Source organism: Kogia breviceps, chromosome X (genome assembly GCF_026419965.1).
Source record: "Kogia breviceps isolate mKogBre1 chromosome X, mKogBre1 haplotype 1, whole genome shotgun sequence".
NCBI classification, from domain to species: domain Eukaryota; kingdom Metazoa; phylum Chordata; class Mammalia; order Artiodactyla; family Physeteridae; genus Kogia; species Kogia breviceps.
Window position 1 is genome coordinate 91806953 of NC_081330.1, and position 288358 is coordinate 92095310.

General features: G+C 40.7%; 2 protein-coding genes and 1 pseudogene across 5 annotated transcripts; 1 reads left to right on the forward strand and 2 right to left on the reverse strand.

Moving 5' to 3' along the window:
- Positions 1-33472: 33472 nt before the first annotated feature.
- On the reverse strand, positions 33473-180221 carry CLCN5 (chloride voltage-gated channel 5). 4 transcript variants are annotated; one of them, XM_059049723.2, is made up of 14 exons: positions 180004-180221; positions 177771-177927; positions 73964-74110; positions 53818-53972; positions 51095-51194; positions 47373-47560; positions 44531-44653; positions 43100-43306; positions 39965-40045; positions 39192-39734; positions 37224-37410; positions 35834-36232; positions 35151-35367; positions 33473-33804 (listed from the first exon to the last, which is right to left on the reverse strand). In XM_059049723.2, the coding sequence occupies exons 2-14, from the start codon at positions 177784-177786 to the stop codon at positions 33714-33716; spliced, it is 2454 nt and encodes an 817-aa protein (XP_058905706.1). In that variant the 5' UTR covers positions 177787-177927; positions 180004-180221; the 3' UTR covers positions 33473-33713. The 4 variants fall into 4 exon arrangements, with proteins under 4 accessions (XP_058905706.1, XP_066880166.1, XP_066880167.1 ...); XM_067024065.1 differs by lacking the exons at positions 73964-74110; positions 177771-177927; positions 180004-180221 and adding an exon at positions 56116-56321; XM_067024066.1 differs by lacking the exons at positions 73964-74110; positions 177771-177927; positions 180004-180221 and adding an exon at positions 69871-69939 and having other exon boundaries at positions 33640-33804.
- Positions 180222-190516: 10295 nt separating this feature from the next.
- LOC131748149 (cleavage and polyadenylation specificity factor subunit 1 pseudogene) lies at positions 190517-191206 on the forward strand (annotated as a pseudogene).
- A 39998-nt stretch (positions 191207-231204) lies between these two features.
- On the reverse strand, positions 231205-233667 carry USP27X (ubiquitin specific peptidase 27 X-linked). The gene has a single exon (XM_059050207.2). The coding sequence runs from the start codon at positions 233413-233415 to the stop codon at positions 232099-232101; it is 1317 nt and encodes a 438-aa protein (XP_058906190.2). The 5' UTR covers positions 233416-233667; the 3' UTR covers positions 231205-232098.
- Between the last annotated feature and the right edge of the window lie 54691 nt (positions 233668-288358).

Genomic DNA, 288358 nt, shown 5'->3' on the forward strand with positions numbered 1-288358 from the left:
TTGTCAACCTTAACTTTCAACATTTTTGGTTAGATCTAAGAAAAAGAATTTAATATAAATATAAATGAATGTATCATGCTTATGATTGTTGGTTTTGAAAAGATGGGCCAGTAATATACAGCCCATATTGAACACAGTAGGCGTTTAGAAAATGTTGATTGACCTGAATTGGTACCTTCATCTAAGAGACTAGAGGAACTGAGAATCTGTAGTCTTTAAGAAAATTCTGTTAAACTGAGTTTCAGGATCCTGTGTTATTTCATGCAGACACTTAGGATGATGGAGACTAAGAGTTTCCCTTCTGTTGTGTGGTGTTCATAGAAAATAAGCTACTTCTAACAGGTGTTTCCAGAGGCAGTGTCGCTAATTCCAAGGGGTAACTCACCTGTAAGGTCAGAATTAAGACTGGTTTGCTTTCTCATTCAACAAATATCCTCAAGGTATTCTACATGCCAGATTGTGTCCTGGACACTGGGGCTACAGCAGTGAACAAAACAGCTGTGACTACCCTGGAATTTACTCATGGCTTGGATCTCGAGGACTATGGGCAGGAAGTTGTTTGTGGTCGTCATATGTTGTTTCCTTTGTGGAAGCGCTGCTACCTGTGGGCAACGTGGTGAGATGCTGCTGGCTGCTGTTGCTTCTCCTCCCAGCAAGGCACCAGTTCATATACAGGGAAGAAAGTGGCTGCAAGAAAAGAGTTCTAGAGGCTGAAAGTCCAAGATCAAGGTGCTAACAGATTCAGTGTCTGGTGAGGACTGCTTCCTGGTTCATAGATAGCTGTCTTTTTGCTGTGTCCTCCTGTAGCAGAAGGAGGCAAAGGACCATGTGACATCTTTTAATGGTAGGATTCAGGTGACAAATGCTGCAGTAAGCCTCAGAACACTGGACAAGTTGGGACTTGCAAGCCTAGAGGCACCATTCCACAGGAATTATGCTACTGGGCTGGTGAAGTTCTTGTAGCCTGTACATGAGAGGTGGGAGAGCTCGTGTATTTCTAGCCAGTCTACATGTCTTGAGCAGCATTCATTTCATCAATGAAAAAAATCATTTCTAATTTGCATTATGCTCTTTCATAATCTCTGGTATCAACTGGAGAAAACTTAAGTATTGGTGACAGCCCTCTGGGAGTGTGGGCTTCTTCAAATGAAAACTAACACATGGCTTGTGCATTTCTACTTCAGATACTTCAGATGTTAACCAAAAGCTCCTAGGATGTTGATCAACACTAACCAGATACACACACATGGATCCCACTCTCTTTGTTAAAGTATTCAAAAGTAAATTTCCAGAAAATTTAACTCTAATTGGTCTCAGCTCTGCAGCCCAGAAGCACTTGGTCTATGGACCTTGAGAACTTAGATTCTTGTTGGGAGGGTGTGGGCTAATTAACTGGAGTGGCCTGCAATCCCTTCCCTCTGTGTCAATCTAAGGACACAGAGGTCTCAGAAAGAAATTTCAAATGGTGTTTTTCTGCACCACTGTCCCACCTCTGTCCCATGCTCTTTACCAATGAGGCTTATTTTTCCACTTCCCCAACAAGAGCCAGGATGGACACTGCCAGTGCATCTGAGGGGCAGCTGGCCACCCCTTCCTCACTCACCTCTGCTCACCTCACTCTGTTGCCCTGCAGCTCTGCCTCCTGGATGGATGGGAATGTGAAGGATGGGTTGGATTTGCTTAGGCAGAGAGGAGAGTGATGACAATCTGAGCTGGGGAAGAGCATGATCAAAGACATAGAAGTGGAAGCACACATGGACAGGATGAGGAGACAGGAATTTATCCCATGCAATTGGAGCTGAAAGCCACAACAGAGAAGTAGTAGGAGACCAAGTCTGAAACACAGGTTAGGGCCATGTAACAGAGGGGCTTGAAAATTTAGCTAATTCATTTGGTCTTCCTTTCAGTAATAAGAGTAATAACTTCTGTTTGTTGAACGTCCCCTATGTGCCAAATGGTCCCAGGTACTTTTCCTACATTGTCTAATATAATATCCACATTAAAGTAGAAATTATTTACCCTGTTTTACATTTTGAGGAAGTGCAGTCTTAGAGAAGTTAAAATCCCATGCTCAAGGTTACCTGGCCAGTGAATGGTACAGCCCAGCCGCAAACCTACGTCTGTGGTTCTTTAGACAATTTAAACAAGTTGCTCTCCCATTTAAGAAACCTTCAGGTCCTTGCAAGGCTGGGATAGAGGTGAGTTGAGTCCGAACAGCTGATGGAACTCTAGGCTGAAGGTCTCCTTCATCCTTAACAGCTACCCGCTACTCTTTTCCTTCCAGAAACTCCAGTCCATCCTGAGGAACTGCCCCAGTCATCACTCCTACACAAATGGAAGCCCCAAGATCTGCTGTGTTCCCTGCACAACCTCACCTACCAGGCAGAGGCACTTTGGCTCAGTCAGGGTGGCAAGTACCATGTGTACACCTAGGTCTAACTTTGCTTCAGTAACAGGGCTAAAGACAAGGAGCCCTTCCTCACAATCCAGTAGCGGATATAAGGTATCAATGGCTACACTGATTACCGCCATCCCATTCTGCTCCTCAAGGGTATGGCCACCAAGTGCTGGTCACTCAAGATCAAGTGTAGCCTACAGACTCTATTCTAGCTGGGCATCTTTGAGTTGAGGAGTAGGGAGAGCTCTTTGTGTCTTATCATCCCTCTCTGTAGATTATACTGAAAGGATACCCAATTATTTGGGGGCTTTCCATCTGGCCATGTGACCAAGCTCGTGGCCTTGAGTTAGGGAGTAGCCAGACTAGATCACACATTTTTCTTGACTTGTGAACCCTCATCATGAGAAGTAAAAGATAACCAGATACTCAGGTGCCAGTACCATGGCCAAGCAGCTAGAGCTGGCCTTTTGGATCCCCTTCTCCCTCTCCTTCTCAACAACCTAGTCCATGAGATGCCTGAAGGCCTGACATCATCCCCTCTGCCTATGTAGAGCCTGATGGCCAAAGTTAACAAGGCTAAGGAGAGAGCTGAGGATGAAGAGAAGCAGGAGACCTGTTCAGAGGAAAACAGCAGTTGCCCACCTCCGTGCCATCACCCTTGGGGCTGGCAGAGTGTAGCCAGGGACTGAGAGCTGAACCCTCTGGGAGTGGCTCATGAGACAGTGACTCCACTGAGCACTTCCTGTCGGCTCTTGTTAGGACAAGCAGCACCTACTTTTTCTTCAGAGCATGAAGGAAGTGGGGAAGGCTAACCTATTGGATAAAAATGCTGTTGCTGAAGGAAGGAGAGAAGTAGATTCTTGCTGCCTCTGAACTTGAGAATTGTGCAGTCCCTTGTGTTTATATCTGTTCCTGTTGATTATTTCTATTAAATACATGTTAGGCTACTAAAAAGGCTTTTTGTCATCTGTCACCTCCTTCTCCTTATTCTAGTCTTTCCTAGTACACCCGAGACTGGCCTCCAAGTTGTAACCATTCCTATTTCTTTCCTTTCTTTCTTCTGTAATCCTCTCCAGGCTCCAGGTATCAACTAGCTACAAAGGCCCAATCTTTTGCCTCAGTTTCTCCACTCAAAACTCTAGGAATTTGTTGGGACTGGGGTCCTCTTGGAACTTCACACAGGCCTTTGAGTTTGTCCTTGACCCTCTGCCTAGCTCTGATCAAATTCTTCCCTAATGGGAAGACTCCTGCTTGTATTTTCCCAGGGCTCTCCTGTGAATGGACCAATTATTCAAAATCCCAAGTCCACCAGGATAGTTGCTTCATGGGGTTTTCATGTAAGAAAACCATGGTAAGAGGCATCTAAGAGTAAAAGAATGAAAAGATGGTTGATGACTTGAGCACAAGGTCTGAGGGACATACTCCAATGATAGGATGTCTCTCTGAAATTTGTAGTATGGACTATGTTGGGGGACTTTGAGACCATCTGGAAGAGAACAGGGATACCATGAACTTTTCCTCCCTCTGCTACAGAAAAGGGAGTGAAATCAGAGTGTTGTGCAGTATCCTATCCTATGACATTATCATAGATCCTAAGCCCTGTGGTTTGGGCAGGCTCACATGGAGATTCTCCAGTGGGTCCTGGATTATGGAGTCAAACAGACCTGTGTTGAAGCCCTGCCTCTACCACTTACTAGCTTTGGACCCGTAGGCAAGTCACTTGTCCTTCTGTACCTGCTTCTTCATTTTTAAATTGGGACTAATGATAGAGCTGTGAGGATTAAATGAGAATTCAAAAATGGTAGCTGTTACGCATAACAAGAAGACAAAGCTGAACTGAGCCTGTTGATCAAAGAAGAAAGTGTATAAGTTATGCTGCATTTCAAGGAAGACAGAGGGACCAGAGAGTGAACTCCTCTGACCTGGTTGTCCCCCATTGCTGTTCCCCATTGGTAAGGTAACCGTACAATGTATCATCCAAGCTGGGACACTTCTGAAAGTAAAAAGAGGCTATTCATTATTACACCATGAATACAGGTATAAACTGGAACTGGCCCAGGGCAAACCAAGGTGTATGGTCACTCTACCCACAAGGAACATGGTATAACATAAGATAAAGGCCCCAACACTGTAAAGATAAAATCCATATGGTTTGAATCCACAAATCCATGCTCTTGTCTCCTGGGACCTTGGGAAAATCATTTTGCCTTTCTGAGATTCAATTCACACATCTTTAATTGGAGACTGAAAAATCCACTTCACAGAATTGTGGTTGAGGATTAAGTTCCTTGAAATTTTATGTAAAGTAACTGACAGTTCCAGGTGGCTAACAAATGCTAGTTCCCTTCCTACTATTTTCCCTATGCCCTCAGGACAGACCCCCAGTACCACTGTCTCTCCAAGCCCCAGTCTCAACTCAAAATGCCCAACTGGCCTCCAGCCTCAAAACTCTGGGGCCAAGTCCTGCCCATTCAGAAAGCTCAGCTGTTAGCAACCCAGCCTCCTTTCACCTGGCCAAACTCAAAGGATCTGAGGCTAATTATCATGATCCTATCTGCCCATATGTGCTTCCAGTCTTGCAAAATATTTTCTCATCCAACATTTCATCACTATATGTCCATGCCACTCTCTCACTTCAACCCAGCTCTGTGCTTTGTGACCATCTAGAGGGGTGGAGTGGGAGGGTAGGAGGGAGACGCAAGAGGGAGGAAATATGGGGATATATGTATATGTATCACTGATTCACTTTGTTATAAAGCAGAAACTAACACACCATTGTAAAGCAATTATACTCCAATAACGATGTTAAAATGTTTTTTCATTAAAATTAAATCAGTATTCCTACCCTTAACTAACCAAGAAACTCAAGAATGGTCTTAAATGGGGACGTTTGAAACCATCAAAAAGAATACATGTTACTGCCTATCAGCATGACTACAAAATCCTGGGCCAGTATTTCACAGGATTCCTGGGAGAAAGTGATGAAATGTTGGATAAGAAAATATTTTGCAAGACTGAAAGCACATATGGGCAGATAGGATCATGATAATTAGCCTCAGATACTTTGAGTTTGGCCAGGCAAAAGGAGACTAGGTTGCCTTTTCTCCACACCCTCTCCAGCATTTATTGTTTGTAGATTTTTTGATGATGACCATTCTGACTGGTGTGAGGTGATACCTCATTGTAGTTTTGATTTGCATTTCTGTAATGGTTAGTGATGTTGAACATCCTTTCATGTGTTTGTTGGCAATCTGTATATCTTCTTTGGAGAAATGTCTAGTTAGGTCTTCTGCCCATTTGTGGATTGAGTTGTTTGTTTTTTTGATATTGAGCTGCATGAGCTGCTTATATATTTTGGAGATTAATCCTTTGTCAGTTGCTTCTTTTGCAAATATTTTCCCCATTCTGAGCATTGTCATTTCATCTTGTTTATGGTTTCCTTTGCTGTGCAGAAGCTTTTAAGTTTCATTAGGTCCCATTTGTTTATTTTTGTTTTTATTTCCATTTCTCTAGGAGATGAGTCAAAAAGGATCTTGCTGTGGTTTATGTCATAGAGTGTTCTGCCTGTTTTCCTCTAAGAGTTTGATAGTGTCTGGCCTTACATTTAGGTCTTTAATCCATTTGGAGTTTATTTTTGTGTATGGTGTTAGGAAGTGTTCTAATTTCATTCTTTTACATGTAGCTGTCCAGTTTTCCCAGCACCACTTATTGAAGAGGCTGTCTTTTCTCCATTGTATATCCTTCCCTCCTTTATCAAAGATAAGGTGACCGTATGTGCGTGGGTTTATCTCTGGGCTTTCTATCCTGTTCCATTGATCTATATTTCTGTTTTTGTGCCAGTACCATACTGTCTTGATTACTGTAGCTTTTCAGTATAGTCTGAAGTCAGGGAGCCTGATTCCTCCAGCTCCGTTTTTCTTTCTCAAGATTGCTTTGGCTATTCGGGGTCTTTTGTGTCTCCATACAAATTGTGAAATTTTTTTGTTCTAGTTCTGTGAAAAATGCCACTGATAGTTTGATAGGGATTGCACTGAATCTGTAGATTGCTTTGGGTAGTATAGTCATTTTCATAATGTTGATTCTTCCAATCCAAGAACATGGTATATCTCTCCATCTGTTTGTATCATATTTAATTTCTTTCATCAGTGTCTTATAGTTTTCTGCATACAGTTCTTTTGTCTCCATAGGTAGGTTTATTAATTTTAATGAAATTTGATGTGTCATATTCTGATTGTCAAAGCAATACATGCTTCATTGTAGGATACTTGGAAAATACAGAACATTGTAAGGAAGAAAATTAAAAATCCCCTGAAAGCCACCATTCAGACACAGCACTGTTTCCTTCCAGACTTTTCTAGTAGTGTGAATAATAGTTAGAGTAATAACTAGTAATATTTAGTGAGTACTTATTATGTGCAAGCACTATACTAAGAGTTTTGTATTTATTATCTCATTTCAGTATTCCCAACAACCCTATGAGGTACATAATAAACTGAGGCACAGAGACTTTAGTTACTTGACCAAAGTTACCACAACTATTAACTATTGGCACCGTAGTTTGAATGCAGAAAATCTGCCTCTGGAGTCCAGTGCCTACCCCTATGCTATGTGGCCTTGTATGTTAGATATTTCCTACCTAATACTTCCTGCAAGAAGGCAAACAGAACATGCAAAAAGTGACTTGAAACTTTTCACTCACCTTTCTTTGCCACATCTGTTCCTTTTCACCAGAGCTGTTCCCCTTCTAGGAGATGGGCTAGAAGCCACAAACTGGTCCAACACCATGCAACAGGAGGAAAACAGAGGAAGAAAATGAAGGTCTGGATGAAGTGGCCTGCAAGTTGAAGGAAGCCAGGATCAGACAGAGTAAACCACAAGAAGCCTATCCTCTGTGAGCTCACACTCTGTGACAGATACTTTTGGCAGGCATTCTCCTATCTTCTTGCTAACAGAACCCCAACACTGATCAAGTCTCCAACAGAGAACTCTTGACCTCAGGGAGGGTGGGCCAGCACTAGGAGATGAGCCTGTGATTGGTTTATGACAGTTACAGCAACACTCTTTTCCTTGACCAGTGATTGGTGCCAGTTCTGGCCAGTGAAGTATAAAAGCAGGTCAGCTAGGAGACTTCTGGGAAAAGTTTACATCCCTTTCCTAGTGACCCAGATGCCTCCCTAAAGACTTCCCTGTGTATAGCACTAGGGACAAGAGTGAAAAGTCAGCAGAGAACATGAAATCCGTGCAACTCTGCAGGACAGAATATAAACACTACTAAAGCCCAAGGGAAAGCCTTAAAGGATGGGAGGGGTTGAATGGCCAGATCACGGAGGGAAGAAGGATTCCAGAAAGATGATAAATGGCAGGGCTGAGCACAGTGAGCTTAGCCAGGGGATGAGGTACCATGATGTAGTCAGCTTGGATCATGTGTGCATCATCCTTATGGTCCAAGAAATAGAATCTATTACCAGAAAAAAATAGAGATAAAAGGTAGTAGACAGAAACAATTGATGGCCATTATTGGGATCATCCACTATTTATTTTTTTTCAATAATTTCTCATACATTATCTGCTTTGAGAAGTCTTCCAAACCCACCATCCCCATTCTCTGACAACTGGATCCTTCCCCTCATAGGGGTAAGGTCCTGGCATCCATGTTGTAATCCTGACTTCTGGGCCAAGCTGATTGAACCATACAGGATCCCTGATCCAAGCTGGGACAACCAGATTCCATCCTGAGAATTTGGAACTGGAATACAGAGATGCTAGTCAGTCTGTGCTGGTCACTTAAACCTAGGACTTGTAAACCCAATAGGGAAGCTCTATTTAGTCAAGTTCATGGAAAAACAGAGAAGTCAGGATTGACTTCTGACTGTGAAGTGAAGACTGAAGCAGATATGGAAAGACAAAGACCACATGGACTGAGAGGGTTATTAAAAGAAACAGAGAATTACCTTGATTCCTGATAACTTTCTAGTTCACAGCTTTAGTCCCTTGTGAAACATGGCTGCACTTAATGACTTTGTGTTCCATGACACTCCCTATACCCTACAATCAATAAGTCTCCCTTTTAACTAAGCTAACTTAAGTAGGTTTCTCTTGCTAGCAACTGGAGGAGGCTTGATGAAGATATATTATTTGCTTCTCAGACCAAATGAAGTAAGGGCAGTTAGTCATCATCCTCATTTCACACATAAGGAAATTGAGGACTCTCAGAGGTCAGCCATATAGTTTCCACTGAGGCAACTCACAGAACCTTTCTGAACATGTTTGTGAAAAATGTCTGTGAGTAATGTTGTATCTCTTGAGTTCCTTCAATTAAAGACCCATTGTGTGTGTGTGTGTGTGTGTGTGTGTGTGTGTGTGTGTATCCAGAATTTCTTTATCCATTCATCCATCAATGAACACTTTTGTTGTTTTTGTATCTTGGCTGTTGTGAATAATGCTGCAATGAACATAGGGGTGCATGTATCTTTTCAAATTAGTGCTTTTGTTTTCTTTGGATGAATACCCAGAAGTGAAATTGCTGGATCATATGGTAGTTCTATTTTCAGTTTTTTGAGGAACCTCCATACTGCTTTCCATAGTGGCTGTAGCAATTTACATTCCCACCAACTTTCTGAAGAGAACATAGGAAAAAATTGTTATGACCTTGGCTTAGAGGAAGAGTTCTTAGATATGACATCAACAGCAAAATCCATTAAAAAATAGATACATTAAACTTTTTATTTTTTAAAAAAAATTTAAAATCTCCTATTGTATTCCCATCATTTTAAAACTTTTTTTAAATTAAAAACTTTTTCTCGGTGGGAAAACCTTGTTAAAAGAATGACAAGACAAGCCATCAACTGGGAGAAAATATTTGCAAATCCCAGATCCAACAAAAAACTTGTACACGGAATATATAAAGAATGCTCTAAAATTGAACAATAAGAAAACAAAGAATCTGATTCAAAAATTGGCAAAAGACTTGAACAGACACTTTACCAAAGAAGACTATATGGATCTAAAAACACATGAAAACATGTTCAACATCACTAGCCATTAGTGAAATGCAGAGTAAAATCATAATGAAATATCACTACACACCTATTAGAGTGGCTAACATGAAGAATACTGACAATACTAAGTGCTGACCAGAATGGAGTAATTGGAACTCTCATAACATTCCTGGCGGGAACAAAAACTGGTAAAGCTACTCTAGAAAACACTCTGGCAATTTTGTACTATAGGACTCAACAATTGCACTCCTGGGTATTTATCCTAGAGAAATGTAAACTTACGTTCACACACAAAAAAACGTGTACATGAATATTCAAAGCAGCTTTATGTGTAATTACACAAAACTGGAAACAACCCAACATCCTTCAGTGGGTGAATGATTAAACAAATTGTAATACATCCACCCAATGAATTACAACTCAGTAATAAAGGGAAACAAGCTGATACAGGCAGCAACAGGGATGGATCCCCAGGGGCTTATTCTGAGTGAAAGAAAGCTAATCCCTTTGTGATTCCATTCCCTTCTGAGAATATAAAATTCTCAAAAATGACAATATTGTATATAGAGATGGAGAACAGCTAACAACATATAGGGAATGAGAGGAAATATATAATTATAAAGTAGCAACATTGGGAGTTCCTTTATTGTGACAGAACACTTCTATCTCTTGATTGTGGTGAGGGTTATATCCATCTGCACGTGTGATGAAATGTAATAGAATTATACCCAAAGACCCCAAAAATGAGTGCATGCAAAAACTAGTAAAATCTGAGTAAGAGCTAAGTCTAGATAATTGTATTGAACCAGTTAATTTCCTGTTTTTGATATGCACTTTAATTATGTGAGATGTTACTGCTAGGGGAAACTGGGTAAGGCGACACAGGACCTCTCTGTGCTAATGTTGCAGTTTCTTGTGAGTTTATAATAATTAAGAAATGAAAAGTTTTTAAAAAAGAAAGAAACCTAGAGTTGGTAAAGCTATGCCCTAATTTTCTAACACTCACGTTCCCCTTGTTTGCTAAAGACTATTTGCCCAGGGGTGACTTTCCAGGATATAAACCTTGCCACCAGTGCCTCTATAGAGCCCTTGATCTTGGGGAACTACCAGACTGAAGAGATGGGACATTAAATATTTGGGCAGGCTCTTTCCTCTAAAACAAATGTTCTTAACCTGGAGTCCATGGACCAAGCTTTTCAAGTCTGTCAGTGCCCTCTTTGATATTTTAGAATGGTATTTTTGTTTGTTTAGAAGCTATACACACATGATAAAATATTTGTAATGTATGAATAGTTAAAATCTTAGATTAAAAGCTCTCCAGGGGACTTCCCTGGTAGTCCTGTGGTTAAAACTCCACGCTTACAATGCAGGGAGCATGGGTTCGATCTCTGGTCAGGGAACTAAGATCCTGCATGCCATGGGGCACGGCCAAAAAAACCCAACTCTCCAGCCTCAGAATCCTAGTCCTTCTATCCAAATGTAATTTTACTTTTGACAATTTTGTGTATTCTTCCAGGAAAAAGAAAGATACAAGTGGTAGCATACTATAGTCACAGTTCTTACCTTTCACACTTAAGAACACATCATTGAGATCATTCCATATCACTGTAAACTGGTACAGCCACTATGGAACCAGTATGGAGTTTCCTCAAAAAACTAAAAGCAGAGTTGCCATATGATCCTGCAATCACACTCTTGGGCATATATCCAGACAAAACTCTAATACGAAAAGATACATGCACCGCTATGTTCATAGCAGCACTATTTACAATAGCCAAGACATGGAAGCAACCTAAATGTTCATCAACAGATGAATAGATAAAGAAGATGTGGTACGTATACACAATGGAATATTACTCAGCCATTAAAAAGAATAAAATAATGACCTTTGCAGCAACATAGATGGACCTAGAGATTACCATACTAAGTGAAGTAAGTCAGACAGAGAAAGAAAACTACCATATGATGTCACTTATACGTGGAATCTAATGAACACAAATGAATTTATCTATGAAACAGAAACAGACTTGTGGTTGCCAAGTGGGGAGTGGAGAAGGGACGGATTGGGAGTTTGGGATTAGCAGGTGCAAACTATTATATAGAGAAAGAATAAACAATAAGGTCCTACTGTATAGCACAGGGAACTATATTCAATATCCTGTGATAAATCATAATGGAAAAGAATATGAAAAGGAATTAATATATATGTATAACTGAATCACTTTGCTGTACAGTAGGAATTAACATTGTAAATAAACTATACTTCAAAAAAATAAAATTTTAAAAAAGATCATTCCACATCAGCACTACAGCTCTACCTCTTGGTTTTAAATAGCTGCTTAATGTTCTCAGTATTAACAGATGAACCACAGTTTATTTAACCAAACTTCAATGATGGACATTTAGTGTTTTACCACTATGAAAAATTCTGCAGTATCTTTATATGCTTACACCATGACATGCTTTTGAGTATATATCCATATGGTAAATTCTTAGCAGTAGTCTTGCTGGGTCAAAGATACATAAATGGTAAATGCTGATGCACGCTGCAAAATTGCCTCCAGAGAACCTGTACCAATCATCCATCAACAGTGGAGGGTAGCACCTATTTCCCCTTATGCTTGCCAACCATGAGCATTATCAAACTTTAAAATATTTGTTGTCATTCTGATAGACCACAAATGGCATCACTTGTTCATTCCTGGAGATAACTAGCTTTGGATGATTATGATTCTTCTGCAGTCTTTCTCTGAACTTCCCTCTTTGTCTGTTATCCTTTATTTTTAACTAAATAATTGTATCTCTTTTTGTTAGACAAGTACTAAATCACATTCATTGTATAAAGACAAATCAAATGATAAGGAAGCATAGAGAGTAAAAGGGAAAATCCCTTTTCTCCTCCCCAACCCCATCAGTCCCACTCCGTCCTCAGAGCTGCAGAGACACTGCTGTGTGCCCATGAGTTTCACTCTGCTAGATGCCAATGCACCAGCACTCATTCTGAGTCCTCTCATTTGGGACTGGAATGCTTGTGCCGGGGCATGGCTGAGGTTCAGCTTTATAATATCCAGAAAGAAGGGGGTTGCTGAGCACTTCAACACTAATAAAGACTGCAGAGAATGGCTAAACAATGTATATGAACAAAATGGCCTAAAAGTCCTTCAAAAGCTTTAGAGGCACCATTTCCCTACAGCAAACCATAAATAATGTGTTTATGAAAGCAGAATCCAGAAGCACTTCAAGGAACCAAAGCTTAGTTAATTTATTTCCTATATGCTTTGAAAGTAGTGAGATGGTTATTTAAACAGAGAGGGAGAGAGAGGGGGAATTAGTAAGAAAAGACAAAGGTGTAGTCTACATGTATAGAGACAGACTGGGGTAAATTATTTTACCCTTAATTTCCTCACATCAGATGGGAATAATTAGAAAATATATAGCTCATAGGGCTATTATAGTAAATAATAATCTATGTAAAGTGCCTAGCACTGAGTTAGGCATAGAGTAAGTACTCAGTAAATGGTAGCTACCCTTAGCTATTCCTAAAACCTTTCCTGGAAGGGGGGCAGTATTGTGGATAGGAAGCACGGAATGAATCAAAGCTTGGATTCTGTAATGGGGATAATGTTCTTAGGACAATGATGAGACCTGACCAGAAGTGGAAGATTTGTGCAGGAAAGGAATGATTGGGGAGGAAAAGTATTGAAGCAGTGGGGGAAATGGAGACATTTTAGGCAAAAATCACTGTGAGAAGTGGGCAGAACAGTTTGGGATGGGGAAGTCAGTGGGGCGGGGGTGCAGTAGGAGGCTGTGGCAGTACAGGAGACGGGTCAGGGATATACTAACACAGGAGGAACCAGATGGCAAAAATGTTGTGAATTAAGATGAATGGACAAAGAAAATGTGGTATATACATACAACAGAATACTATTCAGCCTTAAAAAAGAAGGGAATCCTGTCACTTGCAACAACATGGATGAAACTTGAGGACATTATGCTAAATGAAATTAGCCACTCACAGAAAGACAAATATAAGTGCATGATTCCACTTACATGAGGTATCTAAAATAGCCAAATTCATAAAGAGAGGAATGGTGGTTGTCAGGGGCTGGGGGGATGAGGAAATAGGGAGCTATTAATCAGGCATAAAATTTCAGTGAAGTAAGATGAATAGGCTGTAGAGATCTGCTGTACAACATTATACCTATAGTCAACAATACATACATACAATACAACAATATCATACACTTGAAAATTTATAAGAGTAGCTATCATGTTACATGCTATCACAATAAGTTTTTTAAAATAAAATTTAAGAAAAGAAAGAATCCCCAGACCCTGATGCCTAACTATTTAAGGTATTAGGAAAGAAGGGAGAAGAGAAAATTATACTTGTTTACTGAATGGCTAGAGGGCTGGTTTTACTCTAGGTGGAGAATTGAGGCCAGCAGTCTGTTCCCTACATATTGGGTATGTGTGCAGCGACTGCAGAAGACTCCAGTTGGTAAGGTTTGCCTAGAGGTAAAATCAACAAGGCCAAGGTCTTCGGGTCTCCCTTCCGGAATTTCTGGCCTCTAAACAGTTCCGATTCAGAATGGCTGACATGACTATTGCATGTAACCAAGGTTGCTAATTTAGAAACACTCACTATCCTCCTCAGACATTGTTTTGCACCTGCAGATTTCAGCACTATTCCAAAACCTCAGTCCCAGGCCTGGTGGACCAGGGGTTTGCTACATCAAGAAGGCTGCTTTGAGGCCTGACTCCAAAATGGTGCCCATTCCAAGCTATGGTTTCTCTGGCCTCAGACTGGTTATGGTCCAGAGATCTAGACCCTTGCTATTTCAAGTGTGATACAAGGACCAGCAGCACTGGTATTACCTGGGAGCTCATTAGAACTGTAGAATCTCAGGCTCCACACCAGACCTGCTGAATCAGAATCTGCATTTTAACAAGGTCCCCATGTGAAAGTATGAGAAACACTGACCTAGAGCATGGTTTTGGGAGTCAGACAGGTTTTGGATTCTTTGTGGGGAGGACGGGGAGAAAATGACTTCGAATGCAAATGTAAATTAATGGTGTGATTAGTCCCAACTTCAGAAATTTGAAAAAGATACCAAATCATAGAATTGAGGAAATGTGGTAGTTATATATTCAATAAATATATTATTACTTCTGTAACCCAGCTAGATGATGATATTAACAGTTAACATTAACTTTCATTGAGCACTTACCTTGTTTCAGGTACTATTCTAAGTACTTTCCAGATAGGTTCTCATTTAACCTTCAAAATAATTTTATGCCTCACAACAAACCTATGAGACAGGTACTGTTATCATCCCCATTTAACAGATGAGGAAACTGAAGTACAGGGTATTTAATTGACTTGCCCGAGTTCACATAGCTAATAAGTATTGGAGCCACATTTTCAAACCAGTATGTCTGACTCCAGAGGCCACAGGCTTAAATTCCATATGTCAGTTGACAAATTTTCCCCTATCCCAGACCTGGGAAGTTCAACCGTCTCTCCAAGATGTCTATATTCTCAATGTCACTTGATCACTTTTGGCTCGAAGAACCCGCTGTTACTGAAGTACTCTGCATCTCACTTGTATCTTACCTCCTGTGGCTGATCTCTTCTCCTTTCTCTGAAGCAACCCCTCCATGAGACTCAGTCCCTTTTCCTTAATTTCCTCCAAAATCACTCACAAAAGACATCTGTGTATGTAGCAGACTTTACTGAAAGCTCCGTTCTTCACTTTTGGCATTGATCATTGGATCATTATTAACCTTGGGTCTTTCTTATCACCCAGTACCCATTTGCATTCTCTTGCTCCCATGCCACAAATCATAGCCTATGGCTCTCGTGCTATTGCTGTGCTTTAGTAAAAAAGGGCTTGAATCTGTGACTTAAGGGAGTCACAGATTCTGGTTCACTCCCTCTACCTGTTCCCAGAGCTGCCGTTTCCTCTCATCTTCCCCAGTGAGGTTGCAGGTGAAAACATAGTTATTGAACAGTCATATGACCTGAGGCAAGTCCACAGGGGGCAAACCTCTTTTGGGCTTGGAGCCAGGGCCTCAAACAGGCTGAAGCTGGCTCAGAATAGGCTGGAGAACAGGAAGTCAAAAGCCCAGGAGAGAAATCATTCTGGAGGAAAAGACATCTGTGGAAAGCAATCTGCTCCAATAAATATTAAATGGGAGAAAAAAAGAATATAAGGCACTATGGATCAGCATCACTCTAATTCTGTGTGTGTATGTACAAACTGTCATATATAGAAAAATACTAAAAATAAATTCACCAAAACCTTAACAGTGGTATCTCAGAGAGAAGGAAATATAGATAATTTTACTTTCTTCACTATGATTTTCTATATTTTTTGACAATTATCCTACATTATATAATCAGAGAAAACTGAACATTATAGTTTTAAAAAGCAGACTGTTGCTTTTCACATGTTCCAGTGTCATCTGTTGAGCAGTTGGGAACTGAGGGAGGGTGGGTTCTCATCGCTAGATTCTAAGAACTTTACCCAAGGAAGGTGTATTAGTCAGCTCAGGCAGCCATAACAAAAAATACCATAGAATGGGTGGCTTAAACAACAGAAATTTATTTTCTCATTGTTCTAGAGGCTGGAAGTATGAGATCAGGGTGCCAACATGGTCAGTTTCTGATGAAAGCTCCCTTCCTGGTTGGTAGACAACCACCTTCTCATTGTGTCTTCACATGGATGGCCTTTCCTCAGTGAGTACACACAGAGGGAGCAAGAGAGGGTGAGCTCTCTGGTGTCTCTTCTTAAAGGGACACTAATTCTATTGGGTTGGGTCCGGGCCCCACGCTTACAACCTTATTTAACTCTTTACTTCCTTATTCCAATTACAGCCACACTGGGGGGTCTAGGGATTCAGCATATGAATTTTAGGGGGACACAAATAGTCAGTCCATAGCAGAAGTAAAGGGAAGGGATCTACATAACTACTAAAGACCAGGCAGTTCAACAAATAATCTTACGAAATTCTCACAACAGTCTTGGAAGACAAGTGTTGTTTTTCCTCTTGTATATGTAATAATAGCAGCAGTAAAATTTATTAAGCATTTACCATGTGGCAGGCACAGGGTTATGGGGGAATCCCTGTTAAGTAGTGGGAAAAAAAGCTTATTGAAATTGTTGCCTGAAGTTAATGTGGAAAGTAGAACACGAAAGTGATACATTTGCGTATTTACTCAACAAGACTTCCAAGCAAAGTGTTGAAGGTGTGGCCTGGTATTTTCTTGCTACCCATAGTAAAATGTGAGAGGGGAGAAATAAATTAAGAAAAGAACTGTTAAAACTAGAAGGAACCAGTACATGATTGATTCTCAGCCTCTCCAGATGGCAGAAGATGCAAAAATTAAGAAATGGCAGACTTCCCTAGTGGTCCAGTGGTTAGGACTCAGCACTTTCACTGCTGTGGCCCCAGGTTCAGTCCCTGGTTGGGAAAGATCCACAAGCCACAAAGTGTGGCCAAAAAAAAAAAAAAAAGAAAGAAATGTCTTCTAAGCACTCTTAAGAAAGCATGGCATTGAGAAAAGGCTGAGAGAGTGGCTGTACAACCTTTTGTTAAAACCTCAGAAAGATCAAAGGATCAGAGTGGTATTCACTCATACAATGGGCCCTTTCAAGAGATTAAGGGTATGCCTCCTGGAACATTTCAAACAATAGGGCCTCTAGGAAACTTAAGAGCTATGTACCTAGCCATCTCAGGAGTCCAAGGTAGAGAAGAGCTTATCTTGAACAGATCTGTGTGTATGTATTTTTTCTAATGGAGTGAACCTCAATTAAATCCACTGAAGACTCCTAAAGTTTTTGAGAAAGTTATTTCAGCAGAAACACTTAGCTTGGACTGAGACAGAGAGTACAAAATTAAAGAAATTTTGGACCCCCCAAAATTCTATTGGCAGGAAGCAGGCTGATAAAGCTACTCAGCTGCAAACTTGTGCCACCTTTCATGAAAAAGGAAGGATAATTCAGAGGGCAGAACCAAGTGATTCAGAACTAATCAGGGAATATTTAACATTTGCCCAGCTGGATTTCAAAATTGTCATGGACTCTTTGATGCCTCCCAAGACCCCCTGCACCCTTTTCAAATGGAAATATCTATAGTGGGTATTCTATGCCTCCCCACCATTTTCTGTTGGTTGTATAGGGGTAGATTATTTGTCTCTTTAGTTTTATAGATCATCATATTGAGAGGAATTATACTTAAAGGACCACATCCACACCTGGACCTGATTTAAATGATGAGACTTTGGACTTTAAACAGATACTATAATGGGATGAGACTTCGGCAAATTTTGGGCGGGAGTGAATGTATTTTCAATGTGTGAGGGATGTGAATCATTGGAAGTCAAGAGGTGGACTGTGGCAGAAAGGCTCTAACATGGCCCCCAGAACCCCCATCATCACCATCCCTTTGAATGTGGGCAGGACCTGTGACTTTCCTCTAACAGGATATGGCACTAGTAGCAGGTTAGCACTTCTGTGGTTATGTTGCATAATCTTGTAAGGAGCCTCCTGCTAGGACACTCTCTTCCTTACTGGCTTTGATGAAGCAAGTGGTCCTGTTGGGGAGGCCCACAATGGCAAGTGTAATGGTTAGTTTTAAGTGTCAACTTGGCTGGAACACGGTGCGCAGATATTTAGTCAAACATTATTCTGGATGTTTCTGGTGTTTTTGTATGAGATTAACATTTAAATTGATGCCTTTGAGCAAGGCAGATTGTCCTCCATACTGTGGGTGGGCTCCATCCAATCAGCTGAAGGCCTGAGTAGAACAAATGACTGACCTCCCCAGAGCAAGAGGGAATTCCTGGACTTAAACTACAACATTGGCTCTTCCCTGGGTCTTCAGCCTGCTGGCCCATCCTGTGGACTTTGAATTTGCCACCTCCCTTATCACATGAGCAAATTCCTCATAACCTCCTCTCTCTCTCTCTCTCCACCCCCCCTCCCGCCATCCCTCTCACTTGCCATATCTGTGTACACACACACACACACACACACACAATTGGTTTTGTTTCTGTGGCGAACACTAACTAATACAGCAAAGAAGCAAGAGTGACCTCTGGCTGATAGTAAGCTAGGAACTGACGCCTTCAGTGTGGCAGCCCACAGGAATTGAATGTTACCAATAATCATGTGAGCTTGCATGTGGGTTCTTCCCCAGGTGAGCCTCAGATAAGAGCCCAGCCCTGGCCAATACCTTGATTTCAGCCTTGCAAACAACCCAGCTAAGCTTTGCCAAGACTCTTGATCCACAGAAACTGGGAGATAATAAATGTGTATTGTTTGTGGTAATAGTGTTACACAGCAATAGACAACTAATAAAAGAAGGTATGGAAACTTGGAGATTCCTTTCTATTTAATGAGTCCTATTTTTTCTTTCAAGAGCCCTCCTAGCTTTCAGTAAGTCAGTCCTGTGTAATGCTTCCTTAGCAAAAATAGCCTATGGAAATATTGAAGCATTGTGGTATTATAGAAAGAGGCTCGGGAGTCATACAGACCTGGACTTGAATTCCACCTCCACCACTTCCTATCTGTATAAGCTAGGATGAGTCACTTCACCCTCCCACCAGCATGAGCATCCCTTTCCTCAGCTGACATAGGGTATAATAACAGTATCTGTTTCTCAAGGTTGTTGTGGGGATTAAACAAAATAATAGATGTAAAGCGTGGAATCTACCACTTCAAACAAAGCAAGCACTCAATACGTGGAAATTTTTTAAATGCTAATTTGTGGAGGGTTCCTAACCCTGCAAAACCCCAAGGATGAACACCATTGCCTATGGCTGCCCCAGATCCAGGGCTACTTGGTCATCTCAGGTAACAACTGGTAGTGGCATGATGTCACCATTCTCTCTAGACAGCAAAAGCCTGGAAGTACCAGGCCCAATAAATATTTGCTGAAAGAGTACAAGGAAAAGAAACAAAAAGCCTCTACTAGCCTGTAAGCCCTGTGAAGACAAGGACCATGTCTGTGTTGTTGGCCGCTGTACATCCAGCACTCAACACAGTGCTTGGGACAGAATTGATGTTCAATAAATAGCTGCTGAATGAATGAATGAATGAATGCCTACCTCATAATGGGGCATGAAGGGAAGTAGGTTGGGTGTTTATTTCCAACGTGTGTCTTCTCCACCTGAATGGCTCCCCAGAGATCCCTGATACAAGTACTGGGACCATCCAGGGACTCCCTTTAGACCAAATTATTTCTACTACTGTCTTGGGGAATGGTTAATTTCCCCCAAAGGGAGGCAAATAACTGTGAGCAGAAAGGGCCCTTGTTATTTAATTAGAGCGAAATAGAAGTAGAATGCCATTTTTTAAAGCATTTACTGGGTACCAGGCACTGCTGAGCTTTTTACACACATTATCTGTCTCATTTATTTCTTACCACAACTCTCTAGGTTAGGTATTAACATTATCCCCCTTTGGCAGAAAAGATTACCGAGGTACAGAGAGGTTAGGTGCCTTGACCAGGATCACACAGCTAGTAACTGAGAGCTAGGACATGAACTTAGGCCTGTCAGACTCCAAAGACTATGCTCTTTCTACTACAGCAGTATTGGGATCTGGCAGTAGCCACAGACTTTTAGAAAGACAGTGGGCAGGGACCCTATCTTATTTGCCTTTGTGCCTTGAGTTCTGTCAGAGTGGCTGTCAAGTAGTAGAGATTCAATAAACGCTTAATAAACAAATCTATCAGTGAAGAACTCTTCCCATTCATTCGATCATTCATTCAATAAATATTTATTGAGTGCCTACACTGTGCCAGGTACGTTTAGGTAGAAGCTGGGCATATAGTGGTAGACAAAAATCCCTATGGAACTTACATTCTAATTGGGGGAAATATACTATAAACACATAACTTAGAAAACCTCAGATGACAATGACTACTCTGAAGAAAAAAGAGTATGAAGTAATCAAGAATGACTGGGAGGTGAGGGAAGCCTTCTATAAGAGAGGTCATTTAAACTGAATAATAAGAAGGTACTAATCATGCAAAAGTCTGAGGGAGGTACATTTGACGAAAATGAAACAGCTAGTGCAAAGATCCTGAGGCAGGAATAAACTGGGTGTGTGAGGAACTGAAGAAAAAAAAGGTATTGTGCTGGTAGCAAGTGAGAGAGAGGCTGAACGCTAAGAGATGAGTTGTATTAGGTTGTTGGGGCTGCCATAACAAAGTGCCACAAACCAGGTGGTTTAAACAACAGAAATGTTTATTGCCTCAGTTCTGGAGGCTAGAAGTCCAAGATTAAGGTGTTTGCAGGGTTGGTTCCTTCTATGGCTGTGAGGGAGAATCTGTTTGTGCCTCTCTCCCAGATTCTAGTGGTTTGCTGGCAAACTTTGGTGTTCCTTGGCTTGTAGACACATCACCCCAATCTCCACCTTCATCTTTACCTGGCATTCTGTGTGTGTGTGTGTGTGCATGTGTGCATGCACGGGCACTTGCTTCCAAATTTCTCCTTCTTATAAGGACATCAGTCATATTGGATTAGGGCCCGACCTACTCCAGTATGACCTCATCCTAATTTAACTAATCACATCTGCAAGGGCCCTATTTTCAAATAAGGTCACATTCTGAGGTACTGGGGGTTAGGACTTTAACACATGAATTTTAGGTGGACACAATTCAACACATAACATGAGATTAGCAAGATAGGCCAGATGAAGGTCATGGAAGGCCTCAGAGGCCAGGGTAAGGGGTTTGGATTTGCTCTGGATGTAATGGGAAGCTACCAAAGCGTTTCAAATCAGGCAACTGACATGATCTGATTTATCTTTGAAAAGGATCATTCTGTCTGCTGTGTTAGAATAAGAAAGAAAACAGCCCCTGTGCCTGCATGAGTCATATGGCTCCCCTGCTGGGGATGGGAATTCTCATCATAACAACCATTTACTGGACCTGAGGCTTTAATTTTCTTTATTTATCATTAGTTTGCAAGAACAACGAATTTAGCTTCCAACTGATGAGATGAACACATATTTATAGCCACATATAAAAATACTGTTTTCTTTCCTGGATGTTTACTTTTAAAAAATTATAAAAGTGACATATGCTCCCGGTAAAAACTTCAAATAATATGAAGAGAAGTCAATTAGTAAATAACAGGCCCCCCAGACACTGCTCCCCAACCCCAATCCATCCCCACTTCTCACTTTTCTACACAAGCACATTTTTTTTTTTTTTTTTTTTTTTTTTTTTTTTTTTTTTTTTTTTTGTGGTATGCGGGCCTCTCACTGTTGTGGCCTCTCCCGTTGCGGAGCACAGGCTCCGGACGCGCAGGCCCAGCGGCCACGGCTCACGGGCTTAGTTGCTCCGCGGCATGTGGGATCCTCCCGGACCAGGGCACGAACCCGTGTCTCCTGCATCGGCAGGCGGATTCTCAACCACTGCGCCACCAGGGAAGCCCACAAGCACATTTTTTAAAAAACCTCTTGGAGATCCCCTTCCTAGGATTGCTTCTGATCACCTCTCCACGCCTCTATACAGATTCTTACCCACAGTAAATTTTTAACACTAGGCCAACTGTCCAACCAGGCAGGCTCCTGTTACTCTCTTCCCATAAACTGGCCTAGAAACAGTCAGGATGAACAGAAGCACATAGCCATACAATTAGTCTGGACCTGGGGTCAAAAACACTGAGTTTGGGCTTCCCTGGTGGCGCAGTGGTTGAGAGTCCGCCTGCCAATGCAGGGGACGTGGGTTCGTGCCCTGGTCCGGGAAGATCCCACGTGCCGCGGAGCGGCTGGGCCCGTGAGCCATGGCCGCTGAGCCTGCGCATCCGGAGCCTGTGCTCCGCAATGGGAGAGGCCACAACAGTGAGAGGCCCGCGTACGGCAAAAAAAAAAAAAAAAAAAAAAAAAAAAAAACCACACTGAGTTCCAGCTTCTGTTACAACACTTCCTGCCTCTGAGATACTGAGCAAATCACAAACAAGTCTTAGTCTTAGTATCCTCATATTTTGCCTATCTCACAGGGTTGATGTGAAGTTCAAGGGTATTTGTGTAACAAAATATTTCTAAGTATATTGCTGCTAGTGTAGACAACCCTCCTCTCCACTCCCCATATTCACACAGCCGCATCTGTTGGTGTTCACCAACATATGAGGGAGTAGCTAGAACTAGAAAGAGAAGTTATGCTGGAGGACAGGCAAGAAACGAAAGGGTACAATCAACTTTCTCAGGCTGGGTGATACCTGGGGTAGGGAAGGGTTCTCCGAGTGGCTTTGCAGGCTTCAGCTGTGGTCAAGTGGGGCTGGAGCTAGAGGGAAAAATGTAGGTGCATCCCTCTTGACAACCATAGCTGACAGATTGGTTTGTGTGTAGCTGGGATGCCCTGATTCCAGAGTCTCAGAGGCAGAAATAATTGGAAAACATTTTGGTGGGAGAGGAGAGGTGCCAAGGTTCTGCTAATACTCAGCAGAGGCTGCTAAGCCCACAGATATCGGACTTGGAAAAAAATCTCTTTGTCATTAGAATAGACTGCTGGTTGATGCCACTCTTAATTGACTGTGTTTTGGATTGTCATCTCGGGAATGGGTCTATTTTTTCCTTTCATTGAATCTCCATTGCCTAGTGGTGCTCAATAAATACTGGTTGAGCGAACTGACTATTCTCATACATTACCTCCTTTAGCCCTCAGGACCAAATGAATAACAATGATGTTTGTATAGCCAACTTGTAAAACCCAGTTTTCTTACCTAGTTTCATTCATTTCAACAGTCCAATGAGGCAGGTTTTATCATCATTACTCCTTTACAGATGAGGTTACTGAGGTCACAGAGGTAGAATCACACGGTGAATAAGTAGCAGAGCCTGAAATAAACATGGTCTTCATCACTTACAAAAGGGTTGTATGAAATGGTGATTATCAGGTTGTGACTTGTAGTATAAATTATAAGAACTTCTTGGGGGTGGGTAAGCCTGGTGTCCCTGGAAGGTGGTATACATCTAGGGAAGAGATACATCTTCAGGCAGGAAACAGGAACTAAGAAGACAAGTTTTACGCAGGCTGCTATTCTACCAGTACTGCATTTTCAGAGGTCTTGCTCTGTGCTGGGCGCTCTATCTGGCACTTGGGATATAAGAGTGAACAAGAGGTGGGACAATGAATTCTCCCAGCTGGTACTAAGTTGATGCCCACCACGCAGAAGTCTGATAAAGCTTCAGGGCAGGGTGAAGCCTGTAATATCCCCCATATGATTTTTCAAATACTAGTCCATGACCTGGCACCAAACCACCAAGAATCTATATTTTAATACCCATTTCACATGATTCTGCTGCACAGTCAGGGTCAGCCCGATGAGCTCATTGCACATCACGATGGCTTCATTTTCCCTGAACTTTAAAATTAAAAGTTCTACCTCCATCTCAGCTGTGCTATAGAGGCACTTTGAGACTAGAATATTAAAAAGGAGTGACCTCCACTACACCCCAAGGCCAGTGAGGTAACCAGAAAGATTGTCTCAACAGGAAGGAGAATCTTATGGAACATACAGCTACACTGTGTGGTCCAGGAGCCCCTTTTCAAGAGAAGACTCTTCCTCCAAGGCTAATCTCAGAGATCCTGAGTTTTGTTTGATGGAGAAAGATAGCAATTCCTTTATAGGAAGCCTCAAGTCCAGGTCCCCTGGCTCCAAATTCTATGCTTTTTCCATTCACTCCATCTTATATTCTATCTGCAGCCTCCCGAATCAAGATCCTAAAATGTCTACTTACAGACACTAGCAGTGGGCAATGTATAGACACAGAACTTCCTCAACCCAACAGCTTGAGGAGGCCTAAGGGAACCCAAAAGCCATAAGTGTCTTTCTCTTACCCTGAATGCTGCTCTCTGCTTAGAGTCCTATTATTATTTTTGAGAATAAAATTTGTTTTTATTTGTGGTTGTCTAAACACCTCTCTACCCCATGTCCCAGTGGCAGTTAAGATGAGATTGCTTATTACGAAGGAGGGAAGAGAGGCCAGGAGATGGGCTTTGGGAGCTCAAGGGAAGGGCAGAAGCTTTGATCCTAGGGAAGGAACTTAGGAGCCCTGGAGCTAGAGTCCAAAGGACAGGAGCTGGAGATACCTCAGGAAGAGGGGGCGACCACACTTCTTGGTTTGCCGGTGTTATCGACTGGATGTTTGTGTCGCCCCCAAATTCATACATTGAAATCCTAACTCTCAATGTATTTGGAGGTAGGGCCTGTGGGAGGTGATGAAGTCAGGAAGGTGGAGCCTGAACATGAACAGGACTAGTGCCCTGAGAAAAAGGACCCCAGAGAGTCCTGTAGCTCTCTTTCTGCCTTGTGAGGATACAACAATTCTGTAGTCTGCAACCTGGGAGAGGGGCTCTCACCAGAACCCCACCATGCTGGCACCCTGATCTCAGACTTGCAGCCTCCAGAACTGTGAGAAATCAATTTCTTTTGTTTATAAGCCACTCTGTCTATGGTCACTTGTTATAGCATCCTGAGCTGACTAACACACCTGGGATAGTCCCAGTTTGTGCCTGTTGTCCCTGGGTAATTATTAACACCACCATCCCACTGTCAGAAGTGTCTTAGTCACACAATAAATTATATGGCAATCCTAATGAAGGAAGAACTGGAGTCCTTTCCTCATTGTTTTTATCTGAGGCACTGCTTCTAAAAAGAAACTAAAACTTTCAGACACCAGGACGATAGGCTCCTTAAAGGCAGGGACTGCCATGTGATTGACTTGTTTTTACAATAAGTAAAACAGTTTATTATATACGTTAAAAAGAGAATATCTGATCAACTAAGAAATACCTTGTGACTGAATTTTGTATTCCCAGCATCTAGCTGTATGTATGAATTAACACTTTTTGCCCTGCCTACCCTCAGGCACAGTTTTTTTTCTGACCAAACCAGAGCTATACCAGTATTTTAATGATTGCACTGACATCTGGTGGTCATTTCCAGGTTCTTCTCTGGGCAGCTCCTGTACTAGATGATGGATTAATCTGTACCTCGTACTCCATCAAAGCCATTTTTATCTGAGCCCTACAGCAACTAGATATGATACTCTAATTCATCGCAAGTTGTTGAGAGCTGGTAACAGCTAGATGCAGTGTTTTTTTTCTTAGAAGTATTTAAATTAGAGGCAGGGATGACGATAAGTGTGGAAGGGGTCCAGTAAAATGATAAATAACATAAAAAACTGAAGCTTCGTTGTGGAATTTCAGGCTTATGAGGGAGTTATTTATACATAGAGGTGTCCTTCCTGAAATGATACCAAGTAGGCCAAAGTCATTAAAGTTCTTGGTAGCAGGGGCTTCCCTGGTGGCGCAGTGGTTGAGAATCTGCCTGCTCATGCAGGGGACACGGGTTCAAGCCCTGGTCTGGGAGGATCCCACATGCCATGGAGCAACTAGGCCCGTGAGCCACAACTACTGAGCCTGCGCGTCTGGAGCCTGTGCTCTGCAACAAGAGAGGCCGTGATAATGAGAGGCCCGCACACCGCGATGAAGAGTGGCCCCCGCTTGCCACAACTAGAGAAAGCCCTCGCACAGAAATGAAAACCCAACACAGCAAAAATTAATTAATTAATTAATAAACTCCTACCCCCAACATCTTCTAAAACAAAAAAGTTCTTGCTAGCAACAAGGTATCAAGTCAACACCAGTGCTGATGTAATCAAATGTCAACGGGAGAAACTCTTAAATGAAAACTTGGACACACAGTAAACTGCCTTCCTGGTAGTCCAGCTAACAGAGAGGAAGGGAGAGGGGAGGAGGAATCAGATGCAGGAAAAATAGAGCGAGAAAGTAGGAAAACCATATTTCAAAGTACAGCTTTCCTTTGTTCTCTGGGTTCCAGAGAGGTGTGAAAAGGAAATGTTTGCATATTCAACCACTTCCCCAAAAAACCCCACTCCTCAGTCACTTCCAAGGGTTTCCCAAAGAAAACATGTTAATCCCAACCCACCATAACGATACTACTAGCCCTACTATTCATTGGAGGAACATTAGCATCACCCATCCTACTCCTTGTAAGAACTGACTATAAGCAAGAGGCCTGTCAAAGCCCATAATCTTACATCATTAAAAGCTTAAAAAGAGAGAGAGGGCTTCCCTGGTGGCGCAGTGGTTGAGAGTCCGCCTGCCGATGCAGAGGACACGGGCTCGTGCCCCGGTCCAGGAAGATCCCACATGCCGCAGAGCGGCTGGGCCCGTGAGCCGTGGCTGCTGAGCCTGCACGTACAGAGCCTGTGCTCCACAACGGGAGAGGCCACAACAGTGAGAGGTCCGTGTACCAAAAAAAAAGAGAGAGAGAAAAAACACAGCTCCAGCTAATCCTCATTCCATCAGGAAAGGATCAGCAATGTATGAGACAGGAACATTTAAGTAGCCATAATGAATGAGGTATCTGGAATCGCTCAGAAAATACAAGGTGCTCCTCATTTGTCTCCTTATGGTAAAAAGTATTACTCGATCTGTAAAACTAATTAAGTCTTTAATAAATCATTTTAAGAAGTGAGCCTACTAGCAGGAATTTGCAGGTACCTTTTACACTACCCTCCTCCAACCTCCACACCGAGCTTTTATGACCAGAAATCAATAGCTACAAAATTGAGGGTCTTCAGAAACACACCAGACACCAAGTTGGATAAGGCTGTGCTTTATTACATGCATAATTACAAATCTGTGCTAAGTGAAAAATGTATAAAGCAATGGCGACCTGGGTTTAAGCCACACAGAGAAAGGGCTGGACAATCCCATTAACCTTTCTGCCAAAGTCCATTCCATTGCCTTTAATGTGATTGTTTCCTTTTCTTACAATTTGCATAGCACTTACTTGTCAAAGTACTTTCCTTTTATTGTCTCAGTTTATCCTCACAACAACCCTGTGAGGTAGGTAGGGCAATTAACACTATCCCCATTTTGCAGATGGGAACACTGAGGCACACAGCGGTTAAGATCTCGAGGCTAGTTAGTAGAAGCATAGGGAATAGAAACCAGGTCTCCTAACTCCCCAGCCCACATCTTCCTTTTTAGACTATGTTGCTATGCTTGACCAGGAAGCAGAATGAACTGTGCAGTGATCCACAGCTTTGGTACAGGCTGTGCCTATGAACAGGGACCAACGTCTCTTAAAGTTAGAATAAAGCTAAGAAAGCGTGACTAAAGGGTTGGCAACACTCAGATAAATAATTGCTCTGAACAGCTCAGCACCAAGTTTCCTGTGGAAACTCTATTAGCTTTAGTTGACTCTAGTTTCTGGACGCCTAGCTACTGCTAATGTCTATATCTTAGCTTCAGTTGAACTTTTACCAACTCTCAGGAACTAAAATGTCGAGTCAGACAGGTTTTCTTTGGCTACTGCAGTTGGAGCCAGCCCTACAAATGAGCTTATTACAGAGACATTCATATAGTGGCCCATGGGCTGGAACCGGGACCTCTGATCCTCCTGGCCTCACTGGCTCACCCGACAGGTGGTATTTTTCCCACAGCCAGAAATGAATGGACAGAGGTAAGAGCAGGAGGCTGGCCTTGGTCAAATGAAGAAGAGTCACCATCATTACATCAATGGCATCCTTAGGTGACATGACCAGGGTGCTGTCCGTCAAGCCCAACTCCCTTCTGGCCTGTACCTGGTTAGCAGCATAGCTTCAAAAGACAGTTTGAAAGAACAAAATATTAAACACATCATTTTTTACCTAGAATGAAATTAATTCTTAATCATTACATAGTCCCAAGGGACCAAATATATACTAAAAAAGTAAATATTTATTAAAATTTGAGTGCTATAAAGGCAGGACAATGAAAAAGAGAGAGAAGGGATAAAGTGAAATGGAGGAGGGAAAAGGAGCACTCTTGAAGGACCATATATTTGAGGTACACTCAATAAGATAATGAGGCTAAACATTCCTACCCTGACAAAACCATCTCAGGCCATTCCCTCATCTCCATTCTGCCAGCTGGCATTTCACTCATCAAACCCTAGACCACCTCTGACTTCCAAAAGATTTGGACTATTAGGTGATAACAAGGTTTAGCAATGAATACCTCACATGTCTGCATTGAGATGCTAAAGCCCTGGATGTTGCCAAAAGATACCATTGGCTTTAGCCCCTACAGTGGAGCAAAGTCCCACTGGCCCCATCAACTCAGAAGTATCTTCCATTCTCTACTCTCAGAATGATCCTCTCCCTCCCCAAGGTCCACATTCAAAACAATACACTTAGAGTAACTGAGAAAATTTTGAATTCAGGGTATTGGGGTGAGGAGAGAGAGACAGAGAGACAGAGACAGGGGTGGGAAAGAAAGAGGAGAGGCAGAGATCACTTATTTAAACCCTCATATTTTTATACCATCATACGCTTTTTTCCCCTTAAAAGGCCAAACTTTAGGCAAGGCATTCATTCAATGAGTGTGCACCCAGAGGATGAAGACCCTTTGGCAGGAACATAGAGGTAGGAATTTATGACTGCGGGATCGGGCTGGATGACCCGATAGGTCCCATCCAAGAAACGCAAACTCCGCACTTCACAGACCTTCTTTCTTTCTTGGGTGATTTGGCAAAATCAGACTACAAGGTGAAAAAACCAATCTTGCTCCCTACGTCACTTCAAAACTTTGCTGAGATGCAGATGTTTAGAAATGAGACTGTGACCAGCAAACATTTAGGGAGTAACTTGAAGTTGCTAACACCTACTAGTCCAGGAACTCCTCCCCTTGGGGCAAGCAACCAAAATTGAGGCTGAGCAGAGCTCAGTGGTTACCACAGGTCCACCAGACCAATTTCACTTCAAATTTACACAGCTCCCTGAGCTCTGAGAGAGCCTCACCTTTTTCTTTTTAATCTACAGTGAGTCCATACCAGGGAGGCTAACAATATAGATTTTTAAAATACTTTGCTATCAGAATTCAAGATAAGCTACCTAAAGCTTATCACTTAGGCAATGGCAGTAGACGCTGCCCTCCTGCTGCCCTCCTCCGTAAGAGGTCTGGTCTTGCGTCAGCCCTCTCCACAAAAGTAGACGGCCTCCACCAAATGCTGCTTTGAGCCTCTTGGTTGCTTGGAAAGCCTGGTCTTTGGGAGACTACTAATTTTTCTCTCCTTGAGGCACATGATCAAGCAGTTTATAAATGTTGGGGTGTTTGGCTTGGGGCATGGAATGGCCTTCCTCCCACCATCTTACAGGAAATCGTATACTTGCTTACTAGGGTTTTTCCACTGCCATAACTTTCCATTCTCTCTCCAAAGGGAATCCAGGTTATCCCAGAGGTGGTTAAAAAAATCAAGGTTGTAGGACACTGAAGTTCAGACCACATATTTAGACATCTTTTTTTAAGGACTCAATATTTCACCTCCCCTTTACTTTCTGAACTCCTAATTTTTCTGTTTTTAAGAGCTCAATACTCTATGCACCACCATGAAAGATGCTCTCCTGCTTTCTCTGAACAGATGAGTGGCCTGTGTTTGGCTCTGATCCAGTGAAAGTAAACCGATTCCTCAGAATACAATGTGGTCAGTCATCAGTAAGTACTCTGGCAATATAAAACACACTGGTCATGTCAAATTTTCAATTGTCTTCACTATCATTTATTATAAACTCAACTTCAAAAACTGCACTCCTTGTGATTTATTAAAAAACAAAACCAAAAGATACTGTGGGGTAACAAGTACACCTTCCTACTCATCACCTAACTAAACAAATCAAGGTCAGGATCCAATCGGAACAGGTGATCCAAATACTTAAAACATACAGCAGTGATTACATTCCCTGATGGACTCTTTTGCACGCTGTTTTAAAAAACATATTTGCTCCCCCGACACCTGAATGGGTTCATAAATTCATAGTTAAGAAATACCTCATAGCCTTAGACCACACAAAGTCCCCATTACTTTATCATACTCATGTTCAAGCACAATTGGAGACTTGCTAGAGACATTTATGCTTCTTCTCTGCTCTTCCTGTAAAGGGTTCAGATTCAGCCTCTGGTGCCAAAACAACGGAACTGCTTTGCAGTTCCATCAGCAAATTAATCGACTGCTCTGCCAGCTGGCAAATCTAAAGTACCATCAATGTCAGATTATCCACCAGAGGATATCTGCTCTGTGGATTATACCACCTCTACTCCACAGCTGGGCTGAGCCTGAAGGACACCAGAGCCAGAAAAGAGGGGGAGTGTCTGAACGTACATCCAAATAGAAGTGATCTTAAAAGTGGCCATTATTTTGCTTGTTCAGTCCCCTGCTTCTGCCAATGGCATAACTAATCATGCCTTAACTATTTCGGCTTCTTTAATTCTTTACGTCACAGATCTCAAGATACAAAATATAGCAGTTAGACTTTTACAAATCCGTAGACTCTCATTCCTTTCGTGGCCTGGATGCCTACCAGATATTTTGCCTTGGAAAGCCCTAACTCTCTCGAAGCACTTACTGGCATTCTTTTGTAAATCCTTTCCGTGTGTCGGGAAACTTTCCTTCTTATTACCAGAATCGACTGGTCTCCGCTCATACTAATTTTTAAATCACAGATTATCCAGTCTTTTGCCATTGAGGTATGTGGCCATTTGAGACTACTGACAGACCCCCCTATATCAGCTTTGTTGGTTTAAGTATGTCCAACTGCTGAATTGGCAATGGCAGAAAGAACATTTTCCTTTGCCTCAAGACAAGAAACTCTGAGTGTTAAGGTGCTGAGCAAGCAGTCTAGCAGAGAGCTCTACCACAATTAGCCAAACTTGAAGCCAAACCATAGGACTGGACATATAATGGATACCATACACTACAGCTACTTCTAGCATATGAGATACAAGGATTCCTGAGAAGCTGAGGTTAATGAATGAGATTTATCAGGAGTGAGGTATCAAAGGGATATTATTCTCTGGAGGGCCAACTGGTGCTTCGTATCTAGAAAGTATACCTTGGCACAGTGTTATCTGATTTCTTGAATTTATTCTCTGAAGTAGCACCTGAACACTGGCTCATCTGTCTCAAATCAAAAACAGAGCCTAGAAGAAACACAAAGGCAAACTTAGACACCCTCCATATCACTGCTGTACTATGAAATGCGACCAAACCTTTCACCATCATCAAATACCAGAAATACTAACATTTCCTGTTTGGCAAACTTTAGTTGGACGGCTGATAAGAAAAGACAGGTAGTGAACCAGAAGTACACACATAAGAACTTTGATTTGTGCACAACAGACGCGGTGGTCAGGCAAATAGCCTCATCTCGTGTGAGGGAATCAGTGGTACAGAAGGGACAAAAGACGTGAAGTTACTGAGTCGTGACTATTAATATAACATAACCTAGGGAGGTTTTTGTCTCTTTCATTAAAATGCTAGAGTGATATACTTAAAAGGAGAAACTCTGGTGACTGCCTTGATATTTTAAAGATAAAAATCAAAATAAGCCTGGCTCCCTAGTTCTAGGCAATAAAAGAATTTCAGATTTTGGAAAGATAAGAAACTAGGGGTAAAAAATCCTAGAATCAGAGATCGGCAACTTTTAAAATGAGGTACGCTGAGGTGCTTGGAGTGAGAGGAAAGGCTATGCCAAGTGACTGCTGATTCTAGGCTAGAAGGATGGTGGGAAGCGCTGGGAACAGACTTGTAAAAATGGGAAAGGCTCAACTCCCACCCCTAGCATTTGAGTCTCACTGCTGTGGGCGTCAGAGTGGAAATGGAGCTGCTGGGCTATAGAGCAAAGCAAATGGTTGTGCGTCACCTCTGGTCCATGGGCTGTAAGATTGTAGAGGCTGGGTTTACAATTTAACTAGCCCTGGGAGTTATTTTGTTGTAACAGTAATGATTAACCAGGGACACTACTCAATCCCAAAGGCAGGACTCAGGACTGAGGCATGGGAAAAGGAGAATGGAGGGGGAACAACAGCACGTGGGTAAAACTGTAGGAAACGAAACAGTAGTCGGAATGATGATGGTGGCTCTGTAACTCCACCAGGTGTCCCTAGAGTGTGATGTTTTCTACTGCAGTAAAGGTGGTAGGAAATTGAGACAGGCACCTTTTCAATTGTATACAAGCACCTTTGGTGTCACCAGGCCTTGTCCACACCCCTGGGTCTCAGGATGGTTCTGCATTTTATTTAGAATTCTAAGGAGCCTCAAGGGAGTCACAGCTGCCTATCCTGTTCCAATGCCTTGAAAATACCTGAAAGTATCCCAAGCCTAAATTCACTATCACGGGGACAACACTGGCCTGTTATATATATGTACTTAACACTGGGAGGAGGCATGAGTGCCCAGTCATTTTAGTACTGGTGGTTGTTATGAAGGAATGCATGAGAACGCAGATACAGCTCGGGATCTTCCCTGGTTTACCAGTATGCAGTCTAGACTTGGTTCCCTTTACTATTCTTACATACTCCAGAAGCCAAAAGCACCATCACTCATGGAGGTGGCATCTGGGTAAGTTGGGACCTCACAAAAATGTGAAAGTCCTGGTCATTGACTTTGCTTAGAACTTTACTAATCATTCGTTTCAAGGAAGATGGAAAAATCATTCCTTGCTACTAACAAATTCATGGCAAAGTCCTTGTCTACTAGCTAACAAAGGCCATCTGGAAAATTACCCTTTTTGCAGACAAGGAGAAAATTCTATAACTTATCTTTTGTGCACTTCAAAAGAGTACCAGGAACAAGCAAGCTATAAAAGTCAACCTCTCTACATTCATTTAGAGGAGATTAACCAAAGCAGCATTGTCTTATAATCAGATATTAAAATTAACATACACATACACACACATAAACTAATAATGCTAAATATTGTAACAAGAACAAGATAACATTTGAACTGAATTCACAGTCTGGAAAATACCATTACTATTTTCCTTCTGGCTTTCCTTTCTGTGGTTGGAAAAGCAAAGTCCCTGGTTTACACTTCATCTTCCACCAATGACAGAGTCCAAAAAAGTGACTTTTTCATGAGCTTCCTGCAGGCTATAGGTCAGGACGGTTGGAATTTTTCTTGCATAGTATTCAGTGATTGCATATTGGCTAACACTTACGTTTTAAATTTTAAAAAATCTTTAAAAAAAGAAAGAAAAAGAATTAAACCATAGCAATCTTGTTTACTCTTTCAATATCACAGAAGCCTAACTGAATTTTCTCCTAAAGAGAAGATTAATTTCCAGAGATTATGTAGTGCAACTGGTTAACTTGTGGGAAAGAGACAACACACCGGTATAACTTCACCATCCAAATGTGGGAAACGTTTTTTGGGTACCCAGTTAATAAAATATATCCATGGTCTGCAATGTCCTTCCTGTTTTATATCCAGTACAACCCTGTGATTCTAGTTGAAGAGAATGGAATCAGGATCTTGGTTCGCCATCTGTGCTATATGCTTTAGCACATCCTTTTTGGTAATGATTCCAAGCAATCGCCTAAAAGACAAAACAAAATAAGACAAAAATTAATCTGTAGTTAAAATAATATTCTCAAAGGTGACACTTTTTGTGGTCCATTTCATCTTTGTCTTTGAATGCTATCTGCACTTACAGAATGATGACAGGACTAGATTACATGTACCAGGCAAATGGGACAATGCATGGGTCCCTAAGCATGCTCTAAGCACTTCTTCCTCTAGGTCTTATCCTGCTATTTCCTGTGGTTTAAATATTCTTCTCTATATATACAAATCTTACCTTTTGCAACCCAGTTCAAATGTCGCTCTTCCAGAACACCTTCCCTGATCCTACGAGCCAGTAATAACTGTGCCCTCCTCCTGGGAACAGCATGTTCTGTGCACACCTCTTCCGTAGCATTTGTCCAGTTTGCTGTGTTCTCAGCTTCCCTATAACACTGTATGGTTCTTGAGGGCAGAGAAGGGTCTCATTGCTTTTTGCCTCTCCCTGGAATCTAGTGGAATGCCTTCTTACATGAAGTACAGATTCAGTAAAGGTTGAATGGATCACTTAGGAAAAGTCCCCTTACTGATCTCAATCTTGCAAGACATCTGCTACACTATTCAGAAATTTTAGAGTACGAAATTCTTATATAATCACTAGATTAACATACCAAGGTCAACAACAACAACAACAAAAACCCCACCCACCCTTCTCCTCAACCTCCTTTCTTTTCCAATAACAATAGCATGGCTTCCTTTACTGGGTAAGAAATATCCCAGAAAGAAAGAGCCTTAGCCTTGGGAGTCAGAAGACTTGTGTTTAGGGAGTTTCCCGGTGGCCTGGTTGTTAGGATTCCGGGCTTCCGTTGCGGTGGCCTGGGTTCAATCCCTGGTCTGGGAACTGAGATCTCACAAGCTGCGTGGCGAGTCCAAAAATAAATAAATAAATAAAGCCTACCACTACTAGACAGTAACTGGGGGTCCTTGTGCAAATCTTCAAACCTCACTGGAACTTGGTTTTCTCACCCTCAAAGAATAACAACAAAGGTATCGTAAGGACCAAATACTATACTTATACTACCTAATACCATTATAATTTCAGTGCTGCCTGTCCATGAGAACATAGTTGTTTCCTTTGTAGGGGAGGAACTGAGTTATTTATAATGTGCAACCAGCAGTTCACACCTCTCAAACCCACCATCTTCCCCAAACTCCTTTTCTATTAATTATGACAAAAAAAGAAACACATTCATCTTCATCTCAGAGCTTCAAAAAGGTCTATAAATGCTACAAATATTCATGTGAGTTCGGTTCTTCTTTCTTTATCTCTCTACATTCTCTTTTCCTCCCAAATCCAATTTGCCTTCACCAAAGAGCTCTCACCCATTGTGTGTAACCAGGCACTGCCGCAGTCCCAGCTTGCGGAAGATATCTACCACGATCTCCATGGGTGTAAGGTCAGTCACAGTGAAGGGGCTGAGATCCAGGATGTTCCGAAGCTTGAGGGTAGGTGGGGTGTATGGTGGCATTGGAGGAGAATGCTCGGTGAAGTAAATGACAGAAGTGCTCACAACTCCATCCTGTTTCTTTCGAGCATTTTCTATTTGAAAAGTAGAAAAAAAAAAGGTTGAAAAAGGAAGGACTACTTCTAAACTTCTGGCCCCTAACCAGTCCCCTCTTGGCTCTGTCCTTCACCTTTTCACGCATGCATGCAAGCTTAGTGATTGACTGACTGATTGTATAGTTGATTTACAACATTGTGTTAGCTTCAGGTGTACAGCAAAGTGATTTAGTTTTATATATATGTATATATACATATAATTTTATATATATATATATATATATATATAAACATTATTTTTCAGATTCTTTTCCATTACAGGTTATTACAAGATACTGAATATACTTCCCTGTGCCATACAGTAGGTCCTTGTTGCTTATCTATTTTATATATATAGTAGTGTGTACCTGTTAATCCCAAACTCCTAATTTATCCCTCTCTTCCCCTCATGCATATTTATTTATTTCCATAGTGGATTCCCTTATCCCATTTCTGAAATCCTTACCAATTGAAATAATGAGGTCTCTTCGGAGGACAAAACCCACAAGTCTTTGGGACTCCCGGGACACCACAACTGGGAAGCCACTGTAAGTGGTTTCACTGATTATGGTCTCTACGTCTTCCACGGTCATACTGTCCTGAGTAAGGACAGTCAACAAAGGATCATTTCTCCGGGGTTTCATCACATCCATTGCCAGGGTCTTGTGAGCAAACTCTTCTTTGGCTTCAAGAAAGGGGTATCCATTGAGACGGATGTGGGCATCATAGATGCCCTCCCGCCCAAGAGCATCTGCCACCCACTTGCTTGTCATGGCTGCAGCCATCAGAGGCACAATGTATTCCAAGCCACCAGTTAGTTCAAACATTATGACAACAAGAGAAACGGTCATCCGAGTCACCCCGCCTGCAAAAAACAGACATAGTCTACTTACTGAAGGCAGCAAAAGTATAGGATTCATTACAGTTATGGGCCTGTCACAGGCCCCATCCAGAAAAAGCTACTTACCAGAAACATCACTAAAAGGAGGCCTCACCTATAGACCCCTGTAACTGCATTCAAGCAAGTTTACAATGAACATGAGTCAGACTTCTCAAAATAATCTCTACAAACGTACAAGATACCTCCTTCATTCTTCTTCTTTTTTTCATTCATCTGTCGTTCCCCACCCCCCAATTATACAAGTAATTGCATAAGATCTCTATGATTTGTGAAACACTACAGATACGAGAGGTTCTCTGGGATGTGCAGGCCCACTGTGGAAAGATCAGAAAATACATATATTTTTAAAGTATATAAAGGAAAACCATTATCCATAAGCTCACTGCCTAGAAACATGCTGAGTAAAAATTTCAAATGACTTTTTTCAAAAATGTATTAGATGAACTCATATTATACATTTAAATTCCCTACCATGCTTTTTCTCCTAACTTTATATTAGGAATACTTTGTATATTAGTACAAATGTATTTAACATTGTATTTAAAGATATTAAACCTATTAGCATCACATTCAGTGGCTGCATGGTATGGCATTATATGGATGTACTATACCATAATTTATTTAACCAGTCCCTTATTGTGCTTTTAGGTTGATTCCAGTTATTTGCTATTACACAAAATACCATGATGCACATTCTTGTGCAGATCATCTTTGTCCAAATTTCTGATTATTTCCTCAATGTGATGGAATTTGAGAGAAGAATTACTCTCAAAGGGGAGGAATGGAGATATACGGTAAAGAATGCTTTCCTAAAGCACTTGAAAATGGCAAGCCCAACAAGAAATGGATAGTCATCTTTAAAAAAATCTACAGTCAATTGTGCTTAATATCACTCATCTTTATATAATGCCACCTGGGTAGCAATCTCTTTGAAATCAATGGAAACAGTACTCACCCAAGCAGGCTGCAGCCCCAACCATCGCATAAAGGCCAGGGGTGATACAATCCGCTCCTTGACTGCACCAGCTATTGAAGATGGACCAGTCATGGTGGTAATAAGCCAGCTGTTCCATCCCTACTCCCAAAAGCCGACCTGCTATAGCACCAACAGCCATGCTAGGGATAAAGAGGCCAGAAGGGATCTGCAAAGAGAAAGCAAAAGATGATCAGTGAGAAGTGACGTGATCATCCGGCACATAATAAGGGCTAGAGGACTGACCCTCTGCGAAGCAAACAGGCCAATGACAATTTAACTATGCACTATGCTAGCAAGTGGCTGCAAAGATCTGTGTAACACTACAGGGACTAGAGGTTCTCTGGGACGTGCAGGCAAGGACGACTGCAAAGACGCTTACCCTGATTCGGGGTCCATCAGGCAAGAGCCTGAACTCTCCAGACCAACACAGAACTGGAGGCAGAAATTAAGCCTTTCCCAAAGAAAAAGGAAAATAGATGGAGTTTCTCACATATGCAGACATTTTCCCCAATTTTGAATTCTAATCAACAACAATTACCCTTTACTGACTATCTACAATGTTCAATGCTGGATGCTCTATGGATCAGAGTTCATGGGTTCTTTACAACCACCCCAGGAGGCAGGTGTTATAATTCCCAACTCGCAAAGGACCTAAGGTGCAGAGAGGTTAAGGAACTCACCCAAGGCCAAGATTTAGTAAACACTGGTGCTGCAGTTTAAATGCAATGCTTGTAATCACTCTCATGTATTGAATCTTGACCCATTGCTCACACAAAAAGGATGGCACATGAGGTTTCAGTTTATTTTAACAGTATAAAGAAAGAATAAATGATTAAGTTTTCCTAATGAGATAGTGACTATGGTTGCATGACTGTCCCAAAAAGGAACCCCCATCTGTCTCCCCACTCTGTTTTTGACTCCTAGGATACAATAGTGCATTCTCAATTTTCTGTGCTAAGAGAGGGAAAATGATGTCAGAGATAATCCAAACAGCAGATTATTTTAAAATAGCTTGTATTCAATTCTGGAATATATTTGAATCAGGGTGGGTTTAATGGTCTGCAAATTCACTTTAGATGAAAGAATGAAGCCACGAGGTGAAAAGTAACTCAAGAAGCACTGCAAATCTGTCCAGGGTGTTGAGGAGGATGCATATCAATTCAGAGATTACAGTACTGCCTAAACCGACTTGCTGGCTCTTATTTTCTGGTTTGAATCTCCATTTCCCTAGAGAATAGAGGAAATAACTTGGTAGCTGAGTGCTAAAGAAAAGAAACAAACAAATGAAAACCAAGGAAGAGAAGGAAAATACTTTACAAATTTTCCTTCCTGGTTTCTTCTGACACATGGAAATGATAACAGGTACTGAAAATAAAAGATGCTGGCCTAATATCAGCTGTTGATAATCTAAATACTAATTTAGGATCACCTGTGAAGTTCTTGATAATTGGACACTGATAACTGTAAAAAATACATTTAGCTACATATTGGGTTGAGCCATATGAAATTGCTATTTTAGTGGTCAAAATGGTTGGCAACTTCTTTTGGTTCAACCTACTATTTTGCTTTATTTGTAACTCTAAAGCCACTTTATAAGGACCAAAAATGTGTTGGTCAGATATTGTTTTGATACAAAATGCACTGGAATAAATACCTCAGCATCCTTTTTGAGAGGCAAAATATGTTTTCCACAGAAAAGGAGAAAATGTTTCTACTTGAAATCTCATCACTGAGGTTTGCATTTAGCCTAAAACTGGGCTTGCACAATTTTAGATAGAGGTACAATCATCTAAGAAGTTATGAGAACACGTGGGGGTAAAAAGGGCTTTGGGTCTTCAAAGTTGGACACGCCACACGAACTACAAGAGAATTGTACAATATCTTGGCTTTGCCCTCCAAACTTACAGTCACACAAATATCCACCAAGGACCAAAAGAATCTCCTCACCTTCATGCCAAAGGTGAATATAGTGATGACAATTTTCAGTATGAGTGTCAAGGCCAGCTGCCACATTGCGCTGTAGACTCCCACACCAGCCGGTCTGTCGGGCAGCTCACCCGCCTTGCTTGTGTTGAAACGGTTCTCATAATCACAGAGCTTAGAGGAGTCCAGAAGGCCACAGTCATTGAACAGCTCAGAAATGAGCTCACTTGTGCTCATACGGGTGTACTCATTGGGGAAAGCCAGGATGGCAGTGATGGCCGTCACGACGAGTACCTCTATGACAGGATACTTGCCCAACTGGGTGGTCTTACGCTTCCGACACCAGGCAATGTTGGTGCGGATAAACAAAGCTCCCCACAGACCACCAAATATGCCCAACAGAATGAAGGGCACGAGCTCAAAGAGATGCCACGGGGTGTGAAACTCCACATAAAATAGAACCAGGCGGCTGTTCCCAAACGGATTGATGGAGCGTAGAGTGAATGCTGCCACTAAAGCAGCAAAAAACGAACGCCACAGTGTTTTGAGCGGAAAGTAGTAGCTGACCTATAAGAGAGAAAATGAGAAAGTAAACTCAGTCAACATGCATAAACTGGGGTGAAAACTGGTGCTGCAGGAATTAGAGTTGAGGATGAAAATGGCCTGGAGATCTCCGGCCACATGGCAAAGCACTGGAGTTGGGCAGAGCACTTTGGGACTGCAATGTACACAGACAATGGTCAGAATTCCTGGCACAAGATCATGTGCGTGGCTCTGCAGACAGATAAAAGTATTACCTCTTCTAGGCTGAATAATACTCCGCCAATAGGTGCCCCAAAGGCTACAGATACACCGGCTGCAGCTGCAGCTGACAAGACCTATGATGCAAAACTCAAAATTAGTGAATAGGTCAAGGCCACTTTCCTATCTTCAATCACACTTTAAAAAGGAATGTTAGTGGTTACTAAACATAAAGAAACAATTTTATATGCTCCATATCCAGTTTATCAAAAATGAAGTTCAATGTATATTTACTTTGACAGCAAACACTGTACGCTGAATTTTGAACACATGGTTCACATGCTGGAACACGTAGAGGGCCTTCCTTCATAATTAATTTAGGCATGTACTTGATTCCAAATTATGCCCCCATCCCCAACACTCCCAATTCCGTAACTGATTTTGAGTCTGCAGACCTATTTACCACCTAAATGAAATACTTCCAGTGAGGTATTTACATAGCACTTTCTTTATAAAGGAAAGCTTTCAAAATGATATTTTAAAGGCTCTAATGATACAAAACTGATGTAATGATTGGCTCACAGCTAGTCAGAAGTTGAAAATATTCAGACAATAAGTATTTAGAGTTTCCTGTACTATGTGCCCTACTCCATGCCTAGTGACCTATGGAAACAGAAGGAGAGGGGCGACTAGAGGCAAAATTGGGGATAGATTTTGAAAGGAAGAGAAGACCTAAATGTGTTTAGGTGTGGTAAGGAAAAGGGTGAAGAGGGAGAGGAAGAAGCTGTCAGAGAGAAATTAAAAGGGACGGGACAAGGAGATGGGGAAAGAGAGCAAGTGGTATTTCGAGAGCACCATCTTTGTATGTCATAGGCATTGACGTGTATATGTAAAAGGTGCATGACAAACACACCAGAATTAATAGAAGGATAAAGTCCTTTCATTGGATTCTGGTTGCTGTGGAGTGGTATATAATTTGTGGTAGTGCGGAACTATTTTTAAAAGGAAGTTGAATAAAATTAAGAGTTTTTGAAGAAAAAAATGGTTCTTGGCAAAAATAAATAGGCAGGTTCCTCAGGGAGTGCAGGATGGCCAAAGAAAATGAAGGGGGTGGGGGAGAAGAGTGATCTCTGGTGCTAGCTGGGGAGGACTTTGAAATTTAAGGCTAGAATGATTATCATCTGAGAAGGATAAGGACATTCAACATGGAACTTGAGAAAGGGGATTTCAGTGACTTTGTTTAGGATGAATTATGAGGGAGAGGAAAGAATCGAAGTGGCCTGTTTGCTTTAATATTATGTTGTAGAGTAGGTTCTATCTACACCCTACCTTCTCAAATCTCTATTTTACTCTCAACCATCTGGCCACTTTTACAAGGCCCTGGGACATAAAAGGGTTACTGCTGATGGTGAGAACAACAGGAAAAAATAACTGCAAAGTCTGAATAAGCAATAGGAAGTGAATGACATATTCAAATATTCATGAGTTTAGTTAGAAATATATATGACATCTGTACAGAGAAACAGCCAAATCAAACTCCTCTCTTTTCTTTTTTTTTTTTTTTTGCGGTACATGGGTCTCTCACTGTTGTGGCCTCTCCCGTTGCGGAGCACAGGCTCCGGACGCGCAGGCTCAGCAGCCATGGCTCATGGGCCCAGCCGCTCCGCGGCATGTGGGATCTTCCCGGACCGGGGCACGAACCCGTGTCCCCTGCATCGGCAGGTGGACTCTCAACCACTGCACCACCAGGGAAGCCCTCCTCTCTTATTTTATAAAGAACTATTTGAACAAAAATGCCATTTTTTATGGAATGAAAGTAACCAGCAATCTACAGTTTCAAAGTTACCTCTACCTATGCAAAACCAGCAACAATCAACACTTTACTCTTGACAGTTAAAATGTTTTTTTTTCATTTCTTTAGCTTCTGTTATACATTATTCGTGTCTAACAACCTCACTAATTTAATACTGCCTTTATGTCCCTCTACATTTGACAGATAGCTAAACAACCTACTCAGATTTCCCCCTCTCTCTCCTGCTAGCCTACCTCTCCTGCCAGGAACTTTCCCCCTTGAACTATCAAAATGTATTCCATATTTGAAATTTCAACATGTTTGAGTTTCCTTCCGAGTCTTACGGTGAATTTTGTTTTGTTTTGTTTTCAGAACAAATCATTAGGTTCCAATTTTGTGAAAAATCCTTTCTAATGAAATGACCTTGGTCTCGACCCATTCCATATGTGATTTCTTTGTAATTCAAGAAAAATAGAGTAAGAACCATTTTCTTAAATCCTTAATTATAGCAGGACAAAAGTAACCAATGACTTGGAACTTTTAAAAAAAATGTTCTTCCTCCTCAAAATGACATACATTAACAACTGTATAAACACGAGAACAACTATAGAGATGCTGCAGTGGGGTTAATTTAGCGGGGTTGAGCCAGAAGACAGGGAGAGAGAGATCCAATACAGAGAGAAACCAATGCAGCGTGCTGTTAGGTAGAAATAAAAGATGGAAAAGCTGGCATCTGAAACACATGCTGAATTTTATATTCTTTCACAGGGATAGACAACTTTCTTTTAAAATAATCTTCCATTAGTTTTGTACTTATTTTGTAATAGAAATAGCACATGCTTGTATAGAATTATACATAATAAAAAGTTGAAGTCCTTACTTCTCCCTCACTTTCCCCCTCACAAGAGGTAGACATTTTTTAACAGTTCGGGGTGAAACCACTTTCCAGCCATTTTCTTTCTAGGTGCATATATATATACTTTTCAAAAACATTAACTGATTTTTACTATACACATTATTCTGAGATTGGCTTCTAAAAGTTTAATGGTATTTTATAGCCATCATTCCATGTGACTATACATAGCATTATCTCATTCTTTTTAACAGTTGCACAGTATTCTAGAGTATGGACAGAATATTGTTTATTTAATCAGTCCCCCATTGATGGACATTTTGATTGCTTCAGTTTTTCACAATGTTGACAGATGCTTCACTGTCTATCCCTATACACCTTTGTGCACACATGGTAGGATGTCTGTAGGATAAATTTCTAGAAGTGGAACTGCTGGGTCAAAGGGCATTTGCATTAACACTGGTAGAATCCCCCAACTCTCATCCCTAAGGTTGTACCATTTATGCTCTCACCAAAAAAGAGACTATTAAGGCCGTTTGTTATTACCTCTCTGCGTTTGGCTTCATTCTTCCTGTATTTGTTGAAGCAGTGGCACAGGATGTTCCCACAGCAGCAAGCCACGTGCACTAGGGGGCCCTCTTTGCCCAAGCTCAGGCCAGATGACACTGCCAGCACCAGTGTTATGGTTTTGATAATCAGGGTCCACTTACCCAAATAGCCCCTAATAATGAAACCACTCAAGATAGTTTTTATCTGCAGGTCAAACACAGAGAGATTGAATACAGACTAAGTAAGGAAACAAGGCTAAGAAGCAATAAATCTGGTCCTCGTTATAGAAACTGCACCTTTTGAACAAGTGATATATAAATGCTTGACCCACAGTGATCCCAGTTTGGGAGGGAGCCCAGCAGCCCAAGAAAGTGAGAAATGTTCTTTAAACTTTCATGTTCCTTTTTTTCTCTTTGGCCATGTGATAGCTGGGCAAGGTAGTACTGTAAGTATGAGAGTGCATTGTATGGAAAAGGGGTGGCAGAGAAGGAGGGTGTTTCCCTTACTTAATCCTTACAGGCTAGTATAGCCTTGACTCTACCAAGGAATCTGTAACTATGACTTGGTCAGGAAACAGAGAGGGACAAGGTCATCCAGGTAACCTAAAATCTCTGTGGTTTCAGTCACGGTCAAGCAGTCTAAACCAAAAGTACTTAGAAATAGGGTTTTAGTCACCCTCCTTCTAGCCCAAATCATATTGCAGGAAATGTAGCAAAACAGTTTTATTTCTTCTGCTCTAACAAAGTTGACAATACCACTATTTTTTCAGACCATAATCCTGGGATCTACCCTAGGAGCTTCTTGGTTAGGGAGTTGGGGAGGTCTTCAGGGGTCTGGTTCACCAGGAACCCGGAGGCGGCTAGGAATCAACTCCCTTTATTTATTTATTTTTTAAATATTTATTTATTTATTTATGGCTGCATTGGGTCTTCATTGCTGTGCTCAGGCTTTCTCTAGTTGCGGCGAGCAGGGGCTACTCTTTGTTGTGGTGCACAGGCTTCTCATCATAGTGGCTTCTCTTGTTACGGAACATGGGCTCTAGGCACGCGGGTTTCAGTAGTTGTAGCATGCAGGCTCAGTAGTTGTGGCTCTCAGGCTCTAAAGCACAGGCTCACTAGTTGTGGCACATGGACTTAGTTGCTCCGTGGCATGTGGGATCTTCCCGGACCAGGGATCAAACCCGTGTCCCCTGCATTAGCAGGAGGATTCTTAACCACTGCCCCACCAGAAGTCCCACAACCCCCTTTAATGTCCAGGTAGTCCAGCCTGGGAGGAGACTTAAGGGAAGATCTAGAGAGGCCCTAGATTGTCTCGTGATCTGATCCTGCTTGATAGTCAACTGTGGTATATGCTGGAATACATATTACATCGTTTTAACTAAAAAGCATTCATTATTGTTACCATTTATAAACCGTTTTAGAGACTCACCTCAGGGATTCCGGAGCCACAGGCATACGGTGCGAACACCTTGACAAGAGATACGGCAAGGAAGGCAAATAGGAGAGCCCAGAGGACATACATGAAGTAATTGACTATGTAGGCAAAGGCTCCCTGGAACAGGGGAAAAAGAAAGATGCTTGTTTTAGCCCAGACAGCCTCAGTGAGGCATGCAGCTCTTCTGAGGAATGGGTTTTCAGGAGAGGAGGTCAAAAAAAAAAAAAACAATATTAAATTGCTCAAGATGTTCCTTCCCAGACTGTCAGCAAAGCAACTGTCAGCCCACTTGCTACTGAAAATGAGAGGCTTTGTTACACCCAGAGGACACTGACAATGCCTTCTAAGGATGGACGAGAACAAAAAAGCAAATTCACTTTCTATATGAGTGCTTTGATAGATTTTGTAGTCAAATATATATGATACTGTCAATTTCATTAAGAGCCTTAACAGCCCTTTTATTGTAATGGCTGAACCTTGACTACACATTTGAAGTGAAGACTGGCTCCCGAGTTCCATTAAATTCATCCTTGCCTACTACCTACCTTGGTGTCAAATTCTCGTAGGAGGTTAGAGTATCTATAACTCTTGGGTGTTTTTCTTAAAATAAGCAATGACACTCTGTAGAGACGACCACATCTTTGAGAGAATTTTGCCACTGTCATAGCAAAGGTGTAGTTGCTGAGTGGCAACAAGAAAATGCAGTAGAAAGTTTTGGGCTCTGACCATCAAACAAAATCAGTGAGATGCCAGATATCACAAAGAATAAAACAGCAACTGCTATTTTTTTAAATGGAGAGAATATACTTATGAGACTATCCCCCTATTATAATGAAATCTGCCAGAAATCTAATTTTGACCACTAGCAAGCATTCACCAACATTAAAGGGCTCACAAAATAGCTATGCCTTACAAAAAAAAAAGATATTTTGAACACTACCAGATGATGTTTGCTCATAGAAACATCTGAAGTTGAAACTCACTCAAATTACATGAAACACAAAACTCAAGGGACTTTCGACTTTTTAAAACCTAAAACACTATCAAAATAATTCACTGACCTAGACAAGGAGAACCAAAATGCTCAGGTTTTTTCTAAGTTATAATTTTGACACAGGTTTCCCATTATTTTAGTCCCTCAGAGGAACAAATAATTGCTCTCTCTTGGCCTTTAGAATGTAGCTAGGGAGGACGAATACTCTAGAAGTAGGAGACAAAGAGGAAAAGGGAGGGAAAGGGGAAGTAGCTGAAACTGACTAGAGGCAGAGACCAGGAGGTCAAGTTCTTGGCAGGAAAACTCTTCTTAAAACCTAGAAGACTCTTTCCCCAGGCAAGAATTTCATTCATTAAAAGGAGGGCCAGAGAAAGTTGTCACTTGTGCAAATCTCCAGCTCCAGTTTGAAAGTTATAGTTGGAACACTTAAACACATGCACACAGCTCTCAAGGAGTAGCATGGGGGAGACTTGTTGTGATGGAACAGTAGTTCTACATCTTGATTGTGGTGGTGGCTACACAAATCTACACATGTGCTAAAACTGTGGAGTGTACACACACACACACACACACACACACACACACACACACACACAGACTCACCCTAAATCTGGAGCTTCTCAAACTTTTCTACCCAAGTACATACTCTTAATCTAGGAGAGAGGATAGGGATAGGGGGTGGGGTACCCAGAGCAGAGCTTAAATAGATATTCTGTTTTATCTTAAACATAGGACTTTTGCATTCCTTTTTAATGATTGTTTACATTTAATTTTTGAAAAAAATTTTCTTCCAAATACTGATCAGGAAAAACTGATATTCTGGGAAAGCACACAGCATGTATCCTGAGGTTTCACATACCCTCTGGTACGTTGACCTAACCCCAGTCTGAGAAGCATAGACTTAAACCCTCTCACAAATATAGTATGTAGCTAACCCAAGCCAATATGCACAGTCAGATATGTGTACATAAACACTCTTATTTCTGACTTTATTATTTTCTTATCCTTCTTTTACCTTCACTGAGTCTGTGGGGGTGTGTGCCATTTCAAATTGTTTGTGGACCAAAGTAGGTATGAAAATAAATTTTAAAAGTACAAACAAACATCCTAGTCTTGTCCCCCTCATTTTACCAACAGAGTAGATGAGGAGTGAGCTGAGATAGTACCTGTTTTAGTTGGTGGAAGCCAGAGTGGAATAGGGGGTTGAGAGTTGTTTTGTGTGCTTTCGTGTTTAGTAAGAGAGATCTAACATACAAACCAAATAGTAAGAGAAAGGTAAGGAACGAAAAAATAGTTACTTTTACATCCAAAAAGATATGCTAAAAGACAATGACAAATGAAAATTTTAATTTAACCTAAAAATGTATGGGCAATTTTATTCCTGGGTTTCTGTTATTTTGCTATGGAATGTATCATAATTTTTTTTAATGTTCTAATGCAATGCTCAGGGAAATATCACTTAAACACATTTTTAACCCATTCCATCCTTTGTTAGAAATTATAGCTTACCTGTTGGCTGACTCTGACATTTCTACGGAAATAACTAGAGAAAGATTCAGTCACACAGTGTACTAACAACCAAGAAGAAACATCAGGCTTGTTTAAAAAAAGCAAAACATTTTAAGTTGTGTAAGCATCAAACAACTCCACATGTCAGAAGAGATAGAAATAGGGCTGCACTTAAACCACAGAGAAAGGCAGCTGTCACTGGTTCCCCTTTTCATGAAAAGGAAAATAATAAAGGAAGATTCCACAATTGCTACAAGGACAGTATAGTATAAGAAATGAAGTAAATGTAAGAATAATTAAATCAGTGGTTCAGAAATCTTCACTACGTGTTACCTCATTTGTGCTGATGATAAGCTGGGACCAGCTATTCCACTCTGGGCATTTGTCTCTGTCTTCAAAGGTGACATGCTGGGAGTTCCAGCAACAGTGTTCATGGTTAAACCAGATTCCCCCTGTGCATATACCTTCTTTTAAGTCTGTCATCCAGTGAGCAGAGATGTCTATCAAGCCAGCTAGGGAACCTGATTTGAGGGGAGGGAAGGAAAGGCCACAGTTGTCAGAGAAAATAAGGGAAAAGGAATCAAAATAATGGACAAGTGTATACTTTCTCATTCCATCTGCAACCTCCTTCTAATTGTCTGTCTGCTTGCTTTTCACCTTTTATCTCTAATGGATTTTACTTGTTATTAAATGCCTGTTCAAGAGGGGAAACAACAACAGCAACATCGTCTGCATCAAACACTGTGTGTGCAGGATCTTTATTGTATATGGGAAACTTAGAGGAGAGCAAAGTGGTTGGGTGGGAGCAAGGGGCGAGTGGATTTGACTTTTATTTGAGCAAATAAATATCCTATAATATTCTTCAACATGGTCAATTCACATTTTCTCAGTTTTATGTATAAAGTGAGAATAAAATAAACTTTAAGAAACTTGACAGTCTTTATGGATCAGTATTCATCAACTCTAAGTCAAAGCAGAGTCTTTGCCAGGGGAAGCAGCTAAAAGTCAAATCCACTCGCCCCTTGCTCCCACCCAACCACTTTGCTCTCCTCTAAGTTTCCCATATACAATAAAGATCCTGCACACACAGTGTTTAATGCAGACGATGTTGCTGTTGTTGTTGTTTCCCCTCTTGAACAGGCAGTTGATGAACACTATGAGGAGAAGGGCTCAGTCTCCACACCGATTTGGCTCCAGCGGTGAGGGACTTTGAGCGGTGGCAGGAAGGCATTCTAGGTTAAGGGAACTGAAGTTATAAAAGCACAAACTGTGATGTACACGGAAGATTAGATGAAGCTGTAGGTATGCGGAAGCCTCTTGAGCCTAGGATGTGAACATTCTGAAGTTTTCTTAGTGAGAAGGAGCAAATAATATTTTATACAGAACGTTCCTCAAAGAAAATTATGAGAAAATGAATGGGGACTAATGCACTATGGCTAATAGACTGATAGGGTTAAGATAGTTATAGTACTTTCAATTCTAGCCTTCTCATCATTTTTGCTGTCCAGATGAAGAAACGCTGGCATAAAGAAATTAAATGGTTTAGAATCGTGCTTCAGGGAAATAGCAAAGACATCATAAAATTCACAGCCCTTGAATTCCCAGACTGTTCCTGCATTCTGACACACTGCTTCTATTGTTGCCCTCCAATGCTTAAAAACAAAATACCCTGTGTGTACGAGGGAAAGAAAAATATTCACTGACCACCTAGTGACAAGACATACATTAAAAAGTTGAGGATATTACGCCTACGTTCCAACAGGCTGGAGGCCATGTCATGTGTATGTTTTGGTAGGTGCTAAGAGTGTTAACACACTCTCTTAGTTATTTACATATTTGAATAACCTAGTCAAATCTAGCAAATTGTTTGACACCTACTCTTGGCCACTCCAGTTCCCGCCGTCTCTTCCTTCTAACTATTGCACTTACTGCCTGGATTCACAAAACTAACACGATGTTAAAGAGTTTCGCTAATTCTCTGGTTGGTTCACGGGTGCATGTCTTATTCTACCTAACACTGGTACCCTCCATCCTATCTTCCCGTCTACATCTCCTTCTCCTTCTTTTCCCAATTGGCTCTTTCCTCCCTGGTTACAAATATTAGCAGGTTTCCCCTACCCTAAAGAATGCAATGCTTCCTACCCTAAAGAATGCAATGCTTCCCCTTGTCCATGCTACCATTTCAAGCTTCTGTCCCTTCTCTCCTTCCAGTGACTACCCAGTATCCCCAAAACTTCTACAATGGTTGCCTTCCCTTGAAATCTGGCTCCTGGGTACGCCCTGGTGATCCAGTGGTTAGGACTTGGCACTTTCACTGCAGGGGCCTGGGTTCAATCCCTGGTAAGGTAACTAAGATTCTGTAAGCCATGTGGTGCAGCCAAGAAAAAAAAAGAAATCTGGCTCCTAATATTTATCTGGGATGCTTTTTCAAGTTCACTGGTATCCTCCTAACTGCTAAACTACATAAACTTTTCTCAGCCCCCTTCCTTCTCGTCAGCTTCTGTGCAATACTTGACATTACAGACCACTCAGTCTATTATGAGCCAGCTCTAAGTTGTCCAGACCACGTCTCTCTTCTGTGCAAGACAGAAAAGGGACAGCATTAACACCCTAGACCATGGGTTGGCAAACTATGGCCCGAGGGTCAAATCTGCCTCTGTGTTTTTAAATAGAGTTTTTCTTGGTCACAGTCCAGCTCGTTTATTTTCCTACTTTCTATGGCTACGTTCTTGCTATACAGACCATTTGGCCCACAAATCCTAAAATATTTACTATCTGGCCCTTTACAGAAAAGGCTTGCTGACCCCTGGCCCAGATAATCTTTGAAAACTCTGCTATGGATGAACCATTTCTCATTTGCTGCGATCATTTTATACTCCATGGCTCATGAATTATCTCTAGGTAACAGCAGCATTGTGAACAACTGGGCATTGTGTTGAGTGCTGTATCGCTGTATTTCATTCAATTCTCGCAACAAACTTGTAATATAGGTGGTACTCTTATTATCCCCATTTTACAAGTCAGTAAACTAAAGCTTCCAAGCGTTAAGAAACTTGCCTGAAGTCACAAAACTAGCAAGTGGTGGGGCTGGGATTCAAATCCAGGTAGCCATAAACTAGAGCCTGTGCTATTAACTACCATTCCATCCCACCGCCATCTAATTTCCCACCTTTTATTTTAGCTCAATATTCTAAATCTTCCTAGGCCCATCTTCTAATGCCACAAAGATATAAGTCTCAGCATCTCTGCCTGGTATTCTTGGCTTTCTGCTTCCCCCATGGGAGGGGAAGCCTGCTTGGGAACCTGCTTTAAAGCTGTATTTCATAGCAAGTGTGTTATTCCTGGTTAAGTTTATATATTATTTGGAGTGGCTTAGGAGGTTGATAGAGAAGATAGGAAAAGGTGGTACCATCCCAGTCCTCGGCCACCATGAAAGAGTAAGAATTTAGGCCTCCTAAGGGTATGAGCCATATCTTACATGCTTTTCTCTACTCCCAAATGAGAGAGTAGATATTTAAGAAATAGCTACAAAAATCTCTCAGGAAGTCCTCTTCTACATGTTCTTTCCTAAACCCCATGCTTACTAATATGTTTAAAAAAAAGGAATTCCCTGGCTGTCCAGTGGTTAGGACTCAGCGCTTTCACTGCTAGGGCGCGGGTTCAGTCCCTGGTCGGGGATCAAGATCCTGCAAGCCACGTGGCATGGCAAAAAAAACAAGAACAAAAAACAAAACCCTGTCTCTAATAGAAAGGTTCTTCCTCAAGACAAGCACTAAAAGGCAGTACTAACAGCACCTTAAAATGGATACAATATTTTATAGCATACAAATGCACTTAAATGCATTTCCTCATTTAACCTCATTTATTTAAGGAAGGAGATGAGGTATTAGTACCTCTTTATAGACGGGGACATCAAGCTTCCCAAAGGCCCACGAGCAATTCCGTTCATGTAGGAAAACAGTAAAGCACAGCATTCAATTCAGTACATGACTTGGGAGAGGGGCACACCACAATTTCAGGAGATTTGTTTAGAAAGTTAACATGGTTTACCATACCTGATAAAAGCCCAATAAGTAGCATCAACAACCAGCCAGAAAAAGCATCACTCACACTGTGAATTAAGGCCCATGTTGACTCCTTGCTTTTATTGGTAATCTAGGGAGAAATGAGAAAACATTGATACATTCTACACACACTCTTGCTTTTTTTACCTCAAAATGTGCGATAAAGAAACACAAAGACAAACCTATTCATTGGGAATAGAGTTCAATTTAGAGTTACTTCTCAAATCTTTAGCTGAACCAACGCCACCATGAACTTTGAGCTTTATTGAACCCTGTCTTACTGAACCCCACCTTCATCTCCAGTATTGCAATGTCTGCAAGTACCTTATTCAGGACTTCCCTATTAGCCGCTAAATTCTTATAACATCAATCTGTTTGTTTTGCTTATTGCAGCGGTCTCTTTCTGGCCTGGACATCAGATAGTCCAAAGATGGTCTCTTGACTCACAGCAAATAGTTTGATTGTTTTTCAAAGAATAAACAAACACGGGCTTATTTGAGGGGTTAAAAGTACAATTTGTGGTTTTCTACCTGGGGCTGTGCTTCAGTTCAGGCAAATTCCAAGACTTGATACCACAAACCTCTTACTGTACAGTGATCACAGATGCTAAATGATATCAGGGATGATCTCTTTCATTTTCAAAAACCTGCTGGGAATATCTGCAGCTTTCAAGAGGTGCAGAAACTTTTACCTTTTAGGTCCTAGCCTTGTCAACTTAACCCTTCAGTGCCCACACTTCAAAACCAGGTATTCTGGGCTTCCCTGGTGGCGCAGTGGTTGAGAATCCGCCTGCCGATGCAGGAGACACGGGTTCGTGCCCTGGTCCGGGAAGATCCCACATGCCGCGGAGCAACTAAGCCCGTGAGCCATGGCCGCTAGGCCTGCGCGTCCGGAGCCTGTGCTCCGCAACGGGAGAGGCCACAACAGTGAGAGGCCCGCATACCGCAAAAAACAAAACAACAACAACAACAACAAAACAGGTATTCTAACAGCTTTGTCATTAGTACTTCCCCCTCCTCTGTACTTCTATTTCTTATCTTTGAAACTGTAAGCTAGCTACCCCATCTTGATCTGCAGCAACATCACAAGTAATAAATTATTATAACATTTTAAAAGCAGTTTAAAATTTCATTTTGACTTATGACTTTAAGTTTCTAATTTAAGTGCTGAAAGTAGATGAGGTGACACTTTTCCCTATGACAGTGTTTCCATTCAGATGATGAACAGTTAATGCTAAAAAAGGTCCCCTTTGAACATTTGATAAACATATTTTAATTGATTTTAAATTATTATTAGCTGATATAATGTGTCTCAGATGCAACCATTTTGATATAACGGGAAACGTGCCCTTGTCATATCACAGGTGGCTTTCACAACCTGAGTAACATGCTGAATAAGCAAATGGTGACCAACTGAACTCTGAATACAGATAGCAAAAATTCTAAAGCCATAAGATTCTATATTTTACAGGCTGCATGATGAATTTATATAACAGAAAGAATATGTGTGTATGTTCCCAAATAGCAGGAATCTTATAAAAAACAGAATGTTTTATAGAGATCACTTTTTTTTGAGATCACCTTTTCGAGTTAGGAGAAGAAAACTCTATGGGATTATGACAAATCCAAGGACTACAAAGAAACTTCTCAAAACCTGTACCTGGGACAACCTGACTCCTGGGTTTGGGTGGTCTTGAGAAAGCCAGTCAGGAGCTCAGAAAGGAATGAAAAATTATCTGAACCTGACCGCTCAGGAGATTCACTCAGGTCTGAGAGGAGGAAATCATGAATTCAAGAGAGAATGGAGTTAATTTAAAAATCGAATTTTAAATTTGCAATCAAAGCAGAAATAGTAAGAAAGAAAAAATAATCATACTTACTGTTGGCTGAAGAAATGTTCCCTACTGAATCAGCATGACTGGGGCTGGGGCCCTACCTTTTGAATAAGCTCTCTATGTGCTCCTGACACAAACTAGAAATTGTGATTCCCTGATTTAAATGATACACAGCAATAAGTTAAAGGCAAATGACCTTGGCAGACTGCTCTGAGAAGTTTTCACAGTACTTTGAAAAGAGAAAAGTAGGGAGATTATCTTGTCATATTCAAAACAAACTGGGCCATAGCTATAAGTACCATCTATCACCTATCATATTAATGTCATTGATTTGAATTTGATTGGTCTTGTGGTTTTGTGTGAGTTGAATGCATAAATTTTCTTTGGTTTTATGGTTGTACAAGAGCTATAATAATCACGGGTTTACCCTGTAAGCTTCAGTAAACACTACAGCTCTGAGATTTTTTTTCTTTTATTCCTTTAAAAAGAGCCCATCTACTTTTCTTAGGTGTAAAAATCCTGCTTAAAGGGAAAACCATAAAAGAGAGATGAGATGGGGAAGGAAGATCTTTGAAATTTAATTTGGTTCCTCCCACCAACTTTGTTTTCACCTCTCTGCACAGGCATTTATACCCAAGGATCCTTTTCAACCACTTACTGTCGGTTGATAAGTCATCATTAAATATAAATTCTTTTCAAAATCATATACAAGATACCTTAAAAATAAAATTATATTAAAAATAAAACCCTACATGTCCAACAGAAAACAGATTCAGCCACATCCAGGGTTGAGGGAAAGAATACATATAAAGAATCTATATCTTCAACTTCTTCTCCTGACGTTTCCTAACACTCACTCACAAAGCATCTTCCGTCTTACCTCTCGGTGCCTATCCCGGTCTCGAGACTTCTCTCTCACCCAATCTATTGTATTGAAATCATCATAGGTCCCCACACCAGGGATTGGCTCCTCCAAGAAGTCCATCATCCTATTTGAAGAACCTATTCCTCCTCCACCATTGTATGACTTGTCCTCTGGATTGAACAGAAAACAGGCATTAGTACTTCAGACACTCTGGACATTTTTAATACCTCTTTTCTGAGAACCAAGAGGTGAGTCCTTAAACTATCAGATGACTACTGTTAGGGTGTGCTGATAAAGCAGAATAATCACCTGGTAGGAACATCCATCACATTGAGAAGTTTCTGTGGCTTAGGCACAAAACTTTGAGCATCTTGAGGTAGTGTGAATGGAAAGGGACGTATGAGAGCCACAGTACAAAGGGAGAATTGACAGGGGTTGAAATTCAGTGGAAAAGGATTTGTGAAACAAAAAACAGGAGCTTGGAGCAGCTTAGGTATTTCAGTTTCTGTTCTAGGATGAAGACAAAAGGGTCAAAGGTCTTTGCAGACAAATCCAGTCAGAAACCATTTTACATTTATAAGGCAGTAATTCTATCCTCAGAGGTGGCTTTTGCCTGAGTGGGGACTCCAAAGAAAGCATGTAGGTCTCTTCTAGAGTTAAACTGGCTGGAATGTACATATTTCCCTTCCATAGGTATGACTTTGATTCCTGATGCCATGGGTTTGTGGAAACTTTTACTGAGTATGCCAGGACAGTCTAAAATTTCCAAGTAGAGATTTAAAGAAAAGTGCATGGCTCAGAGATGACATGTCCCTCCCTGATCCTTCAACTGGAAGAAACATATCCTTTTGGCCAACAATCACAGTTCTTCACCCGCTTCGTTTTCAGCACTTCTACTACAATTACTTAAGCAAATGCTTTATCTTCTTTTCTAGACTATAAGCTCTTTGAGGGTAGCCCTATTATCTGATTTACCATTGCCTTCTCCAGTGTCTAGCACATAGCCATGACCCAATAAATATCAGCTGAACCCAAGTTTGTTTGATAAACAGTTGGGATAAGGGAGGAGTGTTCAAACTCAGAGGTTGCACTTACACAAGGTTCCTTAGTATTGCTTAACAAACTTCTTGAAAATATTTCCACAATCCTCTGGTGGAACAAGATTTCACTATTAAACACAAAATGTAAAACCATATTCAGGAATGCATGCAAATGCACAATGAGGAAAAATGCAGAGTAATGCCATCAATGAACTCAACCAGCCACAGCTCACATTTGCAGCATCAACCCTGGCAGGGACAAAGTTCTATGGAGACTGTTTGGTGATGAATCCCTCTTCGAAGAAGGCCAAAGTGGGCCTGAGCTGACCCCCTCTTCCCCCATCCATACCCCCGCCTTCACTCTAAACTCCTAATAGACAACTTGAGCACCCTCAAAGGATAAGTTTGAATTAACACCCAAGTTGCACCTGGTTTACAAAGTCTAAGTCTCCTGAATACCTAGTTCAGCGTACCTTTCACAACTCACAAGCAACACACACATATGAAAGGAAAAGCTCTGCAGAATCCAAATCATAGTAAGGGTGGGGGTGGGGTGGGGGTGGAGGAGGAGATGAACAAGTTAATCTTAAAACCCCTAACCAAAGTCCTTTCCATATCTTCAAGCATACCTGGCCGTAAAATGGTTGGCTGCTGAATCACCAGCCCAGCATTTCCTATCATGTCAGTGGCATACTGATAAAGATTAATGCTGGTGTGTTGTTTGAGAGCTTGGAGGGAAACAGCCAGCCGGGAAATGAGGGCAGAAAGAGACTAAAGTATGTGGGGCAGGGGGGAACCAAGCTGTTTCAATTCTCAAGACAAATGCTGACATGAACACAGGACACCAACCAACCAGAAACTGACTTTTTAAAGCAGGTTAATGCTTCAATTGAATTTGGTCTGGTTTAAATGTGCTCCTTTCAGGAGACATTTTCAAAGGATTTTGTGAAACTGATTTTTAAAAGCACCCAATAGTTACCTAACATTACACTGTATATCAAATGAGGCCCCCAGCTCGAAGAATATTAAGACGAAATGAAGATCTGCAACAAGCTTCCTAACAAGAAAGAAAAATTCCTATTACATCACTAGGTAACATGAGCACTGCATCATCCTTCTTTGTAGATAGTCTCCTATTATAAATGCAAATTGTCAGGCAGCTCTAAAAGAGCAGGCAGTGATTAGAATCCGACAACAGACTGCTTGTGATTCTCCAGATCCCCTTCTCCCTGGGGTCACGCTTCGGTCCTTGGCCAGGCTCAAGTCTGCTTACCTTCAATCACAGCTTTCTTTTTTTCTGCCTCAAGGAAGAAATAACCTTGGCAGCCCGCATTTGCTCATTTAGGTTGAGGAGCTTTTACAGAAGGAGCCCCAGTCTGAACTGCTTTAAAAGGGCACTTGCTGCATTCTCTGCCTTTCACAGGAACAAACACCACCTAAAGAACCACCAGTGTTCCCTGGCGGTCAGAATGTGATGTCACTGTTGGGATCACGTGACCAGACCCTTGGACCAGCCTTGGAGAAAGGAAGATTTTTAACCGAGCACGGAAGCCTTAAAGATGTAGTCTCATCTAAACAAATATCATCAAACTTGGGGCAGTCAGGTCAGTTCAGAAAACTGGCATCCCGAAAGTTTTAGTTTTCAGACCTCATTTAGCAGAAAATCTATGAAGGCAAAGTAGAAATATCAGAAAGCATTTAGAGTTACAGGGACCCTAAGTTTAAAAAAAATGAGGCAGGGGAGACAGGCAAATATAGAAAGGCTTTTTTTAAAAGGGCACTGGATACCAATAACACAGATAAAATCTCACAAACATAACGAGCTAAATAAGTGAAATGAGTGACAGATGCCGGACACAAGAGAGCACATAACATGATTCTATTCATGTAAGTTCAAAGTCAGCCAAACCTAAATTATATCGTTTTAGGACACAAATGTAAGTGACTACATTACAAAGAGAAGCAAGAAAATGACAGAAGTAAAGACAATAAAGCCAGAAGTAAAACCAGAGGAGATAGGGGGTCACCATCTGAATGGAGCACATGGTAAGGGTGGGGCTTCTGGAAGGCTGGCAATTTTTCTTCATCTGGGCAGGGGTTACCTGAGTATTCATTCACATTATAATTATTCTTTAAACTGTGCACACATGTTTTATGTCTTTCTATGCACACATCATAGAGAAAATTATGAAAAACTGAACCACATATGAACTTACTATACAAAGTCAGTTCTTTAATACCACCTAGTAACTTTGAAACTCAGAAAGCAGTCAAGAAAATGAGGTGTGTTAGTGGTAGTGCTCTACCTAGAAAGCAACATCAAGTCTGATCTCATTAATCCAACCTGAGTAAAAGTAGCTATTTCAGCCATGAAAATTAATTCACTACTACAGTTGCATTGTTTCAAAGGCTTTCCCTTCTCTTGTCTTATTCCGAAGGCTATTTTTAAGCAGGTTTTATAAACTGTGCAGTAAGGCTAGTCCAGTTAAGAAGAATGAAATTGCCATCTCCCACTATACCTACCACTGCTGTATGATATATAGGAAAGTTGTTCAGAGAGTAAATCCTAAGAGTTCTCATCACAAGGAGACAACTTTTTCCTTTTTTCTTTTCTTCTTTCTTTTCCTTTTATTGTATCTATATGAGAAGATGGGTGTTAGCTGAACCTACTGTGGTAATCTTTTCACAATATATGTAAATCAAAGCATCCTGCTGTATGCCTTAAACTTATACAGTGATGTATGTCAATTATTTCTCAATAGAACTGGAAAAAAGAAAAGAAAAAAACTGCCATCTCCGAACTCCCACTGTTGAACATTAATCCAGTCAGTGTGCTCCGATAATCAGACCTGAATGTAGGGCTTTAAAATGTTATGATTACTCTCATCAGTTCTTAAGGCCCAATGCATCCTTAAATGTCAGTATAACAAAACCTTAGGAAATGTGAGGTGCTTCATGGAACCTGTATGCTTTTGGTCCGTCCATCACTATGATGACATCTCAGTCTCTTGATGAACTAACCTAGCACTAATGAGAAGTAAAATGAAGTGGCAATGGAGAGTATTGTGGCAAAGAACTAAAAAGCAAAACCTATGGCCCAAGTGTGACTGTCTTATATAATTACACTTTTAGAAAAGTCTGTATATCTTACTTAGAGAGGATGACAGGGCCAAACTCACAAGCCTCCTTCAAAGTTATTCTTTACTCAATAGGATTCTGCCTATAGTATCTGAAGACCACTACAGAATTAACTTACTTTAATAAGATTTATGTTATCTTTTTAGATTATTTTATACTTTAAGATACTATCTTTTTTGGTACTTAAAAAGTGTATAGTTCTTCAATGTACAGTGACTGGATTGCATAACGAGTACCATGTCAATAACTTTTTTTTTTTTTTTTTTTGCAGTACGCGGGCCTCTCACTGTTGTGGCCTCTCCCGTTGCGGAGCACAGGCTCCGGACGCGCAGGCTCAGCAGCCATGGCTCACGGGCCTAGCCGCTCCGTGGCGTGTGGGATCCTCCCAGACCGGGGCACGAACCCGTGTCCCCTGCATCGACAGGCAGACTCTCAACCACTGTGCCACCAGGGAAGCCCCATGTCAATAACTTCTGATGAAAGTTCATGTATTTTTCAAATACTCCATCAGTACTTCTAGGGGAGTAACTTTTTTATTCCATGTAAATTTACCTCTTTTGAAAACTAGAGGGCTGATAGCCATGACACAGTCCTCATACTAAAATGAGATTTAATTACAATTCAGATTAAGAAATGAGGCACTGGATTTGCAGCAATGTGGGTGGACCTAGAGATTATCAGACTAAGTGAAGTAACTCAGAGAAAGACAAATAGCATATGATATCACTTATATGTGGAATCTAAAAAATGATACAGATGAATTTATTTACAAAATTAAAACAGACTCACAGACATAGAAAAACGTATGGTTACTAAAGGGGAAGGAGAAGGGGATAAATTAGGAGTTTGGGATTAGCAGATACACATTACTGTATATAAAATAGATAACCAACACGGACCTACTGTGTAGCACAGGGAACTATACTCAATATTTTGTAATAACCTATAAGGGAAAAGAATCTGAAAAGGAATACACACACACACACACATGTACACACACACACTAAAATTACAATGAGAATTGTTGTATTCAATTTTTTGACTGTAATTTATGCAATTGCTTTTTGTGATTTTTTTTTAGAAAAGGAGGCACCTGTGTTACTTCATTACTGTAAAATTTTCTTAACCAAAATTTGGTGAATTTTAGTAGTCAGTCTACCTCACTTTTTGCTTATGATTCTAAATTGTTTTAAGTTGTGTTTACTGTATGTTCTTGTCCTTTAACTTGGTGAATGTAGTAAAATTCTCTCCCATCCCCCCCAAAATATATGAATCACTTTGCTGTACACTAGAAACTAACACAACATTGTAAATCAACTATACTTCAATTTAAAAAAAAAAAGAAATGAGGCACCGGCATTCAGAATTTGACATTATATTTCTTTTACTCTTTTCTACCCCTCTATTCCCTTCTCTGCCAAATTTGTAATCTCTAGCACATATGTTTCTTTATACAGACTGCCAGGTCAACATATTATTATGGAAATAAGAGAAAGAAATGCTTACCAATTTTTAATGCATCCTATGATAAAACAGCAATGATATAGTTAATATCTGGGGACAAACAGAGTTATCTTTGTGGAACACAGATCTGATCAGATCATTTTCTGTTTCTAACACATTAGTGGCTCGTAAATGTTTTGTTTTTTTTTTTTTCGGTATGCGGGCCTCTCACTGCTGTGGCCTCTCCCGTTGCGGAGCACAGGCTCTGGACGCGCAGGCTCAGCGGCCATGGCTCACGGGCTCAGTTGCTCCGCGGCATGTGGGATCTTCCCGGACCAGGGCACGAACCCGTGTCTCCCGCATCGGCAGGCGGATTCTCAACCACTGCGCCACCAGGGAAGCCCCCGTAAATGTTTTTAAAACTTTCAACATAGGAAGACCACTTAATGAGCATTTGGCACAAGTGTGGACTAGGAATTATAAGATATTCATTATAAATTTTAGAATAGGAAAAAATATTTTATTTTTTTTAAATAAGTAAATTTTAAAAAGAGAGCAGTGTTGTTTAAAAAGAAAGATTTTGAAATATTTTTCCAACCACTTTGCAAATATATATATATATATATATGTATATATATATATATATATATATTTTTTTTTTTTTTTTGTGGTATGTGGGCCTCTCACTGTTGTGTCCTCTCCCGTTGCGGAGCACAGGCTCCGGACGCGCAGGCTCAGTGGCCATGGCTCACGGGCCCAGCCGCTCCGTGGCATGTGGGATCTTCCCGGACCGGGGCACGAACCCGTGTCCCCTGCATCGGCAGGCGGACTCTCAACCACTGCGCCACCAGGGAAGCCCCAAAAATATATTTTTAAATGTATAATAAGGATGATGACAATGACACTACTGATTTTTTAAGGTTTTACCAATGAGAGGGATGAAACTGCTTGCACTCTTTCACAGAGGTAGCTATGTCTGACTTGATGACAAACAGCTTAAGCTGTGGGTCTTATTCCACATCCAACTGGTTTCTTTTCTTAGCATTTTATTACTTATTAGAAAGAAATATTAATGTCATAAAACTAAGTTGTCAAGAATGGCAGTAGAGATTATTCCATCCAGGACCAACTACTGAGGTACAAAGAAAGTAGTAAAACGCAGAAGTCTTTTCAAAAAACAGTGTATTAATAGTTAAGCTTCTTTAGATAAACAAGGACCTACTGTATAGCACAGGGAACTACAGTCAATATCTTGTTATAACCTATAATGGAAAAAATCTGAAAAAGAATATCTATGTATTATATATACACACACATATATATGAACCATTTTGCTGTACAACCTGAAACACTGTAAAACAGCTATACTTCAGTTAAAAAATGGTAATTAAAATAAAATATTTAAGCTTCTGGTGTGTAAATACTCTACCAAGGGAAGAAGAGTAAAATTAAACAACGACCCTAAATATCAGATTGGGGTGCTTATTAAGCAACTCTAGATTCTTGCCTCTATACAAAAAAAAAAGTAAAACTTAGGTAAGTTTTGAAGGCATAGTGTGCCCTTCAAAGTAAGTTATATTTAAAATGATTTAATGCTCTAGCAGGAAAATGATTCAGGTTAAAGTACATCTAGCTCTTAAATGATAAAAGTCCCCGGAAAGCTAATCTGGATTGCTTGAGTCTGGGAAAAAATGTACAAAAAACAAGTGAGAAAAATAAGTCAACCTTGACACAGCTTTCCCGGTAAGTTACACTTAGGTCTAAAAACTTAATTAATGGGTGTTTAAAAGCACACTGCTTGAATGAGGAGGCATATAAATGAATGTATTTAGCTCATTTTCCTTTATGGAAACCACTTTCTATTTTTTTTTCTAAAAATCACATGATGCTTAAAACTGGAAAACCCCTTAAAATACATGAAAATAAACTCCAATTTGAGAATAATGTTTATTTCAATCCCTAACCAATATGCCATTAGACATTTCCCTGGGGAGCTGAACAGTAACTGATTAAGTGAATTAGTTAAACACTAACAAAGACACAAGGGGAAAGCACTAACAAAGACACAAGGGGAAAGAGGATAGAAGGAAACCTCGTGCACCCTGAAGTACTGCTTTAGTGATAACCACAGCTGTATGAGGGCTCACTTATTGGCAGCAGCCTAAAGAAAGAAATAAGCATTCAAAGAAATGGAGCAGGGCTATTGGTACATATCAACAGGACTTGAAAATAGTTCCATTTTTTAGAATGTATTTCAGTTTTTACAGGGATATATTGTATTTTTGCAAGGCTAAAAGCACATATACAAAAAAGTCAACACTCGACCTAGCACACATCAGCAGATATTCATCCTGCAATCTTTTAAACTGTACCTTCATTCAACAGCAAGTACTAAGGGTCTATTATGAGCCACTTCTCACTTCCATACCTGCACCCTTTTCCCTTCTTGTATTGGTTCATCCATTCCAGATCTCCCAATAAGCCATGAACCCTTTCACACTCCATTCACCTCTACGTTTGAGAATACATTACAGTTGAAGCCCCAATAATGAGTCAACATTTTTAGGACCTTTCTATCAACTTGTGCCTCTATTTTGCTTCCCCACTTAATGAAACACAGTGGCTGAAAAGCAAATGCTTTTTATTTCTCCCAGCCACACCACCCTGCGGCTTACAGTATTGAACCTAGGCCCACAGCAATGAAAGCACGGAGTCCTGACCACTGGACTGCCAGGGAATTGCCCAGAAAAGCAAATGTCTTCCTATGTAAGCCCTGGAGAATGTCACAGGACCATGTTATGTTTTAATATACTACCTTAGTTTGGCCCCAGGACACTTATACAGGGTGACTATTCTATTGATACACATCTGTACAGCCATACTGGTTGTTAAATAGTGAAATACCTGTGGCTGTAGATAAATAACTACTCTTTCCCAAGGACTCTCCTCCCCCACAACCATCCCCTGGAGGCTCCTGAACTTTCCCATGATGCAGCAGCTGGAACACCAGGAGGCTCCAGAACACTACCCGCAGTTATATCTGACATCCAATCTGACGGGTCAGTGCCTGTGTTGTTTTGACTGTCACCCTGCACCCATTTCATTTAAGGACTGACTGCTTGGTTCCTGCTCATAGCACATTAAAATGTGAAGCTGTCTAAGAGGCAGGAAGGACAACAAAGAGGAAACTCTCTATCCCAGCTCTGCTGAGCTAGACAATCAGAGAGGTGGTGAGAGAGGTGGGGAACTGGACTGCAAAAACAATAATGAATCTATGACATGTACTATTAAAATGAAGTGTGAGGGCCATGAGAAGTATATAGGAAGGTGGGGCATGGGAGAAGGGGATAGGGAAAAGCCTTTTAAGATATGCGTGAATCTAGATTCTCATACCACCTTCAGACTCCTTGGTTCCCATTGGATACAGCTCTGCACCCACTGGGCTGTAGACATTTGCTTGACAGTGTGCCTTTTATGCCTTCTATTCCCAGCATCTGCTCTAATGTGGAAGTTCCCCGCCCAAATCACTTTCATTACCAGTGGAGCCAGGGTGCTAATTGCCAGAGTTACCAGTGTTATAGGAAAAATAGCTTGAGGAGTATGGCTTGGTATCTGCAGACCCCCACTGTACAAAATCAATGTAGAAATAGAAGTAGAGGGGACAGGTTTGACAATGTTGCTGAGAGGGTTGTCCACATAAAGAAAATAGCCCTCTGCTCCATTACTTGCTCTTCAGTCCTTCCTTCTCAAATTTATACATAAAAGGGATTGACAAGAAGACTGGTAAATGTAATGGGTAGGGAAACCCTGCTCTAAAATGCACATTCCATACCAGAGTATTGAGAAAGCCTTTGGCTAGCACGATCCTGTGTGACTACTTGTGCTTATTATTTTAGAAGCAGCATTTTTCCAGTTCTTCTATATTGAGTCTGCATTGGTTTGTCTCTATTAATCTCCAAAAGGAAGCTGGGGACAAAAGATTAGCAACCATTCTTTAGCAGGGGAAAAAACTCCAAGAGAGGAAATACCAAGTAGGAAATTCTTCTTGGATTCATGGGAATAGTGTGATGTCGTGGACAAAAAAACACCAAAACAAAACAGTTAAACACACACACACACACACACACACACACACACACACACACACATATAATCTAGGAATTGCTCTTAAGGAAACACTTGTACCTGTGCACACCAATGTATGTATGCTATTCACTGCAGCACTGGAAACAATGAAAGAGTCCAGTAATGGGAACTAGCATAAGGAAAGAAGTAGACTGATGTGTACTGAAATAGAAAAATCTCCCAAACTTACTATGTGATAAAAGCAAGTTACAAAATAATAAGTAGATTAAAAAAAATTAAAGTGTGTGTCTCTGTTTTAACTGGATAGAAAAAGAATTGAAAGGGTCATAACTGAGTTATTTTGAAGGGTCATGACTGAGTTATTTTGAAGGGTTATCTCTGGAGTTGGAAGTAGTGAGGGGACTTTCACATTTTATATACAGGTGTATTATTTGAACAGTGAGGTGTATTTATGTGTTATATAAGTGTTTCTAAAAAGAAAAATAATGATAATGCAGCTAGAAGAGTAGAGACAAGACATTGCAAAGGGAAGACTTCCATTCTGAGAGGCAGACCACTGGGGTATTTAGAAACAAAGCAGGTGACAGTTTCTGTAGAACACTAGGAGGAAAGCACCAAGAGGAAGATGACTTACTAAATTTTTACATGAAAGTCAATGGGAGGACTTCCCTGGTGTTGCAGTGGTTAAGAATCCTCCTGCCAATGCAGGGGACACAGGTTCCATCCCTGGTCTGGGAAGATCCCACATGCTGTGGAGCAACTAAGCCCGGTGCGCCACAACTACTGAGCCTGTGCTCTAGAGCCCACGTGCCACAACTGCTTAAGCCCACGCACCTAGAGCCCATGCTCCACAACAAGAGAAGCCACCGCAATGAGAAGCCCACGCACCACAACGAAGAGTAGCCCCCCACCCTTGCCGCAACTAGAGAAAGCCCACGCACAGCAACGAAGACCCAATGCGGGGAGGGGAGGGGAGGGGGGAGGGGAAGGGAGGGGATGAGGGAGGGAGGGAGGGAGGGAGGGAGGAAGGAAGGAAGGAAGGAAGGGAGTCCATCTTTGTGATCAGACCCATTGTCCAGCAGTGAGAAGATACAGATTCCATCCCTAGCTCCATAACTCACTAACTGTGTCAGCCTGGGCAACTGTCTTAATCTCTGTGGGTTTCAGGTTCCCCATCTGTAAAAATGAAGGCATATCAGCATGTATGATTTTTACAGTCCTTTCCAACTCTCATACTCTATAATTTTAGCAATGATTATTTGTGGGTCATTCGTACATTGTGTTGAATGACTTCTGAGAAGACATTAGCTTTGAGGAATTCCAAATGGTATTTTGATTGCATAGTTATCACAGAATACCCTTCTGGCAAGATCAATAAATGGTACTACCAATCGTTAGAAAAGTAAGATTCAGCTGAGCAGTGAAGAAGAGCACAACCTGGGACCCAACACTTCCGGTCTGTGCCTAACTAGAGCTATACCAACATGGCCACGGTACCTCTGGAGTACCTGCTAGCCACAGACCACGGAAACACCCAGCACACACTCCTGAAACATCACAGCAACCCTCTCCTCTACCACATAATGCCATAAATTGGAACAAGGTGAGGTTCATAATAATCCACTCAGGATTTATTAGAGGCCAAACGCCCTCTAATTTTTTTCTCCCTTTGAGAGGGGACCAAAGTGGTCTCACTAATTAGAAAATAAACGGGCAGCTTCCAGATTCAGTTCTGGCAAGTAAAAAGCTCAGAAATTGTCTTGCTGTACACTTGAAACTAATACAACATTATAAATTAACTATACTTCAATTAAAAAAACAAAAAAAGTTGTTGTTCGCATTTGTACAGCAAGAAAAAGCCAGACAAACTGAAAAATCAATAACTTTTCTTGGACCCACAGGAGAACTGCTGCAAGGGAAACTCTGACCCCCAAATCTGAAGAGACAGGCTTATCCAAAAAGACACAGAGAGATCTGCTTACCTGGAGTAGAAACCGCTAGAACCATAACTGGTAGGGCTACTTAAACGGCAACTTTGACGAACTGCTGAAGGCTGTGTGTGGACTTGTGTGAGAGTAAGGAACTCCTGAGCCTATACTTCGGTGGGTTTTTATCTCCAGGAACCCTACCAAGTTCTCAAAATGAAGAGCTAAGAAACATGTCCTCCTAGCTCTGAGGAGAAGTGAAGAGCTATCATTGTGAAATAGGCCAGACCTGTCTCTGTAACAAAGGCCTAGGCTCCAGGGGAAAATACTTTGCCCGAGCCTTATCCCAGTTGGGGGAAGGGCATTCTTCCCTCTCCAGCCCCAACCCAACCCTTCTAGTCTCACCTAAGGGAAAAAAGCAAAGTCAGTAGGGGTCTGAGCTTCCTGGGAACGGGCTGGGAATGCTGAGGTCAGAGACAGGAGTAGGGGGCAGGGAGAACAAAAAGCTATACCACCGGATTACACTTTGTGAAGGTCAAAGACACAAGACACAGGTCCAACAGACACTGCAATTTAATCAGAAGATTATAAAATAACCTGCTCCCCCATACCATACAACCACACCAGTGGGGCTCCCATATCTTAATAATAGTGGATTACAGCTGCAAGACACAGAATCTCTTTCAGGGAATTATACTTAAGGAAACTCAAAATCAAGAGAGGAGACAAAAACAAGGACACTACAGGAATTTAATCCCTGGCACCAATAATTACACCAAACATTAAACAAAGCCCAACTCCTAGCCAGTTTAACATAAATCCTAACACAAGGGAATTAAACTAGAAACCAATAACAGAAAAATAGCTGGAAAATGACCAAATACCTGGAAATTAAGCAACATGCTTCCAAATAACCCATGTGTCAAAGAAGTCTGAAGACAAATTTTAAAACATTTTGAAGTAAATGAAAATGAAAATACAACATAACAAAATTTGTGGGATACAGCAAAAAGCAGTACTTAGAAATTTATAATATTAAATGTATGTATTAGAAAATGAGAAAGAGCTAAAATCAAAAGATCTGAACATCACCAAAGAAGACATACAGATGGCAAATAGCAAATGAAAAGATGTTCAACATCATTTGTCATTAGGGTAATGCAAATTAACAACAAGATTGCACTACACACCTATTAGAATGGCTAAAACCTAAAACACTGACAATACCTATTGCTCACAAGGATGTGGAATTACAGGAACTCTCATTCATTGCTGGTGGGAATACAAAATGGTACAGCCACTTTAGAAGACAGTTGGGCAATTTCTTATAAAACCAGACATAGTCTTACCATATAATCCAGAAATTGTATCTATATATTTACCCAACTGACTTGAAAACTTATGCCCACAGGAAAACCTACACACAGATGTTTGTAGCAGCTTTAGTCATAATTGCCAAAAGTTGGAAGAAACCAAGATGTCCTATAGTAGGTAGGTGAATGAATAGACAAACTGTGGTATATCCAGACAATGGAATATTATTTAGGGATGAAAAGGAACGAGCTATCAATCCACACAAAGACATGGAAGAACCTTAAATGCATACTGCTAAGTGAAGGAAGCCAATCTGAAAAGTCTATGTACTGTATGATTCCATTTATAAAGACATTCTGGAAAAGACAAATTTATAAAGATGAAAATGGATCAATGGTTGCCAGGGGCTCAGAAGAAAGGGTGCTGAATAGGTAAGACACAGGGGATTTTTTAGGGCAGTGAAACTATTCTGCATGATACTGTAATAGTGGATACATGTCACTATACATTTGCCAAAATCTATAGAGCTTTACAGCACAAAGAGTGAACCTTAATGTATGCAATTAAAAAAAATCCCAGGATGGAATGCAGAATGTGGCAAAATAATCCAATTATATTACAAATTGGTGAAACAGCCTCACTAAAGGGGTAAAGGAAAAATATGCTGACCCAAGTAACTGGAAATGAGTGGAGTTTGTAAGACTAAAGGCAAAAGAATTTTGTATAAGCACTTTACTGTAGTTGATAAAGTAGTTTCCCACGGAGGGTATGGGTTAACAATTTGAAACCATGCATGTACACTGGAAATGAACAGTTAAATATTGGATGGTGGATGGTGGGAGCCATGTTTCTCACTACCTGGAAGGGAAGGTTACAGACATGCAAGGGGAGGAGGCAAGAATGATTCACGTGGTAACGGATTACAGTTAGAGACACCAGTATGATCTCATGTTTAGCTTAATATAGATGCAGATAGTTACATACAGATAATCTATTTACAGATATGTGTAAATATGTGGGTCAGTATACACATATATTTATATTTTCTTACTGAGTGGGCCAAGAAGCAACAACACCCCAACAGAAAAAAGCACACCTTGTGCCCAGATCTTGGTTTCTAATACCAATCTCCGCTGAAAGGAACTAGGGCTCCTTGGAGAAATGGCTGATTCTAGGACTGAGGCAGGAAATATATAACATGGGCCTGGAGCATATTGTAGTACCAGAAAGTAAGTAAGTGCTCAAGAAACCTGCACAGTGACAAGGGTATATCAAGGGGAGGCAGAGCCAATTGAAAGAGCTCCAAATGCAAAGTTAGAAAATTTTGAATAAAATAAAGTAATAATGGATTATAGCCCAAAGTATTAAACAGATGATCCCTACTGATATAAATAAGCGATTGAATAAATAACTGAGAAAGAACAGAAATATCTCCGATGAAGAACAATTCCAAATAGTGTCTGTAGATACTTCACCCTCAAGGAGGTAGAGAATAACTTCCTTATTCTTAAGTGTCAGCTATGCAGTGACTTCCTGAACCAAAGAACACATTATGGAAAGGATGAAAAAAGAGTAACTTCACAGTGGAGAAAACTGACAAACACTACCTCAGCCACGTGATCAAGGTGAACATCAGCAGTGATGAGTCATATTGATGGTATATACCTTTGATATGATGTGGCAAGAATGACACTTTACCTCTAGTCTTCTTCCCCAAAGCCCCAGTCCAATTATAAGAAAAACATCAAACAAATCCCAATTTAGCAACATTCTACAAATACCTGACCAGTAATCCTCAAAACTGTCAAGGTAGGTCACCAAATGTAAAGAAAGTCTAAGAAACCATCACAGCCAAGAGGAGCCCGAGGAGATACGACGACTAAATATAATGTGGTGTCCTGGATGGGACATTAGGTAAAAACTCAGTAGACCTGAATAAAACATATACTTAAGACAAAAATATAAATATATAAATGGGGGAGAGATTAGAGGGCATAACATTCTGAAATCTGACCAGGTATTTTCCCATTAAGGAACCTAAAGGAAGCCTTTAAAGCCTGTGGACCATCATCATAGGCCTCATTTTATGGGGTCAGCATATTAAAACAGGTGAGGTTTATGGCCCCACAGAGCTTTTGATAAGGGCTACTTTTTCTTTTTTTCAAGCTCAAAAAGCAGTGATAACAATTGCAGTTCTCCTAGGCTAAGCGTTTAGGGAAGTTTGAATATTATGAGGGTGACGTTCCCAAATTCCCTTTCCTTCTCCTCCTGGCACCATCCACACAAATGAGTCAGTTTGGGAGAGCCTAACTGAGATGATGAAGGGGGGATTCTCCATGAGCTGAAGCCCAAGATGTTTTCTGTTTCTCTCTGAAGGAATACTATGATCTTTCTTCACCACGGAGCAGAACAAACAGAACTGTTTCACAGCTTCCATGGTGGATTTCATGCACCGTCATGTTTTTCATTTTAAAAGTTTTTCCTTTCCCTGGGACGTCGGGAGGTTATGCTGAGGCTGGCATACTTCACCTGGGCTTTGAAGTCATCTGTGACTCTTCTGGTTTATTCTCCATGTCTAATTGGTCCTATTGATCCCCACTCTGAAATTTCTCCAGAACTTATTCTTTCCCCCTCTCCATTTCCTGCTGCCTTAATTCAGGCCTTTGCTCTTTTGCCTAGATTGTTCAAAAATAACAGTTTAACTGGGCTTCCAGTCTCCAGCATACTCTTCCCCTGAATCTATCTTCCACACTGCCATAAATTCTCTAAAACACCAATTTGATCATATCATTCCTCTGCTTTTAAATCATTTGGTGACTCCTTGGTTACAAGATGAGGTCCAAAAGCACAGACAATCTGGACCCCACCTAGATTTCTAACTAGATCTCCTAACCTATATCCTGCTCCAACTCTCACCATCCCCACTCTTGGACTCTCAGGCCTCAGACACACAGACTCTGTTTTTTGAGCAGAAGATGCTCTCTCATGCTGCTGTGTGCCTTTACCTGTGCTGCTCTCTCTGCCAGGAATGTCTCCTCATTCTACAGTTAGGGAGTAGCAGCAAGGCATGCTAGGGAGAAAGACAAGGAAGCAAGGGGGAAAAGAGAATCGAAAAACATTACCAAAACAACACAGTTCGTATCTGGGTGTTCCATAAATGAATGAATTGCTGAATTGCTGACCAGGAGTTCCAGGCTGCGGAGGCAGGCAAGTGAGAACAGATGCACTATGAGAATAGCTCTGAATTTTTTCCTGTTACTCAAACCCTTTTTCTATTTGCCTCCTCCTCCCCTTCTTTCAGATCTCTGTGTTTATGTTTCTTCTAATTTACAGACTACTATAACACTACCTCAGATGCATTTAACCATGCCATGCATAATTTATTTATCCATTACTCATCAATCAATCCCTCCAGCCATCTGGAAAACAAGGACCACTTCTACTGCCTTTCAAGCTCCTTTTAACTAATCTTTTTAGTACGTGCCATTGTGCCTGGTACAAAATGTAATATTTTATGCACAGTTTCACCACCAAATATCAAGGACTTTATGACCTTTTTTTTCTGTTGTTGTGTTCACTAGGAAATCCCATGTGAAAACATTAAATAAAATAAGAACAATTAAAAAGCAAAGCAGGGCTTCCCTGGTGGCGCAGTGGTGGAGAGTCTGCCTGCCGATGCAGGGGACGCGGGTTCGGGCCCCGGTCCGGGAAGATCCCACATGCCGCGGAGCGGCTGGGCCCGTGAGCCGTGGCCGCCGAGCCTGCACGTCCGGAGCCTGCACGTCCGGAGCCTGCGCTCCACAACGGGAGAGGCCACAACAGCGAGAGGCCCACGTACCGCAAAAAAAATAAATAAATAAAAAATAATAATAATAAAATAAAAAGCAAAGCAAGAAAATTATATCACTATGGAGTATTGTATGTAAGTGGACTGATTTTTGTGTGTGGCTCATGGAAAACAGCCTCATTATTATACAGTCAGACCTTGGAAACCACAAGTAGTAATTCTCCTGTAAAGGCTAGTGAAAAGTGGTGAAGGACTGACTACTCATGTAAAACTATATTCCACAATCATAAGAAAGGTCAAAATCTCGTCTGCCTCAGTTTTCTAGTTTATTAAATAGGAATAATGGATACTGGCCCCAATCACCTACCGAGAGCAACGTGAACACAGAAAAACTACTTTGGTCATACAGATGCCATATGAAATCACTTTTCATTAGAAGCAATGATGATAACTAAGCTAAACCACTCTGGTTTGGCCAGAAGGCTTAAGTAGAGGTAGCCAGTTTAAGCTAATGGATACCCTAACTGACCACTTCACTAGAGCCAGTAATTGGTATGACTGACTCACTATGGTTGTAAGTACTCATAAATGGACATGATACACACATGTCCCTTTTATATTAGTAGGCAAATAGGAAAACCCACTAAATACCAAACCATGAGTACCTTTCTTTTATGAACTTTAAATTCAGGGGCTCTCTTCTACTGTCACTGCCCTGAGGTACCTTTACGAGGCAAATTTCTTGTTATCCTTTTCAACCTGTGGTTTTCTTACCTGTATATTCATCCCAAGTTGGGCACCTCCCCTCAGAGGAGCCTTCCCTGACCTTTCCAACTCTTGTGGTATTCCCCAGTTATTATCTACTGTCATTCAGTTTATTTCCATCCTCATACTTATCACAATGTGTAATTAACTAGGGAATCTGTTTATTTACCCAACTAGATCTAAATTCCAGATCAGCCTGGATCTTATCTATGTTAATCCTGCCATTGTATTCCCAGTGCCTATAGCAGTACCTGGTTTATACCAGGTGCTGGAAAAGTATTTGTTGAACGAGTATGTGAAGGAGTTTTATCCTCACAGTGACAATAAGGTTAATTCAAACTTCTTAGCATGACATTCAGGCCCCAATTTACTTATTTGGGCTTATATTCTGCCTTTTTATACCTCTGTATATTATGCCTGTTGCTATCTCTGTAAAAGCTTGCTTTCTGCCTCAAATGCTCTTCCTCCTACCAAATAACTTACCTTTCAAGGCCCTTCTCAAACACACCTTTTCTGTGAAATTTTTTCCAATCCTACACACACACACACACACACACACACACACACACACACACACACACACAGAATTCTTCCTCTGCTAAGTCCTTGTAATACAGGGTTATAATAGACATAATAATGATGATGATTATGATAGCTAACATTTTATTGAGCATTAACTCTATGCTGGGTACATAAACACTTTATATGTTATTATCTCATTTAATCCTGAAAACAACTCTTAAGAAGTAGGTAGGTACTATCATAAGTACTTATGTGCCTGTTAGGCTAGCTAGAATCAACTTCATGAAGGCAGGGATGGTGCCTTAAAGCCTTGCTAATTCCCAGAACCTAGCAAAATATCTGTAATGTCATAGGCCCTTAATACAAATTTGCTAAATAATGAATTCTGACAGTAGTTTCTTGTCCCCTGATTTCACTTTGAGAATGGCAATCCCAATCACTTAAAAAGAACCACACAATAAAGTATATAAATTTAATCTTAAAGTGATACAGTCCTTTCTAATTACAACAAGGAACTCAGAAGTCATAAAAGAAAAAGGTTATATACCTAGCTATACAAAAATTTTAAAATATTTGTAGATTAAATAAACAAAGTTAACAAAGGCAAACCAGAAATAGAAAATATACATATTCAACCTACATTAGACAAAAGATTAATAATAATAATATAAAGGGCTCTTATAAAACAATAAGAAAAGATAATCAGCCCATTAGAAAAACAGGAACACCATATGAACAGGAAACTTCCAGAAAAAGAAATTTTTTTTGGCCAGACCACACAGCTTGTGGGATTTTAGTTCCCTGACCAGGGATTGAACTCAAGCCCTCGGCAGTGACAGTGCAAAGTCCTAACCACTGGACCACCAGGGAATTCCCCAGAAAAAGAAATTAAATGGTTAATAAACATGAAAATATGCTCAAGCTCATTAATTTTAAAAAGTGAAAATTAAAACAATAATAGGGATGTATTTATTTATTTATCATATTGTAAAGATGAAAAAAAAATTATAATATTTAGCACCAGCAAGGCTGGTGAAAGGGGAAATAAGCACTCTTACACACTCATGCTACAGAAATGCTCTCATACACTTAAAAGATACACACACACACACACACACACACACACACACGCACATGGTTGTCCACTGTGGCATTGTTTGTAATAGCAAGAGATTGGAAGCAACTGAAATGTGCATCAATAGAAGCTTGGTTAAGTAAACTATGGTACAACTATACCATGAAATTGTATGCAGCCAATGAAGAGAATGACGTTACTGCATAACCAAATAATAGATAAGGGGAATTCTCATTTTATAAATATATTACAGATAGTAAGAAAACAACTATAAAAAGGGGAAAGGATTTGAACAGACACGTCATCGAAGAGGATATAAGGTTGGCAAATAAGCACATGAAATGATGTTCAACATCATAAACCGTTAGGGAAATGAAATTAAAACCATGATGAGGGCTTCCCTGGTGGCGCAGTGGTTGAGAGTCCGCCTGCCGATGCAGGGGACACGGGTTCGTGCCCCGGTCTGGGAAGATCCCACATGCTGCAGAGCGGCTGGGCCCATGAGCCATGGCCGCTGAGCCTGCGTGTCCGGAGCCTGTGCTCCACAACAGGAGAGGCCACAACAGTGAGAGGCCCGCGTACCGCAAAAATGCAAAATGGTACAGCCACTCTGGAAAATGGTTTGGCAGTTACTTACAAAGTTCAGCATACATTTATCACACAATCCAGTGATCCCACTCCGGGGCATACTACTCAGCAAGAGAAAGGAATGAACAACTTAAATGAAACTCCAAGGCATTAAGCTGAGTGAATGAAGTCAGTCTCAGAAGTTGAAACTATGTGACTCCATGTATATGACATTCTCAAAAAGGAAAAACTATGGGACAGAGAACAAATCAGTTGTTACCAGGGCTTGGGGGTGGGGGAGGTCCCACTACAAAGGGTAATAAGAAGGAATTCTTTGGGGGTGTTGAACTGTTCTGTATCCTGTCGGTGGTGGTGATTACAAGTATCTACGCATGTGTTAAAATTCACAGGACTGTGTGCCAGGAGATAGATAAATGTTATTGTATGTACATTGGAAATAATTTTTTAAAAGATAAATTGTCATCAGCAGTAATGATACCTTCTATTTCTCCATCTAAGGGAGGAACATCATCTCTCATGGAGAAATCCATAGCTGTCCCTGGTATGTCCATCAAGTCCTCATCACTGGAGCTGCTCTGGAAGCTATTGAAACTCCCCTGCTGAAAGCCTCTGTTATCCATGGCTCCTGCACAGAAAAAAAAAAAAAAAAAACAGGAGGCTTATTACAATGACTTCCACGCCCCTGACCACTTATTCTTTTTTTATCGTGGTAAATACACATAACATAGAATTTACCATTTAAACCATTTTAAACTGGCAATTCAGTAGCATTTAGCACATTTACAATGATGTGCAATCATCACTATCCATTTCCAGAAAGTTTTCATCATCTCAAACAGAAACTCGCTACCCAGTAAACATAACTTCCCATCTCCCTCCCACCCCAGCCCCTTATAACCTCTATTCTCTTTCTGTGTCTGTGATTTGATGATTTTGGATATTTCATATAAATGTAATCATATAAGATGTGGGCTTTTTTTTTTTTTTGCGGTACGCGGGCCTCTCACTGTTGTGGCCTCTCCCGTTGCGGAGCACAGGCTTCGGACGTGCAGGCTCAGTGGCCATGGCCCATGAGACTAGCCGCTCCACGGCCGGGCACGAACCTATGTCCCCTGCATTGGCAGGTGGACTCTCAACCACTGCACCACCAGGGAAGCCCAAGATGTGGGCTTTTGTGTCTGGCTTCTTTCACTTATCATAATTTTTTCAAGGCTCATCCATGCTGTAGCATGTATCAGTGCTACATTCCTTTTTAGAACTGAGTAACACCCATTGTATGGATATACCACATTTTATGTATCCATTTATCAGTTGATGGACATTTGGGTAGTTTTCACCTTTTGGGTTACCACTTATTCGTATGTCCTCTTTTGTGCTCTTATTTTGACAGTATAGACATACAAACTACTTAGCATAGTCAGTTACCCTCCAGATATAACATACCGCTACCCTTACCATGTAGTTGATATTGGTTTTTTGAGAACCATTGCAAATAAGCAAATCAAATGAGGACATGCATACAAAACTCATGGGAGTTCACAAGTAAATAAAAATTTGAAATAAAAACTAGACAGCAGTATTGAGAAATGTGCTAGCCATCTGGGAGTAGAAAAATATTATTTTATGCCTCTGGCTCTCCCAGAGTTCTTAACACAATATAGATGCACAGAAATACTGGGAAAAAGAGGCATACTGTGCTGTTCAATGTTGTTCTCTGCTCAAGAATTTAATATTAAAGATGAAACACTTTCCACATCCCAAGTGGGAATCTTCAGATCATAAAATTTTATTTAAAAAAATCTTAGTATATTGATCTTTTTTTTAAAAAAAAACAGCATTGCAGCCAACTTTATCTAGCCCTGCAGCACTGCCCCCCGGAGTTTTTGATGGAATCTTGATCAAGTTTAATAGTCAGCAAAGTTCTATTCAATTAGGCAAATAATACTTTTTTAAAAATTTCATTCACTCATTCATTCATTCATTTTATTTTTGGCTGCGTTGGGTCTTTGTTGCTGTGTGCAGGTTTTCTCTAGTTGCCGCGAGCGGGGGCACCTCTTCGTTGTGGTGCGTTGGCTTCTCATTGTGGTGGCTTCTCTTGTGGAACACGGGCTTCAGGCACGCAGGCTTCAGTAGTTGTGGCAAGTGGGCTCGGTAGTTGTGGCTCACAGGCTCTAGAGCACAGACTCAGTAGTTGTGGTGCACAGGCTTAGTTGCTCCACGGCACGTGGGATCTTCCCGGACCAGGGCTCGAACCCGTGTCCCCTGCATCGGCAGGCAGATTCTTAACCACTGCGCCACCAGGGAAGCCTTAAATAATACTCTTTTAAGAAACTTCTTACTCTGGGTTATCAGAATTATGTGCGAGAATGTGGTAAAGACCAAATACGTTAAATTAAACTTTAGGGGGACTTCCCTGGTGGTCCAGTGGTTAAGACTCTGTGCTCCCAAAGCAGGGAGCCCGGGTTTGATCCCTGGTTGGGGAACTAAGATCCCACATACTGCAACTGGAGAGCCCATGCGCCACAACTAGAGAAGCTCATGCACTGCAATGATGACCCCACACAGCCATAGTTAATTAATTAATTAAAAATTAATTAATTAAAGGTTAGGCCTAAAAAATTGGAATCACAGCAGTTAAATATTTTAAACATTGAGCATAAAGGAGAAAGAACCAACATTTAGCAGGACTTCAATTAATTTTCAGGCCCTGGGCCATGCACTTAAAGTGAACTCTTTCACTTAATTTTTCCAGCGTTCCTAAGCTGTGGCATTAGCACTCCTAGTGCAAATGAGGAAACCAAAGCTCAGATAGACTAGGTAACTTGCCCCGTTAGTGTTTTTAAAAGACGGTAAGCTCCAAATCATGTGTTCAATTTCACAACATCTCACTTATGATAAAGAGGTCAGCCTGATGGAGGAGGTCAGCATGAGTGACATTTATGAACCACCTATTATGTATGAAGCATTGTGGGATAGTGGGACAGATACAGAAATGATGCTGCGTAGGCCAGATGAGATGAAGATTGAGAGGCAAAGACTTGGGAGTTATCAACATCAAGGTGATGACTGAAATCAAGAGGACAGATATTCTAAGGGAAATCTGCCATTCACTTGTGGATAAGGATGAATATAAATAAAAGAAACACATTCTCAACAACCTTCTTTAGTATACACCAATAGCTTGAACTCTGTGCAGACATGAATCTAAACAACGGGTTCTCCAGGAACATTACCATGCTTCCATGGTGACATACGGTCAGGTGGAGAAGGTAGGGTCATTTACCCAGAGGTACTAATAATTTAGAAAATTATCTATTGTAAAACCATTCCCTCAGCTACAAAACCTCTAACCTTCCTATGTGGATCAAATGTTACCTAGGATACTAAGAATCCATGCTTTGCATCTTTAGCCCAGCTCCCTCGCTGCCAGCCAATCCTTCAGCCCTGCTAGACTCTTCCTCCTGCTCTATCCTGCTTCCTTCACGCCCCTTCTCTGAGCACACCTGCAAAAATGCACTTACACGAATTCTTCTGAATTATGATTCTAAGCAAGAAGGTGACAAAAGCGGCCTCTGCCGCCGCTTCCAAGTCTAACCTGACTACCACAGGATCCTTAGCAGTTTTTTCCTATTACCAATTATACATAGGAAATTCTGAATCTCTCAGTCTTCCCTCCTGGCATCCAGGAAGAAATGTCTTTAAGCTTTATTTAAGAAAAAAATTAGTCTCTCTACTTTGCTCTTGATCTGACTGAGATAACAGATCCTTACCTGCCTTACTCTGAGTTACTTTATCTTATCCTTTAATGAAACCTACTATCTCCAGCCCTCATCTCTATCTCAAGCTCCAAGTCTTTAATTCCCAAGAATTCCATTTGACACTTCTGTTGCTGCTTCAAACTCAACAGGATGAAAATGAAAAACATGCAGAAATAACATTAGCCTAAACACAAATAACAAAATCCAAACAAGGCATGTTTCCTGCCCTGACCCCTCACATCAACTTTCCCTTTTAAATGTAGGTGGCATCAGAGTTAATAGTTGCACTTAATATTTGTCTAACTCTGGGATTTACTACATTCAACGAACCTATAAAAGCAATCTCAAAAGTAGGTATTCCAGGTTTCTTTAAATCTTAATGGAAAACGAGCACCATTTTACCTGATGAGAAGAACTTGAGAGATTTTCTTTCTGTTTAAATTCATCCAACGCCCGTGAATTCCAGTGACTAGCACTGAAAGTAGGCAAGAAAATTTGCAAAATGATGCAGAACGCTTTCCCTCTCTCTTCACTGGTTATGTGCTTCATTCAGGAAATGATTTAAAATACACAGTTCCAGCAACTCTACATTAGCCACACAAATCATAGGAAGAAAAAATATGGGGAGTCCAAAAATAATTTATATTTGGCTTTGGAATATGTCCTGTAGTCATATTTTCAGAAGGTGTACCTATTGTTCTGGGAAATCATTAAAACAAAATAATGACGCTACAAGATGAAGACTCAACAAAGGAGAAGCTGGAAAACTCTTCCGTTTCCCCATTAGGACCTTACAAACTCCTTCCTGTAACCCACTGACACAGAACAATCCAGCTAAATTGAGCTGCCTCATTTCAAACATTTCATGGAACAGCTATCTGGTTCAGTGTTTGGGTTATAAAGTGCTTCCTTAATAAGTACATAGAAATAAAGGGTCAACAAAAGAAAATTAGAAGCAGCAAGCAGATCAAAAAAAACAGATGCAATAAACTGGAGTTCAACAAAGAAATAAAAAACATAATCAGTAAAACTCAAAGTGATATTTTGCCCGTGGATAATCCATTCTGGTAGTCTTTGGTTTTATTTTACTGATATAAAAAAGTTCCAGGGTTTCCCTGGTGGCGCAGTGGTTGAGGGTCCGCCTGCCAGTGCAGGGGACACGGGTTCGTGCCCCGGTCCCGGAAGATCCCACATGCCGAAGAGAGGCTGGGCCCGTGAGTCATGGCCACTGAGCCTGCGCATCCGGAGCCTGTGCTCCGCAACGGGAGGGGCCACAACAGTGAGAGGCCCGCATACCGCAAAAAAAAAAAAAAGTTCCAGACAAAAAGTTAAAGCAGCAGAATAATGAGGAAATAATTTAAAGTTCCTCAAAGTTGAGATTTGATCCTGCATTTAGTTGAACTCCAAGCCTATTGCTCTTTCCATACCACTCTAGGGCTTCCCTATGACATGTCAGTCCAGAGAATGGCACATCTGGAATAAATCAAACTTCTAGATGGTCACAAGCCTGAGGTCAGCCAGAATTTAGGGTAGACCAGGAACAAAGTAACAGGATTTGATTTATTATCCCAACTAGTGGATTACTATAGGGCTTGTCATACAATGAAGGGTTATGGGGGGAGGGCAAACAGGGAAAAATGTTTGGTTGATATCTGCATTACATAGCTGACACTTTCAGTGCCTTTTGTCACCTTCTTGCTTAAAATCATAAGCTGGTTCCCCATTGCCTTTGGGGTCAAGTTTACATTTCTTTGTATGGTATTCAGAGCCCTATCAAATATAGATCCCATCTACCCAGACAGACTTATCTCCTGCCATAGATTTATTATATTCCACATAGGCCATGTACTTTTACACCTCCATACCTTTGCTCAGGCCATATATTCTATCTGAAATCCCATCCAGACCCCATCCTCTTTTTAGCCTGGTGAAATCCCCTTCAATCCATCTAGGGCCAGCTCAAACAGGCTTTCCCTCAACACCCCCTTTGTTCAGACATCTATGCTGATTGCATAATCTCTTCCACTTCAGTCTTGTGACTACACCATATCCTCCTCATTTTTGTGGTCTTAACAACTCTAGTGTTGTTCCAGAGAAGGTATTCAATAAATGCTTATTGAGGAGGATTCTAGTTGGGGAGGAGTGGTTAATAGCCAGTCAACATGTTTATATAGCCAATACTCAATAAATCTATGCCTTGCACTATGAGGGTAGAGGATTAAGGATACAAAATGCATTTGTTACCCTGTCACTGCTCTCAAGAATTTATGATCTAGTTGGGGAGGAAACTTCCACATAATGTAATTATACAACAGCTAAGTGTTAAACTGTTAGAATAAAAGTGAAATTGGCATTTAGAAAATGGAAGGGAGATTGTAAGCTAGAGAAGGCTTCATGGAGGAAAGAAGGTATTCGAGGACCAGGAAACAAAATGGCCAAAGGCTTGAGATGAGAATGAGGCTGGCATCTGTGCTTGACTAGAGGACAGGGTAGCTGTATGTGAGCAAATGGTTGGGAGGCCAATGGAGTCACTGTAGTTTTTGAGAAGCAACATGATAAAAGCATAATTTTAGGAGGTAAGTGTGGCAGCAGTGGACTGGAAGAGAGAGGATGAAAAGGCTAGGAAGGCAGTTCACCACTTCCAGTTTCAATGTAGGACATTTAGGATGGAGGAAGAAGGGGGAAAAGGGGAGGAGGAGTGCATATTCCCAACAGCTGTACTGAAAGAGCCAGGTGGGGATGGGGTGGGATGGTGCTAATTTGTGGTATGGCATACTAGCATCTTGTTTAACTAGTGACAGCAACACATGTTGGTACAAACAAATTAATACCTCCGTCTCAACTAGCCCATTTAGCGAAAGCAAATGTATAAACCAATGGGCAGGCTGATACACATGACCCTTCAAATAAAAATATGAGGTATATCGCATATTCCAATGCTAACAAGCACAAAGAAGCAATAAACTTTTCTATTTCTTATTTTGGTTCAAGAACGATAACTGTTGACCTGCACATGGCATTCCATGTACGTAACATATGCCAGCTACCACAAATGTGGAAAAGGGAGGATGCAAAAGGAAAAAAGGGTAAGAGAGGCCTTATACAACCTACCAAGATACAAGTATTGTCTTATCATTTAAAAGAAAGAACATTAAGTCAATCCTAAGTATAACATTGAAGGTGATAAGAACTGGCACATACATAAAAATCACCCTTTTTCTACCCACTATACTTTGAGCTACTTGAGGACAGGGTGCCGTAAATCTGTGTTCCTAAGTGCCTGACACAAAGAGAGAGCTCAGTAAATAATCTAGTTTATACTCCAATTCCAGTTTTAGTTACTTTATTTTGAGAGGCAGAAATGAAATGCAAATCTTGGACAGTAGTCTCTGAGGTGCCTTATTTCAGAGGTTTGGGCCAATCCTCAGCCCAAGGCACCTTCTCTACCTGTCAAAATTTCAAGTAAAAAGTCCCAGGAGGAAATATCAGTGCTTCTTCTCACAGTGTGGTCTTCATCTGGGAGTCACCCTCACAGACAAGTAGGGGTTATGAGAAAAAACAGAACTCAGAGCAGGCAGTACGAGAACAGCAGTTCTCAAACTTTTTGGTCTCAGGATCCCTTTAGTCTTCAAAATTATTGAGGGACCTAAAGAGCCTTTTTTTTTTTTTTTTTTTTTTTTTTTTTTTTTTTTTTTTTTGCGGTACGCGGGCCTTTCACTGCTGTGGCCTCTCCCATTGCGGAGCACAGGCTCCGGACGCACAGGGTCAGCGGCCATGGCTCACGGGCCCAGCCGCTCCATGGCATGAGGGATCTTCCCGGACCAGGGCACCAACCCGTGTCCCCTGCATCGGCAGGCGGACTCCCAACCGCTGCGCCACCAGGGAAGCCCAAGAGCTTTTATTTATATGGGTTCTATCTATAGATATTTACTGAATTAGAAATCAAAACCCAGAAATGTTCAAAATAAATATTTATTAATGTATTTAAATATAATAATTCTCATCCCATTATATGTTAACATTAACTTTTGGGAAAAAAAATCTATATTTTCCAAAAAAAATTAGTGAGAGGCATTTTGCAAATCTTTTCATTTTTTAATTTTTTAGATTTTTGAATTTTTCATTCTTACTTTTATTTATTTGTTTATTTATTGGCCTCACCACGCTGCTTGTGAGATCTTAGTTACCTGACCAGGGTTCGAACCTGGGCCCCCTGCAGTGGAAGCTCAGAGTCCTAACCACTGGACCACCAGAGAATTCCCACAAATCTTTTTAATGTCTGCCTTAAGAGGACACATATTCCATTAGCCATCAGAGCAATGATATCAGCACCTGTCATACAGCCTCTAGAAAACTCCACTGCATATTCATGAGAAAATCAGAATGAAAAAGTCAAAGAAAGTCTTAATATTAATATGAAAATAGTTTTGACTTTGCAGACCCCATGAAAGGGTCTCAGGAAGCACAGACCACTCTTTGAGAATTGTTAAAGGAGAGAAAGAACACAGAATGGAGAAACCATACTTGGGCAACACTCATGACTAGTAAGAAGGAGGAAGAGGACAAACCAGTCAGATGAGACCGTGTTAACAGATGAAGGAAGTGGAAGTGAAGCAAACGACAAACTAATATTTCCTATAAATATTTTTCCAAAGGAGAAATAGCCTTGATATATAAAGAGATTGTTCAAATCATTAAAATTGAATCCCAACAGATGAAATGGCAAAATATATTGGTAAGTAGATAATTTATTAAAGAAAAGGGGGAAAGGGGTTTTCAAAATGCAGAGAAATTAAAATAATAATATGCTAGTGTCCCTTAGCATTTCTTCAGTTTTATCTCAGAGATTCTTTCTTTCTTTCTTTTTTTTTTTTTTTTTTTTTGGCTGTGCCACATAGATTGCGGGATCTTAGTTCCCCAACCAGGGATTGAACCCAGGCCCCTGCAGTGAAAGTGCCAAGTCCTAACCACTAGACCACCAGGGAATTCCCTCAGAGATTCTTCAAATATGATAACACTCTGATAGAAAGGCTTTCAAGAGTGACAAATAAGATGGCTATAGAAGCACCCTGAAGTTCAAGGACAAAAGCCTGCCAGGCCTGACAAAGACACCACTTATATTTTATAGATCACTTTCATTTTGGAATATATTAGTAAAACACCAAAATAAACTTTAAGAAACTGAAATACAGCATTACATTGAAAGATTTGCCTACTATAAATAAGGAGAGTTTATTCCAAGAACACAAGACTGATATCACAAGGGAAATTGTCGACATCATTTATCAGACTAACAAATAAAATTTTAAAAGCCATAATTATCTCAACATATGTCATAACAGATGTTAAAAAATTATATTTATTCCAGATTAAAATATTTTTAAAATATTCCAGGTGGAAAATTTGTTTCTTGACATGATACAGAAAATTTAAATTAAAACCAAGAAGCAAAATCTCATTCCCCTTAATACAGGAAGATAATGATGCCTTCTGTTGCCTATTATATTTAACATGATAAAAGAAAACTTTAAGAGGAAAAAAGTGAAGAATGCATATAGGAAAGGAAGAAATATATTTTGATGTTTGGATTGCATGAATACATATCTATACATCTCTAAGAATATTAACTAAAAATAACTGAAGGTAATAAATGAATTCACAAATTATAAGGCAAATAGACAAAAAGCAACTGCATTCCCATGTACTATCACAGAACTAGAAAATACAATAATTTATTTATGATAGAGACATACACTTGAAACACAATATTGCTGTAAAATTTATGAAATCCAAGTAGGAGGGAATAAAGAATGACATAAATCAACAAAGAAGTATCATGCTCTTGGCTAGAAAGTCTAAATATAGTAAGAACAAAACAGATAATAATTTGAATTGTATTACAACTATATATTAATCTAGAGTCCCTATGGCATCCTTTAGATAACTTGAAAGATTGGCAGTGAACTTCACCTGGAAGAATAAGTAGGCAAGGATACTAGTGTATATATTTTCTTAAGTAAATATGGCAAACATAACCTGTCAGATTTTAATCTTCTACAAAGAAACAATCATCAAAATCTTATGACACTGGATTAAGAATAGAGATTCTAGCAGTGGACACACACTATTTTAAAAACTTAATAGCTGATAAACCAGAAGCAACACAACTATAAGGGAAGAATCAAACACTTTTTAGTAAATAATTGAGGGATTGCTAGATATCAAAATGGAAAACAATGTACAATTACAACATATACCACATTGTGATAAATTCCAAATGGGTTTTATTAGGGTTGATTTTTAAAATAACACAGAATAGGATATTCATTCCAGATGTGGTTACCAGGCAAAGTTATTTCTGACCATGGACAGACACAAAATTGATTAATTAATATGTACTAAAATAAATAACTTTTTGCATCAGGGAATGTATGCAATAAAATGAAGTGAAAAGAACAGAGGAACAAATCTGTGTCATCATTGATACAGGTAATAAAAAAGGTGGATGCACATATTCAAATAAAGACTAAAGGAGGATTTCTGGTTTCTGGTCAAGCATGTAATAAGCAGCTTGGAAGTTCTCATTCTCATCCTCACAATGAGAAAAAATTGAACAAACTGAAAATCAACAACTCTCCTTAGATCCATCAGAGAACTCAGATTACAGGACAAACTACTGTCCCCAAACTTAGGGAGACAGACAGGCGGATACAGAGAATCATAGCTTACACTAGTGGAACCCTCTTTGAGAACCAGTGCCAGGGTAGGAGAACCTAAACTGTAATTGAAGAATAGCTAGAGGCTTAGTGTGGACAAATTTGAGAGTTAAGAACTCAAAAAGGCCTAGTGAAGACCAGAGAAAAATCCCCTCGTGCTTCCAGTAGGGGAAGGAAAATGAACAGGGCATTCTCTTCTTTTTACAAGGCTGGCTCTCAAGAGAAACTATTTTACTAACGCCTAACCAACTTAGCGGAAAGGAAAACTGAAGTCTAGCTCCCTGCAGCCTTCCTGTCTCACGTAAAGGAGAAAAAAACAAGAAAATAAAACTGAGAAGCACTTGTGAAGTTCACAGCCAAGGGGGCACAGGCTTACTAAAAGACTGAAACCTAATCATAGGACTATAGAACACATCCCTTCCTTCATGCCTTACTAACACATCAACAGGGCTCATGAATAACAATAGGAGAATACAACTATAAGAACTGCAAAACCCAAATACATATGAGAGACAAAAACAAAGACATTAGAGAAAATTTTAGCCTCTGACACATACAGATACAGCAAACAGTAAACATATCCTAACCCCCATCCAGATAAACATAAAATCTCACACTAAAGGCCTATTTACTTTAGTTACTTTTACCCAGTATATCATTCCAGCTTTCAAAAAAAATTCCAAGGCATACTAAAAGACCAGGGGAAAAAAAACTCAGCATGTAGAGACAGAGCAAGCATCAGAACCAGAGTCAGATGTGGAAGGAATGTTGGAAGTTTCAGAACAGCAATTTAAAATAACTATGATTAATATGCTAAGGGCCTTGGAAAAGGTTGACAACTTGCAAGAACAGATGGGTAATGTAAACAGAGAGATGGAAACTAAAAGAAAAAATCAAAAGGAAATACTAGAAATGAAAAATGCTGTAAAAAAGGTGAAGAATGTCTTTGATAGATGCATCAACAGACTGAACACAGCAGAGGAAAAGGATCAGCAAGCTTGAAGAAATGTCAATAGAAACTTCTAAAACTGAAATGCCAAGAGAAAAGAAGAATGAAAAAAATGAAAAGAATATCAAGAGCTGTGGGACAATTACAAAAGGTGTAACATACGCATAAAGGGAATTACAAGAAGAAAAGCTGCAAAAGAAATATTTGAAGCAATAATAATGAGGCAATAATGAAGCAATAAAAACCACAGGTCCAGAAAGCTCAGAGAACATGCAGGAGGATAAATATATACATACATACATACTACAACTAGGCATATAATACCCAAACTGCAGAAAATCAAAGACAAAGTCTTGAAAGTAGCCAGAGGAAAAAACACCTTACCTATAGAAGAGCAAAGATAAGAAATTCATCAGACTTCTCTTCAGAAACCATGCAATCAAGAAGAGAGAAGAGTGAAAAATATGAAGTATTTAAAAGAGCCACCAATCAAGAATTCTGAATCCAGAGAAATTATCCTTCAAAACTGAATGAGAAATAAAGACTTTTCTCAGAAAAGCAAAAATTGAGGGAATTTGTCAGCAGTAGACCTGCCTTGCAGGAAATGTTAAAAGATATTCTTTAGAAAAAAGAAAAATGATAGAGGTCAGAAACTCATATCTATGTAAAGAAAGGAAGAGTGCTAGAGAAAGAATAAATTGAAGTAAAATAAAATATCTTTCAATTCTTAACTGATCTACAGATAACAGTTTGTGAAAAATAATAATAGCAACAATATTCACTGATGATATCTTATGGATAAGTGAAATGAAAGACAGGAATGTTATAAGGGACAGAGGGAGGAAGTGGGAATACTCTGAAAATAAAGTACTTGCATTATTACTCATGAAGTAGAATTGTGTTAGTTGAAAGAAGACTTAGATTAGTTGTAAATGTATACTGCAAACATAAGGGCAACCACTAAAAAAAGTAAAAAGATAAAAAGGAAAGGAAAAAGTATGATTAATATGCTAAGAAAGGAAGAAAAATGGACTCATACAAAATGTTCAATTAAAACCAGAAGGCAAAGAAAGTGGAAGATAAAATAAGAAAACAACAAGGGCAACAAATAGGAAACAGTAACAAATATGGCAGATAATGTGGACTCAACATATCAGTAATCACTTTAAACATCAATAGTCTATTAAATATACCAATTAAAAGGCAAAGACTGCCATAGTGGATGAAAATACAACACCCAACTATGTTGTCTATAAGAAACCATGCTAACACTAATTAAAAGGAAGCTAGAGTAGCTATATTAATTTCAGAAAAAACTAACTTCAGAGCAAGGCAAATTATCAGGGATAAAGAGGTACATTACAAAATGATAAAGGGGTCAATTCTCTAAGAAGCCATAGGAATCCTTAATGTGTATGTGCCTAACAACAGAGCATAAAAATACATGAGGTGAAAACTGACAGAATGGCAAAGAGAAACAGATGAACCCACCATTATAGTTGGAGACTTCAACAGCCCTCTACTGGAAATGGACAGATCCAGAACCAGAAAATCAGTAAATACACAGCTGAACTAAATAGCATCAACCAACTGAATCAAGTTGGCAAATATAGAATCCATCTAACAGCAGCAGCAGAATACACTTTCTTTTCTTTTTACACTTTCTTAAGCTCACATGGATCATTCACAAAGACAGATGACATTCTGGGCCCTGAAATACACCTTAACAATTAAAAACAAACCCAGAAATCATGCAAAGTTTGCTCTCAGATCATAATGGAATTAAACTAGAAATCAACGACAGAAAGGTAGCTGGAAAAACCGAAAATACTTAGAGATTAAAGGACACACTTCTAAATAACACATGGGTCAAAGAATAAGTCACAAGAGAAATTAACAAACATTTTGAAGTAAATGAAAATTTAAAATCAAAATTTGGGAGAAGCAGCAAAACCAGCGCTTAGAGGGAAATGTATAGCATTCAATGCATATATTAGAAAAGAAGAAAGGTCTAAAATCAACCCTCTAAGTTTCCACCTTAAGAAACTAGGAAAAGAAGGGCAAATTAAACCCAAAGTAAGCACAAGAAAATAAATAATAAAAATTAGAGCAGAAATCTATGAAACTGAAGACAGGAAATCAATAAAATAAATCCACAAAACCAAGAGTTGGTTCTTTTAACAGATCAATAAAATTAATAAACCTCTAGCCAGGTTAACTAAGAAAAAGAGAGAGAAGATATAAATTAATAATGTCACAAATGAAACAGGAACCATCACTATTCAACTTATGGACATTAAAAAGATAATAAAGGAATATTATTAGAAAATCTATGCTCACAAATTTGACAACCTAGATGAAATGGACTAATACCTTGAAAAATACAATCTACTAAAACTCACACAAAGAGAAATAGATCAATGAATATGCTTATATCTATTAAATAAGCTGAATCACTAATAACCTTCCAAAACAGAAAGCACCAGACCCAGATGGAATCCCTAGTGAATCCTACCAAACATTTAAAGAAGAAATATCAATTCTCCACAATCTCTTTCAAAAAATAGAAGCAGAGAGAATACTTCCTAACTCATTTTATGAGACTAGCATTATCTTAATACCAAAACAAGACAAAGACAAGAATAGAAAACTACAATATCTCTCATGAGCACAGTTGCAAAAAGCCTCAACAAAATATTAGCAGATCAAATCCAACAATGTATAAAAAGAGTTATATGCCATAACCAAGTATGATTTATTTCAGGCATGCAAGGCAGGTCCACCATTAAAAACATCAATTAGTATAATGCATTACATCAACAAGGCTAAAGAAGAAAAATCGTAAGAACATATCAATCGATGCAAAAAAAAAAAAGAATTTGACAAAAATCCAACATCCATTCATGAAAAAATCTCTCAGCAAACCAGGAATGAAGGGGAACTTCCTCAACTAGAGCTAACATTTTAAACTTAATGGTAAGAACCTAGATGCTTTTCTGTTAAGACCAGGAATAAGACAAGGATGTCTGTGCTCACCACTCCTATTCAGCATCATACTAGAAGTCCCAACTAATGCAATAACAATTAAAGGAAACAAAAGGTATACAGTTTGGGAAGGAAGCAATAAAACTGTCTTTGTTCACAGAGGACATGATTGTCTACATAGAAAAAAACTCCTGGAACTAATGAGCAACTCTAGCAAGATTGCAGGATACAAGGCTAATATACAAAAGTCAACTACTTTCTTGTATATCAGCAATGAACAAATGGAATTTCAAATTAAAAGCACAATGCCATTAGAGCTGTAAAATGTGCTGCTGTGGGGAGGACTAAATGAACCAGAAATCATTACTCCTTCTAGCCTGGAAAATCTCCAACATTAGTTTACACCATAGGAAATGATCTTTTTTGCCTGTATCATGAACAGCCACTCTGGGGTAGTTGACAGAGTTTATAATAAAGCTTTTCAATTGGAGATTGTGGCTATAGAGATACTCATCAGAGAACTATAACAATGTTAGTGATTCCCAGAAAGTCATCGGGCTTGGAGGGCAGGAAGCCTCTCCACGATGCATGTTATCTAGGAATAGATCATGTCATGAAGTCTCTTTCTACACCACTCTTATAGAGAACCTGGCAGCGTTTTCCTAAACAGATGCCCTAGTATCAAAAGCTCAACTGATGGAGTGAGATGTAAACCCCTAGCATAGTAGGAAAATACACATAAAGGACTGGAGAGAAGGAAAAAGTTCAGGACTGGTTGTCAGGAAACCCAGTCCTGTGTCCCTTCCTCCTCTGCCTCTCTAAATATCAGTTTTCACATTTGTAAAATGTGAGGATCAAGCTGCTCCCTCATCCCACCCACCAAGGATTATAAACTCTTTGAGGGCAGTGCTAAGTCTTAGCTCCAGAATCATACATCTAGGTTTGGCCAATAATAAAATTGTAAAATAAAAAAATTAAACACAGTGCCATTTATATTAGCACCAAAAATATGAAATAATTAGGTATAAACCTAATAAAATGTGTACAAGATCTGCATGATGAAAGAAGTAAAAGATCTAAATAAATAGAGACATATTCCATACACATATTCCATGCATCATAGTTCCCCAGCCAGATATTGAACCTGGGCCCTCAGCAGTGAGAGTGCAGAGTCCTAACCACTGGACCACCAGGGAATTCCCAAGAACTCTTAAAATTCAATAAGAAAACAAACAATGCAATTTAAAAAAGGGCAAAATATCTGAACCTAACTAAAGAAAATATACATATGGTAAACAAGCATATGAAAAGATGTTCAACATCAGGTTAAAATGGCTAAAATCCAAAATACTGACACCAAATGCTGAGGAGGATGTGGAGCAACAGGAACTCTCATTCATCGTTGGTGGGAATGCAAAATGGTACACTCACTTTGGAAGGCTGACAATTTCTTACAAAACTAAACATACTCTTACTATACAATTCAGCAATCACGCTCCTTGGTATTTACCCAAATGATTTGAAAATTTACATCCACACAAAAACCTGCACACAGATGCTTATAGCAGCTTTACTCATAATTGACAAAACTGGGAAAAACCAAGATGTTCTTCAGTAGGTGAATGAATAGACAAACCATAGTACACCCAGACAATGGAATATTATTCAGTGATAAAAATAAATGAGTTATCAAGCCACGAAAAGATATGGAGGCATTCTAAAAGAAGTAAAAGAAGCCATTCTGAAAAGGCTACATACTGTATGATTCCAACTATATGACATTCTGGAAAAGGCAAAACTGTGGAGACAGTAAAATGATCAGTGTTTGCCAGGGGTGTGGGAGGAGGAAGTAATGAACAGGCGAGCACACAGGATTTTTAGAGCAATGAAGATACTCTGTATGATATTCTAATACTGGATACATGTCATTATACATTCGTCCAAACCCATGGAATATAAAACACAAAGAGGGAACCCTAATATAAACTATGGACTCCAGTTAATAATAATGTATCAATATTGGTCCATCAATTGTAACAAGTGTACTATATTAACTGCAAGATGTTAGTAATAGAGGAAACTGGGGTGGGGGGAGTATATGATAACTCTGTACTTTATACTCAATTTTTCTGTAAACCTAAAACTGCTCCCCAAAAAAAGTCTATTAAGTTAAAAAAAATCAAAGGAGACTAAAAAGGCAGTTTACACATAAGGAAATTTTGACTCTTAAAAATCATCCTGTGGAACACAGAAATCTGTATTAAAGTTATTTAAACCAGTGGTTCTCCAAGCACACCGTGCATCAGAATCCCCTGGAGGGCTTATTACACAGACTGCTGGGCCGCCTACGCAAGCCCACCCCCGATTTTCTGATTCCCTAAGTCTGAGGTGGGACCTGACCACTTGATTTTCTAACAAGGTCCCTGGGAATGCTGATGCTGCTGGCCCTGTGCATCAAGAAAGATGTAAAGTCTGAGAAAAATAAGAGCAAGGCCGAGCAGCCACCAAAATGGGGTTTTAGAGTACACAAAAAGTTACAGGGCACATATTAAACAAGTTGAGTATTTTTTTGCAGAGTATATTAGGCGAAGTTGGGAGAGAACAAGTCCCACTTATTTAAGAACTTGAGAAAGAAGATTGAAATGTTGTGTTTGTCTTTTTCTATCACACTCTTTCTCTCTGTGTCTCTCTCTCACCATGTGTAATACTGTATTGCTATACTGACCTGAAATCATAAATCTGTAATGGGCAATGGGCAAAGGCACTAAGAAAGGTAGGAATGAATACATCAGCCTAGCTGAAATGGAGAGTGCACTAAGGCCACCTAAAAATGCTAAACTAAGTCTGCATTCTCCATCCCCTCTCTCTTTTCTCTTAAAAATTGATCCTAGATAGCATAACTCATTGGACTATCCCTCATTTCCAGGAGACAAAACAGGCTGCTGATAAGCAACTCTGAACTCTGGCACAATACCCTCTGTCTCTCTCTACACCCAAACATGTACGTAGTCAAAAGGTGGATGGAGAACATAAGAAGAGTTTCTAAGAAACTCCTAAATGTGCCCAAAAAGCCAAACATCCAGTGCTGTCTATTACGTTCACCTCAGTTTTTCTAGAAACCAGCATAGTGGCTGGCACATAGTAAATGCTCCCTAAATAACTGCTGGAAGAGCGACCAAATCTGAGGGAAGTGATGTAAAGCTGAACGGTCCTCCTATATGATCACAATGCATACTTTCCTTAGACCCAGGCATATAGACGATGGGTTCCAAAAGCCCAGCACCTACATGTAATGAATATGAGGGAGGGAGCCAATCAGAAGGCTCAGGTATGGGAACAGTTGTGTGTACATACACGTGCAAGCACTTCCACCTACCTGCAATGACAAGGCCCGTCCCGACACACTACACGTGTACATAACAGATAATGATGAAATCTACTCTTCCATATGCTTCCAATGGTCTGCTAAAAAGAAGATTCGCCTTTCTGTGCACTGAGAGGATGAAACACAAGGCTTATTTCCTTGCATGTTGAGCATGCAGACACAATCATAATAAAGATGTTTATTCTCACACAAATCCCCTAGACAGTAAGGCCACTGCATCCCCCCCAGAAGCCACTCAATAAATATTTATCAAAGAAATAAATGCATGGGAGAGACAGGTAATCTAAGGGCTCTCTGCACTTGTCCATGTCAGGCTAGGCTCACCCTCTTAGAATCCTTGTACTGGGGCACTGCACTGAGAGTACTCGGGCCCAGCTACCAAGGACAGGAGAGACGGAGTAAATCCAAACATGCATCTGCATGCCCTAGGTGAGCCAGACAGGGACCCACAGACAGAGACAGAGAGAGATGGAAATAGACAGATAGTATGGTAACATAAAATCTAGGCTGTTCTCATCTCCATACTGTGTGGTATGCATATAAGATGAGCAATAAGAAGGGGCCCCTGACCTTATCCCCCACCCAATTCAAGAAGAATCCGTGGTAGGCATCTTAAGGAAGCTCACATTCCTGTCTTCAGGTCCTGGGAGATAAGGGACAGCTTATGAGTGCAAACTCCTACACATCCTATAGGCAGGAAGCTTCTCCACAATTGTGCACACCTCTCCATCCTCAGAGGAGAGGGGGTGAGGGTGCCCTCGTGAGTTGGGGGAATATCAAGACTCACTCTTTGGCACCCCCAACATTCGTGCCCATCTGCACTGTGGATCTGAAGTTCGCTCTCCTAAAGGTGCTCACCAGAGGGCAAGTCCAGTGATTCTGCCTCATTCCTTACTGTATCCTTAACACTCAACACAGTGCCTGATACGTGGCAGAAACTCTGTACATATTCAGGAAGGCAAAAAGGGAAACAGAACGAACTCAGTCCTGCCCTATGTAGGCAAAGCTCCATCTAAATGAAGCCCTGGCTGGAGACAACACTTGAGATAGTGCTCACTTCTGGGCTGAAAGGGAGGGAAGGAGGGAGGGAGGGAGGGGGTGGGAAGGCAGGAAGGGAGTAAAAGGGAAGCTCACTCTCTAGCACTCTGCACATCTGAGCACACAGACATTATTTAATAGGACATTTCTTCTAGAACACTGACAAGCCCACTAGACAGAGAGCCCCAAATCCCTGATTATTCTGTTTTCCTGTGCTTTCCCAATATCCATCAGTCACTCAAAAACTCTTACTGGGAAGGAAGAGGAGAGGGAAGGAGAGGAGGGAGGGAGGGAGGGAGGGGAGGAGGAGGGGAGGAAGGGGAAGAGGGAGGGGAGAAGAGAGGGCAGGAAGGAGGGAGGCAGGGGTGATTTATAGACTGTCCTTCTGGGTGCAGTTCAGCCCACCCTCTCTGAATCCTTGCTCCAGGTGCATTGCATCAAGACAGCACTAGCACCCAGATAGCAAGGGTTAGAGAGGGGGAGCAGGGCAGAAGGCTCAAGCACCTGAGCGCTCACACGAAGAAAGCTCTCTGTGCAAAAGCGGGAAGCAGAAGTCTGCACACTGTGTGCCCTGGGAGGGGGATTCCTAAGAAGCCCCATTCTGCAGCTCACCCAAACTCAGCACATGCAGGATATTAGGTGGCACAGGAAGTCCACTCACCTACACATATCCTTTGAGACAAGGACCACATCCATCTTCTCAGCCCATTGCTCAGCCCAATGTCAGCACACTTGCTCAATAAGGACTTGAGGAAGGGAGCCCCATCTGTGTGAGGGGATAAAGAGAAGCCCAGTCCCCGCACGCTGAGCCTGTGTATCCACACGTACTTTTGTGAGAAAACCGACTGTCCCAGGGCCCTCTACACAGTGAGGCTGGCGTCCCTGACCAGCTAGCTCACCGTGGCACCCCCAAATAGCAGGAGCTCAGTAAATGTGTTAAATGGATGAACAAAAAAATGCACACACAAATAACTGACTGAAAGAGCATCAAGCACAGGAAAGCAAGTGCTGTACAGGCTTCGTCCTACACGGACACCAGGCTCCCCATCTTGCATCCTTGCGCAAGCTCACGGCACAAAGCCAGCACTCGGCCTAGGTTGCAAGGAGAGGGGAGCGGAAGTGAAAATCACGGTCCAGGCACTCTCACCCCATACATGCTTTTGAGTGTGTGTGCACAACAAGGAAGTTCGAGCTTCTACACACAAGCGTAAATACTAACAAAGTCTCTCTCCTGCCTTTCAGTTTTGGGCAGAAATGTGTCTCTACTTAGGTGTGTCTGTGTGCATGTGCACGGGGGCACATGGGTACACACGGCACAATGAGAGGCCTCAATTCCTGGCACACCCTGCATGCCTGTGTTCTAGGCTTGGGGAAGTTCATTCACCACACATCTCCACCTGACAGGAAGTCCTGTAAAGAGAGAAGCTATCCCGTATTCAGCAGGATGCTCCCAGCCCAGTTCATGGAACACAGAAAGGGATCAATACACATGTAATGACTGGATTGTTCAGCAGAAGGTGCACGATGACAGGGCTCGCCCTCCTGTAATCCATGCACATAGGAGGTGCTTTGAGAATTCACAACTCCGATATGCAATGGGTATGGGAGAAGGAGCAGTTCGTTCTTCTGCACACCGTGTGTGTGTGTGTGTGTGTGTGTGTGTGTGCGCCTAGCGTTAAGTGCATACCCTGAAAAATAATGATAAGGCTCTTCCCTGATAGAGTCTTGGCTGTGAGTTCACATAACCTCCTCTGCTCGCCAAGTGTGTGGCTCTAGTCATGAGCACATGTACCCTCTGCCACAGCTCGCGGGGACACAGCACTGGGCACGTACATGAGAAATGGGGAAATGTGTTCCCTTCCACCCTCTACGGGCTAAGTCACTCGGAGGCTGATTTGCTTGTCACTGCATCCCCAGCACTTCCACTAAATCAGTGACTCTCAAACTTGAGCGAACATCAGAGTCAGTGGGAAGGCTTGTTAGAATACAGATGGCTGTGGTCCATAATTTAATAGGTCAGGGGTGGGGCCCAAGAATTTGCATTTCTAACAGCTTCCCAGGTGATACTAATGCTGCTGGTCCAGTGACCATGCTTTGAGAGCCACCATTCTTAAAGATTTTTTTTTTGATGTGAATCATTTTTAAAGTCTTTATTGAATTTGTTATGACACTGCTTCTGTTTTATGTTTTGTTTTTTGGCTGTGAGGTATGTGGGATCTTAGCTCCCCGACCACGGATCGAACCTGCACCCCCTGCATTGGAAGGCAAAGTCTTAACCACTGGACCGCCAGGGAAGTCCCAAGAGCCACCACTCTACATGGACATGAAAGAAATGAAAGAATGGGACGGGTGATGTAAAGACTCTCTACTATTTTAAACATGGATGAGATTCACTTTCTATGAAATTTTGTACAAGGGCAATGGACTGGGACAGTATTTGTCTCCAAGTACCAAGAATGAGAGAGGGACCTGAATAGAAGGCTCAGGGTTCTTCAGACCTAGTCTATCACTCGTGTGTCTGTGTGTGTGTGTGTGTGTGTGTGTGTGTGTGTGTGCGCGCGCGCGCGCGCGCGCACGCGCAGGTATAAGAAACATCACTCTCCTGCTCACAGGTGATTTTTCTATGATTGTGAGAAGATGACATGCCCTTTCTGCATATGCATGTGTGGGATAAGCAATAAATAAGGGGGTGACTTCCACCCAGGCTCTGGCTACGGAAGAAGCGTGCAGCAAGCTCACTGTCTTGCACACTGGATATGGGCAAGAGCACACTGCCAGTGACACTTAGTATCCTGCACACTCCGTGGATGCAGCTCTGGGTACAGGGGACACACCTTCTGTGTTTCTATGCCTGAGTGCTCTGTGTGTGTGTGTGTGTGTGTGTGTGTGTTTACAGGGAAGGCTCACTTTTCTGCATCCAGTGTGTTCACATGTAATCGTACAGAAAGGGAAAGACAAGGCTCTCTCCTGCACACAGCAGCATGAATGGGAGCAGCAGTGAGAAGGCCTCCCTCGCTGAGTCCCTAACCATGGGAGGGTTAGGAAAGCTGGTGGGTCTGCACACTGGGGTGGCAGTGGGAAGGCACAACAGGCTCCATCTCCTGCCCTTGCTGTAAGCGGGAGTCTCTGCACACAGGTCAATGTCACTGAGCATTTCTGGAGGCTGAGGTGTTGAGAAATCTCGCTCTGGCATATCCTGCACATGTTTGTGTCTGCAGAATGGGCAGCAGGGAACATAGAGATCTCCTTCATTCCTCTGAACAGTGGCCTATTAGTGCACAGCATCCATGTGTTATAGTGTGTTTATTAGTCCCCCACCAGAATGTAAGGGTTGCAAACATGTCCGTTTTGACCCCTGCTACATCCTCTGTGACTACATAGAAACTGGCATTTAGTAGACACTCAAGTATCTGCGGAAGGAAGGGAAAGAAGGAAGGAAAGTTGCTGCACAGGAGCTCTGTCCTTCTAAATGTAGACATGGCTCCTTCCCTTGGAGTCCTAAACAGGGGCAGTGACTCAAGACAGCATGGGCTCCTAGACTGAATGAGGGAGGGTGGTGCACCCAGCCGGGGCACATGTCTGTGTGTGTGCACCCAGTCGGGCCCCTCTACACACAACACATTTATGTAGGACTGTACTGAGGCTTAGAAGATTCTCCTACACACATCTGGCTGTGACCAGGATGGGGGGGCGGTGGCCATGTCAAGTCCCAGTGTGCAGCCTGGGATGATGAACGAAAAGGGGTCCATTCTCCAACCTGCAGGGAGGGACCAGACGCGGCTCATTCTCTCGCGGGCCGGTTGCCCAGCACAGCACCTGAGCTAGAACAGGTACTCAGTGGAGGTAGTTGTAGAAAGGAGGGGAGGAGGACACAGAAGTGCTCTGTCCTAGGCGAAGGTGGTGCTCCCTCTCTCAGAATCCTTGCCCAGGTGCATTGCATTCAGAAAGCACTCTCACCCAGGTAGCAAGGATTAGAGAGGGGGAGCCAGAACAGAAGATTCCAGCACCTGCATGCCTTGCATGTGTGTTTAACAAGGAGGCTTACCGTTCTTGCCCAGTGCATTTATGTAGGCTTGAACTAAAGTTAAGAGAAGGTTCTCCTACACAGATCAGTGTGAAAGTGGCAACGAGAAGTGTCATACTTGTCTGTATGTTGGGGGATGGGGTAGATACGTCCCTGACGTGGCCCACCCACACTGGGTACATGCAGGGGTGATGGGTGATGACAAAGTCCACTCTCCTCCCTGGACTGTAAGATCCAGGAGGGCAGAGGTCAAGTCTGTCTTGTCCATCTTCTGTGTCCCATGGCCAGCACGGTGCCTAATAAATATTATTTGTAAAATGAAAGAATGAATGAGGGACAGACGGCAGGCAAGCATGCAGCAGGCAGCAGAGAGGTGATGTCCATATCCTCTGTCCTGCTCCATGCAGAGCAGGCTTGCCCTCAAGAATCTCTGCCCCAGTGCATTGCATTCAGAAAGTGCTCTCACCCATGGACAAAAGAGAAGAGGGGAGAACAGAGCAGAAAGCGCTGGTGCTGGCACCCTGTATGTGTGCAGATGTACATAGTTAACTCTCACGGTCCCATTCGCACAAAGTATCACTATGTGCATGTAATGAGATTGATCGCTTTCCCCAGCATGTGCATGTGTACTCATCTCCATGCATGAGGTTCCATGGCCATCCTCTCTCAGACAGAGCCTCTGAATACAGGCCGTGAGCAGCATCTTTTTCAGATCGTACGTGAGAGTTTACACGTGTTGGCTGTGTGTTTGGGGGTTAACAAGAAGGCTGGGATGATCTGGCGGGGGCCCCAATGTACATGCACATGCTGTAGGATGGTACAGTAAAGGGGCTACTTTGCCCCCTTCCTTTCCTCTGCAAAACTATAAGCTCAGGGAGGGCAACAACTGGTTGTGGGAGTCTTGTCACCCACTGCATGTTTCTCCGTTACAGTGTCTGAACGTAGGAAGCCAGAATAAAGAGAAAGCTCATGCCCTGATGTAGGTGTAAGCCTGCCCACAGGGAATGATGCCCATTCTCCCACATGTGCCCTCCAGAGAGCCCAGCAACGAGGACTCTGGGCCAGTTCATCTTATTCACCAGTGAATCTCTAACACCCAGTGCAGCGCACCTCACAGCAAACGCAAATATTATAAAAGTGAGACGGTGGAAAGGTGATATAGAGGTACTTGGTCCTTCTCCATGAAGACCAGGCTCAGCCTCTTTGAATCCTTGAATAGGTGTGTTGCACTAGAGCAGCACTCACACCTAGGTTCCAAGGATTCGAGAGGGGGAGCAGACAAGAAGGCTCAGGCACCTGCAGTGTGTGTGTGTGTGTGTGTGTGTGTGTGTGTGTGTGTGTGTGTAGCTATGACAAAGAGTCTTGGTCTCATGTTATAGAGCGGCAGAGAATGTTCCATGTGAGATCAGAGAAGGTTCCTGATTTTGTGTACTTGTGGGCGACAGCAGCAATGAGAAGGCCACTCTGTGAACACCCACTCTCGGGGCAGGTAGGGGTAATGGCTGATGAGGAATTCCATTCTCCTCCCTCAACTGTAAGCAACATGAGGGTAGGAAAGTGGCGTGCCTTGTTGACGACTATAGGCTCACTGCCCAGCTTAGTACCATGTATAGAAGAGGTGATCAATAAACATTGGCATTGGTGGGATGGCTGGAAAGGTGCTCTGTCCTGTATGAAGATGAAGCTCTCACTCTCAGAATCCTTGCCCAGGTGCATTGCATTCAGACAGCACTCTCACCCAGGTAGCAAGGATTAGAGAGGGGAACCAGAACAGAAGGGCCCACGTGGACTTAATCAGAGGGCTCACTCTTCTTCACAGAAGCTGCTTAGTTGTGGCACAGAAGTAAAGACAAGGTTCTGGAGCTTCACACTGAAGATGTCCAGTTGAAAGATATTTTGTCTGTTCTCTCAGATAACAACAACAAAGAAGTATACACCTGTTAGGACAACGAGACCAGGAGGAGAGAAGAGTGTGAGAGGAAAGAGAAAACAAATGAGTATCACTGAGGCTCATTATCCCCCAAATCCTTTGTGTGAACGTGTGACCACATACAGTCGAGCACAGCTGTTCTCAAACTCCAACATGCATCAGGATCACCTGGAAAGCTTAGTAATACACAGGTTATAGGGGTTTCTGACTCCATAGGCTTGGGGAAGGGCCCAAGAATTTGCATTTTTAACAGGTTCCCAGGAGCTGCTGTCACTGCTAGTGTCTGGGGCTACAGTGGTGTGCTGGGAGAACCATGGACCCTGTGAATACTCAGGGTATTCACATTACCCTGGTTCGAATCCAAGCTCCACCACAAATGAGCTTAGAGAATCAACACTTTCTGAAAAACGGGGTCAATAAAGCCTACCTCCTAACGGTGCCAAGAAAACGAAATAGGATGACAAATAAACGCAAAGTGGAGCACAGCACCTGTCACGTGGCTGTTGTCACTTGTACTTCTTACCCTCCACTTAAATGTGTCTGTGTATTTGAATGAGTGTGCATTTTTAAGGGTGAGGGTCACACTCCTGCACACAAGGGACACATGAGAGGGAAGAGGCCCGAATACCTGTGAGACTGAGTACCTGCAGGGGTGGAGGATGAACAGGTTCATTCTCTTGAATTCCTTGTGTGTGCGTGAGTTGATGAGTCTGTCTCTCCCTCAATCTCCCTTATCAACGAAGTTCACACCCCATCATATATAAAGAATATGAAGGAAAACATCAGAAGTTTCCTCTACTCTGCATGTGTGCGTGCGTGTGTGTGTGTGTGTGTGTGTGTGTGTGTGTGTGTGAGAGAGAGAGAGAGAGAGAGAGAGAGAGAGAGAGAGAGAGGGGGGCGTAGTGGGGAACCACTGCAACAAGAAGATGCACCCTGGCACCCTCGTGCAAACGCAGCATATAGGAATGGGGTTTAGAGAGCTCATTGTTTAACTGCAAGAACAGTGGAATCAGAGGGCCTGTGCGTTTGTACTGGGGATACATTATGCATGACGTTCTGCATGCAGGCGTGGGAGGCGGGGGTAGCACATATGCCCACACACCGGAATGGGGCAGCTGAGGCTTGCCCTCCTGAAAACCCTGCATGTTGGAGGGCATTTTAGAAAGCTCACCCTCCCAGGTAAGGGAGGTGAGGAGGCTCACCCTCCTGAATGTTTCCCATTCATGTATGTATCAGAGGAGAAGAAGTCAGAAAGTGAACTCTTTGAGTGAGAGTCCGTATGTGCCTGTGGTGAGGGGTGGGGAGGGAAGAGGAGGGGGAGAGAGAGAGAGAAAAATAGAGAAAAAATAGAAGTGGATGAATGAGAATGGGGCATTTGCCCCTGTGAGTATAAAACCAAAGGCACCAGTGTCTCCCGTCTCTGAAAGCTCACCTGCCTGTCTACGCTGGAAACTTGGCCATGCGTGGGTCTCCTGTGCACACTCACCCTCCCGTCTATCTTGCTGGTGTATATGAGCATGCTGGTATCTGTGTATCTGTGAACGTGAGAGCAAGTGCACCTTCATTCAATAACTTCTCAAGGGAAGAACCCTGAGACAGCTCACTGCTCTTCCTGGGAAGTATGAGAGAGCAGGGTCAGGGCAGGAAGGCTCCATCCCTGCTCACCCCACCAGTGGGACTCTGTGCATGCGGGTCCACACCCCTACGTAGATGCCCGGCTGTCCTGGGGGTGAGGCAGGGTGCTTGGTGAGTGGAGACTAAAGAGTAAAAACTCATTCACTAGCATGTGTGCACACCTGCGCAGTGAGTACAGATGAGGTTCATCCTCCTTTATGTGCCCACTAGCCAGTATACTGAGGGGAATATGAGTGTCCTGTTTGCTGCTGGCTCCGTACAGACAGTGGACTGTCTGGCACATAGTAGGAGGTAATGAAACAATGGCAGGCAGGAAGGAGAGAGAGGTGACATACAGGCACTGTGTGCTTCAATCTGCAGATTAGGCTCAGCCTGCTCTAAATTCCTGCCCAGGTGTATTGCGTGTAGTAAGCACTAGCAACCAGCTACCAAGGATTAGAGAGAAGGAGCAAGTGAGAGGGCTCCCACAGGTGGTGTGGGAAGAAGGACAGAAAAATCTCACTTTTCCCAGCCCCTTGAACACGTGAAGGCAGGCTTAACGGGAGTGAGGAATTTTATTCTGTGGCACAAGCTCACAGGACAGTAAGCCCAGGGCCCCTGATGCTTTGCTTAGATTCCTAAATCCAAGAGATGTTCAAAAAGATCTGTGAAAGGAAGGAGGAGAGGTGATAGATAGGTGCTGTTCTCAATGTGTAGAAGACACTCTCACCCTCTGCATCCTTGTTCAGGTACACTGCACCCAGACAGTACCTCCATCTGGGTATTAAGCTTAGAGAGGGGGAAACAGAGCAGAAAACTCAGGCACTCACACAAGCAGTGTCAGCACAGGTGCCCAACTGATACATGAAAAAGAGGAAAAAGAACACCTAATCTTTGACCCCTCTTTCTCTCATACCTCACATCCAACATATTGGTAAATCCAATTGGCCCTAACTTTAAAATAGATCCATATCTGACCAGTTTTCACCACCTTCACCACTACCACCACCACATCTCCATCAATCTGTCACCTGAATTATTTCAATTGTTTTCCGTTTCTGCAGTTGCTCCCTCTTATTCACCACACGACAGTCAGCATGATACTTTTGAAACAAAGGCATGTACAACCCCTGTCATCTGATTTTGAATTTGAAGTGTAGAAGGATCTCATGTTTTTGTTTTTGTTTTTGGCCGTACCACGTGGCTTACAGGATTTTAGTTCCCTGACCAGGAATTGAACCCGCACCCTCGGCAATGAAAGCACGGAGTCCTAACCACTGGACAGCCAGGGAACTCCCTGATCTCATGTTTTATCTAGAAACAAGACAAAGCAACAACAACAAAACCTTTTTTTTGGTTCTGGTCATTAAAGAAGCCTGGAAACAATGACCAATTCAGAGGCAATGAGTACCCCTAGGGCCTAGAATGTGGTCTCCAAATACCACGTCTAATAAAAGGAACCAAGGCTTATTGAAGACATGGCAGATTCCAGGTCTGGGGAAGGAGATGTCTGAGATAAGCCTGGAACAATTTTTCAATCCAGAAAGCAGAGAAGCTATTGAATCAATACTGGGGCCATGTCAAAAGAACTCAGGAACGAAGTTGAAGGTCTCCTGGCTAAACATGGGACATTTCTGAGGACAAGAACTGCAATGGAAAGATCAAATATATTTAAATCCATGAGTTTATCATAATATTTTTTTAAAGGTTCTCTTTGGAGTAAGCTAGTGAGACAGCTCATTATTTTGAGTACTGATAAAGAGAATCAAGCATTTATCCTGCCTTTTCTATAAAAACTGTACCACTGGGTAATCAAACAGTAGTTGAGGGGAAGGTTTTCTTTACAGAAGTATTCCAGCTAATAAATGAAGAGAGAATATATCATCATTTTGCAAACCTAATGAAATAATGGCTCTAGGAATTGAGCATCAACGGCAACTAACATCACAAAAGGAGGGACAACCAATCATTATGTGCCTCTTGATAGAAGTACTTCTGCCCCCTTCCCCCAAATTAAGCCTGAATCTGATCAGGCTTCTAGATACAACTATCAATTTACAGGAAACACAAACAAGGAAAAGCAACATGTAAACTACACCACAGGGATGCAATCAGAAAAATCCAGCCTGTGGGAAACTGCAGAACAAATAGCCTACTTTCTTCCAACAAATAAATTACAATCAGAGAAAAAAGACAGATGGTGGGAAAAGGTATAATTCAGAGACTTCAGATACCTATCAACCAAATGCAATGTATGGACTTTATTTGGATCCTAATTTTTTTTTTTGGCCACTCCGCGCGGCTTGTGGGATCTTAGTCCCCCAAGCAGGGATTGAACCCAGGCCCTTGGCAGTGAGAGTGCAAAGTTCCAACCACTGGACCACCAGGGCATTCCCTGGATCCTAATTTATGATATTCTTGAGAAAACTAGAAATTTGAACAATGAGTATTTGATATTAAGAACTTACTACTATTATTGTGTGATAATGGTATTATGGTTATGATTTTTTAAACAAGAGTTCTCATCTTCTAGAGATACATACTAATCATCAGCTTTCCATTTCCTCCATCAGATCTTACTACTTCCCATGCCACAATGGCCTCTTTGTTGTTCCTAGAACACAGCAGCCCTATTTTTTTTTTAATTTTTACTGGAGTATAGTTGATTTACAATGTTGTGTTACTTTCTGCTGTACAGCAAAGTGAATCAGTAATACATATACATATATCCACTCTTTTTTAGATTCTTTTCCCGTATAGGTCATTAGAGTCTTTGAGTAAAGTTCCCTGTGCTATACAGTAGGTCCTTATTGGTTATCTATTTTATATATAGTAGTGTATATATGTCAATCCTAATCTCCCAATTTATCCCTCCCCCTCCCTTTCACCCTGGTAACCATAAGTTCATTTTCTACATCTGTGATTCTATTTCTGTTTTGTAGATAAGTTCATTTGTACCATTTTTCTAGATGCCATATATAAGTGATATTATATGATATTTGTCCTTCTCAGTCTGACTTACTTCACTCAGTATAACAGTCTCTAGGTCCATCCATGTTGCTGCATATGGCATTATTTCGTTTGGCACTTATCACTAATTGACACACTATGCATTTTCCTTGCTCACTTTGTTCACTGCCTGTCTCCCTCCCACTAGGGAAGGAATTCTTTTCTTTCCATCACTGACGTTTCCCTAGTGCATGGGAGACTGTCCGATACATACTAGATGTTCAATAAATATTTGTTGAATGAATGAATGAATGGCTCACTGAATAAGCCGTAAATCCTGCATCTGGAAAGAGAATAGAGAAGGCTCTCACTCTGATTCATGTCTATGGAAACGTCTAAGAAAACAGACCTTCACACGCCCTCTTGTGCAAATAAATGTGCATTGGGGAAGGCATGGGATAGTGAGGGAACCCCACTTCCTGCACCCTATATGGATGTGTGCGTGTATGCACACTTCCATATGTGCTAAGGAACAGATACTTCTTAATTTCCCTCACACCTTGGGTTTGTTGAGAATGAGCTAGAAGGCTCCCTTTCCATCACACCCCATGTATGGGAATCCTGAAAAGGCTCTCTCTCCTCCCCGCTAGGTGCTGACAAGAAGGAACAAGTCAAAAGACTCACCCTCCTTCTAAGTTGTCCTCATCCCTGAGTATGAGGACCTGCACTTTGTACAAGATAAAGGTAAGAGAAAACTGTTTCTCCTGCAAAATCTACGTATGACTGAGATGGGAGAAAGGACATAGGGCAGAGGGTTGTCCTCCTTCCCACTGCTGGTGGATATGTCCATCTTTTCTGAAGGTGTGTGTATGTGTATGCGTAAAGGCACAAGAGAGCAAGGAAAGCCAAGGCTCACCATCCTGCAAACCCTGCATGTGGGAGGGGTTTTCAGAAAGCTCACCCTCCACCATGCAAGGGATGTGAGAGAGGGAGCAGGGAAAGGCTCACTCTCCTGGCACAAGGTGTGGGTACCCTCTAGAAAGTGAGATACAGCAGCCTGGGGGTTGCCCATGGGCAGCAAAGGAGCGAGGGAGGAGTGCTGGGGGGTAAGCCAGGCAGGGCACACATGGAGCGGGACAGCCATGGTGGGGGGGTTGGTGTAGCACACACATGGCTTAGAAGGGAGGGGTACATCAAGACCCGGATCACCTACAGTGTCTGTGTTTGTGCTCGTGTTTGTGCACTGCAGAGGGAGGAGAAGGCTGGCCCTCCTGCAAGCCTTGGGTGTGGGAGGGTAATTAAGATGCCAACGGTCCTACACTCAAGGCATGTAAGAGAGAAAGCAAGTCAGGAGATTCGCTCTCCTGTACAGTGTGTGTGTGTGTGTGTGTGTGCCCCAGATACTTTGGACAGGTATGTATGTGACTGTGCCCCATATATAAAATGCGTTTCCCATTTTAATGAGACTGTGTGTCTGTGTGTCCATGCACAATACGTACCTTCAACAATGTTCACTATTGCCTAGTTTTTTCCATTTTCCTTCTTTCTTTCTCTTTTTTTATTCCAAACACCAATATGGCATTTATTATTTAGAGGGCACTGTTCCAAGTGCTTTTCATATATTAACTCATTATATCCCCATAAAATATCTACAAGGTAGTCATCACTCTATTTTATGTATGAAACAACACTGGACCATTCAGAGAGGACATGTGATAAGAAAGCTCAGAATCTTCGATGCTGCTGTTTAGAAAGAGGCCTCACAAAGGCTGCACAACCTGCTGACAATTGTATGCATATGAGGGAGTGAGACGGCAGGAATCCTAGGCTGTGCAAGGCATAGGCGAGCGTCTCATTCCCCTTGTGCTGCATGGAGGGAAGGACGTGTGAGTGTGAGAAAATGAGGTGGAGGAGATCTGTGTTCCGTGTGTGCTGTATGCAACAGGGAGGATCATTCTCCTGCTTATAGTAGGTGTTAAAGTCCACAACCCTACACACATGGCATGAAAAATGACAGGGTCTGGGTGTGGGAAAACAAAGCACAAAAGTGTCAGAGGGAGAGACAAGGAGATCAATTTGCTAAGAAGTTTCCCTTTGGTGCCAGATCATAAGAGGGAGATTCAAAAAGTACAGCTTTTGGAACTTCCCTAGTGGCGCAGTGGTTAAGAATCCGCCTGCCAATGGAGGGGACATGGGTTCGAGACCTGGTCTGGGAAGATCCCACATGCTGCAGAGCAACTAAGCCCATGCACCACAACTACTGAGCCTGCGCTCTAGAGCCCGCGAGCCACAACTACTGAGCCCACGTGCCACAACTACTGAAGCCCACGTGCCTAGATCCCATGCTCCACAACAAGAGAAGCCACCACCATGAGAAGCCCGTACACCGCACCAAAGAGTAGCCCCCACTTGCCACAACTAGAGAAAGCCCATGCACAGCAACGAAGACCCAACACAGCCCCCCCAAAATAATTAATTAATTATTTTTTTAAAAAGTACCGCTTTCTGCAGGCAAAGGATGTGAGATGGAAAGATAACAGAAGAAAAGCCTTATTTACTGGCATGAGAGCAAGGTAAGCCAAGGTTCCCTCTGCCGCATATCGGCAGTGGTTTCAGAAAGCTCACCCTCCACCAGGTAAAAGATGTAAGCAAAGGACATGAGATGATTCACTCTCCTGAATACCTGTATGTATGTATGTATGTGTGTGTGTACATGCCCCAAATAAGACGCAGAAAGAATGTGGAGTGTATAAGGCATGGGTAGGCAGGTAGAAAAGCAAAGCCAGGGCCTGGGCCAAATAAGGTGGCTCATTTTCCTGCAGGCCTGTGTCCCTGCACTATGCATGTGTGGTGGTGGCTGGAAGGCAGGGGAGGGGCTGCAATAAGCCTCCCTTTTGCTCAAACTGCATATGGGGGCAGGGTCAGAGGAAAGCTGAGTGTGGGAAAAGGGAACAGTGAGAGGAAAAAGACAGAACCAGACAAAATGGGACAGGGGGAGGGGGGAGGGGGAGGGATGAAAGAGAGGGAGAAAGGGAGAGAGGCCCAGCCTGGAAATATCAACATTGAATTCATCCACATAGGATGGTGTTAAGAATCACAGGACAACATGAGAACTGCTGAGGACTAATGAGAAGTAGAAAGAAGTCATCCAAAGACTAAGCCCTGTGTCTCTCTAAGGTTTAGAACTCAGGAAGACGAAGAGGAGCCATCAAAAGAGACTAAGAAAGAGAGGCTGCTGAGGTAAGAGGACAATAAACTGAGAGACAATGGAGTCCTGCAAACCAGAAAGGCAATGAGCAACTGTGTGTGGATCTGTCAAAAAAGATGACGAGATTGTCCAATGAACTGGGGGTGTGAAAGGCATCAGGAACCTTGACAAGAGTGATTTTAGTGGTGTGGTGAGGATTAAAGCCTTAACTGGAGGGCGTTCAAGAGACAATGGGAGAAGCATAAATGGAGTTAGCTCCTTGAAGGAGTTTTTCTGTAAAGTGGAACAACAAAATGGGGAGAAACTGGAGGAGGTTTTAGGGTCAAGGAAGTAGGTAGTGCCTTTTAGTTCTTTAATTTTTTTCAATTTATTTTTTTTCAGTTTTTAATGTATATATTGTGGAAATTGAGACAACAAGAGGAAAAGTCGCTTGTCCAGGATCACGAAGCTGGTAAGGGATCATACCAGGATTCCACCACAGGTAATCTGACTGCTGAGACAGGACACCCAACCACCAAACCCCAAGCTGTGTGTGCCCATGCACGTACGAGAGCCACAGGTAATAAGGACTCACTTTCTGTGCATCCTGGGCACACATGTATGGGAGAGGGAGCGGGGAAATAGAAGGGAGAAAGATGAAGGATGTATCCTAAGAAGGCTCAAGCTGCTGTCATAGATGTGTGGGGGTGGGCACAGAGAAAGGAGTAATAGGGAGACTGACACTGTAGCTCAAGCAATGCGTGCATTGGGAGGCTATAATAACAAGGTTAATTTTGTCAGTTTAAGCCACGCATGGGGTGGGAGGTGGGCAGCACTAGAAGGCCCCCAGTCCTCCAATGCTGGATGAGATGAGACAGCTCACGTGTCTCTCTTATATGCAGACTACGCACGTGTGCATGTGAAAGAAAGAAAGAGGACTGTGCGATAAGAGAGAGAGGCTAGTGGGAAGGGGGTGGGAAAACACACACCAACAGACAGGACATGTGAGAGAGAGAATACGTTGTCAGCAGGGTCACTCGGTGTATCTGTGTGTCTGTGTGTGTTTGGGTAAGCATGCTGAAAGAAAAACCAAGCCCACAGTCCTGCATGCTCAAGGTAAGAAAGATGGGACAATTCAAGAGGCTGGCACTCTTGCATTGACAGTTGGCGGGGGTCGGGGGGCTGAGGGGAAAGAAGAGGCAGAGATGGGACAGGTATAAGAAGAACACTTACTGATGAATCTTAGAAAAATGTTAAAACAGAAATAGTCACACTATTTTTATGATGTAAATACTTATCATTTGAACAGAGTTCCAAAACCTTTGAAACAACTAAAAGACAAAGGGCTTTTAATGTATAGACTAAGCAAGCAAACTTATCAGCTGTAGGATGATTCTCATATTCTTTTCCTTACATATCAGTTGCTCGACAATGCTAATTATAGTGTAAAGAGCCCAATGTATATTCACCTTGACACTTTTTCTTTAGTCTTCAATCTTGTTGGCCAACAGATGAAAGCTTAGAAGTTCCATGCCATCCTTGAAGGCTAAACTCCAGTTTCTGATCCTTCTGTTTTCCCCACTAAGTGAAGAGAGGCAGATGGTTTTTATTCTCCCACACGATCCACCGTCCAAGACAAATACTAAAAGGCAGAAGGATTCTTCTCCCTCGCTTCGTGTGTGTGTGTGTGTTTGTGTACACATCTAAATACCTATGTGCCTGTGAGTCTGAGGCATGTTTTTTTAAGTTCACTGCTGTTCTACAAAGCATGCTTGTAAGAAGGGAACTTTAAGGCATGCTGGGTGTAAGAGGGCACAGCTCAGAAAGCATGTATACCTATAAAGCTTGTGTGTGGGAGGGGACCTGAGACAGCTCACACCCAACATGCTCTTCACAGACAGAGGACATGCACCAACACAGGTACAGGGAGGTGAGGGGGGGTAATCAGGAGCCTCCTCCTCTCACCCACCGGTATGCATCATCTCTGTGTGTGTGTTGGGGTAGGGAGGGTATCACTGTAATAAAGCTCAGTCTTGTGCAGCGTGCCTATGAGAAGGGCATGAAGAAATCTCCGTCCTGCCTGCTGGGTGAAGGCTCACTTCTGCAAACTCCGCAGCTGGGGGTGGAATTCGGAAAGTTCACTCTCCTCGGGTTAAGCCATGTAAAAGGGTGATGGGGTCAGAAGTCTCTTCTCTTGGGCTCTCTGTGTGAGGAGACGTGGAAAGGCTCGTTTGCCTGCAAACCTTTGGTGTGGGAGGCGGAGTGAGAAAGTTCACACTGTTAATTTTTTTTTTAATTTTTGGTTAATTAAAAAAAAATTAATTCACACTGACATATATAAGGCCTGTGAGGTAGCAAGCAGGTCAGAGAGTGCATGTGCTTATACATCAGAGGTGAGAAGGCTTGTTTCTCTGCACCTTTTTTGGGCGGCTGCTCATGAGATGGTCCATCCCTCTGTGCAGGTGCCCGCTCAGTGGCAGGCGGTAGGGCACCTGCACATCCCAACCGTTCACCTCCTCCCTTGTCTGGGGCCAGAAAGGAGCTGCTAAAGGAGGGGAAGCCCAGACTCCACTCTGTGCTCAACAACCTGGGGCTCAGAGAGAGGGAGAAAGAGAACTAAGAAGATAGACCCAGGGGTGGAATCTGCCATAAAAATGTTCACTGTTTTAATTTTGAAGTAAAGGAGCTGGCAAAATGGACTGGAGACCAAAATGGCTGTATGTACGTGTTCTGGAGGAGAGGGAGGAGCTACTGAGGTAAGGGGTGAAGGGCGGACACTGTACAATGGAGACACAACACATGGGAGGCAAGATAATAAAGTGGTGACTCTGATGGCTCTGCGGGAAACACTGGTGATCAACAGGATAGGCTAGATAATGAGCTCCTGAAAAATCATGAGATAATGGCACATTTAATGGCATCCAGAGTGCAGAAAACCCTAAAAAGGAGCCATATGTTCGAGGCTTGATATGTATAATGTGACTGCTTTCCTCAAGGAACTTGGAGTCTTTACACCAAGTAAGAAAGTCCTAGGCAAAGTTCTTTAAGCACCATCCCAGCTCTGAGACTCTGTGATGCCCTAAGGACAGACTTAAGCCAGATAAAATGAAATGCTGAACTAGTGACACAAGGCAGTAGGTGTAAAATGCAGGAGTTTAGAGAGGAGAGACACTGCTGTAGACCACATGGGTTGGCTTGAAGAGTGACCAAAGAGGATGGGAAAGATGCTGACAGGTCAAGAGGAAGAGGAGGTGGAGGAGGGTATTCCAGAAGGTGGAGGAGAATATGTTAAGGTGCTACTTAAGAGGCCACAAATAAACCAGTTTAGCTGGAGTGGAAACTTCTACCCAGAAAATGAGGGTGGATAAGGCCAAGACCATGCTGTGGTCCTTAAATGCTGCAAGAATAATAATGAGTTGCACTATCTATACGGTGAGCAACCACTCTGGAGAGGGAACTCTTAATGTGTCCACTTTAGTGTCAAAGAGGAATAAACTAAAACTAACTCCAGCTTGCATTTCTATGGAGTTTATTGCTTGAGATGAGACTAAAAGAGAGATTTAATTTTTAAAATGAGCTGATTCAAAGGAAGATAACAAGTCCGGATGGACTTGAAGATTGTGAAGGCAGGATGCAAATGACTAGGATGCCTGAAAAACACAGCTATAGGCAATGGGCAGTTCCCAACGTTTTATAAGTTGGCGAACAAAATGCTCCTTCAGGAAGTTTAGTCTAGCAGCAAGTGGAAATATGGATTGGCATAAGGGGGGCCAATTTAAAAGCTCAGCTCTCATGACTGACAGTTGTGAGAGGAAGTGATGCTGGGCAGGGTGGTAAGGAGAGATTCGGTAGATTTCAAGAGCAGGAATTGGCAACTCACACTATGTGGTGTTTTATGAACATGAGTCTTGTGACAATGTTCGAAACAAGGCTTGATGAGGGTGGTAGCTGAGTCAGTATAAATGCGATGGGCATGAAGGATGCTTTAAACAATCTACAGAACTTGGATGATTAAGCTGGGGCATGATTACATCAGAAAATGCCAAGGATTCCAGAGTTAACACACAGATAATGGCTTTGGGCTAAGCATTAGGTATTTGGGGTCTTAGCATCCTTCACTGAAATGGTCATGTTGTATTGCAAAGCACTAAACAACAGAATGCCATTTGCTGCACAGATACCAATGCATTTAATATACTTTTGCTACTCTGAATTCTGGGCAAGCTACCTATCTGTGACGGTGTTCCCAAGGTGAAACACTAATTTTTCCACTCATTTCCCAACCCCTGTAGCTCGAAAGCCAAGATATAACACGTGATAAAACTGGCAGTTGAGTGGATTTTATTTTATTGCTCAAGGGAAATTTAAACAAAAAAAACGACAACTTGGAAGGACTTGACTCATGAGCTGAAGTCCCCTCTAAAAATAGACACAGTTACACCATTCATTTGGTACATAAACTTATTACGTCTTACAACTTGGAGGACTGGCAGGATGAATAGAGTCATTATGTCTTCATTTGTGCTTTTCTTAGTAGCTGTCAGGCCTTTGCACTGTCTCTCCTCTGACTGGCTCCCATAGCACGTACACACACTCGCCTTGCGTTCCAGTTATCCGCACTGTGCCTTATCTCTCCCAAAGGGAAGAGACTGACCTTGACTTCACTTGGAGGCCTCAGATACAGGGTAGAAGCTCCATAACTATCTGTGAGATGAATCCGTTTGCTTTTAAGCTAAGTACAGCTGCTCCAATTCTGTCTGAAGTACTGCCATTACAAGGCCCCACAAAGGTCTTATCAGCGGCTCTTCAAATTACTTCCCCTTCCCCATTATTGTGCAAGAAGATATGGATAAAATGATTTACTCATTCAGGAAGATTTCAGGGTGTGTCAGGTTTGGGGACACACACATACTCCATCCTTCAGTCACTGTTCTGCCTAACCACCCACCCAAGGCGTGGCAACTACTAGCCTGACAAATTACCGCCTACACCTCACTCTGTAATTCTAAAATGTAAGCTTATGAATAAGTCTTGATCTGAATTTAGTTCCAAGAGATAAGATATATAGAGTTGAAGGTTAATCCTTATTTTCTCAATGGGCTAGAGGAACAAAAAACATATTAACTGGGCTTCCCTGGTGGCGCAGTGGTTGAGAGTCCACCGATGCAGGGGACACAGGTTCGCGCCCTGGTCTGGGAGGATCCCACATGCCGCGGAGCGGCTGGGCCCGTGAGCCATGGCCGCTGAGCCTGCGCGTCCAGAGCCTGTGCTCCGCAACAGGAGAGGCCACAACAGTGAGAGGCCTGCGTACCACAAAAAAAACCCATATTAACCAATCTGGGGAACTGGATTCTAGTTCCAACCCTGTCACCGATGTCTCCATCTCAGCTACTCATGGTGATATGACCAAACATTTGTTTTGGGGAGAAAATAGTCTGCTGAAACTTTGTGGAAAAATTCATCCAATCTTGTTTAACTTTTGTGACCTATCGTATATATTTGAAGATAACATGCATAAGCCTGTGTTTTATGCTGTCCCTCAGGTTTATGCAGCAGAATGGAGTCTTGGGTAAGATTCTTCTAGGAATATCTACCTTCTTAGAATGGAGTCCAAGACTGTATCAAATTCTGCACTATTAAAAGTTGTGTTATAGTGAGATTCTAACTTTACCAGGTCAAAAGGGCTTGATATCCTCCAGAATCTAAGGCAGCTAAAGGGAATTTTTTACACTTCCTACTCTTCTCATTTTTTTCTTTTAAGCATCTGACATAAGGTGACTCCCCAATCCTTGAAATGCCCTCATCTTCGCTTGTGTTATCCTGTACTGTAGTATGGTTCTCCTATTGCTTCTCTGAGCTTTCCTTCTTTTCAGTCTTTGTGGCCACCTCTTCCTTCTTCAAGGTTCCTACGGTTTGTCTTCCCTCCTCCCCCACCCCTCCTATCCCCTGGCAAAAATACATCCTTGGCTTTCTAATCATCTCTCTGAGTTCTATTTTGGGTTTCAGATGTCATTATTCTCAAACAAATTCTAAGTATCTATTCCTGCTCTCCCATTCAAGCCACAGGATATTTCAAAGCATTTATCACAAAATAAAAAGCCTGACACCTAAAAAAACATACCTAAAGCTATAAACTCACAACTTTTCCCCAAAGCAAATTTCCTTACCCCCAAGTTGCCTGCAGTCGCTACTGCTATTTTGAGCTTACCAATTTAGAATGTTAATTATCTTCTGCCCCCTCCTACTGTGATCTCTATATTTAATTAGTTACCAAGTCCGAACTTTCTGGTCTGCAATGTTTCATATTTGTTCCTTTACTTTCTAGCCCCACCTTTCTCACAGAAGTCTAGCCCTGGCTGCTTTACACCCTTCATGATCTGTTATTCCTCTCCAAGACCCTCCCCACTGCCACATTCAATCTCAGACTCCCCTACCCTCCTACTCAGAATCTCTACAACCCTCTTGCTCAGTCAAGACAATTTCCTCATGGTCAACCTCCACCCACCCCCAGACAAACTTGTGTTACTGGGCCAGACTGGACTGTCACCTCCCCTTTCTGCATGTCCAAATGCTGTTTTAAAGGCCCAGCTCAAGGCTCACTTTCAAGACACTCTGCTTTTCCTAAACTCCCACTGGACAATGCTACTCACGTGCTGACAATATTCTCATCCGCCACCCCCCTTGTTGTTTCTTGAATAATAAGCCCAAGTGAAGCCAGGTTGGGGGCATTTTTCTCTTATATCCTCTTCCACAGTGCTAGACACATAACGAGTACTCAAGAAGTGCTTTTTGGTTATGCAATGATTAACGTTCAAACTATATTATTTAATTTGAAAGCCTCTGCTCTAATTTCTCTCCTCAGTGATCACATATTGAAGCTAGAAGGGCCCAAGAGAGTCATGACACTCTGGTCCACCTCCCACTCCTCTCCTTGCCTTTAACACATGAAACATAACACAGGAAAAACATACACATGGTACTAAGAGTCTGTAATTTGAGAACTTGAGTAACAAAGGACCACAAAATACAGCTAGATACTTCCCTTAAATGTGAAAAACTGCTTCCCCCCCACAGGAGTCAGGTTAAACAAAGCCCTTAAATTAAAAAGCAAGGACAACCGGAAACCTTTCCTCTTCAGGTCCCTGGGGAAATGCTGCTCTGAAGCTGACATTGGTAGTGGAGAAGGTGGGTGTGGGGAAGAAACTAGAATCTGGGGCTCAAGCCAAGAGAGGAAGAGACCCAAATCCACTGGGGCCCAGCACATCTTTCTCTAACACCAGAAGTTCAAGGGCGGGGGTCTCATTTCCTAATTTGTCTTGCTGTACGCTTAAATCTCTTTAAGTTTTTGTATTGCTTATCGCATCACCCACCAGCCACCAAGTAACAAGCCCTTTCTAGTTAGCTGAAGGAAACAACAGCACACCGGTCACACGCCCTTCTGTACTCTGCCTAAGAGTAAGTGCAACAATTAGGTTTTTGTGGGCCAGCAGAACTTACTTAACTACGTTATAAACCAAGGAAAAATTATAGCTCCACATATATGCATACCTTTAGATCTTCAATATGTTCCTCAATTAACCATAAGGGCAAGCAAATTCCTTGCATTAAAAACAATCTTTAAAAAAGTTGCTGGCTTGCTGCAAAATTAATATATCACTGAGTAAAGAAATTATTGCTAGGGGGAAAATGAAGAAAACAACATGCAGAACACTTAGCATATTGTAGTAGCAAAGTGCGAGTTTTGTTGCAATAGATTTTAGGAGTGTGGCCCTTTTGTTTCCTTGACACAAACCACAATATTTAAGTATTTCTTCTCTTTGTTCCTTTTTTATTCCTAAACAGAGGTCTTGGAGATTCTGCCAGTGATGCACCTGGATGGTCACTGGGTATTTTAATGTGGGTACTGATTAAAATGCCAACCCCACAAACCACATAGGACCTCAAAGAAGAAAACAGGCAGGTTTCCCAGCGCAGGTACATTATGAGCACTGTGTCTAATCCCACAGTAGGATACATAAAATACTGGCTTGGCCAAAACGTTCATTCGTTTTTTTCTGTAAGATGGTTCTAGTAGCACTTAGTTGCCTTTAACTACATTCAAAACAATTTTGTTAGATTGTACTGTGACAGCTGTCACATCAGCATGCATTTTGAAAAAAACTTATCAAAATCAGTGAATTTTTGTGTAGCCATTTTAATATTGAAGATGGAAGGAAAAGCAATATTTTCAGCATATTATGCATTATTATTTCAAGAAAGGTAAAAACGCAACTGAAACACACAAAAAAAGATTTGTGCAATGTATGGAGAAGGTTCTGTGACTGACTGAACATGTCAAAAGTGGTTTGCGATGTTTCATGCTGGAGATTTCTCGCTGGATGATGCTCCACAGTCAGGCAGACCAGTTGAAGTTGATAGCGATCAAATCAAGATATTAATTGAGAACAATCAACGTTATACCACACAGGAGATAGCCGACATACTCAAAATATCCAAGTCAAGCATTGAAAGTCATCTGCACCAGCTTGGTTGTGTGAATCACTTTGATGTTTGGGTTCCACATAAGTTAAGCGAAAAGAACCTTCTTGGCCATATTTCAGCATGCGATTCTCTACTTAAACGTAACAAAACCATTCCATTTTTAAAACAAATTGTGACAGGCGATGAAAAGTGGATACTGTACAACAATGTGGAACGGAAGAGATCGTGGGGCAAGTGAAATGAACCACCACCAACCACACCAAAGGCTGGTCTTCATCCAAAGAAGGTGATGTTGTGTATATGGTGGGATTGGAGGGGAGTCCTCTATTATGAGCTCCTTCCAGAAGACCAAACAATTAATTCCAACAAGTACTGATCCCAATTAGACCAACTGAAAGCAGCACTCAACTAAAAGCATCTGGAATTAGTCAACAGAAAACCCATAATCTTCCATCAGGGTAACGCAAGACTGCATGTTTCTTTGATGACCAGGAAAAAACTGTTACAGTTTGGCTGGGAAGTTCTGATTTATCCACCATATTCACCAGACATTGCACCTTCGGATTTCCATTTATTTCGGTCTTTACAAAATTATCTTAATGGAAAAAATTTCTATTCCTTGAAAGACTGTAAAAGGCATCTGGAACAGTTCTTTGATCAAAAAGATTAAAAGTTTTAAGAAGATGGAATTACAAAGTTACCTGAAAAATGGCAGAAGGTAGTGGAACAAAATGGTGAATACTGCTCAATAAAGTTTTTGGTGAAAATGAAAAATGTGTCTTTTTACTTAAAAACCGAAGGAACTTTTTGGCCAACCCAGTAGTATGTCAGAATTCATCGTTTGAAAGCCCAAAGAAAATAGTAACCATGGAAAGATAAGGATGTGGGAACGTTTTTATAATTTTTCCAAGCTGAAATGCAGAAGGCAAAAGAGAAAAAAAAAATTGATGGGTGGGGCAGGTTGTAGAGACCAACCCCAATATCTTTTTGCACCTTTTGCAGATTCTATGGCACAAGTCAAGGAGATGTAGCCAGCCAGCTCATAAATTTGCCACTAACCACAACTAAATATAATTCAAAACATGTGGAAAGCCTTTTTTTTTAAAGAAGTGAACTGAAAGACCCTATAGATTTGGGCAGTTGTCAGAATTTGTGCTGCCAGACAGATGGCGTCAATACTCTCAGGACAATGATACAAGTCAAAGGCTTAATTCAGTCAACTGAGCAGCACCTCTGCACATGGATTACAATTTACACTTCATAATGTACACTCCCACTAACACCACATGTTTAAGAAACCATCATTGGGTTTGTGAAAGGAAGTAAGTGCCCAGTCAAATTCTCACCACCCTTGGTTACACAGGTGTGTTCACTTTGTGATAAACCTCTAAGCTGCACCTTTGGATTTGCACGCTACTTTGTGTGTTATAATATAAAAGATTAAAAAAAAAACCCTTCCCAGCATCCTCTGACTAAACTAGTAGCATAATTAAACACCTTGCTGCAGAAACACTTAAATGGCATAGCATTCCAGTCATTTGGAATAGACTCGCTGGTTGAGATAGAAACATAACCACTTGTGGACTACTGGCACATGGACGATAAGAACCAACCCTGCATCTGAATGCATAGGGGAGGACTTCCCTGGTGGCGCAGTGGTTAAGAATCCACCCGCCAATGCAGAGGACACGGGTTCATGCCCTAGTCTGGGAAGATGCCACATGCCGCGGAGCAACTAAGCTTGTGTGCCACAACTGAGCCTGAGCTCTAGAGCCTGCGAGCCACAACTACTGAGCCCGCGTGCTACAACTACCGAAGTCCACGCGCCTAGAGCCCGTGTTCCACAACAAAGACAAGCCACCTCATGAGAAGCCCGCGCACCACAACAAAGAGTAGCCTCTGCTTGCCGCAACTAGAGAAAGCCTGTGTGCAGCAACGAGGACCCAATGCAGCCAAAAATAAATAAATAAATAAATAAATAAATAAATAAATAAATAAATAAATAAATAAATGCATAGGGGAGAAATTATTCATTGATTAAGGGGTGTGCAGACTGGGCCACTTAACCTAGAACAGGGCAATCCAACAATTTCCAAATTTGAGGCAACTGTAATACTCTCACAGTTTAAAGTTTCCTCTAAACTCTAAAGGGAAAAAGCATTGCATAGTGTGTAAATGTGTAACAAAAATTAATAGAAATTGGGTAAATAGGAATCAATTTTTGAAGTTTCACAAATTCTTAATGTGACACTCCATGGAATCATCAAATCAGGGCTGAGAATAACTAGTCTGAATCAGCAGAAAATGCCTATGTGAGGTGGTACACCTAACCAAAACCTGTGCCATAGTCAACCCTATACAGTGGCCAACAGGTTATGTAACAGGACAGTATCGGAAAGTGAGTACTCTGCATATACCCAGACTATAGTCAATTTAATATACTTTTAAAATACATGTTTTAATCAAGTGCCTACTCTGCATTGTGGAAGACACATTTTAGGGGGAGAAAATGTCATTTTTATTTGGATAAAAGAAGATTCATTCATTCGTTCAACCAATATATATTAAAGAACTTACATGGCTAGGTGCCAGGATACAATTTTTTTTGGAAGACACATTTTATACTCTTTAGCATCTCAGGCTACTTGGGAAGGCAGGAGGGTGTGTGGTATTAACAGAGATGGAACAATTGTAGAAAAATAAAATATGGTGTGTAATCAGGCGCCAAGTGGTGCAGTATTAACTGTAAGTAGAGCAGCAGATTAAGGAAGGGGTATATTCAGTATGGCTTAGTATAGCTGCAGAAGTGGAGGAAGGAGGGGGCACACAGTCTGGATCTTCTAGCACGGGCAGGTAAGATTACTGAAAAATAGATAGGGCATTCTGAGCCAGGGCAGGTACATCTAAGCAAAGGGCAAGGCAGTGTAAATCAGCAGGAGGCAGAGCTGTGGTACTCAAAGTATAATTCAAAGCCTAGTGTCAGGCCCCAAACTTTATTACCAGTGTTCACCAAGGCAAGTCCAGAAATTAATAAGCATTTAGAAACTTTGTTTGACAGAGTAATTTTATGTTTCATGACTATAATAATAAATACGAAGCTTTGTATGTCTTTATTTTCTATGTCTTTATAATTTGATTCTCTGAATGATTTTTATTGTATTATGCAAAAGTATCAATTCACGATGGGGTAGAAGCTAAAAAAAACAGTGGGTCTCTCAGCACAGCTCCTTGAGAAGCACTGGTTAAGACTGATGGTACGTCTGACTCAAGGGGCTGGGGTGTGGAGGAGAGGTAAAGGAAGACAAAGATGGATAAATGAGGTGAGGCAAGATAATAAAGACCTTGAAACCCAAACACATGGAGGAGTTTACACTGGAGACAATAGCATTGGAAAATCACCCTAGGTTCATCAATAAGGAAGTGACATGAGGAAAGCAGTTATTTTGTAGGGCACAGTCCATTGGTTGGGTTGGATTGGAAGGGAGCTCAATCTCTCGGGAAATAAAGGGATTGGGGTAATTTGGAAATCTGGTGAAGAAGCTGAACTTGACTCTCCCCTAGCCTGGGGTGATGGACAGTCACATTGTGGAACAAGGGGTAAAGTTTAGTACACTAGCTATCTGCGGGTGAAAAAGGTGAAACAGGAATCCAAGGTTTCTTGCTGGAGGCCAGACACAAAGAGACCTCACTTCTCTAAAAGGAGAAGCTAAGCCTTGAACAAGGATGACAGGCAAAGATAGACTAGTAAGGAATGTGGGGGACCCAAAACACTTACTTGGAAGATGGAGGGCTTTTTCTGGGAGTGGGGGAAGGCCAAGGGGTATAACCATGGGAAGCAAGAAAGGTATAGAAGAGTAACACTATAAACACTGAGACAATGTATCTGTACCTCATCAAATCTGTATAATCTATAAACTAACCTATACAGTTTCCACTCTGAGATTCCTCCGCACTGGAGTTAGTGTATGTTAAAATGGCTGCACTGTGGGGCAGGGGACTTTTTGTAAAGGTCTAAATAGCAGACCTTCCCTGAGCTTCTTCTCACAGGCACAGGCAAGACAATGTTACCTGAGATTTAACAGGAGTCTAATTAAGATGGCCTCTGCTTGAGGACTTCCAGGAAAAATGTTTTATAATGACTTGAAAACATCTTCATACAAAGTTTACAATTATAACACCACTGGTCTGTTAACATTTGGTCTTATATAAAGGGCAGTGATTTTTCCCCCCTTGCCATAAGTATCAACCCATGTATCTTTCAGGGGTTGATTCTAATTGCTCCCAGAATCTGGCTGAGAGGTCTTATCAGATATCACCCATCTTGTACAAGAAATGTGTTGTTTACACCACCCACCTAGGGGATAAGGGTAGGGTGGACCACAAACAACCTTGGACAGGTTCAGAAGATAAGAAAGCATTACGGGGCTACAGTCTCCTAAGGGGTCAAACTTCTTGAAACTTCAATAAACAGAGAATGTCAATGAACTTTTGCCAGTGAAATATTTCAGAGGCATAGGGTGGGGTGAGGATGAGAATATGTCATTTCAAAAATGTGTTGGTAGGGGCTTCCCTGGTGGCGCAGTGGTTGAGAGTTCACCTGCCGATGCAGGGGACATGGGTTCGTGCCCCGGTCCGGGAAGATCCCACATGCTGCGGAGCAGCTGGGCCCGTGAGCCATGGCCGCTGAGCCTGCGCGTCCGGAGCCTGTGCTTCGCGACGGGAGAGACCACAACAGTGAGAGGCCCGCGTACCACCGCAAAAAAAAAAAAAAAGTGTTGGTAACAGAAGCTGGTTCTCCCGTCAGCACTCAAACTTTTGACCTAGTCTACACCTGTGTTAACTGTTGAGCGTGTCTTGCATTTTTCCTTATTACATAATCTTCTGGTTTTGAAGATTATCAAGTCCAGCAGCTTCTCTTAAATGAGTGCAAGTATATATTCCTTATACCAGCATTTTCTAAACTGTGAATTATGGAACACCTGGTTACATGAGATGTTACCTCAAAAAATTATTTTAAGTATGATTGTTCTATGGTCTTTAAAAACCTTTTCTCTCCCTCTTAGAATGCTTCTGAACCTCCTGGAAAACATTGTTTTGTGTAGGAAGTGTTGCCTTGCCTAAGCACAGTATTTTAAAATCAGTGTTTAAAAGTCATTTATACTAGGTATTACAATTCATTTCATATTTTTAAAGTATATTTACTTTCCCAGCTGTACTTTCCATACGTTTCATTTTTATTCCTGACACTGGGGGAGAGCATTTGCCAAAACAGCAGACAGGCAGCAGGAGGAAAGGCAAGTGGGATGTAAATTTAGCCACACACTGTTCATTCCCAGAAAGACCTGACTGAGGATATATTTTTAAAGCTTATAAATATATATATTTATGATATTAGTATTACATATATATTACATAATTGTATTTTTAAATGTTAAGATACAGTGTAAGCAAGCTAGAAGACAATATAGTCACTTTGCTTTTCAGGAAAAGAACTGCTGTATTCTGCTAAATTTTAAGACAGTTTATTAGAGCTGCCACTGCAGAGAGGAAGGTAGATTTCTAATGTTTTCTTCAATAACTGACATTTTTCTAAATTAAAAATGATGAGAAAAGATGGAAAATTAAACCATGAATGCAAAGGGAAACAATCATCTTTAAAGGTTTGCCACATATGAATGTGCTAAATATCACACCTAAGATAAATATTTTTTAAATTTAAACAAACAAATCCTTGCATACATTTGGCTTAAGGAAAAAGCAATTTATTTTCATGTCCTAGAAAAAAATTCCACGGATGCTTTAAAAACATAATACTAATTGTTAATAGTAGAGAAAATGAATAACTAAAGCTGTACAAGAAGCCAGACATCTCAGCAGATATGGCAAAACAGCTCCTTTGAAATTAAACACATTAATTTTTTCTTCAAATCTCAAAGAATAATGAATATTATTAATTTAAAAATAATCAAGATAGGATGCAATTACTATATTTTCTCCTCATCTATAAAATGGAGATAATAATAGTAGTTATTTCTTGGGTTGAGGAGGAGATAATATGTAAACCTCTTAGCACCACACCTAATAAAGCTCATAAGTACAATGTTCAATACATATTATTTTTAATTATTTTTATTTATTTAAACTAAAATAAACCCAAAAAGCAGTTCACCGATTTTTCCCACCTCACACCCCCTGCCTCTAGCAACCACCAATCTATTCTCTGTATTTATAAACTATTATATATATATTATATATATTAGATTCCACATATAACAAATACCATATGATATCTTTCTCTGTCTGACTTATTTCACTTAGCATAATACCTTGGCAAGATTTCATTTTTTTTATGGCTGAACAATATTCTATTACATGTATGTATGTATATGTGTATACACACTCACATACACACACACCACAATTTCTTTATCCATTCATCCACCGATGGACGCTTAAACTGTTTCTATATCTTGGTTATTGTAAATAATGCTGCAATGAATGTGAAGGTGCAAATATCTTTTCAAGCTAGTGTTTTCATTTTCTTCGGATAAATACCCAGAAGTGGGATTGCTGGATCATATGATAGCTGTATTTTTACTTTTCTGAAGAATCTCCATACTGTTTTCCATAATGGCTGCACCAATTTACATTCCCACCAACAGTGTAGAAGGGTTCCCTTTTCTCTACATCCTCCCCTACACTTGTTATTTCTAGTCTTTTTGATAGTAGCCATTCTGACAGGTGTGAGATATGTCATTGTGTTTTCTTTTTTTGAAGTATAGTTGATTTACAATGTTGTGTTAGTTTCAGGTGTACAGCACAGTGATTCAAATATATATATATATATATATCTTTATATATATATATATATATATCTTTTTCAGATTCTTCCACTTACAGGTTATTATAAAATATTAAGTAGAGTTCCCTGTGCTAAACAGTAGCCCTTTGTTTGTTATCTATTTTATATATAGTAGTGTGTACACATTGATCCCAAGCTCCTAATTTATCCCTCACCCCTCTTTCCACTTTGGTAACCATAAGTTTGCTTTCTATGTCTGTGGGTCTAACTCTGTTTTGCATATAAGTTCATTTGTATCTTTTTTTGGATTCCACATATAAGCAATATCATATGATATTTGTCTTTCTCTGTCTGGCTTAGTTCATTTAGTATGATAATCTCTAGGTCCATTCATGTGCTGCAAATGGCATTATTCCATTCTTTTCTATGGCTGAGTAATATTCCGTTGTATATATATAACACATCTTCTTTATTGATTCATCTGTCAATGGACATTTGGGTTGCTCCCATGTCTTGGCTACTGTAAATAGTGCTACAGTGAACATTGGGGTGCATGTATCTTTTCGAATTAGAGTTTTATCCAGATATATGCCCAGGAGTGGGATTGAAGGATCATATGACAACTCTATTTGTAGTTTTTTAAGGAACCTCCATACTGTTCTCCATAGTGGCTGTACCAATTTACATTCCCACCAACAGTGTAGGAGGGTTCCTTTCTCTCCACACCCTCTCCAGCATTTATTATTTGCAGAATTTTTGATGATGGCCATTCTGACCAGAATGAGGCAATACCTCATTGTGGTTTTGATTTGCATTTCCCTGATGATTAATGATGTAGAGCATCTTTTCATGTACCTGTTGGCGATCTGTATGACTTCTTTGCAAAAATGTCTATTCAGATCTTCTGCCCATTTTTAATTGGATTGTTTGGTTTTTGCTATTGAGTTGCATGAGGTCTTAATATATTTTGGATATTAACCCATTATCAGATATATGATTTGCAAATACTTTCTCCCAAGCAGTATGTTGCCTTTTCATTTTGTTGGTGATTTTCTTTGCTGAACTGAAGCTTTTTAGTTTGGTGTAATCCCATATGTTTAGATTTGCTTCTGTTGCTTTTCCTTTTGGTGCCAGGTTCAAAAAATCACTGCTACGACCTATGTCAAGAAGCTTACTGCCTATGTTTTCTTCTAGAAGTTTTATGGTTTCAGGTCATATGTACAAGTCTTTAATCCATTTTGGGTTAATTTTTGTGTATGGTATAAGATGGTGGTCCAGTTTCATTCTTTTGCATGTGCCTGTCCAATTTTCCCAATATCACTTATTGAAGAGGCCATCTTTTCCCCACTGAATATTCTTGGTTCCTTTGTCATAAATTGACCGTATATGCATAAGTTTACTTCCAGGCTCTCTATCAGGTTCCATTGATCTATGCGTGTGTTTTTATGCCAATACCATACTGTTTTTATTTCTCTAGCCTTGTAATATAGTGTGAAATCAGCAAGCCTGATGCCTCCAGCTTTGTTCTTCTTTCTCAAGACTGCTCTGGCTATTGGGGGTCTTTCATAATTCCATACAAATTTTAGGATTGTTTATTTATTTGAAAAATGCCATTGGTATTTTGATAGGGATTGTACTTTATCTGTGGATCACTTTGGGTAATATGGACATTTTAACAATATTAAGTCTTCCAATCCATAAGCATGGAATATCTTTCCATTTATTTGTGTGTCATCTTCCATTTCTTTCATTAATGTCTTAACAGTTTTCAATATACAGGTCTCTCACCACCTTGTTTAAGTTTATTCCTAGATGTTTTATTCTTTTTGATGCAATTGTAAATGGGATTGTTTTAATTGCTCTTCCTGATAGTTCATTATTAATTTATAGAAAAGCAACAGATTTTGAGTGTTGATTTTGTACCCTGCAAGTTTACTGAATTTGGTTATTAGTTCTAACAGTTTTTTGATGGAGACTTTAGGGTTTTCTATATATAATATGTCATTTGAAAACAGTGACAGTTTTATGTCTTAGTTTCCAATTTGGATGCCTTTATTTCTTTTTCTTGCCTAACTGCTCTGGTGAGGACTTCCAATACAAGCATACTTTGGAGATATTGCAAGTTCAGTTCCAGACCACAGCAATACAGCAAATATCAAAATAAAGCAAGTCACATGAATCTTTTCCTTTCCCAATGCATAAGAAAGTTACATTTACACTGTACTGTAGTCTATTAATTATGCAATAACCCTATATCTAAAAAAAACGTATATACCTTAATTTTAAAAATACTTTATTAAAAATCGCTCACCATGTGTGAGCCTTCAGCGAGTCATAATCCTTTTGCCAGTGGAGGGTCCTGCCTCGATGTTGATGGCTGCTGACTGATCAGGGTGGTGGTTTCTGAAGGTTGGGGTGGCTGTGGCAATTTCTTAAAACAAAACAACAGTGAAGTTTGCCCCATCGATTGACTTTTCCTTTTGAACACCCAGAGGCTATTGTAGGGTTATTAATTGGCCTAATGTCAATACTGTTATGTCTCAGGGAATAGGGAGGCCAAGGAAAAGTAGAGAGACAGGGGAACAGCTGGTCAGTGGAGCAGTCAGAACATATACAATCTATCAATTAAGTTCACTGTCTTATATGGGCACAATTCATGGCATCCCCCAAAATTACAACAGTAACATCAAAGATCACTGATCACAGATCACCATGACAAATAATAATTTAAAAGTTTGAAATATCGTGAGAATTACCAAAACGTGACAGAGACATGAAGTGAGCAAATGCTGTTAGAAAAATGGCACCAAGAGGCTTGCTTGATGCAGGGTTGCCACAAACCTTCAATGTGTAAAAATCACAGTATCTGCGAAGCACAATAAAGCAAAGTGCAATAAAACAAGGTATGCCTGTACTATGCTGAATAAAAATGGTGAGACTGGGCATCGTTTTCTTGTCTCTGATCTTAGAAGAAGTTTTCAATTTTTCACTGTTGAGTATGATGTTAGCTGTGGTCTTGTCATATATGGCCTTTATTATGTGGAGGTACATTCCCTCTATATCTGCTTTGTTGAGAGTTTTTATCATAAATGGATGTTGAATTTTGCCAAATGCTTTTTCTCCATCTATTGAGATGATTATATGATTTCTATCCTTCATTTTGTTAATGTGGTACATCACATTGACTGATTTGTTGATGATGAACTATCCTTGTGTCCCTGGAATAAATCCTATTATGATCCTTTTAATATAAGTGTTGAATTCAGTTTGCTAATATCTTGCTGAGGATTTTTGCATCTATGTTCATCAGGAATATTGGCCTCTGATTTTCTTTTCTTGTGGCATCCTTATCTGGTTTTGGTATCACGGTCATGCTGGCCTTGTAAAATGAGCTTGAAATAGTTCCCTCCTCTCCTATCTTTTGGAATAATTTGACAAGGATTGGTATTAATTCTTCTTTGAATGAAATGAAGCTGTCTTCTTTGAATGACCAGTGAAGCCTCTGGTCCTGGACTTTCACTTGTTGGGAGGTTTTTTATTTCTAAGTCAATCTCCTTGCTAGTAATAGGTCTGTTCAGATTTTCTCTTTCATCAGTCTTGGTAGGCTGTACTTTTCTAGGGATGTATCAATTTCTTCCAGGTTGTCCAATTTATTAGCATGTAATTGGTTCATGGTAGTGATCCTTTGTATTTCTATGGCACCAGTTGTAACATCTCCTCTTTCATTTGTTTTTATTTGACCTCTCTCTTTTTTTGTTGGTGAGTCTAGCTAAAGGTTTGTTAATTTTATTTATCTTTTCAATGAATAAGCTCTTAGTTTCACTGATCTTTTCTACTGTTTTTTTAGACTCAATTTCATTTATTTCTGTTTTAATTTTTGGTATTTCCTTCTTTCTATTAAATTTGGGATTTGTTTTTCTTTTTCTAGATGCTCCAGCTTTCTTTTCATTTCCATTTGCATGGAATATCTTTTTTCATCCCCTCATTTTCAGTCTGTGTGTGTCCTTATATTTATAGTGAGTCTCCTGTAGGCAACATATAGATGGGTCATGGGTATTTTTTGGTTTGTTTTTGGTTTTTTTAATCCATTCAGCCACTCTCTCTCTTTGGATTAGAGAATTTAGTCCATTTAAAGTAATTAATGTCTATGACATCAATCACAGCAAGATCCTTTTTGACCCATCTCCTAGAGAAATGGAAATAAAAACAAAAATAAACAAATGGGATCTAATGAAACTTAAAAGCTTTTGCACAGCAAAGGATACCATAAACAAGACCAAAAGACAACCCTCAGAATGGGAGAAAATATTTGCAAATGAAGCAACTGACAAAGGATTAATCTCCAAAATTTATAAGCAACTCATGCAGCTCAATAACAAAAAAACAAACAACCCAATCCAAAAAATGGGCAGAAGAACTAAATAGACATTTCTCCAAAGAAGATATACAGATAGCCAACAAACACATGAAAGAATGCTCAACATCATTAATCATTAGAGAAATGTAAATCAAAACTACAATGAGATATCATCTCACACCGGCCAGATTGGCCATCCTCAAAAACTCTAGAAACAATAAATGCTGGAGAGGGTGTGGAGAAAAGGGAACACTCTTGCACTGTTGGTGGGAATGTAAAATGATACAGCCATTATGGAGAACAGTATGGAGGTTCCTTAAAAAACTACAAATAGAACTACCATACGACCCAGCAATCCCACTCCTGGGCATATACCCTGAGAAAACCATAATTCAAAAAGAGTCATGTACCAAAATGTTTATTGCAGCTCTATTTACGATAGCCAGGACATGGAAGCAACCTAAGTGTCCATCAACAGATGAATGGATAAGGAAGATGTGGCACATATATACAATGAAATATTACTCAGCCATAAAAAGAAATGAAACTGAGTTATTTGTAATGAGGTGGATAGACCTGGAATCTGTCATACAGAGTGAAGTAAGTCAGAAGGATAAAAACAAATACCGTATGCTAACACATATATATGGAATCTAAAAAAAAAATGTCATGAAGAGATTAGTGGTAGGATGGGAATAAAACACAGACCTACTAGAGCATGGACTTAAGGATATGGGGAGGGTGAAGGGTAAGGTGTGACGATGTGAGAGAGTGGCAGGGACATATACACACTACCAAATGTAAATTAGATAGCTAGTGGGAAGCTGCAGCATAGCACAGGGAGTTCACCTCTGTGCTTTGTGACCACCTAGAGGGGTGGGATAGGGAGGGTGGGAGGGAGGGTGACAAAAGAGGGAAGAGGTATGGGAACATATGTATATGTATAACTGATTCACTTTGTTGTAAAGGAGAAACTAACACACTATTGTAAAACAGTTATACTCAAATAAAGATGTTTAAAAAAATAAAAATAAAGTAATTAATGATAGGTATGTGTGTGTTGCCATTTTGTAGTTGTTTTTTGTCTGTTTCTGTAGTTCCTCTCTGTTCCTTTCTTCTCTTCTTGCTCTCTTCCTTTGTGGTTTGATGACTTTCTTTAGTGGTATGCTTATATTCCTTTCTGTGTATTTACTGTAGGTTTTTGCTTTATGGTTACCATAAGGCTTACATATAACAACTTATATGTATAACAGTCAATTTTAACTTGATAACAACTTAAGTTTGAGCCCATTTTTAAAACTCAACATTGTTACGCTCCCCCCACTATATTTTATGTTTTTGATGGCACATTTTACATCTTTTACCTTGTATATCCCTTAACTAATTGTTGTTATCATAATTATTTTTACTACTTTGTGTTTTTTAAGCTTCATACTAGCTTTTTTTTTTTTTTAAACAAATTTTATTTATTTATTTTTGGCTGCGTTGCATCTTCGTTGCTGGGCACGGGCATTCTCTAGTTGCAGCGAGCGGGGGCTGCTCTTCCCTGCGGTGCGCGGGCTTCTCATTGCGGTGGCTTCTCTTGTTGCGGAGCACGGGCTCTAGGCACGTGGGCTTCAGTAGTTGTGGCACTCAGGCTCAGTAGTTGTGTCTCACGGGCTCTAGAGCGCAGGCTCAGTAGTTGTGGCACACAGGCTTAGTTGCTCCGCGGCATGTGGGATCTTCCCGGATCAGGGCTCGAACCCGTGTACCCTGCGTTGGCAGGCAGATTCTTAACCACTGTGCCACCAGGGAAGCCCCATACTAGCTTTATAAGTGATTAAACTACTACCTTTACAATATATTTACCTTTCCAGTGAGATTTAGTCTTTCATATGTGTTACTAATTAACACCATTTCTTTTCAGCTTAAAGAAGTCCCTTTAACATTTCTTATAAGGCCAGTTCAGTGGTGATGAACTCCTTTATCGTTTGCTTTTCTGGAAAATTCTCTCTCTCCTTCACTTCTGAATGATAACTTTTCCAGGTAGTATTCTGGGTTGGAAGTTTTTTTCTTTCAGAACTTTGAACATATTGCACCATTCCCTCCTTGCCTTCAAAGTTTCTGCTGAAAAATCTGCAGATAGTCTTTTGGGGGTTCCCTTCTATGTAACAAGTTGTTTTTCTCTTGCTGCTTTAAATATTATTTGTCTTTAACTTTTAACATTTTAATTATGTGTCTTGGTATGGGTCTCTTTAGGTTCCTCTTATTTGGAACTCTCTGGACTTCCTGGATATGGATGTCTGTTTCCTTCCCCAGGTTAGGGAAATTTTCAGCCATTATTTAAAAAGCAAGCCAGGTCCAAGTAAAAGTTTCACAACATTAAAAGCAAATATGCAAAGTCACAAGACAGGGTAAAAACAGTAACAATTAAGATAGTGTAAGAAAAACAAATATAAGATAGATGGCCTAACAAGTATATAAGAAAGACTACCATTCGATGGCAGATAACCATTAGATTATTAAAAATAAAAGAATTACTGAGCACATCTATAAGAAACTGAGGCAATATTATAAATTAAGGAATTAAGGCTATCCTTCCTTCCACATCATTGAACCATCTCTTAAATCTATTACAGCATGAATTTAAAAAGAAAAAAGTTCATTGCTAAGTGAAAAATACAGGATAATTACAATGCTAAATTTTATGCAGTAAATACAATAAAAATAATTATAGACTGGTTTAAATTGTAATCCTAACTGATTACAAAAATACATTTTTTTAGGCCACACCGTGTGGCATGTGGGTCTTAGCTCCCCGACCAGGGATCAAACCCGTGCCCCCTGCATTTGGAGCGCAGTCTTAACCACTGGACCACCAGGGAAGTCCCTATAAAAATACATTTAAAAAACGTCTACTCCTGCAAATGGCAACAGAAACAGACTCACGGATATGGAAAACAAACTTGTGGTTACCAAAGGGAGAAGGGAAGGGAGGAGGGACAGATTAAGGGTATGGAATTAACAGATACAAATGACTGTGTATAAAATAGATAAGAAACAAGGATACAATGTATAACACAGGGAATTACATCCATCATCTTGTAACAGCCTATAATGGAGTATAATCTGCAAAAATACTGAATCAATATGCTGTACACCTGAAACGAATACAATATTGTATATCAACTATACTTCACTTTTTTAAAAAAGGCTACTCCTTTTAGGTTTGCTAATGTAAATTAAAAGACATTAGTCACAGAATTTTTTTTGAAAAGCAAATTTTAAACCAAAAACAGATGTTATAAAATGATTTTTTAAAGCTCTAGATAATGATTTTTTAAATATCCTGGAAATAAAAGAAAATCTAATGATTTTTTTACAAAACAAAAAACTGATCAATTTAACATGACAAACACAATTCTAGTTGGAGAACTGTTCCATTATTTGAATGTGAGAAATCAAAATTAGCAACAAAAACAATGAAAGAATTCAATATATCTAAATAAAACAATCAATACAATTATCAGGTTTATCATAATATTCAAGTGGAAAATCTTGAGAAAATTTTTTCACAAAAAATTTATCATATACTCAAACACAAAAACATTCTCAATAAATATGAAGTGGTAGGATTTTTACACAGCACAAAGCAGTAAGATAAAAGTGGGATAAAAGAACACAAACCACATGGAAACTATAAAATATATCTTTCTTAAATGACAACTAAATCAAGAAAGGGACTATTTAAAATTCAAATATGAATCAAAATATATCCGTAGCTCTACATGCCTCTCTTAAGAAAAGGGCAGTTTAAAATAACTAATAAAATTGATACATTGGTAGTACAATTCAACGAAAGAGAAAAGCACACAAGTTACTGACTTTAAAGATATATAATTCATGCAAAGATGATTTACATTAGGGCATTCCATATGCGAATATGTTTTTTTTAAAAAGGAAAGGAACAACTTTCTACAAAAGAAAAGCCCAGGTACCCAGAGTGAAATAAGGAATCTAAATAGACCAAAGAAATAAGCAACATTATCAACAAACTTCAAAAGAAAAATGGCACTTAAATGTCTAAATAGTAAATTAATAATCCTATTACACAAATGTTTCCTAAAAGTGTTCTATCAAAGTCATTTTCATGAGGTGAACATCAGCTTGATTACTAAATCTAACTTATGGCTAAACTCTGAAAAGGAAAATTATAGTTTTGTCTTATCTGTGAACATAGATGCAAAATTCTAAATGAAATTTTAGCAAATCATATACCAGCACTTTAAAAGAATTGATCTTCATGGGCATTCAGAGTTTAGCCTGAGGTTGCAAGGCTGATTTCTAAATAAGACCAGCGATTCACAAGAAAAATAGTAAACACAAAATTAAGTGAATAAATATGGTTTAAATAATCTGAAAATTCAATATTCATTTCTGATTTTTTAAAAAGGATTTTCTTTTAACTATAAATATGATATGTCTGAAAGAAGTCAACACTATTCTTAAAGCAGACACACTGGAGGTATTCATCCAAAAAAAGGCAGAAAAACACAAAGCTATCTAGTCACCATTCCTAATTAATCATGTTAGAAAACTGGACCATTGTAACGACACATGAAAAATGAGCAAGTAGTATAAGGAGATAAAATTAAAACAGCACTTTTTGCACATTATGTAGTTATATAACCTGAAAGACCAAGATATTCAAGAAACAAAATTAAAAGTAATGACTTCAACAAAGGGGCAAATCATAAGATAAAATCTCAAAAGTCTATCACATGCCAATAATAAACATCTACAGAAATTTGTTTTACCACAGCAACAGCTGTGGTAAAAAGTTAACCCAAGAGTTACCCTAACTGGGTCACATATACTTTGTGGGGACTAACTATGGCAAAGATGACAACAGTTTAATACAATACAGAAACATTTAGGCCTTCATTTCTGCCTAGACGTTCCATTCACTGAATCCTGTCAAGTTTACTTCTGTAATGTGACAGTATGATGTACAAACCACAAGTTACTGATTACTTAGCACCATATTCACCCACTGTGTTCGTAAAATAATAAAGCCAAATGACTGTGGGCTATTGGGATAATGAAGACACACTCAAGATGCTATTGACTATACTACCCCATAAACCAACTATCTGACCCAGTACTCTCAGTTCAGGAACAGGTCGCCCCCCTCCCCAAAGTAAATCTCTCCTCTCCCATTTATAAAGGGTGCTTTGAACAAAAGATAATTGTCACAATTGTGTTCATAATCTTTTTTTAAAATCCCAGAGATGTGATTAAACCAACTCCAATATAGCACTTATTCCCCTCACTCACTGATTGTTCATTTCAAGTGATACACACATGAACAAAACATGCACTCTCTAATATCAAGGAACTTGGGTGATATTATTTAATTCAACCATTTAAATAAGTGTTTATATCATGCTACGTGATACATGGAAGTATAAAAACTAATGTTTGCTGAAAAGGTCTATCAATGACAAAAACAAAAAACTGCATAACCAATGGTAAAAGCAATGTGGAAAGATTTTCTCTATATACACACAAATAGAAACAAAGGAGAGAGACAAGAATGTGTAAGAAATGGACAATAATATAAACAGTTGGTGTTTTAATTCTGTGGAATACTTTTCCACACATGCATACAAACTTGCACTGCAACTTCTATAATGCTTTCAATGGCAAAGTTTGGCATTATCTAGCTGCTTCTGTTTCTATTTTTTACAGGGAGACCAGCCTTTATGTAAATGTAACTCAGTGTTCCCCTCTTTTTCCTTCTCTGTTTCTCTTCTAACTGCCAATAACGTAAAACCCAGTACTTCTTGTAAATTATTGTACTTGCTGCATTTACTGAATAGGGGGTTTTGTGTTCCCTTTTTCTAATTTTAAAAACAGATGAATGGAACATGTTATATTTCTTTACTTTTAAAAAGTTGCTTTTTAAAACTTGAGATCCTTAAGTGAAATCTTTCAGTGGGTCAGTGACCCTTGATAGAAAAAATAAAATACAAGTTCCCCCATCCTGTTTTATATGATGCTACTTGTTGGAATGTAAAAAGGAATCCTGAAAGTCGACATTACAAGTTTCCCACCAGGGGGCAAGGGGCTCCTCTACATTTAGGCTCCCCCTGGCCCTTCAAGACATTTAAAGGGATTTTATATTTAGTCTTAAAACTTCCAACTTATTTTGTTCCTAAATGTCACCTGCATTAAAAACAATGTTTGGTCTCTGTTGCCACTTTGAAAAACATCTCAAAATTAGGAGATCAAAATCAGAGAAAGAAATGAGCACGGGTGATAACGGCAGTCAAAGGGAAAAGAGGAACGGCAGCAAAAGCCAAGATAATCCCCCCCCACTATTCCCGCACACGTATGGCCACTGGCTCCAGTTAGAAGCATCACAAAGCCTTCAGGCTCAGAGGCAAAGAACATAGGACCCGAGGAGTTAGACTAATTTCCTTAATGATGCCACTGAGAGTTTGGTGAATTTACTCTTTAGAAGGTTTTTTTCTATTGGTTTCAGCTTCATATTTTAGCTTGAACACAACAGTAGTCCAAATACATTCTCTGTGTTCTTTGCTATTCTCTCAAAAGCTCAACAGCTGCTGCTCTCTGGCTACTAGTAATAGAAAGAAATGAATTTAGTAATATTTGGATTTAAATCCTGAATCTTGAAAGGCCTGACTTCTGTACTTTAAAACTTCACTTAAAAAATAAGTAAATAAATAGAATAAAAATCTGCTAAAACTGAGACACTAAGGCTGAGGCATGAAAAAATAAAATAAAATACCTATGGTATCTTTCCATGCAATTTCAAGATGCAGTTGTTTGTTTTATCGCTGTTTTTCTTTTGGTTAGGGTGTAGTATAGGGTTGAGTTTCCAGAATAAAAAGTAGGGAAATATTTTTTTTTAAGTAGGGAAAGATATGTATAAGGCTCAGTGATGGAGGAATGCATTTACCATGAAATCTGAAATTAGAATAGGTTTCAAGCAACTTCAACGACATGGGAGAATGGATAGCAGAAAAAGAATTCACACAATGTCTTTGAATTACAGTGTGAGAAATGATGGTTCATTGAGGAAAGGAACTTTCGATAAATGCTTTTGGGAAAACAATTAAAATTCATTCCAGATGAGTCAACTTTTCAGTTTTTTTTAGATTATGAGACACTATAAGAAAATGGAAAGGTGCATTGATAGTTAATGTGTGAAAGAATTTTATTAATACCAAAGCAAAAGAAGAAATTATCACCTATGGGTGATGAATATGACTAAATAAAATTAAAGCTTTTCATACATTAAAAAAATTACAAAGTTTAAAAAGGAAGCAATACAGATAAAAGCAGCCATGATTTTGATGGAAAAAGAACTTAATACAGAAAATAATAAAGATCTGATACAACCTGATAGTTAATACTACTTTCCTTTGGGTAAGTAGCTAAAAAATATAAAAATCTTCTGTCAGTCACCAAGAAAGGAACACTGAAAACTGTTTAGCCTCATCAGCGATTAAAGCACTACCTATTAACTCTGTAATAAAATTCAATGCTACAGCCACATTTTATTCTCCTGACAAATGATACTAATTACAGTACTCTATTGGCTCCAGGTGAATTAGTTAAAGCAACAAACAGGAGAAAAATCCATATTTTTTGGTCACTGGCATTTCTTATACTATTTCCATGCACCACTAGGATAGTTCTGTAAACTTTAGGGCATGTTTTTAGCATTTCAGTCCCTTTCAGATTTGTTTTAAATTTCAGATTTTTAGTCATTTATGCCTAAATCTGTTTGGCAATCTTTCATAAATATTTCTCCATTTTATTTCTGCCATTAAGTGAAACTGCTTTTGGAAATTTGGTTGAAAGTATTTCCAGTCACAAGCTTCTTTATCAATAAATAACTTTTATACACTTTCTGGTGATTTTACAACATTTAAAACATACTTCTAAAGAGGCATTTTGGGCTATTTTAATCATTTTGTTTCATTAAAGCCTGTATTATAAAGAGAAACAAAGCTTTCAACAGTGCTGAAGGACTGGTTGAATTTATTCTAAAAGTGGCAATAGATGTTAAATATTATTTTACGATAGAGGTGTTAGCTAACACTACCGTGGTAACCATATTGCAATATATAAATGTATCAAACCAACATGCTGTGCATCTTAATGTTATATGTTAATTATATCAGTAAAAATAAATGTTATTTTAACTCTGTAATATAAAACTAAGAGATACATACAGACATATAATTAATTCAGCATCCCAATAATCAAAGGACTATTTATATCTTTAATCCTAAATACATTATATAGTACTAGACCTTTAATGTGACTAATTAGAATTTATAAAAGTAAAGTTGCTTCAATACAAAAATATTATAGGGAACACAAAGTAGAGAAAGCATAGCCAAAGAAGTGAAGCAAGCAGAGTAGCTAAAAAGTCACCTAATGCTTAGCTAATAATGGAGGATATTTTTTAAATTCACAAAGACACGGCCAAACGAGTAGATATGTATGATGGGCTGAAAGTGAATTATATTTTGCTGAGTCTGAAGAATGGACAGAAATAATTCAAGGCAGATGAAAAGCTTCAGAACTATCCTGTGATACACAGAAATGAGCAATGTGAGAAAACTGTGGACAAGTTCATTCTTTCAAACAAATCATCTGCTTCCCCAAAGTTTTAAAATCGGTAAATGGTTAAATAAACTGTGGTATATTAGTGACGGACTAAAGTCTAGCTATCAAAAATGAAAAATGATAAATGTGTGGCCTGTGGTGGAGGGTGTGAAGAGAAGTGGGCTATAGGAAAGACTTTAATAAAATAAAATGAAGATAGAACACAAAACATCTGTCTTTCACTAAAAATCACAAGGACACAAAGAGGTAAGAGTTGTGGGGAAGATATTGCCCTCTTTTCAGGTATATTAGTATACAGTAAAGAAAAACATATTATATTCAACCTATTTTTGCTTGTTTCAGAGGACGAAATTCCCCCCCATCCTCTGCAAAGTTGGCCCCCTAACCTGCATTTTGACTATATTCTTCCTCACCTTTGTGCGGGCCTTTGGTTCAACTGCCTCCAAGGGACCCCTATATCTCCAGTGGCACGTGGTCCACTCCTTCCATTTAAAACAGAACCACAAACACTCCTTCAATCTTGCTGTCCCCTCAAGTAATATACACCCCACTCCATCCATAGATACTTTGCTCCTACCTTTATCTTCCACCTTGGTTGGAAAAAATGTCCATCCTTTTGGGAGAGTCTACAGACCAAACCTACCCAACCACTACTTTAGCCTGTCTCCTTGTCTTCTATGCAAAATAACTGCTTTAAAAAAAGTAGTTAAGGGATCAGCTTACCCAATGTCACACCGTTGATTTGCAACAGAGAGAAAACTGGAATCCAGAAAGCTTGACGCCAGTTGCCCATGGCCACAAAAGACCCTTTTGCTCCCTGTCCCTCTTCCAGGTGATTGAGATCTGCTAGTTATGGGCAACTGGAGAGGAGCAGCTGTCACCATCACAGCTGAATTGGCTTGAGGCTGGCTGGCCCAGCCCTGCCCGCCACCTGCTCCACACTCTAAAATCAGCCTTTGTACAGCCTGGCTTCTGGGAAAGAGGAGGCACTAGGAGGAAATGGGGGTGGGGGTAAAGTGGTTCTTTTTTTTTTCCAGTCTCCCTCCATAGATCCTCTTTGGGGGAAGTCTAGACACACATATTTTGAAAACTCCCCTTGTGGTCCTGATGTTCAACCTTGGGTACTGACTGTAGTCCAATAAGGAGAGGTATGAAGATATATCAGATACCTCTAGGAAACTGATCACTATAGCAACTCTGTTGCTATGTTAATTACAGTAGACTTGCAGAAAAACATACCAGGGTTTAGAATTCTAGCCCTGACACTTACTTGCAGTCTGACTCTAGGCCCATCATTTTACTTCTTATAGCCTCAATTTCCTCATCCTACAAACTGGGGATACCACCATTAATTTCCCTGGCTTATGAAGTGTGCTTAAAGATTCACTGCACTGTGCCTGACACACATATAGTCATGAAGTTTCTTTTTAAAGAGAATTTTTTAAAGCCTTCTATGGAAAATAACTGCTTTAACAAATTATATTCAATGTCAGCATTTCTCTAACATACTCAACTTGTTGGGGAAACAAATCCCTAATACCAGCACCTATTTTAACTCTCCCTCCCCCAACACAGGCAAGGCTCTAAAATTCTTTTCTACCCTCACGCCCACTCAATAAAAACTTCTTTAGAAAACTATCCAATCAGAATCGCTCTGAGTATCTACTATTTATGATACAAGCTTTTCCCCTGAAGGAGACTTTTCCTCTCCCATTGTCTTATCTATATCCTTGACTTCCTTAATGAGGCTTGAGAAAAATTTCTGTTCTGAAGTTGGCTTTTTTATTGGTTTCTTCCCAGAGAACCAAAATTAACCCAGGGCACCTACTTAGCTTTTCCTAGGACCTCCAAGTCCACCAAACCACCCTTCCCCCAAGCACAACAAACTGGCCATGGGATCCAGTTTACCTTTGCTGCCTACCGCTCTGGCATAACCTTTGAAAACACCTTTTTTATGTACTGTTACAGCAACACTCCACTGTAAAAATACTTATGTACATAGAAAAAGCCTGAAAGAAAACACAAAAAGAATAAGAGCTGCTGTGTTAGAAGGATGAGAGTCCTGACAAGTTATTTCCAGAAGCCTAACATAAAATACAAATTTTAACAAGCAGTTCTTTTGCATAGATGATTGCAAACTGAAAGCTTCAGGTCCCCCCTACTCAAACCTGTCACTTCTGAATTACATTATCCTCGCCTCCCTCCATTTCAGGAGTCTTAACTATTAGCAGCAGTCTCACCTCCCTTTGCCTGTTCTCATATTTAGCAGTTCTTCAGGAATATCTGATACCAAGGACCACTTCACCCTGGAAACCATTACCTCCTGTGGACTGTTCCACCATTATTCCTTAACCACCACTCCCACGCTGGGAGTCTCTTGGGGTTTTGGCTCTGGCTCTGTTACCAACCCGCTCCCCCCCACCTCCCCGCCACCCCGCCCCCGCAGTGAAAGCACAGAGTCCTAACCACTGGACCATCAGGGAATTCCTGCCAACCCACTTTTTGACTTTAGAAGTGGTTCTCAAATGTCAGCCTGTACCAGAACCCCCTGGAGGACTTGTTCAAATAGAATGGCCGGATCCCTGGAGTTCTTCCTTCAGTGGCTTTGGGGTGGCACCCTAGAATTTGCCTTTCTATCAGTTCCCAAGTGGATGCTGCCACTGCCAGGGGTGGGGGCCACACTTTGAGAACCACTGCTTTACATAGAAGAGAGCTAAACTTGGTTAGACCAGGGTTTCTCAACCTCAGCACTACTGACATTTTGGGCTGGGTAACTGTTGTGGTGGGTTGCCTTGTACACTACAGAATGCTTAGCAGCATCCTTGGCCTCTACTGGATGCCAGTAGACACCTGCCCCCTCCTCCCAGTCAACTGTCACAAACAAAAATGTCCCCATACGTTCTCAAGTGTTCTGGGCTGGGGGGGCGGGGGTAGGCAAAATCACCCCAGGTTAAGAACCACTGAGTTAGACTGACAGCCAAGCTCCCTTTATAATGAAGTGATAAAGCCTCCTCCTCTTGTTCATAAAATGCAGATTTTTCTCCATATGTGATCATTTTTGTTTAATTCATCCATGCATCTATCCTACTATGTGTCAAGCACTGGGGGGCTACTCAGGTCGATGAACAGGTCCCTGCTCTTAAGGCACTTACAATTAATAGAAGAGCCAGTGTGATCAGTAGACCCAGGAAACTGTGGGGACATGGAACAAGGGGTCACAGCAGACTTTCTGAAAGATTACGATAAAGATGGGCAAGAGTTAGCTAGACAAAAGGGATGGGGGAGGAAAATTCCAGGCAGAGGTCATGGCGCACTCAAAGGCATGGAGGCAACAAAGCATGAGAGGGAACTACCAGTTGTTCCTTGCAGCTATAGGCAATCATCTTTCTCCCCCATGTGGGAAGGAGTTAGTTAGGGGAAAACAACATTATCAACCCTTCAATCTTTTTATCTCCTATATCCGTCTCTGGTAATTCTCTGTCCTTCCCCCATTTGTACCTTAAGCTATAGCCATTTTATTTTTTTTAATTTGTTTTATTGAAGTATAGTTGATTCACAATGTTGTGTTAATTTCTCCTGTACAGCAAAGTGATTCAGTTATACACACACACACACACACACACACACACACACATATATACATACACACACACATATACACATTCTTTTCCATATTATTTTCCATTATGGTTTATCACAGGATATTGAATATAGTTCCCTGTGCTATACAGTAGGACCTTACTGTTTATCCAAGCTATAGCCATTTTAAACTTCTTTCTACTAACCCTGGAGCCTCATAGAATCACTTTCTCCAGGCGCCTGAATTAAATCCTTCTCCTCACTTCTATCATGACACCCAATACACTTAGTTATAATTGTTTTTGTCTGTCTTCCCTACTAAGCCCACAATTTCCATTAGGGCAGGAACTATGACTAGGCCTTTTTTCAATGTATCTGCAGCATCCTGAACTATGCCAGGCCCAGACAAGCCACTCAAATTAAGTATCACCTGAATGAATGATGTCCTCAAATTCTGTATGTCCCAAACTGAACACTCACCAACACCTTCCTTCCACAAACTAGGTTCTACTTCTATATTCCTCTACCATCCCTTCCACCTTCCACACACCCCATTCATGTATTCTCATCAAAATCTTGGCATAATCTCTCACTTCTCATTTTTCTCACTCCATACATCCATTTTGGTGTCTTCAGTGAGAAGCAAGATCTGTCCTCTAAACCTCAATAAATATTCATCTGGTAGACAATCTATGGAAAGAGCATGGGCTTTGGAATCAAATAGAAGTGGGCTCATCTCACATCTGCCTCTTAATCACTAGGTGATTTTGAACAAGTTATAATCTCAGAGCCTTAGTTTCCTCATCCTTAAATGGGTTTAACAGCACCAACCTTACATAGGTTTTTATGAAGTTAAACGTGAAGTACTTAGCACTTCAATGTTACTCAATACTTAATGTTTCATTTCTCCTCACAGCATCCCTGACAGGAGTAAGCAGCAGTCAGGAAGACATGTAAAGAGCTAAATAAAAGGTCAATAAAATGGGAGAGAGTGAGAGGGATAACATGGAAAGCCAAATAAGAAATAAAAATTTAATTCCCTCAAAGAATCATGTTCACTTTTCTATTGTTTTCTTTTCTCAAAATTTAACACATAACATTTATATTGATCAAGGAACACAGTAATATCCAAGAGAAATGAAAATATATGTCCACCAAGAAACGTGTATGCAACTGTTCATAGCAGCATTATTCATAATAGTATACAAATGGAAACAACCCTAACGTCCATGAACTGTTGAATGGATAGACAAAATATGGTACATCCATACAATGGAATATTATTAGGTAATAAAAGGAATGGAGTACAGTTACATGGATAGACCTTGAAAACATTATGCTGAGTGAAAGAAGCCAGACGCAAAAGACCACATATTGTATGATTCCATGTATATGAGATGTCTAGAATAGGCAAATCTACAGAGACAGAAAGTATAGAGTAGTGGTCTCCTAGGGTTGGGGGTGAATATAATTAAAACCATTGAATCATATACTCTAAATGGGTGAGCTGATGGTGTGTGAATTATATCTTAATAAAGCTGCTAAAAAAGAAGATAGAAGAACAGCTGGAGAAATGTCCAAAATTTTTTTCCTAATTATTTCCTTCCTACATCCTACTAGATTATCTTGCATAGCCCACTCTGAAGACTGCCACCTTTGACTAAAGAGAAATTGTCTGGCTATAGAGAAAGTTTCTCTGGCACTGGCCATGACAAGGCACTGCCAGAGAGGTTGGTAAGAGCCAGGCTTGTGTAGAAGTGAAGGGTCAGCGCCCTAGACCAGTACTTCTCAGACTTGAAGGTACACATGCATCACCTGGGGACTTGTTTTCCCAGGGTTGGTGCGGATCTAAAATGAAAGAATGTATTAAAATGCATTATAATTGGTAAAGCACCATATATATGTTGCTGTTAGTCAAGTCAAACATTTCTGAGGATGTGTGGGGGTCATTGTGAGAGGAGGAAGGGAAATGGCAGTAAGGTTTCCTTTTTCCTACTTTGCTTAAGGAAGTAACAGCCACTTAACCTCACTGAGCCACAGTGTTTTCAAATCTGTATGTTGCAAGCATCCGGCACAGGCTGTAGAATCATATGATTTTAAATGGCTTTAAAATTCCTAAGTAGAAAAGTCACATGTAGACAGCTGAGAGCTTATTCAGCAAGGTCACTTGGTGTGGAAAGATATGAACTCTGGGGTCAGAAATCCTGGGGTTGAGGCCCAGGTCTAACACTCACTAAGCTTTATATCTTTAGTAAATTCCTCAGTGTTTCTCCACATTTGATAGGGGTGGGAAAATACATCTTGCCTACGTCACAGGGTGGTGGTAGGATCAGCTAAGCTGATAGCGAAAGCATTTTGTCAAACTCTGGATGGGTTGCTTCACAAATCTTTTTATTGCACATGTCTATCAGTAGAAAAACATCCATAAAATAATCTGAAAAAGAATATATGTATGTATAACTGAATCATTTTGCTGTCACCTGAAACTAACACAACATTGTAAATCAACTACACTTAAATTAAAAAATAAATAAATAGGGACTTCCCTGGTGGGGCAGTGGTTAAGAATCTGCCTGCCAATGCAGGAGACACGGGTTCCATCCCTGGTCCAGGAAGGTCCCACATGTCGTGGAGCAACTAAGCCCGTGCACCACAGCTACTGAGCCCGCAATCTAGAGCCTATGAGCCACAACTACTGAGCCCGCACGCACCTAGAGCCAATGCTCCACAACGAGAAGCCACCACAATGAGAAGCCCACACACCACAACAATGAGTAGCCCCTGCTTGCCGCAACTAGAGAAAGCCCATGCGCAGCAACGAAGACCCAACTCAGCCAAAAATAAATAAATAAATTTATTTTAAAAAATATATACATATAATGACACAAATGAGTTAAAAGTAAGAGACAATTTAAGGCTACAATGAGATACCACTATGCACCTACTAGAATGGCCAAAGTCAAATATGCTAACGCTGACCATATCAAGTATTGGGATAGACGTGGAGCATCTGACAGTCACTGACTCTACCACTTTACATTACCATCAGCAACCACTGTGGATAACAAGTTGGCAGTTTCTTAGAAGTTAAACATACACCTACCATATGACGCAGTCATTCCAATCTTAGCTATTTACTCAAGAGAAATGAAAGCATATGTCCATAGATTTTCTCACAAATGTTCATAGCAGCATTATTCACAGTAGCTAAAAACCATAAATAACTCCAATGTCCGTCAGCAGGGGAATGGACAAATAAACTGTAGTATGTCCACACAACAGGATAATAAAAAGCAATGGGCTGTTGGTATGTACAACACGGCTGAACCTCAAAATAATTATGCTGAACAAAAGGAGCCAAACAAAAGAGACTACATACTGTATGATTCCATTTACATAAAGCTCTAGGAAATGCAAATTAACACATAGTGATAGAAAGCAGATTGGGGGGGGCAGTGGCGGGGCGGTGTCCCCACTGGCTGAGAAGGGAGGAATTAACAAAGGGAAACTTTTGGAGGTAATGGATATTTTCATTGTCTTGATTGTGGTGATGGCTTCATAGGTATATACATATTTCAAAACTTAATCACATTGTACACTTTAAATATGTGCCGTTTATTGCATGCCATTATGTCTCAATAAAGCTGATAAAAAATAGATAAAAATCATATGTTCTCAAGGCCGAACAGAAACTTACAAATCATTCAACCAATCCTGGGCAGATCCTTCGGCCCCTCTGTCACTTTGATGTTCCTGGTTTAAGCTGAGGAGTATGAGCCCATGTGTTCAACTTCCAAGTAGAATGAGCAGCACGAGACAACACAAGACAGACCTGTTTCAATCCCCCTGCTGGCTGCTCTGGAAGCACATACGCTTTGTTGTATGTGACACAATTTTCAGTCGTGTAGATATTGATGAAGTTCAAGAAAGGTTTTTCCTTGAGCTTGGGACACTCGGTCACTAACAGACTGAGGCAGGATAAAGATCGTCCCATGTGGGGTCTATAGGAATCTGCTGCTGAGGGAGCAATTGAAGAGACGACTTGTGGAACTGAACACTCTGATGGCTGAAAGAATGAGCCTTGGAGACAAGTGCCTGGCACATAGTAGATGCTCAAAAAATAAGCAAAAAATAATATAATAAAAATAACAAAATTTAAAAATAAATACTATTAATTCAGAATCTGTCATAATCTGGATTATAGCTAGGTAGAAAAATATCTTCAAAAAGGGAGAAAGGAGTTCAATAAACAGATCAATAGCATAAGCAGGATTTCGGGGGCATGACAAATTCAATTAAGCAAATTAAACTTACACGTCCTTCAGAAAGAATCTACTTGCAGCTTAATACAGGTAGCACAAACTGCCTGTATTTCAAATCCTAACATCATGACTTAATATCTTGTAACCTTGAACAAGATGCCAAACCTCCATGTTTCTTCACTTATAAAATGGAGGTGAAAATAGTATTTACCTCACAGGGGTGTTGGGGATTAATGAGTTCTTATTTGTAAGGTGCTTAGAACAAAGCCTGGCACAAAATTGCTACTTGTTCATTAAAGCTGTAACTGGCAAAAGTTTGTTTCAAGCTACACTTTTTGCTAAAATACAGTGACTTTACCTACAATTGGATAGAATTAATGAAGTTTTTTTCAAGAAGTAATCTCTCACCTACTCCTGTAACAGTTCTTTCAAAAGAACATACCTTGTTTGCTGCTCTAATTTCAACAAAAACAGCTCAATTATTCAAAACATTGCTTGATATTTTCTGGCACACAGTTGGTGCTCAATAAATGGTTGCTGAACAAATATTCTTCCAGACCAAAGCAAATGTACCATAATTAACATTACTGTTTTTATAGTCAGAGTTAAAAAATACAACATGCATCCCATCCAAATAGGAAATAACCCAAAAGAGGTAGAGTTACCACCTAACCGGTTAACCAACTTCAATGAAGTTGCCCAAGATAAGAAAGGTGCTAGTTCACTGCAAAAGCAGCAGAATTAAGGTTTGGTTTAAGCCAAAATGATGATGCAGTGCAGGCATTCCTTAGCACTTTTTGGTGAGAACAAGAAAAAAAGACAGACTTAATGGTCCACAAACAGGAAGAACATGGACTGTACCCTAAATGGCCTCACTGGGAAACAGCACAGGTCTTCAAAGTAACTGACATGGGGACGTCCCTGGTGGTCCACTGGCTAAGACTCCACATTACCAATGCAGGGGGCCCGGGTTCAATCCCTGGAACTAGATGCTGCATGCTGCAACTAAAAGATCCCACATGACGCAACTAAAGATCCCACACACTGCAACAAAGATCCCACACAAGGCAACAGAGGTCTCGCGTGCTGCAACTAAGACCCGGTGCAGCCAAATAAATAAATAAATATGTTTTTAAAAAAGTAAATGACATGGAATTCACCTGCCATCCCTCTTTTGCAGAGAATACTGAGCTGGTTTGTAATGTTTGTCCTAAGATACTTTCTAAGGTGGGAAATCAAATTCCCTTTTTCCTAATGAAAGGTTGGAATCAAGCAGGAAGAAATATTTCCTTGCTTTGAGTGGCCCAGGTGAGAAGCTGAAAGCATCACCTCCACAGGTAGCAAGTAAAGTGTGCTCAAAGAAGCAGCCAAGTGGTTACCACTCTGTCCTGGGTATTGCCAGACATTTCTGTTCCTCCTCCTTTCTAGACTACTTTTACATTACTGCGATGGCCACCTGTTGCAATAGTCTCCTCTTAAATCCTAATCAGCCTCTCCCCAGTCCTCAAACCGTGTACTTCACTGGAAGAGAGATCAACAAACACAGCTTTCTTGTTCTTTGCCTCTCCAGTCTCAAGGGAAGGGTTATTGCTCCAACATGACTTGTTCATTCTGGCTTCCATCCTCTTACACAAGTCATTCTGCTCTACCCAGAATCACTTGCTCTTGCCCCTCAACCCCTCAAGTCAAACACTTCTTTAAAAAAATTTTTTTAAACTAACGTACGTCCCTCACTTTTTTCACCACCCACCTCTTTCTGGAGTCACTGGCTGGCTGTTCATTAAGTGTGCACCCCTTTTACCATCACTTGTAGTACTGGCCCAGGTATGTCAGGTCCCTGATCTTGTTCCAATACTGGATTTTCAGCTCATGCTATTGCCTCTAGGCCAAGATGGCACCCTATCAATCTGTTATCGGCACTATACCTGGTTGGGCCAGGAATAGGGTGGGGACCTTCATTCTCAAGGCAGAAAATATGGAACTGGGCCAGGTTTGAACTTAATTAAATAGGCCAAACTCTCATCTGGGGGAAGCTCAAGGTGAGAATGACGTTTTAAGCTTAATCACCTAGAGATCACCAAGGACAAGCCTATAGTCTGACAGAGTCAGATATATTCGTGCATCATAAGGGAGGGCACACCAGAGGAACCATGGGATGCTGTTCAATGAGAAGAAGAAGGGAAACATCTTTCAGGGAAGTTTCTGAATGATTCTGAGAAGGGCCTAAGGAAAGTGGGGATCAGTTCTGGATTGGTTATTATTTTTGAGGCAGGATTAGGAGAAGCCGGGATAAACTAAGGGCTGGGTACTCCTCTGAGGCAAGGGCAGTTCAGCAATTGGGAATCCCCAGTAACAGATGGGAACAGCAAAGTGGGTCTGGGGCACCATTAACAAGAAAGCAGGACTTCCCTGGTGGCGCAGTGGTTGGGAATCCGCCTGCCAATGCAGGGGACATGGGTTCGAGCCCTGGTCCAGGAAGATCCCACGTGCCGCGGAGCGGCTGGGCCCGTGCGCCACAACTATTGAGCCTGCGCTCTAGAGCCTGCAAGCCACAACTACTGAGGCCTGCGCGCCTGGAGCCCGTGCTCCGCAGCAAGAGAGGCCACCGCAATGAGAAGCTCGCGCACCACAATGAGGAGCGGCCCCTGCTCGCCACAACTAGAGAAAGCCACGCGCAGCAACAAAGACCCAATGCAGCCAAAAATAAATAATAAATTAATAAATAAATTTAAAAAAAAACAAAAACAAGAAAGCAGTATTCACTGAAAGAGTGTATCTTCATGGCTTTTTACAGCTGCTGCCTGACTTTGGGAGAAACAATGTTTCCTGTTAACTTTGCAGTTGTCTTCATTGGTGTCTGTCCTTCCAGCCCAATTAACAGAAAGAGCTGACTTTTTTTTTTTTTTCAGTCCCAGCTAATTCTCCCATCCTGGACGTCTTTGACTCTTTCAGTGAGATGGACATGGATGCCATGCATCTTCCAGTTTATTTTCAGTCCTGAAAATGTCTAGACCTGGCAACAAATTATACAACCAAGAAGAACCTGGGCTATATCTACTGACTTTGTAAGTTTAGGCAGAAAACTGAAGACTTTAGGGGCATGTGGGAGCTTTCTACCTCTTCTTCCTTATTGAAGGTCATGACTCTTGACCAGAAGGGAAGATACAGGAAATGAATATTGCTACTTAGATGATGTCAAAGAATAGGATGTAGTTTTCTGGTTAATCACTTAAGATCTCAGAATAATGAACTTCTGGCAACTGAGGGGGAAATTTCACACAGACAAGGAAGAAATGATTTTGCTGGAGATTCATTAACATGATGAATAGGGACTTAAAAGAAAATGTTAAGGAAAAGAAAAAAACACCACCAAAAATGTGACATAGAAAGAAAAACCATACTGGAAGAGACACCCTCTGCTCTTCAAGAGAAAACCAGACAAAAGAGCTAGAATCGAAACTGACACACCATTGTAGAGCAGTTATGCTCTAATAAAGACTTTTTTTAAAAAAAGAGCTAGAATCATGCCTAGGGCTTTAGAAGTCCTCAGACTGATTTAAAGAGTAGTAGTAATACACAAAGTCACTGGGGCACTTCAAACACCAGAAAGCAATGATCTCATAGTTACCATCATCAAGAACGAGTAAGATGGCATCTGGCACTAGATCATAGAAGGCAGTAAAGTATAATGGTTAAGGAGAGGTTTGAAGTCAGGCCGACCAGGGTGCTGGCTCTTGCTTGTCATGTAATCTTGGTTAAAACACTTACCCTCTGTGAACCATCAATGGCCCATCCATAAAATGGGTATTAGAATACTTACTTCACTAAGCTCTTAAGAAAACCAAAGGCTATATAATACATTCAAATATCTATCACAGTATGTGGCACAGAGTAAGCACCCCAAAAGTGGCCATTATCATCATCATCACCATCATCATCATCCTCATCATCATCATTTGTAGTAAAAAGGCAGTAGTACTTTCTTATGGAATTTAATAAACCAGATGGTAGAAACACAATGAACAACAGTTGAGAATAAAGCAAAGAGAAAGAAGTGATGTTATTACATCATGTTATTTAGGAACTTTTCTGGAACAGAAAAAAGATATAGTATTGAATTCTATCCCCTGTCCCTGATACTTCTTTTCCCCTCTAAACAAGCATGGGCAATCTTGTATGTACACACACACACACACACACACACACACACACACACACAAACACACACACACACACTCCTTCCTTCCCTCCTCTGTTTTCTGTACCTCGGGACATCGAATCCACACGATCTGAATTTCAAAGTCAATGCTGGCCTATGAGAAGTCAGGTTTTACTAGAGGGAAGGGTGCACAAGCCAGATTTTATGAGTTGAAGGCTGAAAAATGAGGAAGCACAGATGGCTCTTTCAAGAAATTTTCAGATAAAATAAAGGAAAAAGATCTCCCATTAGTCTGTAGGGATGGAATTTGGGGGAAGTAAGTAAAACAGGGATTCTTGGATATGTGCAAGTAGAAGAAAAGTAGTTCTTTGAGGAAAACACTAAAGACACAAGAGACAGAAGGAAGAGATGAATGGAACAGAGACTATCATTAAGGAGGCATCGGGGGATAAGTACAAAGCCTTGGAAAAGATGATACGGGAAGGATGAAGATAAAAGTAGCCGTGGAAATAAATGTTTCAAGGGAAAGAGAGTCTGTGACCAGTGGGCTCTATCTTTTCAGGGATGTATGTAACTAGATTATCTGCTGAAAGGAATTGGGGATAGGGAAGGCTAACTTAGGGCACTGGAGGGGTGCGGTAAGAAAATGGAACAGATGCTGTGGGAAATTGGAAAAGGAACCAACTAGGAATGTGTAAAAAAGGATTAGTGAGCAGCCGTTGAGGATCCAGCTGTGGTCAGAAATCACAGTTTGGTCATGGATATAATCAGCATGGTGAGGTGATTTTCCCGAGGACGACTCAGCAGCCTGGGAACAGGACAGAAGAAAACATATGCTAAAGTCCATCGAGGTTCGAGGATTGGCAGGGCAGGTGCAGGGGAACAAGAGGGACGTGAGGTAATTGAGGATACTGGTGGGAATTGATATCAAATGGCTGGCAGGGTTGAGCGGGGGTGGGAAATGGCTGACTGGGTGGGAAAGACCGTAGAAGCAGGAGAGGACTGAAAGTCAGGAAGAAAAGAAAAGGGACCAGAAGTGTCGATGAGGTCAGAAAGGTTCTGTGAGAGGAAGGGAATATGGGATGTGGAAGACTAAAGCTACTAGTCAAAAAACTGAACTTCAGAGTTTGAAATATCAGAAGTAGGACAGTTCCAGCTGGTGACAAGGCCCAAAGTGTGGCCATAAGATGAAGTTACTGAAGCAGACCAAAAATGAAGGTCACAGTACTGGAGGTCAAGGAAGTGTTACGCTGGAGCATTTGATGATGCATCAGTGTGGCCACTGACATGGTCTAGGATTATGCCAGGAGTTAGGATAGCACAGAACACTAAGCTAGGTGCCAGAGGTCTCGAAGAATTTGAGCAAGTAAGCCAGGGATCAGATTATGCCAATGAAGATAGTCGGTACACTACCCAATGGCATGTGCATTCAAGAATAAGGAAAAGGGGGCTTCCCTGGTGGCGCAGTGGTTGAGAGTCCGCCTGCCGATGCAGGGAACACGGGTTCGTGCCCCGGTCCAGGAGGATCCCACATGCCATGGAGTGGCTAGGCCCGTGGGCCATGGCTGCTGAGCCTGTGCTCCGCAACAGGAGAGGCCACAACAGTGAGAGGCCCGCGTACCGCAAAAAAAAAAAAAAAAAAAAAAAAAAAAAAAAAAAAAAAAAAAAAAAAAGAATAAGGAAAAGGAAGGTGTTGAACAACATCCTGGCAGCAGAAGCCAGCTTTGAGATTGAGGAACAATGAGAGAATGAGTAGCTTCCATTTAAGAGGGTAGTGAAGAAAATAGTGTCATCAAGGCAAAGAGTTCTGGAAAAATAGTTGAGAATATATGGACATTTCCTGACCAAAGACAGGAGCTCTGGAGGCCACAAGGGACCTGAGAAGGGAGTGTCAGCCAGGGAACAATATGCCTATGAAAGGGGAAGGGCTGTACTGAACTTATAAGAGGGAAATTTCATCCTTTAGGATGCTGAGGAAGCAGCAAGAGGAACTACAACTCTGTGTAAGTTTGACCAAGAAAGAAGAACTGATTGGTAAAAGTAGAAGTTAAAGAAACTTTAGGAGATACAGCCATGTCATCTTAAGTACTGTTGGGTAATGACCAAGAACAAAAAAGTGGGATGGGGGCTTCCCTGGTGGCACAGTGGTTGAGAATCTGCCTGCCGATGCAGGGGACGCGGGTTTGTGCCCCAGTCCGGGAAGATCCCACATGCCACGGAGCGGCTGGGCCCATGAGCCATGGCCACTGAGCCTGTGCTCCGCAACAGGAGCGGCCACAACAGTGAGAGGCCCGCGTACTGCAAAAAACAAACAAACAAACAAACAAACAAAAAAAGTGTGATAGGTACCAAGATATTCCCCAGATACTGAGGATGGACATTTCTACAAGAGACCATAATGACTCTTAAGTGGACTACTGCTTAAGAAGAATAAAAGATTTCAAGGGGAAAGTTCTCATAATATCATCAATCGCCCATGATCCTGAAAGGAAAAAAAGGAGAAGTGACTAAAGAACCCAATGTAGCTACACAGGAACCATGCTGGTAGGCTACAGGAACTAATGTAGGTATAGCAAGCTCATATTTTTCGAGGCAAAATCATCGTCCCTAAATAGAAGATATATGTGAACAGGTGACAAAGAGAGAAAGTGAGGGAGCAAGAACACCAGGGGGATGACTCAGTTCCTATTTTGATTCCGTCTTAAATGATAAGGATCATTTTCAAATTGAAAATGGTGGCACAAATGTGAATAATAGTTTGTCAGAGCCCAACAGATATTGAAATATTGAGACAAGCAAACAGTTTCAAATCAGTTTGGGTCTGTTGGCCCATATCAAGAATACCACATGCTTGGGCTTCCCTGGTGGCGCAGTGGTTGAGAGTCCGCCTGCCGATGCAGGGGACACGTGTTCGTGCCCCGGTCCGGGAAGATCCCACGTGCCGTGGAGCGGCTGGGCCCGTGAGCCATGGCCGCTGGGTCTGCGCGTCCAGAGCCTGTGCTCCGCAACGGGAGAGGCCACAACAGTGAGAGGCCCGCATACCGCAAAAAAAAAAAGAATACCACATGCTAATGAGATACCCAACATTCCTGATTGAGAAGCCACTACTGGTATCTCTGAAAAATCACAGCCAACTACAAAAATGAAGGAAGACTATAAATGGACAATTAACAGCCCAATTTTCGAAAGTCAAATATTTCTAAAACAGCTCAGAAATCAAAGACTGCTGATCTTGATGAAAAACAGTCTACAATGGGGTATTAAACTTATGGTTATGGGCAATGATCAGGTAGTGAGACTGGTAGATTGAGGTAATGCTACTAAGTGTTTTCCCCTGTAGAATACATGCACATGAGACAGCGAGATGTGCTCTGCACTGTTATACAGATAGGCTGATTTATGATTGACTGAATAACCTTACTCAAAAAGAATACTAATGGAATACTCAAAAAGAATGCTAATGGAATGTTATTCAGCAACAAAAAGGAACAAACTATTGATACATGCAACAACTTGGATGAACCACAAGGAAATTGCACTGAGTAAAAAAAAAACCAATCTCAAAAGGATACACACTGCACAATTCCATTTATGTGACATTCGTGAAACAACATAATTATAGAGAAGGAGAACAGTTGCCAAGGGGGTAGACATGCGGGAGGGGGAAGAGATGTGGCCATAAAGGGGTAGAACAACGGAGTCTTGCACTGATGCCAGAGTTAAGTATCTTGATCGTGGTGGTGGTTACACAAGGCCACACGTATGATAAAATTTCACAGGGCTAAACACACACACACACACACACACACACACAATCTGAATTAAGCTCTACGGATTGTATCAAGTTCAATTTCTTGATTTTGATATTGTACTATAGTTGGGTGAGATGTTAACACTGGGAGAAGCTGGAAGGAAGTGTGCATGGGACTTCTCTATAGATTTCTTTGCAACATCCTCTGGATCCATAATTATTTCAAAATAAAAAGTTTTTTATGGGAATTCCCTGGTGATCCAGTGGTTAGGACTCGGCACTTTCACTGCTGGGTCCCAGGCTCAATCCCTGGTTGGGGAACTAAGATCCCACAAGCCGCACAGTGCAGGCAAAAAAAAAAAAAAAAAAAAAAAAAAGGGTCTTTTTATTGGTTTGTTTTTATAAATTTACTTATTTTTTTTGGCTGCACTGGGTCTTCTTTGCTGTGTGTGGGCTTTCTCTAGTTGCAGTGAGCAGGGGCTACTCTTCGTTGTGGTACACGGGCTTCTCATTGTGATGGCTTCTCTTGTTGCAGAGCACAGGCTCTACGCACGCGGGCTTCAGTATTTGTGACACGCAGGCTCAGCAGTTGTGGCTCACAGGCTCTAGAGCGCAGGCTCAGTAGTTGTGGTGCCCGGGCTTAGCTGCTCCGCGGCATGTGGGATCTTCCCAGACCAGGGCTCAAACCCGTGTCCCCTGCATTGACAGGCGGATTCTTAACCACTGTACCACCAGGGAAGTCCCAAGGTTTTTTTTTTAAAGAGCAATAATTAACGAATCAATGTCCACCTCACAAAAGGAGATCTAGCTGCTCATCTCAGGGCTCTGTACTGACACAACTGAGACACCATTTTTAACCCAACAAGTTAGGGAACACAAAGAAAGCATGTTGATCAAGTTTATGAATGATATAAAACATATAGAGACTCAGCTAATCTGGTTTCAAACAAAACTAGAATCCAAAGACATCAACAGGCTGTCCTAGGGACTGAAATACAATAGAGACAAAGGTAGAGCCCACCATATTGTATCCCAAGCACACAGCACCATGCCTGGCACAAAGAAAAGGGCTCAAAAAATGGTGAAAAAATAAGTGAAGGCAAGTTTAAAAATATTCAACAGTTTTAATGGGAGTTCACTTGAAAAGGCCCTTAGGGACTTCCCTGGTGGTCCAGTAGTTAAGAATCCACCTTCCAGTGCAGGTGGCATGGGTTCAATCCCTGGTCAGGGAACTAAGATCCCACATGCATGGGGCAACTAAGGCCATGCACTGCAACTACTGAGCCCACGTGCTCTAGAGCCCACGTGCCGCAATGAAAGATCCCGCGTGCTCTGGAGCCCGCGCGTCACAACTAAAAGATCCCGCATGCCACAGCGAAGATCCTGCATGCTGCAACTAAGACCCGACACAGCCAAATTAATTAATTAATTAAAAAGAAAAGGTCCTTTAGCCAACACAATGATAATATTCCCTCAAACCAACACAATTTTCCACTTCATAATGAAGTATATATTTTTTAAGGGAGGGTGGAGGTAAATATTATCACTGTGCTCTGCACTAATCTGACTGCATATAGAGGACCAAGTTCAGGTCCTAGGGGCCATGTTTTAAAGGACACATGAATAAACTAGAGTATATCCCAAGTAAGGCAACTAAGATGATTAAATATCTATAAATGTTGTTATATGAACAACACTAGAAGGAGTGCACAATATTTAGCCTGGAGAATATACAATGTGGCAGGTGCAAGGGACACGTTAGATAATAATTATAGTGTAGGGACTTCCCTGGTAGCACAGTGGTTAAGAATTCACCTGCCAACGCAGGTTTCGAGCCCTGGTCCGGAAAGACCCCACATGACACGGAGGAACTAAGCCCATGCGCCACAACTACTGAGCTTGCACTCCACAGCCCACGAGCCACAACTACTGAACCCACGTGCCATAACTACTGAAGCCCATGCGCCTAGAGCCAGTGCTCCGCAACAAAGACAAGCCACCATAAAGAGAAGCCCGTGCACCACAAGGAAGAGTAGACCCCGCTCGCTGCAACTAGAGAAATCCCCCACACATCAATGAAGACCCAACGAAGCCATAAATAAATAAATAAATAAATTTTTAAAAAAATAATTATAGTGTAGACCATGATATAATGATAATATTAAATACTCCTTTGGAGGTAGCATAGCATCTTACAATTTACAATGTGCTTTCACACTGTGTCCCTACCTGTCCAATATCTGAATGGCTGGCAAGTAGGGAAAGGGTTAGATTTTTTTCTTTCTGTGCCGCACAGTGGTTAGAGATTACAAAGACAGATATTTCGGATCAAAATAAAGAAGGATTTTCAAACATTTCAATCTTCATGACAGTGAAATACCAATAGTGGTAAGAGCAAAAAGAAAGTGCTAGAAGATATAATAATACTATATGTTATCTGATTTAATCATCACAGTAGTCTTGTGAGGTAGGTACCATTATCCATGTCACAGATGAGAGAAGTAATGTACACAGGAGTTAAATAATCTGCCCAAGGTTATAACCACAGCTAGTGAAGTATCAAAACTAGAATTCAAATTCAGGCAGCCCCACTCCACAACCACTACATGTGGGGTATTTGGAACGATCACCCACTGAGGCCACTGCAGGGTGAGTGGACTGCTAGCCTGAGTCAGAGGCTGGACTAAATCAAATGTAAGCCAACAGGATTCTAGGAATATTAGATGACAGGCTAATTTGGACTGGAAGTACAAAGTGGTGCCCTTCTGAAAGTGGTATGCCTCTAGTACAAAAAAAAAAAGTAACATTTTTTAAAGAAATATATAGTTTACTAGGAAGGTAAGGGACATTGCTGTCAAAATATTTCCTAAACATATATTTTTAATCTTGTAATGGCTGTTTTTGTTATTTCCTTATACATCTGCTCTCCTTTGTTTTCTTGTAGAGTGTTTTGACCATAATTCTATAATTTCAGTCTTATGCTAGATTTATGAGTGAGGAAAACAGCATAATGCAATGTGCATAGTAACTAAAAGAGCTATGCTATTGTGTTATGTCCACATTGCCCCTAAATTGAAAACAAACACAGCAAAACAATAGGGAAGGGATATGGGGATATATGTATATGTATAACTGACTCACTTTGCTATAAAGCAGAAACTAACACACCACTGTAAAGCAATTATACTCCAATAAAGATATTTTTTTAAAAGCAAAACAAGCAAACAAAAAATACTAGCTCTAAAGCAGGTTGTTTGAGAGTGAAGGCAACAGGATAAGGCCCAAAGAGCTAAGACACGTTGGAGGTAGTGGTACAGTTCTCTACACATTCAGATCAGTTTTGGTTTCATCAAAATCTGCAGTTTGAAGATATAACAGAAGATTAGTGTCATCATAACTGAAAAACAAAAGTACCTGGGAATTATTTCCTATTTCAAGCTCTGCCCCCATCAACTGATGCAACATATATTAAACTCGCAAAGCTCACTCCACTTTGACAGTTTTAATTAACAAGTTTTCTCTGCTTGAACATAAATTGAGATTTCTATCTCTGGGGAAATAAAAGTAGGGTTTTCCTTCATTAAAGATTAAAAAAAGAAAGAAACCTGCCATGTTGAAAGTCAGTTTAATAGTTGGTAGGCTGAACTGTCTTTGGGGTATGCAGTATATGATTAAAAGCAGAGAAAGAAGATAAAACGTTGAGTCAAATCCAGATGAATTTCTGAAAAATAAGTTAGATAGAGAAAAATAAACCAAGATCATCACAATAAGCAACGTGTATTCAGAAACAGCCAAATTATCTCAGACTTTTACCAATGGCTATGCTTACAGCATCTCAAGGCAATTGAGGGCTGGGGTGACTGAATAGCTCATTAGAAGCCTTAAGAAAAACAAAACCACACCAATTCTGTAAAATAAAAGTATTCATCAGTGAAGGACATGACAACGATTTAACTCTCAGGATGTTCATGGTGACACTGGTAATGATAGACAATAACTGGAAACAAATGTGCAACAAGGGATTGGTTAAATCAATCATGGTACAACAATACAAGGGCATTCAGAAGTGTTATTATAAATGAAGAGATGACAATAGAGAAATAGGTCCATGATGTATAAAGATGAAAAAGGTGGTTTATAAAGTGGTACAATTCATTTTATTGTTAAAGTTACACACACAACATAGAAGCCTACACACATGGGTGTTAAAAATGTTCTCTCCGGGCTTCCCTGGTGGTGCAGTGGTTGAGAGTCCACCTGCCGATGCAGGGGACATGGGCTCATGCCCCAGTCCGGGAGGATCCCACATGCCGTGGAGCGGCTGGGCCTGTGAGCCATGGCCGCTGAGCCTGCGCGTCCGGAGCCTGTGCTCCGCAACGGGAGAGGCCACAACAGTGAGAGGCCCGCGTACCGCAAAAAAAAAAGTTCTCTTTTTAAAATTTGGGATGTTAAAATTTCTCTTTTCCCTTATTTGTATTTTCTAGTTTTTAAAAACTGGTTACAATAAAAATGAATGACATTAATTTTTTTAAGAGAAGAGATGGATTATCATTTCTAAGGGACTTAGTTACACTAACATTCTACAACAGCATCCCTTTGTAGCTTTACCATTTTGGACCCTATGAAAGGAAAAACTAATGAACTGTATGGTATCCTCTGGAGAGCAGGAAGGAGTCACTGCAGCAACTTGTACATTAATGGGGCAAAGCTCTATTAGTATAAAACAAACAAACAAACAAACAAACCCTTCCTAGAAGACAAAGGCCCTGCAAGTATAGGGGGGAGACTCCCCACCACTTAAAGCTATAGAGTTCTTTCCTTTCTGGATTTTATGTTGAAAGCAATATTCTTCACATACACCCCACCACCGCCCCACAGACTTTTAATGCCAAATGACTTCCACACAAAACCAAAACCAGTCAATGTGATGCACAATTGGTAGGTAGAAGGACAGGAGGGAATTAAGGTATTGGTGGTGGGAGAGGGGATGATTTTATTTTCTACTTCTTCCATTTCAAAGTAGAGAAGCTTCTGTTAGAATAACATTTCTGGCCTCTTTCTACCCCCTTACTTACTCCTCCCCATGGAAAGAGCTACAATTATTTTCTTGAGAGATTAGACAACAATTTATAAGAACAAATTGGTGTTAAATGTAAATTTCAAGTTTGGTCCATTGTAACCACAGTTTAAAAACAATTTATCTGCCTGCCCATCCATCTATACATATTTAAAAACATATGCACAGGCACGCGAGATACGTGCTTAAGCAACACTTGCTCTCTGGCTAATCCAGGAGATTAGAAATCAAAAGACTTAGATAAGTAGGCTGTTCCATGTCTGTGCAAGAAAAGGATCTGCCAAAGGAAGGCACAGCAACACAAACGAGTCCTTAACAAATCCCCATTTCAATGTACAGGACCTCTCTCCATCTTGTGCCACACAGAGCTTCCATCTGGTGAGCAGAAAACCATGCCAGCTCAACTGTCACCAATTTCTGCATGTCATTGGGAGTACAGAGGGGACATCTATTAAAATCCTATCCATCTTTCTCCAACCAGCTCAAATGTCACCTCCTTCCTGAGCCTTCCCTCTTCCTCACCACAGCTGCAAATTACTTCTTGTCCTCTTAAGATTCTAAGCCCTTTGTTTCTACCACTCATTCCATATGACTTTATGTAGACCTGCGTGGGTACAGGTTCTTTCACTATCAGTAGATAATAAGCTTCTTGGTGGCAAGGCCCAAGTCACTGAATTTTATCTGAGCCATACTGTCAACACAGTGTCTTCCACAGTTATTCATTAGATGTGCACAGGACTAAAACTTTAGAACTTACATAAGTTTAAAAGCATCTTCCCTCCCCACCCCTTAATGCAAGCATTAGAGAATAGCCCTGAAGTTCCACCTTAGAGACTTACTGGTGACAGCAGCAAACTTTAGCCCAAGGTATTTAATATTTTTGCCTTCCTCAGCTTTTAGCTTCATGTACATAATAGGGTGAGATATCACCCACCTACAGGAGCTAGCCTGATAAAACTCTCTAGAGTAGTGTCATCTAACAGAAATATAAAAACATATGTTAACTTTATGTCAACTTTTAAATTTTAACTTTATGCCAGCCACATATAACTTTAAATTTTCTAGAAGCCACGTTAAGAAAAGTAAAAAGAAATAGGATGAAATTAATTTTAATAATAGATTTTATTTAACCCAATATATACAAAATATTATCACTTCAACATGTAATCAATATTAAAAATTATTGAAATCCTTTTTTTAATCATACTAATTCTTTGAAATCCAGTGGGTATTTTCCACTTACAGCATATCTCGATCCATATCAGGCACTTATTAGCTATAAAAGCTAGTTATTTAACCTCTCTTTACCTCAGGTTCCTCAATTTTAAAACGGGAATAACAATATTCACCTTACAGCACTGTACTGAAGTTTAATAATATGTGTAAAGGGCTTAGAACAGTACCTGGCAAATTGTAAGGACTCAATAAATATTAACTACCTGTAGGAAGTTAAATAAATAGTTCTACATTCCTCCCAAAATAGCTCTGTGAGTTTCATTTTTCTCATCTGTAAAATAACATAACATGGCCCACTTTGTAAGGTAATTATGATAATTTGAGATAATGTGTGTAAAGAACTTCTTATGTTGTTGTTGTTATGACAATTTACAAACCTCATACCCTTCCAACCTTTGTGGTTCTATCAATAGCATTGTACCTTTGGATGTTCTTAATCCTCAGTAAAAGATATCTATAATATTTTTTAAAATTAACTACTTTTATCATTAACATCCTCCATTTACTTTATGAAGGAACTGAGCATATGAAGAAACTAAGTATATTTCCTAAGTTCATAATGCAAATCAATGATGGTTCTATTCCCTTTTAAATACTCGTCTATTACATCATGCAGGGCAGCTGGGAGCAACGGAAAATCATATTTTTTTACCCATTTAAAATTCCAAAGTGCTAGCCAAATGGAGCTTGGGAGTCAGTCCAAAAGGCAACGTTCTTCAAAATGGTAGCTTAGAGAAATGCCATCCAGCTGTATTATACTAATGGTCCTTTTACCCTACCACTTCCTTTAAGCTCCGCCCCCCATTTGTGTAATATTGCATCCATGTTAATTGGTGGAGAAGTATAACTCCGAGTTTTACTCTGCAGTATTTTAGGTTATTTTTGTTGCTTTTTTTGATAACTGGTGAGGTTGAATATTCTTGCAGAAATGTGCAAAATGCCCAGCACCTAAGACTATCCAATCTTGACATACTTGATTGTGCTCTTCAGGAAAAGCAGCAACACAGAAGAGATGGCAGAACTGAAGTAACAATAGCCTAGAAATCAAGAGACCTGATTTCTGGCCCAGGGTTTATGATTAAATCACTATGTGACCTTGGGCAACGCACTTAAACTCCTGAGCTATATCTCAGTTTAAGATAAGGTCACCTGCAGTATTTAGGATTAAGAATTAGAAGACCAGAGCAATAACTGAAAACTGCATCAGGTCTTAGCATTCTTGTTTATGTCTCTTTAAGTGTTCTGGCAGTAAGTTTCCCTTGAAAAAATGAGTATTGACAAAGTTTGGGAATAATTTCCTTTAGTATCCAAATAATCAGAATAGCTAGAAAAGCAAATAAGGGTCATTTATCTGATATTTATGCTGCTATCACTGGAACCCAAATAATCATCATTATCTTCCAAGGTTAAGAATTACAGGACATCGGCATAAATACAAAAGGGCATCAATGACCACCTCCATGGATCTCTCTCAACCCCAAATTCCCTGGTTTCTCAACTTCAGCAGTGCTGACATCTTGGGTCAGATCATTCTTTGTTGTAGCGGGCCGACCTTTGCTGTGGGGGGCATTATAGGATATTTAGCAGTTTCCCTGACTTCTACCCACTAGATGCCAGTAACATCTCCCGCAGTTGTGAAAACCAGAAATGCCTCCAGACATTGAGGTGACCCTCAGTTCCTTTGTAATTAAGCTTATACCTGCAGTTTTCAGTGTGTCATCTGCTTATGACACAGCTTCATTAATATGCCATGGAGTAATCAACTTCCAGTGGCAATCTGGATTCTCAAAAGGTATGACCTTACCAGTAAATTTGTGTTTAATACACACACAGCGGAAAACACTTTGGTAAAGTGACCCATTACACTGCAGAGCTTATCCATATATCTTTTTCAGAGCCAAAACAATGTTTTCACACAAATAGTGATTCTGGTAGCTAATAGTTTAGATTAAGATATTCAAGTTTTAGAGTCCATGATATTTTTCTTTAACGTTAGAACCCTGGCTTTAATTTACTGATCAAAGTTTCCAATAAACTATCCATCACTTTATTCTCCTCCAACAAATCCCCATGCTTCCTCTTACTCACCTAACTGCTCACAAGTTCTGGTTCCCAGTGACTGGGCCCTATACCCAGTCATCCACCTTTTCATCTAAAGTTTTGACAGAGGGTTATTCTACTTCTTTGGGATTAGAACTGGGAAGGAGTACTAATGAGAGCTTATCAGCCATAAAATAATAGGATCAACCAAACATATAAGGAATATCTTTAATGTGATGGGGACACAAAAATAAATACATATTAGACAATGAAAGAACCACAGCATAGAAATTACCACAGAAAGAATCACATCAACCACAGGCTAACTCATTTGATAGGCTGATAGTAGAGCGTTCAAGTTAAGAGTATTCAGATTACAGTTATAGATGAAAAAGTAGAGTTTAGAGCTAAGTTTATGGGTTTGGGACTCAGCACCTGGAAGGTAGGACACCAACATGATAATGGTGGTTACCTCTGAGGAGGAGGTCGAAAGAGAACTTTCACTTTTTACTCAAGATGCTTCTATATTATTTTTTAAGATAAACATGTAATCATGTGTTACTTCCATAATTAAAAACCAAAAGAGGTAAAGCCAGAAGAGAAGACAAAATTTCACAGGAAGAGAATATAAAGGGAGAAAAGGCAAAGAACACTCCCAAATATGGATATAATTAGGAGGCAGAAGCAACAGCAGGAGAGGCGGGCAGAAGGGAACTAACAGAGTACAACAACTCTGTGGCCAAGGGAGGGAAGTTTCAAAAAGGAACTGAACTGTCAACAGAACCAAAAAGGCAAAGGGGGAGAAAACTAAGATGGCAGAACAGAATTTAGATCTGAAAGAGGCTTCTTAAAAATCATAACCTTCTCCCTATATTTTGCCACTCAATCTTTGAGAAAATTGAGGCCCAGAAATGTTAGGCTGCTTGCTAAATAGGTATTAGTAGCTAGAGGGCACAGCAAAGGGAGACCACAACATGTTTACGGAGAGTCTAGCGAACGGGTCCAGTGGAAAGAAAGAAAAGATACCAGAAGAAAAAGGGGGATGATTGGATACATGCTACCTGGAATAGACAGGAAGAGATGGGACTGAAGACAGAAGCAAACAAAAATAATACAAATTTTCCTCTGAAGCGGGATAACTTGTTTCCTTTTTCATTTGGGTTGTTAGATTGGGAGGTCAGGGGACTCACTCAAAGTACTTGGGTTTCCCCAGAGCTTCACCCTTGGCACCTTTCCCCTCTCAAACTATACACACACCCTAGACTCCATTTACCATCTTTATATGAAAGACTCCCAAATCTCTATTACACAGCCCAAACCCTCTCGTAAGCCCCAGACCTGGAGGAGATGAATCTCTACTTGGATATCTATAGGCATCCAAACTGAAATCTTCGTCTCCACAAGTCTACTCCAGCTCCAGTGCTCTTTGTCTCAGTGGAAGGCCCCATGTGATGAATGATATTAGGCAAATTACTGAACATCACCTCTCATTGTATCTTTGTAAGCAAGATGAAAAAAAAACATTCACTGGATGACAATAAAGTTAGAGTCACAGCTGTTAGAGCAGCCTTACTCAGTAAGTGTCCCTTAATGTCTTAATGGTAAATTGCACGTCTTCAATTAGCCTCATTCAGCTCTATGCCAAGTGTAGCAGTCACTTGTAGACCACCTCCAATCATTCGTACCTCCTGGTGTTCATGCCCTTGCCTTTAGTGTAGGTGGGACCTGTGAATAGCTTCTAGCCAACAGAACACAGCAAGGATGATGGATGTCACTCCCATGATTATTATAATTCCTTCTTGCTGTGGTGACATAGAGACTTTATGGTTTGCTGGCCTTGAAGAAGTAAGCCGCTATGTTGTAAAGTGCCTTTGGAGATGGCCATGTGGCAGGGAACTACAGGTGGCCCCTAGGATCTGAGGGCCTCAATCTTACAACCAACTAAAGAACTAAATTCTGCCAACAGCCACGTAGGCTTGGAAGAAAGCCCCAAGGCCTCAGATGAGACTTGTGGTCCCAACCAACACATTGATTGCAGCCTGAGAGACTGAGCAAAGGACCCAGCCAAGCCATGACAGACCTGACCCACAGAAACTGTGAGATAATAAATGGGTATTGTTTTAAGCCACGAAGTTTGTGGTAATTTATTATGCAGCAATAGAAAACTAATACACCAAGCAATATTTTATTAATTACTTGGATAAAGATATTCATAAAATATGTATAATAATAATGCAAAAACTAACAAGATGGACAAGAAATAAAAATTTAACTACATTAATGTTTAAGTAAAAGCCTAGATAGAAAGGTTTTTGTAAATAAAAAGAATTCAAAAGAGAGAAAGAGACAGACAGACAGAGACATACTTGGAGTAAGAAGTAGGCCTTGGGCTCATTACAAGCTCATAGTAAGATGTAGCTGCCAAAAACTCAATACTATTTGAGGCCATATTAATAAAGTATAATGGACAAAACAAAAGGAGAACAGTCATATTGTACCATATGAACTGATCAAATCAATAACTATTTCCTGGGTGCTTCTATTTAAGGCATTAGGAACATGTATGTTCCTGTCCCTCAAGTATTTTCCACTCTATCTGGGGAGCTAAGTTAAATCATAATAAAGATTTTAAGAAGCAGTTTAAGATAATGATAGAAAAGATATTATAAGGCGGGCATTAGAATTCATCTGGCAGTTAGTTAAAGGTGGTAACAGAAGCAGAAGTTCAGAAGAGGGAGACAACACGTCATTATCAATATTATGATTATTGTTTTGCTGATATAATATAAAAGTGCGTGTATTCAGCACTGGGATTCAATTTCACATTACTGAGCACAAGCTCTCAAATTTTGAAAAGATGGAGGTAAAAAAAACCATTCAGACACGCTATGCTATTTCAGGGGCTTTTTAGTGACAGATAACACTACATTTTACAGATGAGTAAATATTGGCAAAGGAGGGTTAAATAATTTGTTGATTATAACCCAGTAAGTCAACTGTACTGAGAAACAGATTTTCTCTTAGTCTAGAATGCTAATGAAAACTCACATTACCTTTCTACATTACAATGGCTACTTTTGGTTAACAATGTTGTCACTAAGTAATTTGAAATCCTGAGTTGTCCTTTACTCTTCTTCTCCCTCCAAAGTTGACCAGTAATCAAGCTTTGTCATGTCTTCCTTTGTGATGGCTCTCACATTTATCCCTTCCTTTAATTCCCCCAATTAACATCTTATATCCAGGCCCTCACATGTTCTACCTGAATCTCTTTCTGCGATCTCCTAACTAATCTCTGCAATTCCAGTATCTCCTTCCCATCTGCCTTACATAGTTCTAACCATGACATTCTCTGCAAAAAGCCCTTCAGTTGCCCCCCCCCCGCCCCCATTGCTTGCAGAATGAAGTACGGACCTCTTAGTTTGTGAGCCAGAGTTGGATTCAAGTCCTGGCTCTACCACTTCCTGCTATGTGACTTAAGAACCTCGTTTTTCTTGTTGGTTAAATGAGGATAATACCAATTGCCTCATATGTATTGGTTTTCCTGGATCAGTCTCTGTCTAGATCAATGCCATTTGATTAAAAGTGTCCTGATTTAGACATTAAATCATTTGGTCAATAAAGGGTTGTTATGAGGAATTAATGAGACAATGCATATAATGCGTATAACAGGCCTGGCACGACATTTCTTTTCTCATTCTCTCAACTGTACCTTGTACTTTGCTGCCTGAAATCATCTCTAACATCAACAACTATAGAAGAACCTACCCCATACTACCCGGTCTACCTCAGGTGCCACTTCCTCACCTTTGCCTAACTCCTATGGTATTCTAAACCTCTCTTATCATGTGTATCAAACACTAGCTTGGGTCACAGTTATTTCTACACGTTTTAACTTACTCAGAGATTAGCTGTGGGGAGGATGGTGTTTACTTTTGATTCCTCTTAGTCCCACTTGTGACACCTAGCAGTGTCTTTCACACAAAAGATACTCACTAAATTACTTCAATTTAGGAAGAATCCAGAATTTTGGCCACAAAATTCCATTTCACTTATCCATCGACTGTTTATTCAAGCCTTCTGCCTTCTTAATGCCTTGAAATCGTTTCACTTCCTCATTAGTACCACAGCAAGGTCACTAGAGAAAGACTGCCTTGGATCTAGGCTCTATCAGTTACCAGTTAAAAATGCATGTAACTGGGCTTCCCTGGTGGCGCAGCGGTTGAGAGTCTGCCTGCCGATGCAGGGGACACGGGTTCGTGCCCCAGTCCAGGAAGATCCCACATGGCACGGAGCAGCTAGGCCCGTAAGCCATGGCTGCTGAGCCTGTGCGTCCGGAGCCTGTGCTCTGCAACGGGAAACGCCACAACAGTGAGAGGTCCGCGTACCACAAAAAAAAAAAAAAAAAAAAAAAATGCATGTTAACAGGACTTCCCTGGTGGCACGGTGGTTAAGAATCCACCTGCCAAGGCAGGGGACATGGGTTCGAGCCCTGGTCCAGGAAGATCTCACATGCATGCTGTGGAGCAACTAAGCCCATGTGCCACAACTACTGAGCCTGCGTTCTAGAGCCCATGACCACAACTACTGAGCCTGCGTGACACAACTATTGAAGCCTGCGTGCCTAGAGCCCATGTTCTGCAACAAGAGAAGCCACCGCAATGAGAAGCCCACGCACCACAACGAAGAGTAGCCCCCGCTCGCTGCAACTAAAGAAAGCCCGTGCAGCAAGGAAGACCCAGTGCAGCCAAAAATAAATAAATAAAATAAATTTATTTTTTAAAATGCATGTAACGCACTTCGAAGAAGCACACAGCAAGTACTGGATAAATGACAGCTGTTATTATTTGTTCTCTTCTCTTCCTCGACCTCAGTCAAATCAGAACACTTTACTATGGAGTGAGGCCTCTCAGCAACATTTTCTACACAGGGCAGTCAACTTCTGGCTCTCAGCAGATACGAAGTCCAGCCCATTTGTCACTCAGGACCTTCTCTGTCTTTCTAGGATTTCTGTTTCTTGTCCCAGTTTCCCCCTCCTTTATGCCTAGTCCAAGCTGGGGCTGTTTCTTACAGCTTCTCTGATCACCAGCAAAGACAAGAATCTTCCTGTCTGGTTCTCTAAGCATAACTTCCAGGTCCAGGTTCAGGTTCAGTCTAAAGCCACACTCCAGGCAACTCCTCATGCTCTATGGTTTCACCAACCAGAAACATCTCTCAAAAGTTGCACTCTTTATGATTCCAGTCCTTCTACACCAATCTACAGCCTGAAATTGCTTAGCCTTTCTCACTCCAGCCTCTGCCACCTGCCCAATTACACATACAATTATACATCCTAGAGCAAAACATGTCTTGCTTCTTAACACATTTTTAAGTCTTCACCATCCATCACCTGGCTAAAATTCCAAATATTAGAGAACCAGGGTCAGTTAAGACTGGCTAGTGACTCGTCTCTACGTGCACACAATTGAGTGAAGGAAATATTCATTACACCAAATCAAGAGGACATTCAGCTAGAAATTCCGTTTACCTCTTGTAGCTCAGGCAAAAGCCTTCTTTTGGTGGGGGGAGAGCGAGCTAAAATGAGCCTGAAGCGTTTGATGATTTAATTTAATCAAAACTTTATTACGTAAATATAGTCAACTTAAATCTTCTCCGCTTCACAAGAGGGAGGAGATATGGGAACATATGTATATGTATAACTGATTCACTTTGTTGTAAAGCAGAAACTAACACAACATTGTAAAGCAATTATACTCCAATAAAGAAGTTAAAGAAAAAAGACTATACCTGCATTCCTCCTTGGGTCCTTAAGCAAAAAGCTCGAGAAATTGTAGCCTAGCATTCACTTACAATATTTAAACAAGTTGAACAAGAACAACAACTATTTATCCAGACGCTGAGACACTTGTTTAACTGTGGCCTAAAATACAATTACTATGCAACTTAGGTATTAAAATACCCACAGATCAAAACTAATGACATAATTAAAATTGCTTCATAAAAAAAACTAACAAAATCCTGATTTTTACCTAATTTTATCTCACTTTCTTAGCATTAAGCTTTAAACAGAGCCACACCCACCCCACACCACCCACCAAGCCTCCTGGTCATGATGATTCCCTGGTAGCTTTCCGAGGCCTTAGATTTGCCCAAACTCTGCCTCTGGTGCTTCAGACCTGACCTCTCACCTCAACCACTATTATACCTTTTATTTCTTAGTATAATAGTGTCAAGAAAAGAATTGTGTGGAATACAGGTTTTATTTAAAGTTTACTATTTAAAGGCATTATAGCTTGTTGTAAGCAAGTCAAGCAGTATAGAAAAGTGTCAAGTGAACATGAAAAACCCCTAGCCATCCCTAATCCACAAGTAACAACTGATCATTGTTTCATGTGCATCATTCCAGAAAATGTCTATGCATATGTAAGTATACATATTTACAAAGTTAGATCTATCTATCCTATAACTCTCCCCTTCTTTTTGCTGTACAGATGGGATCATACAATACCATTCTGCACCTTTCTTTTCCCACTTAAAATGTATCTTGGACATCAATCTCTGTCGTTACATAGAGAGCTACCTCACTCTTTTTTTTTTTTTTTTTTTTTTTTGCGGTATGCGGGCCTCTCACTGCTGTGGCCTCTCCCATTGCGGAGCACAGGCTCCGGACGCGCAGGCCTAGCGGCCATGGCTCACGGGCTTAGTTGCTCCGCGGCATGTGGGATCTTCCCGGACCAGGGCACGAACCCGTGACCCCTGCATCGGCAGGCGGATTCTCAACCACTGCGCCACCAGGGAAGCCCTACCTCACTCTTTTTAATGAAATACATTCCATAGTGCGTATACACCGTTATTAATATAACCAGTCTCTCATGATGGACATCATGATTATCGACAGTGAAAGAATGGCAACAACGAGGCAACTAACATCCTTGTAACATATACTTTTGTGCAGTTCCTTTTTAGACTAGATTCACCGGGACAAAAGGTGAATTTTACATTTTGATAAGATTTCCAAGCTGCCCTCCAAATGGGCTCTAACAATTTATACTCCCACCAACACAGAGGTGGGCTTTTTTTTTTTTGCGGTACGCGGGCCTCTCACTGTTGTGGCCTCTCCCGTTGCGGAGCACAGGCTCCGGACGCGCAGGCTCAGCGGCCATGGCTGCTCTGTGGCATGTGGGATCTTCCCAGATTGGATCAGGGCACGGACCCGTGTCCCCTGCATCAGCAGGCGGACTCTCAACCACTGCGCCACCAGGGAAACCCGAGGATGGGCTTTTAAAAATCAATCACCTGGTCTGAAGTTCCTGCAGCTCAAATAGGGAACTAAATATTTAACACAAAAATAGCAGCACACTGATGGTTTTGTTACATCTTTTACCTTATTTAACACAGTCTAGAAAACCAGGTGCCATGGTTGGTGACAGCCACACCTTGCTGTGATTAGCCTGGCTCCATCCAAATGCAAATTCAGAGGGTACTATTCCTCACAATTCATCCAGCTCTTCAATAACAAGTTCTTTAGGCTCTTTACGCTCGGAGATTTTATCGGGTGAATTCAGCATAGAAGAGAAACCTATACTGCTCCTGGCAACACAATTATCTCTAACACCAGAAGTACTACATAATGGTGTGATATAAGGTGGTTTCCACTCACCCATAATTAGTTAAAGGCATTGGCAACGGAGGCACACTTTGAATATCTAAGAAATAAGTACATTAGTGTATTCATGGCATGGGATGATCTGGTTGAGATATTTTGCTAGTTTAACAATTTTGGGGGCTTCCCTGGTGGCGCAGTGGTTGAGAGTCCGCCTGCTGATGCAAGGGACGCGGGTTCGTGCCCTGGTCCAGGAAGATCCCAAATGCCGCGGAGCAGCTGGGCCCGTGAGCCATGGCCGCTGAGCCTGCGCGTCCGGAGCTTGTGCTCCACAACGGGAGAGGCCACAGCAGTGAGAGGCCCGCGTACCACACACACAAAAAAAAATTTGGTTTTTTCCCCCAGTGGTAGTGAACATCTGTAAGCATCACTGCACAGAATCTAGTGAATCGCATCTAGAATAACACTTGTTTAACATTTTACATTTTGCAAAGCACTTTAGCATATCTTACCTTCTTTAATCTTCATGGCAATCATGGCAGGAAGGCCAGGCAAGTATTACTCATCAAACAAAGACTCAATGAATCCATAGTATGTGGCAGGCACTCTCTGCTAGACAGCTGGTATGCAAAGGTGAACAAGACACTACCCTCTCCTTCACTGATACCCTGCCCTGTCCAATCTATCTGCAAAGCCTCCACACTGCACTTAGCATACTTCGTTACATGGCCTACAAAACCCTGTGTACCAGCCCCTGCCCACCCTTCCAATTTCTTTCTTTCTTTCTTTCTTTCTTTCTTTCTTTTTTCCTTTGGCTGTGCCACACGGCTTGCAAGATCTTATTTCCCTGACCAGGGATCAAACCTGTGCTCCCTGCAGTGGAATCGTGGATTCTTAAGCACTGGACCACCAAGGAAGTCCCCACTCTTCCAATTTCATTCCATGCCCCTTTATACCTCCTTCACTATGGTACAGCCCCACTGGGCCATGCTAGGGAAGAATTCAGGTTCTTTCCACCTCAGGGATTTCCACTTTGTTTCCTCTGCCTGGGATGCTCTTCCCCCAACTCTTCACCTGGATAACTCCTGCTTATCTTTCAGTCTCAGCCGAACTTGTCACTTCTTCCCAGACCCTCCCTCCCAATAAATTATGTCTCATTTATTATTCTTTGTCAGAGGACATTATAGTACTCATGACACTTCACAATGAAATATTTGTGTATTTATTTGTTTGCATTCCAACTCCCCCATATGACTGTAAGACTTAGGAGGACAAGAATCATGACTTTTGTGGCCACTACTATACCCCCAGCACCCACCTAATGCAGTGCCTGGCACATGGCAGACACACAAAAAAAAATACTAAACAAAAAATAGTCAATGCCTTCAAGAGATATACAATGTAGTGGGGAAACACACAAAGAGAGGAAAGGCGAATTTTACCAGAGGATGGGCAAGGTTTCAGGAAAGGCTATAGAGAAGAGATGACCTCTGAGCTGATGGCTGAAAGCTAAGTAGACGTTTGCCAGGAATGTGACCTACTGAAATGCTCTAGGCCACCAAAGGTGGACTGCACGTGGGGAAGAGCAAGGACCATGTGATGCCACACAGAATTTTGGCTTTGATATCCGGGTAGATGGTAGTTCAATTAATACAGTGAATGTAAGAAGAAGAGGTTCTACTATTATTATTTATTACCAGGGTCCAGACCCCAAGGAAAATAAGCCCTTGGAAGAGTTGGGCATTTGGATGGTGGCCATTCCCCTGCCAACCTGCTTCTCATCACTCTCAAGCTAAACGGGAAAGATCATGATTTCAACCTGGGGATATTCAGTGCTTAGTCATAGGTGGCCAGGCCAAGGAAGGGCAGTGGAAGGACTATAAAGCTCAGTACAGACAGGGCCATGATGTTCCTCTACATCTGAACACTTTTTGTGGCCAGGAGATGTCAATGATGTAATTTAGTGTGCTTATCTTTTTGTGTGGGGGCCAGAAGAAAAGAAGAGGTGGGGAAAAAAGGAAAAAATATTTTTTTCAGTGCCCAGAATATCTCACACGCCTGACAACATCTATTTCATTGCCACTAGATCGCCCCTGTCCTGGATTTATTTCTATGTTGCAATTTCTGTGATGCTCTTCATGGAAGTAGTCAGGGCAGATATCCTAAATAAATACAATAAAATACTACCTCACCCCTGAATGGTATTGGGTTGAAAAGCATGAACATACGTCATTACCAAGGGGGTTACCTCATCCTATTAACTCCTCAACAGCTTCTCTGGTCTGACCACAGGGCTATAAATACCTGCGTGTTAACAGAAGGTAGGAAGAAGAATCTGGCATTTGTTGCCACCCATAGTGAAACTTTCTAGACTCCCCCTCCCCCTGCCCGGACACACACAGAACAGCGTTACATGAAACAGGAAGCTTTGAATCATAATTCTGGTTAAAACCTAAGGAACCTATAGTTTATTTCAAAAATGCTAACAGAGGCACAGGAAAAAGAAAAACACATCCTGGAAACCTCAATGGGGGAAAAAACCCTAAACTTTCCAAAGCAGCAATAAAGTAGGAAAAGCAATAGTAGGGAAAGACTAACACTTAGCAGAAAATTATAAAATAGCCAAGCCTGGGGGAATGGGGGCAGTGTAATGCAGTAGGGCTAACAGACTGGCATTCCCATGTGACAGGTGTATGACTCAGAATGAGTCTCCCTGGGCCTCAGTTTCTTCCTTTGCAAGATGAGACACTGGAAACAGATCACGTCAAAAGATCATTTCTAGTTGAAAGATGAAAACTCTAATTCAAAAAGATACATGCACCCCAACATTCATAGCAGCACTATTTACAATAGCCAAGACATGCAAGTAACCTAAGTGTGCATCAACAGATGCATGGATAAAGAAATACACACACACACACACACACACACACACACATGAATATTACTCAGCCATAAAAAAGAATTAAATAAAGCCATTTGCAGCAACATGGATGGACCTAGAGATTCTCATACTAAGTGAAGTAAATCAAAGACAAATATTATATGATATCACTTATTTGTGGAATCTAAAAAATAATACAAATCAATTTATTTACAAAACAGACTTACAGACACAGAAAACAAACTTATGGTTATCAAAGGGGGGGATAAATTAGGAGTATGGGATTAATAGATATGTTACTATATATAAAATAGATAAACAATAAGGATTTACTGTATGGTGCAGGGAACTATATTCAATATCTCATAATAACCTATAATGGAAAAGAATCTGAAGCTGTATACCTGAAACTAACACAATACTGTAAATCCACTATAGTTAAATAAAAAATAAAATAAAATGGGGGGGGCTTCCCTGGTAGTGCAGAGGTTAAGAATCTACCTGCCAATGCAGGGGACACAGGTTCGAGCCCTGGCCCGAAAAGATCCCACATGCCGCGGAGCAACTAAGCCCGTGTGCTGCAACTACTGAGCCTGCGCTCTAGAGCCCGCATGCCACAGCTACTGAGCCCACATGCCGCAACTACTGAAGCCTGCGCACGTAGAGCCCATGCTCTGCAATAAGAGAAGCCACTGCAATGGAAGCCCGCACACCGCAACGAAGGGTAGCCCCCCGCTCGCCTGCGAGCGGCAAGAGAAAGCCCGCATGCAGCAACAAAGACCCAACATGGCCAAAAATAAAAATAAATAAAATAAGTTAATTTTTAAAAATAAAATAAAATGAAATGTGGGGGAACTCTTCATTATAAATGAATTCTAGCTTAAAAATAACAGAGGGATGATAAAATTAGAAAAATTATCATTTATCAACAATTTAGGTAAAGATCACCAATTAACGCTAAAACTACTGGATGAATGATTTGGGAAACAGGATATTCACAAGGTCTTAAAGTACCATACCATAGATTTTTTTAATTAATTATCTATGAAAAACAGAACCTCAGCAATGAAGAGATATGGCAGACACCTCCTTAATAAGTGATTATCTTAGCATCACCAATAATGGGATAAACTGACATTACATGTCTTCAACCAAAATGTAATGCAGTGGGACATACACAACATCATCTATGTAATTTTCTTGCCAAAAGCACAGAACTGGAATATAATCTCAAGAAAACAATCACACAAAGCCAGACTAAGGAATGCTTTACACGACAACTGTCCTGGACTCTTCAAAACTCAATGTATTGAAACAAACAAAGGAAAAGGAACAGGGGATTAAAGGGACAGTTAATCAAATACTTCCTCCTTGATTGGATACTAAATGCCCCCTCAAGAAATGCTATAAGAGATATTCTAGGATAATTGAGAAAAATATAATTATAGGCTATAAACTAGATAAAAATTATTATATAGATGATAATTCCCTGTGTGTGAACACTATTATTGTTATGTAGGAGAAAATCCTTGTTCCCCTGTTCTTTTTTTAATTAAAATTTTATATTGAGGTAAAAACTTTATTTGTAGATCCACATGCAATTGTAAATAGTACAGAGTAAGGCCATATACCCCTTGAAGTATGATTATTATTAACCCCATTCTACAGATGAAGAGGGTGAGGCCCAGAGATGAAATAACTTGCCCATAGCTATCAGTGACACAGCCAGGATACAAACCCAGGGAGTCTGTCTCCAGAGACTACACTTGACCCCAGAGGAGACAATTGAGGCTTTTGGAGCTTAGGAAACTCTGGCTACCAACTGGCAGAGCTGGGTTCAGATCCAGGTGTATCGGATTCCAAGGCCCATGTTCCTTCCACACTGTACGCTTGGGAAGGAATGACTGGCTCTTACAGAAAAAATTTCTGAAAGACTGGTTTTAGTTACCCCCTATTCAACGTTTTTCATCATAATCCTTCTCCCTCACCCCCATTCTGCCCCGCTGAGGTGTTGTGGAAGGGCAATAATGCAGAGAGACAAAGAAGTCATTTCTTGTACCTGTCAGAGATGAGACACACAGATACTAACGTTTTGATCAACAGAACAGAACCAGATGGCTTTTCCTAGGTGATGGTGGTCCAACTATCAAGCCACACAGCCATCTAGATTTCACACTGAAGTTCTGTTATCAACTCACTGACTGCTTTGTGATGCTCCCCTTGGCCCCCAAGTGTTAGCTAAATCACCAGAGTGTTTACAAATACACTGTGATGTGCTTAAAAAAAAACAACTGCAAAGTTGAAACTTACTTCCTTTGGATCTGAAGCCAACAGAACAGTTTCTCATTGCAACTGTTTTATTTTCACCCTTACCCTGACATATTTTGCCACTTCACCTTATTATGTAACTCCCACACTAAATATGTAACTCCCACACTAAATTAAATGTAATTTCTCCATTTCTGTACACTTTCCCTGTCCCCAATCTCACTCTCAAAAGAGTTTCTGGAGTCAATAGGAGAGACAGCCAAAAATTACAAGAGTACTTGAGGAAGTATTAGTAGCAAAAAACTGCTCTAACCAAACCCTCAGGAGTTTTTTTTTTTTTTAATTTGGAGGCAGAGGGGGCACAGAGGCTGAAATAGTTGTCCAGAAGCCCACACAATTTACTCCTTGTTGGAGGCACTGTTATTTTATACCTCACTTCCAAATTATTAAAAGTAATATATATTTATTACATAAAATTTGGAAAGTAAAAATAGAAGGGAAAAAGATATAAATGCATCCTACTACCTGGGGATAGCCATGTCAACAACTTTGGATAATTCCCATCTATTCTGTATTTATTGTCACATTCATAGTTATTTTTTTTTGAAATATATTAGATTTGGTTTTTACTGCAGAGCACACATATCAGGGCCAAGTGCTACACACACACTTTTTTTCCCAAAAAAATCATTTTGGGGAAAAAAAGCTGTAAAAAAATAAAACTGCAACTGCTTTAGTTATGCAGTCCCAACTTGAGGAATCCACGCTGGCAAAGGTGGATATATACATTCATAGGTATATACGTAACATGTAAAGACAGAGGTATACACAAACCCCACTTAAACTGAAGACAGAAAAGGAATAATCCCATACTCTTCCATTATGTCATGAAGATTTTCCTCAGCTTTGGTCTGGATTTTTAATCTGTGGACCTGCCATAATTTACTAACATTCCCCTACTATGGAAATTGTCTTCAGTTTTTCACTATTTGTAAATACCTTAGTATATAAAGCTGTGTACATATATCTGATATTTCCTTTAAAAAATTAACAAGGAACCCATGTTATGTACAGAAAAAATGGAACATACAAATAAGTAAAAATAAAGTCAACCGTAATTTCTTCTTAAAATACTTGTGTCTATCCTCTTAGACTTTTCTTTGTACGAAACATACATGGACACACCACATATATTAATATGGGACCATACTATTAATAAGAAAAAGTAACAGTTACTAATAATAGTTATCATGTATTAAGTACTTACCACATGCCAGGCACTGTGATTTTCTGATTTAATCCTTTCAACCGCCCTATATGATAGCTCAGCAGTTCCCTAACTTATCTGCACACTGGAGTCACCAGGGGCTTCAAAATTCCTGGAGTGCTGCATCTCACTCCCAGAGATTCAGATTTAATCGGCCTGTGTGAGGCCTGGGCTTGGGTGGACTTAAAAGAACCCCAGGTGATCCTAATGGACGTACAAGTTGGAAACTGTTAGGTTCGCTGCTATTTCATCCCTCTTTTAACAGATGTGGAAGTTTGAGGAACACTAAGGTAAGTAACTTCCCAAAACCACGAAGCTCATAAAGCTGGGATTTCCATCCAGCTCTTAAGCCCAGAGGCCACACTGTTAACTACTGATAATACGGGATGTGCTTCCCAACCCCATCATTTAACACCATATCATGAACCTATTTTTATGTTAATAAGTACAATAACTCCACAGTATCATTTTAGTAACTATAGTATTGCATTGTATCAATGCATCAGAATGCAAGTGTTATCAATTTTCCCTAGTATAGAAAATGCTGCAATTGATATCCTTATTGATACATCTTTGTGCACATCCTTCATTATTTCCTTAGGATGAGTTCCAAGAAAAGGAATTGCAGGGTGAAAAGGTAAACACGGTTTTTAAAGCTTTTGATGAATATTGCCGAATTGACATTCCCACCAGAAGTGTATGCAAACGCCTGCTCCCTCATGTCCTTGCCAAAGCCGCGTTTTGTCATTCCTTTTTAATCACTGCAAATTATATTGGAGAAAATAGTATGCCATTTTAATTCCCCCTTTCTTTGACTACTACTGAGATAGAACATTTTTTCATGTTTATTGGCCATTTGGATTTCTGCATATGTATTTTCCTACTCCCATGCTTTGCACATTTTTTCTAGTAAAATACTTGTAATTTTCTCATTGAGCTGTTAAGTCTTTATATATTAAGGATAATGAGTCTTTCTGCAACTGTTTCCAGTTTTCTCATTAACTTTGGTTTTGCACAGAAATTTTAAATTTTCACACAGTTAAAACTTTATTATTCTACCTTTCATATTATGCGTACAAAGATCTTCCCTATCTCAAGATTATATGAGTATTCTGTATTTTTTCAATTTCTTTATAATTTCTTTTTTTAACTTTTAATTCTTTAATGCAGCAGTTCCCAAACAGGATTACACATCAGAATTACTTACAGCACTTCTTTAAATGCTCAGGTCTTAAGACTGAATCACAACTGGGGGTGATGAGAACTAAGCAGGATTGTTTTAAACATCTTTATTGGAGTATAATTGCTTTACAATGGTGTGTTAGTTTCTGCTGTATAACAAAGTAAATCAGCTATACGTATACATATATCCCCATATCTCCTCCCTCTTGGGTCTCCTTCCCTCCCACCCTCCCTATCCCACCCCTCTAGGTGGTCACAAAGCACCGAACTGATCTCCCTGTGCTATGCAGCTGCTTCCCACTAGCTATCAATTTTACATTTGGTAGTGTATATATGTCCATGCCACTCTCTCACTTCGTCCCAGCTTACCCTTCCCCCTCCCCGTGTCCTCAAGTCCATTCTCTATGTCTGTGTCTTTATTCCTGTCCTGCCCCTAGGTTCTTCAGACATATATATATATATATATATATATATATATATATTTAGATTCCATATATATGTGTTAGCATATGGTATTTGTTTTTCTCTTTCTGACTTACTTCACTGTATGACAGACTCTAGGTCCATCCCCCTCACTAAAAATAAATCAATTTCGTTTCTTTTTATGGCTGAGTAGTATTCCATTGTACATATGTACCACATCTTCTTTACCCATTCATCTGTCGATGGACACTTAGGTTGCTTCCATGTCCTGGCTATTGTAAATAGAGCTGAGGAGTAATATTTTTAAAAGGCAATTCCAATGCACCAGCCTCCTTTATTAATAAACCCTATTTTAATCCTTCTAAATTTATGTTGGTGTCATTTTTCCAAGTTACTTCAGCACATTTGTTAAATAAAGTATTTCATAAGCTTGAAATGCTACTTTTATCCTCGTTGGAAAGCTCCATGAGAGCAGAGCCCATACCTGTTTTTACTGACCACTGCATCTCTAGAGCTCAGCATAGTGCCTGGTGCACAACTGGTGCTTAATGTTAATTGAATAAATAAATGACACCTGACAACACAAGTCTGCACTCTCATCCTGCCCTAAACTGGCTAGTATTCTCTTCAATATTTCCTTGACCATTAGACCAATGAAACTGATGTTATTAATGATGACCCTGAGTTATCAAAGATATTAAATTATGCTCAGTACACTCTGTTTAAAATGGCCAGGAAATGTCTTAGAAGACTCCATCAAACGAAGTCAAAAATAATAACGTTGGCCATGTTTAAGAGGCATGGGAATTCGGATCCAATTCTCCATGAAGGAACTAGACAGTACTGACTCAAGAGACTAAAGACACTTGGCTTCCTCTAGCTTTTAGAGTTCCTCTACTTGATCCATAGATTGACTCAGAGCTTCCTTGAGCTGGGGACAGACCCACACATTCCCTCTTCCACGAGTCCATGGAAAGAAAATTGGAATAGGGAATCAGGAGACCTGGGTTTTAGTCCTATCACTACTATTAACCTGTTTGACCGTGGGTATGTCACTTAACCTCTAGGGGTTGGGCTAGATGTTTTCTAAGGATCTCTTCATATCTAAACCTCTACATAAAGACCCAAACAGACTACTACAGGGCAGGCCTTCCAAGGACAACCTGAAATTCCCTCCACAGAACAGGGTGCCAGGCCCACTCCAGGCTATAGCAAATAATAATGATAGCAGTAGAAGTAGTAGTAGTAGTAACAGTAATGGGAGCTATTGCTAAATTTTACTAAGCACTTATATGATAGACAATATTCTAAATGTCTTACTACTAATAATAATGGCACACATTTATATGACACTTACTATGTTCCAAGTGTTTTGTTTAATATTAACTAATCATCACAACAGCCTTATAAGGTGAGTTCTATTGTTATCCCCATTTTACAAAAGAGAAAACTGAGACAGAGAAATTAAGGGACTTGCCCAAGGTCTCACAGCTACCAAGTGACAGAACCAACGGAGTTGAACCTAGACCCATACTTTTAACTACTCTACCATACCACCACCCAAACTATCATTGTACTATGCTTGTCACTTCAGAGGTTGCAGAAAACAAGGAACGATTGCAGTTACTTCTGTGGAATACTCCCCTCTTCACTAATGCTAGAAAAATTGTTTTCCTCCAATGTAATCTTAAGCAGATCGGATTTCAGGGCCTGAGATAGCAAAATACATTACTTATTAAGAAATTATGACATTTTTATTAAGAATTGTTATCCATTAAAATATTTTTATTATAAATCATTAACTACTGATGACATTTCCATTAAACAGAAAACACACAAGCTCTTTACGCATCATTAGGAACAAAACTTTAGCTCCCCACTCACACAAACTAATTCTATACTTTCAGGACTGTCTTTTAAACATTGACCTGACAGCTCACAGGTGTCTCAAACAAAACAGGCCAAACCAAACGCGGCACACCAACTTCCCACAGTCCTCATGCCCCTCTCACTACCTCCCATGTTCCCCATCTCAGTGAAATGGCACCACCGGCCCCAGGCACCCAAACTGGCCATCAACCCAGGCTCGGTTCCTCCCCGCATCTAGTCACAGGACGTTTCTAGAATTCATCCCATTCTCTCTATCCTTGCTGCCCCTGCTTCTGCTCAGACCCTCACCATCTCTTCCCTAAACCACTATACCAGAAACCTCCCAACTGCCTCTTGGCTTTCATTCTCTCCGGCTCCAACCCCACCTCAACATCGCTGCCAAAGTAATCTTTCTAAAACAAAATCTGATTATGTTACTTCCCTGTTTAGAATCTTTGTCTTCGGGATAAAGTGTAAAATCCTTCCTAGGACATACAAGGTTCTTTGTTATCCAGCCTCTGACTACCTTCCCTGCTTCATCTGAGGTCGTGGCCCACACATCTCACACGAGGCCAACAGAGCAACTTGGAAGTTCCCAAACAGTGCTTCTCTGTCTGCCCAGAATGCAATTCTCTCAGTTGCCCATCTGGCAAACTCCCACTCATTTTTTTTAGCCCAGCTCAAGACTCAAAGTTCATCATGCTTTTCTCTGGACGTCCATCACATTTTGCATCTCTCCCTATTATAACACTTATTCAACCTGACACAATTATTTGTATGTTTGTCTCCCCCGCAAGACAAGGAATCCTCTAGGGTTCTGCATCTTACTCATCTCTGTATTCTACTTGTTGAATGAAAGAATGTCTCAGGATTTAAACAAGAATATTCAAACTCCTCCTGATAAATGCCCATTGTGTGAGTCAAAGCAGGGATATAAGCCGAATCTCACGTCAAAAAGTATGTTTAAATTGACAACCCTCACACATCAAAAATTCTTGTTATGGCTGTAACCAACAGGAGACAGTTTTAAAAGATACATTAGACCACCAACAAACCTACCTATTGAATATTTATAGACATTCAAGCTCCTTTCATTCTACTGCATATAAGTGGCCCTTAACCTTTTGTGGGTCACAGACCAATCTGGGTAGTGTTTGTCTACCATTTCTTAAACCCATATTCCCTTTTGATAAACATAAAAATTCCACACACCCCTGGAGATTCTGATACTCTCCCAAAGGGCACCACCCCCAACCCCACCAAAAAAAAAAAAAAAGTAACTTAATATGTGGTAAGAATTCACAGGTTCACAAGAGATATAGTCTATCAGGCAAGACATCACTGAGCTTTGCTCTCAAGTCGTTCCATAATTATTAAAACAGGCATTTCCCTTCTATCACCAAATATAATCATTATAACGCTAAATATGCTTTAAAGTCTTTACTGTGAAGAGAAAGTCAAGGAGGTGCTGACATCTGTCTCCCCCACCTTTGAAAACTTTATGATAGAAATTTGCCGGAAACAAATAAAAACCAGAAATATGAAAAAATATCCTCCATCTCCTCACCTATAACCCCCACGAGCACATGTTCAAATGAAGGGAGTTCTTTGAAAATGCTCCTGGCACTACATTTGCCCACTACTCCTACCCCCTCCAAACACACACACCTACACCCCTACTTTAAAATAATCTGAACTTCCAGCTAGCGGCAACTCCTTTTAAATCAATATGCTTTGTCCTGGCGAAGACAAAGGGTTAAATTAAAGAAACCGCTGCCTGGCTGCCTGCCACTGGCTTGGAGGGTTGGGCTGGGATAGAGAATAGAGGAGGAAAAACCAGTTGGAGGCATAAGTGCTAACTTCTTACCCTGCCACATGGCCATCTTGATCCTATTCTCTCCCACGCTGGGGTCACAGGCTCAGAGTTTCCTGGGCCCCCCAGTTTTGTAGGGAGACTCGACTGGGATGTAGATGGAACAGTAGCTGTGTCGTCTTGTTTTCTGCAAGATGCTCAAGCCCAGAACCTGAAAATATCAACAGGAAAACAAAATGAAAAACATTCAAATCCTTGAAAATCATCTCCTGTCCCTCTCTGGACCTCTCTTTCAAAGATAAGCAAACATGGACAGTGCTAAGTTTCCACCTAAGCAACAAGGTATCACTGAAAAAAAAGGGGGAGATGTAGAGTCAGTTAACATTGCCCTTGAGTGCTGTCCAATTCTGCATGAATCACTGGATCTTCAGTAAGTGGGTTTCAGAATCTCAAAGGATGGGTGGTTGGATGAGATAACCATTAAGTGTCTCTCCTATCTCAAAGTTCCACACTTTGGGGAATGAAGAACAGAATAATATCCGATGCCCTCCCCACCCCCCCAAAACACCCAACTCTACAACAAAAAATTTGTAGAAAGAAGAGGAAATTTTGTGACTAAAAGTTTTAGAACAGATCTCGTATAGGAAAAGAAGGCATAATAAAAACTGAAGAGCGATGCCCTCGAGGTCGTGGTGCTTCCTCTCCACTTCATTATACTTTCCCACATTTTGCCAATGTCCTGTAGAGAGCATAGACTGCTTTTAAAATCAGGAAAGAAAAGAACCAAAGGAAAAGAAAAATGTAAAAAAAAAAGAATGCTAATTTAAGTAAAACCAAATTAATTCAGATAATTCCTATTTAAAAAATGTCAAATTCAGTCTTAGGACAGTACTACTTGGAAGGATATGAAAGGTGCTAGGAATGGGAGAAAAAATAAAAGGTCTGACTACTTCGTTTGATTTCAGAAGGTGAATATATTAAACGCTTTGCTTGTCCATTTAAACAAGTTCTTCATTAAGTCTTCCTTATGTAGCATACAAGCCAATCTGCTTTTCCTAAGAAAAACTCCTCACCTTTTTGACCTGGGGAACTTCAAAGCAGATTGCTTTTTCCATAGCTTTCATAAAAGCAACACCTCCACCCCTCAAGTGAAAACGCTAACTTATACATACTGAAGACTAATACGAACTTGAGAGCCATCATTTTGGCCTTTTTAAAATACCTTTTGTTAAAGGACTAAAGTGTGAATGTGTACACTAATCCCAAAAAGCCGATAGAGAAAAGACAACGCTTTGGATAAGGAAAGGCTTGTGAAGTCCAAGAAAACTAGGAACTCACAAAGTCCCAGGATGAATTCACCAGGAAAAGGCGCTCAGATGACTTATCTGGAACCTAGGACAGTTTGTTTTGGTTTGCCTTTTTTTTCCCTCTTATTTAGTGCGCCGTTAAATAGTACTGATCCGCGCCTCGTGGGACCAGGAGAATTTAACATCTCCATAGTCAAACCCGGGTAGTTGCTAATAAATGTATGAAGCGTTCATAAAGCAGATTCTTACTGGCTTTTTGTACTCCACACTTCTGGATTTCCCTCACTTATTCGGGGTAGCTTACACTGACGTTATCACACGGGCACACGTACAACTTCACTTGGCACTCCTGGAAACTGATTTGCTCTGAAATATTAATAAAGTAAACGCGCATCAATGTGAAGGTAAAGTTTTCCCCTTGGGGTGGGTGAAGGCGCTCAAACGCAAGCCTGTAAAGTCTAGAGAGAACCAGCTCCCCGCGTTAAGTGGGAAAAGGAAAACGCAGCAGCTACTTTTCCGAGAGTCTGGACTCAGCTTCCCTACGACCCACACAAACCTGCCAGTCCAGAGCAGGATGGATAAGAACGGGGCCTCGACAGGGCTTTAGCAGCCAAAGCCACCCTGCCCCAGTCCTGGAAAGGGGACGCCTGCAGCTAACCTCCCCCATTCAAAAGAGGGGCGGGCTTGGCGCGGCTCCGCTAGGAAACTTCGCTGGGACAGCGCAGGGACCCTGGCTCGGAGAATAGGGCTGGGCTCCCTGGAAGATGCCGCCCTGCACTGGCTAGAACTGGCCGGTCTAACTCCTCCAAGTGCCAAGCGGCAGCGACCGGGCACGGGGAACCCCCAATCTCCCGGGGACGGAGCCAGCGGGGGAGCGCTTCCCCTGTGTCGCTGAGCCCAAGGGGGTGCTCCGGGGGTGGGCCGGGGACCAGCGGCCCGCCAAGGACCTGCTGGGGTAGGGACAGCCCATTTGTCTTTACCTGTCGCCGAGGTCCGGAGCGGCAGAGCCCGTGCCCGCCGCTGGCGGGCCGAGCGCTCAGTCAGCTCTAGCGTCCGGGACACTAAGTTGAGCTAGCGCCCCACGTAGCCTGCAGAGCTTCATTCACAGCCCAGCCAGGAGGAGGGGGAGCGGGCGCGCGGCTCATGTGACAGACGCCTCGAAAGGATCCGCCAAGCACGGCCGCCGCCTGCGCGTGCGCGCCCCGTCCAGCCCTCTCCCCACACCTCTGCCGAGGCGCGGAGGAGGTGATGCCCGCCCAGGAGGCAGCAGGGCGGGGAGAGCCGCGGAGAAGGCGGTGCTCAGAGGAGTTTCCGCGCGCGCAGCCGCAATAGGTCGGCCCTGCTCGCTGCCATATTTAATGAGGACTGGGCGGGTCCTAACCCAGTGCTGGGCGTGTCAATTGCTTTTGAAAAAGAAATGCTCCTTTATGTTTCACTCTTTCGAGCCTACGGTATGGTTTTTTGGTTTTGTTCTTAAAACGAAATTGTTTATCCTGAGCTTCTGGCCCACAGAATAGTTAGTGGTAGAAATCTAATACTAATTACATTAGCTCACGTATTTTGAGCCTCTAATTATATGCCGGGCACTGTTCTAAGCCCTTTACTTTTTTCATCTCATTTAACGTGCACAATAACCCCAATGGGGTACGTACTATTATTTCTCCACTTTTATTCATAAGGAAACAGAGGCACAGAAAGGTTGTCCGACCTCACATAATAGTGGTAGTATGAATAGTGATCAAATATAGTGATGCTTGTAACAGCCAACTCGATCCTCATAGTAACACTGGAAAATCTACCCTGCGGTTTTTGGTATTGTCTCCATTTTAATAATTACAAAACAGAGGCTCAGGAAAGCAAAAATTACAGGACTGGTAAAGGGTAGAACTGGGATTCCAACCTAGGTCAACCTGACTCCAAAGCCCTTTGCCCTAGGTTTGGAAGAAACAGCCCCTCATTTTACAAAAGAGAAAACAGGCCCTTGGGGTTTGTTGACCTACTTAACATGATCCAGCTAATTATTTACTGGCAGAACTGAGACTAGAATTTATATAATCAATCCAGGTAATCTAAGTAGAGCCCCAGTACGCTAATTCAGAGTCCACTGTAGTGAACAATTTTGAACGCCTGCTTTGGGCAAGCTAAGTGGTGTGGGATACAAAACCTGCATCCTAGACCAGTCAGCACTAGGCCACCAAGGAAAAATCTATAATCAAAAAAGTCCGGCTTTTGGACCTATTGCAACAAGGGAGACAGAACACCAGAGAAACCATGTGGCATCTTACCAAACAAAAAAAAGTCATTATGGTGTTGGGGGGAAGGGTGGAGTTTAAGTGAATTTAAACGAAGCATTGCTTTAGTAAGCTCAAAGCAGGGCTGTGTGAAGGGGTCAACATCAGGTCTGGACTTCGAAGTGAACCCAGAGTCCTGTTTCCTTGGGAACCACAAAGTAAAGATAGATGTGGAATGTTGTGTCCAGATACCCCTTATCTGAAGCTCTGCACCTGGATTGAAAATTGAGGCTGCTTCTCTGGATCCAAGAAACGTATGTACTCCAGACAAATGTGGGATGTTTTATTCTCACTGATATGATTTCAAGCAGCAAAGTTCCTGATAGTCTATGATTGTAGAAAACAAAGTTTCTCAGTGAGTAAAAAAACATGGTGGTCACTCAGATAAGGCTCCTGTTATCCTCTTACAGCTGCAGCATGTCTTTGGGAGAAATATTGTTCCCCATTAAATTTACAGCTGGTTTTGTTTGTGTCTATTATTCCAGCCTGATGAAAGGCCAGGTTTTTGCTTTCTCAGTCCAAGCTAATTTTTTTTTTTTTTTTTTTTTTTTGCAGTACATGGGCCTCTCACTGCTGTGGCCTCTCCCGTTGCAGAGCGCAGGCTCCAGACACACAGGCTCAGCGGCCATGGCTCATGGGCCTAGCCGCTCCACGGCACGTGGGATCCTCCCGGACCGGGACATGAACCCGTGTCCCCTGAATCAGCAGGCGGACTCTCAACCACTGCGCCACCAGGGAAGCCCCAAGCTAATTTTTACTTTCTCACCTGAGAACATTTAGTCTCTGCTTTCAGGCACTGGCAGTATATAGGTGGGTGGGTGCATGGGTGGGGTATAGCCACAAGCAACTAGAAAGAATTAGGGCAGGTTGTGCTGAGTCCTCTGATGGTGGTAAATGCAAGCAGAGGTAACACCTTGTACAAAGGTGTGCAGGCAGGAAATCACATATGAGGACCTATGAGTAGTCCTCTATGGTTGAAGCTTAAGGTAAAGAAGTGTATGGAAGTTGTAGGCGATGTAACCAGAAGGTAAACCGAGGCCCAATTTTGGAGAATCCTGAATGTTGGACTGAGACTTGTATTTAATTCAGAAAGTGATTGAAAAAGAAGGTTTTTGAGCAAGGCAATCCCTTTATTGGGACGCTTCTTTTTTTGTAGTTGAGGTATAATTGATATATAACATTATATTAGTTTCAGGTGTGCTGACTCGCTATGATTACCACAATAAGTATAGTTAATATCTGCCACTCTTCTTTAAGATGGTGAATTTGGAGTAATTGTTCAAGGAGAGGTTGGTTGGTTGCTTGGTTTTTGTCATTGCAGGATAGGAGAAACCAGAGCTTACCTGTAGGTTGAGCAGGAAGAGCCACTAGTGAAACAGAAATTGAAGAGGCAAGAAAAGGAGGGGATAAATAGTGGAGTAAAATACATGAAATAGAAATAAGATGCAAAATGCAAGCTAAGCTTGGAAAAGATGCCTTTCCCTATGAGACAAGAAAAAGATGGTTGCAGGATGGCAATCTAGTTGGAAGCCACCACTGTAGAGTGAGCAATATTGGCTTTACTTGGAATACGGGTTTATTTGGGAGAGCTTGGGCAGGAGTGATTTATGGAGAGTATGAGGGCTGCAGTAAAACCAGATGACCACGTGGTGTCGCCACTGACCGCTGACAGCTCGGAGGGCTCCTGTTTTAGGAGTACACTTCATAAAAGAACATTCTATCTTTTGCGAATTGCAAAACAAAACCAGTTACGTGAATGGACTCTGGAGCCAGACTGCCTGGGCTCAGAACCAACCAGACTCAGACACTTATTAGCTGTGTCACGTCGTTCAAGTTTCACTCTCCTTCAGGTTTCTTATCTGTAACATGAATAATAGGATAAAATGTATTAATAGATATTAAATAGTTGGAAAAGGTTAAGTGCTCAATAAATGTGATTTAGTATTACTATTAATGGTGATGATGATTAATAAGCCTCCTTTGGATCCACAAGTTTTGCCGGAGTTATTTATGTGGTGAGTAATAAATGCCTATACAACAATACCTTCCCAAGTGAAATGGTTAGAGTATGGTGCTAATGAGGCAAAGTTAATAATTTAATCAGGAGGTATGGATTCTGTTAACTCTGTTCTCTTCCCCATGAGAACCTTAGCCAGGTGCCCCACAAGTGTGTGTACACGGTCACAAGTGGATCTGGCCAAAAGAGTGTAGATAGATCAACATAAATGAGACCCTCTGTTCTCCTCCCGCATCCTTGGAAAAATGTGAAAAAATGTTCCCACCCAACCCCCCACAGTGGTCAGCAGACTTCTGGTCAAGAGCCATTTCAGGTCTTACAAAGTAAAGAGTAAACACAATGTGATCTTAAAAGTTAATTATAAAGATACAATAAAACAGTAGATTTCTCTGTATAATAAAATGTAGCATTTTAGAGTTAATTTTGCAAAAGAAAAACCTTTAGAGCAATAGGTCACAGTGGCACCTAAACTGTCATAAAGCAGCTTTATCTTTTTTTAACCATTTTTAAAAATTGAGGTACAGTTAATTTACAATGTTGTGTTAGTTTCAGGTGAACAGCAAAGTGCAAAGTGATTCAGATATATATATATATATATATATATATATATATATATATTTTCAGATTCTTTTCCATTAGGGATTATTACAAGATGTTGAATAGAGTTCCCTGTGCTATACAGTAGGTCCTTGTTGTTTATTTTATATATAGTAGTGTGTATATATTAATCCCAAACTCCTAATTTATCTCTCCCCCCCTTTCCCCTTTGTTAACCATAAGTTTGTTATCTATGTCTGTGAGTCTTTTTTCTGTTTTGTAAATAAGGTCATGTGTATCTTTTTTTAGATTCCACATATAAGTGGTTTCATATAATATTTGTCTTTCTCTGCCTGACTTACTTCACTTAATATGATAATCTCTAGGTCCATCCATGTTGCTGCACATGGCATTATTTTATTCTTTTTTATGGCTGAGTAATATTCCATGGTGTCTGTCTGTGTGTGTGTGTGTGTGTGTGTGTGTGTGTGTGTGTGTATACACACATACCACATCCTCTTTATCCATTCATCTGTTGATGGACATTTAGGTTGCTTCCAGGTTTTGGCTATTGTAAATAGTAAAGCAGCTTTATCTTTAATTTTGAAATTGTCATTGCCAACCCAGAGTGAAATAGTTACATGAGTACATAGCCATGTAAAGTAGTACGGGAATGTTTCTGGTATTGTTCTTTATTTGTTCCACATTTTGTTCGAGTCTTTACTATTGTGCCAGGTACTGTGTTAGCCCCTAGGGATACTAGTTTTAAAATAAAATAAGTGGTACAGGCTACTATATATAAAATAGATAAACAACAAGGTCCTACTGCATAGCACAGGGAACTATATTCAATATCTTGTAATAACCTATAATGGAAAAGAATATGAAATATATGTATGTATGTATAACTGAATCACTTTGCTATACTCCAGAAACTAACACAACATTGTAAATAAACTCTACTTCAATTAAAAAATAAAATAAAATACCATGCATAAATAAAATATCTGGAGTGCCCAAGGAATGCTTGGAATAGTTCTAGAAAAATGGGGCAGAATAAAAGGAAATGTACAAATTTCTCTAGCTCAGGGGATCTATCAAGACAGTAGGTCAAGTCTGAAAATAGAGTGTGATCTAGGATCATTTGCAGTCACCTTGTACTGGACTTGCTTGGTGGTGCAGTGGTTAAGAATCCATCTGCCAATGCAGGGGACACGGGTTCGAGCCCTGGTCCAGGAAGATCCCACATGCCACAGAGCAACTAAGCCCATGTGCCACAACTACTGAGCCTGCGTGCCACAACTACTGAAGCCCACGCGCCTAGAGCCCATGCTCTGCAACACAAGAAGCCACCACAATGAGAAGCCTGCACACCACAACGAAGAGTAGCCCCCACTCACTGCAACTAGAGAAAGCCTGTGTGCGGCAACGAAGACCCAACACAGCCAAAAATTAATTAATTAATTAATTAAAAAATAAAAAACAAAAACAATCACCTTGTACCTAGAGAGCTGAGTATCAAAATTAACAAATGGTTTCTAGGACATAATGGTAGCTAACTTCATGATTGGAGAAACACTAATGAAACCCACAGTGAGTTACCCTCAGTAAAGCATAAAAATGTTGGTAATATACTTTGTTGATAAAGCTGGAGGTGGAAGGAGTCCTCTCATAAATTGCTGGTGGGGGTGCAATTAGTCAATTGAGGGCAACTTTGCAATAGCAGTAAAAATTTCAAATACATGAGACTTTGATCCCAAAATTCCATTTCTAAGAATCTCTCCTTCAGTTATGTTTGCATAGGTGTAAACTATTGTGTGCAGTTGTTTGTAATAATAAAAATAAAAAACGATAAGATCTCCATCAGAAGAGGATTGAGCAAATAAATAATGTAATTTTTAACTTTTATTGAAGTATAGTTGGTTTACAATGTTGTGTTAGTTTCAGGTGTATAGCTGTATAGCACAGTGATTCAGTTATATATATATATTCTTTTTCAGATTCTTTTCCTTTATAGGTTATTATGAAACATTAATTATAGTTCCTTGTGCTATACAGTAGATCCTTGTTATCTATTTTATATATGCTCTTTATGTACTTATATGTAAAATTCTATGAAAAAAGGAAGGTGTGGAGCTGTGTACTTTCTCAATTTTGTGCCATGGAAGTGTATTACCTATTCAATTATGTATCTTAAAAAGTAATATAGAAAAAATTTTGAATAGCCTGTCAAGGATGATATTTAGGTTGTAGAGTGAGTTGGTCAGCTTCCTGCCTTAGTGTCAGCTAAAGAAAGATCCTGTTAGCCTGTGAGCATATACTAGAAAGTCTATGTTGTGCAAAAACTCAGTCTTTATAGTTCTCTAATTGGGCCCAGCAGAATTTTTTTTTTTTTTTTCTGTACGCGGGCCTCTCACTGCTGTGGCCTCTCCATTGCGAAGCACAGACTCCGGACGCGCAGGCTCAGCGGCCATGGCTCACGGGCCCAGCCACTCCGCGGCATGTGGGATCTTCCGGGAACGGGGCACGAACTCGTGTCCCCTGCATCGGCAGGCGGACCCTCAACCACTGCGCCACCAGGGAAGCCCCCAGCAGAATTTTTGACAGATGGTTTTCATGAGAAATTTTACTTTGTAAAAATCCCATATCAGGTTGCCCTCTATTTGAGAGAAGTCCAATTCTATTTAGATTAGAGCTGCTAAGCTCTAAGGGCTCAAATAAGAGAGTTCATTTAAAGAGTGGTTTTGAGGATGTGCAGGTCTCTACTCTGTATTCCATCCAGCTCTGTATTGTCTTCTTTTCCATGCAGCAGTGCAAGCCCACAGAGTAGTGGTGGTGTTTTCTCAGAACCCCTGTGATGCCTTTTCACCTACTACCGTGAGAGCTCCTTGAGGACACGGTCCATGTCATATACTTCCTTTATATTCATCACAGCAGAGCTTTTCAAACCATTTGTGGTGTTTATTTTCCCCAAAATCCATTGTGTACCAATACTTTTATATAATACAATAAAAATGAATGACTAGAAAAATGAAATCAAAACGAAAGAGAAATACAAGCCCAATTATTTTCTGATTATATTCAACAGACATAAAATTACTCTGTCAATTTTCTGTTAAGGTTTTGAAACATTTACTCTCAATTTCTTGTCATTGACCAGCAATAAACAGTTGAATACATCATTCTTCTAGTGTTTCCTATTTTGCAGAGTGTTTTCACATCTCTCTCCCGCTTTTACCATAACACCACCTTCGGAATTAAGTGGAGCAGATTTTATCATTCCCATTTGACAGAGGAGGAAGATGAGGCATGCAGATTAAGTGATTTGCCTGGTCTGAAACAGCCCAAATTAGTCTCTGACTCCTATTGCACTTTGCGGCAGCTGCACTAAGAAAGCCCTCCAGTCAAAGAGAGCCTCCCAAGAATTCCACCAATTAGAAAAACTTGCCTTAGGCTTTCCAAAAGACCGATTGGCGTGATGGTGTGATGGAAAGAACAGATTCTGGAATCAGAGAGCTAGTTTGGAATCCAGGCTTGAGCAACAGATTTTACCTCTGAGCCTGACTCCTTATCTCTAAAGTGGGGATAATGATAACTTCTCCAGGACGCTGCGCTAAGAACTAAATGGTGAATGTAAATAGCCAGGTACATAGTTCAGAAAGAATGGTTATTATTAAAATCAGGCTCGGTTTAGAAGGGCCCCATTGAAGGACACGCTCTGTAATCTAATCGCGTGGAGATGTGCGCCATCTACTGGTGGAGTAAAGAACATGGCTCTGAGAAGAGAACGTTGCTCTCTGCTAAGAGTGGGATCAGTAAACTGTGACCTTCTTGTCTTTCTCTTTTTACTCCTTCCCAATAGTAACAGGTGCCTCTCCTGCCTCACAGTGAAAACAAGGTAGGAAATACGGTCTTCCACCTCTAACTGGTAGTAACAAGGCCGCATCCCCTTTCTGACATGGTATCAGAGGAGGTCAGCTCAACAGACGATTTAAGTAAGATCCAGAGTCCCATCACATAATGTCAAAAATGTCCAGGGTAGAAATGAAAATAACTTGTCATAACAAGAAACAGGAAAATCTCAAATAAGAAAAATCAACCAACAGATACCAAGACCTATGTCACACAGATGTTGGAATTATATGACAAGGATTTTAAAACATTCAACATAAAAGTGCTTCAAAGAGCAGTTCTGAACAGGTTTGAAGTGAATGAAAAAACAAAGTCTCAGCAAAGAAATAGATGACATAAAGGAGAACCAAATGGAAATTTTATCCTTAGTACAGTTTTTTAATTGAATATAGTTGATTTACAATATTATATTAGTTTCATGTATACAGCATAGTGATTCAGTATTTTTGCAGATTATACTTCATTATAGGCTATTACAAGATAATGGCTATAACTCCCTGTACTATACAGTATATCCTTGTTGCTTTTCTATTTTATAAATAGTAGTTTGTGTCTGTTAATCCCATACCCCTAATTTGTCACTCCCCTTGTCCCTCTTCCCTTTACTAGCCACAAGTTTGTTTTCTATATCTGTGAGTCTGTTCCTGTTTTGCATATACATGCATTTGTATTTTTTTAGATTCCACATATAAGTGATATTATACAGTATTAGTCTTTCTCTTATTTCAGTAAGCATAATATTCTCTAGGTCCATTCACATTGCTGCACATGGCAGAATTTCATTCTTTCTTATGGCTGAGTAATATTACAGTACACGCACGCACACCACATCTTCTTAATCCAATCGTCTGTTCTTGGGCACTTGGGTTGCTTCCATGTCTTGGCTATTGTAAACAGGGCTGCTATGAACATTGAGGTGAATGTATCCTTTCAAATTAGTACTTTCATTTTTTCCTGGATATATACACAGGAATGGAATTGCTGGATCATATGGTAATTCTATTTTTAATTTTTTGAGGAACCTCCATACTGTTTTCCATAGTGGCTACAAGTTACATTCCCACCAACAGTATATGAGTTCCCTTTTCTCCATATCTTCTCTGACATTTCTTATTTGTAAACTTTTTGATGATAGCCATTCTGACAGGTGTGAGGTGACATCTCATTGTTGTTTTGATTTGCATTTCTCTAACAATTAACAATTTTTCATGTGCCTGTTAGCCATCTGTATGTCTTTTTTGGAAAATTTCTATTCAGGTTTTCTGCCCATTTTTTTATTGGATTGTTTGTTTTATATTGAGTTGTATGAGCTGTTCATATATTTTGGATATTAACCCCTTGTCGGTCACATCATTTGCAAATATTTTCTCCCATTCAGTATGTTGTCTTTTTGTTTTGTTGATGGTTTCCTTTGCTGTGCAAGATCTTTTAAGTTTAATTAGGTCCCATTTATTTATTTTTGCTCTTATTTCTTTTGTCCTAGGAGACTGATCTAAAAAAATATTGCTATGATTTATGTCAAAGAATGTTCTGCCTATGTTTTCTTCTAGGCATTTTATGGTTACCATTCTTACATTTAGGTCTTTAAACCATTTTGAGTTTATTTTTGTATATAATGTGAGCACATGTTCTTGTTGTTTTACACATAGCTGTCCGGTTTTCCCAGGACCACTTGTTGAAGAGACTGTCTTTTCTCCATTGTATATTCTTGCCTCCTTTGTCATGAATTAGTTGACCATAGGTGTGTGGTTTTATTTCTGGGATCTCTGTTCTGTTCCATCAAGCTATGTGTCTGTTTTTGTGCCAGTACTGCACTGTTTTGATTACTGCAGCTTTGTACTATAGTCTGAGGTCTGGGAGGGTTATACCTCCAGATTTGTTCTTTTTTCTCAAGATTGATTTCTCAAAATGTCATGAGTATTTTGATAGGGACTTCCAAATGGAAATTTTAGAACTGGAAAATACAATGACTGAAATTTTCCAAAATTTGGGAAAACACATGAACCTACAGATCCAATGACTGAGCAAATCACAAACAGAATAAATGCAAAGAAATCCACACCAAGATACATCATAATCAAACTTTTGAAAACTAAAGGCAAAGAAAAAATCTTGAAAGCACTGAGTGAGAAATGACACCTTACTTAGGGGGAGGGGAACTATTTGAATGAAGGCATGGTTCTCATCAGAAACCATGGAAGCCAGAATGAAATGGCACAACATTTTTCAAGCACTAAAAGAATTGAATATATAAAGAACACTTGAAATTGAACAGTAAAATAAAACAAATAATCCAACTAGAAAATGAGCAAAAATCATGAAGGAGCATTTCACTGAAGAGGATAAACAGAAGGAAATAAACATCTAATAAGATGCTCAATGTCACTAGCATTTAAGGAAATGCAAATTAAGACTAGGTGAGATATCACTAGACACTTCCTAGAACTGCTAAGCTATAAAAAAAAACAGTGATAATACTAAATGCTGGCAAGGATGTGGAGAAACTGGACGTTTCATAAATTTCTGGTGGGGATGTAAAATGGTACAGCCACTCTGTAAAACAGTTTAGCATTTTCTTAATAAACTAAACATATACTTAGCATATAACCAAGAACAAGCTCAAGGTGCTATATGAGACGGAACAGAAGAGGCCTGTGACCACCCCGTGTCACTGCAACTGACATCTGGTGCCAGAAGAGCTTCCTGTGGAGCCTGTGGGCCAGAAAGCTGAGGGGCATGGTCTTCATTAGCACCCAACTGTACTTCCACCAGGTAATCAGTGTGAAGCATTTCATCCTGGCCATGGCTGTCCTGAAGAGCATCTCACTGCTATGCTACCAGTAGGACAGCAAGACTCTAAACCTCAGGTTCTGGGATGACAAGACCCCTCAAGGTGTACAACGTGGACCTCATGGTGGACAATGCTCAGCTGGGCTTCAGCATGTCTGTCCAAGACCGCAAGCTCATGATCTACCTGTACCTGCTGAAAGCCAAGGAGAGTTCTAGGGGCATACGCCTGCTGCAGTGGGCAGACGTCCACGTGGGCACCCAAGTGAACACGATCTGGAGGACCCCAGGTGGAGGGTCACCTAGGGGCCCAGCAAAAAGTCAGTAGTGTGGGAGAACAAGCATTTCACGTGGTTTGTCACACTGGATAGTGGCATCGGGCTTCAGCAGTTGCTGAAGCTGCAAAACAGGCTGACCACTGTGCTGCCACCCCTACGCTGGCCACAAGTCCTGCAATGGTGGATGCAGCGTGTGGACTATGTCCTACAGAACGTGGTGTTGACCTTCCTCGCCCCAGTTCTCAACCGCTGTCTTCACTTCAGAACCATGGAGCACTGTGAGCTGGCCAAGATCAGCACCATGCCTGGCATTGTCGTGGATGACCTGATTGAGACCTATGGCATCACCACCCACTTCTAGACCCAGGGACGCTGCCACCATCCCCATGCACTGCTTTCTACCCCCTTTTTGTATAAAACACGGGGAAATGGGTAAGCAGGGAATGATTGATACATGCAATAACTTAAATGGATCTCAAGGATGGTGAGTGTAAAAAAGCAATCTCAAAAGGTCACATATTATAGGATTCCATTTACTTCAGATTTTCAAAACGAGAAAATTGTAGAGATGGAGAATAAATTAGTGGTTGCCATGGATGAGGAATAGTGAAGGGAGGGGAGTGACTAGAATGGAATAGCATGAAAGAGATCTCCATGGTGATGGAACAGTTCTGTATCTTGATTGCAGTGGTGGCTACACAAATCTACACATGTGATAAAAATGGCATAGAAGTAGTCACACACTTGTACCACTGTCAATTTCCTGGACTGGATATTATACTATAGTTTGTAACATGTAACTGTAGGGGAAATCTGGGTGAAGTTTACGAAGGACCTCCATAGTATTTTCAAAACTTCCTGTGAATCTATAATTATTTCAAAATTAGAAGTTTTTTTAAAGAATGGGAAAAGAGCAATTGTAGACATCGAGTATAGACAATTCTAATGAAGAATTTTGCTGTAAAGGGGAACAGAGAAATCAAGTGGGTAGAGACCAAGGGAGGGTGGCTCAACAGAAGACGTTTAAAAATTTTTAATGGGAGCAATAACAGCATGGTTGAAGCTAATGGGAAAGACGCTATAGAAGGAAAAAAAAATGTTCTTGAGGGGCAAGAGAGGAGAAAATTGCCAAAAGAGGAGTGGAGGGGTTGGCCTCAGCCAAGAGCAGGGAAATTTCATCCATAGTCATAGGAGAAAGGGTAGAATATATACATAGATTTAGGTAGGTATGTAGCTGCAGTGGTAATTTGTGAGCTTTGTTTTCTGATTGCCTCTGTTTTCTCAGTGAAATTGGAAGCAAGGTCATGAGCTGAGAGTGAGGACGAGTGCGGAGGTGTTAGAGGTTTAAAGGGAGAAGGTATGAAATAGTTGTCTAGGAAACAGGGAGAGTAAATGGACTAGGATAATATTAGGTGATTTCCTGGCAACATTAAGTGCCCACTTGAGGTTCGTGGTGTTGAATTTAAAGCGAGAGTGTCATTTTGTGTTTTTCTCCAGCCATGTTCAGCTCCAGTGATATGGAGGCAAGAGACTGCAATTAGGTGGAGGAGAAAACTGGAAGAGAGGATTTCAAGAGACTGAGAGGCTAGGGTGTTAGAAGGATCAGGTATTGTGATCTTGAAATCACAAAGAATTAAGACAGGATTAACTGCAGAGAGTTACAGTGAGACAAAAACTAAAATATTATATAGCATATATAATATATTTAACATACTCTGTGACAGAAATTCAAAGATGGGGATTTTTAGGGAGGAGAAAGGGAGAATGACTTGAAAATAGCAGTGAGGGACCTCAAGCTATGGCAATAAAAATAACCACTGCTCAAAAGGGCTGTAAGGTCCTTGGGTAGATCTAGATTTCAGTCAGATTAAGAAGGTGAGGGAAGCATTCAGCAACCTGGGAAAGAATATAGAGGATTTTGCTGAAGACTTTGAGTACTAGTTAAGATGACTATATAATTTATCATCCAATCTGGGATACTTATGAGAATGACAAGTGTTAAACTGGGCAGGATGGTGGCACACCATGTATAAACTGGAATTGTCCTGGGCAAACCAGGACTATGATTCTAGAGGACAAAGTGGAAGGATTTCAGGGCTAAGAGATGAGGATAGAACATGAAATATTCAGATAGTGACCAAGGAGTCCCAGGGTTTTTGTGATGACTGACATAAACAAAGTTGAAAGGCATAAAGAGCTTAGTTCTGGTGATACTAAGGCAAATTGTGGTGGCAAGTCTGTGAGTGTTTAGAGGGAGAAATGGGTGGGTGTTCAGGGCCTGCCCTTCTCTCCTACCAATGGAGATACAGAGTCCTGGATACGGGAGTTCTATTCCCAGCCAGACAGCAGCTGGATCCTAAGCCCCACTGAGGAATACCTTGATATTTCTGAAACTCTTTGTGCTTCCAGTATGAATTATTTGGGGAACTGAGACTGGATTGACTGCAGCTAAGGAAATTAATAGACCTAGCTGTGAAAAGGTGAGGATGGGAGAGACAAGGGACTCGGTGGTATTTCCAACAGAAACTACAGGGAAAGACACTAACATTGACAAAAGTAGAAAATACCAAGCTGAATAGGAAAAAATATAGAGTCTACCACTTAGATCTAAAAACCTAACTGCACAAGAACAGAATGGCTAATATGCTGCTGAATTACTCAAGGTCTCTTATTCCTCTTTTCTTTTCTATGTTCACTCCCTAGGTGAGTTCATCTAGTCTCATGGTTTTAATTACCATTAATATGCTGATGACTTCCCTACATATACCAAATGCTGGAGAGGATGTAGAGAAAAGGGAACCTCCTACACTGTTGGTGGGAGTGTAGATTGGTGCAGCCTCTATGGAAAACAGTATGGCGGTTCCTCAGAAACTAAAAATAAAGTTGCCATATGATCCAGCAATCCCAGTCCTGGGCATATATCTGGACAAAACTATAATTCAAAGCAATGCATGCACCCCTATGTTCATAGCAGCTCTATTTACAATAACCAAGACATGGAAGCCACTTAAATGTCCATCGACAGTTGAATGGATGAAGATGTGGTGGGCTTCCCTGGTGGTGCAGTGGTTGGGGGTCGGCCTGCCGATGCGGGGGATGCTGGTTTGTGCCCCTGTCTGGGAGGATCCTGCATGCTGCGGAGCGGCTGGGCCCGTGAGCCGTGGCTGCTGGGCCTGCACGTCCGGGGCCTGCGTGTCTGGATCCTGTGCTCCGCGATGGGAGAGGCCACAGCAGTGAGAGGCCTGCGTACTGCCAAAAAAAAAAAAAAGTGTGGTATATATAGATACAATGGAATACTACTCAGTCATAAAAAAGAATGAAATAATGCCATTTGCAGCAACATGGATACACCTAGAGGTTATCATACTAAGTGAAGTAAGTCAGAAAGACAAAGACAAATACCATATGATATCACTTGTATGTGGAATCTAAAATATGGCACAAATAAATTTACCTACAAAACAGAAACAGACTCACAGATATAGAGAACAGACTTGTGGTTGCCAAGAGGAATGGGGGGTGGGGAGGATGGATTGGCAGTTTGGGATTAGCAGATGCAAACTACTATATATACATATAACTGAATAACTTTGCTGTAACCAGAAACTAACACAACATTGTAAATCAACTATACTTCAATAAAATAAAAATTTTAAAATATGCTTATGACTTTCAAACTTATCACTCTAGACCTAATATCTCCCCTAAATCTCAGATCATATAACTGCCTTATTGAAATCTCAATTTGGATGTTTAATAGGTGTCTCAAACTTAATATGTTCAACACTGAACCCCTGATTTTTCCTTAAAAATATGTTCCACCCCCACCATGCCTCATCTCAGTTGATAGAAAACTATCCTTCCATTTATTCAGGCCAAAATACATTGGCCATAGCTTTAACCCTAACTGTATCCCCAATTCTGTTTGTTTTGTCTCTTTTTCACACCCTGCATCCAATGTATTAGCAAATCCTTTTGGTTTTCTCTTCAAAATGTACCCAGAATTATACACTTCTCAGCTTCTCCACCACTACCTCACCGTTCCTAAACACCATGATCTCTCACCTGGATTACCATAATATTCTCCTGACTGGTCTCCTTGATTCTACTCTTGCCACCCTATATTCTGTTCACAACACAGAAGTCAAAGTGATCCTTTCATAACACAAATCAAATTATGCTACTCCTGTGTTCAAAACCCTCCAATAGCTTCCCCATCTTACTCAAACAAAAATCCATACACCTTATGATGGCATACAAGGAAGGCCCTATGATCTGTTCCCTGCACAACTCTGCTCTAGACACACTAACTTTGTATTGCTGTTTTAGATCTGCCATACTCTTCAACCTCAGGGCCTTTGCACTTGCTGCTCTCTCTGCCTAGAAAGCCCTTCCTCACCCTCACCCTCACCCCTACCAGATATCCCCTTGGAAAGCTCATCACTTCATTTGGGTCTCTAGTCACATGTCTTATCCTTCCCTTCTACCACTCCTTCTAAAATGCCACCTCCTTTGTCATCAATTCCCTTGATTTATTTTTCTTCAAGCACTTTTTATGAGGCTATATATTTTACTCATTTCATTTATTATCACTTCCTCCCACTAGAATGTAAGTTTCATGAAGGCTAGAATTTTGTCTCATTTATCACTACATCTACGGCCCTAACAATAGTGCCTGGTACATAGTAGGTACTCAAAATTTTGATTGAATGGAGACAAAGGTATAAATAATTAAATAGATAGAAATAAATTTTAAATGGTATTATATGTATGTATGTTATTTTAAGTAAAATACTGGTTTTAGATTTATTCCTAGATACCTTATAAGTTTTTTTTTTATATTGCAAATGGGATCCTTCTTTAAAATTACATTCTAACTGCTAATTGCTACCATACAGGAACTCTATTGACATTTATGAGAAATTCTTATATTTAGCAACCTTGTTGAATTCTCTTATTCTAATAGTTTTATAGATCCTCATAGCTGTTTTACATAGAGAGCCATATCATCTGTGAATTATATATTTTATCTTCTTTTTCAGTCTCTAGTCCTGTTTTTTTTTTTTCCTTTTATCATCTTAGGGCATTGGTAGAACCTCCAATTTAATGTTGGATAATAATGGCGCTGGGTTTCATGTAGGTTTTGGGTAGGTACCCTTTTTCAACTCTATATCTCTTATGTTTTGTCATTTGTTTTTAAATAATGAATGGGTGTTCAATTTTAACAGTTACTTTTTCTACAACTAAGATGATCATATGGTTTTTCTCTTTTTTAACTATTAGTGTGGTGAATTTCATTAACAGTTTCTCTAATTAAATCACTTTTGAACTAATGGGATAAACCCTACTTGTTCATATTTTTAAAATAAACATGAGGGAATAAATCTGCTTGATTTTAGTTAGGAGTTTTCATTTATGTTTATAATCAAGATTGGCCTCTAAAATTTTTTTCATGCCCTGTCTTGGTCATGTTTGGACTTTAAGGTTATTCTAAAAAATGAGTGTCCTATTCACCAGGAAATTTGATGTAATATAATTGTTGAAGGTTGGCTTTTTAAAAAAAAGCTATGGTAAAGTCATTTTGGCCTCATGCCTTTCCTTAAGTGGATTTTTTTACTAGCATTTTGACTTATTTAATTGTTAAAGGTCTATTCAGCTTTTGAAAGTTCTATATACATTTTGAATACAAGTCCTTTGTTAAGTAGGGATTTGCATATATTTTATCCCAATCTGATGTTTGTCTTTTCATTCTCTTAACATCTTTCTAAGAACAGATTACAATTTGATAAAGTTCAATTTACCAATTTATTATTTTATAGGCCATGCTTTTGGCATTATTTATAAGAAATATGTGCCTAACTCAAGGTTTTAAAAAATATTTTCTGCTATGTTCTTTTCCAGAAGTTTTATAGCTTCAGATTTATGACCATTTTGATTTAATTTTTATAAATGGGGAGAGGCATACATCAAATTTACTTTTTTGCAGGTGGATATCTAATCATTTGAGCACCGTTTGTTGAAAATGCTATCCTTTCCTAATGAATTGCCTTTGCATCTTTGTTAAAAATCAATCCTGTGGGCCTATTTTTGGACCCTATTCTGTTCCATTGATCTATTTACCAATATTCATGCTGATACCACACTGTCTTGATTACTGTACCTTTATAATAAGTCTTGAAGTCAGTTGTTGTAAGTATTCCAACATCATTCTCCTTTTTCAAAATTGTATTTGAATATGTGTATCAAATCATCACATTGTACACCTTAAACTTACACAATGTTGTATGTCAATTGTATCTCAAAAAAGTTGGAAATAGATTTAAGCAGACACCAAGATAACTCAGTAATAAATAGTGGTTTATTGTAGTATTTAAAAAATCAAAATTAATGTAAAAATCCATATTGAATAAAATATAAAATTTTAAATGAAGATACAATATGACCCTGGAATCAATTGCATGCCCCTTAAAAATTGTATTTGACTATTCTAACTTCTTGGAATTAACATGAATTTTAGAATTTGCTTGTCAGTTTGTACAAAATTCTTGTTAGGATTTTTATTGAGAATACATTGACTCTTTAAATCAATTTGAGGACAACTGACATCATAACAATATTGAGTCTTCAGATCCACGATGAGGATATACCTCTTGATTTATTCACATCTTTTGTAATTTCTTTCAGCAATGTTTTCTAGTTTTCAATGCATAGATCTTGAACATATTTTGTTAGATTTTTTATCTCCAAGTATTTTATGGCATAGTTTTTTTTTAATTCAACTTCCAATAGTATGCAACTTGTATATAAAAATGCAATTGAGGGCTTCCCTGGTGGTGCAGTGGTTGAGAGTCTGCCTGCCGATGCAGGGGACGCGGGTTCGTGCCCCAGTCCGGGAGGATCCCACATGCCGTGGAGCGGCTGGGCCCATGAACCATGGCCGCTGAGCCTGCGCGTCCGGAGCCTGTGCTCCGCAACGGGAGAGGCCACAACAGTGAGAGGCCCGCGTACCGCAAAAAAAAAAAAAAAAAAAAAAAAAAGCAATTGATCTTGTATCCTACAGCGTTGCTAAACTCATTTATTAGTCCTAGTAGCTTCTTTTGTGAATTCCTTAGCATTCTCTATGTAGACTATCATGTCATCTGACTATAGAATTTTAAGTCTTCCTTTCTACTCTGTATACCTTTTATTTCTTTGTCTTGCTCTATTGTATTGGCTAGGACCTCCAGTAGAATAACGAATATAAGCAGAGAGTAGATATTCTTCCCTTGTTCCTGACTGGCCTCAAAGCATTCCATCTTTCACCATAAATAGGATGTTACATATAGGGGTTTTTGTGGGTTTTCTTTAATGGATTGAAGAGATTCCTTTCTTTTCCTAGTTTGCTGAGAATTTTTATGATGAAAGGATCTTGGATTTTATAAAGTACTTTTTCTGAATCTGCTGAAGTGATCATATGGTTTGTTATTTTTTCATCTTTTAATATCGTTAAAGACATTGGTTGGTTTTCAGATATTAAATCCTCTTTGTAGTCTTGGAATAAGTCATTTGTTCATGATATTTTAGATTATTTTCTAAAATCTTAAGAATTTTTGCATCTATGTTTATTAGAGATATTGGTCTGTAGTTTTCTTTTCTTTCAAATTTATTTGTCTCATTTGGGTATCAGAGTAATGCTGGCCTCATAGCAGTAGTTAGAAAGTGTTCCTTCATCTTAAATGTTTGGTAGAATTTGTCAATGAAGCCATCTTGCCATGAGTTTACTTTGTGGGAAGGTTTGTAAATAAAATTTTAATTTCTTTATTAGTTATGGGTCTGTGTATGTTATCTATTTCTTCTAGAGTGAGCTATTTTCCATAATATTCCCTCATTATCCTTTTAATATGTCTATAATATTGTCCATAATATTCCCTCATTATCCTTTCAATATGTCTAGGATCTGTAGTGATGTTCCCTTGTGTTATATCTGATACAAGTAAATTATATCTTCTCTTTTTTTCCCTACTCAGTCTGAGTGGATGTTTATTTATTATATTGATTTTTCTCAAGGGAACTGCTTTTGGTTTTATTGATTTTTTCCCATTTTATATTACAGTGATTTCTGATCTAATATTTACTATTTTTATTCTTCTGTTTAATGTGTGTTTGATTTGTTTCTCTTTTTCCAGTTTCCTAAGATGGAAGCTTGGGTCATTTACTTGAGACCTTTATTCTTTTATAATATAAATGTTTAGTGCTATAAGTTTCCCTCTAAGCACTGCTTTGTTGTTGCCCTTACATTTGGTAAGTCATATTTTCATTTTCATTCAGCCCAAAATGTTTTGTAGTCCCCCCTGTGATTCCTATTCTCTGACCCATGGGTTATTTATAGGTGCATTAATTAGTTTCCAGATATCTTGGGATTTTCCAGATATCTTTCTGTTATTGGTTTGTAATTTAATTATTTTATGGTCAGAGAACATACTTTGTATTACTTGAATCCATTTAAAATTATTGATATTTTTTATAGCTCAGAATTTGGTGTCTTGGTCATATTCTGTATGACCCTTAATAATGTATATTCTGCTATTTTGGGTGAAGTGTTCTATAAATGTTAATTAGGTCATGTTGGTTGATAGTTTTGTTTGTCTTCTATACCTTTCTTGATTTTCTGTCTCCTTGTTCTATCATTTTTTAAATTAATTTATTTGTATTTATTTATTTATTTTGGCTGTGTTGGGTCTTCGTTGCGGTGTGCGGGCTATCTCTAGTTGCAGCAAGTGGGGGCTACTCTTCATTGCAGTGTGCAGGCTTCTCATTGCGGTGGCTTCTCTTGATGCGGAGCACAGGCTCTAAGCACGTGGGCTTCAGTAGATGAGGTGCATGGCCTCAGTAGTTGTAGCTCGCGGGCTCTAGAGTGCAGGCTCAGTAGTTGTGGCACACGGGCCTAGTTGCTCCGTGGCATGTGGGGTCTTCCCGGACCAGGGCTCGAAACCATGTCCCCTACATTGGCAGGTGGATTCTTAACTGCTGCACCACCAGGGAAACCCTCTATCATTTATTGAGAGAGGGGTGTTGGGATCTCATACCTGTGAATTTATCTGTTTCTCCTTGAAGATCTCAGGTTTTATTTCATGCATTTTGAAGTTCAGTTATTTGATGAATTGACCATTTTATCATTATGAATAATACTCTATCTGTGGTAAAGTTCTTTGCCCTGAAATCTATTTTGTCCTGCACTAATATAGCCACTCCAGCTTCCTTCTGATTAGTACAGAATATCATATTCTATCCCTTTATTTTTAAAATAGTTGTGTTTTTATATTTATTTTTTTAAGTGTGCAGCAGTTTTATTTTTTTATTTTTTTAAGATTTATTTACTATTTATTTATTTATCTTGGGCTGCATCGGGTTCATTGAGGCATGCGGGCTCTTCGTTGTGGCGTACGGGCTTCTCTGTAGTTGAGGCATGCAGGTTTTTCTCTTCTCTAGTTGTGGTGTGCAAGCTCCAGGGTGCATGGGCTCTATAGTTTGCAGCATGTGGGCTCTAGTTGAGGTGTGTGAGCTCAATACTTGTGGCAAGTGGGTTCAGCTGCCCTGCAGCATGTGGGATCTCATTTGCCTGTCCAAGGATCAAACACCCTGTCCCCTGCATTGTAAGGGGGATTCTTTACCACTGGACCACCAGGGAAGTCCTGTCTTTTTATATTTAAAATGAGTATCTTGTAGGCAGCCTATATTTGGGTCATGCTTTTTCATCCAATCTGGCAATCTCTGCCTTTTAATTGAGGTATTTAAACCACACACTTTTAATGTGATTGTTGGTATAATCATATTTAACTCTGTCATCTTGCTATTGATTTTCTCTTTATCCCATCTGTTCTTATTCCCATTTTATCCTTTTATTTATGTATTTATTTTGGCTCCATTGGGTCTTCATTGCTGTGCACTGGCTTTCTCTAGTTGCAGCGAGTGGGGTCTACTCTTTGTTGCAGTACGTGGGCTTCTCACTGCAGTGGCTTCTCTTGTTGCATAGCATGGGGTCTAGGTGTGGGGTTCAGTGGTTGTGGCACATGGGCTCAGTAGTTGTGGCTCACAAGCTCAATAGTGCAGGCTCAGTAGCTGTGGTGCACAGGCTTAGTTACTCTGCAGCATGTGGGATCGTCCCGGACCAGGGCTTGAACCGTGTCCCCTGCATTGGCAGGCAGATTTTTAACCACTGTGCCACCAGGGAAGTCCCCCTCTTTTATTCTTTTATTGTCTTCTCTTTGGATTAATGAGATTTTTTTTGACCCCACATTATCTCCTTTTTGGCTTATTAAATATAACTTTCTGTTTTGTTACTTTACTGATTGTATTAGGATTTACAGTATACTTTAACCTATCACAATCAACCTTGAGATAATAACAGTTCATGTACAGTATAAGAACCTTACAACAACATCCTTCCATGTTCCCTCTCCTTGTCTTTGTGCAATTGTTTTCATACATTTTGTTTCTACATATGTTATAAGCCTCATAATACATTGTATCCTTTTTGCTTTAAGCTACCTATGATCTATTCAAGAAATTTGTAATATATGGACAAGAAACAGTATTTACCCACATAGTTTCCTTTTTCAATCTCTTCATTTCTTTATGTAGATCCAGGTTTCCACTGGATATTTTCTTTCTGCCTGAAAGACTTCCTTTAGCCTTTTTCATAGTACTGGTCTGCTGGTGATTAATGCTTTCAGCTTCTATGTGTCAGCAGAGGTCTTCATTTTTCCTTCATTTTAAAAAATGTTTTTACTGAGTATAGAATTCAATGTTGACAGTTTTTTCTTTCAGTCCTTTAAAGATGTTGCTTTACTGTTTCCTGCCTTTCATGGTTTCTGGTGAAAAATATGTATAATTTTGATATTTGTTCCTCTGTATATAATGTGTCTTTTCTCTGGTCTGTTTTAGTATTTTTTTCTTTATCACTGTTTTTTGAGAAATTTGATTTTGATGTGCCTTAATATAGTTTTATTTATGTTTCTTGTGCTCACAGTCTATTGAGTTTCTTAGATTTTTAGGTTTATAGATTTATCATTTGGGGGAAATTTGGGGCCATTATTTCTCCTAATTATTTTTCTTTGCCCTCTTCCCTCTCCTCTCCTGGGAATCATATATATATTAGGCTACTTGCAGTCATCCCATAGCTCACTAGTGTTCTGTTCATTTAATTTCAGACTTTTCTTTTTTGAATCATTTTAAGTGCTATGTCCTCAAGTTCACTAGTCTTTTTTATTGACATGTCTAATCTGCTCTTAATCCCATCCACTGTATTTTATATCATAGATGTATATTTTCATCTCTACAAATTCAATATGGATCTTTATTTATATCTTCCTTTTCTCTCCTTAACATACCCCTACTTTCCTCTACATATATGGAATGTATTTATAGCAGTTGTTCTAATGGCCTTATCTAGAAACTCTATCATCTGTGCCATTTCTGGGTCTGTTACTATTGATTATATTTTTCTTAATATGAGTCATATTTTCCTACTTCTTTGCATACCTGGTAATTTCTTATTGGATGCCACACATTGTGAATTTTATCTTGTTTGGTACTAAATTTTCTGTATTTCTCTTAATGATTTTTACCTTTTTCTGGGATATAGTTAACTTACTTGGAAAGAATTTGATCCTTTTGAGGGTTGCTTTTAATCTTTGTAAGGTAAAATCTGGAAGAGTAAATAAAAATAAAATTGAACTTTCCCTATTACCAAAAAGGAAAGAGATCTCTTTTCTCTCCCTTTTCTTAGAGTTTTTTCCTTGAGAAACCTAGTATTTGTGAATTCATCCTCTGTTGCTTTGATATGTATGTAAATCTTTTTTAAGGACTAAATAAGCTTCTTGCCAGACTTATAATCCAGAAATGTTTTTCTGAAGGGATTGGGAACCGTCTCTTTGAAATGTAAACATCAAGGAAGGGGCTTCCCTGGTGGCACAGTGGTTAAGAATCCACCTGCCAATGCAGGGGACACGGGTACAAGCCCTGGTCTGGGAAGATCCCACATGCTGTGGAGCAATTAAGCCAGTGCACCACAACTACTGAGCCTGCACTCTAGAGCCCACGAGTCACAACTACTGAGCCCACATGCCACAACTACTGAAACCCGTGCACCTAGAGCCCATGCTCCACAAAAGGAGAAGCCACCTCAATGAGAAGCCCACACACTGCAACGAAGAGTAGCCCCTGCTCACCACAACTAAAGAAAGCCCGTGGGCAGCAGCGAAGACCCAACACAGCCAAAAATAAATAGATAAATAAATAAATTTATAATAAATAAATAAATAAATAAACATCAAGGAAGATAGCACCCCTATATTTCTCTGGCATCCTGGGAGTTTAGCCTAGGTGCTTTGCCCTAAGCTGTAAGCACCTGCTTGTTACAGAGATATGAGAAGCTGTATTTTTCCTTCAGATAAAGGCAATTAACTAGCACAGATGGCTACTCCAATTACCAGGTGAACTTAGGATGAACTATGAAAGAATGTGTAGCAAACAGTACTTTCAAGTCCTCTTACATAAGGACACGTTATAATTTAAAAACATGTATGTAATAGATACATGGCATACATGAGAATGGGATTTCTTTCTTTCTTTCCAGTCTCATTAGCAGATTGCCTGTAATGCATCACAGTCTGGTTTAATGCCTATTCAATAATAAAACTGTTTTCTCTCTTGTCTAGATTCATGGAGAGGATTTCCTGGATTGTCAGAAAATTGTACTTTTAGTTTTTCTCCAACAGATCAGACAGCAGTTTAAAGCTAATATTGTCCTCTACTGTGGCACTATTCTTTGGAGTACTCTACCCAAAGCTCTATGTATTACAAGATCTCTCTACTCTGGATATTGGGGATATGAAATCTTCCCAATCCAGTTTGAGTTCATAAACTTGTTCTCTATTCTCATTTCTTGTAATTCATTTCCTGGCCTTGGGTAGTTTCCTCACATACATGTGCTGATCAGTACTCAGCTGAAGACTCTAGGAGAACCCACTGCATATTTCCAGAGCACTCAAGTATGCTATCTCTCTCACTCTTGGTCTCTCTCTCTCTGTGTCTCTGTCTCTCTCTCTCCCTCTCCCCTTCCCCCCATCCCAATACTATGCCCTGTGAATCTAATCACGTTGTACTCCTTGAATTTTCAGCTCAGTCTTCTTGACTCAGGGAGACTGCCAAGCTCTGTTTAGATTCCCCCTGCCTGTGCTGTGACCTGAAAACTCTCCAGGCAGTAAGCTGAGGTAATCATAGGGCTCACTTTGTTTGTTTCCTTTCTCTCAAGAATCAGTGTCCTTTGCTGCCTTATGTCCAATGTCTGAAAAACATTGTTTTATTAATTTATCCATTCTTTTTAGTTGTTTAAGGCCAGAAGGTAAACCCAGTTCATTTTACTCCCTCATGACTGGAAGAGAAAGTCCCTGCGTTATCTCTGAATCATAGTTTCTTCTTTTTCCCCCTCTTTTCCTGCCTCTCTTGGATTAATCACTTTTTTAAAAAATCCCTAATGATTTTGAAGTTATTCACTATATGCCCTTTCTTTTATAGGTGACCATTTCCCACCTATTGTCTTGGACAAATGATGAGCTTCTTTGCTGTATTTCAGGCCCTGTGGGTGAAATTTTACTAGTTCCCTTTGTGTGAAAGGGCCCAGGGCTTAATGGATAGAACTCAGTTTCTGCCTTGTGGCCACATCTTCCATCTCTGGAAGAGTATTATAACTCCAGTACCTAAAATGCAGCGATTCTCACACTTTTTCATCTCAGAACCTATTTACACTTAAAAATTATTGTTCTTTTTTGCTGAGTTAGAGTAAACAAATTCCAAACTGTCTCTCCCACTAAATATAGCTGTAAAACCTGGACAGAATGCATGGAACAGCTATTTGAGTACTCTGAAAGTAAATAATAGAGTAGATAGGGGAAGAAGACTAGATTTTGTAGTATTACTGAATTATCAGTAAGTTTACCATTTTATTTCTTCTGGTGTAACCTGGTGTGGACTCATGGAAGTCCAAAACCCAAAAGTGTATGCTGAAAATTACTAAATACTGATGGAAGAAATCAGAAAAGGCCTAAATAAATGGAGGGACATATCATGCTCATGGATTGGAAGACTCAACATAGTAAATATGCCAGTTCTCCCCAAATTAATCTATACATTTAATGGAACTCCAATCAAAGTCCCAGCAATATTTTTTTTTTTTTTTTTTTTTTTTTTTTTTTTTTTTTTTGTGGTTCGCGGGCCTCTCACTGTTGTGGTCTCTCCCGTTGCGGAGCACAGGCTCCACACGCGCAGGCTCAGCAGCCATGGCTCACGGGCCCAGCCGCCCCGTGGCATGTGGGATCCTCCCGGACCGGGGCACGAACCCGCGTCCCCTGCATCGGCAGGCGGATTCTCAAACACTGCACCACCAGGGAAGCCCCAGCAATATTTTTTTGTCAATATTGACAAGCTGGGTTTTTTTTAGATTCCACATATATGTGTTAGCATACAGTATTTGTTTTTCTCTTTCTGACTTACTTCACTCTGTATGACAGACTCTAGGTCCATCCACCTCATTACAAGTAACTCAATTTCATTTCTTTTTATGGCTGAGTAAGATTCCATTGTATATATGTGCCACATCTTCTTTATCCATTCATCTGTTGATGGACACTTAGGTTGCTTCCATGTCCTGACTATTGTAAATAGAGCTGCAGTGAACATTGTGGTACATGACTCTTTCTGAGATATGGTTTTCTCAGGGTATATGCCCAGGACTGGGATTGCTGGGTCGTATGGTAGTCCTATTTTTATGAAGAACCTAGGGGCAGGACAGCAGTAAAGACACAGACGTAGAGAATGGACTTGAGGACACGAGGAGGGGGAAGGGTAAGCTGGGATGAAGTGAGAGAGTGGCATGGACTTATAAATACTACCAAATGTAAAATCGATAGCAAGTGGGAAGCAGACGCATAGCACAGGGAGATCAGCTCCAGTGCTTTGTGACCTAGAGGTGTGGGATAGGGAGGGTGGGAGGGAGACACAAGAGGGAGGAGATATGGGGATATATGTATATGTATAGCTGATTCACTTTGTTATAAAGCAGAAACTAACAGACCATTGTAAAGTAATTATACTCCAATAAAGACGTTAAAAAATATTAACAAGTAATGAGGTGGATAGACCTGGAGTCTGTCATACAGAGTGAAGTAAGTCAGAAGGAGAAAAACAAATACCGTATGCTAACACATACATATGGAATCTAAGAAAAAAATGTCATGAAGAGACTAGGGGTAGGACAGGAATAAAACACAAACCTACTAGAGCATGGACTTGAGGATATGGGGAAGGGGAAGTGTAAGCTGTGACGAAGTGAGAGAGTGGCATGGACATATACACACTACCAAATGTAAAATAGATAGCTAGTGGGAAGCTGCCGCATAGCACAGGGAGATCACCTCGGTGCTTTGTGACCACCTAGAGGGGTGGGATAGGGAGGGTGGGAGGGAGGGAGACGCAAGAGGGAAGAGATATGGGAACATATGTATATGTATAACTGATTCACTTTGTTGTAAAGCAGAAGCTAACACACCATTGTAAAGCAGTTATACTCCAATAAAGATGTTAAAAAAATATTGACAAGCTGATACCAATTTCTATGAAAAGACAAAGGAATGAAAATAGTTAAAACAATTTTGAAAAAGATAAAGTCAAAGTAATCACACTATCTGGTTTTAAGACTAACTGTGAACTTTACTTTGAACTTACAGAAATCAAGACAGTGTGGTATTGGTGAAGGGACACACACAGAGATCAATGCAGGATAGACAGTCCAGAAGGAGAACCACACCAATATGACCAATTGATTTTTGATAAAGGTGTAAAGGCACCTTCATACCTTCCTAAAATGGAGGAAAGGTAGTCTTTTCAATAAATGGCATTGGAACAACTGAAATTAGATGTACAAAAAAATGAATTTCAACCTTAACCTTATACCTTACACAAAAATTAACTCAAAATCAAAATAGATCTATATGTAAAACATAAAGCTATGAAACTTTTAACAGAAAACATAGGAAAACTAGCTTCATGACCTGAGGTTAGGTAAAGAGCTTTTTGCACATGACACCGAAACATGATCCATAAAAGAAAAAAATGCTAAATTGGACTTCATCAAAACAGAAACTTTTTGTTCTGTGAAAGACACTGTTAAGGGAATGATAAGAGAAGCTACAGGCTGGGAGAGAATATTTGCAATTCCCACATCTGACAAAGGACTTGTATCCAGCACACATAAAGAACTCTCGTAACTCAACAGATAGAAAATAAAAACTCCATTAAAAAATGGCCATTGTATGGAAATATGTTGATATAAATGTTTCAGACATTACATGAAATTTCTAAAAATCTTATATGTTCTGGTATAATGTTATAAGTCATAATTCTAGTTATTACTTTAAAATGTATATCTCAGAAATAACTAAATTTCCTTGTCAATTGCGTTATTATGAACTTTCATCAAATCTTTAACCGTGGTCATTTTTAAGTCTTTTGTCATTTACAGACAGTTCTGGGTGTACTCTGATGCTTTTGCAAAAATGTTCCTATAAAAGTGTTTCAACTTCAAGGAATTCATGGAAAAGACTCTGACAAGTACAGGTTTCTGGTAACTGACTATACTGCTGAACTGAATGAATAAGCATTTTCAGAACTCTAATGGAAAACTGATGAATTCATAAAAGTGCTAACAAAAGATCAAGATTAAAAAAATTAATTACATGGGACTGAGTGAACTGATGAGGATGATTATAATTTTTGTGAATTTCTGTTTGAATTTAAAAAATCCCCCCCCCAAAAAAATGGCCAAAAGACTTGAACAATCATATCAAAAAAGAGGATTTATGGATGAAAGTAAGCACATGAAAAGATTTTCAGCATCAATAACCATTAGGAAAATATACATTAAAACCACTACATATCTGTTAGAATGGCCAAAATGAAACACTGACAAAACCAATTGCTAGTAAATATGCAGAGCACCTGGAATGCTTTTACATTGCTCTTCTAAATGCAAAATGTTACAGCCACTTTGGAAAACAGTTTAGAGTTTCTTATAAACATACACTTACCATATGGTCCAGCAATCCCATTCCTGGGTATTTACCTTAGAGAAATGTTCACATGAAACCTGTACATGGAATGTTCACAGTAGCTTTATTTGTAACAGCCCCAAAGTGGAAATAACCCAAACGTTCTTCAGTGAGTGAATGGATAAACAAACTGTGGTACTACAAAGCAATAAAAAGGAATGAACTATTGATTCACCCAACAAGTGGAATGGATCTCAAAGGCATTACGTTGAAGGAAAGAAGCGAGTCTCAAAAGGTTATATATTGTATGATTCATTTATATTACATTATTAGAAGGATGTAACTATAGTGACAGAACGGATCAGTGGTTGTCAGGGCTTAGGGGTGGGGGGATGGTATGATAAAGGGATAGCACAAGGGAGTTTGGGGGGTAATAGAACTTTTTTTATTATTCTGTTTGTGGTGATGGTTGAATGAGCCTATACAAGTGTTAAAATTCACCAAACTGTATGCCAACAAAATCAATTTTACTATATATTCATTTTAAAACAAAAATTAAAAATTATTGAACATCCTAAAGAGCTTTTGTTTATGTGGTTTATATCTATCAATATTTGCCATTATAGAAGTTACAAGTGATTTAAAAATTAAGTATTAATTTGTTAATTCATTTAAAACAACAATACTGGATACATGCTACATGTTACATAAATAACATACTTGTAATGAAAAGTGACTATATATTCCAAAATATGCAAAAAATGTCATCTCATTGTTTTACATCTTTGCAAATCTCTTTCATGTCTGGCTGAATAGAAGACAGCTGGATTCTCATATCTGCTCTGCATCAATCTGTTGCAGTATCATAGGTCATGTAGCTTCAGGAAAACTGCTAAACACTTGATGGAGAGAGTGATAAATGAGAGTGATAAATGCAAAGAGAATCTGAGAATTCTTGTGAAAATACTTTTGACTTTGTAGACCCCTAAAAGGATCTTGGGGACCCCGAGGTGTCGCTAGACCTCCCTTTCATTATCACTGATAGTGTATGCCAAAATCTGATACCTGCTTAGGTCATTTTCAGCTTCAGCTCGGCGTCACTGATCTAACTTGGCCTTCCCTCTTTGTCTATGGTGCTTGGGAATTTCCTTTTCTTGATTCTAAACATGGCTATATATATTCTGTTTCCATTACATGTATCCAGCATTTATGTATCTGAAGTGGGATACATATCACATCAGCTTCATCTTCTTTATCAGCTGTAGTTCTCTCTGTATATAATCATTGTGCTATTGATCCTTTCTGTTTTGTGCCTTTTCACAGTGTTTCTACCTTTTCAGTTGTGGGGTTTCTTTTCTTGTTTGCTTCTAATGTAGCTTTGTAATTTATTTTTCTTTTCTATTTTGTTTTGAGATTTAAAACTTGTTTTCTGGGCTTCCCTGGTGGCGCAGTGGTTGAGAGTCCTCCTGCCAATGCAGGGGACACGGGTTCGTACCCCAGTCCGGAAAGATCCCACATGCCGCGGGGCGGCTGGGCCCGTGAGCCATGACCGCTGAGCCTGCGCGTCTGGAGCCTGTGCTCTGCAACGGGAGAGGCCACAACAGTTAGAGGCCCGCGTACCGCAAAAAAAGCCATCGTGATACCTATAATAACTATATACCATCATGGTAACCTATGGTATCTATATACCATCATGATATCTATAATACTTCCAGTGTTCTTTGGTACCGTTTTTCACTGTGTATGCTCTTCATTTGCCTTTTGCTTATGTTCCTTTCTCTTTTCCTCATTTCCCCCTAGTTTCTATGCATAGGCCTTGAATTGGTTCCTTTTTGGTTACCACTCATATTTTGAGGGGTCAGCTACCTGTTGCAAAATACTATAAAGCAGTCTACATCCTTGATATAGGTTTATTGTATCAAATACCTTGTCTCAAATCATATTAACTTATTTGTTCTAGGAGAACATCTCTATCTTTGTCATGCCCTACCAAGGGCAAGGGTAGTGGGAACTGCTTTCTGCACTGGGTGGCAAGGCTATAAAGAAGTGTATTGTCTTTAGATAATTTAAAAATAATAATAAAAAAACAACTAAAACTCAATCTGATTTGTATTATCACCAAACATCAGAAATTCTAAATAAATACCAGTGATAAAATACTCTTCCCCAACACCCCGGGAATGCTCCCATGGCCCTCCCCCCACTCCCCTCCCTGCCCATGCCTCTGATTCATCAGATCCATGTGAGTCAAGCCCTTTAGTGACACAATATCTTTACAAAGGGGCCTTCCAGTTTTTGCTGGGCTGCTTATGTTTATTTCCATTGCAGATCTATAATCCATTCCCCTGTTTTCAGTCCCACTTCTCATTCTTACCAACCTCCAAATCCTCTCTAGGACTCCACTGGCAAGATGGGCTTCAACCTGTACTCCAGCCTCCTCATAACAGTACTCTGGGGTTAGGCTTCTTCTCCTCTTCCACTCGAATATAGGCTCCATGAAGTCAGGGTTTTTTTTTTTTCTGTTTTGTTCACGGATAGCAGGGACACTGCTATTTTCCCAGTGTCCAGTACAGTGCCTGACATGTAGTAGGTGATTATCTATCTATCTATCATCTATCTATCTACTTGACCATGGTCATATGTTTACCTGTATTGCTGTGTGGTGCATCTCAGCAGATGGTACAATAAGTAGCATTATGAAAGACTTACATGTCCCACCGTGGCATGGACTCATCAGATAGCCACCAGACTTCATGGGGCTGTAAGGCACAAGATTTACTCAGCAGCAAACTATGGGGACAGATGATTGAGGACTAGCTGCCAATCTCTGATATCCTGGCAGTGTCTAAAATATCAGGCAGGGAGGGATAAATTAGGAGGTTGGGATTACCATATACACACTACTATATATAAAATGAGCATTCTCTATTATACAGTGTATTAATTATTAATTCTGTCTTTATTAGAAAATAAGTATAAAGTAAAAATAGATCTTTTTGTTCTCTAAAAAATAGAATAATGATTCTAAATAAATAAACAAACAAACAAATAAAATATCAGGATTGTAGCACCAACTTGGTGGTAGATAGGAATAGGTCTGAGATAGTATTACTGGTGAAATGGGGGCTCAGGGACAGAAATTAGGTTGAACTATTGAAATACAGTTGTATTTATTTCACTCAAGTTTGTGGACAACAGATTAATACTACATACACATATATATATAGCTAACATAATTGAAACCATATCTTTGGAATAGATAGTACATTCACATGTGATGGTGGCATTTCATACTTACTGTTCTGTACTTTGCTTTTTTTCACTTAATATATCTTGACAATTATTCCATATGAGTACATAAAGAGTGTTCTTTTTAACATCTGCATGTTAGTCCATTGCCTAGAGATACCATAATTTATTTAACCAGTTCTCTATTGATAGACATTTAGGTTTTCTCCAACATTGCAATAAATAAACTTATATATCATTTTGCCTGTATGCAAGTATGTCTATAGTATAAATTCCTACAAGTGAAATTGCTGAGTATAAATATGTGCTTTTGTAATTTTGATTGATAGATTTTGACTAATTGCTCTACACAGAGGCTGTATCCATTTAATAGCTACCAACACTATCTCTCTGTCATCCTCACCACTATGGTGAGTTAGTAGACTTTTTTAATCCTTGCCAATCTAATATAGAAAATATGGCAACTCAACTTAGTCTTAATTTGCCTTTCTCTTATTATGACTGAAGTTGAGAAACATTTACATGTAGGAGACTTTTATTTCTTTTTCTGTGAAGTGTCAATATTCTTTGCCCACATTTTTTACTGTGGTCTTTTTCATTTGGATTTGTAGGAGTTCTTTGTATTTTAGGAAAATAAGCCCTGTGTGATATGAATTGTAACTATTTATTATAGTTTGTTATCAGTCTTTTGGTGTTGCTTACGGTGGGTTAGAGCAATAAATCACACTTTTATTATAAAATATTACAAACATATGGAAAAGTGCACAGAATATTATATCAAATACTCATGTACCCTAAATTTTGTTATTTGGGCATGCTTATATAGAGGGATCGAACCCGCATCCCCTGCATGGAGTCTTAACCACTGGACCGCCAGGGAAGTCCCTATTTGTCTTTTTAAAGAAATAAGATACTACAGATGAAGCCCCCTTTTGTACTCCTTCCAGATCCACTCCCCTCTCTCCCTCCCCCAAGGTAATTACTATTCTGAAATGTATCTGTATTCTTCCCATCAATGTTTCTATACTTTCACTTATAGGTGTGTGTCCATAAAAACAGTACTTAGTACTGTTTGGTGTATTTTTAAAATCCTATATAAATAATATCAAACTGTATGTATAACTTCCAAGTTTGTTTTTTACTCAATATTATGTTTGTAGGATTTATCCTTGTGGCTACACATAGACCAAATTAACTGATTTTTATTTCTATAAAGCATTCCACATATTAATATACCAACATTTAGTCATCTCATCTCTCACTGGTGGAAATTTTACTATAAAAAGCAACACTCTGTGTGCAAGAGTTCTCTAGGGTTTATACCTAGAAGCCCAGTGGCTGGCATGTCCCTTTCAAAACCTGTGAGAAAACAAAATAAAACAACCAAACTCCAAACTGTTCTGTAAAGTGGTACCAATATATACTCCAGCCAGCAGTATATGAAAATCCCAGTTATTCTAACATCCTTGCCAATGCCAACTTGGTATTCTCAGACTTTAAAAATTTTCCAGTCTGATGAGTATGAAAATGGTGTCTCAATATTGTTTAATTTGCATTTCCTAATTGCTAGTCAAATTGAATATCATCCATCTGGGTTTTCCCTTCTGTGAATTGCCAGTTCATATCTGTTTGCTCATTTTTCCCATTGGCTTGTATATACTTCTTATTGCTTTATAAGAGTGATTTCTATATTCTAGATAATAGAGGTACACGGAACACACATGAATGACGTCCATGTGTCAGTCAAGGCCAAAGCTGAATATCATTATCATAGCATAAACTCCTGAATTACAAGAATAATTCTGAAATTTTATCAGTAAGGGTTTTTACAATTACAATTTTATTAACAAACTTTTAACAATTTGACATTATAATGCAGGAATATGAATTTCTCAGTGCTGTCAGCTGCTAGACTCCTCCTGTGCTTACTAGAGTGCACATTTTCAGTACTAAACACTACTCACCTTCCACTGAGATCAGTGGAAAAATAAGATATTTACACTTGTATGTGGAATCTAAAATATGACACAAATGAACTTATCTACGAAACAGAAGCAGACTCAGATGTAGGAACAGACTTGTGGCTGCCGGGGGCGGGGGGAGGGGAAGGGATGGATTGGGAGTTTGGGGTTAGCAGATGCAAACTATTTTATATAGGATGGATAAACAACAAGGTCCTACTCTACAGCGCAGGGAACTATATTCAATATCCTGTGATAAAAAATAATGGAAAGGAATATGAAAAAGAATGTATATGTATGTATAAGGTGAATGTATGAATCACTTTGCTGTACAGTAGAAATTAACACAACATGCAAATTATATTTGAATAAAATAAATTTTTTCAAAAAGAATAAGATATTTAGGGTGCTTATTTTTCTCTAAAACTTTTTTTCTTTTGAACTCTTTATAATCTTTATTAAGTCTGAACTAAAGGTGATTTATAATAAATGTTGTTATACATGATTTTGGAGTTTTTCTACCACATGAAATTTTGACATAGGAAAGATGACATTTTGCTCTTCATCCGTCTTCACAAGCTATGAGGAATTCTCAAATAAGGCTTATAGTCTAAATGGAACTAAGCAACTAAAAATTAAATATAATTCTTAAATTTTATCTTGTTTAATGTTATGAATGCTCTGTGTGGAAACAACTCTTACAAACAATAAAATTACTGTATAATCAAATATCTATTACTCTGCCTTGGATTATTATATAAAATAACATAAACATCTGTTAGTTCAAAAAGCATATAATGCCTTTCCTAAAATTGTGTAGCTAACATACTCTCTCTTAATATTGGCATTAAAGGTCAGCCTATGTCCCTATTTAACTATTTGAAATTTCTTAATTGCTTTTTGACATAAAATTAACAGCTTGCCCAATCATTAATTATTGCAGAATTTGCTCTTGCAATAATAAATAAAACTTTATTCTTCAAGGGACTGATAGAATTTCAATATGTAAAACAAATTTTTTTGGCTTCAAGTTACATCTGGAATATTTTCCTTCATGCCTTTTGCTGTTTATGTTCTGTATAAGAAATCCTGAAGTTATAATATTCTCCTGTATTTTCTTATGAAGGTTTTAAAGTTCTGTTTTTCACATATAAAACTTTAACCTATCTGAATTTTTTTTCCAGGGTTACGATGTCAAGTACTGGCTTAATTTAATTTTTCCATGTGAGTAACCAATTGTCTCAGCAGATTTATTAAATTATCTATCTTTACCCACTAATTTATAATGCTCCCTCTGTTGAATACAAAGTTTCTATATGAGTGTGGATTTTTTTTTCTGGATTCTCTATTCTGCTCCATTAGTCTATTTATCTATACCTTCTTCTCCTTCAAAATTATTCTGGCTGTCCTTGGCCCTTTGTTTTTTCATATAAATTCTAAAATTTGTTTTCCCAGTTACATGAAAAAATCTTTGGGTATTTTAATTGGATTTGTGTTGAATTTTAAATTAGTGAGATTTTTAAAAATTCCATGAACATGCTCTATTTCTCCATTTATCTAGGTCATATTTATGTGTTACAATGAAATTTTTAACATATTCCATGTAACTTTTGCATTGTTGGTTAGATATTACTAGGAACATTATAAGTTTAGTTGCTATTGTGAAAGTCTTTTTATTTTTAATTTATTTATTTAATGTATTTACTTTTGGCTGCATTGGGTCTTTGTTGCTGCACGCCGGCTTTCTCTAGATCAGGGGCTACTCTTCATTGCCGTGTGCAGGCTTCTCATTGCGGTGGCTTCTCTTGTTGCGGAGCATGGGCTCTAGGTGCACAGGCTTCAGTAGTTGTGGCACGTGGGCTCAGTAGTTGTGGCTCATGGACTCTAGAGCGCAGGCTCAGTAGCTGTGGCGCACAGGCTTAGTTGCTCCACAGCATGTAGGATCTTTCCGGACCAGGGCTTGAACCCGTGTCCCCTGAGTTGGCAGGCAGATTCTTAACCACTGTGCCACCAGGGAAGCCCCTGAAAGTTTTTTTAAAAAAACATTTTCTAATAGGTTGTTGCTGGCATATAGGAATGTTCAATTTCTGTACACTGATCTTGTCTCCAGCAAGACAGCTGAACTCTCTTGTTTGTTCTAATAGTATGTTGTAAACTCTCTCGAATGGTGTGCTGTTGATGCCCTGTCCCATACCCCTTGGCTCATCTCTGTGTTCATCTACAGCTGTGGTAGAAGGTATTTGTCAAGCTGACTACTTTCCTCCTAAAAGGCATGAGTGTCTCTGCTTCTTTCCTTGAGGGCTTTGTCCAGCAAAACAAGAGCTTGGATACACCACCAGGAAGGCTGTGGGGGAGCTAACACCTCTGAGGTAATATTCAACCAATGGGGGTGGGGAGAGTCAATGGATAAATGCTCCAATCTCCCTGTCCTTCAGCGGAGTGGTTCTGCCACATGTGCCACATGTGTGGCACACAGAGGGTCCTTGTGAGGTTGATTCCCAGACACGCATAGTGCTAACCAGCTCATTAATACATCTTGTATTGTTTTTTCTCCCATTCCCATGTAACTTCCTCACTCCCTCACTTGTGCTTATTTGGATCATCTCTCAAATAAACTACCTGCCCCCAAATCCTACTGTCTAAGGGTCTGCTTTTAGGAGAATCCTAACTAAAATAAGTGGTTTATCTAGTTAATCTTATCATCTTTAAATAATGAGTCTTTTCCAACTCCTATACCTTTTTCTCCTGGTCTTACAACACTGGTCAGGAACTCCCCCACCGCCAGTACAGACTAAATATAAAATAGAATGTAAAGTCAAGTGATAAAGGCATCCTAGTCTTATTTCTGAAATTAAAGAGACTGCTTCTAATATTTTATTTTCAAGTATGATGTCTGCTGTAGATTTTTGGTTCTCTATCAGGTTAAGAAAAATTTATGTACTCTTAGTTTGACATATTTAAAAAATCATGAATGGGTATTTTATTAAATGTTTTAAATGTATTTATTAATATCGTTTTTCTTTAATTTGTTAATGTGATAAATTTTATAGATTTCCTTTAAATAATTTTTAAATTTAGATTTGCATCTTATCAAAGTTATATAAGCATTTAGAGTCAAATAATTCTACAAGGCTTTTTATGAAAAACTACATTCCCCTCTAGTCTTCCCCCATTTCCCACTCCCCAGAGGCAACAACTTCCAACTCATGTTATTTTATTTTGATATTATTTTAAAAAAGAGTATTCTGACACTTGTTAAAATGGGAAGGAAGACTTTATTCAGGACTTCTGTGATAGGTGTCAAGACTATCACAATAGGAGAGAGAGATTGGACTCAACTCTGAATATAACAAGGATAAGTGGGGATTTATAGCCAGTGGGCAGAATGAGGGGGTCAGTGGATGAGAAATTACTAAGAGGAGACATCACAGTAGGGGGATTCTTGTTAAACTGACCTAACAGCATTCTTGCTGAAGGCAAGCCAGGGTGATCAGACATCAAAGTGGGGGATTCTCTCTAAAATAACTTAGCAGGATTCCTGGTAAAACTGGACTAGGCAGGCAGATGACAGGGCCCAAGGATGAGATCTAGTCCAAAAGAGGTCTCAGAGGAGCCTGACTAAAGTTTGGTCAAGGAGAAAATCTTTGTCAGTTTTCACCTTGTGGCAGAGACTGTTAGTTTTGCTCATCCAAATCTAGCTGGGCACACAGCATTTTTGCAGCTTCCCTTGCAATTAGGTGGGTCATTTGTTCTGTAAAATTTCACTTAACCCCCTGTTTTCAGGATATCACCCCCATCTTCAACTATGTTTTTTGTCCCCTGGTATGGAGATCCTTTTTTACCCTCTCCAAAGAATAAATCTCCTTCTCAGCTTAGATGGGAGAGAGGAAGTTATATGGTTGAAGACAGGAAGAGGGGATAGGTTCTGGGGTATAACTAATGAAGTCAAATCCGGCCTCTGTACCCTGACACCGAATTAAATCTCAGACACAGAGTTTTGGATGAGGTAGAAAAGAATAGCTTTATTGCTTTGCCAGGCAAAGGGGGCAATGGCAGGCTAATGCCTTCAAAACTGTGTGTCCCAACCTGGAAAGGGTAGTGAGAAGTTTTATAGTAATGGTTCAAAGGGGGCATGATCAGCTCGTGGACAGACTTATGATTGGTTGGTTGTGAGGTAAGTGGGAGTCGGCATCATTAACCTTTTGGTTCCAACCTGTCGGGGGTCTACTTGCTTGTGGGCAGCTTTGGGCAGCATACCACCGTTAACCGTTAACTTCTCTCACCTGGTGGAGGTTTCAGTATCTGCAAACCGGCTCAAAGATATTGTTGTGTGTCTCTATTGGTGGGGAACCAAGACGTTGCCCCAAACCTGCACTATTGTTTCTCTTGACTATTTCTCTTTGGTTTTGCATCCCCTCCCTTCCCTAATTAGCAACTGTTTGAACCTGCCCACTGGAACTCAGGGAAGGTCATGGAGGCTGAATGAAGCCTATTTCCTATAATCAAAGAAATGGGGGACACAGGAAGGCTTTTATGCTGAGGAGCCCCACAGGGTCCTGCTTGGTATCACTACTGCTTCTTCTTCTTCTTTTTAAAAAAGAATTGCACCTTTAATTTACTGAATACTTATGATAGTGTGATGGTGCCAGGAATTCTGCTAAAGACTAAACATGCATTATCTCTTTGAACCTTCACAACAACTCTTTGAGAAAGATTCTGTTATTATAATCTACATTTTAAATTTGAGGTACAATTCACAGGCTATAAAATTTACCCTTTTAAAGTGTACACTTTGGTGGATTTTAGTATATTCACAGGATTGTGTGAGACAATTACCATTATCTAATTCCAGAACATTTTCATCATCCCCAAAGGAAACCCTGCAACCACTAGCAGTTACTCCCACTCTCCCCTCCCCCAGCCCCCAGCAACCATTAATCTCTATCTCTATGGATTTGCCTATTCTGTACATTTCACATAAATGGAATCATACAATAAGTGACCTTTTGTGTCTGGCTTCTTTCACTTAGCATAATGTTTTCAAGATTCCCCCATGTTGTAACAGTATTGGTACTTCATTCTTTTTATAGCTAAATAATATACTATTTTATAGATATACCACATTTTGTTTTTCCATTCATCAGCTTAGGGTCATTTGGTTTGTTTCCAGATTTGGGTTATGAGGAATAATACTGCCTTGAACACTCATGTACAAGTTTTTGTATGAATATATGTTTTCACCTTTCTTGGGTATATTGCTAGAAGTGGAATTGCTGGGTCATATGATTACTCTGTGTTTAACTTTTTGAGGAACTGCCAAACTGTTTTCCAAGCAACTGCATCATTTTACATTCCCACCAGCAATGTACGAGGGTTCCAATTTCTCCACTCCTTGTCAACTCTTGTTATTGTCTGTTTTTTCTTGTCAAATCCTTTTTCTACATCTATTGAGAGAATCACCTGTTTTCCTTCATTCTATTAATAGGGCATATTACATTGATTGATTTTCATATGTCGACCCAACTTTGCATCATGGGATAAATCCCACTTTGTCATGATGTATAATCCTTTTTATATGCTGCTGGACTTGGTCTACTAGTATTTTGTTGAGGATTTTCACATCTACTTTCATAAAGTATATTACTGGTCTATAGTTTTGTAATATTTTTGTCTGTCATTGGTATGAGAGTAATACAGACCTCATAGAATGAGTTGGGAAGTGTTCCATCCTCCTGTATTTTGGGGGAGAGTTATGAAGTATTGTTGTTAATTCTACTGTAAACACTTGGTAGAATTTACCAGTGAAACCATTTGCTCCTGGGCTTTTCTTTGAGTACTAACTGCTTCTTAAATTTTCAACTAAGCCTTCTATTTTTGGTCTCACTATCACCCCTAATTTCAGAGGTTCTTGGTGACATCAATTCCTGAGTGTTTTGAGAATTTCTTGGCATAAATTGGGTTGGCTCTCTACTTGCTCCACTGCCATTTTAGGATTCAGCTTTCATTGGATCTGCTAAGTCAGTTGTCATTCATCCATCTGCTTTCTCTGGCTTCTTTCAAGACTTTCTCTGCCTTTGGTTTTCTGAAGTTTGAATATGCCTAGGTGTGGGTTTTTTACGTTTTATTTTGTTTGGTTTGGTGTTCTCTGAGCTTCCTGGATCTGCAGTTTTGTGTATGTAAATAATTGTGGACCATTATTGGCCATTATTGCTTCAAATATTTCTTCTGCATATATATATATTCTCTCTCCCTCTCCAAACTCAGTTTTCAGCAACATGTCAAAATTACTGGTCAAGTAAGTGGTCTTACTGCTATGGCTTCCACTGGCTTCTATTCCAGGTAAGCACATCTTGGGTGCTGAATCTCTTTGGATCTGCCTGTCTCTCTAGATTTCATGATGGCAGTTTGCCCTGTGACTTCAGTTCTCTGATGGTCTAAGAAAATAAGCTATTTTCAGTTCACCCAGCTGTCTTGTTGTAAGGATGGGAGTAATAACTTCTAAGCTTTTTACATATTGGAGATGAAACCAAATCTACTTTCTAGATCTCCCAACTTTATTGCTCTTATATACTCTCTCATTCTCCTTATCTTTGTGGATTTGTTGCTTTTAAAAACTCCTTTAAGGATTTCCCTGGTGGTCCAGTGGATAAGACTCCACAGTCCCAATGCAGGGTTCCTAGGTTTAATCCCTGGTCAGGGGACTAGATCCTGCATGCATGCTGCAACTAAGAGTCCACATGCTGCGACTAAGAAGCCCATGTGCTGCAACTAAAAGATCCCGTGTGCCGCAACTAAGACCTGGTGCAGCCAAAATAAATAAATACTAAATAAACAAACAAACAAATAAACTTCCTTTACTATTAATTTAGTGGGGTCTTGGGAGAGAGGGAAAGCTAATGTGGGATTCAACCCTCCATCTTTAGCCAAATGTCTCAATAGATTTTCTAGTATTAACCCATCCTTGCATCCTTTGGACATGATATACCATTTTCTAATACATTGCTAATTCAGTTAGCTAGCATTTTGGGGATTTTTGTGTCTAGGTTTCTAAGTGAAGTTGGTTATTATCCATAAAGATTATATATTTGTTGCACATAATGATGTGGAAGTATTCTGTCCTTTTATATTTCCTGGAACTGTTTGTATTAGGTAGATTTGGTAGATCTCACCCTAGAAACATATTTTTTAATTTAGTTTAGGGGAGAGAAGATTTTTACTAACTATTGATTCAAATTTTTAAAATATTTATATAACTTTTAGGCTTTCTATTCTCCTTAAATAAGTTTTGCAAAGTTATATTTTTTAGAAGATTGTTCGTTTCATCTACAATTTTACACTTATTGGTAGAAAGTTGTTTGTAGTATTTTTAAATTATTTTTAAAACTCCATTGTACCTGTAATTTTGTCACTTTATTCATTCTTTTTAAAAAATAAATTTATTTATGTATTTATTTTTGGCTGCATTGTGTCTTCATTGCTGCATGCGGGCTTTCTCTAGTTGTGAGTGGGGGCTACTCTTTTTTTTTTCTTTTTTTTAAACATCTTTATTATAGTATAAATTGCTTTACAATGGTGTGTTAGTTTCTGCTGTATAACAAATTGAATCAGTTATACATATACATACATCCCCATATCTCCTCCCTCTTGCATCTCCCACCCTTTGTTGCGGTGCGCAGGCTTCTCATTGCAGTAGCTTCTCTTGTTGCGGAGCACAGGCTCTAGGTGCACGGGCTTCAGTAGTTGTGTCACGCATGCTCAGTAGTTGTGGCTCGCGAGCTCTAGAGCACAGGCTCAGTAGTTGTGGTGCACAGGCTTTGTTCCTCCGTGGCATGTGGGATCTTCCCAGACCAGGGCTCGAACCCATGTCCCCTGCATTGGCAGGTGGATTCTTAACCACTGCGCCAGCAGGGAAGCCCCCTTTTCACTCTTAATATTATTCACTTGTGCCTCTTGTTTTCTTGTTCAGTCTTGCTAGAGGTTTATCTTTTCTAAGAACCAGGTTTGGGTTTTATTGATCTTTTCTATTGCTTTCTTGTTTTCTATTTCATTGATTTATGATCTTACATAGCTTATACCTTTGTTGTGCTTTCATTACATTTAATTTGTTGTCAGTTTTCTAACTTCCTGAATTAGATGATTAAGTCCTTAAAATTCAGCCTTCTTTCTAATAAAAAGTATTAAAGGCCATACAGTTCCCCCTAAGTTCTGCTTTAATGGTCTCTCACAAGTTTTAATATCGACATTATCATTCAGTTCTAAATACTTCCTAATTTACATTATGATTTTTCTTTAAACTATGAGCTAATTAAAAGTGTTTTTTTTAAACATTCCAAACAATTTTTAAAGCTTGTTGTTGTTGTTTATTTCTAATTAAGTTAGTTCAGAGAAAGTGATCTGGATGAAACCAATTCTGTGGTATTTATTGAGACTTACTTTATAGCCAAGAATGTGGTCAATATCCCAAGTGTGCTTGAAAACAAAGTGTATGTATTACCTCTTATGTGCATGGCAATATATTTGTGAGTGTGTGTATGTTTGTGTATGTGTATATATATGTGTAATATATATTATTATGTGTGTGTATATATATATCCATCCATTAGATTGAACTTGATAATTGTACAGTTCAGATATATGTTCTTATTGCCTTTTTGTCTGATTAATCTAACAGTCTCTAAGGAAGGTATGCTAAAATCTCCCACTATGATTATAGATTTGTCAGTTTATCCTCATAATTCTGACCATTTTTCCTTTATATATTTTGAAGCTATGTTACTAAATATATAAAATTTAGAATTTTTATATCTTCCTACTAAACTGTTCCTTTTATCATTACATAGTGATGCTCTCTATCACTAATAATGATTTTGGTCTTATAATCTATTTTGTATGTTATAAACAGAGCTACACCAGCTTTCTTTCATTTAGGATTTTCCTGAATATCATTTTTCATTCCTTAATACTTCCAAACTGTGACCTTTTGTTTTAGATATGTCTCTTTTAAAGAGCACATGGCTAGATTTTTCAAAATCCAATCTGACACTATTAACTGGAGAATTTAATCCATGTGGATTATTGTTGTCTTGTATTATTGTATTTGGATTTGTTACCACCATTATTTTTTAACATCTTTATTGGAGTATAATTGCTTTACAATGGTGTGTTAGTTTCTGCTTTACAACAAAGTGAATCAGTTATACATATACATATGTTCCCTATTACCACCATTTTTATTTGCACTTTCTATTTACCCTAATTTTTCAGCACTTCTTTATTTTTCTTCTCCTTTCTTGCCTTCAGTTTGATTGATGGGGGTTTTCCCATTCAGTAGCTTGGAAGTTATGTAGTCTTTTTTGTTGTTGTTTGTTTTTGTTTCTGTTTTTGGCTGTATTGGGTCTTTGTTGCTGTGCGTGGGCGTTCTCTAGTTGCAGCGAGTGGGGGTTACTCTTCGTTACAGTGCGTGGGCTTCTCATCATGGCGGCTTCTTGTTGCGGAGCATGGGCTCTAGGCGCGCGGGCTTCAGTAGTTGTAGCACGTGGGCTCAGTAGTTGTGGCTCATGGGATCTAGAGCGCAGGCTCAGTAGTTGTGGCACGCGGGCTTAGTTGCTCCACGGCATGTGGGATCTTCCCGGACCAGGGCTTGAACACATGTTCCCTGCATTGGCAGACGGATTCTTAACCACTGTGCCACCAGGGAAGCCCTATATAGTCTTTTAAAAATTATTCCATTTTCTCCCTCTACTAGTGTGTAAATTAGGAAATTATGCACTGCACTCTGTTTCTATTTGTTAATGGTTACCTCAGAAATAATGACATGCATAATTAACTTACAAAAGTCTAAAATGAAAAAAATTCCTTTACCTTCCTTCCAGATAATACAAGAGTTTAGAACATTTTAACTCCATTTACTGTCCCAACTCACATTCTTATTATTGTCTAGTATTTCAAGTCTAGACTACCAATGATTATTGTTTAATACCTCATATTTATTTACATTTGTCCACATGTTTACCATCATCTTTACTTTTCATTCTTTCATTCATCCCATATCTTCCATCTGGGATAATTTTCCTTCTATTTTTTACTTACAATGCACTCCTTTGAATTTCCTTCAGTGAGTATCTGCTGGTGAGGAACTATCTCAATGTTTATGTGAAAATGTCTTTATTTCACTCTCATTCTTTAAAAAAATTTTTGCTGAGCATAGAATACTAAGTTAACAATCAGCAAATTGAAGATCATTCCACTATCTTCTGATTGTTGAGACGTCAGCTGTCAGTCTAATGACTGTTCCTATGACATGATCTGTCATCTTTCTTTGACTTCATTTTCTCTCTCTTTGGTTTTTTGCAGAGTCTGGGTTAGACCTCTTTTTATTTATCTTACCTAGAATTTGTTGGGCTTCTTGAATGTGTGGGTTGATTTCTTTCATTAGGATGAGAAACATTCTCAGCCATTATCTCTTCAAATATTGACTCTGCCCCATCAATATTCATATTCTCTTTCTCTCACACTATAATCAGATGTGTGCTAGATTTTCTCATTGTATCCTCCACGTCTCTTACTCTCTTTCCTGTATTCTCTATTTCGTTTCCTCTCTCCATACAGCATTATTGATCATGTCTTCAGGTTTATCTTCTAGTTTATTAATGCTCTCTTCACTTATGTCCACATTTCTGTCAGATACATTTACTGAGTTGGTATTTTTCACTTCTAGAAGTTATTTTTCATTTTTTCCCAATATGCGATGTCACTTTTTATAGATTTCTCTTCCCTGTGTATATTTTCAAATTAACAATTTGTTTATTTAAACATATATACATAGTTGTTTTAAAATATGGGTCTGGTAATTCTCTTATCTGAAATCTGTGTGAGTCTGTTTCTGTTATTTCTCATCCCTGCTGTTTCTAACTCAAGTTGCGTTGTTTCCTTGTATGCCAATTTTAGTCTGTTTTCTGGTCATTGTGCCCTTGAAAACTTATTTGTGGGAGTTCCCTAAGGCCTGGAACGGATAGATTCTCCTCCAGAGGCTTTGCATTTGTTTCTACTGAGTACTGTGGAGTACCACCTGTCTGGAAGCCACTTTAATCCAAAGTAATAGCTTGAAGTTCCCTGGCTGATTCAGGCCATGGGTGATAAGGGGTGCAAATCTGAGGACTGGAGTGTGGCCTCATTTTCTCAGGGATGATTTTTTTTTTACCCACTTCCCCTTTTTAAAAACTTTATAATCTATGTATTTAATTTCTATTGAAATATAGTTGATTTACAATGTTGTGTTAGTTACAGCAAAGTGTACAGAAAAGTGATTCAGTTATACATATATATGTAATATATTCTCTTTTTAGATTCTTTTCCATTATAGTTTATTACAAGATATTGAGTATAGTTCCCTGTGCTATACAGTAGGCCCTTGTTGGTTAACTATTTTATATATAGTAGTGTATATATTTTAATCCCAAAGTCCTAATTTATCCCTCTCCTTCCCCCTTTGATAACCGTAAGTTTGTTTTCTACATCTGTGAGTCTATATGTTTTGTAAATCAGTTCATTTGCATCATTTTTTTAGATTCCACATATAAACCATATCATATGATATTTGTCTTTCTCTGTTTGTCTTACTTCACTTAGTATGATAATCTCTAGGTCATGTTGCTGCAAATGCCATCATTTCATTCTTTTTTATGGCTGAATAATATTCCATTGTGTATATGTACTACATCTTCTTTATCCATTCCTCTGCTGGACATTTAGGTGCTTCCATGTCTTGGCTATTGTAAATAGTGTTGCTACGAACATTGGGGTGCATGTATCTTTTCGAATTAGAGTTTTCCCCAGACATATGCCCAGAAGTGGGATCACTGAATCATGTGGTAACTCTATTTTTCATTTTTTAAGGAAACTCCATACTGTTCTCCATCCCACTCCCCTTTTTTATACCCTTTATTTTTAGCAAGAGAGCTCTGCTTGGTGCCTAGACAGCCTTTTGTACAGTTCTCTGGGACTGTTCGGAACAGGGGCAGATTTCATTCTGGTTGGCCCTTACACAGCTGATGTAGCTCTTTGTGGTCTCAGCTTAATGTGGAGAGGTTCTCCTATTAAACCCCTACCATGGGCTGGCCCTGAGCCTTAACTTCTCTCCCTCCAGCCCTTTGTGGCCACTGGTTCAAAGCTCAGGTGGGCAATGTAGGCAAATGCCCTCAGAGCAAATTGGCTTTGGTGTGCCAATATTCTACTTAACCTGTCTGGTTACAAGCTTTCATCCAAAAATTGGCCTGAAAGTTTCCCTTTGTCCTCTCAGCTCTTCAGTGGTTTTGAAAATTTGTATCCAGTATATTTCATTACTTCAGTAGGAAAGTTGAATCAAATAACCAAGCCTGCCATTGCCAGAAACTAGAAGTCCACACTCTTAAATGTTTAAACATTCATACTTGACTTAACAAAGTCCAAACGCAGGCAATATCCCTACTCTCCTCCCAAACAATACAAGAGCCTTAGAATGCTTTAAATATTAATAGCCTCCTGCTGTTTTACATGTTTTTGTGCTCTAGTGCCAGTTTTTTTATACCTCCATATGATTCAACATTATTGTTTTATGCATTTAATGCTTGTTTAAATTGCCCCATGTTTACTAATTTTTGTTCACTGTTCCTTGCCTCCTATTCATTCCTCCTCTCCAATTTCAATTTCCTTCTTCCTGAAGTATATCTTTCAGTAGTTATTTTAGTTAAGTCTATTATTGCTGAACTTTCTTAGGTTTATTTTTTTCTGAAAACATCCTTATTCCACTCTCAAAAAAAAAGAGTACAAGTCCATCTCATCAGTATTTCCTGGGAGTACTAATTCTCCTCCTTGTGGCAACTGGTGACTCACCTTCATGGCATGTCATTTCTTTGCAAGTACAATCTTTTTATTGTTTGTTTCTGAGTACATCTTGGGTAGATATTGTCTTTTTCTGTGGGACTCTATGTGCCCAGTATTGTAAAAATGTGTTTGCTTTTGCTGAGGTTCTAGAGGTTTGAATTGTTCTGCTCCAATTTTTGTTTTAATTTTTCAGCATGTGATTCCCATTATACACAGTAGGGTAAATTTTGACCCCATATCCACATATGACATAGGTAGGCCTTGGATTTTTATTTCTTCTTGTGGCTCTAGAGAGAGCGTAAGACTTTTCATGGCTTACTCTCCAAACCCCTTTTTAATGAACAGAGAAGTTACTAAAGGCTTTATCCAGAGGTTTTAATTACAGCTTCTCTGCCTCTGGTGGACCTGAGGCTGTGTTGCCAGCACCTGCATGAGCACTAGATTCGCAGCTCTGAGCCCCTAGCCCCTACAGCCTGATATCTAGAACCAATACCACAAATAGGTTATTGCAGTGTCCATTTACAATTACTAGACTGGCTTTTTCTTTTTTCTCTGGAGATTTTACCTTTTGTTTTTTTAAGCTCAGCTATAAATTAAAATTTTTGTTACAGTTTATCTAGTCTTATTATGTGTTTGTAGTTGAGGGGGGCGCTATTCATGTCGTCTTAGTGTGCTATGTTGCCAGAAGAAAATCATACTTTATACATATGATTTTGCACTGTAGGTATACTTAAGCATTTTCTCTTATCACATCCATCCTCATAAATATGCACTTCTCTGAGTTCCAGGGAAATTAAGTCCCCCTCAGGACCATCTAGATTAAGGGTACATATGAGGCCAGGTCTCTGTAGCATGTACCACCTATGTAGTTTAAATACATCACTCCCCTGGGGTCTAAATTTCCTTAGCAGAGTGATTTTCAACTTCAGAAAATTTTAGTAGCAGAACTCTTTCTTCAGATATTACTTAGAAACCCCAAATATAAAATCAATAACTCCCTCTTATTGATTTTATATTTCAGAGTTCCTGATTCTCACCAATTTGCCCCTCCTCTAGTTCCCCAAGGTGTTCTCCAGGGCTATCTTCATAGATTCCTTGGGCACCGAGTACCACAGTGTGAAAACAAATTGAATGTGGTCCTCAGAGTGTGGTCCCAGAGCCAGACGCATGAGAATCAACTGGGAATGTGTTTGAAATGCAAATTCTCAATGCTGCCCCATCCCAGGACTACTGAAATCAGAAACTCTGGGGGTGGGACCCAGCAATCTGCGTGTTTACAAGCCCTCTAGGAGATTCTGATGCACGTTTAAGTTTGAGGCCTCACTAGAATAGAGTATCCCATTCAGGAGCTATTGGAACAGGGTTGGAGTATTGCCCAAAATTAACATTTCTGGGTGCCTAAATAAGTCCAAACTTATCTGGCAGGCTGTTTTCCATCCAGTTTTCTTGTACATGAAGGTGATTAAAGACCCAGGCCTTTGCAATGGCCTGGGTCCCTTTGGATTGGTTCAATAAGTGAGAAATCACTAGGAAGAGTAGGGAATCCTTACTTTTAGTTCATTAGGCAGAAATAATGACACTCTACATAATTTTTCTTGAAAACAAGACTTCAGATCTGAAGCTCATAAAATAATGTTGAGCAAAAGAAGCCAGACACAAGTGTACATACTGAACAGTTCCTTTTATAGATGGCACTTTAAAAGGCAACACTAATCTACACTGAAAAAAGTCAGAATACGGATTACCCTTTGGGGTTATTGACTATAAGGAAGCAGAAAGGGGGCCTGACTTATGGAAAACATTCTATTTCTTGATCTGAGTGCTGTTTACAGAGGTGTGTTCATTTTGTAGAAATTCATGAAGTTGTACCCTGATGATATGTGTATTTCCTGTATATTTGATATGCTTCAATGCAAGAGTTTAAAAGTAGCATTAGGTCACCTGCAGGGGAAGGTCAGTGTGTAAATGACACACTACTGTGGGTGCTTGGCTACATACTCTCGGAGAACCAGGGCCTTTGCTTCTGGGTGTGAAATACACATTTGGTGCAAACATAGGTTCCTGGCACCAGGTCTATTGCGTTATGACAATGAGTAGTATGGGGTCCATTTTTGTTCGTTTGTTTGTAATTTATCTTTATTTTTATAGCGGAGTAAAGCTGATTTACAATGCTGTGGCTTTCTGGTGTACATCCACTTGATTCACTTACAGAAAGACATACATATATTCTTTTCCATATTCTTACCAGTCTTATATATTCTCTTACAGTGATTACAGTGTGTTGAGTCAAATTCTACGTGCTATACAGTGCTTTTTCTTGATTGGAAAAGACCTCTTGGTTGATGGCATCCCTGATCAGGATTCCCTGTGGATGGGGAAGAAGTGAGGCAGTTACCAAATGTGACCTGTAGGCCAGAGTAAGTTTCAGCACCTGGCTACTCCAGGAAATGGGAAGTGATAGGGTTCTGGATTTCCAAATCCAATTGGAAATTGGATTTCCAATTTCTTAGGCCAAGAAACTGTGGGAAGCATGTGTAGTGGGACCATTGCCTGGTCCCTCATCTTGAGCTCTATGGGTGGATAAGGCCCCCAGTTGTGAGCACCCATCTTTTGCTTGTACCCTTCTGGGCCCAGATCATAAATCTACATATGAACTGAGTTTCCCTGGCTTTATCAGCTTGTGGAAGTAGAGTCTCAGTTAAAGAATTAGCTTAAATTTCACCAGCTCTTGCCCGCATCTGCTCACACAGGAATTCCAGCCCCCATGTAAAATAGCCCAATTGCATCTGAAGGTCCCCAGTATGTCACAAACCAATCTGTTTTGGGCATCTCCCATGTTCTTCCTCACTTATTCTGGGCCCCATTTTTGTGTGCTTTGCCCATGAAGCTCCTTCAGGAGTATTTACGCCCTCCCTGCCACCCCACTGCTGCTGGGCCCACCATGGGAATATTAATGAAGGTGCCAAGGGTGCTACCTCCTGATCCCCCTAAAGGCCCCAACCATGGAGGTGCCCGCCCATGTACCAGACATGCTCAAACATGCCTGAATGGCATTTGAGCTCAGGTAACACATACCTGCCAAATACATGATGCCCCGGTTCCCACAGTGATGTGATCTGAAAGCAGGCCCTGCTGCTGTTACACTCCATGGCTCAGTTGGGGGGTTGGTGATGGGTAGGGGCATAGGGCTGGGCTTGAATGGCTCCCCTGTTGCTGAGGGACAATGGTGTTTTCCAGACAGAGGCGAATGCTTCAATCAGGAACTGCCACGTACAGCTGCTCCCTCTGGTGGTCTGTGCCTTCCACCAGTGGAGACACAGAGAGATCAGCTTCAGCAGCCTCGCGCCATTCATATCTCTTAGAACTATTCCTGAGTACAGGGTATTTAAAAGACAGTTTCTGTATCAGACAAACCCGAAATGAAGAATATCCTATTAAAAATGCTAATGCCATACAAGATGCAGAAAGGCTGTGAAAATATTCCTGATTAAAGGAGGCTAAAGAGACATGACAGCTAAAAGCAATACCTCATCCTGGACCAGATCCTGTGATGAAGAGGAAAAATGCTATAAAGGGCATTATTGGGTCACCAGGCAAAACCGGAGTACAAATGGTAAATAATAGTATTATACCAATGTTTAATTTACTGAAGCTGTTAACTATACTGTGATGTAGGGAACATGCCTATTCTTAGGAAGTGCACACTGAGGTACTCGGGCATAAAGGGCCATGATGTTATCTGTCCTCAGTCGGTCCAAACACACACACACACACACACACACACACACACACACACACACACGGGAGTGCATACATGCAAACGATAAAGCAAATGGGGTAAAATGTTAGCAATAGGTCAATCTGTTCTTTATACTATGTGTTCTTTTTGAAACTTTCCTGTAAGTTTGAAATTATTTCCAAATGAAAACGTTTTACAAATGTAAAAGACAGCATCTGTGCAAGCAGTCAGGATCTGGTGGCACATGCCTGACTGAACTCTTCCTGTGGCAGAGATGAGGAAGGAGGACATGGCGGTCTTCCCAGGCAGGGCTCCTGCACATCCCAAAGGGGAGTCAGATACCTGCATGAAGGTGCCAAGTGGCATCTGAGGCCACTTACCTCTTGCTCTCCCCCAGCCTACAAGATATCAAAAATAACACCTTTTACATTTTCTCCTGAGGATTATGAGCCTTGGGGTATGGGGATGATGAAAATTTGGTTATGAAAGGAGGGTGATTTGGTTAATTCATCCATCTGGAAAATGTTTCAAATACTATGTGCCAGGGTCTGTGTTAGGGGCTGAGGACACAGCCCAGGGTACAAGAGGAGACACAACCCCTGTCCTAAAAATGCCTATGAGCTAGCAGGGGATGCATCCACAACCACACAAATAAATATACATTTCCAAATGAGCTGACCACGAAGTAGACTTGGGGAGCCCTGGGGGAGCCCAGCTTCTTACCAGAGCCAGTGAATCCAAGCCCCATGGGTCTGAAATATTCAGTTCCCCTCCTCCCCCTCAGGATTTTCTAGGTACTAGGTCCTTTTGTATTTGATGCTGAGGAGAAAAGGAACCACCACCAGTGCTTAACCCGTTCTGGGCACATCCCATCTGTTTGAGCTTAGCCCTCCACAGGCCGCTCTGCCCTCCGTGAAAATCACAGAGGAGGCCAACATGCCACTCCCCCACTACCCCTGGGCTGGTGGACCAGTGAGCTTTGGAAAACAGTCTTTCTCCTGATCTATGCCTGTAGGTGAACATAGCTATGCCCATAATGCTTTTGGAGGGCAAAGACCACCAACACCCTCACGTGGAAGCCTGTCAGCCTACTGGCCCTGAGTCCCATCACTGGGGTGCTGAGTCATGATAACATGACAGTTTTCCAAATGGACAGAATAAGGACTTTGGGGAGACAGCTGTGGTTCTCCCCCCAGTCCCAGGTGTGGAACCAACTGGGATGCCCTGTACACAGGGAAAATAGTGGGATCCACTGCCTTGGGGCTCCAAGTAGACAGTACTGGGGAGGGAGTTATGAGTGAGTGAGTGAGTGTGTGTGTGTGTGTGTGTGTGTGTGTGTGACTACATGTGACACGTGTGTCCCTTCTGTCCATGGGTCTCAGGTAGGGCTGACCCTCACCTCTAATGCATTCTGGTCCTGGTCCAAAGAAGTTTCAGATACAACAAACACTTACTGAGCCCCTACAAAGTTCCAAGCCTTTTTACTTTATACTTTGACACATTTTATATCCTTTAATCTTTAACAGTAACCCTTTAAGGTAGGAATTATCTGCATTGTACAGATGAGAAAACAATCGCAAAGAGGTTCATTGATTTGCTCAAGTATATCATACAGCTTTTTTTTTAAAAAAAAAAAACACTCACACACTATACTCTTAGCTGAGGCCTGTCTGTGTTGGTTGCTTATCTTACAGTGTTTCTTGTCTTCTCTACCTTTGGAGCAATTGCTCCCCTTATACAAAAGCCCCCTTCTTTCTTGTTTCACAGGCCCACGTGGGCTTTTCTTTGTTTAATACTGCATTTAATAGCACAAAAAATCACGAATACAAAGAAACTGGCAAAGGTGTTTGTCAATGAGATATCCCTGCCTCCTCCACTTTTCTGCTTTCATACCCATATATGTAATGGGCTACATTTGTATGAACTTTTCCTTTTCCCCCCCAGACATATAACTGTTATGTGATTGGTCAGTTGAAGCTGAAACACCCATGGAGAAAGATGTTTTACGGTTACAAGGGCACACACCCCCCCACACCACCCCCCTCCCACCCCACACTTTCCCACACAATCTTTTGGAGGAATATAGGATATGTACCAGTGTCAGGATTTCCCTGCTCCTGCCTTCCCCACCCAGAGCATCCTGCCATTTAATCTTCCTTTAAATGACTGCTTAGACTAGAGCCTCTTCTCCCGCCCCTTCTATTTCTCTTCCAATCAGGACCTTTTAGACACTGGGAACTGTTCATTTCTTACTCTGTCAGGCCCGTGGGCCATGCAAGTAGGTCCTTTAAATCTCAATGCCAGTTGTAGTATGGGTGCTGTCATCTTCCATTACAGGTAGGTAGGTCTGTGTGTCACTTCAGTAGGCTTGTGTATTCACTTCTTTCACTTTTTCTGACTCATGTTCCAGGACCTGTTTGTGATAGAACAGTAAATACCCTTCACTGTCCAGAACGTCCTTAATACTGGCCTTGGTGATGACGGCATCATCACACTTGAACCACTGGTCCTTGTGGTGCCGGATGAAGCTGGTGTAGTGGCCACTCTCCAAGGTTCCTTGGTGATTAACCACAGCAAACAAGGAATACTTATTCTCGTCGTTTCCACTATTGGTTGGCAGCTGCAACTGTCCATTCATCCTGCTCTCTTTACTCGAGGCCATGAACGGTGTCATATCCAGCTCCAGAGGAAAGGATATGTATGTAGTGATCTTGCGCCTCTGTTTGGCTGAGTGTTCAAACCGTTTGAAATGAAAACAGGCAACGACAGGTAACTTATTCATTGTGAGCTGTTTGGTAGATTCCTGGTAGCTTTGGCAACTACCGCACTTGATTTTGGCACTGCTTCCTAAGTGCTCTGGCCTCGTAAACCTTCGCAGGCAGTCCGTGAGGGTGGTGATTCCTGGTATGTGGCTTTCCCCATTCACACTGCTCTCCCTCCCTGGGCTCATAGGCCAGAAGGAGGTGCAAGAGCCAGGCAAGTCCAAACTGATGTCCCAGCATGGGTCTATCGTGGTGGAGACACCATGGCACGCTTGACAGGTAACATCAGATTGCAGGCCACCTGTGAAGATTTGGTCAATGATGCAGTTACAGTGGTTGGGATTGTTGGCTGCCTTCCCGGCATCATCACCTTTGCAGTGCCTGTGCAGGACATCTAACGCTGCAATGAGGAACTCATGGGCATCCTGTTGCCTGTACCCTGCTAAATGTCGTGCGTGTATCCACACCAGGTGCAGTAATTTATAGGGAACGTGAGGAGATGGATTTCCAGAATACAACTCCCGAAAAAGCGAAGACATCTCACAGACCAGACACAACTCGGGACTTGGCATTTCACATCTGTGCCTGTCGGAGAGGAAGAAATCTCTCAGGATCGGAGTGTGGGTAAGGGCCTGGACGATGCAGTTCATAAAGCACGTGTTGCCAAGATTGATTAGTCCTCTTAAACCGATGGTAAAGCTGGAGGTAATTCTTCTTCTCCTTGGGTTGTGGCCCAGCAGTTCTAACTCGGGTTTGGTTGTCTCCCAGGTTGGATATTTCTCACTGAGGCCTGGCATTGAACACTGCTGGTGAGAAACCTCGGTTGAGGTGGAAGCTTGTAATTTCAAAGCTTCCCCTTGCTCTTCTTTGGCAATTTGCTCAATGTCTTTGTCATATACATAATCCTTACACATAAAGCAGTATATACCTCCGTAATAAAGGTCTACAGCTAAGTTGTGTTGTTTTGTCTCGGCGTGCTCATGAATGTGTTTCTCTGTGAAGCAGCCAAAGAAGACACAGGAAAGGCAAGAGTGGAGTCTGTTCAAATGGGTGCCGCACACATGGCAGATGCACGACTTTGCCTTGCTTTTCCTGGTCTCTGGGGTTCCACACCACACGAAGCACTGGTAGATCACCCGCAGTTCCTGCCTCCAGTTCTCTCCCACCTTAAAGCTGTTCACGTGGGAACAGCCTGGTGGACCCACAGCGAAATCCACATCCAGGCATCCGCCCCCAGGGCCGCGCCGGGGCCGGGGCCGGGGCGGGGGCCGTGGCCTAGGCTGCGGCGGGGTACGGAGCCGGGTCTGCGGCCGCGGCCGGGGTCGGCGGCGGGGGGCACGGCTGCGCCGCGGGGAGGGATCGGGGGGCCGCGGGGGATCGGAGGGAAGGGTGGGGAGAGGAACCTCGTCGCTGCCGCCGCCACCGCCGCTCCGCGCCGGGTTCTCATCCTCTGGCTCCTGCTTCGGCTCCCCCTTCGGCCCCTGCTCCGCCTCCCGTGCCGGCTCGGGTTCGGGTTCGGGCTCCAGCTTGAGCTCTACCCGGCGGCCCGGACCCTCCACCGTCTCCACCTTCCCGGCAGCGTCCACCTCCCCTGCCGTCTCCACCTTCCCGGTGGCGTCCACCTTCCCGGCCGCCTCCACCTTCCCCGCCGCCTCCACCTTCCCCTCCACCTTCGCCTCCGCCTCCACCTTCCTCTCCGCCTTCTCCGCCGTCTCCGCCGTCTCCGCCTCCTCTGCTCCTCCGCCTCCACTGGCGGCGGCTCCTCCCCCTGCTCGCAGGGCTCGGGCGGCCACTGGGCGTGGCGGCGCGGGGGCCACGCAGACCTGGGGTGTCCCCCGCCCGGCCTGAGGGAGCGCGGTGGCTGTGGCAGCTGGACCCAAAAGGGACTTTCACTGAAGGAGGCGGCGGCGGAAGCAGGCGACGCCCCCGGGAATCCTCCCGCCGTAGCCCTCTAGCGGAGGCCGCTCTGCAGCCAGGCCCCGTTTCCTTTAATTCAATATTTCCCAAACTTGCTTGTTCACGAGAATCACGTGGGGATCGTGTTAAAATTACTGATTCCTTGGCTCCACCCGCAGCCCCACTGAATCAGAGTCTCGAAGGGACGTGCTCCGGAACCTGTATCTTTAACTAGGGCCCGAGAGGATTCTTATGATCAGGCAAGTTTGGGAAACACAGCTCTAATTCATTGAGGCTGGCGGGAAGGGGGGCGGGGACCGCGCAGTCTCTTTAAGGCGCTTCCAGTTCTCGGCTCCAATCGCTGCTCTGACCCCCTTCATCGTCTCCTCCCCTCTCCTCGTCCTTCCCTTCATCCATGTATCCTCCCCCAGCCCTGCGGGGCCAGGGACGGAAGGGTAGCCAAGTCCAGAAACGCCCCTGGGGCTCGGAAATGGCCCCCCAGAGGCCGGGTCCTGAGGAGCGCTGGCAGAAGCTGTGATAGGCCATCATCTTTGAGACTGAGCGTGTCCCCATCCCTGTCCCAGGCTCCCCGCCCACCCCAGGCTCTGCTCTGCCCCATAAGGATGGAGTCCCAGCTCCATTCTGGGACAGGCCTGGACCCCAGATCCAGAGGGGTAGAGCTCCCAAGGCCACCGGGCCCGAAGAGGCATGTCCCACGCCCAAATTATCGGTGCTCTGCACAGTCTGAGCCTGCTCCTCGCCTCCTCTTCACCTTTTCCTCAGGCTCCCAAGGCCAAGGGTGGGCTGAGCGTTTGGCAGCCGGCCTTTTGGCCCAGCAGACGCTGAGCCGCCCCGGGAGCAGTGGGAGGAATAAGGCACAACAAGGCCGTGCCTACTGCTGGCATCGCCCCTACAGCTGAGAGAGGGGCCTGAACTACAGGACACTGTCCCAAGACCCTCAAGCCCTAGCAGAGGCCCGGGGCGGGCAGCAGGTGGGAGGGGCGAGGAAGCAGCTTCCATCTGTGGAGCTACCGGTGGGGGGAGTGGGCGGCCACGCGTCTGGGAGGCGCTGCTGCGCTGAGAGCTGCTGGCAGTGGGCAGCAGCACCAAGGGGCCCACGAAGACTGAGCCCAGAACAAGCGGCTTAGGTCTTGGGCAGCTGGGGGATGTTGGGAAGCGACCGCAGGTGCTGGTCCCGGGGAGTGCAGCCCAGGGCAGGCGTCAGCACAAGGCTCAGGAGAAGCAGATAGCCCGTGCTCCAGAGGCAGGGAGACTGTTCCAGGAAGAGTCTGGCCCCTGAGTCCTGGTGATAGCTGGCCTTGGCCCAGTACACACTGCACTGCCCGGCCCGTGGGGCTGTGCTGCCTGATTACATTGTGGCAGAGTTCTCCCTGGTTAGCGGGGGATATCACCCCTCCACCTGGCCCCCTTCCTCCAGGTAGGGGGACGTCCCTAGGCCTCCTGGGGTCAGCAGCAGGAGGTGGTTGTCAGGAATCAGGAGCCTCTAAGGAGGATAGGATGCTGGTTCCCATACACCTGAGGTCCCCCAGAGCTGCCCTCGTGCCTCCCCTTTCAGCATCCTTCCAATAAGTGCCTGCCCTTTTTGGCCTGCAACAAGAGGAACTGCAACTAGAGCACCACTCAAGGAATCCTGCTCCTGCAAGGGTGGGAGCGGGGAAGCACAGGAGATACTCTCATCCCACCTCCACAGAGTAACAGACATCAAAGAGACCTCAAGATCTCAGTGCACCCAAGGCTATCTGCCACTGAAGACTAACCATGGCAACCTGACTGCTTTACGGATCATCTTCCTGCAGAAGCCCCCACGTCCAGCATGTTCTTGAATGGAAGGGGGCGGCTCTGCCATCATTCACTCACTCAACAAATGTCTATTCGGCGCCAACCCAGACCAGGTGTTGTACTAGGAGCTGTACCAAACATACTTGCTCCAAGGCCAGAATCAGGGCTGGGTTCCCCAAAAGGCAGACTGAGGAAGTGTCTAGGTCACCAGCAGAGAAAAGACACCAAAAACAAAAGAATCAAGAAAAAAATATCAGAAACAGTTTGACATTCTATTTTTTTAAACAGTCCTCATGGGAAAAGTCAGAATTTTATTGTACTTCCTTACATTCCTTTCCTGATAGCATGTTGCTTTTGCTCTGAATCACATGCGGGGGCGAGTGGGGGTGGTCAGCATAATCTTTTCGATGCTTCGTGCTTGTATGGGTCTGGATTCAGTACTGGGCGAATGCCACCATCTCTGCCTCATAAAGACCCGACTGAAGGCTAGCCAGAGGGACTGACCTAAGAAGAGACCCCCTCCTCATTACAGCTGCCATGCCTAGGGTTGAATACAACTCTGGCCACAAGGTGGCAAAAGAGTATATGATGCTCCCTCTGATATTTGTTTTGTATGTTTATATAAAACTTGGTTTATATCAAAATGCTCTCTAAAATATTTTTTAACGTTGTGCTCCTTCACACACATTTAGGTTGACATCTCAAATTTTGCATCCAAAATGTCGAGCTGCAAATAATGTGATTTCTGACAGATATTAACATTCACAAACAAAACGTCACAGTTTTACGTGAAAGCAGTGAAACCTAAATACGTTAGTGATTTGAGAGCCACCGTCATGTTTTAAAAATTCATAACCGAGCTCTTCTTTGATAGTTAGGAGGTGTACATTTTCCCTTTTCTCCCTGAATTCTCAATTCCATTTTATAACAGAATTTTATCTTTATAATATATATTTTTGCACTTGAAAGGACTTTATTATCCTATCATATTTCCCTGCAGCAAAAATATGTGCATATTCTGCTATTTAAATGCTTTTTAAATGTTCCTGTGATCCTAAAGCTCTAAGTGTTGTTCAAAATTTACTTTTGCTCAAGTTATCATGACAATTAGTATTGGAATATGATAGATCAAAAAATTGTAAACATATTACAAAAAATTGTAAACATATTACAAATTTTGATGGGTAATTATTAAACAAAAACAAAAATTTACTAAAGGTAGATAAGTCTTTTTTAAAAAAAATAGTTGGTAGATAAATATTGCTTATTTTTAGAGTGAGGCAGGATTCAGCATCAAATCTCTTCCTACTTTTTTTTGGTTAAACGTTAGCACACAGAAACCTCTTTTATATAAAAAAGTAAATGGGAATGGATATTTTGTTTTAGCAGTATCACACAAGTATCTGAACTCCTTTGAAGATATATGGGGGGAAATTACACAATGATTTACCTTCAAAATTATTTTTCATGATTAGTCACCTGACAGCTCCATTGGGTTCGCTTTCAATTTTACTGGAAGCCATCTGAATTGCAAAAGGATTTGATACCAATATATTCATTTGTTAGAGCAATTTGTTTCTTCACCATCGGCAGCAGTGTTTGGAACTGTCTCTCTGGTTCCCTGAGGATTTTTTCAAAGATATGCTTTTCTTTTGTAAAGTGCAAAAAGGACTATTGTGAAAAGGGAGATGGAAAAAGAGATCCAGCTTGATTCTTCCACTGATAGTGTGTTCTCTGGCAGATCAATTTTAGGAAATATGAAAATGAAATTTGAGGATGTAGAAATCGATCCCCTTAAAACTGTAAGTGCTTATTTACCCCTTGAAAAGTCCTATAGCCCCAGGGTAATACACACTCCACTTTTAAGGTTGCTGGTTTATATTTGTTATTATAAAATAATATATGCATTGCATATATTATTGTATATATCGATTGTAATATATACATTGTATATATTATTGTATATATATATATAGTAATATATACAATATTTGTGGTTTTTAAAAGGGGGATAAAAGAAGGCATAACATGAAAAGTTAAAGCCCCTCTCTCCCCTGCCAATCAAACCCAGTTCTATTCCCCTGAAATAACCACTTATTAACAGTTTGTCATGTATCCTTTGGGAAATTTTCTATGCAAATACAAGCATGTTCTATACATTTATCCTTTTTATGAAAAATAAATGAGACTGTAATATACGTATGGATCAACAACTTAGCACTATATGCTGGACATTAGGCAGCACTCTTAGAGTGCCAATAAAAATTCCAATGAGTATTTTAGAGGAGAATTTTACAAAATTAATATGGAAGAATAAAAGGCATTTCCCCCTTCTTCATTTCTCCTTCTTCCTCCTGGAAATGAGGATTTAATGGCTATAGCTGAGTAGCCATCTTGCAACCAAAATACTGTTTACCTCAGGACCTAATCTTACATGAGAAAAAAAATGCCATACGTTACCAACTCTAAAAGGTACATCTCTTCATGCTTCAACATCTCTGAAATCTTTGAATGACACCTTGTGGATTATATCTGCCGCATTTTTTTCCTCTTTCTTGGTACATCAAATAATGATGTGTCCTAGAATCAATATAACACTTGAAACATCATCCTATTTAAGCCTTTGTTATTTGGATCCCTGTTATGCATAGCTGAATACATTTCCCAAGTGACAGCAGGCTTTCCATTTCACTCTTAGTGAAGTCCCAAGTCCTTATCCTGGCCTGTAAAGCCCTGTAGAATCTGTCCTCAGTCTCTTAGACTTCACTTTCTATCAACTCAGCCTTGCCTCAAACAAACTATACGTACTGTTGTTCCTTGAATAAGCTAAACTGGCTCCTGCTTCCAAGCCTGTGCCCTTATTGTTCACTCTGCTTGGCAAGCTCTAGCCCTCGAAATCCTCATGGCTTTCTCCCTCACTTCTTCAGATCACTGCTTAACTATCATCTTATCTAAGAGTCCTTCCTTGGCCTCTATATAAAATGACACCCCATCCCTGCTTTATTTTTCTTCAAAACACTATTACCACATGATGTATTAAATATTACACACACACACACACACACACACACACACACACAATTACTATAATGTAAACTCCATGAGAGTAAGATGTTCACTATTCTATTCCCAATGCCTCTTTGGCACTTAAAACATATGTAAATACATGTGAAATAAACAAATTAATGCTTTTCATCATGAGTGAAGTCAACCATATTTTCAGGTTTATTGATTATTTTGTATTACCTTTTTTGTGAAATGCCTGTTTACATCCTTTGCCTAGTTTTCTTTAGGCTTCTTAGTAACCCTAATAATAAATAAAACTTACATGGTGCTTGAAGTATACCAAGAGTCGTTCTACTAAATTGCTTAACCCTCACTACAATATTAAGAAGTAGGTGTTGTTAAAATCCCCATTTTACAGATGAGGAAACTGAGGCATAGAGAGATTGAATGAAACCCAAGGTGACACAGCTAGTAAATGATGTACCTGGGATTCAAACCCAGCAGTTGGAGTCTAGAGTTTAGATTATTAGGTATTAGTCCTTTGGCTGTCATATGTTTATTTTCCCCATTATCCTTTAACTATTGTATTTTATTTCATTTTTTCACCATATGTTGTTTAATATTATTATGTAGTCAAGATTCACAAACTTTATGGGCTCTGGATTTTTAGTTTCTCAGGTTTTTTGTTGTTGTTTTGTTTTGTTTTTTGTGGTACGCGGGCCTCTCACTGTTGTGGCCTCTCCCGTTGCAGAGCACAGACAGGCTCCGGACGTGCAGGCTCAGCAGCCATGGCTCACGGGCCCAGCCGCTCCACAGCGTGTCGGATCTTCCCGGACCGGGGCACGAACCCGTGTCCCCTGCATCGGCAGGCGGACTCTCAACCACTGCGCCACCAGGGAAGCCCTGTTTTGTTTTTCTGAGTATAAACATGTACAGCAAGTGCAAGGTCCTGAGACAAAAAGCTTGATGATTTTAAGAAATTAAAATATGGCCAGATTGGCTTGAATTTGGAAGACAGAGTGGTACAACATGATGAGTATAGAGATGTAGGCAGGGACAAGATCACCTGGAGCCTCATAGACCATTGTATAGGATTTGAATATTATCCCAATTATGATGGGAATCATTGTGGGGGTTAGCAAGGGAATGACATGATATAATTTAAGATTTACATACAATAATTATAATCAAATAATAGTAAAAGTAACTAACATTTATTGATTGTTTAAGATACTCCAGGCACCCCTATTTGATAAGTACTTTACTAAGTTATTTAAATTTCATCACACCCTGATGAGGTAGGTCCCAATATTATTCTCACTGTACAAATGAAACCAAGGCACAAAAACAATAAGTACCTTGAATTTGCTCGTGCTTACTCTCTGCTTCTACACCTGTTCCCATTCAGAATATATCTACTATCAAAAATAAGATATCTGACACCTACTTTGTCCAGGCCCCTGACATCCCACTAGTGGTCCACGAGTCTTCACTGGGCTAAAGAAAGGGAAAAAGGCAAGTTCACTCAGCACTAAGGCCCTTAGGTCTGGGAGCTGGTCAGCTGGGCTCTTCCCATCCCATTTGGGCCATGCCAAGCTGCCCTAAGTTCAAGAATAGCCAGCCTCCTGGCCTGGTCATAATGACCAAGGTAGCCAGCTCAGCAGTCCTGCTCATCATTGTAGCAGGACAGGGCCTTGCACCCTGCATCCCCAGAGCCATACCAGCAACCAGGGAACTAAGTGATGGGCTCATCAGGATCCACCACAGGCTTCCGGGAGATGCAAGCCCTACAAAAGGAAGCAGCAGGCCTAGTGGTGTGGAAGGGGGCAGAGAATGGAAGTTAAGGCCTTCTTCAAGCACACATCGAGCCCTGGGTAGTCTCACCCATGTGATTCCAATGGCCCAGGCCTTTTGTTGGCTGAAAGAAAGGAAAGGCTCATAGAGAGAGCAAAGTCAGGCTTATGAGGGATGACAGCAAAGATGTAGGTTATATACTGCATCATATGCTAACCAGCCATTTTCCCAGTTTTCACCACATATTGCTTCTAGTATTCTGTTTCTTAGCTTCCCTCAGTCTTCAGCAACTCTGACTATACCTCTTCAGACTGCTGCCCCATTTGACTTACATGTTTTTTCTTTCTTTTTTTGTATTGAGTTATAGTTGATTTACAATGTTGTGTTAGTTTCAGGCATACAGCAAAGTGATTCAGTTATATATAATATATTATTTTCTAAGATTCTTCTCCATTATAGGCTATTATGAGGTATTGAGTATAGTTCCTTGTGCTGTACAGTAGGTCCCTGTTTTTTATTTATTTTATATATAGTAGTTTGTATCTATTAATCCCAAACTCCTAATTTATCCCTCCTGCCCTTTCCTCTCTGGTAACCATAAATTTGGTTTCTATGTCTGTGAATCTGTTTCTGCTTTGTAAATCAGTTCATTTGTATCATTTCTTTAGGTTCCACATATAAGTAGTATGATATTTGTCTTTCTCTGTCTGACTTACTTCACCTGGTATGATAATCTCTAGGTCCATATGTGTTGCTGCAATGACTTATACTTTTGATTCCTTACCTCTCTGCTTCATAATGTGGGCTCTGAACAGCCTCCTGCATGCTGGTGCACATCTGGCCAACCACCTATCTTACCTCTGCCTTTTAGAAAAACACTGGAATCCCCAAATCTGTTTCCATTGCTGGAGGCTGGCCCTGTGGAATATAGCATGGCCCTGGGTCTGAGTTTAGACAGAGGCACAATGAAGAACATATTCTCCCACTTTATTCACCAAAGTGTGGAATCTGACTTCCTGTGCTTGTTCTAAATGTCTCTTTCAAGTTCAAAGGGTGGGAAGGGTAGATCTTGTAGTATTGTACCAAAACTGATACTTAAAAATCTTAATCACACTTTCTCCTCTTTTCCAAAACCTTATTCCTATTTTTATTTTTAAAATTCTTATTTATTTCATTTATTTTTATTGAAATATATTTGACATACCACATTGTGTCAATTTGAGGTATACAATGTGTTGATCTGATGCATTTATATATTGTAATAGAATTGCCATTGTAGAGATAGTTAGCACCTCTGTCACATCACATAATTATCATTTCTTTCTTGTGGTTGGAATAATTAAGGTCTAGTCTCTTAGCAAGTTTGATGATTATAATACATTTTTGTTGTCTATATTCACTACACTATGCATTAAGATCCCCAAGATCTATTTATCTACTAGTTGCAAGTAAGTATTATTCCTTTTTAAAACCACAAAAAGCAATATAGACAAAATTATATAACCACAACAGAGGGGAGTTTAGCAATGTCTAACAAGATTACATATGCACTCACTATTTGACTCAGTAGTCCCACTTCTAGGAATCTAAACCAAACATACACCAGCAAAAGTACAATGACACATACACAAGGCAACACTATGCACAAAGTGCAACACTATGCACAAAGTGCAAAATGACATATGCACAGGGCAACACTATGTGAAATAACAAAAGACTGGGAGAAAACAAATGTCCACCACTAGGGAAACAGTTGAAAACAATTATAGTAGAGCCATAAAATGGAAAGCTGGGAAAAAGTTTAATAAAATGAAATGGAATACTATGGAATGAGATAGATTTCTATATAATATTTAGGAGTAATATTTGGGATATATTGTTAAGTGGAAAAAGCAAAATATAGAATATTATATATACAGTTGTATGTTAGCTTTTGTGTAAGAAAGATGAGGAAATACAAATATTTACAGAAACATTATGAACTTATGATTTATTTATTTTTCTCTTTCTAAAAATAAATATTTCTTAGCTCTGTCCACTGAAAAGATACAGCAGCAATGACAACCTACTAGCAGTGTGTATATTTAATGCCTAGATTGTGGTCTCTAAATCTCACTTCCTACCAAAAGGAACCAGTCTTCTTGAAGAAATAATTGTTTATAGGTATTTAACAGGAAATGTACAAAATGATCCTGGGATATCTTTTTTTGTCAAAGAGCAAGGAAGATATCAAAGACTAAAGTAGTCATGTCAAAAGAACACAGGATCCAAGATGAAGGGGAGTTCCCATTTGCCTATATTGGACAATTAGAGCATCAAAAAATCTTCAATTAATCCACCATCAAATGTATAAAATATGAGTTCATAATTACATTTAAAAACATTGGTGGGACTTCCCTGGTGGTGCAGTGGTTAAAAATCCGCCTGCCAGGGCTTCCCTGGTGGCGCAGTGGTTGAGAATCCGCCTGCCGATGCAGGAGACACGGGTTCGTGCCCTGGTCCGGGAAGATCCCACATGCCGCGGAGCAGCTAAGCCCGTGAGCCATGGCCGCTAGGCCTGCGCGTCCGGAGCCTGTGCTCCGCAACGGGAGAGGCCACAGCAGTGAGAGGCCCGCATACCGAAAAAAAAAAAAAAAAAAAAAAAAAAAAAAAAAAAAATCCGCCTGCCAATGCAGAGGACACGGGTTCAATCCCTGGTCTGGGAGGATCCCACATGCCGCGGAGCGACTAAGCCTATGCACAATTACTGAGCCTGCGCTCTAGAACCACGAGCCACAACTACTGAGCCCATGTGCTGCAAGTACTGAAGCCCGCGTACCTAGAGCCTGTGCTCCACAACAAGAGAAGCCGCTACAATGAGAAGCCATTGCACTGCAACAAAGCGCAGCCCCCACTCGCCGCAACTAGAGAAATCTCACACGCAGCAATGAAGGCCCAACACAGCCAAAAATAAATTAAAAAAAAAAAACATTGGTCACCCCTGGGTGATGCTAGGGCACCAAATTATTGTTGCAAAAATTAATAAAGATAAAAATTAAGAACTTATCCCACCTTTCCCATAGTTAATGATATTCTTCTTTATGCAATAATTCCAGACAGCAAATGCAGAAGGAATTATAGAATTACTATATCACTATTTATAATCCCTAGTGAAATAATAAATCTAGGCCATGGTTTCTCGTCCCCAGCACTATTGACATTTGGGGCCAGATAATTCCTTATTTGGGGACTATCTATGCATTGTAGAATTTTTACCAGCATCTCTGGTCCCTACTCCCTATATGCTATCAGTACCACACACACACACCCAGTTGTGACAATCAAAAATGTCTTCAGACATCGTTAAATGTCCCCTGGGGGACAAAATCATCTCTGGTTGAGAACCACTAATCTAGGGCAATGATCATGAATGGATTTTAAAAAAAGATTAGACAAATGATGATGGGGAACTTTACAATGGAGGGATCAGGTTGATACCACCTGAACCCACTGATCAATTTTAGCATCACTAAGAGTGGGACAGCTAGATATTACGTGCCTTCTGATGTGATGCAGTAGGAATCACACAGCATCACCTATTATATATTGATGCCAAAAATAAAAAAACTGAACCTAAATCTAATGAAGTATCTAGCTCTAATTCCCAGTTGATGGTGAATATGGGAAATAGAAGAACAAGTACAGTGTCACCACTAAGAAACAATCAGCAAAATCCAGAATGTGGAATTTTTTATAGGAAAAATGACCCATTTTTAAATGATAAATGGCATTTGAAAGAAGATGGGGAAAATAATAAATGTTTAAGTAAAACAACAACAACTACAAGGTAAACTAATACTGTATGATTCCACTATATGACATCCTGGAAAAGGAAAAACTATGGAGACAGTAAAAAGATCAGTGGTTGCCAGGGTTAGGGAGAGGTAGGAATGAATAGGCTGAGCACAGAGGATTTTAGAGCACTGAAAATACTCTGTATGATACTATAATGGTGGATACATGTCATTATAAATTTATCCAAACCCAAAGTGTGTACAACACCAAGAATGAACCTTAATGTAAACTATGGACTCTGGGTGATCATGATGTGTCAATGTAAGTTCATCAATTATAACAAATGTACCACTCTGGTGGGGGCTGTTGATAATGGGGGAGGTTATGCATATGTGAGGGATGAGGGTATATGGAAAGTTTCTGTACCTTTCACTCAATTTTGCTGTAAACTTAAAACTGCTCTAAAAATTAAAGTCTATTTTTAATTGAAAAAAAGAGAGTATGAGGAAAAGAAAGATGGGAGAATTACAAATTCTTTTCTAGCTTTATTGAGGTATAAGTTACAAATAGAAGTTGTATATATTAAGGTGTACAATGTGATGTTTTGATATATGTATATATTGTGAAATGATTACCACAATGAAGCTAATCAACATATTCATCACCTCACATAGTTACATTTTTTTAATGGTGAGAACAGTTAAGATCTACTCTCAGCAAATTTCAAGTATACAGTACAGCATTATTAACTATAGTGACCATGCTGTACATTAGATCTCCAGAACTTATTCATCCTACATAATTAAAACTTTGACCAACATGTCCCCATTTCCCCCACCCTCCAACCCCTGGAAACCACCCTTCTACTCTCAGCTATATGAGTTGGACTTTTTTAGATTCCACATATAAGTGATACCATGTAGTATTTGTCTTTCTGTGCCTAGCTTAGGAAATTTAAAGATTTTTAAAAGAGACTTAAGAGAGATAATGACCAAATGCAACATTACATTTGGTTTGCATCCTATTTTGAAAAAAAATCAATTTTAAAAATACTTCTTGAAACAATCAGGAAAATTTGAATATGAATTAGTATTTAATTACATTAGGGAAGTATTGTTAATTAGTAAATTGTGATAATGGCATTGTGGTTATGTAAAAAAAACATTTTCTGTTAAAGATACACACTCACATTGAATGAGATAATATTATATCTAGGATTTGAGTTAAAAGACTGCAACAAACCTTGAGGTGGAGAAAATAAATAAAACATGATTGGCAAAACACTGATAATTGTTGAAGCTGAGTAAAGGGGATTCATTCTACTAATTTCTCTACCTTTGTGTATGTTTAAATTTTTCCATAATAAAATGAAGTTTAAAAACTAACCGAGTGAGACTTCTGTTTCTAGAAAGATGTGGTAGGTGTACTTCTCCGTATTTCTCCTGCTAAGTACAGTTTCAAACCCTGGACACTGGTTATAAAACAAAAGTAAAAAGAGTCTGAAAAGTAGACAGAAGAAGGCAGACTGGCTATAGAACTCAGAACCCAAGGAATGACAAAGCAGTGAGTTCCCTGAGGTTTTGTTCTGTTTTGTTTTGCTTCATATATCCTACACTGGGTGCTGGAGAAGCTGAAAACCTGGAAACATCAATGGGTATAGGAAAAAAGAAAAGAAAAGGAAAGGAAAAGAAAAGACAAGGCAAAGAAAAAAAGCCTGCACTCTCTAGGCAGAGGACCAGGAAAGGGGCAACCTTACAAGACAGAAATGTTTTAGATAATAACCACTCTACTCCAAGCAAACCCCACAGAAAAAAATTGAGCCACCATCCATGCCAACAAAGGCCAAATGGAAAAGTTAAACTTCCACCCTTGGCAGGATGTAATATGCTAGGATGGTGTCAGAGAAAAACAAGTTGGGAGCCTGAACCTTCATTCCTACTGGGCAGTAAAAAGGCCCCTTTGATGCAGTGTCAGTGGAGACTACATGGAAAGCCAGGACTTCATGCCCACCTGGTGATAACAAGGGACCCCTCCTCTTCTCCCCACTGGAGTGCTATCAGAGGAATCCCAGTAGAGAATCAGCACTTTTACCGCCATCTAGCAGTAACTAGCATCCCTCCCCCATTGTGGTGCCAGTGGCAGTCATGAGAACTACAACAAGGCATTCCTGCTCCTCTCAGCCAGGATGGTATCAGCAGAGGCATAGGGGAGAGCCAGAACTCCCACCTTGCCAGGTATTAATGAGGAGACCCTCACCCTCAGGTGTCAATGGAGGCTGAATGAGGAACCTGGACTCCACTCCACCTGGCAGCAATGAAGTGGCATTCCCCTACCCCTGCCAGAGCAGTGTCAGAAGCATAATAAAAATAAGAGATTTAAATGCTACCCAGAGTCTCATAACATATTATCCAAAATGTCAAGATGTCAATCAAAAATCAGTCATCATATCAAAAGCCAGGAAAATCTCTGCTTGATGAGAAATGACAACAAAAAGACACAAACAATATGACATAGGTGTTCATTAAGATGCTTAAATAAGCAATTACAAACATAATAGAAACAAATTTTTAAAAAGAGAGTCTAATCAAAAAATAGAATATATAAAAAAGAACTAAATGGAATTTTTAAAACTAAAAAATGCAATAACTGAAATTTTAGAAATTAATAGATGGGCTCAGCAGCAGAATAGAAGAGACAAAGGAAAGAATTAGTGAACTTTCACAGAACTAGAACAAAAAATTTCACAATTTGTATGGAAACACAAAAGACCTCAAATAGCCAAAGCAATCTTGAGAAAGAAAAAAGGAGCTGCAGGAATCAGGCTCCCTGACTTCAGACGATACTACAAAGCTCCAGGAATCAAGACAGTATGGTACTGGCACAAAAACAGAAATATAGATCAATGGAACAGGATAGAAAGCCCAGAGATAAACCCACGCACCTATGGTCACTTTATCTTTGATAAAGGAGGCAAGAATATACAGTGGAGAAAAGAAAGCCTCTTCAATAAGTGGTGCTGGGAAAACTGGACAGCTACATGTAAAAGTATGAAATTAGAACACTCCCTAACACCATACACCAAAATAAACTCAAAATGGATTAAAGACCTAAATGTAAGGCCAGACACCATCAAACTCTTAGAGGAAAACATAGGCAGAACACTCTATGACATAAATCACAGCAAGATACTTTTTGACCCATCTCCTAGAGAAATGGAAATAAAAACAAAAATAAACAAATGGAAACTAGTGAAACTTAACAGCTTTTGCACAGCAAAGGAAACCATAAAGAAGACAAAAAGACAAGCCTCAGAATGGGAGAAAATATTTGCAAATCAAGCAACTGACAAAGGTTTAATCTCCAAAACATAGAAGCAACTCATGCAGCTCAATATCAAAAAAACAAACAACCCAATCCAAAAATGGGCAGAAGACCTAAATAGACATTTCTCCAAAGAAGATATACACATTGCCAACAAACACATGAAAGAATGCTCAACATCATTAATCATTAGAGAAATGCAAAACAAAACTACAATGAGATGTCACCTCACAGCAGTCAGAATAGCCATCATCAAAAAATCTACAAACAATAAATGCTAGAGAGGGTGTGGAGAAAAGGGAACCCTCTTGTACTGTTGGTGGGAATGTAAATTGATACAGCCACTATGGAGAACAGAATGGAGGTTCCTTAAAAAACTAAAAATAGAACTACCATATGACCTAGCAATCCCACTACTGGGCATGTATCCTGAGAAAACCATAATTCAAAAAGAGTCATGTACCAAAATGTTCCTTGCAGCTCTAGTTACAATAGCCAGGACATGGAAGCAACCTAAGTGTCCATCAACAGATGAATGGATAAAGAAGATGTGGCACATATATACAATGGAATATTACTCCGCCATAAAAAGGAATGAAACTGAGTTATTTGTCGTGAGTTGGATGGACCTAGAGACTGTCATACAGAGTGAAGTAAGTCAGAAAGAGAAAGACAAATACGATATGCTACCACATATATATGGAATCTAAAAAAAAAAAAAAAAAAGAAAGAAAATGGTCAGAAGAACCTAGCGGCAAGACGGGAATAAAGATACAGACCTACTAGAGAATGGACTTGAGGATACGGGAAGGGGGAAGGGTAAGCTGGGACAAAGTGAGAGAGTGGCATGGCCATATATACACTACCAAACGTAAAAAAGATAGCTAGTGGGAAGCAGCCACATAGCACAGGGAGATCAGTTCAGTGCTTTGTGACCACCTAGAGTGGTGGGATAGGGAGGGTGGGACGGAGGGAGATGCAAGAGGGAAGAGATATGGGGACATATGTGTATGTATAACTGATTCACTTTGTTATAAAGCAGAAACTGACACGCCATTGTAAAGCAATTAGATGTTAAAAAATAATTAGTGAACTTGAAGATAGAACAGTAGAAATTATCCCGTGTGAAAAATGGAAAGAAAATAGACTGGGGACAAGGAAGGATGGAATGAACAGATCCTAAGGAATGTGTGGGACTATAACAAAAGTTTGAACATCTGTGTCATCACAGTTAGAAAAGGAGAGGAGGAAAAAGATAGAGCTGAAAAAATATTCAAAGAAATAAACCAATAAATTCAAGAAGCTGAACAAACTCCAAACTGTATACACATAAAGAAATCCATGCCAAGACCCATCATACTCAAACTTCTGAAAAGAAAGGACAAATAAAAAGGCAGCAAGAGAGATGATGCCTTGCCTTTAGGGGAAAAACAACTTGAATCACAGAGGATTTCTCATCAGAAACCATGGGGCTCAGAAGAAACAGATACAATATTTTTCAAGAGGTGAAGGAAAGAACTATCAATCGAGAACTCTATGCCCAGTGAAAATATCCTTCAGGAATGAAGGGGTAATCAAGACCTTCTCAGATAAAGGAAAACTAAGAGAATTTGCCACCAGCAAACGTACCCTGAAAGGATGGCTAAAAGAAGTTGTCTAAACAGAAAGGAAATTATAAAAGAGGGAATCTTGGAACATCAGAAGGGAGAAAAAGCATAACAGAAAGAGTAAAAATATGGATAAATACAACAGATTTTCCTTCTCCAATTGACTTTTCTAAATTATGTTTGATGGTTGAAGCAAAAATTGTAAATACTATCTGATGTGGTCTTCAGTGTATGCAGTGGAAATATATAAGACAATTATATTATAAATGAACTAGAATAAGGTTTCTACATTTCATCCAAACTGGGAAAATGTTGATACCAGTAGACTATGATAAGTTATGTATGTGTAATACCTAGAGAAAAAACTCTCTCTTTCTAAATGGATGGAGAGATGTACTGTGCTCATGGGTTGGAAGACTCAACATATAAAGATGTCAATTCTCCCTCAAATTTATATACAGCATTACTTAATGCAATTCCTAAGATCCCAGCAAGATTTTTTTACAGATGTAGGGAAAGTTATTCTAAACCTTATATTAAAAGGCAAAGGAACTAGAAGAGCTAAAACAATATTGAAATAGAGGAATAAAGTTAGAGGAATCACAATGCCTGATTTTAAGATTTCCTATATGGTAATCAAGAATGTGTAGTATTGGCATGGAGATAGACATATCAATGGAAAGGAATAGAGATCAGTGATAAAGAATCAATGATCAGTGGAATAGAATTGAGAACCCGGAAATAGACCCACACAAGAATGGCCAACTTATCTTTGACCAAGGTGCAAAAGCAAACCAATGGAGGATAGTCTTTTCAACAAATGGTTCTGGAGTAATTGGATGTCCATAGGCAAAAAAAAAAAAAAAAAACAAGAAACCTCTACCTAGACTTCAAACCTTACACAAAAATTAACTCAAAATGAATCATAGATTTAAATGTAAAACTCTTAGAAGAAAACATAGGAGAAAATCTTCAGGTCCTAGGGCTTGGTGAAGAATTCTTAGACATAACACCAAAAAGCATGATCCAGAAAATTTAAAAAATTGATAAATTGTACTAAATCAAAATAAAACTTTTGTAAAAGACTCATAGGAAAATTAAAATATAAGTTACAGACTGGGAAAAATTATTTGCAAAATGCCTATCTGACAAGGGGCTCATAACTAGAATATATAAAGAATCCTCAAAACTCAACAGTAAAAAAAAAATCCAATTAGAAAGCGTACAAAAGACTTGAAGAGGTAGCTCACTGAAGAGGATAAACAGATGTCAAATAAGCATATCAAGAAATGCTCAAAATCATTAGCCATTAGGGAAATGCAAATTAAGACCATGATGAGATATCACCATATACCTATTAGAACAGCTAAAATTAAAAATCTTGACAATACCAATGTTGGTAAAGATGCAGAGAAACTAGAGCTCTCATACATTGCTGGTGGGAATGTACAGTCACTCCGTAAAATAGTAGTTTGTTAAATGACTAAACTACCATATGACTCAGTAATCTCACTCCTAGGTATTTATACCAGAGAAATGAAAACTTCCACCCACGCAAAAATGTGTACTTGAATGGTCATAGCAGCTTTATTTGTAATAGCTTAATTTGGAAGCCACCAAACTGTCTTTTTTGTTGTTGTTGTTTTGTTTTGTTTTGTTGTTTTTGCGTTACGCGGGCCTCTCACTGTTGTGGCCTCTCCCATTGCAGAGCACAGGCTCCGGACGTGCAGGCTCAGTGGCCATGGCTCACGGGCCTAGCCACTCCACGTCATGTGGGACCTTCCCAGACCGGGGCATGAACCCGTGTTCCCTGCATCGGCAGGTGGACTCTCAACCACTGTGCCACCAGGAAAGCCCCCAAACTGTCTTTTAATAGGTGAATGGTTAAGCAAACTGTGGTATATCCATACTATGGAATACTATTCAGCAATTAAAAAGTCAAACTATACACACAATAATTTCGACGGATCTCAAAGACATTATGCTGAGTGAAAAAAGTCAATCTCAAAAGGTCGACTCCATTTATATAACATTCTTGAAGTGACAAAATCAAGAGATGGAGAACAGGTTAATGGTTTCCAGGGGTTAGGGATGGTGGGTGGGAGGGGAGTGGGTGTGAATATAAAGGGTAGCATGTGATCTTCATAGAACTTCATAGAATAGTTCTGTATCTTGATTGTGGTGCTGGTTACACCAATCTACACATGATGAAATGACATAGAACTATGCACACACATTGTTCCAATGCCAATTTTCTGTCACACAAGATGTAAGTTTTGGGGAAAACTGCGTTAAGGTTATACAAAACAATTATAATCTCTTGAAAAAGGAATTTAAAATAAAAACAAGAGGAAATTGAATTCACAGCAATAATTTTCTATCATGTTGTTTTTAACTAGAATGTTAGGGTTTTTCCCTGAAAGCAGAGGTTGCCAAGTATCTCCAGAGGCTCTAATAACCCTGACTCCAGAGGGTCTATGTGACAACATGTCTTTTGCTGCTCCCCTGGGCAACACTGGTGGAATATAGGAAGCCCAGGCCTTCATCCAAGACCACAGCTATAGGAAGAGCTTTTAGAACCATGCAGGCTCTCACTAGACATGCTTCCACAACAAGGAGACTCAGCAGACTGACTCGGCTCTCTTTTGTTGTTCTCTAGGCCATAGGCCTCCAGCTAAATCAGAGTTAAATACCCTCCAATCCAGCCTAATCAGTGACTGGTGAATATTAGATCTTTTCATACAAACATGCTCATTAATTCACACTGAAGTGATTTGTATAAATTAAATATAACCCCATGTCTGCTATTTTGTCTGGCACTCTGCTACTTCTTGACCACCATGTTGTCCTGCTAGGAGTGATGAAGTGAGGAAATGGTTTCATGAAGTCACACTGTAGGTGAGCTTAGGCAAGATATTTAACCTGGATCTCAGGACCTGGAGTTGAGACCAGTAGAAGATCCAAGTGCTGCTCTTTCTGTCTATCATCATAAATGCCTCTGTGACGTGTGTGTGTGTGTGTGTGTGTGTGTGTGTGTGTGTGTGTGTGTGGTACGTGGGCCTCTCACTGTTGTGGCCTCTCCCGTTGCGGAGCACAGGCTCCGGACGCGCAGGCTCAGCGGCCATGGCTCACGGGCCCAGCCACTCCGCGGCATGTGGGATCCTCCCGGACTGGGGCACGAACCCGTGTCCCCTGCATCGGCAGGCGGACTCTCAACCACTGCGGCACCAGGGAAGTCCCTCTGTGACTTTTATTATAAAAACAACAACAACAACAACAACCAAGAATTTCATTTACCGAGTTATAAATTCATCCTTTTTAAAAATTATTATTATTTTTGAGTGGAATAGCAGCAGATCAGAACTAGGTAAGCCCTGAGTCAGCAAATTTATCAGGAAGACCTCCCACGGAATTGGAAAGATCTCTAACATCTTCACATTGTCAATATGGGTTTGGGGAGCCCTAAGAATGCCAGAAAAATCTGCTGCCAATAAATGTGACATGGAGGGGGATTCAGCATCCTGGGGAATTTTGGAGTGTTTCACTAAGAGCTGAGTGATCAACTGGGATGAGGTTTCTTAAGAAAGACTCATTCCTAGGATGAGCTTACTTTACTTAAGAGTCATATCAAGATAGATTGGGGGGCTTCCCTGATGGCGCAGTGGTTGAGAATCTGCCTGCCGATGCAGGGGACACGGGTTCGTGCCCTGGTCCGGGAAGATCCCACATGCCGCGGAGCGGCTGGACCCGTGAGCCATGGCCGCTGAGCCTGTGCTCCGCAACGGAAGAGGCCACAACAGTGAGAGGCCCGCGTACCGCAAAAAAAAAAAAAAAAAAAAAAAAGATAGATTGGGGAGGGATGGGCAGAAGATTCTGGATCTACATACTCTTGTGTGAAGACAATGTCCCTACTGGGCAGGAAACCAGGAAAGTTAAAAACAGAGAAAGGGATCACATTACCAGAATTTGTGACAGAGCTTTCCCTTTCCATGAGATGGGGAGAGGGAGGGAGCATGAAAAAACTGAATAAAGCATATAGTACAATACTGACAGATTTCTTGTGGACAGATGAAAGTGGCAGGCCAGTCAGTTTCAGTTTTTAAAGGTCAAAGGGCAACAGCTCTAACAAATGGAGAGAAAATTGTGAGAAGCTGGAGAGATAGTCTCAGTGATTCACTAGGAACTCCACCCCAAGAAATAAATGGAAAGAATTTGCTGAAAATCATGAGGTATTTGAAGAATGCCAAGGCAAGGAACGAACCTCTTTCATTATGGTGCACCCACCACCAGTTGTGCTTCACTAGGAGAGCAGGTCTGCACATGAATCTGTCAAGGTAAATCAAACAAGGAAGATGATTTACAAGGCAGACAACAAACCTGCAGGAGGGAGCGGGGGCAGAGCAGCCTGGGGAAAGACCCCCAAAACCTACTCTGCTCTGCCATCCACCCACACTGAAGTGGACATTTATCATTGAAAACCTTGAAGCCCAGTGAGTCCAAGAAGGTTTTCAAGTCCAGGGAGGGTGCCCTAAGAACTGAAAAGTTTTCCAAGTGACTGATGAAGTGAGCTTAGGTATGGAGCAACATAACACTGGAGACAAGAGAAAGTTATGGGGGCCTTTGCTCAGACAGTTGATATGGGGATCTGTAGGAGGAGGTCAGAGAACATATAGGGAGTGTTTAGGGATTGTGTCAATTACAAGGAAATGGTGAATCAAGAGAGACATCCTCATGAGAATCACTAAGAAAACTTTTTGCTGATCATCACAAGGGCTACACAATGAGCAGCCATGCCATTCAGTTAGGATGGAACCCCTGGTCTTCCCAACCCCAGGAATGGCAATAGACATTCAAAGACAACTTGAAAATTCAGCACTTGCCCCTAGTAATGTGAGATATGGAAAAACTATATGACTTTCCAGTTATTACAACCAGAAAAACTAGAAAGTCAAAACAAATGGTTGATGCTGATACTTTCTAGAAACCTTCTAGAAAACAAATTTTTGGTGGTGAACTAAAGGCTTGGGGATGGTGAATCCCTGCAACAAACCAACAGTAATTATCTTTTCAAAGAAGAATGGGCAGATACCAGGGAAGAACAGAAGGGTGTTAAGTTTCTTATAAAGTCAAATATACACTTATTATATGACCCTGCAATCCCACTCCTATGTATGTACCCTAAAGAAATGAAAATTTATGTTCATACAAGAACCTGTACATGAATGTTTATAGAAGTCCCAAACTGGAAACAATCTGAATGGATATATTGACTTTGGTATGTCCATACAATAAAAGGACAATAATTGTCAACAATAAAAGGGAGTGAACTATGGATACACACAATAACATGATGAATCTAAAATGCATTATGCTAAGTAAGAGAAACCAGAATCAGAAGGCTACATACTGTGTAATTCTATTTATATTCTGAAAAAGGCAAAACTATGGGGATAGAAAACAGATTAGTGGTTGCCAGCGTCTGGGGGCAAGGAGAGGGATTGATTACCAAGGGGCTCAAGGGAACTTTTTGTGATATGGAAATTTTCTGTATCTTGATTATGGTATTGATTACACAACTGTATAAGTTTGTCAAAACTCATGCAACTGTTCTGAAAAAGGTGAGGCTTATTACATATAAATTGTATCTTAATAAACCTGACTTTTAAAAATGCTGAGTTAAAACATATTTAAAACTGATTATCCAAAGAGGCTACATTGGATCAAATAGGCCAATCTGGTTGGTTCCTGTTTGGACCTGGTTTCGGATCAAGGGCAGAGTCCCAAACCAAAAACCCATGTGAACTCAACTATCATCCCTGGGAAGAGACCAGTGTCTATACTCTTCAGGGAAAATGGATATATTCTGAGGCATTATGATGAGCAATACATTTTGCCTGACTCTTGTTGCACTTTACATATGGGACTCTGCATCCAGGGGGAAATGGAAGAAGTTGTTTTGGTTCTGAGCCAAGAATATTCAGAAACATTTGAACATTCAGGCCTTGTAAATTTCAAACTAAGAAAGCAGGAGTAGTGGGTTCTCAGCACATAATTACTTCCCAAGGCCACAATGGGCTTGTTGAGAAGAATACAGAAGGAATAGATACCTGGACTTCCCCACTGAATTCTGGGTACAGATATAATTTATTTAAAACTTCTCAACTGTAGGTATTGTTTATGGGATGGGAAAATTGGCAGTAGTACCTGAAATTCCACAAGCAGCTCCCAAGATTGAATTGGGCTTAAAGTGAGCATGTCTTAGGAAGCTCAAGAATTTCTTAAATTCTTCTTTTTCTAACCTAATAGAGTCATCAATTTTTGTAATAGGGTGTGGAGAAAGAAACAGCTGCCACAATACAATTAATTTTGATGGAGGAATCAGCTAGATGGTAAGTCATGTATTCACATTTGAACTCAAGTTGGTATAAGGACTATGGATGGACACCCCAAACTCCAACAGAAACATAACCCCAATGCTGTTGATGTCATCGAAGAAATGAGGACAATAGTCCAAAAATTGTTGGCTTGGAAATAGCACTATTACAAGGTTCATCCATAACCATTCCTGCCTGATTTGGAAGCCAAATGGAACTTGGTGAATAACTACACTCTATTATGGAGGTTTCAATTTGTTCATAAAACCCCTGGCACTAGTGGTAGCCTATGACCATTAATTGAGTGGAGAAATTCTCAGAGAAGCCTCCAACTTCTCTATGGGAAGTAGCTATATCAATATCAATCAATGACTATGTTTCTGTAACATATTTATTATTATCTTCTAAATAACCTTGGGAGAGAACTACTAACTGCAGGAGAAAGCAAATTATATTTTGAGGATTACTCCTTTGTACAAGGAAAAGCTGGAATGGGAGTCCAGAGACCTGGGATTTCAATAAGCTACCTTGGAAAATGGAATTGGATCTAGGAGGTTGAAATTGTGGCCTTTGGGCTTCCAAAAGAGCAATCCATTTTGAGGATGTCAAAACACCATGTCAACAAAGTCAGCCTATATATTTCTGACAGTCAGTAGGTTGTGGGACTACTGAAACATCCAGCCCTTGGTGAATTCTATTTGCTACCACCTCTGCCATGCTTCCTGTTCAAGAAGGAAGTAGTCTGGCATAACAGTTCAGTGCAGACTCTGGAGCCATTGTTGCCAGTGTTCAACTCCTATCTCCGCCATTCCCTGGCTATGGGACCATTGGCAGATTATTTAACATCTCTGTTTCAGTTTCTTCATATGTAAAAATAGATATATTATACCAATGACTCCATTTTAGCATTGTTGTGAGTCACAACTTTATAAATGTAAAAGAACTCAGAACAAGCAAGAGCTCTCATAAGTATTATCTAGTAGTATTACTATTTTCATTTCCAGGGGCCCAAAGTACTAAAGCAAGTGGAGAAATAAGAATTGGGAACACTGGATACCTTGGCCAAAGTGTGCAGTGAGACTCTTAACTAGTAAGACTTCAGAACCAGAGACCTGAGCTGGATCCTCTTCTCTGCATTTTTGTTCCTGGCTAATAAAACTTGGAGGAGGGCCAGGAACATCAAAGTATTGCACACATTCCTCTCTGATGGGTAGGTCCCAACTTTCCCCTTTATATTTCTGGAAAGTCCTACCATAACTAACCAAAGTCAGTATAGGCATCTATGTTAGTTTCCTAGGACTGCCATAATAAGTTAACACAAACTGGGTGGTTTTAAACAATAGAAATTTATTCTCCCACAATTCTGGAGGCTAGATGTCCAAAATCAAGGTATCAGTAGCACCACGCTCTCTCTGAAGGCTCTGGGGAGAATATGTTCCATGCCTTTCTCTTAGCTTCTGATGTTGCCGGCAATGGTTGACATTCCTGGGCTTGTAGACATATCACTCCAATCTCTACCTCTGTTGTCACATGGTATTCTCCCAATGTGTCTCTGTCTCTGTGTGTCTTCTCCTCTTCTTACAAGGAGACCAGTCCTATCGCATTAAGGGCCCACCATAATGACTACATCTTAACCTGATTATATCTGCAAAGATCCTATTTCCAAATAAGGTCACATTCAAATAAGGTACTGGAAATTAAGACTGCAACATATCTTTTGGGAGACACAACCCATGACAGGATCTAGGACAACAAACATTTTAGTATACCTGAAACAATTATGCCATCACACATACTGGATGGTGGAAAGAAGTAAACATTGAAGGGGAATGCTAGAATGCTCCCTGAGATGGCCCCAAACCAACCTCTCTAAGAATTCCTTTCAGGCAACCTCTAGTTGGGGGCATAACTTAAGGTAATCTTTGTAAAACACTGTTCTTGGTGGTAGTTCACAGCCGCTCTTATTGAGTTGAGGCCATTCTAACTATGAAGGAGGTTTTCCCCCCCAACACCCATACTGGAATTCATCCAATTAAGATAGTTTGCTACTAAGGCAAGGGGGATACTTTCAACTAAGAAACACCCTGGTAAACAGCAAACCTCACAGAAATGGATGGACAGTCACACATATCTCTCACATCCTCAATTCTGTGGACATCATAGAGACAATGAATCAGGTCTAAAGTTCATCTGCCTAAGGGTTGTCATGTCTTAGGGCTTAATTGGGCTACATCCCTTCCTTTCATGTTGATAAATGTGAGAAAGCAAAAAACATACATATTAAGCCTGGCTGACTACCTTGTGTGGAGGCCTTAATACATTGAGAGTCCAACAATGGGAGTCAGAAGTAAAACATAGTTTGGCAAAGAGTTAGAAAAGTTAGTCCAGGGTTTTACATTTTAAATCAATAAGGTGTATGGTAGAGTCTAAGGTCCAGGCCAGGGCTCCACACAAGCCAAAGAGAAGACCCTAAAATGACTGAAAGTTGGTCATGGCACATTTCTAGGTTCCATTCCTGTTCCCAAACTTGAGTGAGGGGTGGAAGACGAGGGAGCCTTTCTCGGTAATGTGGAAGTTCATACTGGGTGTATTCAAGTGGCATAAAAATATACCTGGTTTGTCCATGCATTGCACTTAAAGAAGCATAGGCAGAAGCCCTCAATCCTTTCTCCAGGGGTCAAAACCAGGGATAGATGCAAGGTTTGTCCGTAGAATGCCACGTGTAATAGCCATAAAAATGTACCACTGAGATCTTCTGATGCAGGAAGCATGGTTGGCTAATAGCCCCAGCTTCCACTCAACTTGGTCCACCACCAAGTCTACACCAAGACCATGCTTCCCCCAGGCTGCCAATAGCACTGACTGAACATGGTGCAAATACTAGTGCTGGCCCATTCTTGCGGTACACAATATTTCTCTAACCTTTCTTATGGGCTCAAACTTTCTTTGAACTGTACTGCAGACTGGAAATCTCTCTAGCCAATCCTTTTTCCTCCCACTCTCCTTTCACAAGTGTCAGACCTACATTGTAATCTGAAAGCTCTCCCTTGCCTACATCTACTTCTTCCTCTTTATCACCCACAGGCATTTCTCCCAATAAGTTTCTTGCAAATCTAATCCCATCTTGGCATCAGCTTCTTGGAACATTTGAATAGACATAAAGTATACTGTTGATGGGATCCAAGAAAGTAGATGGCCAGATGGGTTTCGGGGACTGGATCACTCACCACCTGTTGGGCAAAGAAGATGCCATCCTGAGTTGTAGATGGGAACAGGTACTCCTTTCCACAAGGTGGTAACGCAAATGCTGACTCTCATCAGTAGTGACTAGGAAAATGTCCAGTGGAAAGGAACACTATTGCAGGTATGATGATTCTGGCATTTGAAACAAAGGTCAGCAAAGTTGGCTGGTTATTACTAATTTATATTAATGTCCTACAAATGGATAATGAGAGTGAGGGCTGTTAACAAGCAATTGACGGCTAAGTGTAAGAGCCAAAGGATCTTAATGATAGCTTATAGAGACACACTTTTCTCCTTCAGTAGAAGAGCATGTAATAGGGAAGAACAAATATGACTCCAGGGCTTCCCTGGTGGCACAGTGGTTGAGAGTCCCCCTGCCTTTGCAGGGGACACAGGTTCGTGCCCAGGTCTGGGAGGATCCCACATGCCGCAGAGCGGCTGGGCCTGTGAGCCATGGCCGCTGAGCCTGCGCATCCGGAGCCTGTGCTCTGCCACAGGAGAGGCCACGACAGTGAGAGGCCCGCTACCGCAAAAATTAAAGAAAAACAAAAAAAAACCGATCTGTTTCTTTTACTTTAACCTTTGTATTCTATTGCCTTTGCTACAAGTTAATCACTAAAGGAATGTTGCCTATAGCTTAAAGTATACATAATGTGCATCTCCCAGAACACTGCCTTCCCATGCCTGAGTGTTAAGCTGAAATACCTTTGTTTAAGCTCACAAGAAACATCCTGACCCGGGGCCACCTGTGAATGGCTGCAGGAAAGATGAAATTAACACATCCCCTCCCCAGTCTGGCTGGAACCAGGAAATAGTTACAACAACTTATTGCCTTTCTTACTTTACCTCCTCACCTCCCCCCACCCCTTTCCTCTGTAAAAGAAACTAGCATCCAAACCCAGGCAAGATGGTACTTTGGGACACCAGTCCACCATCTTCTTGGTCTGCTGACTTTCAGAATAAAGTCGCTATCCCTTGCCCCAACAACTTGTCTCTTGATTTATTGGCCTGCTGTGCGGTGAGCGGTAAGAGTATGGACTCAGTACCAAGCAGACACATCAGAGGAGCAGACTCTAGACTTGATAGCAAAAGCCTCAAGATGATTAAATGCCTATCCCAGGCAAGTCTGTCATGCTATAAAGTCAGAGCCCTGGTTGGAAAAACCTGGGACCTGAAAAGTAGGATGGAGACATCTGGATGGATACTTCTAAGATGTTGGCTCTGTAGAAACTGAACTCTCAGAAACTGCAGAGGTAGCTCACCCTTCCCTAGTAAGAACTAGCACATCTCTCATGCTAGAAGATGTCAACAAGTCCTCACCCCACAAAACAAATGGTTTCCCTTTCAGGAGCTGCCCCAATCTTTTCTCCTGGCTGCCAAGATAATAATCTGTGTTAAATCCCAGCATAACCCAACTGGAGATATGCTGGGCCTGATAAAGAAGGAAATAGACTGTATACTGAAGGAGCTGGAAGAATTAGCTAACACAGATTGGCATGAGCCAGTTTAAGTACCCCTGAGTACTTAGTGAGTACTTACTCAGTGACTACCACTGAGACTAGATTTTGAGCTGCTGGCGGTAGCTGGAACATAAGGTAGCTGGAACATAACATTGAAGAAGCAAGAATTTATCAATTTGAGGCTACTTTCGTAGGAGGTTGATTTAACACCCTGGCAGGCACCCCAGGGATGGGGCAAAGTCACTGCTGGGGTGGCTCTTAGAAGCCTTGAGTAGACAAAGGCTCATGCTAGATGAAGTGGAAATGCCTGTGTTACCTGGAGGATGGTAGAGGAAGGAATAGAGAGGCTGAAGGAATTGAACATGTTGCAGTGGACAGACGTTGTGAGGTCAGAAATACTACCAGAAGATTATGTTCCATGGGGGTCCAAGAAAACTCAGTATTCACCAAGGCCATCAGGAATGTACTGGTGAGAGGGGCACCAGCATCACTAAGAAGCTCAGGGGTGGCTCTCACTTGCTGGCTGGGGCTGAGGGTAGGAGAGGTGGTTACTGCTCATTAATGTCCATGGGGATCATGGAGCCTTGAATTAACAGAGCCAGGCGGCAGCAATTAACTGCCAGAAGCCAGGAGGCTGCAGTCACCATAATGACTGACAATATTTTTAAGTCAGAAGAGGAGCCAAGGGGGCTTGCGATATAGGGTGTTGTGGAGATGGTGAATATGGCATGCTTAGGAGGCAAAATAGACAGGTAGTCAACAAAGGCACTGCTTAGCACCTACAACCAGATAAAGCCAAGAATGGAGGAGAAGGCTGAGTATTTGCCCCCATAAAAAGTGTGACCATAAAGGGGTAGCATGAGGGAGATCTTTGTGGTGACGGAACACATCTTGATTGTGGTGGTGGTTATACAAATATATACATGTGATAAAATGTCATTGAATGATCCACAAGCATACAAAATAAATGAGTGCATGCAACAACTGGTAAAATATGAGTTAAGATCTGTAGTCTAGTTAATTGCGTTGTGCCAGTTGGTTTCCTGGTTTTGACAATACACTATAAGCTGTGTAAGGTGTCACCATTGATGGAAGCAGGGTGATAAGTATGTGGGACCTCTCTGTACTCTTTTTGCAACTTCTTGCAAGCCTAAAAGTATTTCAAAAGTTAAAAAAAAAGAGCGAGCTTTGGGGCAAGTTCAACTCTCAGAGGCATATTAGCTCAAAGAGTAATGGCCACCCTCAGGCTAGAAATGGTGATCTGCGTAGCTGTGGTTTGTCATGAAGCAATAGATACCTGAAAAATGGAAAAATTATTGCAATTCCACATTTTCTTGCAGGGCAACAACAAAGTGTATTTTGAATCCAAAACAAGGAAGATACTTACATGTAGCTGAAACACTCGCTGTATTTTGTTGTCCAGATATGGTCAACCAGATTGCTTTTTACAAGCCGGGCGAGCAAGCCAATGTCCAAACTTGTAGCTTGGAAGCAACTTGGAAGAAAATCCCCTGGACATTTCTTTTAAGAAATGCTACATCACCAACAATCTTGTGCAGGCCTAGCGGCCATGGCTCACGGGCTTAGTTGCTCCGCGGCATGTGGGATCTTCCCGGACCGGGGCACGAACCCGTGTCTCCTGCATCGGCAGGCGGATTCTCAACCACTGCGCCACCAGGGAAGCCCCACCAACAATCTTGATGGCACAGAGGACAACATCGTGTGGGAAAACATGGACAATTCCAACTCTGAGCTGAAAAGTGATTTAGAATATTCAGGTTACAGATGTGAAGGAATTTTAGAAATACTTTAAGCAATTTATATTCTTTATATTTTTAAAGCACTCATAAGAGTGATATCTGATAAGATACTATGTCTATATAAGATGAAAATAAATCTTTCAATAAGTAAAAATTTTAACTTATAAGTGCAAAGAAAACATTATGGCATGGTTTAATTGGTAGCCTTTTTACTTTCTTAGTGTAGTGATACATAAAATAATGGTACATCTTACACTCAATGGCAAATTTGGTGAAATACAGTATCTGGGAAGAGCCCTTAACTAGACTTGGGTGAATATCTTTGCTTCCTACAGCCCAGCTCTGACCAAGTCATTCACCTCTGATCTTTACACCTTGAGCATGCTCATGCCTAGATCAGGACCCACGTATCAGCTACTCCTGGAATGAGGCAGCCCACCCCAGACAACTCTCACTTGACCATGATGTAGCTCCATTCCAGACCAGCCCTGCCTTCTGTGCCCCACAACATGAAGCACTTGTCTTCTTCAACCTCCTCCAATCCCCAGACTTGGACCTCACCTTTTCTCCATCAACACCCCACCCAATTGCTCCAGCCTTTGGCCTGCCTATGGAAGACATTCACAACAAGCAAAAGAATCTGTGAGTCACCTCCAGCAGCCAACAAAGGGACAAAGGCCAAGGTTGACCATCATCACCCAGCTGCAGCAGCCATCTGGGAGAAGAAGCAGGTAGGGTTTGCATCCCATCACATCACTGGGATCTGGCACTGCCAGAAGCTCTGGACAAAGCTCCTGGTTCAATCCAGGGTGACAGAATGCTACTGAGGCAGGTGGGGGCACCTAGGTCTGTTTGGAAACCGTTGGGGTCTCTCTTGGGTTTTGCTATGGGCAAAGACCCACATCTTCATGGTGTGAAGAGCAGACCTGATAGTTTTGATTTGGCAAACTTGTGTCACGGTGTGAAAGGCAAAAGTGAGAGCCCTGACCTTTGTGTGGACTGTTGCTGTTTATAAGTGCCAAAGGAATGCCTCCTGGCCTGCTCAGCTGCCTAATAGTTTGAATAGGGTACAGGGGAACTTGGAAAAGAAGAAAGTTTAGGGTGTGGCATTGTTCAATTTGGGCAAAAGTATCAAATTTCTAATTGGTTTGAAATTAAACGTTTCCAATCAATAACTAGGATCTTTCAATAAATTGGAATGGTTTGGGCTTTGCTTTGCAATGATTTTATGAGTCAAGTAGATTTGTTTCAGGTTTTTTGCAGAGTCGTTTCCTTGTTGTGGCTCTTTTGATATTATTATTTTTATTTCAATTTCATTTTAAGGTAAGTAATTTTATTCTGTTTGATTTCTAAAGTTTTTATAAGCCTTTTGAGTTTTCAAATTGGCTCAAAGCAAATATCTCCCAACTGTATTCATTTTTTTATAAGTATTTATTTTATTTATTTTCATTTTTGGCTGTGTTGTGTCTTCGTTGCTTTCTCTAGTTGTGTCGAGCGGGGGCTACTCTTTCTTTGGTGCACGGGTTTCTCATTGCGGTGGCTTCTCTTGTTGCGGAGCATGGGCTCTAGGTGTGTGGGCTTCGGTGGTGGTGGCATGCTGGCTCAGTAGTTGTGGCTCGTGGGCTCTAGAGCGCAGGCTCAGTGGTTGTGGCGCACGGGCTTAATTGCACCGTGGCATGTGTGATCTTCCCAGACCAGGGCTTGAACCCTGGTCCAAGAATCCGCCTGCATTGGCAGGAGGATTCTTAACCACTGCGCCACCGGGGTAGCCCCAATTGTATTCATATTTGAACTATTTTATGTTACTGTTCTGGCATCAAAACACTTTTTCATTTGTGGATTCTTAAAAATTCACTTACGGGGCTTCCCTGGTGGCGCAGTGGTTGAGGGTCCACCTGCTGACGCAGGGGACACGGGTTCGTGCCTCGGCTGGTGAGGGTGCCACATGCCACGGAGCGGCTGGACCCGTGAGCCATGGCCACTGAGCCTGCACATCCGGAGCCTTTGCTCCGCAGCGGGAGAGGCCACAACACTGAGAGGTCCGCATACCGCAAAAAAATTCACTTACAATTGAAACAATGATTTTGTTTTGAATGCTCCTTTCATATTCAATAAGCTTTTCATTTCCACAATTTTATCAGTCTCTGATATTATTTTGATACCATACACTGTTCTATCAAATTTGAGGATGTGAATGTTCCTAGGCTTTCCATTTAGACGTTTGATTAATTTTTAAATGCTGTGTGGATTTTCTAAGCTTTTAAAAAGTTATATATTTGCATGTATTTCAGAATTTCGGGAGTTATTTTCTATTAATTTTTAAAATTGAGATATAATTGACATGTAACACTGTGTAAGTTAAAGGTGTACAGTGTGTCGATTTCATATTGCTATCATTGGTTAGCTAACACCTCTATCATCTCACATAATTATCATTTCTTTTTTGTGGTGGGAATAATTAAGATCTAGTCTCTTAGCAAGTTTGATGATCATAATACAGTATTGTTGTCTATATTCACCATACTGTGCATTAGATCTCCAGGACTCATCTACTAGTTGCAGGTTTGTACCGTTAAACAACATCTCTCTTATTCCCCCACCCCCCAGACCCTAGTAACCACCATTCTACTCTCTGTTTTCACGAGTTCAGCCTTTTTAGATTTTACGTATAAGTGAGATCATACAGTGTTTGTCTTTCTCTGACTTATCTCACTTAGTATAATGTCCTCAAAGTTCATCCATATTGTCACAAATGGCAGGATTTCCTTCTTTCTCATGGCTGAATAACATTCCACTATATATCTCACATCTTCTTCATCCCTTAGTCCATTGGTGGACACTTAGGTTGTTTCCATATCTTAGGTATTGGGAATAATGCTGCAATAAACATGGGAGTGGAAATCTCTCTTCAATATCCTGCTTTCATTCCCTTTGGATATATTCCGAGAAGTGCAATTACTGGATCATATGGTGGTTCTACTTTTAATTTTTGAGGAACCTCCATACTGTTTTCCACAGTGACTGTGCCAATTTACATTCCCACCAACAGGGCAAGAGGGTTCCCTTTTCTCCACATCCTCACCGACACTTGTTATCTCTTGTCTTTTTGATGATATCTATTCTAACGGGTATGAGGTGAGCTCATTGTGGTTTTGATTTGCATTTCCCTGATAATTAGTGATGTTGAAGATCTTTTCATGTACTTGTTGGTCATCTGGATGTCTTCTTCAGAAAAATTCTTGTTTGGTTTCTCTGCCGATTTATTAATCCTATTGAGGATTTTGCTGTTGACTTGTATGAGTTCTTTATATATTTTGGATATTAACCCCTTATCTGACATATGATTTGTAATTTTTATATTTTAAATCTCATTTATTTAAGTAAATTATTCCTACTCTTTTTAGCAGTGTTTTCGTGAAATTTTCAGTTGCAAATTACTTTAAAATGCATGCCTCCAAATCACCAGTTAACCCTTTTGGTAACTTTAATGTATCCTGTTTAGACGTTAAAGAAACAGGAGTTGGGACTTCCCTGGTGGCACAGTGGTTAAGAATCCACCTGCCAATACAGGGGACACGGGTTTGAGCCCTGGTATGGGAAGATCCCTCATGCCGTGGAGCAACTAAGCCTGTGTGCCACAACTACTGAGCCTGCACTCTAGAGCCCGTGGGCCACAACTACTGAGCCCGCGTGCCACAACTACTGAAGCCCGCGTGCCTAGAGCCTGTGCTCTGCAACAAGAGAAGCTACCGCAGTGAGAAGCCCACACACCACAACGAAGAGTAGCCCCCGCTCGCCACAACTAGAGAAAGCCTGTGTGCAGCAATGAAGTTCCAACGCAGCCAAAATAATAATAATAATAATTTTTTTTTAAAAAGCAGGAGTTGAACTATTCATACCACACAGAGTATAGCACACTTTTATCATCACTCAGTACAGGCTATTCTTTTTTAAAATTTTATTTTATTATTTTTTTCTCTTTTACCCCAAATCCCTACTCTCATTCTCCTCTCTCTACCACAGACACTCTAAATATTTTTGAAATATATCCTAGATGTTTGTATCTTAAAATATATATATATGTATGTATATTGTGTTGCTTGATGTCACTTTTTAATGCATTTTTTTTCTCAAAAATCATTTTTCAGATTTTAGCGTTTTATCCAGACAGTAATATTCACTTTATAAATCTAGCTTTGTTATATTTTTGATTTTATCATTTATGTCAGTGCAGGCTTTAGTCAACGTAATGTTCCCAGCCCAATGACATTATATTGCTACTTTGTTTTGCTTTCAGAATTGAAGCTTTTATCTAATTGGGCTTGTTTCATATCATGAAAGGCCACTCTCAGTGTCAGGGGCAGGGATGAGGGCTTTTCTCTGGCCAGGGAATGACTGGTAGTGAACTCTGTAGAGTGGCTTGCTGAATCTCTCTTCTAACCCTTCTCTGGTACGCCTTCCTTTATAACACAAAATAGCACTACAAGCTTTATTTTCTCACTCCTTTGAAACCAGGAAATGGATGTAATTTATGTTCTGCTAATCATATATACTCCTGTGAGAATTGTTGTTGAAAATGTAGTCAAGTGGAGAGAAAGATGGCAATATGAGAAGCCTCCATTCTGCTGCTGGCACAGGTGGCTGTGGAACAACAGATGTAATGGCAGCTTCCTGATCTCAGGAGCATAGCTAGGGTAGTATATTCCTAGAGTCAACAGTCATGATGGAAGATTCCTGATTCCAGGATTGTGACTAAGGTAGTGTGATCCTGAACCCAGCTGTCAGGAAAGAAACTTCCTGATTCCCCAGCTTCCTGACTGTGGCAGAGGTAGCCTTCTTCCTAGTGGGGCAGTTCATCTTATTGTTCTAGGAGTCATTTCTGGCAGCTGAGCCTCGAGGTTGCTCCTTCAGCTCTTCTGATAATTTTGTAAGCACCTTATTCCCTCTGTTCAATCCATATCCTGTTAAAGTAACTAGAGTGATTTCTGTTATAGGTAACTGAACTTTGACTAATGCACATGTTGATCAAAATAAACTTCTTCCAACCTAAGAATCCAGCGACAGATGAATGAATGGATAAAGAAGATATCATGTATACAGACACACACACAATGGAATACTACTCAGCCATTAAAAAGAACAAAGTTTTGCTATTTGCTGCAACATGGATGGAGTTGGAGGGCATTATGCTAAGTGAAATAAGTCAGACAAAGAAAGACAAATACTCTATGATATCAGTTATATGTGGAACCTAAAAAATACAACAAACTAGTGACTATAACAAACAAGAAGCAGACTCACAGATACAGAGAACAAACTAGTGGTTACCTGTGGGGAGAGGGAAGGGGGAGGGGAGTAAGAGGTACAAACTATTAGGTATAAAATAAGCTACAAGGATATATTGTATAACATGGGGAATATAGCCAACATTTTATAGTAACTATAAATGGAGTATAACCTTTAAAAATTGTGAATTACTATATTGTACACTGGTAACTTATATAATGCTGTACAGCATCTATACTTCAATAAAAATAAATTAATTATTTTTTAAAAATAAAGGTCTTCCAATAGGAACACTCTACTGGGAATACCAAGACTAGTGTTCTTTCAGACAACCACTCCCACAAGTTGTTTTTATTTTTAGGGACCTTCATTAAGGCATGTCATGTACAGAGTCTCTTTCATCACTCACAAATCCCAGACTACTGACCATATGAAAAGAGTCTATCACATGTGGATGGAGAAACTCCTTTCCTCGGGCAATTAGAACCCCTTATCCTCAATGGTATTTTCTTTTAGTTATTGCATCTCCCATCTCAGAATAAATTGACTTAATAGAAAAATGTCTCACTCTTTTTTGCTCAGGACCCTGACACCAGCGGCTGAGTCCAAAAAGGGAGGAGGTGGGACTTCCCTGGTGGCGCAGTGGTTAAGAATCTGCCTGCATGCAGGGGACATGGGTTCGAGCCCTAGTCCGGGAAGATCCCTCATGCCGCGGAGCAACTAATCCCATGTGCCACAACTACTGAGCCTACGCTCTAGAGCCCGCAAGCCACAACTACTGAGACTGTGAGCCACAACTACTGAAGCCCACATGCCTAGAGCCCGTGGTCTGCAACAAGAGAAGCCACTGCAATGAGAAGCCTGCACACCACAACAAAGAGTAGCCCTCGCTCACCACAACTAGAGAAAGCCCGCACGCAGCAACAAAGACCAAAACACAGCCCAGAATAAATAAATAAAATAAACAAATTTATTTTTTAAAAAAGAAAAAAAACAAATAAATAAATAAATTGTTTCAAAAAGGAGAGGAGGTGAGGGGAGAAAAGTGGTATCTACACATTAACTTTAGCAGGGCATCAAAAGAAAAAGAGCAAAATTTGTAAGCTTCAAGGACTCGAGATGTGGGAGCTGGGCAGGCAGGCTCCACCTATCTCCTTGGGGCCATCTGGAACTGCACAAGCTCTGGAAGGGTCAATCTGCTCAGCCCCTTCAGGGTGAACAAGGCTGTCTACTCACCAGCCCTGCTCCCTGCTTGCCTGGCATCCTCACATCCATCAATTGTCCCATCAATCTGAGAAAGAGGAAGGCATGCTGCTATGTAGAATGCTTGTATGTGCGATGCTTCCTGATGTTCGCTAAAGGCTTGATGGATTGGGAGGCCCCTGGGCAGCCCAAAGGAAAGTATGCAAAGGGTGCTAGGCCACGCAGACAACTATACAAATGGTACTTCCACCAAATCAGGTCCTTACCAGCCCTTCCCCACCTCTGCATTCATAACATCCCCAGCTGTTCTGTTACTTATCTTTCTTCTATATTTTTAAGCTTTACTTGTCTAGGCTGATACCCCTGTTTAACCTATACTCTGAGTTTTCTACCTTTTAATTGCATTTTCTAGGCTCCTATTAACTGTCTGCCTGTTAGGATTGTGTCTTTTCCAACTGATCAATTCCTAAACACCTTCCTTTGGGGCCCAGCCCTGGGTTTACTTGCCTGTGACCTTTCCTGAAAGGCAACCCTGATAGAACCTGACCCAGCTCAGACTGAGGGATTACCAAAGAATACCAACCCCCCAGCCCCCAACCATCACCCCAGGCATTATTTCTGTATGGTTTTCTGAAATGCATTTCAAAGTTAGAGGGTTTGGAAAGGCAGGGTGTATTCCAAGGTTAAGCTCTGTGTACAAGATTGATGATTGACCAGAGAAACCCCTGTACTGGTTAAAGTAATGCTAGCTACTGTAATAAATAAACCCTGAAACAATTTCAGTGGTTTAACACGATAGATTAGATTCTTGCTCCATAAACCCAGTGATGTTGTTCTTGCCTGGCGGTGGCCTCCTTCTATCCTGTGACCTCACCCTTCCCTAGGGCCCCAGGGTTCCCTCCATTAAGCTGGCAGATGGGGAAAGAGACCACGGAGAACACACAGGCCCTTATTTGGCCATGCAGTTACTCATATTCTACTAGCAAGTACTAGTCACCTGGATGGAGTAGGGGGATGGGGACCCTGAGAACTGTATACCCGACTGGGCAGCGGCTCTTAGCCACAGTTCCATTGCCATAGAAAGAGAGCATGAATCTTAGGTGGCCACTGAGCCATCTCAACCACACACGCCTTATTCCTTTTCAAATAATTAGCTTCTAAATCAATCATAGCTGAAGATAAAATGTTAACTTCTATAAAAAGGCAGTGAGGCAAAATTTCCTGGAAATAAATTCAAAATAAATCCTCTTAATATCTGAAAATTGGCCCGAAATGTATAAGTGGACTTTAAAAGTTTTAAGACTTCTTCATGGTGCATAAAAAATAACACCCTCACTCTTCACCAACATTTAAATAACTGGGCACAAAGGCTGAAAGGTAAAAATTATCAAAAGTCCCGAAGCTCCATGATACACAAATTTTTCAAATATTTGGAAAACATTGATGATGAAATAATTGTTGACTTTTGTGGTGTTTTTTAAGACAGAATGTATGCTTATCCCTGCTGATAAGCTGCTCTTCTGGATCTGGCAAAACTATCTCCACCATTTCCGGGTGGTCAGATAGGCTCGCATTCAAGGAGACTCCATCTGGGTCCTCTCCATGCCTCTCTGGCCTGTGGTCCTCCAGCTAGGCACAGTAAATACCCTCCACCCTAGCCTAACCAGTGGGTGGTGAACACTAGGTCTTTTCATGAAAAGATATCCCTTCATTCACACAAGAGTGTCTATAAGCCACACGTCGGCTACCCTGACCCATAGGCTCTGTTTTTCTCCATATCTAAACCTTCAAAACAGATTTTGTTCATATTCCCCATGAAGAATCCATTCCCATCAAACAGTGAGGTTTGTAGAATTAAATTGTAGAAGATTCCCTAAGGGGAGATATGTTGGGATTAGGGGTTGCTCCCATAGAATTTAACTAGCAAGTCACCATTAGACATATTTCTTCTCTCACATCTTTCTTTTTAGTCTCTAGCAATCAGCTCCCCCTTGTCCCCACTGCCGGCACCTTCTCCCAACACCCTTCCATTTTCCCTGGCTTCATTCTCTCCTTCAGAGGATCTTACCCAGGTCCTCTTGATCTTTCCTCTTGCTCTTTCAGGGAAATTATCATCTCCTCTAGCTTCTCCTTCTAAACTTGTACACTCCACCCATTACTGAAAGGTCCCCTCACTCCCTGTGACAGGCCATTAATTATATTAAGGTTAATGACTTTGTACCTAGCTCCCCACCCCACCCCCCCAAAAAACCCTCTTCTGTTAATAGACCTACCCTCCTTAGAAAGTTGTGTGGTATTACATCTAATTTTCTCTTCTGCTACTTGTGCAGCATAAACATCCTGGTATTGTTCAGCTGATTTGTAGGGGAAACACTGTGTTTTGGGGCACTGGACCTGCAGAAGCCATTCAACTGGATATTGTCAGATATTGAGAGGGGAGGAAATAAGAATTATGGACCATATGTAAAACACATATGACATATTTTCACCGAAAGCTGGTCAACGTGCCTACTCCTGTGACTGAAAATCAAGGACTGACCCCTGAAAGTGATCGGGCCGTAGGGGAATCCAACCCCCCATAGTTGTTTGTTTACTCCAGCTCTCAGAATCAGACAACTGCCCTGAAGTTCTATTAGATGAAGAAATGGTACAGTGGCACAGATTTATTTAAAAAGTGATTCTTTTAAAAACTGGTTGATGATGCATATAAAAATACTAAGGTTATATACATTGTAGAACTAAGAGTATGAAAGACTATGACCAGGGCAGCATGTTTGAGTTGGGTTACGTAAAAAAAGTTAAACAAAGATAACTTTGAAAAACAGACACTGCCTCAAATAGTATATTTGCCTAGGTGATTCCTAGGTCCCAAGTCTCCTATGGATCCTGGGAACGTCATGGGGTCCTGGTCCTGGGGCAGAAAGGCCGCAGGAGCCAGCCTATAAAGGTGGGGGCTGGGCTTGCACAAGAGGTTTCTTTCCTCAGCTATATCCTTCCAGTCTGGGAGAACTGAAGGCCAGAAGAGCAGTCTTAAGAACTGACCTCCCTAAACTGCTATAAAAACAGACAGGAGCTTATTGGGGATGCCCAGCAATGAGAACAAAATAGGAAAGCTACCCTTAGGGAAGGGATTAGTTCTGAGCTAGAGAAGCCTCTAAAGGGCTCCTGAGGGCTTCCCTGGTGGCGCAGTGGTTGAGAATCCGCCTGCCGATGCAGGGGACATGGGTTCGTGCCCCGGTCCGGGAAGATCCCACATGCCGCGGAGCGGCTGGGCCCATGAGCCATGCCCGCGGAGCCTGTGCTCCGCAATGGGAGAGGCCACAACAGTGAGAGGCCCGCCTAGCACAAAAATAAATAAATAAATAAATAAAGGGCTCCTGAGAGTGGACTGCGGGCATCTCTTTGCAACTCCATATGCTGTTCGTGACATCATGTTGGCAGCTTGAAATCAGCCCTAGTAGGAGCATTTACACCATGGAAATCGGGCAAATGCTACAAATCAGGGGTTTTCTCTCTCTGAGAGTTGTTTCACCAGTACACCACTGCCTGTGGGCATGTGTTTGTCTAGGGAGGAGACAGGCCTCCCCCATGCAAGCCCCTTTGAATGCCTAGCACCTACCCACCCACTACCTGCCTGGAGTGGGCATCTTCTATTGATATTTTCTGTCTGCTGCATCCCTACTTGTTTTCCTTTTGGTACTAACACCCCCGTTCTTTTCCTTGATCCTGATTATTTATAAATTCCTGTTTTACTCCATGGATTCGCAGTGAGCTCACTCACTCTATGCATAAAGAAAAGTGGGGCATAACTGTACAAATAAAATCCAACCTGACCACAACATCAGGGCATTTTACTGCAGAACAAGGAAAGTTATGGTACCATCACCTCCCATCGCCCTTATTAGTATAGGTTACACCTACTGAGCCCTTACTGTATGCAGGTGCTTTCCGTGGATTTTCTCCCTCAATCCCCACAACCACTCTAGGAGCTGGGTGTAATTATCCCCCATTTTACCCATGGGGAAACTGAGACTCAGATCAGTTTCTCTAAGTGAATAGCTAAAGGAAACATCGAGCCAAATCCCGAGGCTGAAATTGAACCCAGGTCTGCATGACTGTAAATCCCATGTTTTGTAACCACTTCCTTGCTCCGCTCTCAACACATTTATCAGACATCATGATAACAGCGCTGTGGGGGAAGATAGAAAGCGTTTGGGGACCGTTATCCTGCTTTGCCCAGGCTCAGTCTCATTATACTTCAGACAGTGTGTGGTGAGAGTGCTAAGGAAAAAGAGCCAGCTGACGCGTGGGATTGCCAAGCAACAGCTTATGAAACGAACTCAAACCATGGCAACCAAACACTGCGGACCCAGCAATAGCCTCATTTCATTTACAAGAGTAAGAGGAGGGCTTTGTCAACAACTGATGAGATAAATGAGAAGACTACTAGCTATGCAAGTACAAGGAATTATCATCATCATCATCATCATCGTTATTATTTTTAGAGCACACGATACCAAATAATCTATGAAAACTATTCCTTGAAAAAATATAGGATTAATCACATCACTATGTCACATATAAACTGCGTACACATACATTTTTTTTCAATGTGTATCTCTGATATAAAAAATCTCAATCAATTGCCCATTATGTAATAGAGCTATTCATTTTGGGGTGGTAAGGAGGGCTAATACATGAATACCCTTCATTTAAAAATCAATTTATTTACAAAGCACCTTCTAATTAATTCCTCACAATAACTCTGTGCGCTTGGTATTGTTTTTCCCACTCCACAGGCAGGGAAAGTATGACATGGGGATTGTAAATGAGTTTTCATAGGGTGCACAGATAATAAAGCACAGGTCCAGGACACCCTCCTGCAAAAATGTCGAAAGTCTCAGAACCCTCTGAGAATCTGATCACATCCACTGCCCCTCTTCCTTGAAAAATGCACAAAAATCTACTTATACACTACAGTTTACTTCTAATTCAGTGGGACTCATGGTTCCCCCGATGTACATCCATGCAATCCAGTTGGAAGAAAAATATTCATTTGTTTTTCTCCATGCTACACAGTGCTCTCAGGGTCTTTTTATTTATTTTCTTCAGTGCTTACATGAAGCCTACCCCAAATTCAGAGGGTTGTTAACTAGAAGCCACAGAGAGGAGTAGCAGTTGCAGGCAGAATGGATTGGACATCACTGAGTTGTTCATAATTTCAATCTGCCCCAATTTTGGTGCCTCAAAATTCCATCCTGATATCACCTTTTGTGCACTGCCTTGCTAGGCACGTATCCACCGGAAATGTAGGAACCTGACATCTTTCTGTGAACAACTAACCCCAGAGCCAGTGGCTTTGTCTTTGCCTGGATGTGTTTTGTTCACCTGTTGTGACCTGGACATTGTCTCCATGCTGCCAGGAAACCTCATGACTGTTCCCGTAATGGGAGGAATGGAGTCTTTACTTGATAGTGACTACCACACCAGTAGGGCAGTGTATTTTTTCTCAGAGGACCTAAAGTGGTTTGCTGAGGACCCACACCAGGCAAACTCTCCACAGACTCTCTTCCTCTCTCAGTCCTAAGGCCCAGACTAAAAGCTAATTGAGTGGACTTTCTGGTACTCCAGGTCATGCGATTGTGATATTTGCAGATGAGAAGGAACCCAAATCCTCTGGGGGTGGGGGGGTGGGAAAAGACAGACAGAGAGTGAGAGATCAATCTGCTTCTCCTTAAGGCTTCAGTGGAGTTTGAAATGGGGGGGGGAGATGGAGTCCCCAGACCTTGGATGTCATCAGTATCTCCCTGACTCCCTCTCAGCCCTCCCTGCAGTGTGTGGGATTTTTATCTAGTCTGGGATGGCTGGAAGCCTTTGGACAGACCACATATTCTTCTATTCCTGTAGGTAGCCCGGGTCCTTATCTCTTAATATTCAGAAGACCTAAGATCTCAGGACTCAAAAAGCCTTTCTTACAGTGCTATTTCCTCTGTGTAAATTTTCTGAAATCTCTTCTGAAACTCAAAAGCTGATCTTGGGCTCTTTGAGTCTATTTGCATTTCTGCTAAAATAACTCTACCCTGGGGCAGAAGCCTTGGACGTGCTGAGTCTGAGGCAGGGCCGGGAGTACAAGGGCAAGCTGGAGCTAAGGGGGAAAAACAAAGGTTAATAATTCACAATGTCACACTTTCACAGAAAAAAAGAGAAATAAGTTTGTAAGTAAAGAGATAGGGTTCAAAAGGAAAAAAGACCAAGGTAAATTCTAAAAGTGATCCTCTACCTATTTTATTTCTCCCCCAAGAGGAAGCTCCATGTGGAAACAGGAGATTTTAATCTTGTTTTGCCCCCACTGGGTGTCCTATCTCCTAGCCCACTAGCCATTATGATCTGGAAGGTATTGTCTTCCACATGGGTTATGTGCATTGTCTCATTTATATCTGTAAGATAGTGTTGTTATGCCTATAAGCAGATGAAGAAATGAGAATCAGAGAGAAATAAGTATCTTTCTTTTGGTACATAGCTAAGAATTTAAACTGGAATCTACTTTCTGCCAAGCCCAATGCTAATAATCACCACAGCCTAACAGTTTCTTTGACCTTGACTCCTCTCAGGGTTGGAGGGGTGGGGAAGAAGACAGCCTGTGCAGCCTCAAGGTTAGAGTGTGTCTGGAGCATAAGGGCCTCTTTGTGCACTGGGCCCTGGGACCAGTTGTCTGCAAAGTCCAAGACAGTACAAGCACTAGAGGGGCCACACACTATTGGAAGGTGGTGTCAGCTATCACTCATAATGTCACCTTCTTTTAGTATGCATGGGTGTGTAGAACATAGTTAATACAGCAGACCTGAGACCTTGAATTGACTTTAGACAACCTTGAGTTGTCTTTAGAAAGGCCTGCTTTCAAGGTTGGCCGTTGGCTGGCATCTGGGAACTTGGCAGTTGAAGGCAGAATACTATCTGCCTAAAGATGTCCATGTCCCTGGAACCTATGAATATGTTACTTGGCAACATATTCAACATATATGGCAATGGGATTTTGCAGATGTGATTAAAGTTAAGAGGTTTGAGATGAGGAGATGATCCCAGATTATCTGGGTGAGCCTAATCTAATCACATTAGTCCTTAAGAGTGGAGAAACTTTCCCAGTTGTGGCCAGAGATGAGATGGTGGAAAAGGGGTCAGAAAGATATGCCTTGAGAAGGATTTGACTCACTGTTCTGGCTTCTAAGATGGAGAAAGGGGCCATAAGCCAAGGAATGTGGTGGTCTCTAGAAGCTGGGAACAGCCCTCAGATTATAGCCTGCAAGAAAACAGGGACCTCTGAACTGAATTCTGCCAACAACCTGAGTAAGCAGGAAACAGACCCTCCTCTAGGGCCTCCGAAAGGAATGCAGCCCTGCTGACACCTGGAATTTAGCCTGGTGAGACCTGTACTGGACTTCTGACCTACAGAACTCTAGGAGAATAAATTTGTATAGTTTAACCTTCTAAGTGTGTGAAAATTTGTCACAGCAGCAATAGAAAATTAACACAGCACCCTGCCCATTCCCTAATTGATAAGTGTGGTTCTCTGTGCTTAACCTGGTTGTACAGAGTCATTTATGCCGAACACCTGCTTGCTTTCTAAGAGTCTGGAATGTTGGTACGTGCTAGGCAGAGGGTGCCCAGTGACCATCCACCAATAAAAAATAAAATTTAAAAAAAAAACCACTGTTGGACACTGAGTGAGCTTCCCTGGGCAAAAACAATGCCCACATATTGTGTGTTTTCATTCCTGGGGAAGAGTGGGCTTGATGTGCCCCCTCACAGCAGGAAGAGAGCAGTCTGTTTGTCCTTGCTGATCTTATTGTAGATCCTGTTGCTGTAATAAACCTTAGCTCTGAGGACAATTACATACTGAGTCCCTCGAATCCTTCTAGTGAATCCACTGAATGTGTGGGTGGTCTTGGGGACCCCAAAAATGATGAGGGATGACAGGTGGCATTTTGAGTGGCCAGGAAGTTCCAAAGGGCTATAGAAGATGGGATCTGAAGGCAGGCCTTTACATTCCATGTATCACTTAGGGCTGGTGACTGGTAGAGGCAGGGGCCCTGCACGACTGGTTTCTCAGTTGCTGAGCAACAGTGGTATTTTCCAGAGCAAAGGCGGGGCGGGGGCGGGGGGTCCAAATAGGAAGGGCTGTGATCCACCACAGCAGAGACACATCTGCTCCCCTCTGCTGGTCTGTGCCTTTCAACAGTCTCAACCAGAGAAGGGGACTCACCACTCAGTGATGAGTAAAGCAAATCCCATTTGAAGCCACTGGCTGAACCTAGCACTGGATGTCAAAGTTCAATTCCAACAGGCCTTCAGACCCAGCCATCTTGAGCAATTCCACTGCATACTGCATGCATTCCTCCTGGAAATATGGTTTTTTTAAAGGAATCAACTCCCATTTATTCAACTAATTTTTCACAAGCGTGCCAAAGAAATTCAATTAAAAAGAATAATCTCTTCAACAAGTGAGGCTGGACAATTGATAATATGGGAAAAAAGTGAACCTCAGTACCTGGGTTTGCCAGCCTCCATGGAAATATGTTCTGAGAGCAAAATTTTTTCAAGAAAGCACCTAGTTGGACAGTAAAATCTGGTGGCACACACTTGGTTGTCCTTTCCCTCTGAGTGGAGACACTGAATGTGTCTACTTGGGCAGAACCCTCCTGGAGGGGAATCAGAAACCTTATGTAAACCTGCAGTTTGGTGTGAGTGAAGCTACCTCTCTCTGGATCTCCCTTATCTAACAAGACATCCCCAAGACAGCATCTTTCAGGCCTCTGCTGAGATTAAGAGCCCTAAGAGTCACTGAAAATTTACAACTCATAAGGAAAGTGGCCAGCTTAATTTCTTCCTTCATTGCATCGTTCCTTTAATCATGTATGGAAGCCCTGAGCTAGCTTCTAGGGATACAGTGGTAAAGCAGGCAGACATGGTCCCTGCCCCCATGGAGGGCCCAGCCTAAAAGAACCATCCCATCTGGTCTCGCCATGGTCTGCCCCCTGGATAATCAGTATGGTCTCTGACCACAGACTCAGGCAGACCTAAATTCCTGGTAGTGCCTGGACCATATCTAGAACCTGTTGCTAGACAGGAAGGGACATGGGTTTCTGAAGTACACACACTCAATATCCTCTCCCTAGGGACAGAGCGTCACCCACTGCCCTATCCAGCCTCTTCTGAAAAGTCTTTATAAACTTGAAGAATCCCCACACTAAGAGTTCTGCCTCCGTAAGGTGGAAACCAGAAGTCAGCCGAGGGAGAGGTGTGAGTCCTGGGCTCCACCAATCAGATGTTCCCCATCAAGACTTCAGGTCAGGACTTCCCTGGTGGCACAGTGGTTAAGAATCCGCCTGCCAATGCAGGGGACACCAGTTTGATCCTTGGGCCAGGAAGATCCCACATGCCATGGAGCAACTAAGCCTGTGTGCCACAACTACTGAGCCTGAACACCCTAGGGCCCGCAAGCCACAACTACTGAGCCTCCACGCCACAACTACTGCTCCCACGTGCTGCAACTACTGAAGCCCACACGCTCTAGGGCCCACGTGTCGCAACTACTGAGCCCGAGTGCTGCAACTACGGAAGTCCACGTGCCTGGAGCCCGTGCTCCGCAACAAGAGAAGCCACTGCAATGAGAAGCCCACACACCGCAACGAAGAGTAGCCCCTGCTCACCGCAACTAGAGAAAGCCCGTGCGCAGCAACAAAAACCCAACGCAGCTAAAAAAAAAAAAGAAAAGAAAAAAAGGCTTCAGGTCAGCTAGAGATTATCATACTAACTGAAGTAAGTCAGAAAGAGTAAGACAAATACCACATGATATCATTTACTTGTGGCATCTAAAATATGAGACAAATGAACTTATCTAAGAAACAGAAATGGACTCACAGACATAGAGAACAGACTTGTGGTTGCCAAGGGGGAGGGGTGGGAGAGGGAGGGATTGGGAGTTTGGGATTAGCAGATGCAAACTACTATATATAAAATAGATAAACAGGGCTTCCCTGGTGGCGCAGTGGTTGAGAATCCTCCTGCCGATGCAGGGGATGCGGGTTCGTGCCCCAGTCCGGGAGGATCCCACATGCCGCAGAGCAGCTGGGCCCGTGAGCCATGGCCGCTGAGCCTACGCGTCCGGAGCCTGTGATCTGCAACGGGAGAGACCACAACAGTGAGAGGCCCGCATACCGCAAAAAAAAAAAAAAAAAAAAAAAAAAAAAAGATAAACAACAAGGTCCTACTGTATAGCACAGGGAACTATATTCAATATCCTGTGATAAACCATAATGGAAAAGAATATAAAGAAGAATACATATATGTATAACTGAATCACTTTGCTGTACACTAGAAACTAACACAATGTTGTAAGTGAACTATTCTTCAATAAAATTTTTTTTAAAAGACTTCCTTCAGGTCAGGAGAGAGAAACAAGTAAGGAGACTATCATCCAGTGGAATCTATGCCTGGTGAAATGGTAGAGCATGGCTGAGAGATGCCAAGTTTTCACAAGCAACTGTAGCAGATGTTCCAATGGCACAGTCCTGGGTTCAGCCTCAGCAGTACCTGTCCCCAGAGGAGGTGGATTGCACCAACTTCTGACTGCCTAGCCCCCAAGCCAGATACTCTCACGTGTTGGAGATTTCCTTGTACTCTACCTAATAGCACTTTTTAAAAATCCCTTTTCTACCTAAAGAAGCCAGAATGGGTTCTGTCGCTTGCAACTAAGAAGGTTCGTGGATAAAGAGAGGCTTGAAAACGAACAGAAAACCAGTCAATGCACTGTTTCTCATCGACCCTTTCAGGGCTGTGAATCCAAATGGGTAGCAATAAGTAGAGGACAATAAGTCTCATCTAGCTACCTATTTAGAAAGTTGTTTGTTTGTTTGTTTATACTCTTTTTCAATTTTAAAAGTCATAGGTCCGCCACCCTCACTAAGGCCAGAACTCATACACTCACCTACCCAAAGCGTTGAGAAGATGCTTCTTATCGGCATTGACATTCCTGCATGGCATACACTGACCACAAGGTGGCAAAAGAGATTATCACATCCAGCCATCCTGTATTCCTCCGCATCATTATTGCACTAAAGAGAACATTTATTGAGCACCTAGTGTGTGCCAGGAACTGTTCCAAGGGGTTGAATGCATTTAGTAATTTACCCCTCACAGTAATGCTGTGAAATAGGTACCATTTCATATGTGAGGAAACTGGTATGCAGATATGTCTGTGTGTCTGTCTATCCTCTAGCTCATCTTGTATTTATCTATCTATATATCATTTATCTATATCCATTTTCTATCATCTGTATTTACAGATCAATTTATCATATATATCTTTTGATTTAAAGTTTTCTTTATTATAAAAGTAACATATGCTCATAGTAAAAATATTCAAACGATAATGATTGGTAAGAATGTTTAAACTCTCCTCTTCACCCTTCCCACCACCCCAGTTACACTGCCTAGGGATAACTACTGTTAACAGTTTCTTGTGTTCTTGTCCATAAATTTACATAGAAATTAAAATTATGTACTCTTCCATAATCACATACAATGAATATGCATATTTTTATGTATATCCTGCATACACACATACACGGAACCATATCCCACACACTGCTCTACAGCATAGATCTCTGTTTAGCACTTCATCCTGGACATCAGACGCAGGCTGAGGCCACCGCTCCTGAGGACCTTGGGTGTGACACTGGCTACACTCTCCTGTGCACTAGAGAGCAAGTAGTGTGGTCTGGTGTGCTAGAGCCCCAGGTGACAGTGAGTATTGGAGAGGAAGGGAGTTGACAGGCAGCAGGGTGTGGGGAGATGTGATGGGGTGTGAGGCAAGTCTGTGAGTGGATCACAAGTGGCTGGCGCTCACTTCTAGTGTAGTCGGGCCTCTATCCCTGGTCCTAGAAAAATTCACGCTTGGATACAACCAACAGGCCTAGCTCTTTCCTTTGCACACTGCCATTTTTCATCTCATTTAATCTCTGTGGAATCCCTGTGAGGTAGGAATTATCTCTAGTTTACAGGCAAGAAAGCTGACACTCAAAGAGGATCATCTACATATTACAGGTAGACACATAGCTTTTAAGTAGAACCACAGGCCAACTCAGTTCTTTTGATTCTCATTGAGGGCACTGTCCACTGCACTTCACCAAAGGCCTCTGGGGAGAGATTACCTTGTATCTCATGTGGTATTCCAGGAGCACAGGCTTTGTGCCCCCTTATACAACCCTGATTTTCCTCCCCTGTACTTCCCTTCATCCATGTATCTTCCCCCAGCCCTGCGGGGCCAGGGACGGAAGGGTAGCCAAGTCCAGAAACTCCCCTGGGGCTTGGAAATGGCCCCCCAGAGGCCGGGTCCTGAGGAGTGCTGGCAGAAGCTGTGATAGGCCATCATCTTTGAGACTGAGCATGTCCCCATCCCTGTCCCAGGCTCCCCGCCCACCCCAGGCTCTGCTCTGCCCCATAAGGATGGAGTCCCAGCTCCATTCTGGGACAGGCCTGGACCCCAGATCCAGAAGGGTAGAGCTCCCAAGGCCACCGGGCCCGAAGAGGCATGTCCCACGCCCAAATTATCGGTGCTCTGCACAGTCTGCGCCTGCTCCTCGCCTCCTCTTCACCTTCTCCTCGGGCTCCCAAGGCCAAGGGTGGGCTGAGCGTTTGGCAGCCGGCCTTTTGGCCCAGCAGACGCTGAGCCGCCCCGGGAGCAGTGGGAGGAACAAGGCACAACAAGGCCGTGCCTACTGCTGGCATCGCCCCTACAGCTGAGAGAGGGGCCTGAACTACAGGACACTGTCCCAAGACCCTCAAGCCCTAGCAGAGGCCCGGGGCGGGCAGCAGGTGGGAGGGGCGAGGAAGCAGCTTCCATCTGTGGAGCTACCGGTGGGGGGAGTGGGCGGCCACGCGTCTGGGAGGCGCTGCTGCGCTGAGAGCTGCTGGCAGTGGGCAGCAGCACCAAGGGGCCCACGAAGACTGAGCCCAGAACAAGCGGCTTAGGTCTTGGGCAGCTGGGGGATGTTGGGAAGCGACCGCAGGTGCTGGTCCCGGGGAGTGCAGCCCAGGGCAGGCGTCAGCACAAGGCTCAGGAGAAGCAGATAGCCCGTGCTCCAGAGGCAGGGAGACTGTGTTCCAGGAAGAGGCTGGCCCCTGAGTCCTGGTGATAGCTGGCCTTGGCCCAGTACACACTGCACTGCCCGGCCCGTGGGGCTGTGCTGCCTGATTACATTGTGGCAGAGTTCTCCCTGGTTAGCGGGGGATATCACCCCTCCACCTGGCCCCCTTCCTCCAGGTAGGGGGACGTCCCTAGGCCTCCTGGGGTCAGCAGCAGGAGGTGGTTGTCAGGAATCAGGAGCCCCTAAGGAGGATAGGATGCCTGGTCCCCATCAGGTTGCCTCTGTACCAGTACTCCCAGAGTGCCAGGAGGGTTGCCACCCCTCAGGTGAAGTAGACAGACAGGCGGTGCCATATCCTCCATGCTCTGGGGTTCTGTTTCACACACCAGGTCAAGAGGGACAGAACCACCACAGCTGAGGTCCCAAGAGCTGCCCTGGTGCCTCCCCTTCCTAAGCCTACTCTTGCTCCAATTTCTTGAAGCACCCCAGAATCTTTCCAACATACGCTTGCCCTTTGTGGCCCGCAATGAAACACTAAAATTAGTTCCCTGCTTTCATGAGGCACCAGTTTAATGGACTCTTCCCATCTATCTGGCATTTCTCTCCTGCCCCCAGAGGCCAGATACAGAAACTGAGCATAGCATCCAGGTTATATTACGTTTCCTTTTATCTTACAGCAATCCAGTGCATGGTGATGGATTGGGAGGGGTAAAAACCTGAAGGAAGGACCAGTATCAGTGCTAGGTTACCCTAAAGACCAACTAAGCAAGTGTTTAGCTCACCAGCAGGAAGGGGGCTCCCAGCAATGAGAAAGAGATTGTTAGAAACATTTGATACTTGAATTTGATATTCAAAGAAACAGCAAAATCAACATCATGGGGGAAATATAAAGACTTTACCATCAATTTTTATCATGAAATGTATTGATACATGGCAAGTATAAATGAGAGCACTCCATAATCTTTCTGAGCCTCAGAGCCTCTAAGGATCTTAATGTGACCCTGGCAGAATGTCTTCAGGCCTGGCTGTACCCTGGTCAAGGAGGGGAATCAAATGAAAGCTCCTGCTTCCCCTGATAGGGGTTCATGTGCACCTCAGAACACAAGATGGCTGCAAAGTAAGTGACCACAAGCTTCTCTCTGAAAATATTTTAAATTTAATAAAAGATCTTTATTACTTTAGAAAAGCAAATATAATCATGGTCAAAATTCAAAAATCATAACAGGGTATAAAGGAAAAAGTAGAAGTCCTCCTGTCTGCTTTCTAATCTTACCCATTCCTCTACTCAGAGAAATGTGCATAGCCTTCATGTTACTGTGGAAAGGTGTCCTGTTCCTATCCAAAGCCAACCTCTCCAATCGTGCTTGGATCCCTCCCCTATGGCCTTATCCTTCCATCCTCTACTGGATCATTCTCACCAGCACACAAACATGCCTTAATATCACTCTACAAAAAATAATCCCCCCCAAAATAATATCACTCTACAAAAAAATAATCCACAAACTGGGAGACCTTGTGCTGGCCTCCCAGCTAAACTTCCATTTCCTTCTTCTTTACCATCAAAGCTCCTCAAAATACATTTCTGTAACATCAACAAAACCAAAAGACAACCTACTGAATGGGGGAAAATATTTGAAAATGATATGACTGATAAGTAATTAATATCCAAAATATATAAACAGCTCATACAACTCAACATTAAAAAAAGAAATAACCCAATTAAAAAATGAGCAATAGATCTAAATAGACATTTCTCCAAAGAAGACCTACAGATTTGTAACAGGCACATGAAAAGATGCTCAACATCACTGATTATTAGAGAAATGCAAATCAAAACAATGAGCTATTAACTCACACCTATCAAAATGACTATCATCAAAAAGACCACAAATAACAAATGTTGGCAAGGATGTGGAGAAAAGGGAACCCTCTTTCACTGCTGGTGAGAATGTAAATTTGTGCAGCCATTATGGAAAACAGTATGGAGGTTTCTCAAAAAACTAAAAATAGACCTACCATATGATCCAGCAATCCTACTCTTGGGTATTTAACAGAGAAAAATGAAAATACTAATTAGAAAAGACACATGCACCCCGATGTTTATAGTAGTATTATTTACAATAGCTAAGATACAGAAGCAAACTAAGTGTCCATCAACAGATGAATGGATAAAGAAGATGTGGTATATAATTACAATGGACTATTACTCAGCCATAGAAAAGAATGAAATAATGTCATTTGCAGCAACATGGATGGACTTGGAGGGTTATTATTCTTAGTGAAATAAGTCAGACAGAGAAAGACAAATGGTGTATGATATCACTTATAGTTGGAATCTAAAAAATACAACAAACTAGTGAATATAACAAAACAGAAGCAGACTCACAGACACAGAGAACTAATGGTTACCAGTGGGGAGAGGGAAGTGGGAAGGGGCAAGATAGGGGTAGGAGATTAAAAGGTGCTGATTACTATGTATAAGATAAATAAGCTACAAGGATATATTGTACAGCACAGGGAATATAGCCAATATTTTATAGTAACTATAAACAGTATAACCTTTAAAAATCATCAGTCACTATGTTGTACACCTCAAACTTACATTGCACATCAACTGTACCTCAATAAAAAATACATTTCTATAATTACTATCTCCACTTGCTCACCTCCCATTCTCACTTAATCCTCTTCAGTCAGGCTTTTCTCTCTATAACTCCCACTAAAATGGCTCTTATCAAGGTCTCTGGTGACGTGACATGTCTTGCCAATCTAACCATAAATTTCCTTATACCTTTCTTACATGACCTCTCACCAGCATTTCAAATTGTTGACCATTTATTATTCCCTTAAACACTTTATTTCCTTGAGATTTTGACACCTCACCTAGTTTCTTCCTACCTCTCTGGCGGTCCTTTTTCTCAATCCTTTTCTTTGTAGGTTCTACCTTTTGTAGAGTGCTCCAAGGCCCTGCCGGTGGCTCTATTCTATGTAATCTCTGCCTAGATGAGTTCCTGTGGACTCATGGCTTCAAATGCTATCTATAACCTTAATGAATTTCAAAGTTACTAAATTCATTATATCTAAATGCCTACTGACAACAAGACAATAGGCAATAAGTAACACATTTTAAAGAGCAGGAGATAATATGTCTTCTCACCTTGCTAGCCTAGCCAGTCTACATAAAGACAAGATGAGTAGAAGTTTGAAAAGTCCTTAAACAGGGATTTGTTGAAATAAAATACCTAAATTGTGAGTTATCAACTTAGTGAGGGCTGATGTGAAATGAATCCTCTCTACACTAAGTTGGAGGGAGGGTAAATTACCCACCCCATTTGAAACCAAATGAATTGGGATCCAAGAGATATACTGAAAGACATTTGAAATATATTTAAAAGGGAAGGCTGGCATCCCACCAGCTGTATGCTCACTGAGTAGCAGAAAATCAGAAACCCATTCTAGTGCTGCAACCAGAATGAAATGTGATGACCAAGTTTTTAGAGCTTGAAGTATAACCCCTGGAAACAGGAACCTGGTTTTTGCCTAGAGAAGTTTCCGAGAGAAAGGCTTGTAGAGCTGCCAGTGACAGCTGGGAGAAAAGAAACCACGGCCTAGGAACATGCTCTACTACCACTATGTGGGTATGGCAAGAATGAACTAGTTTCCTATAGGCCAAGTGGAGGCTGAGGAAGGCAGCAAGACTTGAGCCATTGCCCAAGGGTTCCTTGCCTTGTCAGGGCAAGGGGACCACAGCACTAAAATCTTGTGAGGTGTAGGTGCAGGATAGGAACATGAAGTTAGGCAGAGTACACCACTCACATTCAACAACTGAATACACATTCTTTTCAAGCACATGTGGAATTTTTTTACAAAAACTGACCATATGCTGGGTCATAAAACACATCTCAACAAATTCCAAAGAACTGAAATACAGTGTATATCCTCTCACACATAATTGCACTGAAAGGAGTATGTATTGAATATGTTGTTGAATGCAGAGTTTTATATATTTCCATTAGATAAAATTTGTTAATTACAACGTACAAATCTTACATATCCTTACTGATATCTCCTTGTGGTTTTGCCAATTTTTCCATCACATTTTGAAGCCATGCTATTAGGTTCATATTTAAAACTGTTATATCTTCCTGGTAAATTCAATTTTTCTATATGAGGTGTCCCTTATTTCTAGAAATGCCTATTTATCTCAAAGCCTATTTTTAGTTATTCTGTGTAGAATATCATTTGCCCATCCTTTTATTTTCACTTTTCTGAATTCTTACGTTTTAGCTGTATCTCTTCTAAACAGTTATATCAGTTATTTGTACTGCATAACAAAAAGTTAGAAAGTGCTCAAATGTTTAAAAGTTAAGAAATACACTTAGAAGTAATCCAAAGTCCAGAGAAATCAGAATGAAAATTAGAACATACTTTGAGTTGAGTAACAAAAATACTACATATCAAAACTTGTGAGATGAAGCTAAAGCCCTATTTAGAGAGAATATTACAATTTTAAAGTATATCTTTAAAAGGCTGAAAATTAATGAGCCAAACATCTTAAGGAGTTAGAAAAAGAACAGCATATGAAATAGAGAAAGAAGAAAAGAAATAATAAAGGTGAGAAATGAAATAGAATAGGATCAACATAGCCAAAAATTGGTTTTATTTTGAAAAGACTTGAAAAAAATCAGTAAACCTCTGGTGAGGCTGATTTAAAATGTAAGAGAGAAGGCACAATTTATCAGTACTAAGAATGAAAATGGCAGTGTCATTACAGATTCTGCAGACATTAAGAGGATAATGAGAGGATATTATGGACAACTTCGTGTAATGAAAATTTAGATAACATAGCCAAAATCCTATAAAAATAAAACTTACCCAAACTGACTGAAGAATAGAAAGTAAGATATTGATTCATTAATTTAAAACTGTCCTAAAAAGAGAACTCCAGGCCCAGATGGCCTCACTGACAAATTCTATCAAACATTTAAGAAATATTTCCAATGTTAGATGAATTCTACCAAGAAATAGAAAAAGAAGCTATCTATATCAACTCACTTTATAAAGCTAGAATAACCCTTGATATCAAAACTCAATATGGAGGGACTTCCCTGGTAGTTCAGTGGTTAAGACTCTGTGCTCCCAATGCAGGGGGCCCGGGTTTAATCCCTGGTCAGGGAACTAAATACTGCATGCCACAACTAAAGATCCCGTGTGCCACAACTAAGACCCAGTGCAGCCAAATAAATTAATTAATTAAAAAAAATATGGAGAGTACATTAAAAACTTATGGGCCAATCTAACTCATAAAGATGCAAAAATCCTAAATAAAACATTAGGAAAAGGAATCCAACGATACAGAAAAAGGACAATATATCATGACTCAAATTGGTTTTTTTTCTAGGAATGTCACATTAACAGATTAATGGAGAAACATTGTAAGATCACCTCAATAGATGAGGTATGAGTGTTTGATAAAATTCAACAAATATTCATGGTAAGTACTCTTAGCAAACTAGGAATAAAAAGGAACTTCCTTAATCTAATAGAAGAGATCTAATAAAAACCTGTAGTATACATCATAGTGAAATGTTGAAAGTTTTCCCTTTGAGGTCAGGAATATGACAAAGATGTCTACTGTCATCGCTTCTATTCAACACTGTACTGAAAGGGTCCAGCCAGTGTCATAAGATAAGGCAACAAAAGGTAGAAAGATTTAAAAGGAAGAAATAAAACTGTCATTATTTGCATATAGTATGACTGGGTATGTAGAAAATCCAAAAAAATGTAGACATAAACTGTTAGTATAAGTTTAGCAAAGTTGCCAGACACAAAATCATTATACAAAAATAAACAGCACTTCTACAGACCAGCTCTAAACATAACATGAAGAGTCTTTCGAGATACCACTTACAATAGTATCAAGTTCCTAGGAATAGACAGAACCAAAGATGTGCATGATTTCTTCCAAGAAAACTGTAAAACTTTATTGAGAGAATTTAACAAGCCAAATTATCAATATAACAACAGAATTTATGGCTTCAGCTTGTCTTCTTTTTAACTTATGACTGTCCATCACCTAAAACATAAACATAACAGTTGTACATTACTTAGCAGAACTTTACTTAGACAATAAAAAAGGTACACAAAGGACACTACAGTTTTGGTTTTATAACATGAAACTAAAACCA

What these genes read in the sequence shown, in the direction of transcription:
- USP27X (XM_059050207.2), bottom strand. Translation starts at nt 233,415, where the DNA reads ATGTGTAAGGATTATGTATATGACAAAGACATTGAGCAAATTGCCAAA.
- CLCN5 (XM_059049723.2), bottom strand. An exon ending in TTATCATCAGCACAAATGAG is followed by an intron (nt 44,654 to 47,372) that starts GTAACACGTAGT and finishes CCCCTGTTCCAG; the next exon opens with GGAGCCTTTGCCTACATAGT. An exon ending in ATGAAGCCAAACGCAGAGAG is followed by an intron (nt 40,046 to 43,099) that starts GTAATAACAAAC and finishes TTTGCATCATAG; the next exon opens with GTCTTGTCAGCTGCAGCTGC.